This window comes from Poeciliopsis prolifica, unplaced genomic scaffold (genome assembly GCF_027474105.1).
Source record: "Poeciliopsis prolifica strain line A6 unplaced genomic scaffold, Auburn_PproV2 SCAFFOLD061, whole genome shotgun sequence".
NCBI classification, from domain to species: domain Eukaryota; kingdom Metazoa; phylum Chordata; class Actinopteri; order Cyprinodontiformes; family Poeciliidae; genus Poeciliopsis; species Poeciliopsis prolifica.
The window spans coordinates 838,160-1,115,000 of NW_026562436.1; the positions used below are offsets into that span (position 1 = coordinate 838,160).

General features: G+C 40.2%; 11 protein-coding genes and 1 long non-coding RNA gene across 21 annotated transcripts; 8 read left to right on the plus strand and 4 right to left on the minus strand.

Annotated features, from left to right (window-relative positions):
* The first annotated feature begins 75,775 nt into the window (after window positions 1-75,775).
* On the plus strand, window positions 75,776-101,984 carry xpo7 (exportin 7). Its single transcript, XM_055060681.1, has 28 exons — window positions 75,776-75,866; window positions 84,331-84,477; window positions 85,671-85,764; window positions 85,883-86,049; window positions 87,351-87,416; window positions 88,025-88,129; window positions 89,439-89,604; window positions 89,950-90,023; window positions 90,098-90,217; window positions 90,321-90,467; window positions 90,558-90,730; window positions 91,065-91,258; window positions 91,338-91,443; window positions 91,576-91,711; window positions 93,397-93,470; window positions 93,566-93,646; window positions 94,067-94,130; window positions 94,240-94,348; window positions 94,436-94,542; window positions 94,620-94,708; window positions 94,804-94,911; window positions 96,683-96,765; window positions 96,850-97,064; window positions 98,068-98,206; window positions 98,296-98,453; window positions 98,533-98,631; window positions 98,714-98,841; window positions 99,763-101,984. Exons 1-28 carry the CDS (start codon window positions 75,834-75,836, stop codon window positions 99,854-99,856), a joined length of 3,276 nt encoding a protein of 1,091 aa, XP_054916656.1. The 5' UTR covers window positions 75,776-75,833; the 3' UTR covers window positions 99,857-101,984.
* A 1,655-nt stretch (window positions 101,985-103,639) lies between these two features.
* pbdc1 (polysaccharide biosynthesis domain containing 1) lies at window positions 103,640-105,804 on the minus strand. Its single transcript, XM_055060680.1, has 6 exons — window positions 105,610-105,804; window positions 104,699-104,764; window positions 104,569-104,628; window positions 104,346-104,486; window positions 104,037-104,148; window positions 103,640-103,958 (listed from the first exon to the last, which is right to left on the minus strand). Exons 1-6 carry the CDS (start codon window positions 105,637-105,639, stop codon window positions 103,867-103,869), a joined length of 501 nt encoding a protein of 166 aa, XP_054916655.1. The 5' UTR covers window positions 105,640-105,804; the 3' UTR covers window positions 103,640-103,866.
* Window positions 105,805-106,583: 779 nt separating this feature from the next.
* dmtn (dematin actin binding protein) lies at window positions 106,584-124,086 on the plus strand. 3 transcript variants are annotated; one of them, XM_055060679.1, is made up of 16 exons: window positions 106,585-106,772; window positions 111,745-111,792; window positions 111,904-111,984; window positions 112,287-112,430; window positions 112,617-112,661; window positions 114,630-114,738; window positions 115,305-115,349; window positions 115,437-115,571; window positions 115,663-115,754; window positions 116,625-116,730; window positions 116,810-116,862; window positions 116,960-117,005; window positions 117,572-117,579; window positions 118,967-119,032; window positions 120,536-120,616; window positions 121,073-124,086. In XM_055060679.1, the coding sequence occupies exons 2-16, from the start codon at window positions 111,784-111,786 to the stop codon at window positions 121,184-121,186; spliced, it is 1,134 nt and encodes a 377-aa protein (XP_054916654.1). In that variant the 5' UTR covers window positions 106,585-106,772; window positions 111,745-111,783; the 3' UTR covers window positions 121,187-124,086. The 3 variants fall into 3 exon arrangements, with proteins under 3 accessions (XP_054916653.1, XP_054916654.1, XP_054916652.1); XM_055060678.1 differs by lacking the exons at window positions 118,967-119,032; window positions 120,536-120,616; window positions 121,073-124,086 and having other exon boundaries at window positions 106,584-106,772; window positions 116,813-116,862; window positions 116,960-117,662; XM_055060677.1 differs by lacking the exons at window positions 106,585-106,772; window positions 118,967-119,032; window positions 120,536-120,616; window positions 121,073-124,086 and adding an exon at window positions 106,857-107,167 and having other exon boundaries at window positions 116,960-117,662.
* A 791-nt stretch (window positions 124,087-124,877) lies between these two features.
* ppp3ccb (protein phosphatase 3, catalytic subunit, gamma isozyme, b) lies at window positions 124,878-156,470 on the minus strand. 3 transcript variants are annotated; one of them, XM_055060555.1, is made up of 14 exons: window positions 155,918-156,470; window positions 142,111-142,317; window positions 141,034-141,158; window positions 136,324-136,435; window positions 136,088-136,233; window positions 134,750-134,889; window positions 133,377-133,454; window positions 133,173-133,267; window positions 132,946-133,071; window positions 131,623-131,700; window positions 130,628-130,712; window positions 129,536-129,633; window positions 128,483-128,509; window positions 124,878-126,451 (listed from the first exon to the last, which is right to left on the minus strand). In XM_055060555.1, exons 1-14 carry the CDS (start codon window positions 155,967-155,969, stop codon window positions 126,279-126,281), a joined length of 1,542 nt encoding a protein of 513 aa, XP_054916530.1. In that variant the 5' UTR covers window positions 155,970-156,470; the 3' UTR covers window positions 124,878-126,278. The 3 variants fall into 3 exon arrangements, with proteins under 3 accessions (XP_054916530.1, XP_054916529.1, XP_054916531.1); XM_055060554.1 differs by having other exon boundaries at window positions 124,878-126,460; XM_055060556.1 differs by lacking the exon at window positions 128,483-128,509 and having other exon boundaries at window positions 124,878-126,460.
* A 2,131-nt stretch (window positions 156,471-158,601) lies between these two features.
* hpse (heparanase) lies at window positions 158,602-167,489 on the minus strand. The gene is made up of 12 exons (XM_055060553.1): window positions 167,167-167,489; window positions 166,834-166,949; window positions 165,721-165,849; window positions 165,474-165,647; window positions 163,808-163,979; window positions 163,140-163,187; window positions 162,865-162,958; window positions 162,675-162,781; window positions 161,400-161,514; window positions 161,069-161,193; window positions 160,756-160,902; window positions 158,602-159,129 (listed from the first exon to the last, which is right to left on the minus strand). The coding sequence occupies exons 1-12, from the start codon at window positions 167,388-167,390 to the stop codon at window positions 158,970-158,972; spliced, it is 1,611 nt and encodes a 536-aa protein (XP_054916528.1). The 5' UTR covers window positions 167,391-167,489; the 3' UTR covers window positions 158,602-158,969.
* A 942-nt stretch (window positions 167,490-168,431) lies between these two features.
* Window positions 168,432-171,288, plus strand: LOC129379734 (uncharacterized). Of its 2 annotated transcripts, none has more exons than XR_008608237.1 (4): window positions 168,432-168,590; window positions 169,540-169,623; window positions 170,199-170,289; window positions 170,452-171,288. It is a non-coding gene; the product is annotated as an uncharacterized LOC129379734 (long non-coding RNA). The 2 variants fall into 2 exon arrangements; XR_008608238.1 differs by having other exon boundaries at window positions 169,540-169,566.
* A 2,529-nt stretch (window positions 171,289-173,817) lies between these two features.
* LOC129379728 (drebrin-like protein A) lies at window positions 173,818-185,550 on the plus strand. The gene is made up of 18 exons (XM_055060552.1): window positions 173,818-174,052; window positions 174,134-174,189; window positions 175,064-175,176; window positions 175,902-175,976; window positions 176,072-176,212; window positions 177,302-177,379; window positions 177,464-177,612; window positions 177,691-177,745; window positions 179,356-179,433; window positions 179,517-179,668; window positions 179,751-179,805; window positions 180,186-180,251; window positions 181,712-181,820; window positions 182,494-182,727; window positions 182,978-183,046; window positions 183,766-183,860; window positions 184,032-184,107; window positions 184,703-185,550. The coding sequence occupies exons 1-18, from the start codon at window positions 173,970-173,972 to the stop codon at window positions 184,843-184,845; spliced, it is 1,827 nt and encodes a 608-aa protein (XP_054916527.1). The 5' UTR covers window positions 173,818-173,969; the 3' UTR covers window positions 184,846-185,550.
* Window positions 185,551-186,597: 1,047 nt separating this feature from the next.
* Window positions 186,598-188,673, plus strand: LOC129379733 (cytochrome c oxidase subunit 5B, mitochondrial-like). The gene is made up of 4 exons (XM_055060558.1): window positions 186,598-186,727; window positions 187,616-187,686; window positions 188,037-188,136; window positions 188,221-188,673. Exons 1-4 carry the CDS (start codon window positions 186,631-186,633, stop codon window positions 188,331-188,333), a joined length of 381 nt encoding a protein of 126 aa, XP_054916533.1. The 5' UTR covers window positions 186,598-186,630; the 3' UTR covers window positions 188,334-188,673.
* Window positions 188,674-189,935: 1,262 nt separating this feature from the next.
* On the plus strand, window positions 189,936-192,676 carry LOC129379732 (cytochrome c oxidase subunit 5B, mitochondrial). Its single transcript, XM_055060557.1, has 4 exons — window positions 189,936-190,115; window positions 190,615-190,685; window positions 192,009-192,108; window positions 192,214-192,676. The coding sequence occupies exons 1-4, from the start codon at window positions 190,019-190,021 to the stop codon at window positions 192,324-192,326; spliced, it is 381 nt and encodes a 126-aa protein (XP_054916532.1). The 5' UTR covers window positions 189,936-190,018; the 3' UTR covers window positions 192,327-192,676.
* Window positions 192,677-211,718: 19,042 nt separating this feature from the next.
* Window positions 211,719-240,545, plus strand: npy8ar (neuropeptide Y receptor Y8a). Of its 4 annotated transcripts, XR_008608244.1 has the most exons (6): window positions 211,719-211,796; window positions 232,741-233,323; window positions 233,910-234,151; window positions 235,810-236,007; window positions 236,149-237,846; window positions 237,945-240,545. XR_008608244.1 is itself a non-coding variant. In XM_055060766.1 (5 exons), the coding sequence occupies exons 2-5, from the start codon at window positions 233,024-233,026 to the stop codon at window positions 236,597-236,599; spliced, it is 1,191 nt and encodes a 396-aa protein (XP_054916741.1). In that variant the 5' UTR covers window positions 211,719-211,796; window positions 232,741-233,023; the 3' UTR covers window positions 236,600-240,545. The 4 variants fall into 4 exon arrangements, 3 of the variants coding, with proteins under 3 accessions (XP_054916741.1, XP_054916743.1, XP_054916742.1); XM_055060766.1 differs by having other exon boundaries at window positions 236,149-240,545; XM_055060768.1 differs by having other exon boundaries at window positions 235,810-235,956; window positions 236,149-240,545.
* Window positions 240,546-248,720: 8,175 nt separating this feature from the next.
* Window positions 248,721-256,480, minus strand: actr1b (actin related protein 1B). The gene is made up of 11 exons (XM_055060622.1): window positions 256,266-256,480; window positions 254,936-255,000; window positions 254,662-254,737; window positions 253,984-254,109; window positions 253,774-253,898; window positions 252,422-252,638; window positions 252,252-252,344; window positions 252,000-252,174; window positions 251,759-251,820; window positions 250,716-250,756; window positions 248,721-250,295 (listed from the first exon to the last, which is right to left on the minus strand). The coding sequence occupies exons 1-11, from the start codon at window positions 256,311-256,313 to the stop codon at window positions 250,193-250,195; spliced, it is 1,131 nt and encodes a 376-aa protein (XP_054916597.1). The 5' UTR covers window positions 256,314-256,480; the 3' UTR covers window positions 248,721-250,192.
* On the plus strand, window positions 256,105-263,987 carry marchf5l (membrane-associated ring finger (C3HC4) 5, like). 2 transcript variants are annotated; one of them, XM_055060624.1, is made up of 8 exons: window positions 256,105-256,194; window positions 257,443-257,548; window positions 259,107-259,183; window positions 260,293-260,495; window positions 260,870-261,000; window positions 261,077-261,248; window positions 261,849-262,015; window positions 262,916-263,987. In XM_055060624.1, exons 3-8 carry the CDS (start codon window positions 259,155-259,157, stop codon window positions 263,078-263,080), a joined length of 867 nt encoding a protein of 288 aa, XP_054916599.1. In that variant the 5' UTR covers window positions 256,105-256,194; window positions 257,443-257,548; window positions 259,107-259,154; the 3' UTR covers window positions 263,081-263,987. The 2 variants fall into 2 exon arrangements, with proteins under 2 accessions (XP_054916599.1, XP_054916600.1); XM_055060625.1 differs by lacking the exon at window positions 256,105-256,194 and having other exon boundaries at window positions 257,512-257,602.
* The last annotated feature ends 12,854 nt before the right edge of the window (window positions 263,988-276,841 follow it).

The window sequence follows — 276,841 nt, forward strand, 5'->3', positions numbered from 1 at the left end:
TCACTGCTGACTTGGACATGCATGGAATTGCAAGTTTCATGTTCTTGTCCATCACTTTGATTCTTCCAACACAAAAAAGTAAAAAGTAAGGATTACAGAGTAATGGAGTTTTTTTTTTCTCTTTTTTTCCCCACTGACAGTTTTGTATTGGCACACAAAACATGAATTTTTGCTTTATGTCAAAATGAATGTGTTATTGAATCCTTCAAGGGTGGCAGACACAAGAGAACATGACGCACAGCCACAGAAACACAACACAGCAGCAATGCTGGTTTCAGATGAAACCTTCACAATAAATGTGAAGGCTTGAGAGGGAGATAAAGGAGCTTAGACATGTTGCTTGTTCTCAAAGAGTGAAAATGTTATGTTTTTATAAGACTGGCAAGGCAGAGAAAAACAACACTGTTCGCATTTTGACAATTGCATGAAAGCAATCAGAAAGGTTTCGTTTCCTCATCAGGACTATCACAACATGCAAGAAAAAAAAGAAAGAAATGACTTGATTTGAACAAATTTACGGAGTATGACAGATGTGCAGCTGCAGGGACTCACTTCCATCACACGCACGCACACACACATACACACACCACTCAGGGCCCACAAATTGATTCTTTTGTGGGTCGTTGACTTTCTTAGGCTTGATGGTGCAGGAACACCCAGAATATCAGTTAGACACCTGCTGCACGTGGCTGGGCACCACTAAGAGCAACTAAACAAAAACAAACAAGCTCAGTAGAGCAATCACTTCCATCTTTTGCAGCCTTTTTGCTTATTTTTGAGATTTTGCTGTGCTCCACCAAGGATGTCAGAAAGTCTATAATCCACAAAACTACAGAAAAACTGCAATAAACCCGAACTCTTGTCACTCAATGCATTCAATTCTTTTCGGATTTTTTAATCACTGAAGTTCTATGTTGTTATATTGGTCTCGCAAATGGAAATGTTTCAAATATTTGTTAATAACCCATAAAAACCCATCCGTAATCAATATAATTTGGATTTTGAAGAGTGCAGGTCATTGTACATTTGACAAGAAATGTGCAGCATCTGTCCATTGCCTCTGAGTTTGATGATTTCCCCACAATCCATCACTCAGAGTGACAAGCAGAAAGCTTTCATGTTGTTATAAACAATCAAAATGGACTTACATTTGAAAAGCCTCAGCCTTTACTTTAACTTGTCATTTTTTTTGAGATGGAGGACAGGGAGGCTGATGACTGATAAAGGGTTTAATGGAAAACCTCAAGTTACAGAAACCAACTAGAGATAAGGAGAGATGAGCTTTGAATATTTACACTTGAATATCTTTATGATGACAAAGCAAATTTTAAAGGCACAAATATAGAAGTATAGAGGTAGACAAAAACTTATGTAAACATGGCACATAGTTTATATTATAATAGTTTATGCATATTTACATTGTTTTGTGTTTTCTGTGTTCTTTACTTGTTGTATTTTTAAGGTTAGAGCATAAAATTTTAATTATAAATAAATAAATAAAATAAAAATGTTACAATTTTGATAAAACAATGTTACTCATCAACAGCCACTGTTTGGCAACCATGTGAGTAATTCGCCAGTAGGGGTCAGTATTGCTCCATCAATGACAAAGAGATCCAGGGACAAATGGAGTTCTTCGGGAAGTATCGTGTTATCAGAAGCTGAAGAGATGACCGTTTCTAAGATGGATGTTTATAAGCACTGCGTAACGACTGTACCACTCAACTGAGTTATTTTGTGTTGCAAAGCTTTAATTGAATGTTGTGGTATCAACTACTTAATCTCTTTTGATTGGTTGCACCATAACATAAACACTGCTTGTACACAATAAACAACAACACAGGAATAACTCAAAACATAACAATCTGCTCCTTAGTTGAATCTTTTTAGGGGAACTACTGGCTCCAGTGGCATGTTGGTGGTAACACAACGAACGTAACTACATTACTAAATCAGAATACCACAAAGTCTAAGGGAAGCTGATTAAATGACCTAAACAAAACCTGAAAGTGGGTCCAGTTTCACTTGATGGCCAACTTGTTGGAACTGTGGCAAATTTGAAATATCTTAGATCATTCCTGGACAGTCAGCACAACTACACTGAAAACATTGACTATATTTTTCAGAAATGTTCTCAGAGACTCTATCATTTAAGAAGACTTAGTGATCTTGGGGTTAGCCAATTAGAACTTGTGTACAAGACAATTGTTGGAGAGTGTTTTAACTTTTCATCTCCTCAGTGAAACACTGTGAAGAGCCATCCAATAGATCTACATATGTAGGCAGCGTCTCAGACTGCTCTGTAGCCACAGACAGACTGAGACCCGCCGGTGTGGGATCTGCTCCCTCTATACCTCTTCTTCCCCAGGTTACTGACCAACATTGCATCACTATCACTGTTTATCAGAGTGATAGTGATCATTCCTGGACAGTCAGCACAACTGACTTTTTTCACAAGTGAAAAAAGCTGCTGTCAGGTTGCTAAAGCATCTTACCACTGGTACCATGTGGTGTTAAGTTTGACTTGGTCAAACTTAACACCACACGGTTAAGGATGAACAGTGTTGGATTCATGTCTTTGTTGGTAAAACAGAGAAAGTTTGACCCAATCAGGGCCCTGAGGCCCACGTTGCTGTTTTTAGTTGACATTTTTCCATTAGATCAGTTTGATCTGTTAATGATAAAAATCAGACAGACTGGTGTTTTCAGACGTCACTCGTGTTCCTTTTTTAAAATTTTCAGAGGAATTTTCTAAAAGTCCAATTCCAAATGAGCGTTATTTTGTTTTGGAACCATGTGATGTGAGTGCAGCATTGTCCCAAAGCAGAGAGCAGTCAATGATATGATTGACTCAATGATGCTTGCTTGCAACGCTGGCTGATTGTGTTTGAATACTTCGTGCTCGTCTTTGTCTTTACTCTGTGTGCAGCTCAAGTGTCCGTCTGTAATTTGTCTGCTGCTGTCTGAGTCGTCTGGCATCTTTAAAAGCTCAGGCTGACAAGTAAATAGTTGAAAATTGCCTCCGAAGAGATTTGTTTTGGCTTTTTGTTTTGACTTGTGAAGAAATTACATTCCTTTTAGAAAATGGCAGGAAGATGGTTTTGGGAGGAGTCGATGTTTAAAGTCAGGACACTTCACTGTCTTCATTGTGATGCCAGTCGCTGCCCTCCCTCAGGACATGAAGGTAGAGATCTGATGATGATGATGATCATGTTTGAGAACAGTATTAAAACCTGACAAAGATTAAAACTTCATCCTCTCACCAGAAGAAAAGCAGATGATGATGTAGAAAGGCAGTCATTTTAATATCTCTGTGATCCTGATTTAGTTGTTTCCACCATATATATATATATATATATTTATATATATATATACATATATGTTTTGAAATAACTGTTTACAAGAGGAAGAGATGTTAATTTTATTCGTTAACTATAGCAAATGTATAAGTGCTTTGCTAGATCTGAGAGATATGTTTTGGTAGAAATATTGAAATGATTCCTGTGAGAGGATTGTTTATGTCCTTTATCTGCCCTCAGTTTACAATCTGTGTTATACACGACTAAACCAAGAATTTCCACTCTGTGCATAAGTAAATGATTCATGAGGGATTTTATGCTCATCTTGTCACTTTTAGCTATTTTCACATCTCTGTATATGTGAATGTCTGTGTAAGCATCCTGTGCTTTTTAGGAAAAATTCTTACTCCTTAAACTTTTTCTGCTTTTTTTGTCACATTAAAAACACAAACTTCAGTGCATTTTGCTGAGGTTGTGTGATAGAAACAACAAACCGTGCTGAGTGGCTCAGCCTGTCTTCGCTGAGTCTGGTTCTTCAGTACTCGATTTGCCACATCACTCCAGAATTTTTTAAAGAATACATTAAATTCTAGGAACCGTTTACTGACCTTTCTTTTTTTTTTTTTTTTTACACATGTTATAGTTGCTGAAAAAAAATGTAATTACTTGTGGTAAGAGGTGGTGAGGAAGATGCTGAGGACCCAGGTTGGAATGAAGAATACACAATAATCCAGGCAGCTCTGCTGAGCGGAAGGCTAATGCTCATAGCTGGTGGCAAACTGGACTAAACTACACGACAGACTTGACGGCAGACTGGACACAACAGGACGAGGACCAGACAAGGAACAAGGAACACAGGTGGGATTAAATACACAGGGAGACAATAAAGGAACTCAATCAAGGGATAGACGGAAAAACACAGAAACCCAAATAAACACACAGAATACAGTACTAGCCTATCTAAGCTGCACAAAGTAAGCACCTTAAGTATATTTGTATGTTTACCTAAATATTCTTTGGGTATCAAATCTTTATTTAATACATTTTCTTCTCTTGTTTTGTTGGATAATTTTAGTCTACCTGTGCAGCATTTCTCTAGAAATAATCTGATGGGATTAAAAAGAATTGTCTGCGATTGGCTACTGGTCAGGTTCATTGATATATAACTAAAGTGACCAGTGATTATATAGCAGGCTGAGTAAGAGACATCAGTATTGATCACTATCACTTAAAGCTTCATATGTTCCTCCTGTATTGCAGACCAATAATTACATCTTGGTGTAGATGTAATTGTTGAAACATGAACAATGTGTTCATGCTTCAGTGTGTTTTGTTCTACACAATGATTCATATGTACACAAATAAGATTTAAATGTAAATCAAGCTCAGACGCTGAAAAATGGGCAAAAGAATCTTCATAGTTTCAGACTGTTGACTATTTTACCTGAAGGAGAAACTTCAGGCTTTTTGGAATACCTCACAAATGTTTTTTTTTCCTGAATAGCATTCCTTTTCTTTTTTTAAGTAAACTTTTCAACCCATCGGTTTGTCTATTAAGTGACGTACAAGCAATTCTAAGCAACTTGCTTGACCCATGACAGCGTTGCTCATTCCTCTGTCTGCAGGTCTGAACACTGCGGCTGTGCAAACCTCACCTGCCAAAATAAAGAAATACAAACACTTTGCATGCAAAGTGTTCCATCCTCTCAACAGCATTTTGTGTTTTGTCACGATGAGATCTCACCGTGAGGGGGAAACCGGAGACAGCTCTCTCCTTTCATCTTTCTGCAACCCACTGAATCAAATTAATAGCCGACAGATCTGCAGTTAGCATAACGGTAACCTTTCAACACCAAATCAATGAAATGCAATTGAAGTTTGACTTCACACCTCCCCACTCTGATATCCTGATGTATTCACACAATGATCAAATGAACACAACAAAATGAATGTCATGAAAGGAGTAGAGAATATTATGCACAATAAAAATCATATTGTCATTTGCTGTTTAAACATACAAAAGTATTCTCCCTAGTTAAGGGGTGGGGTGGGGACTTGGAAGTAGACATGGCCCAGTTCATGAAAGCCTAACTTTAGGCAACACTCACCATGCAAAGACAGATCCCATCCCACCTTGAGAGACAGACTGAGCAGAAATCAAAGGAAAAAAAAAAACAAAGAAGCTGACACCCTGATGAATTTTAACAAGATTTGAGTCAGCAGCCTTTTCCAAATTCCTCAATGTTAATGTTGCAAGGATGTGAAGAGGAAGAACGCTTGTTAACCTGAAGCACGCATCTGCTGTGTGTGTGTGTGTGGGGTGGGGTCAGAACATTTAGCAGTAGGGAGGAAAGTGGGTTGTCTGCCTCTCCAGGTTCTTTAAACAGAACTTCAAAGAAAAACTCATTTTCTCTGTTCTTTCTTAATTTCAAGAACAAGAGCAGGTCAAAAGAGACAGGCTTCTCTGACCAGGCATTCAATTATGAGAGCTAACAGGTAAACGAACAACACTACATAATTGCATCTGGTGGTCAAAGAGCTAAATTAAGAAGTGAATATTTTGTGCTTAAACATGTTTTCAGTTAAAGTTGCTTTTTTTTCCATAGAAATAAGTCTGAAACTAGAAAGGATGGATTGACCTTCAGCCTGTTTCAAAACTGGAGCAGAAGCTTTTCACCATCCTCCCTACCTGACATCTTAATTTGAATATTTTTTAAAAAGTACTCAAATGTTTGGGATTCATGTTGTCACACAGCGCTGGTTTTACACAAAGGTGAATAAAACATTGAAAAAATGTATTTTCTCTCCTATTTAATTGTTGTTCCTCAAGTAGTTGAAGATTAACAAAAAGAAAGAAAGAGGTCAAATCAACAGCAATATTCTGTAAAATCACAATGTAAGAGGTGAATGATTCCATCACCTTTGACCCCCTCAGCCATGAAGAAATGTAACAGATGGAGAAGAGGAAGAGAAGACCTCACTCTTGTTCTGATTCAGTGACTCAGGCTGCTGTAGGAAGAAATTCGGATTAAAGCAAAATTCAAAATGAATTGGTCTCTTTCTGCCGACTTCCTGGATTTCAACTTATAAAATCCCCGAAGGAATGTTCTAACAAAATAACAAATACAACAGATGAAAAAGGAGGAATTCACAATGGTTGATCAGAATGCAACACAATGCGAATGCTTGTGTACTGGATGTCAGAAGGACATGTTTTACCATGTGAACTGCTACAAGACTGATAAAATGTTTTAAAGAGGAAATTAGTGCATTTGCCAGAAACTTCTCCATATTTATGATCCCATTTTCTCCTGTGGATTGTAATTCCCTACTTGCCAAATTCTGAGATCCCTCCACACTTCAGCTAGCCTATATCAGTGTAACTCCATCTGCCTGTTTGTGAATACATTTTGTGTGTATCATAAAAAAACTGGATGAACCTGTTTCCTAGCAACCGCTTTAATAGCTGTGAAACTACCAATGCCTGTTTAGCGTGCAATTCTTTTACAGACGTCTCTTTAAAGTGCTTGGAGAAACATGAAAACAGATCTGCGCTCCGTCAGTCTCACGCGCGTCCCTTGGAGGTGAGAAAGAGAGGCTGCTCAGCAAACATTTACTTTGTGTGTTTTCTGTGGGCTATGCTCAAATCCAGCAGAGTGGATAAATGGAGGGGAGGAGAGTTGGGGGGAAAATGGGCCAGCTTAAACCAAAACCCGAGAAACTAACATTTAACCAGCACAGTTGCCGTTGAACACTCTGATCAGATAATAGATTTTTATCTCTTGCATTTATCACAGCCATTTGACTGTGTAACAAAGAAAAACGTCTGAAAGACGCAATCAGAGAACAAAGTGAAGCAGGCTCTTGATGATGATTCTTAATTTTCCACACAGTGAGCATTTTCCTTTCATCTTGTGGACTCTTTCTTTCAGCTAAGTGGCAGGGAAGGATATTCCAAGTAACAAAATGAGGTCACCCCAAAGTCATTCTGACGTCCAGGATCCTGGAATTTCGTCTTGAAGTCAGGACTTTCAAAATAACAAACTTTCTGTTCAGTCATTTCAGATCATTTATGTAAACAAAATAGCAAAAAGTTCAAAGTGAAGCAAATTTCCATGAAAAAAAAATCATGCATGTAGTTTTTGCCTTATTTTAAGGTTCAGTCAAAAATATAAAAAAGCTCATGATTACATTGGTTGTTTACATGTGTATTGCTTTCTTATAATTGGTCATCTAATGTTCTGCTTGTTTTACAATTTTTTTTTTATTTCCTTTAAGTTTTGATTAAATTAAAACATTCCTGTTGTATACAAATCTCCCATTTGTTTGCTTACAGTGGCCTCTTGTGGCTGGTGATGGTAGATCTATTAACCTGACAACCACAGCTGGGATAGGCTCAGGAGCTACATGCGATAACTGCCACCAAACACTGTTGGTGGCACAGAGACTGTTTCCGTAACAGAGGCTGAATAAACCAGATGAAGTTTGTTTTGACGTCCACATAATGGCCTTGACGACGATAATGGCAACAAGGCAGATGACTGATCATAAAGTGGTTCTACGGATCCAGAATCTGGATCTACAGAATCCAGGTGTGACCATGACAAGCTTAGATTGTCTAATCCACCCAAAACCAACCCATTGTTCAAATACTTTGACAACAATCACCATCTGCCTGCTGTCATAGACATGCTCATGTGGTTCCACTTGGTTTTGGTGGATGGCCACTAGAGTCAGAATTGGTGAAATGCAGACAAAATGCAAACAAATCTGCTTGTTTCTTTTTCACATAAACATGAAGTTCTGTTGGTATTTTTTTAGGCTTAATCCTCGGTTTCAATTGCTACTGTATGTGTTTTTAAATGTCTTGGTGAAATATCTTGCCAGGATCATGGCAGAACTTCGATTGTTTCATTCATTTTGTGAGTCAATTCTTCATTTGTGGAACACAATTTAAAACAATCCTTTTAGGAAAGGGTTTTCTAGCAAAAATAAGATTTCATTTTCTTTTTTAGCACAAGAAAATAAAAGAATAGATCAACAAGATTACAAAAAATGCCATCTAGAGCAAACCATGAGATACAGTGTCATCTTAAATATGGTATAAAAAGACATGTTTTCATAATTTCTTCTTACATATTTACTTAATGTAATTATTTAATTTTATGCTTTTTGGCCCTTCATATTTAAGCCCAGAAAGTTTCTCTCCCAGAATAATGTAGGCCTACCCTGAACCGTTTGAGTAACTGTAACTTTATTGTTCTGAAAACACGATTGGACTTATCATAAAAGTTAATGACTTTTGATTGCTCTCTATGGGACGTGCACAGCCAGTTTACAGATAGTGTTTACAGTAAGGTTACACTGCTCTGCAATCTGTGCACACACCAATAAGAAACATACCCACAAATTAACCATACACTCTCACTGTATCTGTTGGGATTTGTAATTGTCTTCACTTTCCTGTTGCTTTGTGTTTGACTGAAATAGCAGCTATTTTTGGAATTCCAGGCTCAACCAGCTGAACAAAAAGCCATTCTTCTGCTAATGAGGCTTGCATTTCGAATGGGGATTTCAGCTGTTTGCTGAGTGAGTTCATGATACAGTGAAGCATTAGTTTGTTGTTTCTGTTGGATTTATGGTAATAATATGTATCTTTAGAAGACAGAAAACATCGGAACTCTAACTTCTGACAGCTCAGAGAAATGGGCAGCTCCTTTCAGCAGGTCATGCTGAATCCTGCTACCTTAAAACCCTGCTCAGGATCACAATTCAGTCCAATCATGCAGATTGATTCCAAATCAACCGCATGCATTCCAAATTGATCGTGGTTATCAACTAATGCAGTCAAGTTTAATTTGTTATTCAAACTGGTTAAAAGGTTTTCAAAGAAACCCATTAGATTTTATCTGGTTATTGACTTGCAGCATTCACTCCTCCTGGATGTGAGCACTACTGTCTGGACAGAAGAACAGTTGCTGACTTTGCAGCAGTTCTTCATGCTGAGCTGACATGATAGCTGGGATTAAGAGTTTACCACAGGCAACAGTTGAGACCAGTGGAGGTCAGGGTTAGAATAGTAGTCTATAATGATTAAATGGGGTAAAGGAAGATTTTTTTACAAAAACTATTAAAATCTTACAAAAATCACAGTGAGCCAGAACTGAACAATAACAAAGGAGCAAGGAGGTAACAGAGATAACTGGGAGGAACCAGTGAGGAATGAAAGGAGAAGAGTACTGGGAGAGTGAACGCTGGAACAAAGGACCTGGGCTGATTAGCCAACAGGTTGCAGGAGGGAAGGGAGAGAGCAGAAGGCAGACTGAAGAGAGAGAAACGTGTCCCAGGGGGCGAGGGAGAGAACATTGGCCCTGTGAAATTAATTTAATATTAAAGAATAACTAGACATAAAGAACACAGTTAAACCACAGTTACAGAGAATAACCAGACACAAGAAACTATTAAATATAATAAAGTAGAAACAATAAGAAAAGACTAAAGTAAAACAAAAGCAAGAAAAAAAAGATCATTTTTGATCTGGGGTCCTGCTGGGGATTGAACCCCAGTGTGAGAGATAAACAGCACACAGCTCCATAGGAGACACAACCAGCTCTTTAATTAGGCATCTGTCACAGGTGACCTCTGCTGTATATTAACGGTTGAAATGCTGCAGTAACATTCCTGACAGGATCCTGTTGGCTTTAAGATAAAGTCCACTGTGTCTTAAGACTGAAATTCAATTCAACAGTTATGCTCAAGTTCATGGAGCAAGTTTCAGCAGTAAGCTAACTCAGAATAACTTCTGTATATCTTTCTGAAACCAAAAACCCAGAACATGTTCATAATCACCACAGAACTTACTTGGTATTTTCACTTTTTCTGCTTTCTGAAATGAGGCCCTGATGTTTTGGAGCTCACTGGAGACTTTATCCTGCATACACTAGAAGTGGTTCATGTTTCTTCAGTCAATTTAAAAATGAAATAAATCTGGATAGGGATGTACCTGACTTTTTCACACTCTTACATATTAGCAACAAAATATTGTGGTGTTTTTAAGCAGTCTGAAATATGAGCAACATGACTTAGAATCCAAAGTGACCTCGGGTGTCTCTGTAAAAGGTCTAAGCGTTAATGTGATCCCCAACATTGATCTGGACTCTGCAGTACAGAAGGACCTTCTGTGTGTCACATATCAGCAGCTTTGTTAACCCTGCCTGAAATAGCTTAGCAGCTGACAAGATGCCAAGAAATAAGCATCTGGATTGCATGACCTCTGCCAGCTGACTGCATAAGCAAACTGAGTCAATGCTGAAACCGAATATACATTTGTTCTGGGATTCATATAGACACCCACTGACCACACAGGGAGAGTCATACAGTCACAAAATACTGAAGAAACCTGAGTACACCCACCACCTGCTGCTTCAGGCTGACGGTTTTTTAAAGAATCATGTCTTATTTAAAACTAAAGACAAATGTGCAACAGTTTGATATGAAAATTGTAATTATCTATATTGTCATATATGTTGGTGTATCATGAACGTGTGCTACATTGGTCCAAACTTGAAGAAATGACAAGAACTCTTGTCAATCTATTGAAGGATGTATGTCATTCTTCATGTGAACCCATTCTCTGACTGGGAGATTATTTTGACCTCCATCTTTGTTACATTATTAATGGGCCCAGAAAAACACTGACTCAGAGTCACTGAGAATGACTTGGAGAATCAAAGTTCTGCCTCCAGGTGGGTAAAAAAGGGCATCAGGGGACACAACACACATGATGCTGAGATGTCACAGAAATGAGGAGGGACAGAGTCGTATTAAACATTACTGGAAAATGAGTAAAAGCATCTGACATCAGGAGGCAGAGATCTACAGAAAGTTATCAGGAGAACAGAGACTCAACCATCATCTCTGAAAAACAGACTGACAAGTTTGAATTTTTAATTATTATTTTTTAAAATGTTAGCCTGTCTCCAAGATGTGCAAGTAAAACATCTTCTCCCTGCTCCACACTCAGTGACTCATGATTTGGCCAGAAAAAAGTACATTTGTTGAAATAATACAAGCTTCTGCATGTTTGGAGGACAACAACGTTGAGCAAAACGTCCTGACAGTGAGTCATGGAGCAGGAACAGTGATGGTATGAGGCTGTACATGCAGAAAGAATTAGTCGTGACATTGAAAGAAAACCTGCTGATGAATTATCTTCTCAAGCCACCTGAAAGAGAAGAAAAAAATTCTTTATGCAAAAAGTGACTTAGAGCAAAGGTGATGATGTGTGAATTTTCCCTGGCAGAGTCAGCTGGTGGTCTCAGAGCCCCTGATCACCTGAATGAGTCTACAGTGACAAAATGACAAGACCCAGGAACTACAGGAACATCCTAATCTGATGCAGAAGGTTCACTCCATTCTGATACATTCAAATGGACTGACGAGCTGGTCTGCATCAGGTTTCATTCAGCTGAGCCCAAACCCACCGTCAAACCAGACACAGTCCATAGAACTGCAAACTTGCAGAGATCCAAAGTCTAAATGTATTCAACCACTGTTTACCCCAGGATGAATGTACTGAAACATGATGGACTTCATGAGAAAAACAGCAAAATGTTGTTCCTCTTATCTAGAAAACCGTCTTATTTTCCCACTCAATGTTTATGGGTTCAAATGAAATGCTGAAATGCTCTGAGGCATTTAAAGGGATTCCCTGAGGGGAGATAAGCTATTTTGTGAAATAGGCCTCTGGTTTTGACAACTGTCACAGTAAATATAAGGTAAAACAAAAGCAGCCAGATTCAGCGGCACAATTCACTTTCATCTTGAAAAGCAAAATCTGTCTTTGGAGGAAGCATCTGTTCTTAACCTCCCACACCCACAGGGCTCACAGGGTTTCACAGCTGAGGTAAATATGCACACCTTGATGTAGAAAATGGAAACAAGATGTCCATCAATGTGATGCTTGAGCACAGTGCAACAAAAGGATTACAGAGGTAATCTGTATTCAAAGCTGCACTGGGAAAATGAGCCATTTTAAGCCTTTTGTTTTGATTCTTTGGTTTTCTGGTGATTTTAATTAGCACGACTTTTCAAAAGGAAATGTGGTTCATGGAGCCCAGTTCATTTCAACCTTCATCCAAAGCAGGATGGATGAAAATGCATCCAAGCAAGATGGATGAAAATGCAGGGCACAGAGGCTTTTTGAAGCTGGTACATCTTTCCTCAGGTCTGCCTCTCAGCCAGACTGTTTGTACCCAGTTTTTATATAAGGAATAATTTTGCACCTTTCTGCATGTCCTGCAACAAACCAGACAATCTGTATTTTAGTGGCTGTGCCCCTTACACTGTGCATATAAGCTGTTTATGCTGGAGAGTGTTTGATTATATGCGATTGAGCAGCGTAACAATTTGCAGCTCCACTGTGGAAATACCTGTCAGGCTCAGATAAGCATTTAAAATGGATAAGAGAGGCAGGAAGGATGCCGGGGGAGAGAAATAATAAAGACAAATGAAAGCAAGGACAATTTCTACTTAGAGGGGACTTGATTTAGAGATCATTGAAGGTGAATGGAGAGAGATAAATGTTTTAATGGAGGTTATTATTACTGATCAGACAGAGAGAACTGTTTGCCCATAGGAATGTTTCAGAACTTTGTCATCTTTGTAATCTCTGTGTGGAAAGTAAAAAACTGTTGATCTACAAGGCTAAAAAAATCAGGGTAAAAGTACAATTACATGAACATAAGTGCTGGTTAGAGGTTTACATTCACTCAACATCTGCAGGACAGAAGCTTAAAAGGTTTATGATCCATTTAATTTATTTCTTATTTTCACAGTAAACCCATAATATAAGACACATTGACCATGAAGCTTTAAAACCAGTTTCATCAGTTTGAATTCCTTGTGGATTATTTTGAAACCAAAGCAGGTGAACAGAGGCTAACATAATGCATCTGTTCTCATATTTCTCTTATTATACTCACAGCAAAATCTGCATAACTATGCCTGAGCATATCAATCTTATTCCTCTGAAGTGAGATCTTAGCCTACAATAGTGTGAAAAAGTGGTTGTCCCCTTCCTGATGTCCTATTGTTTTGCATGTTTGTTACACTTCAACCATACTTAAGCTAATTTAAGTAATGAAGTCGTCAAAGTCAGCACAAATAAACACAAAGTGCAGTTTTTAATGGTGCTTATTATTAAGAGAGAAACAAATTGCAAATTTGAATGGCCCTGTGTGAAAAAAGCGTTTTCACTAATATAGAGTGTGTGTGACATGTATGTTAGTGTTTTTGGCTTTATATGTTCTAATTTGCTAACATCAATTGTGAAGTGGGGATCAGTGGAGTTGATAATATTCTATCACAAGTGGAATGTCAGTCATTCTACAAACTCAATGAGATATGATTGGACAGCTATGTATCACAGAACATAACTTATCCAGAGATTACTTAATATGCACCAAATATTCATTTTATAGTATGCAACCATTGGTCTTGTTTTGTCTTTGTTGGTATCACTGCTGCCTTGCAGCAAGAAGGTCCTGGGTTTGAATCCCAGCCCGGGGTTTTTCTGCATGGAGTTTGCATGTTCTCCCTGTGTGTGTGTGTGTTCTCACTGGGTCCTCCCACATGACTGTTAGGTTAATTAGTCTCTAAATTCTCCTTAGGTGTGAGAGTGTGTGTGAGTGTGTGTGTGTGTGTGTGAATGGTTATTTGTCCTGTCTGTCTCTGTGATGGAATGGCGACCTGTCCAGGTTGACCCCGCCTGCCTCTCGTCTGATGACCGCTGGAGATAGACCAGAACCCTTCACAGGCCTGCAAGGATAAGCGTGTTACATGATGGATGGTGTGTGTGTGTGTGTGTGTGTGTGTGTGTGTGGTGTGTGTGTGTGTGTGTGTGTGTGTGGTGTTGTGTGTGTGTGTGTGTGTGTGTGTTGATTTGTGGATGCTGTAGCTGTGTCTTGACTGTATTGTCAAGTCAGAACAGTGGGCTTCTCACCCACTGATCTGCTCAATAGTTGGTGATATTTCTAACTGTTTAGTTTCCACCTTTACTGAATCCAAAAAAGAATCTGTTTTGGATTCATTCTTGAGAAGATAAACCTTCTCAAGAATAAAGAATGAGCAGCGCCACAGAGGGGTGATAGACAGCATTGAGGCCCTCTTCCTGGCCCTCACTCAGATCTGATCTGATTTTATCTAATATCAGAGGAGACAGAAAAGCCAGATTTTTTTCAGATGATGTCTCATAATGTACTGGAGCAGTTTCAACAAAAATATATGAAAACACTTTTTTTAATACTTTGTATCATAGAATTGCTGTAGTTCTCTAGTTATTGTCCTTCATTTGCCAAGAAAGTCCTCAGTAAACTTTCATTTGTTCTTGTTGCCATTGTGAGTTTGTTGCAGAAGGGCGTGTCTTTTTCTTACACACAGACACACACACGCATACACACACATGCACACAACAAGCTGTCAAATGTCAGTGGTTGCGGCAGAGCACGGCGGCGTGTGGAGGCTTCACAGAGAGAGATGATTGCTTGTGTTATCAGTGTTGAAACAGACAAATCAATCCCGCCCTGACAACCACACAATTAACCGCTTTATTAGCCTGCTTGTAGACCAGCTCATCGTGAGGGGGGAGTCAAGTACCCGCAAATAAATGTTCCAGCAAAGAGTGGTGAAGAAGGCGAGGAGGCACACAAGTGTGTATTTAGTATGGAGAGCGGGGACAGAGTGAAGATTGATTGGGCTGATTACAGCGGTGATTTGCGGAGTGGATCAGAGCTCGCTGCGTCTCGCTGACCGGCCCTTCTTCAGGCACGCAGGACTCAAACTGGGCCGCTCTCACACACAGGAAGGCCTGTTTGTGAGAGTGCCGTGTTTTTCCACTCCTGTATATTTAATGAGACTTTGACTGAAGGGAATTTGTATGAAAGGACGAAAACCTGTGGAGGTTATAAGTCATTTCATTTTTCCTTGCGCTCAGCATTTTAATATGGCTGCTGCTGCTGTGCACAAACACTGTTTGCCTTTTCATATTACAAGCTGACATTTATAAATGCTGCTGTGGTTGAACATGGAGACCATAGTACAGGCGCTGCTCACAGCCTGATCCCATCCATTCACAGGCATCCAGTGCAGGGATGGATATCATCTGCAGAAGAAATACTGAAAAACTAAGGAACCTCTGAACCTAAATTCACAATTTATTAGTTAGTCATTCAACTACGGTTCAATTTGATGCTTTCAACATAAATAGCAACAAAGATTCTGTTGTCGACAACTCGATTAATCATATAGAAACTACTCGATGAAGTTGCACACTTAAACAGGGCAAATGTCACAGTGAGCAGGCAAGGTGGTGGAGAAAGAGGTTTTAAACATGATCATTGGCACACGTTGGTGTTGGTATTCCAGAAAAAGTTGATCTACTGGGACTTTCACACACCAACTGCCTCCGGTTGCAGAAACTGATCTGAAAAAGAGAAAATATCCAGCGAGCTGCAGAGATTTGAACCAAGCAACAGTGTAACAGGTGTTACAATCACAATCTTTAATATGTTTTCTGGAGATGTTAACATCAGGGCTGCTGGCCCAAGCCTCATGACATCTCTCTTCTCATAGAATTAGTGTAGCCATTTAAAATAACGCTTACTGAAAACTTCAAAACAAAAGCCTCATGTTTTTTAATGACTTATCACATGAAAAAACTTATTGACATGTGGTTTTATTTTTGTTTCTTCTGAAATGGAAACACAACATTTGAATTTTTTATTTTTTATTATGGGACATTAGTGGAATGTTGAAACTAAAGTTTTTTGCACATCACTAAAGGAAACACAGCAGGTGCCACATTTTAGGGAAAACAAGTCTGGTAGAACCTCCAACCTGCAGCAGTCTGTGAGCAGGAGGAAGCTGGAAAAGCCAGTCATAAATCTTTGAGCGCCAACAGGCAGTGGCAGTGTAAACACAAACTGTGGCCATCGTTGAGTCAGTCGAACCAATGCATAGCTAAAGTCACTGATCCGAGTACGTGTGTGTTTGTGTGTGTGTGGAGACACATTGATTGCACTCTTTGCAATTGGGTAGGTTAACTCAGCTGGACCAGAGCGGGAAGGAACGAGAGGATGAATGAGGATTATTTGGAGTGTTCACACACACTAAAACACACATGCATGTGCGTATAAAATCAATAGGTGGAAGAGGAACATCACCCTGAAGACTGATTGTTTCCAGCCCAGATGCAGAGGGGGAGAAAATAGCTTTCTTATTGAATCAACACCAACCTGCTGCTCCCCGTATCACACACACTGTGTGCTTCCTGTCATGTCAGTTTGGTGTGTGCATGTGTGTGTCTGTGTGTGAGCAAAAGGTGGTGGGAGGATGGTGGATATAAATTCTCGATGAAAAGCATCAGACACAATCTAATGACCCTGGAGCTAAATTTGTCTGTTCTTGCCATTTCGTCAGTCTTGCTGATTCCTGCTGTTCATTCACAAACAGCAAACTTATTTTTTTTGTCTCATCATTTTTTTGTACTCTACTGGTTTGCAGAGGATAGCTGTGCCAATAAGATTATTGAGGCGCCATTTAATGCAGAGTAAACATAGTGCTTTGGTTCCATATTTATTTCCTCATTAAATAGATAAATTTGTGATGCATAGCATGGCATGACATACATGGTGGACATCCTGAATAGATACTCAATTGGTGCACTTTATTATCAACATGCATTGTCTGTGCACTGTTCAGAACAATACAGAAGGATTCTTCTGTCTGCTGCAGTCTGGGAGTTAAATGGTCCAGTTATCTGCTGAAGTTCTGCCAGTTTGACCCAGCTGGTTGCGTTTGTCTGAATCACTGAGTCCCAGCTGATTTTCCATGTATTTCTGTACCCTTAAATTGGCACTTGGAAAAGTATTCGTACCCCTCTCTAGTTGAGTTGAATGTTTTCTACCCTAACAACAAAGGCTGAGCAGATTATTGTCTGTGTGCTCCTGCTGCATAACAACCAGACATAAAATCCCGTCAAAGACATTTGAACTCTATGATCTAAATTTACCAATTACAGTAGACCTTAAGACTTTTATGAGCTCTAATATTAATCAAATTGCAGCATGAAGAGATCTTATTAGTTGTACGTTATGACACCAGTCGGTTCTGACTGAGGCAGAAGTATTCTCATTTAGAAAAGAGCTTCTGTCTACTTTAAAAATGTCTCTTCTCTTTTCAGACTATCAAAGGCATGACAGCAATGCCTCTAAATGCTGGAAGCGCTGCTGACAGAATATTAGAGAAAAACAAATTTGATAAGAAATCCACTTTAACAAGGGGCTGAAACAGCCAGCAGGGGCGGCCCATGGAGATGTGTCACAGTAAAAGCCTTTTCCTTTAGACTGTTTGTCTGTAGTCTGTCTGTCTGTTTCACCTATAAGACAGGTTGGAGTTTTGCAACAAACTCCTCATGTTGTCTTTGGCTGCAACTCCCAGAAAGGCAAATGACGGCAGCTGAAGGGAAGCTACGGAAATGAAACGACTCTTTTCAGCTCTCAGTCATAAACAGATTCATTCCTGCCGCAACACTTTTTCCAGATCACTTTCTTTTTTTTTCTCACAGTAATCTCTGACTTTACTCATATTTGCATACATTTTCACAGCTGTGCAAACAAACAGCTGCTCCACATGCCTCCAGGATCAAAACTCAGTCTGAAATGATGCCTGTTGAGTCTGCTCAGATTAAGGGGATTAAAAATTATGAAGACCCAACAGCAGAGAGCCAATGACAGAGTTGTTTCTAAGGTAACAGCACCTTTTTCCACTCTGCTCCATTATCTTTCTGCTAAAAACTCCAAACAATATCTAACTTTACATTCATCAGAAGTTTAGATTTTCACTCAATTTTGGTAAATTTAATGCACTTGGAAAAAAAAAAAGGGGGCTGCACAGTGGCGCAGTGGGTAGCGCTGTTGCCTTGCAGCAAGAAGGTCCTGGGTTCGATTCCCGGCCCGGGGTCTTTCTGCACGGAGTTTGCATGTTCTCCCTGTGCATGCTGGGTTCTCTCCGGGTTCTCCGGCTTCCTCCCACAATCCAAAAACATGCCTGTCAGGTTAATTGGCCTTCCCAAATTCTCCCTGGCTGTGAGTGTGTGTGTGTGTGTGTGTGTGTGTGTGCGTGTGTGTGTATGGTCGTTTGTCCTGTTTGTCTCTCTGTGTTGCCCTGTGACAGACTGGCGACCTGTCCAGGGTGAACCCCGCCTCTCGCCCAGAACGCAGCTGGACAGGCACCAGCAACTCCCGACCCATTAGGGAGAAGGGTGACCGGAAAATGGATGGATAGAAAAAATACACTTTTACACCCTGCTTCTGGTTGTGTGTTTATAGGTCTTCTGAAAATAAGCGTGTTGAATTTCCTCATGCATTTCTTTTGTTTCTGGGTCTTTTATTTTATTACTTTTATTTTCTAATTGTTGGGATGTTAAATTTGGAAGCCAATAGTTTTTGTCATTAGGTGTGAGTTTGTGGATGGACCAAGATGCAGACAGGAGCTGGGAGCCTGGATCATGTTGAGAGTATTTATGAAAAAGCAGGGAGCTAGAGCAGAACAAAAACCGTAAGTTCATAAAAACAGGGTGGGCAGACCACTGAATCAAATTGGAGATCCACTGATTGCAGGGTGAACTCCTGCCGCCTTCAGAGATATTTGCTCTGTGAAGGGGTGAATAAGGCTTGCATTTAATCTCCAAAAAGTTTCTGTTTTTCCAATCAGAGAAACCAGACCTGGTTTCTCAGATCAGGATATCATCTAGGTGAGTGTTCCCCAACCCTGGTCCTCCAGGCACACTGACCTGCAGGTTTTAGATGTTCCCTTGCTTCAACACACCCCAAACAGTTGATTGCAATTCAGTAACATCCTGTTAGCCAGCCATCGACTGAAGTCTGAAGCAGGGGAATGCCTGAACCGTGCAGGGGAGTGTGCTTAGAGGACCAGGGAAAAAACTGATCTAAGAAAGCAAAGACAAATCTGTTCATAATGTCCCTGAGGTCATCGTTAACTAGTGCCTGGAAAAATACTGAGGCGTCACTGAATCCAAAAGTCCTAACTAGGTGTTCAAAATGTCCAGAGTGAATTATAAAGGTTCTCTGTCACTCATCAAATTCCCAAGTGCATAGGAATGAAGATGATTTTATGTATTAATTACAAATGACAAATATAGTCAAAGCTACTTAATCAGCCTGAGAAGCTGAAACATGTGGTCAATTCATGAAGACAAACATTAAATGTTCACCTGCAGGATGGAGAAGCAGCTGCAGCTCCACAGGTTTTCCTGATTGCTGATGAAACAAGGTTCATTTCATCCTCATCACCTTTCAGTACTTGAGGCCTCACTCACAAACGCGCCTGTGGTTGTCTCATGTATTCTTCCGGCTGTTTCACCAAACAGCTGAAAGGTTCTCAGTCAGACAGACTCATTACACTCATTTTATGGTGATTATGAATGCAGCTCATAAACACAATGATTTTAGATAAAACACTGATATCTTTTGAATCAGCAACCATATTAAAAACGAATTATATAATCTCCATCATGTTTGGTTTTATGTTCTACACCTTCTGTTCTTCAGGAGATTGTAAAATGGCATAAATACAACGACTCCTTAAAATTAATGTTTTTAGTTTTTATTGAATAAAATACAGTTGTGTAAAAACATCAGACTCACCCACCACCACACCCTGAGCAGCAGTTACTTCATTCACACACTACCCAAATGTCAGACCTTGCTGTTTTTAATCCTCTGATAATAGAAGGGAGATTTATTTTTTTAATCACACTTGATGAAATACACTGAACCATGTGATCCAAAGTGATGCAGAGGCTGGTGCGTCAGATGATTAATCAGATGGTAACTGAGTGTGAAGACGAAATGCAATGCAAACATCTGGAAAAACAAACACTTGTTTATAGATCATGTCAGCCCTCTGTGTGTGCCAAAGCATCTTCCCACCCCCCAGTTCTCCATGATCTCCTGCCCCACCCAAAATGTGCTCTATCTGGCCTTGCCAGCCTGCATCATTCCTACCCCCCCAGTGGATGGGAGTGGAAATGAACCAACTCCCCCACACCTCCACCCCCAACCCCAGCCTGCCTGAGAGACTATCTGTACATCCTGCATTATTTCCCTGTGTGCTTTTGAAGTAAAAGTTTCCTTTGTGGTTTATTCTGTGTGTATGTCTGCAGTGGCAGCCAAGGTGTTTTAGTGTGTAGGGGTGTGTGTGTGTTTGTGTGTGTGTGTGTGTGTGCGGGGGTGTGTGTGTGCATGTGCGTCTGTGAGGCGTGTGTTGTGCAATTGATATCATAGCCAGTTTATCAGCAGCTGCCTCCGATTGGAATTGAGCCTGAGGACAGGAAAGTAATATACTGTTGAAGTGAGATCTCCTCTCATCAGATCTCAGGATTCAATGCTCATGGGTGTGCGTGTGTGTGCGTGTGCGTGTGTGTGTGTCAGATCTCTGATGGGCCAGATATTGTTACTTGTTACAGAAGTAATAGGCTTCTTGAGTGTATAAGAGCAAAGATGATGTGCATGACTGAGAAATGTTGAGCAATTATAATTTGGCTCTTTTTTTATTATTATTATTTTTTTTTTCATGCAACAGTGTAATTAAATCACCTGAAACTAAAAACCTCAGTGACAGAGCCTACTGTAGGAGCTGCTACTTGTAGAAGATAAAATCTAGATTTAATCATCTTTGGTACTCAGTTATTTTTGAAACAAGAAAATATCTTCTTCAGATAAACATAAACATTGTGTTCACTTTGTTTTGCTAATATTGTTTTTTTTTTAAGTTTTCACTTATCATATGTCTTCTCTTTTGTTTTTATTACGAACTTAAATGTTTCGAATCATCAAATAAATGTAGCAAAACAAAGATTACATGAGTTAGTAAGATAAGTTTTAAAGGATTTTATTCATAAAGTAAAACAAACCAAACTGTCCTCATATGAACAAAGTCATTACCTCCTTTATAAATCAAATTAAACAAAGATTTTGGTTATGATAAAGTCTTTGGATGTTCAGAGAGCCACAGAAAGAAACATCCACCACAACAATGGAGAACCTTTCTGCCAAACATGATTACTTGATGATTTTGTGACACCAAAAACTCTGCTGCCTCAGTTAAGGTCAAAGTTCAAGATTCAACACAAAGAGACTCGTTTGGACAGTTTCCAGGCCAAAACCACAGCGGACCAAAAAGAAAACAAAGGCCCGTCTCCAGGGGCGCCATGTAGGGGGGCAAAGTTATGATAATTCTAAGGGCCCCTGACCAACAGGGTGCCCTCCACAACTTATTTATTTTTTGTTCATAGAAATAAAAATAAAAAATGGGGCCTTGTCAATTACAAAATGAATCATATTGTATTTTTGAAGATTGTTTTTAGAAGTAAAAATCAAACGTACCCTCTCCCAGACCAAAAACACACATCTATATGTAACCGGGTGGTGTATTAGTTGGAGGCTGTCTATATGAAGTTGTAAATTCCCACCCGTTTCAGGCCCTTGAATGCAACATGCTGTCATTTCTGGTTAGTTGGGCTCATTAGCGTATATAGGCACCGGGTGTGAATGCTAAGTTAAGTGTGTGTCAGGTCCATTGTTATGCACAGTTTGATCGTGGCTGGACGAGTGCTGGTGCCGTGCTCTTTGGATTATGGATAAGGTAAATAGATTTTTGATGTCACCTGTTGCTGGTGTACGAAACACATTTTAAATATTTGTTCAAACTGTCATTATGTTGTGACAGTATGAGAGATAATCTGTGAAAAATCTAGTTCCTCTGCTTTCTCAAAGAGCTAGAAACAACCAATCAGAGGTAGGAGAGTTTTAGTGCTGTCAATCACAATCTCATGTGGCTGCTCATCCCTATACTGCAGCTAGCATAGCCTGTTGTGAGTGCTTGGTCTAGTTAGCATAGCTACCAATGATGGCAGATAAACAATTTTCCTGTAATGATAAGTTTCTCCACTATTAGCACATTTAGCAGTGAGTGAATGAGGGTGATTGACAGCGCTAAGACACTCCTCCTTGGTTCTGATTGGTTATTTTTGGCCAGAACGTAGCATTACTTTAGCCAGTAATAGAGGTTCTGGAAGCAGGTGGATTAGATTGATTGCTTTCACAGATTAATCTGTCTCATAATAAACAGTCATGACATGATGACAGCTTTAACAAATATGGAGAAAACATATTTTTTATTAGTCATATACTGCAGCCTGAATAAAATGCAATAACATAGCATCTTTTGAGAAGTCTGGATTTCTTTATGTATATGCATGTTTTGACTGTTGCTCGTGGGAAGAGACATTTCAGTAATCTAAAACTAATAGAAAAAATTGAAGCAACCTACTTGCATACTGTGTGCAGACTGTTGTATGTAAAATTCATCAGCAGTAAATATTGTGCTAGTTATCAGTGTGGGACCAAAGAAAGCAAGTCAAACGCAATATGATAAACAATAACTCAGATAAATTTTACCTTCCTGTGTTTACTCTGTATTTTCCGGTACAAAATGGACCATAAAGCATAATCAACCCATCAAGTGAAAAAAATGTCGGCCTTCACGTGTGAAAAACATAACAAAAGACGTACATTTATGAAGTAATTATGAGTTTTGGCATATGAGAAGAAGCAAATTTTTAGTTAAGAGGAAAATTACAACATATTTAGGCCAACATCTTAAACTAGTCCTGGATCCCTATAAATTCTACTCAAATAACTTATTGGTGTTTTTCCTCCCCCACTTTGAATCAAATCAGAGTTCTTTACTCTGGTATTGGGCCCAGAGCACCACTAATTTATATGCAAGTCTGGACCATCACAATTAACATAGAGCATTTAGCCAGCCCCTCCTCCTCTATAGAAACCTGTTTGAGCTCATCTTGGGGCAACAATTAAACAAATACCAGATGCAAATGCAGGTGAAAGCAGCCATGCTCATGGTTAGGCTCTGACCCACATGCAGGCTTTGGACCAATGAAGCAATGGTAAGTTAAGAATTTATTTACAAATTCTTAACTTACCATTAAGTTAAGAATTGCAGACCTGAGATGGTCTGTGTCTTGCAAGTGATTCTTTGGATTGGGTCCAGGGTTCGTCTGGAAGCCGAGAGATGGGTCAAGGAGAGGACAGAAGGAGAAATGAGCTTACGTCTCCTGGAGGGCTTCTCAGCAGGAAAGGAAGAAGCAGTCTAGATAAGGGAAAACAATCGAGAAGTCCGTGGCAAGTTTCTCCAGCAAGAATGAGCTGTGAACTGAAGCAAGCAGTTAGGTGACGTTCAGGGCCACAGGTGGGAATGTGGCTTTGTGTTCTGGCTTATACCTGGGGATCAGAGACAGACACGAGCTGAGGTTTTCTCAAAAAAGTCACAAAAAACATAAAGTTTTGCAGCTACAGAGTATGCCACTGTAGGAGAGATGAGGTCAAGAAGCTCCTTGAATTCTCTCTGGCTGATGATCCCAACCAGCTGCAGGTGCACAGATTCTGCTCCAGGAAGCTCCCAGCAGGGAGACGATGAGGAGAGAGACTTGCATAAACATATATCCTGAAAGAAAGAAGCCATAACTTTTGTCATTTCCTTCTTTGAGATAACTCATTTCCTCTTATTGGTGTTACTGGTGATGGGTAATTCTCCCAAAAACTCTTAAAGTGGCTGAAGATCTACTGTTTGTAGATCACACAAACACACACACACAACTAAGCAGTTTTGGGTCACATGTCAGCTTGTAACATTTTCTGGAGATAAATGACGTTTCATAATCATGATTCCTGTTGATCCTGTTTAAACTGTTTCTGTCAGCCAACAGAATTTTGTAGAGTTTGAAAATGACTGCAATGTAAAAATATTCATATTTGTGAAAATGATTTGAAGAAAGACCATATGTGAACATTCAGGACAGGCTTCATATATCTAATATCTACAGTTCACATCGTACTTCAACATTTATATTTGTTAAGTGAACTCAAGAGCATCAATTGGTGCCAATTCGAACATCTTTAATATTCCCCAAGTACTTTAATTGCAGCCATGTCATGTAACAAAACCATCAAGATGAGTTGGTGAATGTTATATGAAAAAATCCTCAGAAAGCAGAAAAAAGCTTTAACCAACTTCAAAATCTTTAAATGTACATACAGTCCCCCATTATTGTTATGCATCTATTGCTTCACTGATGTCATCGAGGGCCAAATGAACATTTAGTGGCCCTCAGAGGGCCAGCAGCAACTGTATGACAGGATATATGTTACTAATGTCATATAAAGTCAATGTAACTAACACATGAACCAGATATATTTCTGTATTTTAACTATTTATTTCAGTAATTACTGAATTCAAATGTTACATTGTTTTGAGTAACAAAGGACTGGAGAGGAGTTGAGATAAATTCCTCTCAAGACTGCCTTTAACAAGTTTTCCAGCTTCTTTACAGAGAAAATTCAAAAAATCAGAAGATTAATCTGCACATCAACTCTAAAGCCAGAACCATTGCTGTACCCAAACAAAACAAATACAGAAAAAATGACCCATTTTCAACTACTTAATTATACAACCCTAGAAGAAATTAGAAGTCAATTAAGTTCAAGCTCCTGCTGTCTGGATGTCCTACCCACACATTTCTTTAAGAAAGTCCTGCCTGTTATTGCTACTGATCTGATCCAAATAGTAACTCATCGCTACATCAGGTGTTTTCCCCCAGGCTTTGTCATCAAACCACTGCTGAAAAAGAACAATCTGGACAAATCGCTACTGCAGAATTACAGGCTGACCTCTGACCTCCCATTCATCAGCAAAGTTATTGAAAAAACTGTGTAAACAATTAAATAATTTCCTCATGATGACCAACTGCTTTGACTCTTTCCAATCTGGTTTTCATGCTCACCACAGCACGGAGACTGCCCTCGTAAAAGTATTCAGTGATATTGATATCAATACGTACTGTGGGAGAACCACGGTGCTGGTTCTGTTGGACCTCAGTGCAGCTTTTGACACTGTTGACCATGACATATTACTGAATCGACTTGAAAGTTGGGTCGGACTCTCCTGTTCAGTGCTCGACTGGTTTCAATCTTACTTAAAGAACAGGGATTTCTTTGTTTCTATTGGAAACTTCTCATCAAAGACGTCAAAGGTCACATGTGGGGTACCCCAAGGTTCAATCTTAGGACCCCTCTTATTTAATATTTATATGCTCCCACTAGCTCAGGTTATAACAGGAAATAATATTAGCTACCATAACTATGCGGATGACACACAGCTCTACATTACGATGTCACCAGGTGACTCTGAACCATCCAATCACTGAATAAATGTTTAGAACAGATAAATGTGGATGTGCCAAAACTTTCTCCAGCTGAACAAAAACAAAACTGAAGTCATTATTTTTGGACCTAAAGAGGAACGATCTAGAGTCAATGCACAGCTTCAGTTACTACAACTAAAAACTAGCGATCAGACCCGAAACCTGGGACTAGTGATGGACTCGGACTTGAACCTTGCGAGCCACATAAAGACGATTACAAAGTCGGCCTTCTATCACTTGAAGAACGTCTCCAGGATTAGAGGACTAATGTCTCAGCCAGATCTAGAGAAACTCATTCATGCATTTATCTTTAGTCACATTGATTATTGCAACAGCGTCTTCACAGGCCTGTCCAACAAATCAATCAAACAGCTGCAGCTGATCCAGAAGCTGCTGCTCCTGTTCTCACAAAAACCAGGAAGATAGAGACATAACACCAGTTTTAAAGTCCCTCCACTGGCTCCCTGTAGCTCAAAGAATAGATTTTAAAATACTGTTGTTAGTTTATAAATCACTGAACGGTTTAGCACCATAATACATCAAAGATCTGCTGTTGTTGTATCAACCTTCCAGACCTCTCAGGTTCTGGTTCTAGTTCTGCTCTGGATCCCCAGAACCAGAACCAAGAGAGGAGAAGCAGCTTTCAGCATCTATGCACCAAAAATTTGGAACAAACTTTCAGAAAACTGTAAAACAGCAGAAACCCTGACTTCCATTAAATCTCAACTAAAACACACCTGTTTAGAATTGTATTTGAAATGTAATATGTAAAAATTTATTGTTCATTCTATGTTGCATGACTTTGTGTTTTTGTGTTTATGATGTAAAGCACTTTGAAATGCCTTGCTGCTGAAATGTGCTAAACAAATAAAGTTTGATTTGATTTTGATTTGATTAATGAGTCGTTCTTTTCATCCATGCCCCTTTTTGCCCCCCATAGATATATTTCAAGATCCGCCCCTGCTTGTACTTTTATCTGTTTGGTATTTCTAAACATTTTTTAGATTATAGTGTTTTTGTGGGTATCAAACATGTCCATGTTGAAGCCAGAGAAATAAAGCATGGATCTAATTCCTCTTTAAACATCTTATGGCCACATTTGGCCTCTGGGTCTTCAGTTTCACACTTGTGATGTAGATAAGACCCCCAGTCGTTTGCTTAGTGCAGAAGGTGAGCACCGCCATTCAAAAACAAATGCAACCATTCACTCTTTTGTTCCTTCGAATGTCCTGAATTCAGAGAGGACTGCATATAACTGGGCTCCTTGCAGAAAGAGACATTCTTATTCCCAGAAGAACAGAAACAGACCAGACCTCACATTTTCTTCTGTTTTTACTGCAGATTTTTGAGGATCTGTTGGAATTGCTGAGCACAGCCACATTTGAGAGGACAAATGTCAAACTTAGATTTATTTCAATAGGTTTTTATTGTTTTGTCTGGTGGAGTGTTGACCAACATTTTGGAGGACAAAAACCAGCTTGGAGATTTTTTCTGCTCTTTGTTTTGAGCTCATAACAACAGGTAAGTTCCACACTTGACCAAATTGCTCCCTTGTGTTCTATTTAGTCTGTAAAGCAAAAATACTAATAGATTTGTATGATTTCATGACCTCCTCTCGTGTTAACAAGCATTTAGTGCCTTTTGGATAAACAGTCATTTTCAGTCAAGCTCAGGTTTTAAGACAGTGCAGCATGTCTAATATTTATTTACATTTTCACAGGAATAATGGATCCCAAAGGAGTTTGTCCTGAAGAGGAAGCCTTGCACTTCATTGCTTCTGAAAAGGACAAAGACATATTTCAGAAGAAATTCATCAGCGAAGACAAAGGTATGCTTTTGTTTGAGAATATAAAGTTTTCTGTTTTATATCCAGAAGCAGGTTCTACTTTTAAAGAGCCTCATTTGGGTTAGTGTGGGGTAGGACACTGAGCTGCATATCACTGCAGTTTGTGTTTATTATCTACGTTATAGAATGATTTTATGTTCTCAAGGATCAGCCGGTTTGAAGTCACAGCTCAAGATTGTGGGACTGTTAATGCAAAACTCAATGAAACCCTGGTCATGTTTTTCAGGTTATGGAGTTATTGCACCAAAAACATTGATCCAGGAGAATTCTTGCTGGAGTATGTTGGAAGACATATCTCTGGCTCTGAAGGAGAGGACCTGTTGAAAGAGCTCTCAGCTGAAGATGCAGCATTTTTGAATTTCTACAACTTCCAAGGACAAAACTTCTGGTGAGTGTAACTGCATGAACGTCCAAACTTTGAATCTAAGCCCAGGAATGAATAGAATTGATCTCTTGTTTTTCAGCATTGATGGCAGCAAAGACACAGCAAGACTTGGAAGATTCATAAATGATGATCACATCAAGCCAAACAGCAAAACTAACATTGTAAGTAACAGTCAGAAGTCTGTGTTAATTTAGTAACTGTTTCATTTAACAAACGCACTGAAATCTTTTGTACCTGTGTGACCAACAGATATTGGACGAGCAACAAAAACCACATCTGTGTGTTTTTGCAATCACAGAAATTCTTGCAGGAGAAGAAATTGTCTACAACTATGAAAACCCCAACTGTCAATGGCGACAGGTATGTAACTATTATTTACATATATTAATATTTTATTCAAGGCATGTTTTAGTAAATGTTATGAATCTCAGATATGACTTTTTCATCTCATTTTTACTATATTGTTAATGAGGTTTAAGTGGCAGAAATGTTTGTAAACATGTTAAAATTCAAAATGCAAAAATACTTTATAAACAGTGGTTCCCAAAGGTTTTGTTCTGGGGCCCTCTGATTACACACACATCGTTCAACCAGACATGCATCTCTACATATCTTTTCTTTTCAATCTCCGCTGAAGTTTATTTCACACTTCAGGTTGCAACAAGACAAACTACAAACCATCTTAACAGTGAAACACTTTGCCTAACTGTTTTTTTCTTTTATTCATACTGCCAGCCTCTGGAATTGCACTGTTTGTTTTCACCACTGGGTTAACAAACCAAATTCTGTACAATAATTTAATGCTGTAATTGTTTTTTTGTTTTTTTTAGAAGACATCTTCATTTTCTTCTAATGAACACATGGAAAAGAAGGTAAAGATCTGTGAAAGTTTTTATTGAATAAATTCATCAAATTTTTTATTATGTTTACGCTGAAAGATAATCCATAAGATAGTTGATACTCTATTGTCTCATTGTTTTGTTTTTTTTGCTTGATTTTAAAGGAATCCCGATGGAAGAGCTCACTAGAAGATCTCAAGTCTGACTCTGGCGTGATGGAAATTTATGGCCTTGAATTCAACCCAAATATAAAGATTGGAAATGGATGCAATGGAACAGAAGTCTTTCCAGGACTCTTCTGCAATGATCCTGTGGCAGTCAAGAGATTTCCTAAACATATGGGCAAAAGCCAATTGAAAACAGCCAACTTTCTATGTTCAGACAGATTAAAATCAAAACATCTGTTGCAGCCCTTGACTGTGATTGAAGACACTAACTTGGCCTATTTAGTCTTTCCTCTTTGTGAATATAATCTCAAAGACCTGATTGAAAATAAGATTTTTCCTGAGAGACAGAACCTGACTGAGCAGTGGAGACTGGGAATCTGTGAGGAGTTATTGCTGGGACTTCAGGAACTCCACTCACATGGAATGTTGCACGGAGACCTGAAGCCTGAAAACATCCTGTTTGGTAAAGGAAACTTAATGGGCAAACTGTACAGTCAATTTATTCACAAATGTTGATAATCAACATGCTAATTTTCATCACATTATATTTTGATATTTATGTGACTAAAGATATTTAATGTGTCTACAGATATCAACAATAAAATGTGCATTGGAGACTTTGGAGCAAACAGAAGTCTGGATCATGGAGACACTGCATCATTTTCTCAATTAGGTGGAAATTTGTCCTGGGCCAGTTATGAGGATGTTGGAGTTAAAAGCAAATACAATAAGGACTCAGATATCCAGGTGTGTTGACCTTAAAATGCTCATTTAATTGTATAATAGATAATAGCATTGTTTGTTGCTCTATAATTTTGTTCAATCATGACCAACTGTTTGGCTTATAATAATAATAATAATAATAAGAAAAAACAATTATTATTATTATTGACTGCATAGTTTGACTTTGAGGACATGGTTTCAATGTAATCCGTTACATTTTAGGTAGCGGGTTGCTTGATGCATTACATCCTGACAGATGGACTACATCCCTTTCAAACTGCAACACCATACTTCAGTGATCCCATCGGGCTGACTCTTAACATCAGAACGGCCAACTTCACTCTTCAATGTGAGGAAAGATGGAGCGGGCTAAAAGACATCATTACCCGGATGCTGAGTAAATCAGTTGAAGAACGTCCCACCATTGAAGAATCCCTGAAGGCTGTCATGTGTAAGTAGCATTGCTTTAAATATAATCTATAACTTTATGGGCTGGGAAACAATATCTTACATTCTACATAGAAACTGATTAACCCTGTTTGTCTCATTTACAGGTTTGTCACATCAGTCTGATAATACTGCAACCACAAGCAGCACTGGACTTGAGAATCAAAGTCAAGTAAGTCATTGTTTTCCAGCAGGTTTGGGCAACATGAAGTTACTTTACTGTAAGACACTTAACATCTTTCTACTGAAGAATTCTATCTGACTTTTTCATCAGATACTTTTGTCATTGATATATTCATTAATTCACTACTTTTGTTGTTATTACAGGATGGAACCCAGACAACAAATGACTGGCCTGAAACTTCAGAAGAGATGGACATTGGAGAGAGCAATGTCAGCGATCTGCTTGACATTTCTGACTCTAACTTATTGCTTTCATCTCCGTTGATAGAAGAGGAATTTTCTGATTTTGAAACGGTAATAAAGGATTTAATTATATAATTTTCAGTGAAGAAAATCATAACTAAATCATAACTGTGTATCAAGAAGTGATGCGAATATGATATTCTCATCTTTGCAAAGTAATTAATAAGCTCTTTTTTTTTTCAGACCATTAAGAAAAAGGGTTCCCGTTGTCTGGTCTCCTCAGATGAAGAAGAAGATGATGATTCACAACCAAAGGAAGACGAAACTACCGAACATGAAGTAATCCTCAGAAAAACACCTTCTAATGCTGAACACAACTCACACAACATTAGCTCTGAACAACATGAAGTCACAGTAAAAAAATCTACAAAACAACATAAAATCACAGTAAAAACATGTTCAAGCACTGCATACCAACGTGTCTATGACAAGAAGAATTATTGTCTTTATTGTGAAAAGCCTTATTCAAAACTCACAAGACATCTGAAGCAGAGGCATTCAGACAAACCTGATGTGGCCAAGGCACTTGCACATAGGAAGGGATCGAAAATGCAATCCTTGCTTTTTTCCAAAGTAGTAAACATGGGAAACTATCAGCACAACTGTTCTGTCCTGGCTTCTGGGGAAGGAGAAATCATCCCAAAACGTCAAGCAACATGTGAGGTAGCTGCAGAGGACTACCTACCTTGTAAGTTTTGCTTTGGTATGTTCGTGAAGAGAACTCTCTGGAAACACCTGAAGGATTGCAAACTCAAAGTGAAAGAATCTGCCCCTGTATCAAGAAGAGTTGTGAGAAATTCTTCCATGATGTTACCGACGAATACTTCGATTTCCATTGGACTTACAGAGGTTCTCAAGGAAATGACGCATGACGATATCACACAGTTAGTGAAAGCCGACTCCCTTATTCTTTCATTGGGTGAGAGAATGTTCCTCAAAAATGGAGAAGTTAGACACCATCGAGCAGACATCAGAAGTAAGATGAGGGAACTTGCCAGACTTGTTCTTGTTGCAAGACAGATCGATAAAGGTATTGTCTTTTTGAAGGACTTGATCCGCCCAGAAAAATTCAACATGGTCCTTCAGGCTGTAAAACAGTTGACTGGGTTTAATGAGTTATCCAACAGATTCGCAGTGCCTTCAACAGCACTGAAACTTCGCCGTTCTCTTGTGAAAGTTTCATACATTTTGCAAGGAGAGGCTCTGCGTCAAGGGGATAACGACTTAAAATTAAAAACAGAGCAATTTGTCAAGTTAATTGAACTGGAATGGTCAACACATGTGTCATCCAATGCCCTGAAAACGCTTCAACAGAAGAAATGGAATATGCCGCAAATACTGCCTTTGTCAGAAGACATCAAAAAGCTCCAGGACCATCTGAAAAACCTTGAGATAGTCTGCCAAAAAAATCTCATTGAGCAACCAACAGCAAAATCATGGAGTGCACTGGCTCAAGTCACCTTGGCCCAGCTAATAGTGTTCAATCGCCGTCGCGAAGGAGAAGTTTCAAGAATGGAAGTCAACACGTATTTACAGAGGAGCAAACACAGCATGCATGATGAAGTCTGGGAGAGCCTTTCAGAATTTGAAAAAAAACTTTGTGAGAATCTCACCAGAGTAGAGATAAGGGGGAAAAGGGGCCGCAAAGTGCCTGTGCTGTTCCCACTAAATATAAAAGAGTCTGTGGATCTTCTGATTAAAACTAGAGAAGAGGTTGGGATTTCACCCACCAATCCCTACATTTTTGCTTGTCCATATTTTGGCTCCCAAGGGAACATTCGTGGATGTGACACCTTAAGACGATTTGCTGAAAGCTGCGGAGCTGAACAACCACAGAATCTCACATCAACCAAACTACGAAAGCATATCGCCACAGTTTCACAGCTCCTGAACCTGCGGAATCACGAGCTCGACCAGCTGGCAACATTTATGGGCCATGATTGACGTCCACAGGGAATTTTACAGACTACCTGAAGAAACACTCCAAATGGCAAAAGTCAGTAGACTTCTTTTGCTCTGCAAGGTGGACTGAGTAAATTCAAAGGCAAATCTCTTGACGGCGTCTTACCAAACATCAGCTGTAAGTGAAAGATTTCAAAATTTATTTTCTGTATTTAAATTTGATATTTTTTGCTTTTGTGAACAAAAAAAAATAAATTTGTGGTTAAGTATTTACTGTAAATGTTGTGTTGCAGCTGAGGAGGAGTTCAGTCACTCAGATTCAGATGTTGAACCTGAAGGGACTTCTATCAAAAAGAGTCAAAAAGGTAACTTTTTCCTCTATATTCACTATATTGATGGAAAAGAAAAAAAAATCTTTCCACTTAATGAGGTATTCTTAAAATTTCCTTTCACTTCAACCTGATGTAAACATTTAATTGCTAACTATGTTTTTCAGGAACGTCAAAGGATGTAAACTGTGAAGAAAGCACTGCATTATGCAAGGCAACTGGGGACGTTAAAAAGTCGACATTGCCATCAAGTAAAAAAGGTATGTTATTCAGTTCACCATACAGGATACTGTTTGCAGTATTAAAATGGTAAAGAAGCTGATCTTCAACCAGATTGCTCTGGCCCCAGGTCGAGTGCCTCCCTTCCTATTACCTCTGGATCCTAACACCAGAGTGCTAATCCCAAATCAGCTGCCAACAGTCCTTGACTTATCTCTGCAGAGGGAGAAATCACATACAATGTGTCTGCAAGACTTCTCTTTCATTGACAGGAATTATAGCATGCATATAATGGCAAAAAGTCTCTCCCTCTACCAAAAGGGGAATTGGTTTACAACCTATTGATAAAATCTCAAACAGTTTTGTCATGAAATTCCACACAGCACCACATGGGGGTCACATTCTGCTGACTTTCTAACATCAAAGAGATTGGGCTGACCTGTGGACCAGAAAACAATGGGCATCTGCAGCATCAGCATTTGGCTGTGGGTTAAGAAACCAGGAAAATCTGTTTGAGATCCATAAAACAATGTTCCCTGATAGTCCAGTGTCTACATGAAAACTCTTGACTTTTATTTACCAGATTTGGTGTTTATCAATTTTTATTAATCAATTTATTAATTTTCCTCCTCCTTTTACATACAGAGAGATCCAGAAAACCCTGGTCAGAAACAGAGAGAAAAATCATCTTCCATCATTTCAAGGACTTCTTGAAGAATCTGAAGATCCCTGGGAAACTAGAGTGTGAAAAATGTTTATATGACAACCAGATCCTAAAGGATAATGGACGAGACTGGAAAGCAATAAAATATTTTGTTTACAACAAAATTTCAGCTATGAAGAAGAGCGAACAACAGTAATGACTGGGACCTACTCTGGACAGTTCAATGTTAACCACCTGGAGACTGAGAGCTTGAATTATGGTGGTCCATATCAATGGACCATCAGCATTTTGAATTTAAAATGTGAGTGGTGGAGGCTGATCATCATCAGCCCGGTTCTGATGGAGGCTTCTTCCTGTTAGAAGGGAGTTTTTTTGTTGTTGTGCCCTGAGAGAACATTTGTTGTGACTTGGCTAAACTGAATGGAATTGTTGTGGCTAGTTAAGCTAATTTCTTCTCTGTCAGGCCTAATTTTTATTTTTTTGCTTATTTTTTTCTTTACTTGACAAAACATTAGAACCACTGTTTTTGAAATTGTATTATTATTGTTTTTTTAATCAATTATTGTTTAAAAGTTCTATCACTGCGAGTGCAAAGACAGTTCTACTGTACAGCTTATGAGAATTTTCAGTTGACAATCTGTCTCCATAGTTTACTATGTGAAAAGCCATTTGTGCAGTAAAAGCATGTGACAAACTCCAGCTTGTGATTGTGTGATTGCATGTAGTTCAAAGTACTTCCAATAAAGTTTGACTTAAAATACAGCACCACAAACCCATTTGCATTTGGGCATTTCTTTAATGAGTTTTGCTTATTTCAAAAGCTGGATAAATGACTAAAAAAACAACAGAAGCATAAGGGGTTAATTGTAGTATGATAATATTTTTTTTTATTTAGCAATTTTGGACTATGCATGTCATTTTGTGCTACTTATGTCATTACACAACAGGCATCAGTGGATCCCTGTCATTCCATATAAACCAAGAGTGTTCCTTTTCAACAAATCAACAACAAAAAATTGCTTTCAGATAAATATAGATTAAGACAACAAGTATATTATAGTGGAATGTAAAATATCACGCATGTTTAAAAAGTAGACATCAGTTGATTGAGTCTTTCATAGACTTTTGCTCCAGACCATAAAATATCACTAAATTAAGAAACATACCGATTAAAATCCAAGCAAATACCTTAACTTAGTAATGAAGTGTTTCTGTTACCACTGTCACACATCGCCTCCTTAAACCCCGCAGTGGTTTTCTCTGAGCGGTAGATGACCGTCTAACGGTTAAGTCACACATCATCAGATGGGGCTTTCACAGATGGTGGACTAGTCTAACTTTTATTATCATTTAAAACAGAAACTCACAGGAAGGAAAGACTTTCTGTAGACGTGATGCTACAGTTTGTGCAGGGAACAAAGCTGTGAGTCACTGCGCTGGATGTGGAGCTGTGACCAAAGACTCACCAACATTCACGAACGATCCGGTTCTTCTGAACGGCTCTTTACAAAGGAGAAGCAGCTTTCAGCATCTATGCACCAAAAATTTGGAACAAACTTCCAGAAAACTGTAAAACAGCAGAAACCCTGACTTCCTTTAAATCTCAACTAAAACCACACCTGTTTAGAATTGTATTTGAAATGTAATATGTAACAATGTATTGTTATTCTATGTTGCATGACTTTGTGTTTTGTGTTTATGATGTAAAGCACTTTGAAATGCCTTGCTGCTGAAATGTGCTAAACAAATAAAGTTTGATTTGATTAATGAGTCGTTCTTTTCATCCATGCCCCTTTTTGCCCCCCATAGATATATTTCAAGATCCGCCCCTGCTTGTACTTTTATCTGTTTGGTATTTCTAAACATTTTTTTAGATTATAATGTTTTTGTGGGTATCAAACATGTCCATGTTGAAGCCAGAGAAATAAAGCATGGATCTAATTCCTCTTTAAACATCTTATGGCCACATTTGGCCTCTGGGTCTTCAGTTCACACTTGTGATGTAGATAAGACCCCCAGTCATTGCTTAGTGCAGAAGGTGAGCACCGCCATTCAAAAACAAATGCAACCATTCACTCTTTTGTTCCTTCGAATGTCCTGAATTCAGAGAGGACTGCATATAATCTGGGCTCCTTGCAGAAAGAGACATTCTTATTCCCAGAAGAACAGAACAGACCAGACCTCACATTTTCTTCTGTTTTTACTGCAGATTTTTGAGGATCTGTTGGAATTGCTGAGCACAGCCACATTTGAGAGGACAAATGTCAAACTTAGATTTATTTCAATAGGTTTTTATTGTTTTGTCTGGTGGAGTGTTGACCAACATTTTGGAGGACAAAAACCAGCTTGGAGATTTTTCTGCTCTTTGTTTTGAGCTCATAACAACAGGTAAGTTCCACACTTGACCAAATTCCTCCCTTGTGTTCTATTTAGTCTGTAAAGCAAAAATACTAATAGATTTGTATGATTCATGACCTCACTCGTGTTAACAAGCTTTTAGTGCCTTTTGGATAAACAGTCATTTTCAGTCAAGCTCAGGTTTTAAGACAGTGCAGCATGTCTAATATTTATTTACATTTTCACAGGAATAATGGATCCCAAAGGAGTTTGTCCTGAAGAGGAAGCCTTGCACTTCATTGCTTCTGAAAAGGACAAAGACATATTTCAGAAGAAATTCATCAGTGAAGACAAAGGTATGCTTTTGTTTGAGAATATAAAGTTTTCTGTTTTATATCCGGAAGCAGGTTCTACTTTTAAAGAGCCTCATTTGGGTTAGTGTGGGGTAGGACACTGAGCTGCATATCACTGCAGTTTGTGTTTATTATCTACGTTATATGTTAAGGCCGAGAGGCTTAATCTCTTCCTTATACAAATAACCTTCGGGATTGTGGACAGAGGCGCAACAAACTGATAAAAGGGATACAATAATTTATTTTAAAAACAACTAGTTAAAAAGGAGAGATTGCTGAAGAAAGATCATTATACAAGTCTATAAAAAAAAGTCTTAACTGGCCCACGATGGGGGGAAAAAAGAAGGGGCGCGGTCCTCTGCTGCTCACACGTCCAGCCCGGTCCAAACAATCCTCCAGTCCGCACGAACCTCAGTGAGCGCTAGCCCAACGGCTCCGTTCAGGGGAACACGGTCCTTACTACTTCTGTAGGTCCAGCTTGATCCGACCGGTTCTCAGCGGTAACCCAGCAGTTCCACTTCCTTAGCCGGCCGCCCGCTCCTCTGCCGCGACCAGATTAGCAGTCCTCCTCAGGGCCGGTCCCTCCTGTAGCCAACGCCTGAAGCCAGTCCGAGCCGTCTGCCGCTCCTGACACCGTCACAGTCCCAATGGCCTTTTTACTCCTCCTGATCTGTAAACAACTTGATGAAGATGCGGATCAGCTGTGTTGCTGCAGTGGGGCGCATGCGGCACGTGACCAACAACCAATCAAAACATGCAAAAACAAAACATTTAACCCAAAATAAACTAAGAAAATAACTTCAAAATATACAATCCAAAAGAATATCAAAATCTAACTCAAAAGGAAAAACAAGGTCACCTTGCCACATATAGAATGATTTTATGTTCTCAAGGATCAGCCGGTTTGAAATCACAGCTCAAGATTGTGGGAAAGACATATTTCAGAAGAAATTCATCAGTGAAGACAAAGGTATGCTTTTGTTTGAGAATATAAAGTTTCTGTTTAATATCCGGAAGCAGGTTCTACTTTTAAAGAGCCTCATTTGGGTTAGTGTGGGGTAGGACACTGAGCTGCATATCACTGCAGTTTGTTTATTATCTACGTTATAGAATGATTTTATGTTCTCAAGGATCAGCCGGTTTGAAGTCACAGCTCAAGATTGTGGGACTGTTAATGCAAAACTCAATGAAACCCTGGTCATTTTTCAGGTTATGGAGTTATTGCCACCAAAAACATTGATCCAGGAGAATTCTTGCTGGAGTGTTGGAAGACATATCTCTGGCTCTGAAGGAGAGGACCTGTTGAAAGAGCTCTCAGCTGAAGATGCAGCATTTTGAATTTCTACAACTTCCAAGGACAAAACTTTGGTGAGTGTAACTGCATGAACGTCCAAACTTTGAATCTAAGCCAGGAATGAATAGAATTGATCTCTTGTTTTTCAGCATTGATGGCAGCAAAGACACAGCAAGACTTGGAAGATTCATAAATGATGATCACATCAAGCCAAACAGCAAAACTAACATTGTAAGTAAACAGTCAGAAGTCTGTGTTAATTTAGTAACTGTTTCATTTAACAAACGCACTGAAATCTTTTGTACCTATGTGACCAACAGATATTGGACGAGCAACAAAAAAACCACATCTGTGTGTTTTTGCAATCACAGAAATTCTTGCAGGAGAAGAAATTGTCTACAACTATGAAAACCCCAACTGTCAATGGCGACAGGTATAACTATTATTTACATATATTAATATTTTATTCAAGGCATGTTTTAGTAAATGTTATGAATCTCACATATGACTTTTTCATCTCTCATTTTTACTATATTGTTAATGAGGTTTAAGTGGCAGAAATGTTGTAAACATGTTAAAATTCAAAATGCAAAATACTTTATAAACAGTGGTTCCCAAAGGTTTTGTTCTGGGGCCCTCTGATTACACACACATCGTTCAACCAGACATGCATCTCTACATATCTTTTCTTTTCAATCTCCGCTGAAGTTTATTCCACACTTCAGGTTGCAACAAGACAAACTACAAACCATCTTAACAGTGAAACACTTTTGCCTAACTGTTTTTTTCTTTTATTCATACTGCCGGCCTCTGGAATTGCACTGTTTGTTTTCACCACTGGGTTAACAAACCAAATTCTGTACAATAATTTAATGCTGTAATTGTTTTTTGTTTTTTTTAGAAGACATCTTCATTTTCTTCTAATGAACACATGGAAAAGAAGGTAAAGATGTGTGAAAGTTTTTATTGAATAAATTCATCAAATTTTTTATTATGTTTATGCTGAAAGATAATCCATAAGATAATTGATACTCTATTGTCTCATTGTTTTGTTTTTTTGCTTGATTTTAAAGGAATCCCGATGGAAGAGCTCACTAGAAGATCTCAAGTCTGAGTCTGGCGTGATGGAAATTTATGGCCTTGAATTCAACCCAAATATAAAGATTGGAAATGGATGCAATGGAACAGAAGTCTTTCCAGGACTCTTCTGCAATGATCCTGTGGCAGTCAAGAGATTTCCTAAACATATGGGCAAAAGCCAATTGAAAACAGCCAACTTTCTATGTTCAGACAGATTAAAATCAAAACATCTGTTGCAGCCCCTGACTGTGATTGAAGACACTTACTTGGCCTATTTAGTCTTTCCTCTTTGTGAATATAATCTCAAAGACCTGATTGAAAATAAAGCTTTTCCTGAGAGACAGAACCTGACTGAGCAGTGGAGACTGGGAATCTGTGAGGAGTTATTGCTGGGACTTCAGGAACTCCACTCACATGGAATGTTGCACGGAGACCTGAAGCCTGAAAACATCCTGTTTGGTAAAGGAAACTTAATGGGCAAACTGTACAGTCAATTTATTCACAAATGTTGATAATCAACATGCTAATTCTCATCACATTATATTTTGATATTTATGTGACTAAAGATATTTTATGTGTCTACAGATATCAACAATAAAATGCATGGAGACTTTGGAGCAAACAGAAATCTGGATCATGGAGACACTGCATCATTTTCTCAATTAGGTGGAAATTTGTCCTGGGCCAGTTATGAGGATGTTGGAGTTATAAAAAGCAAATACAATAAGGACTCAGATATCCAGGTGTGTTGACCTTAAAATGCTCATTTAATTTGTATAATAGATAATAGCATTGTTTGTTGCTCTATAATTTGTTCAATCATGACCAACTGTTTGGCTTATAATAATAATAATAATAAGAAAAAACAATTATTATTATTGACTGCATAGTTTGACTTTGAGGACATGGTTTCAATGTAATCCGTTACATTTTAGGTAGCGGGTTGCTTGATGCATTACATCCTGACAGATGGACTACATCCCTTCAAACTGCAACACCATACTTCAGTGATCCCATCGGGCTGACTCTTAACATCAGAACGGCCAACTTCACTCTTCAATGTGAGGAAAGATGGAGCGGGCTAAAAGACATCATTACCCGGATGCTGAGTAAATCAGTTGAAGAACGTCCCACCATTGAAGAACCCTGAAGGCTGTCATGTGTAAGTAGCATTGCTTTAAATATAATCTATAACTTTATGGGCTGGGAAACAATATCTTACATTCTACATAGAAACTGATTAACCCTGTTTGTCTCATTTACAGGTTTGTCACATCAGTCTGATAATACTGCAACCACAAGCAGCACTGGACTTGAGAATCAAAGTCAAGTAAGTCATTGTTTTCCAGCAGGTTTGGGCAACATGAAGTTACTTTACTGTAAGACACTTAACATCTTTCTACTGAAGAAATTCTATCTGACTTTTTCATCAGATACTTTTGTCATTGATATATTCATTAATTCACTACTTTTGTTGTTATTACAGGATGGAACCCAGGCAACAAATGACTGGCCTGAAACTTCAGAAGAGATGGACATTGGAGAGAGCAATGTCAGCGATCTGCTTGACATTTCTGACTCTAACTTATTGCTTTCATCTCCGTTGATAGAAGAGGAATTTTCTGATTTTGAAACGGTAATAAAGGATTTAATTATATAATTTTCAGTGAAGAAAATCAGAACTAAATCATAACTGTGTATCAAGAAGTGATGCGAAATGATATTCTCTCTTTGCAAAGTAATTAATAAGCTCTTTTTTTCAGACCATTAAGAAAAGGGTTCCCGTTGTCTGGTCTCCTCAGATGAAGAAGAAGATGATGATTCACAACCAAAGGAAGATGAAATTACCGAACATGAAGTAATCCTCAGAAAAACACATTCTATTCATGAACGCAACTCACAGGACAGTAGCTCTGAACAACAAAAAGTCACAGTGAAAAAATCTTCAAAAAAACATAAATTCACAGTAAAATCATCTAAGAAACAACAAAAAATCACAGTAAAATCATCTTCAAACTCTGCACACCAACGTGTCTATGACAAGAAGAATTATTGTCTTTATTGTGAAAAGCCTTATTCAAAAATCACAAGACATTTGAAGGAGAAGCATTCAGACAAACCTTATGTGGCCAAGGCACTTGCATTGTGGAAGGGATCGAAAATGCAATCCTTGCTTTTTTCCAAAGTAACAAACATGGGAAACTATCAGCACAACTGTTCTGTCCTGGCCTCTGGGGAAGGAGAAATCATCCCAAAACGTCTAGCAACATGTGAGGTAGCTGCAGAGGACTACCTACCTTGTAAGTTTTGCTTTGGTATGTTCGTGAAACAGATCTCTGGAGACACATCAAGCGTTGCAAATTCAAAGGGAAAGAATCTGGCAATGTATCAAGAAGAGTTGTGAGAAATTCTTCCATGATGTTACCGACGAATACTTCGATTTCCATTGGACTTACAGAGGTTCTCCAGGAAATGAAGCATGACGATATCACGCAGTTAGTGAAAGCCGACTCCCTTATTCTTTCATTGGGTGAGAGAATGTTCCTCAAAAATGGAGAAGTTAGACACCATCGAGCAGACATCAGAAGTAAGATGAGGGAACTTGCCAGACTTGTTCTTGTTGCAAGACAGATCGATAAACGTATTGTCTTTTTGAAGGACTTGATCCGCCCAGAAAAATTCAACATGGTCCTTCAGGCTGTAAAACAGTTGACTGGGTTTAATGAGTTATCCCACACAGATTCGCAGTGCCTTCAACAGCACTGAAACTTCGCCATTCTCTTGTGAAAGTTTCATACATTTTGCAAGGAGAGGCTCTGCGTCAAGGGGATATTGACTTAAAATTAAAAGCAGAGCAATTTGGCAAGTTAATTGATCTGGAATTGTCAACACATGTGTCATCCAATGCCCTGAAAGGTCTTCCGTTTACTTGTATCAACGAAGAATGTGTGTAAAGTACAAGGCGTTGGTTGTCTATGTAAACGTATCACCAGCATTCTGAATTTAAAATGTGAGCTTTGTCAAAGCAAGACAGTCAAGGCAGCAGGCTGATTATTCTGATGGAGGTTTCTTCCTGTTAAAAGGGAGTTTTTCCTTCCCACTGTTGCCAGTGGGCTTGTATGGGAGACTGCAACAAAGTGAAGATTCAACACATTCTGCTGGGTTCTTTTTGAAAGTGATAACTTTTATTGATTGGCTTTTATGTATCCTGTCCTGCCCTGAGAAAACTTTCGTTGAAATCTGGCACTGTAAAAATAAACTGAATTAAATTGTGGAATCTAGTTTAGCTAATGCCTTCACTGTCATTTCCTGATTTTTTCAAACTCATTTCATTTTTGTTTTAGCTTATTCATAAGTAGCTCATGTATACATGCCCAAACTTTGGGAACTTCTTTCTTGAGTTTTACTGAAAACATCTAAACTCTAAACTTACTATACCTCCTATTTTCCTTTACATGTTAATCTATTGTTCTGTGGTTTGACTCTCAGTCTCACTTGTAAAATGGTTTAATGTGTCACTCATGTTTTTCCAGTACATCACATTTCAGTAAACAGTGACAACAATGTCACTTTGTTAAAAAAAATATATGGAGCTACAAAAAAGGTTTTGTTCATATTATAATTGTTTAATTTTGTTTTATATTTCTCTTATTTATTTTTTTCAGCCATCTTGGATATTGTGTGTCTCTTTATGCTCAGTGGGAGCCTGTCATTCTGTCCTTGCTATCGTTCCATTTAGACCAAGTGAGGTCCAAATCAATAAATAAAATGCATTTCTATGTACAATATAATAAGGCCACAACTGTATTATATTTGACTGTAAAATAATGTTTAAATAGTAGCTGTCTGTTTAGTCTCCCACAGGGAATCATATTCAGTGGCCATAGACAAACTTTTGTAATAGAACTATTGTGCAAGTTTGCCTTAATTTACCATGAACCACCAGAGTGAAGGATTCTGTGAACCAGACAATAGAACAACACGTTTGTTCCTAGTTTGAACAAGACACATCTACTCTTATTAAAATCTTCTGGATAAACTCTTGTTTTTTTGTTGCTATTATTGTTAAAAGAATGCGTTACACCAATACTCACTACCACCAGTTTGTCTTTTTAAAAATGCATGGGGCTGGGGCATTAGAGGAATCCTGTTGCGATGACTTCCTGAAGGGGGAGTTTCAGAAAGAGCAGGAGGTTTTAAAGAGGGAGGGGCCAATTTAAATTATGAAGTCATTTCTTTTAAGTCATATTTTATAAAGAGAACATTTTTATAACAATTCAAGGTAATGGTTCCTTAATTGTGCTTTAAAATGCCTCTGTGTGCCTAGAAAATGCATAATTCTGGCCCTATATGGAAAATCAGTTAAGCTCAAGTGATCCAGCACATCCACCACTGGTGATGTGCCTTGCTAATGACCTATTATTCTATTCAGGTGTGGTGCAGCAGAGGCACATCTAAAAGTTGGAGGACACAGGCCCTCGAGGACTGGAGTTTGACACCTGTGCTGTAAAGGAAAATTAGCCGGATGGATAAACCTGATAGACTTTCCCCAAAACCTGCACCTGCAGCAGGAGTTGATTGTACAAAGTGTTGACTCAGGGCTGCTGAATACAAAGAACATCATACTTTTCAGATTTATGAAAAAAGTGTAAAAAATGCCTTTTTCTTTTTGCTTGTTTCACGTCATTATTATGCACTAGTTTGTGTTTGTGTATCACATAAAGTTCAATAAAAAGCATTTTACTATCATTCTTGAGCAGTTGGTTTTTATTCATGCGTGTGTTTTCTCTTGTTAATTTCTGTTAGGTCTTGCCATATTCGATCCATTTCTCCGTGTTCATTAATTTAGCAAGGTGTTCCCACATTAGTTCATAAATTTTGTTGTTTATTCTTGTGTTCCTTGTGCATTTAAATTTATTCTAGATGTGTCTTAGTTTTCTTGGTTTGAAGATCATTTTGTATTTCAGTGAAGCTCCCTCTCTTGCTCAGTTTTTCTTTTTTCATTCTGGGACAGCTGTTCCACATTGCCTTGGTTTAGTTCACCTGGTTCCTTTTGTTATTTTTCACCCCCCGCTTCAGTATTTAAAGTCTTGGTTTCTATTTTTCATTGCTGGATTTTTCCATTACCCTGTCTGTGCTACATGTTCTGTTTAGCCTGTTCAAGATCAGCAAGGTTGTTTTATTTATTCATTTTTTTATTTTGTTTTTTTCATTAAACCTTCAACATTCTAATATTCCAAGTTCTTTCCTGCTTTCAACAAACAAAAGATGACACATTTTAGTTTGGTGTGGTGGCAAAGTGTGAACAACTAGAAGGGTTCTGAGCAGCGTTGGGAGGCGGTGTCCCTGCAGCAGGCTTCGGGAGCCTCAGTGATCTGAAACAGAACCATAACCCGATGCAGGCTTCAGTGAATATGTGCTTCAGTGCTCCTGCTGAGCGACTGCATATTTGAAATGAATAACAGCGGTGCTCGGCTCCCACTGGTTTCTATTTCCTCAGAGTGCAAATTGCTGGAGTCTCATTTTCTGAAAATAAACATGTCTGCAGGCGGACACACTGGACAGGAGTCTTCATTCTGCCTCTGAGGTGCTGTTAATGAAAATACAAATAAAAACAAACTGCTGTCAACAGGAAAGGAAGTTATTCCAACATTTATTACAATATAGACATTCTGATGACCTCATTTCACACTGATCAGACAATAAGCAAGAAAATAAATGTGATTATGTATCTAATCTGCATTGCAGACCAAACTGATATTTTTCATATATTTATGCCGTCATTCAATCCATTTATATTGCCTCTTTTCTTCATTGGCTTGTTTACTTTTGGAGCTTATAACAGTCTCTTGTGTGTAATATATTTGTCTCTGCTTTGAATATCATCTGTTCATTTCTCTTTGAATGCCGTAGCTCATTTTCTGTTTGCAAACTCTGAGTCTTTGATGCCACTTTGATTGGTTTTAAGATTCTCTTCTTTGCAGTGGTTAAATTGGGTGTAAATGGAGACGGATGGAAGTAAGAAAATTAGACAACGAAGAGAAAATGACAAGCTTTGCACTTATTACAGCATCGTCAGCTATGTTTCTTTTAGGAAGATTTAGTCATTATCTGGTACAAGACACTGTAAGTTATTAATGATTTGAATTGAGCTTACAGTTTTCTTTTCTAGTGATTGACTAAATACTCGACCTACAGTGTATGCAGGTCTCACCCAAAATAACCAATGTACTGAGAGTGAACTTGTGCCAATAAATATTGAACAAACGTTTTGTTTTTTCAACCTTCTTAGAACAATGATGCAATAGTTTGAGTCACTTATTTCACTGAAAAAATGTGTGTGTGTATGTGTTCGTGCGTATGTGTGCGTGTGGGTGTGTGTGTGTGTGTGTGCATGAGTGTGTGTGGGTGGGGGGGTGCGTGTGGGGTGTGTGTGTGTGTGGGGGGGGGGGGTGAGGGGGTGTGTGGGGGTGTGTGTGTATGTTGACCTTCCAAATGATAGGCGGACAAAAAATTAGTGCCTTGAAAACAAGAAGCATAGACAGTAGCAGAGTTAATACTGAATACAATTTTTTATGAGAATGACAGTTACCATCGTTGGACTCAGACATGATGAATTATTAAAACGTGATGATAAAAACGATCAGATCCAGAGAATGAGAAGGATCTTTTTTTGGTGTTTCATTCTAAAACGAAACAGCAGACTTTCATGCAAAACTGCCTGGAGCATTTTATTATATTATTATTATTATTATTATTATTATTATTATTATTATTATTAGAAACAAAATGACATTAGTGAGATTGGCAGGGGGAAGCAGTCTGGTTGGAGTAGAGAGCCAGTGCACGGCGGACATTGTTTCTCCTTCCCACAGTAAACAAAGATGCACCAACCAATTTATGACCAACACTCACTCACATACACACACACACAGTCAGAACAACAAATATCATCACTGCATTTGTGACCCACACTCAATCAATGTCTCACAGCAGACTTAAAGTTGAGTATTTTTGTACATTAATTAGAATTAAAGAGGTAACTGAAAACCAAACAAATGAGATAGAGGTCATGATCACAAATAAATGATTAAAATGTAATGTCAACATTTTACATTCATTATCCCCATAAAAAAAAAACATTGCCCATGCTAGAAACCACCTCTGTCTGCGCCATTAAACATAGTAATTAAAGCAATGCCCTCACCATAAACCACTATGAACTCTGACCAACTAGCAACAAGTTAGTAAGCACCAGGTGAACAAAGATCGGCTCTCAGTGAGGCTCCAGTCGGGTCGTTCTTTGTAAAGAGCCGTTCAGAAGAATCGGATCGTTCGTGAATGTTGGTCAGTCTTTGGTCACAGCTCCGCATCCAGCGCAGTGACTCACAGCTTTGTTCCCTGCACAAACTGTAGCATCACGTCTACAGAAAGTCTTTCCTTCCTGTGAGTTTCTGTTTTAAATGATAATAAAAGTTAGACTAGTCCACCATCTGTGAAAGCCCCATCTGATGATGTGTGTGACTTAACCGTTAGACGGTCATCTACCGCTCAGAGAAAACCACTGCGGGGTTTTTAAGGAGGCGATGTGTGACAGTGGTAACAGAAACACTTCATTACTAAGTTAAGGTATTGCTTGGATTTTAATCGGTATGTTTTTTAATTTTGTGATATTTTATGGTCTGGAGCAAAAGTCTACCAGTGAAAGACTCAATCAACTGATGTCTACTTTTAAACATGCATGATATTTTACATTCCACTATAATATACTTGTTGTCTTAATCTATTTATCTGAAAGCAATTTTTTGTTGTTGATTTGTTGAAAAGGAACTCTTGGTTTATATGGAATGACAGGGATCCACTGATGCCTGTTGTGTAATGACATAAGTAGCACAAAATGACATGCATAGTCCAAAATTGCTAAATAAAAAAAAAATATTATCATACTACAATTAACCCCTTATGCTTCTGTTGTATTTTTAGTCATTTATCCAGCTTTTGAAATCAGCAAAACTCAAGAAAGAAATGCCCAAATGCAAATGGGTTTGTGGTGCTGTATTTTAAGTCAAACTTTATTGGAAGAACTTTGAACTACATGCAATCACACAATCACAAGCTGGAGTTTGTCACATGCTTTTACTGCACAAATGGCTTTTCACATAATAAACTATGGAGACAGATTGTCAACTGAAAATTCTCATAAGCTGTACAGTAGAACTGTCTTTGCACTCAAGTGATAGAACTTTTAAACAATAATTGATTAAAAAAACAATAATAATACAATTTCAAAAACAGTGGTTCTAATGTTTTGTCAAGTACAGAAAAAAATAAGCAAAAAAATAAAAATTAGGACCTGACAGAGAAGAAATTAGCTTAACTAGCCACAACAATTCCATTCAGTTTAGCCAAGTCACAACAAATGTTCTCTCAGGGCACAACAACAAAAAAAAACTCCCTTCTAACAGGAAGAAGCCTCCATCAGAACCGGGCTGATGATGATCAGCCTCCACCGCTCACATTTTAAATTCAAAATGCTGATGGTCCATTGATATGGACCATAATTCAAGCTCTCAGTCTCCAGGTGGTTAACATTGAACTGTCCAGATGTAGGTCCCAGTCATTACTGTTGTTCGCTCTTCTTCATAGCTGAAATTTTGTTGTAAACAAAATATTTTATTGCTTTCCAGTCTCGTCCATTGTCCTTTAGGATCTGATTGTTATTTAAGCATTTTTCACACTCTAGTTTCCCAGGGATCTTCAGATTCTTCAAGAAGTCCTTGAAATGATGGAAGATGATTTTTCTCTCTGTTTCTGACCAGGGTTTTCTGGATCTCTCTGTATGTAAAAGGAGGAGGAAAATTAAATAAATTGATTAATAAAAATTGATAAACACCAAATCTGGTAAATAAAAGTCAAGAGTTTTCATGTAGACACTGGACTATCAGGGAACATTGTTTTATGGATCTCAAAACAGATTTTCCTGGTTTCTTAACCCACAGCCAAATGCTGATGCTGCAGATGCCCATTGTTTTCTGGTCCACAGGTGGTCAGCCCAATCTCTTTGATGTTAGAAAGTCAGCAGAATGTGACCCCCATGTGGTGCTGTGTGGAATTTCATGACAAAACTGTTTGAGATTTTATCAATAGGTTGTAAACCAATTCCCCTTTTGGTAGAGGGAGAGACTTTTTGCCATTATATGCATGCTATAATTCCTGTCAATGAAAGAGAAGTCTTGCAGACACATTGTATGTGATTTCTCCCTCTGCAGAGATAAGTCAAGGACTGTTGGCAGCTGATTTTTTAGCACTCTGGTGTTAGGATCCAGAGGTAATAGGAAGGGAGGCACTCGACCTGGGGCCAGAGCAATCTGGTTGAAGATCAGCTTCTTTACCATTTTAATACTGCAAACAGTATCCTGTATGGTGAACTGAATAACATACCTTTTTTACTTGATGGCAATGTCGACTTTTTAACGTCCCCCGTTGCCTTGCATGATGCAGTGCTTTCTTCACAGTTTACATCCTTTGACGTTCCTGAAAAACATAGTTAGCAATTAAATGTTTACATCAGGTTGAAGTGAAAGGAAATTTTAAGAATACCTCATTAAGTGGAAAGATTTTTTTTTCTTTTCCATCAATATAGTGAATATAGAGGAAAAAGTTACCTTTTTGACTTTTTGATAGAAGTCCCTTCAGGTTCAACATCTGAATCTGAGTGACTGAACTCCTCCTCAGCTGCAACACAACATTTACAGTAAATACATAAGCACAACATTTTTTTTTTGTTCACAAAAGAAAAAATATCAAATTTTAAATACAGAAAATAAATTTTGAAATCTTTCACTTACAGCTGATGTTTGGTAAGACGCCGTCAAGAGATTTGCCTTTGAATTTACTCAGTCCACCTTGCAGAGCAAAAAGAAGTCTACTGACTTTTGCCATTTGGAGTGTTTCTTCAGGTAGTCTGTAAAATTCCCTGTGGACGTCAATGTCATGGCCCATAAAAGTTGCCAGCTGGTCGAGCTCGTGATTCCGCAGGTTCAGGAGCTGTGAAACTGTGGCGATATGCTTTCGTAGTTTGGTTGATGTGAGATTCTGTGGTTGTTCAGCTCCGCAGCTTTCAGCAAATCGTCTTAAGGTGTCACATCCACGAATGTTCCCTTGGGAGCCAAAATATGGACGAGCAAAAATGTAGGGATTGGTGGGTGAAATCCCAACCTCTTCTCTAGTTTTAATCAGAAGATCCACAGACTCTTTTATATTTAGTGGGAACAGCACAGGCACTTTGCGGCCCCTTTTCCCCCTTATCTCTACTCTGGTGAGATTCTCACAAAGTTTTTTTCAAATTCTGAAAGGCTCTCCCAGACTTCATCATGCATGCTGTGTTTGCTCCTCTGTAAATACGTGTTGACTTCCATTCTTGAAACTTCTCCTTCGCGACGGCGATTGAACACTATTAGCTGTGTCAAGGTGACTTGGGCCAGTTCACTCCATGATTTTGCTGTTGTTTGTTCAATGAGATTTTTTTGGCAGACTATCTCTAGGTTTTTCAGATGGTCCTGGAGCTTTTTGATGTCTTCTGACAAAGGCAGTATTTGCGGCATATTCCATTTCTTCTGTTGAAGCGTTTTCAGGGCATTGGATGACACATGTGTTGACCATTCCAGTTCAATTAACTTGAGAAATTGCTCTGCTTTTAATTTTAAGTCGTTATCCCCTTGACGCAGAGCCTCTCCTTGCAAAATGTATGAAACTTTCACAAGAGAATGGCGAAGTTTCAGTGCTGTTGAAGGCACTGCGAATCTGTTGGATAACTCATTAAACCCAGTCAACTGTTTTACAGCCTGAAGGACCATGTTGAATTTTTCTGGGCAGATCAAGTCCTTCAAAAAGACAATACCTTTATCGATCTGTCTTGCAACAAGAACAAGTCTGGCAAGTTCCCTCATCTTATTTCTGATGTCTGCTCGATGGCGTCTAACTTCTCCATTTTTGAGGAACATTCTCTCACCCAATGACAGAATAAGGGAGTCGGCTTTCACTAACTGTGTGATATCGTTATACGTCATTTCCTTGAGAACCTCTGTAAGTCCAATGGAAATCGTAGTATTCATGGGTAACATCATGGAAGAACTTGTCTGAACTCTTCTTGATACATTGCCAGATTCTTTCACTTTGAGTTTGCAATCCCTGATGTGTCTCCAGAGATCTGTCTTCACGAACATACCAAAGCAAAACTTACAAGGTAGGTAGTCCTCTGCAGCTACCTCACATGTTGCTAGACGTTTTGGGATGATTTTCTCCTTCCCCAGAGGCCAGGGAACAGTTGTGCTGATAGTTTCCCATGTTTACTACTTTGGAAAAAAGCAAGGATTGCATTTTCGATCCCTTCCTATGTGCAAGTGCCTTGGCCACATCAGGTTTGTCTGAATGCCTCTGCTTCAGATGTCTTGTGAGTTTTGAATAAGGCTTTTCACAATAAAGACAATAATTCTTCTTGTTATAGACACGTTGGTATGCAGAGCTTGAAGATTTTTTAACTGTGATTTTTTGTTGTTTTGTAGATGATTTTACTGTGATTTTATGTTGTTTTGTAGATTTTTTTACTGTGACTTCATGTTGTTCAGAGCTACTGTCCTGTGAGTTGTGTTCAGCAATAGAATGTGTTTTTCTGAGGATTACTTCATGTTCTGTCGTTTCGTCTTCCTTTGGTTGTGAATCATCATCTTCTTCTTCATCTGAGGAGACCAGACAACGGGAACCCTTTTTCTTAATCTGGAAAAAAAAAAGAGCTTATTAATTACTTTGCAAAGATGAGATATATCACTTCTTGATTAGTTATGATTTTTTTTCACCGCAAATTATATAATTAAATCCTTTATTACCGTTTCAAAATCAGAAAATTCCTCTTCTATCAACGGAGATGAAAGCAATAAGTTAGAGTCAGAAATGTCAAGCAGATCGCTGACATTGCTCTCAATGTCCATCTCTTCTGAAGTTTCAGGCCAGTCATTTGTTGTCTGGGTTCCATCCTGTAATAACAACAAAAGTAGTGAATTAATGAATATATCAATGACAAAAGTATCTGATGAAAAAAGTCAGATAGAATTTCTTCAGTAGAAAGATGTTAAGTGTCTTACAGTAAAGTAACTTCATGTTGCCCAAACCTGCTGGAAAACAATGACTTACTTGACTTTGATTCTCAAGTCCAGTGCTGCTTGTTTCAGTATTCAGACTGATGTGACAAACCTGTAAATGAGACAAACAGGGTTAATCAGTTTCTATGTAGAATGTAAGATATTGTTTCCCAGCCCATAAAGTTATAGATTATATTTAAAGCAATGCTACTTACACATGACAGCCTTCAGGGATTCTTCAATGGTGGGACGTTCTTCAACTGATTTACTCAGCATCCGGGTAATGATGTCTTTAGCCCGCTCCATCTTTCCTCATTGAAGAGTGAAGTTGGCCGTTCTGATGTTAAGAGTCAGCCCGATGGGATCACTGAAGTATGTGTGTTGCAGTTTGAAAGGGATGTAGTCCATCTGTCAGGATGTAATGCATCAAGCAACCCGCTACCTAAAATGTAACGGATTACATTGAAACCATGTCCTCAAAGTCAAACTATGCAGTCAATAATAATAATTGTTTTTTCTTATTATTATTATTATTATAAGCCAAACAGTTGGTCATGATTGAACATAATTATAGAGCAACAAACAATGCTATTATCTATTATACAATTAAATGAGCATTTTTAAGGTCGACACACCTGGATATCTGAGTCCTTATTGTATTTGCTTTTTATAACTCCAATCCTCATAACTGGCCCAGGACAAATTTCCACCTAATTGAGAAAAATGATGCAGTGTCTCCATGATCCAGATTTCTGTTTGCTCCAAAGTCTCCAATGCACATTTTATTGTTGATATCTGTAGACACATTAAATATCTTTAGTCACATAAATATCAAAATATAATGTGATGAAAATTAGCATGTTGATTATCAACATTTGTGAATAAATTGACTGTACAGTTTGCCCATTAAGTTTCCTTTACCAACAGGATGTTTTCAGGCTTCAGGTCTCCGTGCAACATTCCATGTGAGTGGAGTTCCTGAAGTCCCAGCAATAACTCCTCACAGATTCCCAGTCTCCACTGCTCAGTCAGGTTCTGTCTCTCAGGAAAAATCTTATTTTCAATCAGGTCTTTGAGATTATATTCACAAAGAGTAAAGACTAAATAGGCAAAGTAAGTGTCTTCAATCACAGTCAGGGGCTGCAACAGATGTTTTGATTTTAATCTGTCTGAACATAGAAAGTTGGGTTTTCAATTGGCTTTTGCCCATATGTTTAGGAAATCTCTTGACTGCCACAGGATCATTGCAGAAGAGTCCTGGAAAGACTTCTGTTCCATTGCATCCATTTCCAATCTTTATATTTGGGTTGAATTCAAGGCCATAAATTTCCATCACGCCAGACTCAGACTTGAGATCTTCTAGTGAGCTCTTCCATCGGGATTCCTTTAAAATCAAGCAAAAAAACAAAACAATGAGACAATAGAGTATCAATTATCTTATGGATTATCTTTCAGCGTAAACATAATGAAAAATTGATGAATTTATTCAATAAATATAAACAAAGTAAAAACTTTCACACATCTTTACCTTCTTTTCCATGTGTTCATTAGAAGAAAATGAAGATGTCTTCTAAAAAAAAAAAAAAAAAAAAAAAACAATTACAGCATTAAATTATTGTACAGAATTTGGTTTTTTAACCCAGTGGTGAAACAAACAGTGCAATTCCAGAGGCCGGCAGTATGAATAAAGAAAAAAACAGTTAGGCAAAAGTGTTTCACTGTTAAGATGGTTTGTAGTTTGTCTTGTTGCAACCTGAAGTGTGAAATAAACTTCAGCGGAGATTGAAAAGAAAAGATATGTAGAGATGCATGTCTGGTTGAACGTGTGTGTAATCAGAGGGCCCCAGAACAAAACCTTTGGGAACCACTGTTTATAAAGTATTTTTGCATTTTGAATTTTAACATGTTTACAAACATTTCTGCCACTTAAACCTCATTAACAATATAGTAAAAATGAGAGATGAAAAAGTCATATCTGAGATTCATAACATTTACTAAAACATGCCTTGAATAAAATATTAATATATGTAAATAATAGTTACATACCTGTCGCCATTGACAGTTGGGGTTTTCATAGTTGTAGACAATTTCTTCTCCTGCAAGAATTTCTGTGATTGCAAAAACACACAGATGTGGTTTTTGTTGCTCGTCCAATATCTGTTGGTCACATAGGTACAAATGATTTCAGTGCGTTTGTTAAATGAAACAGTTACTAAATTAACACAGACTTCTGACTGTTACTTACAATTTTAGTTTTGCTGTTTGGCTTGACGTGATCATCATTTATGAATCTTCCAAGTCTTGCTGTGTCTTTGCTGCCATCAATGCTGAAAAACAAGAGATCAATTCTATTCATTCCTGGGCTTAGATTCAAAGTTTGGACGTTCATGCAGTTACACTCACCAGAAGTTTTGTCCTTGGAAGTTGTAGAAATTCAAAAATGCTGCATCTTCAGCTGAGAGCTCTTTCAACAGGTCCTCTCCTTCAGAGCCAGAGATATGTCTTCCAACATACTCCAGCAAGAATTCTCCTGGATCAATGTTTTTGGTGGCAATAACTCCATAACCTGAAAAACATGACCAGGGTTTCATTGAGTTTTGCATTAACAGTCCCACAATCTTGAGCTGTGACTTCAAACCGGCTGATCCTTGAGAACATAAAATCATTCTATAACGTAGATAATAAACACAAACTGCAGTGATATGCAGCTCAGTGTCCTACCCCACACTAACCCAAATGAGGCTCTTTAAAAGTAGAACCTGCTTCCGGATATAAAACAGAAAACTTTATATTCTCAAACAAAAGCATACCTTTGTCTTCACTGATGAATTTCTTCTGAAATATGTCTTTGTCCTTTTCAGAAGCAATGAAGTGCAAGGCTTCCTCTTCAGGACAAACTCCTTTGGGATCCATTATTCCTGTGAAAATGTAAATAAATATTAGACATGCTGCACCGTCTTAAAACCTGAGCTTGACTGAAAATGACTGTTTATCCAAAAGGCACTAAAAGCTTGTTAACACGAGTGAGGTCATGAAATCATACAAATCTATTAGTATTTTTGCTTTACAGACTAAATAGACACAAGGGAGGAATTTGGTCAAGTGTGGAACTTACCTGTTGTTATGAGCTCAAAACAAAGAGCAGAAAAATCTCCAAGCTGGTTTTTGTCCTCCAAAATGTTGGTCAACACTCCACCAGACAAAACAATAAAAACCTATTGAAATAAATCTAAGTTTGACATTTGTCCTCTCAAATGTGGCTGTGCTCAGCAATTCCAACAGATCCTCAAAAATCTGCAGTAAAAACAGAAGAAAATGTGAGGTCTGGTCTGTTCTGTTCTTCTGGGAATAAGAATGTCTCTTTCTGCAAGGAGCCCAGATTATATGCAGTCCTCTCTGAATTCAGGACATTCGAAGGAACAAAAGAGTGAATGGTTGCATTTGTTTTTGAATGGCGGTGCTCACCTTCTGCACTAAGCAAACGACTGGGGGTCTTATCTACATCACAAGTGTGAAACTGAAGACCCAGAGGGCAAATGTGGCCATAAGATGTTTAAAGAGGAATTAGATCCATGCTTTATTTCTCTGGTTTCAACATGGACATGTTTGATACCCACAAAAACATTATAATCTAAAAAATTTTTTAGAAATACCAAACAGATAAAAGTACAAGCAGGGGCGGATCTTGAAATATATCTATGGGGGGCAAAAGGGGACATGGATGAAAAGGACGACTCATTAATCAAATCAAACTTTATTTGTTTAGCACATTTCAGCAGCAAGGCATTTCAAAGTGCTTTACATCATAAACACAAAAACACAAAGTCATGCAACATAGAATGAACAATACATTTTTACATATTACATTTCAAATACAATTCTAAACAGGTGTGTTTTTAGTTGAGATTTAATGGAAGTCAGGGTTTCTGCTGATTTACAGTTTTCTGGAAGTTTGTTCCAAATTTTTGGTGCATAGATGCTGAAAGATGCTTCTGCTCTCTTGGTTCTGGTTCTGGGGATCCAGAGCAGAACTAGAACCAGAACCTGAGAGGTCTGGAAGGTTGATACAACAACAGCAGATCTTTAATGTATTGTGGTGCTAAACCGTTCAATGACTTGTAAACTAGCAACAGTATTTTAAAATCTATTCTTTGAGCTACAAGGAGCCAGTGGAGGGACTTTAAAACTGGTGTTATGTCTCTATCTTCCTGGTTTTAATGAGAACATGAGCAGCAGAGTTCTGGATCAGCTGCAGCTGTTTGATTGATTTGTTGGACAGGCCTGTGAAGACGCTGTTACAATAATCAATGCGACTAAAGATAAACGCATGGATGAGTTTCTCTAGATCTGGCTGAGACATTAGTCCTCTAATCCTGGAGATGTTCTTCAAGTGATAGAAGGCCGACTTTGTAATCGTCTTTATGTGGCTCGCAAGGTTCAAGTCCGAGTCCATCACTACTCCCAGGTTTCGGGCCTGATGCTAGTTTTTAGTTGTAATAACTGAAGCTGTGCACTCTAGATCGTTCCTCTTTAGGTCCAAAAATAATGACTTCAGTTTTGTTTTTGTTCAGCTGGAGAAAGTTTTGGCACATCCACACATTTATCTGTTCTAAACATTTATTCAGTGATTGGATGGTTCAGAGTCACCTGGTGACATCGTAATGTAGAGCTGTGTGTCATCCGCATAGTTATGGTAGCTAATATTATTTCCTGTTATAACCTGAGCTAGTGGGAGAATATAAATATTGAATAAGAGGGGTCCTAAGATTGAACTTTGGGGTACTGTTCTTTTTCAGCAGTGGTTTGATGACTGCTGTTTTCAAAGCCTGGGGGAAAACACCTGATGTAAGCGATGAGTTTGGATTTGGATCAGATCAGTAGCAATAACAGGCAGGACTTTCTTAAAGAAATGTGTGGGTAGGACATCCAGACAGCAGGAGCTTGAACTTAATTGACTTTTGATTTCTTCTAGGATTTCATAATTAAGTAGTTGAAAATGGGTCATTTTTCTGTATTTGTTTTGTTTGGGTACAGCAATGGTTCTGGCTTTAGAGTTAATGTGCAGATTAATCTTCTGATTTTTTGAATTTTCTCTGTAAAGAAGCTGGAAAACTTGTTAAAGGCAGTCTTGAGAGGAATTTATCTCAACTCCTCTCCAGTCCTTTGTTACTCAAAACAATGTAACATTTGAATTCAGTAATTACTGAAATAAATAGTTAAATACAGAAATATATCTGGTTCATGTGTTAGTTACATTGACTTTATATGACATTAGTAACATATATCCTGTCATACAGTTGCTGCTGGCCCTCTGAGGGCCACTAAATGTTCATTTGGCCTCGATGACATCAGTGAAGCAATAGATGCATAAACAATAATGGGGGACTGTATGTACATTTAAAGTTTTTGAAGTTGGTCAAAGCTTTTTTCTGCTTTCTGAGGATTTGTTCATATAACATTCACCAACTCATCTTGATGGTTCTGTTACATGACATGGCTGCAATTAAAGTACTTGGGGAATATTAAAGATGTTCGAATTGGCACCAATTGATGCTCTTGAGTTCACTTAATAACAAATATAAATGTCGAAGTACCCAGCTTGCCCCGGCTTACCTCACTGAGTTTCTTCACCCTTACATACCTTATCGATCTCTTAGGTCTGCAGATCAGTTGCTCTTGGAGGTACCGAGATCTAGACGGAAGCTCAGAGGGGACAGGGCTTTCTCTGTTGTGTGTCCTAAGCTATGGAATGACCTGCCTTTGCAGGTTAGAGAGGCCCCTTCACTGTCCACTTTCAAAGCTCGTCTTAAAACCCATCTATTTTACTTGGCTTTTAACTCCAGCGAGATCTAGTTTTACATTGTATGTGCGTTTGTTTTAAACTGTAAGAGTTTTTATTTGTTTTTATCTATTTTATGTACAGCACTTTGTATCAGTTGTGGTTGTTTTAAAGTGCTTTATAAATAAAGTTGGTATGGTATGGTAAGTACGATGTGAACTGTAGATATTAGATATATGAAGCCTGTCCTGAATGTTCACATATGGTCTTTCTTCAAATCATTTTCACAAATATGAATATTTTTACAGTGCAGTCATTTTCAAACTCTCCAAAATTCTGTTGGCTGACAGAAACAGTTTAAACAGGATCAACAGGAATCATGATTATGAAACTTCATTTACCTCCAGAACATGTTACAAGCTGACATGTGACCCAAAACTGCTTAGTTAAATGTTTTTGTGTGTTTGTGTGTTTCATGCTGTGTGTCTTTGGAAGGACAAACAGCAGATCTTCAGCCACTTTAAGAGGTTTTGGAAGAATTACCCCTCACCAGTAACACTAAATGTCTTCAACAGGTTAACCGGTGAGAGTGGAACTGACTGCTGACAGCATGATTTTATGAACAGAAAAATGTATGAAACATATTTTACATATTTCAATCTGTATTGAAAAAATGTGTATGTTGACCTTCCAAATGATAGTCGGACAAAAAATTGGTGCCTTGAAAACAAGAAGCATAGACAGCAGCAGAGTTAATACTGAATACAATTTTTTATGAGAATGACAGTTACCATCGTTGGACTCAGACATGATGAATTATTAAAACGTGATGATAAAAACGATCAGATCCAGAGAATGAGAAGGATCTTTGATTTGTGTTTCATTCTAAAAATTAAACAGCAGACTTTCATGCAAAACTGCATGAAGCATTTTATTATTATTATTATTATTATTATTATTATTAGAAACAAAATGACATCAGTAAGATTGGCAGGGGGAAGCAGTCTGGTTGGAGTAGAGAGCCAGTGCAGGGCGGACATTGTTTCTCCTTCCCACAGTAAACAAAGATGCACCAACCATGTCGGTGCAAATCAAACTTGTGCATAAAAACTGTCACGGATCATGAAGCACAAACATCAAGCTGCCAACAAAGCTTCGGGGGAGAACCTGTTCACACTGATGATGAGACAATAACAAACATTTATAGAAATGTGTAAAACACCGTTTGCTTCCTCCTCTCTGGAGAGCAACATTATGGAGAAAAACAAGTCCTTCCAACTCTGCCAAAGAAACACTGACACGTGTTGTTTAAATAATCCAATAGTTGCTCTATGATTGTCATATTGCAGTGACTGAACCCAAATTCAGGCAGAGTAGGAGGCGGAAGGTAGCGGTTACTGTAGTTCTTTAAATGAGAAAGATAATAAACTTGCAAATACTCATGGATGGCAGTAAAGAAGAGAGAGAGACAGAGAGTGGGGAAGTAACAAGAGAATCCAGAGTAGCGGGGGAGAAAGAGAGTAATCTGATTACTGACCAGAACAGTGGCTGACTGGTGCAGGTGAGAGAGGGGAACTTGAGCGAGAAAAACGGCCTTTATAGGTTTCAGAATCAAATGCACAGGTTTATGCGTATAAATAGTCATAAATGATACATGCTGACAGCATATCTGTATAAATATACCCAACTGGAGATGAAGAAAGAGCAAACACTTTATATCCATTATATGTCCACAAATTGTTTTTAAACCTATGACTTTTAGAAGGCAAACATATTCTTCATATACCTTTCCAATCATATACAACTTGCACAACAACAACTGTAGATTGAAAAAAAATGTTTAAAAAATTTCTTAAAAGAAATTTGTGAATCTCAGAAATTTTAAAGAATTTTTAACTTTTTTTATTTTTGAAACTCAGAAATTTCCAAACTTTTCTTTGAAAAAAAGAAATCTGAAATTTATCTAAAACAGTCCAAGTTGTTTCTTTCGATCGGCTCATGTACACAGTCATAAATTTGATATGATTTGATCATGAGGTGACTTTTACAATTTTCCTTTCTTTCTGCTTCAAGCTCGGTGCTTAAGTCTTCTTTTGCTCTAATCTATAAAAAAACAACGTCTCTGAAAAAGCCACTGAGGAACTGCTTATGGCTGCCCAGTCTTATGAAGGGATCCTATTGGCTGCTAATAAGAGCATTATGAGCCTCATACCAAAGCTGTCATATTCCAGGAAGTTCTGATCTTTTTACTGATTCAAATCGAATTAAAGTCACAATACTCTCGTGGCTGCACTGAGATTGCTTCTTCATGAACCCTCCAGGCTGAGGTCCTCCAGCTTCGGAGCAGGAACATGTTGTGGATTGTTGAATCAAATCAGTTCTATTTACACAGCTCATTATCAAAAATAACTGACTACAAGAGGAACACTGCGCTGTTCCTCCAGGCACAGCATCAAACAGCGTCCTGTATCCTGAAATGTTGAGTTAGAAAAAAAGAAACTAAAGACATCATAGGATGAGAAAAACTCATCCAATTTCAGACTTTTGCTCCTGAGGATGTTCACAGAGAAATTGACCAAATAGTACATTTTTGGAATTAATAAATAGATATGACAGAGAAATTCAAATTCATTACCTCCTCAAACAACCAATCACAGAATGCAGGTCTAAAAGTAGAGGTGTATAACAGCAAACATACTGAAAATATCCAGCGCAGTCCTATTGGTTCAGCACATGCAAACCAGGAAACACAGGCTTCTTTTACAGCTGAACATGGGCAGAATGTTTCATACGTGATGTTGACATCATGTTGTTTCAAATGTTTCTCATTTCTTTATTTCAGTTGCATTGTAACATTTAGTTGAACATTTGTTCAGGCTGGGAGACGGACCTGTACAGGGAGAATGTGGGGAAAATGAGAAGGTTTGTTTTGAGAATTTCTCTTGGTTTAATTTGAGTTCAACAATTGAGTGCTTACAGTTCCTGGTGTCTCCTCAGCAGCGTGGAGCAGCAGAGGGAGACAAATGCCCCAAGTGCTGCTGAAAAGCTGCTGCGGCATGTCAGTTAGGAGGGGTAATGCTCTGAGGAGTTATACTAAGTTACACTGACCTTAGATCAGTTTAGTTATAATGATTTGCATGTATGTATATATTTATTGGTAACATTTAGTGTAAATAATGTTTACTTTGTTTTTATCTTTGACTATCTAGTTCCTTGGCATGGATGGTGAAATGCATATCTGCTGAGATGCATGTGGTGGAAGAAGTCAGCGGAATATTCAGCACATATCAAAGTTCCCCACAGGGGGGGGAAACACATCACCAGGACCTCAGGAGGTTCACATTGTTTCCATTAGCAGTGCTGCTCAGAGACCACAGAGCATGTCCTCTGGGTGACTCCTTCACATGTGCAACACACAGCACTCACATGCATGCTCATGAGTTCTAGAGTGTTTTGCATGCTGACGAGTACAACTAACAAGTTGCTAGATGCTCTGTTTTTGTGATCATAACAACCATCAGCAGAGCTGGACTTAAGCACACACACATACCTACACACATACACACCCACACGTGCACTCAAACATAGCAAATTTATGACCAACACTCACTCACATACACACACACACAGTCAGAACAACAAATATCATCACTGCATTTGTGACCCACACTCAATCAATGTCTCACAGCAGACTTAAAGTTGAGTATTTTTGTACATTAATTAGAATTAAAGAGGTAACTGAAAACCAAACAAATGAGATAGAGGTCATGATCACAAATAAATGATTAAAATGTAATGTCATTACATTTTACATTCATTATCCCCATAAAAAAAAACATTGCCCATGCTAGAAACCACCTCTGTCTGCGCCATTAAACATAGTAATTAAAGCAATGCCCTCACCATAAACCACTATGAACTCTGACCAACTAGCAACAAGTTAGTAAGCACCAGGTGAACAAAGATCGGCTCTCAGTGAGGCTCCAGTCGGGTCGTTCTTTGTAAAGAGCCGTTCAGAAGAATCGGATCGTTCGTGAATGTTGGTCAGTCTTTGGTCACAGCTCCGCATCCAGCGCAGTGACTCACAGCTTTGTTCCCTGCACAAACTGTAGCATCACGTCTACAGAAAGTCTTTCCTTCCTGTGAGTTTCTGTTTTAAATGATAATAAAAGTTAGACTAGTCCACCATCTGTGAAAGCCCCATCTGATGATGTGTGACTTAACCGTTAGACGGTCATCTACCGCTCAGAGAAAACCACTGCGGGGTTTTTAAGGAGGCGATGTGTGACAGTGGTAACAGAAACACTTCATTACTAAGTTAAGGTATTTGCTTGGATTTTAATCGGTATGTTTTTTAATTTTGTGATATTTTATGGTCTGGAGCAAAACTCTACCTGTGAAAGACTCAATCAACTGATGTCTACTTTTTAAACATGCGTGATATTTTACATTCCACTATAATATACTTGTTGTCTTAATCTATATTTATCTGAAAGCAATTTTTTGTTGTTGATTGTTGAAAAGGAACACTCTTGGTTTATATGGAATGACAGGGATCCACTGATGCCTGTTGTGTAATGACATAAGTAGCACAAAATGACATGCATAGTCCAAAATTGCTAAATAAAAAAAAATATTATCATACTACAATTAACCCCTTATGCTTCTGATGTTTTTTTAGTCATTTATCCAGCTTTTGAAATCAGCAAAACTCAAGAAAGAAATGCCCAAATGCAAATGGGTTTGTGGTGCTGTATTTTAAGTCAAACTTTATTGGAAGAACTTTGAACTACATGCAATCACACAATCACAAGCTGGAGTTTGTCACATGCTTTTACTGCACAAATGGCTTTTCACATAATAAACTATGGAGACAGATTGTCAACTGAAAATTCTCATAAGCTGTACAGTAGAACTGTCTTTGCACTCGCAGTGATAGAACTTTTAAACAATAATTGATTAAAAAAACAATAATAATACAATTTCAAAAACAGTGGTTCTATTGTTTTGGCAAGTACAGAAAAAAATAAGCAAAAAATAAAAATTAGGACCTGACAGAGAAGAAATTAGCTTAACTAGCCACAACAATTCCATTCAGTTTAGCCAAGTCACAACAAATGTTCTCTCAGGGCACAACAACAAAAAAACTCCCTTCTAACAGGAAGAAGCCTCCATCAGAACCGGGCTGATGATGATCAGCCTCCACCGCTCACATTTTAAATTCAAAATGCTGATGGTCCATTGATATGGACCACCATAATTCAAGCTCTCAGTCTCCAGGTGGTTAACATTGAACTGTCCAGATGTAGGTCCCAGTCATTACTGTTGTTCGCTCTTCTTCATAGCTGAAATTTTGTTGTGAACAAAATATTTTATTGCTTTCCAGTCTCGTCCATTGTCCTTTAGGATCTGATTGTTACTTAAGCATTTCTGACACTCTAGTTTCCCAGGGATCTTCAGATTCTTCAAGAAGTCCTTAAAATGATGAAACATAATTTTTTTCTCTGCTTCTGACCAGGGTTTTCTGGATCTCTCTGTATGTAAAAGGAGGAGGAAAATTAATAAATTGATTAATAAAAATTGATAAACACCAAATCTGGTAAATAAAAGTCAAGAGTTTTCATGTAGACACTGGACTATCAGGGAACATTGTTTTATGGATCTCAAACAGATTTTCCTGGTTTCTTAACCCACAGCCAAATGCTGATGCTGCAGATGCCCATTGTTTTCTGGTCCACAGGTGGTCAGCCCAATCTCTTTGATGTTAGAAAGTCAGCAGAATGTGACCCCCATGTGGTGCTGTGTGGAATTTCATGACAAAACTGTTTGAGATTTTATCAATAGGTTGTAAACCAATTCCCCTTTTGGTAGAGGGAGAGACTTTTTGCCATTATATGCATGCTATAATTCCTGTCAATGAAAGAGAAGTCTTGCAGACACATTGTATGTGATTTCTCCCTCTGCAGAGATAAGTCAAGGACTGTTGGCAGCTGATTTGGAATTAGCACTCTGGTGTTAGGATCCAGAGGTAATAGGAAGGGAGGCACTCGACCTGGGGCCAGAGCAATCTGGTTGAAGATCAGCTTCTTTACCATTTTAATACTGCAAACAGTATCCTGTATGGTGAATTGAATAACATACCTATTTTACTTGATGGCAATGTCGACTTTTTAACGTCCCCAGTTGCCTTGCATGATGCAGTGCTTTCTTCACAGTTTACATCCTTTGACGTTCCTGAAAAACATAGTTAGCAATTAAATGTTTACATCAGGTTGAAGTGAAAGGAAATTTTAAGAATACCTCATTAAGTGGAAAGATTTTTTTTCTTTTCCATCAATATAGTGAATATAGAGGAAAAAGTTACCTTTTTGACTCTTTTTGATAGAAGTCCCTTCAGGTTCAACATCTGAATCTGAGTAACTGAACTCCTCCTCAGCTGCAACACAACATTTACAGTAAATACTTAACCACAACATTTATTTTTTTTTGTTCACAAAAGAAAAAATATCAAATTTTAAATACAGAAAATAAATTTTGAAATCTTTCACTTACAGCTGATGTTTGGTAAGACGCCGTCAAGAGATTTGCCTTTGAATTTACTCAGTCCACCTTGCAGAGCAAAAAGAAGTCTACTGACTTTTGCCATTTGGAGTGTTTCTTCAGGTAGTCTGTAAAATTCCCTGTGGACGTCAATGTCATGGCCCATAAAAGTTGCCAGCTGGTCGAGCTCGTGATTCCGCAGGTTCAGGAGCTGTGAAAACTGTGGCGATATGCTTTCGTAGTTTGGTTGATGTGAGATTCTGTGGTTGTTCAGCTCCGCAGCTTTCAGCAAATCGTCTTAAGGTGTCACATCCACGAATGTTCCCTTGGGAGCCAAAAATATGGACGAGCAAAAATGTAGGGATTGGTGGGTGAAATCCCAACCTCTTCTCTAGTTTTAATCAGAAGATCCACAGACTCTTTTATATTTAGTGGGAACAGCACAGGCACTTTGCGGCCCCTTTTCCCCCTTATCTCTACTCTGGTGAGATTCTCACAAAGTTTTTTTTCAAATTCTGAAAGGCTCTCCCAGACTTCATCATGCATGCTGTGTTTGCTCCTCTGTAAATACGTGTTGACTTCCATTCTTGAAACTTCTCCTTCGCGACGGCGATTGAACACTATTAGCTGGGCCAAGGTGACTTGGGCCAGTTCACTCCATGATTTTGCTGTTGGTTGTTCAATGAGATTTTTTTGGCAGACTATCTCTAGGTTTTTCAGATGGTCCTGGAGCTTTTTGATGTCTTCTGACAAAGGCAGTATTTGCGGCATATTCCATTTCTTCTGTTGAAGCGTTTTCAGGGCATTGGATGACACATGTGTTGACCATTCCAGTTCAATTAACTTGACAAATTGCTCTGTTTTTAATTTTAAGTCGTTATCCCCTTGACGCAGAGCCTCTCCTTGCAAAATGTATGAAACTTTCACAAAGAGAATGGCGAAGTTTCAGTGCTGTTGAAGGCACTGCGAATCTGTTGGATAACTCATTAAACCCAGTCAACTGTTTTACAGCCTGAAGGACCATGTTGAATTTTTCTGGGCAGATCAAGTCCTTCAAAAAGACAATATCCTTATCGATCTGTCTTGCAACAAGAACAAGTCTGGCAAGTTCCCTCATCTTATTTCTGATGTCTGCTCGATGGCGTCTAACTTCTCCATTTTTGAGGAACATTCTCTCACCCAATGACAGAATAAGGGAGTCGGCTTTCACTAACTGTGTGATATCGTCATACGTCATTTCCTTGAGAACCTCTGTAAGTCCAATGGAAATCGTAGTATTCATGGGTAACATCATGGAACAACTTGACTGAGCTTTTCTTGATACATTGCCAGATTCTTTCCCTTTGAATTTGCAACGCTTGATGTGTCTCCAGAGATCTGTTTTCACATACATACCAAAGCAAAACTTACAAGGTAGGTAGTCCTCTGCAGCTACCTTACATGTTGCTTGACGTTTTGGGATGATTTCTCCTTCCCCAGAGGCCAGGACAGAACAGTTGTGCTGATAGTTTCCCATGTTTGCTACTTTGGAAAAAAGCAAGGATTGCATTTTCGATCCCTTCCTATGTGCAAGTGCCTTGGCCACATCAGGTTTGTCTGAATGCCTCTGCTTCAAATGTCTTGTGATTTTTGAATAAGGCTTTTCACAATAAAGACAATAATTCTTCTTGTCATAGACACGTTGGTGTGCAGAGTTTGAAGACATTTTTACTGTGATTTTTTGTTGTTTTGTAGAGTTTTTTACCCTGATTTTATGTTGTTTTGTAGATTTTTTTACTGTGACTTCATGTTGTTCAGAGCTAATGTTGTGTGAGTTGTGTTCAGCATTAGAAGGTGTTTTTCTGAGGATTACTTCATGTTCGGTAATTTCATCTTCCTTTGGTTGTGAATCATCATCTTCTTCTTCATCTGAGGAGACCAGACAACGGGAACCCTTTTTCTTAATGCTCTGAAAAAAAAGAGCTTATTAATTACTTTGCAAAGAAGAGAATATCATATTCGCATCACTTCTTGATACACAGTTATGATTTAGTTCTGATTTTCTTCACTGAAAATTATATAATTAAATCCTTTATTACCGTTTCAAAATCAGAAAATTCCTCTTCTATCAACGGAGATGAAAGCAATAAGTTAGAGTCAGAAATGTCAAGCAGATCGCTGACATTGCTCTCTCCAATGTCCATCTCTTCTGAAGTTTCAGGCCAGTCATTTGTGTCTGGGTTCCATCCTGTAATAACAACAAAAGTAGTGAATTAATGAATATATCAATGACAAAAGTATCTGATGAAAAGTCAGATAGAATTTCTTCAGTAGAAAGATGTTAAGTGTCTTACAGTAAAGTAACTTCATGTTGCCCAAACCTGCTGGAAAACAATGACTTACTTGACTTTGATTCTCAAGTCCAGTGCTGCTTGTGGTTTCAGTATTATCAGACTGATGTGACAAACCTGTAAATGAGACAAACAGGGTTAATCAGTTTCTATGTAGAATGTAAGATATTGTTTCCCAGCCCATAAAGTTATAGATTATATTTAAAGCAATGCTACTTACACATGACATCCTTCAGGGATTCTTCAATGGTGGGACGTTCTTCAACTGATTTACTCAGCATCCGGGTAATGATGTCTTTTAGCCCGCTCCATCTTTCCTCACATTGAAGAGTGAAGTTGGCCGTTCTGATGTTAAGAGTCAGCCCGATGGGATCACTGAAGTATGGTGTTGCAGTTTGAAAGGGATGTAGTCCATCTGTCAGGATGTAATGCATCAAGCAACCCGCTACCTAAAATGTAACGGATTACATTGAAACCATGTCCTCAAAGTCAAACTATGCAGTCAATAATAATAAATGTTTTTTCTTCTTCTTATTATTATTATTATTATTATAAGCCAAACAGTTGGTCATGATTGAACAAAATTATAGAGCAACAAACAATGCTATTATCTATTATACAATTAAATGAGCATTTTAAGGTCAACACACCTGGATATCTGAGTCCTTATTGTATTTGCTTTTTATAACTCCAACATCCTCATAACTGGCCCAGGACAAATTTCCACCTAATTGAGAAAATGATGCAGTGTCTCCATGATCCAGATTTCTGTTTGCTCCAAAGTCTCCAATGCACATTTTATTGTTGATATCTGTAGACACATTAAATATCTTTAGTCACATAAATATCAAAATATAATGTGATGAAAATTAGCATGTTGATTATCAACATTTTGAATAAATTGACTGTACAGTTTGCCCATTAAGTTTCCTTTACCAAACAGGATGTTTTCAGGCTTCAGGTCTCCGTGCAACATTCCATGTGAGTGGAGTTCCTGAAGTCCCAGCAATAACTCCTCACAGATTCCCAGTCTCCACTGCTCAGTCAGGTTCTGTCTCTCAGGAAAAGCTTTATTTCAATCAGGTCTTTGAGATTATATTCACAAAGAGGAAAGACTAAATAGGCCAAGTAAGTGTCTTCAATCACAGTCAGGGGCTGCAACAGATGTTTTGATTTTAATCTGTCTGAACATAGAAAGTTGGCTGTTTTCAATTGGCTTTTGCCCATATGTTTAGGAAATCTCTTGACTGCCACAGGATCATTGCAGAAGAGTCCTGGAAAGACTTCTGTTCCATTGCATCATTTCCAATCTTTATATTTGGGTTGAATTCAAGGCCATAAATTTCCATCACGCCAGACTCAGACTTGAGATCTTCTAGTGAGCTCTTCCATCGGGATTCCTTTAAAATCAAGCAAAAAAACAAAACAATGAGACAATAGAGTATCAATTATCTTATGGATTATCTTTCAGCGTAAACATAATGAAAAATTTGATGAATTTATTCAATAAATATAAACAAAGTAAAAACTTTCACACATCTTTACCTTCTTTTCCATGTGTTCATTAGAAGAAAATGAAGATGTCTTCTAAAAAAAAACAAAAAAACAATTACAGCATTAAATTATTGTACAGAATTTGGTTTGTTAACCCAGTGGTGAAAACAAACAGTGCAATTCCAGAGGCCGGCAGTATGAATAAAAGAAAAAAACAGTTAGACAAAAGTGTTTCACTGTTAAGATGGTTTGTAGTTTGTCTTGTTGCAACCTGAAGTGTGGAATAAACTTCAGCGGAGATTGAAAAGAAAAGATATGTAGAGATGCATGTCTGGTTGAACGATGTGTGTGTAATCAGAGGGCCCCAGAACAAAACCTTTGGGAACCACTGTTTATAAAAGTATGTTTGCATTTTGAATTTTAACATGTTTACAAACATTTCTGCCACTTAAACCTCATTAACAATATAGTAAAAATGAGAGATGAAAAAGTCATATCTGAGATTCATAACATTTACTAAAACATGCCTTGAATAAAATATTAATATATGTAAATAATAGTTACATACCTGTCGCCATTGACAGTTGGGGTTTTCATAGTTGTAGACAATTTCTTCTCCTGCAAGAATTTCTGTGATTGCAAATACACACAGATGTGGTTTTTGTTGCCCGTCCAATATCTGTTGGTCACATAGGTACAAAAGATTTCAGTGCGTTTGTTAAATGAAACAGTTACTAAATTAACACAGACTTCTGACTGTTACTTACAATTTTAGTTTTGCTGTTTTGGCTTGACGTGATCATCATTTATGAATCTTCCAAGTCTTGCGTCTTTGCTGCCATCAATGCTGAAAAACAAGAGATCAATTCTATTCATTTCCTGGGCTTAGATTCAAAGTTTGGACGTTCATGCAGTTACACTCACCAGAAGTTTTGTCCTTGGAAGTTGTAGAAATTCAAAAATGCTGCATCTTCAGCTGAGAGCTCTTTCAACAGGTCCTCTCCTTCAGAGCCAGAGATATGTCTTCCAACATACTCCAGCAAGAATTCTCCTGGATCAATGTTTTTGGTGGCAATAACTCCATAACCTGAAAAACATGACCAGGGTTTCATTGAGTTTTGCATTAACAGTCCCACAATCTTGATCTGTGACTTCAAACCGGCTGATCCTTGAGAACATAAAATCATTCTATAACGTAGATAATAAACACAAACTGCAGTGATATGCAGCTCAGTGTCCTACCCCACACTAACCCAAATGAGGCTCTTTAAAAGTAGAACCTGCTTCCGGATATAAAACAGAAAACTTTATATTCTCAAACAAAAGCATACCTTTGTCTTCACTGATGAATTTCTTCTGAAATATGTCTTTGTCCTTTTCAGAAGCAATGAAGTGCAAGGCTTCCTCTTCAGGACAAACTCCTTTGGGATCCATTATTCCTGTGAAAATGTAAATAAATATTAGACATGCTGCACTGTCTTAAAACCTGAGCTTGACTGAAAATGACTGTTTATCCAAAAGGCACTAAAAGCTTGTTAACACGAGTGAGGTCATGAAATCATACAAATCTATTAGTATTTTTGCTTTACAGACTAAATAGAACACAAGGGAGGAATTTGGTCAAGTGTGGAACTTACCTGTTGTTATGAGCTCAAAACAAAGAGCAAAAATCTCCAAGCTGGTTTTTGTCCTCCAAAATGTTGGTCAACACTCCACCAGACAAAACAATAAAAACCTATTGAAATAAATCTAAGTTTGACATTTGTCCTCTCAAATGTGGCTGTGCTCAGCAATTCCAACAGATCCTCAAAAATCTGCAGTAAAAACAGAAGAAAATGTGAGGTCTGGTCTGTTCTGTTCTTCTGGGAATAAGAATGTCTCTTTCTGCAAGGAGCCCAGATCATATGTAGTCCTCTCTGAATTCAGGACATTCGAAGGAACAAAAGAGTGAATGGTTGCATTTGTTTTTGAATGGCGGTGCTCACCTTCTGCACTAAGCAAACGACTGGGGGTCTTATCTACATCACAAGTGTGAAACTGAAGACCCAGAGGCCAAATGTGGCCATAAGATGTTTAAAGAGGAATTAGATCCATGCTTTATTTCTCTGGCTTCAACATGGACATGTTTGATACCCACAAAAACATTATAATCTAAAAAAATGTTTAGAAATACCAAACAGATAAAAGTACAAGCAGGGACGGATCTTGAAATATATCTATAGGGGGCAAAAGGGGACATGGATGAAAAGGACGACTCATTTATCTCAACTCCTCTCAAGTCCTTTGTTACTCACAACAATGTAACATCTGAATTCAGTAATTACAGAAATAAATAGTTAAATACAGAAATATATCTGGTTCATGTGTTAGTTACATTCACTTTATATGACATTAGTAACATATATCCTGTCATACAGTTGCTGCTGGCCCTCTGAGGGCCACTAAATGTTCATTTGGCCCTCAATGACATCAGTGAAGCAATAGATGCATAACAATAATGGGGGACTGTATGTACATTTAAAGATTTTGAAGTTGGTTAAAGCTTTTTTCTGCTTTCTGAGGATTTGTTCATATAACATTCATGAATGTTCACATATGGTCTTTCTTCAAATCATTTTCACAAATATGAATATTTTTACAGTGCAGTCATGTTCAAACTCTCCAAAATTCTGTTGGCTGACAGAAACAGTTTAAACAGGATCAACAGGAATCATGATTATGAAACTTCATTTACCTCCAGAACATGTTGCAAGCCTTCCTGTGACCCAAAACTGCTTAGTTAAATGTTGTTTTGTGTGTTTGTGTGTTTCATGCTCTGTGTCTTTGGAAGGACAAACAGCAGATCTTCAGCCACTTTAACACTACTCCTCACCAGGAAGAGGAAAGGCGTTATCTCAAAGAAGTAAATAACAAAAGACATGGCTGCTTTCACCTGCATTTGCATCTGGTATTTGTTTAATTGTTGCCCCAAGATGAGCTCAAACAGGTTTCTATAGAGGAGGAGGGGCTGGCTAAATGCTCTATGTTAATTGTGATGGTCCAGACTTGCATATAAATTAGTGGTGCTCTGGGCCCAATACCAGAGTAAAGAACTCTGATTTGATTCAAAACGGGGGAGGAAAAACACCAATAAGTTATTTGCTGATCCTCCAAAAACAACAAAACAAGTTTGGAGTGGAGGTCACTCTAGAGTTTTTCTTGTCAATTAATCTTTTTTCCATCAAATTTTTAGATGGTGCCAATTATATTTAATTGCATTTCATTTTTTATTCTGCTTAATCAATATTCAACAAGTGGAAGAGAAAATCCACATTGTGACATCACAATGTGGATTTTCTTTGCAGTGATGATGTTTTCAAAGGTAATATTTCACCAGTTGAAGTTTTTAGATGTTGGCAAGACTCTTCATATCAGTAGTTCAGCTGTTCTAGATCTGCTCCAAAGTCTCTGGTCCATAACTCTTCAACATGCTGCCATCAGCTCTCAGATAGTGATTGGATCAGAGATGATACTATGAGGGAAATTGTTCTACTGTTCTGTTCTATTTGTTGATATGGTGACCTCTGCGATTTTCTCTGTGCATAAAGTTGAAACTGTCTGCACATCTGCACCAAGTGGTCAGGTGTGTGTAATATATCAAAATGGTCCCCAGATTATTCCATCACATTGAAAAAAAACACAAAATATTTGTCTTGCTTTGTAAATACAGGGGATACTAAACAAATTGTTTTAATTAAGGAGTTTACTGTTTTCTTTTCTTAGGCTATTATTAGAGAAAGCAGTGTAATTTCTCCTGTTTTCAGATTTTGTCCTCTGAGATTAGCTAGATGCCCACGCCTTCAGGAGGCCATCATTCCTCAGCAGCTCGGAGCCCAGCCTCTCTGGATGAAGCAAAGTGTAGAACTAGAGGCTGATTTTTACCAGGCTGATCTGGAATGTGTGGCTGATAGGAGAGGAGCAGAGTGGAACCATGTGCTCATTGTGCAGTGCATTTGTCACAGTATAATGAACATCTGAACCTGACTTTCTTTCCCATCTATTCCTCTATTTAGACTCTAATAAGTAGATTAACCAAACCTCACATGTTGTTTTGTGGCTCTCTCTATCAGTTTTGCTCGTTTTCTAAATCAGTCTACAGAATATTTTCCCTAAAGTTATCAAGACATTTGTGAAATGTGAGACAGGCTTTTGTTTTCTTTTTGGTCAGCTGTGGTTTTGGCCTTGGTACTGTCCAAATGAGTCTCTTTGTGTTGAATCTTGAACTTTGGCCTTTACCGAGGCAACAGAGCTTTAGGTGTTGCTCTGGTCTTAAGTGACTTACTGGATGAGTCGTCTTTGAGTTTTGGAGTAATCATGTTTGGCCGGCTCCTCTGAAAGGTTCTCCATTGTTGTTGTGGATGATTCTCTCTCTGTGGCTCTCTGCACATCCAAAGACTTTATCATAACCTTTCCAGACTGATAGATAGTGACTCATTGACGTGGCGTCTCATTTGTTGTTGATTTGCTTTTGATCAAAACATGACGTGTTGCTTTGTGAGGTTCTTTCAGCCTATTTCATGTTGTCAGACTGGTTCAGTTTAAGTGACAACTCTACAGCTTTTGTTGTAATCAAACCTGAAGCCGAAACAAAATCTTTGTTTAATTTGATTTAGAAAGGAGGTAATGACTTTGTTCATATGAGGCCAGTTTGGTTTGGAGAGCTGTTATACTTTATAACTAAAATCCTTTAAAACTTATATTATTAACTATAATTGTTTTGCTACATTTATTTGATGCTAAAAAAAATATAATATTAGCAAAACAAAGTTGATCCCATGTGTCCATGATTCCAACAGAAATGGTGTACAAGCATGTTTTTCAGCCTGGTGAAGAAAACCACAGGCTTTCATCTGCAGGCTTCTGTCATGTTAGAACGTCATCTTGCTCTTTGCTTCTTCGTCCCACTGAGAGCCTCTGTTCTTTAATGAATTACCCAGCAGGTGAGTGAACACCAACATACACGTGCACACATGCTGGAAACCATGTATGTAGGCGTGTGTGTGCGCACGTGCATGCGTGTGTATGTGTGTTTGTCTTTGCATGGTTGAAAATACTAATGTCTGAGGCAACAATGCCCCCTGCAGCCTGCTCTGCTTTGAACTGCAGAAATAAAATACATTCAGCTTGTGGTTGATTTTCAGGTTAATTAAAGTTTGCCCAGAGTTTCATGCATGCATGTTTTTGTGAGAGTTGAGTCTTTATGCTAAAACAGAGGAGTGAGGCACAGAGAGACGAACATCAAAGAGCAGATTTAGATGCAGCTTTACCTCAAACAGCAACAGAGTGCAGTGAAGAACCTTTTTGTGATGATGAAATGTTAAAGATATTGGAGCAACGCGACACAGCAGGAAGGCGGCTAGTCAGCTGGAAGAGCAGAGCCAGACGGTCTGACTGATGTGGGATCAGTGCTGCACATGAGGGATCTGCTGTTAAAGTGGAGCGATGTAACCTTAGAAGGATTCTACCATGAGAACAGAGCAGCTTGCATTAGGAAAGGCACAGACAGCATGGAGAAGTACTTTATTTCTTTTTCTAGTTCCTGAAGAATGGAATTGAACTGTCATTATATATATATATATATATATATATATATATATATATATTATATATATATATATATATATATATATATATATATATATATATATATATATATATATATATATATATATATATATATATATATATATATATATATATCTATATATATATTTATATATATCTATATCTATATCTATCTATCTATATATATATATATATATATATATATATATATATATATATATATATATATATATATATATAAAATGTGAGGAGCACTCACATTTAAAAAGTCTTCAGACAGGAAGTGACACCATTAAGCCTTTTAGTTTGAACCACAGCACATTGAAATCGATGGGTGATTTTGATTTCTACATCAAAATCACCTCTTGTGAATTCAATATAGAACATGCACATGCAGAGATGGCATGAACGTGAATTACTGCTCACCACCACTCATAGTGATGAGATGAGTCATTTGTAATAAACTCCATAGTTACACACATTATACATTCATCACTCACAGTCAATAAATCAGAAGGAAACTTGATTCCACCGTTTTCTTTCATTCTAAAAGAAAATGTTTATTTCAAACATGTTGATAAACAATTCTCTCACCTGCATTCAACTGAAGCCACAGTTCAAGATCCCATGACTTAATCTCTGCTGATTAAATCAGAACAGAAAGAGAACTATCACAGGATGGCTTTACAAACGACAGGAAACCACTTTGTGTCTGAGTAATGTTCATCCAGTTTGATATTTACTGATTAGGTTGGCCTTGTCTTGTCTCTTCAGGTTCTTATAATTGGAAAAGAACATGAGGCGTCGACAGTGCCTCTCTGAGACATTACTGTTTGCTGCCCCCAAGTGGCTAAAACAGGAGCTACACTAAACTGCTGCCCAGTATATCCAAGAAAGATCATCTTGCTCGAGGCCTCTTGAAGACCATTTAAGAAAATGTGACATTTTGACTAACAAAAGCTTTTCAATGTTCATAGTTTACAGGAATTAAGATGTATTTTAGCATTCAATAACCACAATTTAAGATCTATATTTAAAAGTGTGCACAGTGTGTTTTTTTTTGTTTGTTTGTTTTAATTGCAGCACTGTTTCTTCTTTTGTTCATGTGTTTCAACACCTTTATCAGCAAATATATGAGAATTATGAAAGGACTCGTTATTTTCACTTAGTTTCAAACATTCTTGAGTTACTTTTTCCTTCTTACACAGTGGGGCGTGACCACATACTAACCAGATTGTTCCTGGACTGTTAGAAGAAGTTACTGAGTATGCTTCCACCTCACGCTTTCTTCTTGGGAACAATTACGAGAAGCTAGAGAAGTGTTAGTTTTTGTCTGCTTTTCTGTTGCCTGAAACAACTGGAAGGATTCATCAGAGAGAAACATGTTTGCTGCTGTCTGCTACTGTCCATCCATATCTCTGAGGGATGAAAACTAACTAGAGACCTGGAAGGAAATTGTAAAGTTGTAATCTATGGAGAAGGTTGTCTGTAGAAAGATGCGGCGCTAACTCCATGACTTTTTATCTATGTGCTCAGAGCATGTCGTGACATATGCTGAAGCAGGAGGGGTGTCTCCAGGTGGGATGTAAATGGTGTGTCGATACAAATCTCACTCAACTACGTGAACCCGAGTGGACTGTCCATCGTTGGGTGAAGTATAAGAGACTCAAGGGACTGACAGACAGCCTGGCACCATGACAAAAGGTAAACCCCGTGCAATTGTCTTGGGGCAAGGCTGAAAAGTAAATCACATTCTTTAGATCTGTTGAGACATTTAACAGGATGGAAGAAACCTAAACTTTGACAAAACAGTTTTGCTGTACGAGAAAAGGTACAAACTTACTGTATCACGGCAACACAGACCAAGAAAAAAATAAGATGGTAACAATAGATCAAAACCAAGTATGTAACTTTTATCTTTTTTTAAAATGTTTTCTCTTTCTTTTGCATATTTGTTAAAACTGTCACCAGGTTCTTACAGTATATGATATGAGACACATAATCTGTAAAGAAAGAAAACAGAAGTGATTCTGGTCTAGAATCAGAACCAAACGTGCAGAAGCAGCATTCCGCTTCTATGCACCACAAATCTGGAACAAACCTCAGGAGAATTGATCTGCAGGAGAACAAGAACTTCAGAGAATGATTTTGTTTCCAGCAAATCAATGACTTGAAGCATCCAGTTGAAGCTACACAGAGACAGATAGTGTATATTCCACTGAGCTTTGACAGGAGTGGCCCAGTCAAAGCCCAGACCTCAACCCAAAATAGAATTTGTGGCAGGACCTGAAAAACGCTGCTCATTGCTGATCCCCACCAACCTGACAGAGTTGGAACAATTTAAGACTAGAGGAAAACTGCACCATCCAGAGGAGGAGTTTTTCTGCTCATCTGGCCTAATAATAACTGATCCACACTGATTCTGTCCTGGACTGGCAGGTACTGCCTGGACAGAGATGAGCATTTATGCAGTTACTTATTCTATGTTACATATTTTTATTTGCCATTATTTGGTAGAAATCTGATTTTACTTTGACGTTAAATTGATTTTTTTGTAAAAAAAGAAAAATGTTAATCATGACTGATTTATAAGAGCCATAAAAAGGATGAAACAACCAAAGGAGTGAGTACATTTAAGAGGCACTGGATGCTCTGGAGAGAAAAGGAATGAAAGTCTGAGGAAACAAGACCAATGATGTGTGTAAATGACAAGGAAACAGGAACCCGTGGTCTACTATGCATCGCAAAAGACAAAAAGAAATAAGTTTATCAGAGGTACAACTCATGTTGAGCAGTTGGTAAACAGTTTGAACATTTCCAGAGATTTTGATGTGGGGAAAGAACAGAATAACATATAATGTTACATTACGGAGCTACGGAGAAGAGTAAAGAATGGAGTCTACAGATAAGGTTTATTAATGTAAAGGAGAATATGCAGAATGATGGTGTGACAAAGGAAACTGTTATGGACAGGATGAGATGGAGAAAGATTCATTTTAAATTTAAAGCTCTGTCGATTTCATTGTTAATGTTTCATTTGTTGGTATTGTTGTGTTGTAGTCTTTGATGTAGATGTATTAGTCTTGTATTGACCATATTTTGACAAAATGTACTGCTTTATTGATATGTTGTGGTGGTTTCGTAACATATTGGTGGGTTTTCTTGTCACTGACATTTCATTGAGCCTACTTTGTGATGCGAACAACTGGATTTCGAGCCGCCACCAGCAGGGGCGCTGTTGTCTCCTTACATACCCATAAGCGGAGGAGTGAGAGGTGCATGAAATGGAGAAAAATGGCGGATCATGTGCAGGTAAGTAGAGGTTTCATGTTTTTGTTACCGACAGTTTGTTCTAGAGCGGGAAGATGAGGTTGAACCTTGATCCAGATGCGGTGGTGCAGGTACGGAACCGGTGTGCAGCGCCAGGGAATGCAGTGGGCGACGGAACGCGAGACTGTGGGCAGTAAAAGAAAGGATGAGGCAGCCTGTGTTGACTCGTGGCCTGCTGTCATTGCGTTAGCTTGTGTTAGCTGCTGGACGGAACGAAAACAGACACTGTGGTGGCGTGCAGTTCCAGTCTGTGGGGTTCCCAGTGTCTGTTTGAGCTGGTAGTTTACCACAACCGGCATGATAGCGTGCATTACTTGCGTGTTTTGGGGAAATAAACAGTAAAACACAAATGGCTGACTGTGTACCACTAGCTTTCAGGCTAACATGCAGGGGTTAAGTGTGAGTTGGCGCCAATATGATCCACATTAGAGGCATTTTTCCTGTCAGGAGCAGCGGACCGGTGAGACGCCGGACACTTTGCCGTTGGAATAAAGCGTTATTTTAGTTTCTGTTGTTAGCTGTCCGGACACTGATGCATGCTAAGCTAACACTAGCTGCAGCCAGACGTCAACTTCTCCCGCCCGAGCTCTTTGAAAACATAACCGAGTGTGTTGAAATATTTGTCAGTGAAAATGACTTTATATTCACGGGATGAGGGGAAAGGGAAGTTGTTGTCAAGGCACCGGGGAGGTTTTCCCCTGTGTGCTGTTGCCGGAGGGAGCTCAGCGGTGCGGTGTTGTGTTGTGTAGCCCGCTCTGTTGCTTCGGGTTCAGGTCCGGACACATGTGTAGGGAATCTCAGGCGGGACAGCGCTCAACTTTCCCATTCCCCGACTGATTGTCGTGAGAAAGATTTCATATTGTGAGTGGGATTTTCAGAGCAGCGTGATGTTTCCGCTTAGTGTGAGAGTGTTGTGGATAACCTACCGGACCTTAAATCCGAAGAAATACACACAGCAATGTTTTGCGTTTTATTTGAACGTGTGAGTGAGGCGAGCTGCATCGTGGATACTGAGTGTCACTGCATCCCAGCAAGCTTCACTCTGGAAGTTTATGGGATGCTGTCCTGCCAAAGAGGGACCTGGGCAGGAATATGAACTTTGATATAAACGGACATCAATGACGAAGCAGGAATTCTGCATATAAAAACTACATTTTGCTCAAAAGTGGCTTCAAACACCACGCAGACAATTAATGTTTGATTTTATGACTATTTATGATTTTTGGTCATTTGATGTTGGATGTGGCATGTAAAATAGTGTACTTTACAACTAAAATGAAAAACATAATATTGAATTTATCAATGAACAGTGGACAGATTACGAGCTTTTATGTAGTTTTAAAACGTGCCAGTCTCAAACTGACTAATTTTCCTACAGTTTGTGAGATTTTTTTTTAGCATCAGACCTGTACATACCCACCCCCACTTGTTGCTGTGCACTCCCCTCGAACCAGCAAAAACAAAGCTACTACTGTTTATATATGATTACAAATTTGCCTGTTTGGAAATTGCAGTTGCAAAAACCAGACAGGAGCCCAATTAACAAGCCCGTTGTACTTATTATATAAATTTCAGAATAATTAAAAAGTTATTTAAGAAAATTTGTGAAACATAAATTGCATTATAACTTCTGTAATAAATATATTTGCAGGAGTAGGCACAGCAAATATTTCCTCTATTAATTTTTAAAGAGTTTAATAAGGTTTACCCCCCATATGCACACAGTGAGTGAGCAATACGAGCAGTAATAATGGTGTGAAATCACGGAATGCTGAGGGTCCCTCCATGGAGTAGCGCCTACCTGCCCTGCTGTGCTCTGCCGCATTACCTCATGTGTAGGTGCATCAGTAGTTTGTCTGAATCTACACACCTTAACATCACCACACTGACCAACCCTGGACTGAGCTCTGTGTTGCACTTCTTTTACATTCAGTGGAGTTTGAGCCTCGATAGAAAACTTTTGGCTCTAAAGTAGGGCAAAAAAGTGAGAGAATGTTATGAAGGGTTGTTATGAAATTAATAATTTATCTGAAAAATATGATGATCTTCAGCTTTTGATTAAACCTGGTTTAGACCCAATTCTTGTTGCCAAGCAGAAATGACTTTAATAATGGGTGAGGAATCAAAAGACAAAATTTCATTAGAACGAAGATCCAACTTTCAAATAATTGTTATTGGCTAAAATGCAACAACAACATTCCTTTAGTCTACACTTCATGATTTGCAGCTAAAAAAAAGACTGAATGTCAATACAGTGCACAGCTGGTTACTTCTTATCCAGATATTAATCTGGATAGCAAAAGGTGCTTAAAAGAATTAAAACAAAAAACGGTTCCTACTCTTGTTAACGATTAATCGATTACTAAACTAGGTGACCATTATTTCAAAAACCAGTTCATCACAATGAATCTTATTAATTAGTTGTTTCAGGCCTAAATTGAAGTTTTATGATTTACCGCTGAAATATACAAATCAGGCAGCTTGCTGTAATTTGAAACGTCATCAGCTCAGGTCACATGTAATGCATGTGAAAGCTGGGTTGTTTATTTTTTGTCATGTTCATTAAGTGAAAACCCTGTTGCTCTGATTGTTATCTAGGATATCTATTATTATTATTAGTGTAATAATGGTTATCCTGACATTCTCCAAAACTAACTGATCTAATAGTTGGTCATGGGGGCAGTGAAGGGTGAAACAGTAAATTTGACATCTGTCATATATAGACAGATGTCTATCTTGCTCAGTCAGTTTTGCTTAGTGATGGTCAGCTGCGGTCAGATTATTGTCATGCTAAATTAGCATTGAAGGACTTCCACCAGTTGTTGATGTGGCAGCACTTTAAACCCAGGTCAGAAAAATAAACGGTTAAAAATGTTATTGACACACTAGAAAGAAGCAGCACTAGAAGCAGAAGTGAAGACATCCTGAACTTTGACATTCAGTTGAAAATCTGAAATATTTCTACTGGTCAGTGTTTGATTAAATTGTTTAATGCTGTGTTTCTACATGATCGTACTTTTGTGTAGAAACACAAAGTTATGATTATGATGCGTTTTTCTTTTCGGTTTGTATACACATTTAAGTTAGTTTGTTTTATCATGTACATTCCTTTCTAAGAAATCTCATCAACAGATCTAACCAGCTGGTACTACCATAAAATATCAGCTCATAATGAAAATGATGGGATGTTCTCAGCTGGTGGGAAATGGAGACAGGCTTGTCTCAGGAACTACTGCTCCAGTTGAAGTGGTAGTTCTATTTCAACTGAAATATGAAACGTTCAAAAATTGTTTTCAGCCAATGGTCCAGCCTTGGACTGCAGATGCTTATGCTGTGAAATCACAGTAAGCACAGTTAGGCTAGAGTAGAATTTAGCTGTTAAAGGAAAAAACCTGATTGTAATTCTAACCATATTCTAATTGGTTTGGATAATTTTTCCAAGCAGGATGGACATTGAAAAATGCTATTTAAAATGAGATCCACTGATCTAAAGCTCTTGTTCAGTTGAAAAAATGTTCATTTGAAGTAAAAAACGCTCAATTTAACTTCACTATTTTTATCTAAAACATATGAAACATGCTTTATTATTGACAGAGTGATAAACCTGCTTCTTACTGTTTTAGACCCTGAATACAAAGTTGGAAGTCCACTAAATCAGACAGGTTGGTAACCAGTTAATCAAACAAATCTGACCTTTCTGAAGCATCCTGCTAAATGTTTCTTCACTGGTCATCTAATAGCAGACAGAGGAGAGTGTTGCTCTGGTTGTTTCCTGCATGTAGTGAGGATGAAACACAGCAAGACCAGACTCTGAGACAGCTCCTTACAACCAATGCATCAACTCTAAACTCATCTTTGCTGCCACTGTTACTGGTGAATAATAATAATATAAAAAACTATCTAAAATAAATTAACTGGTCATTCTTAGCCTGGCAGGGGGAAACAAGTAAAGCCTGGCAGCCCACCAAGCTTAGTATACTCTAAAAGAAACCATGCTTGTTTTGCTCATTATAGCTTATAGACTTTTTAAGTCCAAGATTCAGGGTCTCAGAAAATTTGAATATTTGATAAGAGTATAACTTTAAAAAATGATTTAAAAAAAACAGATATGTAAGGCTTCTGAAAAGTATAATTTCCATCCAGTCCAGCTCCACTTCGTCTGCTTTCCATGGATAAATCCATCAAAGCTTTCTTCCTGGTTGGTAAACCCAATTGTCTAATTGAATATTAGGAAAAGAATATTTTCTAATATTCTTTTCCCCCCAACAAGCAGGACTGAAGCTTGAGTTAAGTATCATTTAGGTCTCTCGTAAAGTTGTGGTCTGTTTATATTGGGACTAATCAAGAGTCTACTGCTTAGCCATGAGACAGGAATAATATGTTATTAAGAAATTATGTATTTCAAGTTGGCCTGTCAAAACAAATTCTCCTTGAAGATAAACTGTCCAAGTAATTATTGTGGTCAACAGTGATACTGTTGTGAGTCTATTGTAAGTAATACATTGATAATGGCATAAAAATGTGACATCAACATCAGCTCAATTTTTTGTGTTTGTACATCCCTACAGTTATTTTTCTGTAGCTTAGAAAATTAACCTGTAACAACAATAGCTCACTTTTCAAGTTAACTGGACAAAAATTATAGAAAAATCTGAACTTATATTCAACTTAATAATAAAGAGCCAGACTCACAAAGACATTTATAAAAAAAAAAAATTATACTCCAGTTTTCAGTTTATATAGCTCTAGCTTTTGTGCTCATATGAACGACTGGATTTGGCTCCTTCATTCACAGAAACATATCTACCAGCTATGTACCGCCACTGTGCACTCCTCCAACCATTTGTTGCAACCAGGATAGTGTTAGATTTATTTTTCAGTTTGTTCGTAAAGCTACACTTACCTTAAGCATCAAGCAGCCTGCAGTGTTCAGTCTATCCACTCACTTGTATAAATACACCTGCCGCACTCTTGCCCACTGTTCGTTCTGAACCAGGTAGCAGCTCCAGGAAGAGAGAGGCTGCTGTACTCCATGCATCTCTTTAAGGATGCTTATTGGTCCCCCGAAAACGATGAAAATGGAGGTTATGCTGTTTACATGTAGCATTTGTGAACAACTTGTAGGCAGAAGTGAAAACGCTGTGCAGCGCAAATAGTCATCCAGCTGGAATACAGTGCACTAAATAATAGAACATAAGTTAATGAAGCTCAGAGGCAGATAATTTGCCTCAAGGAATTTTAATAATCGAGGTACACTATTCATTCGAGGAATTATTACAGCCTCAGCTGCTCGACACCCTCTAAAAGTGACTGCTTCCATTCATTATGCCTAAGGGCTTTGCTGGTGGATAATTAAAAAACGTTGAAGCTTCAATAAGTTGTTTAAATTTATGACTCTATGATTTCTCTTTTCAAACTCTAAAAAAATAGTTTTATCATCTCTAGGTATGCTGAAGATTTGTAAAATTTGTATAATTCTCTGCACCATGTAAAATATTGTTACTTTTAGTTCACTTGAACACAGCTACATCAAAACATCGGTCCCAGAGAAATGGTTGATCACAACATTGAATCGGTTCCTCGTCCGCCGCCTGAGAAATCCATGTGTAGTTTAAAACATGTATGTGGTAAGCCTGAGGCAAGTAAATGAGAACCGAAATAGTTGGATTTAGATCTGGAAAGGCAGCTCCATCTGTTGGCTGGCTCATGCTGACTTAGGAGAAGTACATCAGGACATGAACAATGTCCAAATATGAGCTGGATGGAAGCAACAGCTGCGCGGCTCAGTGTTAGAGCCCCGCAGCTCTAACACTGAGTGTTCTTCTGCTTCCACATTCAGAGCTGCTACAGAGCATACCGACGTGTTTCAACAGAAGGAACAAAATCCTCCAATCACAGATTTTTCATCAGGACAGCTCTGACCTTGTGTTTTGGTTTAGATATCCACCATATTTTTGATTTTCACCCATCCAGAAGCTGTTTTTCCCCTGTATATTGTAAGCCTGGTGGGCCACCAGGCTTTACTTGCCCCCCACCAGGCAAAGCATTGCTTATTTATGAATTTAATTTTTAAATGTTTGCATTTTTAAGACTTTATAGTTGGAGTTCAGGTATTAATCTTCCAATAACGTGTAATTATCAAGTGATATTTTCAAATTTCCTGATATTTAAACATTTTTTAGCTCAAAAACACGATGGACTGCTGGATGAATGACCGCCTGAGTGCCCCAACCAATGGACTTGTCAAGTTTTCTTGGAGAAACCCTGAGTTTTTCTTTTGCCTAAGGGTAAAAATTTATCTTTGTAAATATTTTCAACTATGTGTATTAGGGTTGTTATACAGTGAACCCTCATTTTTTGCGGGGGTTACGTTCCAAAAAGGAACCCGTGATCAGCGAAATCTGTGAAGTAGTAAGCTTTATTTAATTTTTTTTTTACAATTATTATACAATGAAATACTCCATAATACATTGAAACCAAAGAACAAAACCTTTTTACAGGCCCAAGCATTAGTTCAACAAATAAAAGTACTGTATAAACTTTTTTTTTTTTTTTTACAAATAACTTTTGTACTGTAAAATAATAATTTTAATCATCAATACGAACCGAAGGCTTCAAATTGCAGAGATCAGCACCGCCCCACCGCGACCCGAGTCATTGGGTTAGACAGGAGAAAATGAAAAATGATTATGAAAAATCCGTGAAGCGGCGAGACCGTGAAAAGTCAACTGCGTTATACCAAGAGTTCACTGTAATATCAAAATATCAAAGTTGATACCAATAAAAACACTCCATTTCACAGGGTTTCCCTCAGAAAACTAAGTGAGCCTGCTGGTAAGATGGTCCGTCTTGTTTTTGTGTTAAAAAATGTGAAAAGTTGACAGTAAATTTGAAAATATAGAAATGTGTGTTATTGGAAGACATTCTTGGCAATTCTTAAACATCTCTGTGAACATGCAAACAAGAAATGTCTCATTTAAATAAATATATAAATTTTGCACTCCAGTTAGATCATAATGGTCGGTGGGGTCATAAAGTAAGTTACATTTAAAGGTTGAAGAAATTAAAAGAAATAAGAAATTTCTTCACGTAACTAAATATTTTCTGGTTACAAATTCATTATGATGTTTTCTTGTGTTTTTCTGAATCCTACCATTTTGTTTTAGTAATGTCTACAGCTTGATGTCGTATTTTGATTTGTTGGTTGTCATTGTTTTTTGGGGGTTTTTTTTGCAAGGAATATGGTGATTGAATTAAAACCCATTAGTGATTTGCTGGTGAAGTGACTCCTTTACATAAGCATTATCAAGTTGCAGGCCCAAACTAAGAGCCAGGTGTGTGTTAGATCACCTGCTGAGCTAACTTATGTGATATATAAATGCAAATGGCACTCATTCTTTTTTCACAAAGATATATGTGCTCGGATCAGTGTCACTTCACTCTCAAACTCTGTGAGAATGTGTTCTTGCGTTATTATGCAATGACTATTATCTTACTTGAAAATGATTGTTTGTCGTGATAACTTCTGGGATAAATTATCGGCCAGCAAAATTTGTAATCTTGATAAATTTAGGCCTCATCACAGGGAGTGCTAAACAAATGGATTTTAGTCTTGATTTAAAAGGCTCTTGATTTATCTTTGCAGTTCTCATGTTGGTTTAACAACAGTATCTCAGAGTCTACTCTCAGTGTGAGGACTGTAGAACTGTCTTCCTGGTTTTAGTCAGAACTCCAGCAGCAGCGTTCTGGAACAGCTGCAGCTGGAGGTTCGATTTTTCAAGCACACCTGTGAGGAGCTGAGCTCAACCTTAATAATTAAATATATATTTAAAAAACTATTTCACTGATAAACTCTTTAGTTTCTTTAACAATGGTTATGGTGGAAGTTTTCTTTATCAAAGACTCAGACTGAATTGAACGTCTTGTTCCATCACTCATTGCCAGCCAACCGCTGCTGCTCTCTTAATAGGCATTTATATGGGGAGGTTTATCGGAAGTAATTAGGTTTGTTAGTACTCATCTCGTGCAGCAGATGGCACGTGTGCAGGCAGGGCTCCGTGTGCAGCTCTTATCTCAGGACTACAGAGTGAGCGTGCAAAATGCAACTCCTGCATACACCTGCTGAACTGCAGTGCTGCTGTAGCCAACAGAAGCTCTTCTGCTGCTGCAGTATAACCTGCCTGCTCCACCATTTTGAATTTATCAGTGACCGGCATCTCTGTGTCACCAGACATGACTCAGCACCTTAAAGGAACTTGATATACTTAATGTACAGGAGGCTGTCTCTTCCTCACAACAGGTGAAAAACAGACGTTCATGTTTTCGTCTGTCAGCTACAATGGTCCCACACTTAAGCTGTTTCCAGTGAAAAAGGGAATGTTGTCTTGCTTAAAAGTTAACTTTCAGTGGGATCTGTTTGTGATTACTGTGTGTTGTGTTTGTGCAGGGCCTTGCCCAGCTGGAGATCCTGTGTAAGCAGCTGTATGAGACCACCGACACCGCCGTGCGACACCAGGCAGAGAAAGCTCTGGTGGAGTTCACCAACAGCCCTGACTGTCTCAGTAAATGTCAGCTGTTGCTGGAGAGAGGCAGTGTAAGTCTGCAGGGGACTCTCTTCATTCACCACTAATCACCGTTTCTCTGATTGAACGTGCTGCAGTGTGACTTCAAAGAAAATAATCTAGAGGCTTATTATGTCTTTAAGAGGAAAAATAGAGATACAATTAGTGTGATCAGCAGGTGGCGGTACAGCCCTGATCCTGTCAATGACAAAGCCAAAATTACAAGGACCTGGGTTCCTGGACTGGAGCCAGTTTTGGTGGCCTGAAAAACTAATTGACTAGTGCAAACTTACAATATTCATAGGTAGTTCTGCACACCAGCAGGTATGAACTGATTCATAGGTTTAATACATCCTCTAGCCAATAACTCCATGTTACCCAAGCTGCTTGGACTGCTGGGACCTCTCAGCTTCTTTTGAGGCCAAAGAGATCCAGTAGGAGTCCTCCTTCAGCTTGACATCACCCTTCACCTCCTTTGTCTACCAGCAGGTCCAGGGGTGGGTAATCTAAGCGCCTAAGTACGAACAACAGTCAGACCTTGTCCCCTCCCCATTCATAGGCACAGGGAGGCTATCCAGTCATTCACTGGGGTGAATGACTGGATAGTTCAAGAAAGGGGTAAAACGGAGAGGCGCTGAATAGACCCCCTCCAGCTGAACTTCTCTCACCAGGGGAACTCCAAAGTGAAACAGTGTCCAACCCCTCTCAAGGATACCGGTTCCAGAGCCAGAGCCATCTGATATTCCACATCCCAAGATCTCTAACACTCACACAGGTGGTGAGCCCATGGGAAGTGGGGCCCATGTCTCTTTGGAGTGTGCCCGAACAGGCTCCATGGGTTGAAGCCCATTCGCTCACCAACATGCCCCACCTTCAGGCCTTGAAACATTGTTTCTGTTGATTTTACTCATCACAAGGGGTCTTTGGGCAGCACTTTCCCTATGTCCTCTCCTAGGATCTGTCTGCCACCAGTAGGGTGACCCTACTGGTGGCATGAAGCCCATGACAGGATATCTCCTGTCATGGAGATATCCTGCGGCACTCAAATCCCTTTGCCACAGTAAGGTGGCAGCCCAGGGATGGGGTTCTAGTTCATGCATCTTTCTTTTCTGTCCACATATTTTTTTTTACATTACATCCATAGCGAAAATAATACAAAATTTATTTTCGTACTTTTAATTTAAGCTACAAGCTAGCTAACATTATATCTCTGCTCTATTCCCAGTCTTCTTATTCTCAGCTACTTGCCGCCACTTGTTTATCGAAACTGGTGTCTCGGACCAGTAACCCACTACCCCTTGAGCAACGCATTGACATCCGTAAGTATATTTGTTCCTCTGGCAGCCATCTTTTTTTTCCAGCTCCTTTGTGCTCTGGACAAATCAAAGCAGTCTTCACATGACTGTTAAGTGGGATGTTGTTTTATGTAACACACAGGGAACTATGTGTTGAATTACCTGGCAACACGGCCGAAGTTAGCAGCATTTGTGACCCAGGCTCTGATCCAGCTGTATGCCCGGATCACCAAACTGGGCTGGTTCGACTGTCAGAAAGATGACTATGTCTTTCGAAACGTCATCGCTGATGTTACACGATTCCTGCAGGTGAGAATCTCAGGTCATGTGAGATGATTCCTTGTCAGAGTTCTGCGTTCAAAGAAACTGGTTTCTTTCAGATGCATTAAGAAGCTTGGAGTTCCTATGTGGGCTGGAAATGTCTAGGAAATTATGGTGTTTCTATGTTTCAGACTCTCTGTAATCTCTGTGTACATCTCTTTCCTTTTCTGTGTGTGTGTGTGTGTCTTCTTTTACAAATGTGTGCAAATCTTTGTCAATATTCTAAGTCAAGAAAGCACAATTTTGCATTTGCTGTGTTTCCATTAAATAAGAAATGAAATGAAAATCAAGCATGTTCTCATGACAAGTCATTGAAAATCATGGTAGCAACAGATGTAAACAGTTATGAGATATACAGTATTCATAATTCAGCCATGGGGCTTGTGCTCATCATCTATCGGCCAATCAGAGGAGACGTTGGTGTCTTATTGAGGCGTTGGAGCAACAAGCCCTGCCTACTTGGGAGGGCCTACATATGTGGCATTTTGGAAAAATTTTACAGTGCAGCGAAAAAAACAAACTACAAACCATGAAGACAACTACTATTTATTGTTTTCTTCACCATTTCCCAGTAATAACATTCAGTAATTATTATGTCACTCATGTGGTGCAAAAAGATGTTTTCATTGTGGTTTTACAAAACACATCTAGGTTAACCCACCTCATCCCAGCACAACTTATCAAAAATGTTTTTTTTTTGTTGTTTGTTTGTTTGTTTTGTTTTTTAAATTGCTGTGCTTTCATTAATTTACGTGATTCTATGGTTAATAGAAACAGGTTATCTCTGCAGGTTTGCAGTTGACAATAGTCACTCCCCTATTGCCAACTCGGTAACGGTTTTGCCATATTTAGATATATATTTCAGACAAAAAAAAAAAAGAAAAGAAAAACGTATCGGCCAAAAATGTAATTGGTCAGACTTTTTCAAGATTAGTGAGTGGCCAGAAAACTGCAGTCAGTACAGCCCTACTCTCTGTCTCACTGTATATTTGACTCGATCTCTTTCTCTATTTTCTATCTCTTTCTTTCCTTATTTTCCTTATTATCCATCCCTGTAGCCTCGAATTAGTCTGACAGTTTATCTGTTTTTGATGTGTGTGTGTAGGGGGGAATGTATTTAAAGCTCGAACTGACAGAGATCTAGCCCGTTCATTCATAATGAACTACTGTATTCATACCTGTAGATGGAATGTGAGGCTGAAGAACAACTGAAAATGGTCGTGAACTTGAGAATGATGCTGGACCTGCTGTTCAGTTCAAACCTAAACTTTGAAACTGTGTGTTTCCAGGACAGCGTGGAGCATTGCATCATAGGTGTCACCATCTTGTCCCAGCTGACAAACGAGATAAATCAGGTAAGTTTTCCTGTGAGTGTTTCAGTGTGAGATGCAGATATGTCACTGGAATGGTGGAAGCAAGAATCTGAGCTGCTTACGGTTTCAAAGCGTTCCAGTCTGGATTGGAGGCTCATCATGTGACTCACTCTAGTGCTTAAGCTATTCCCAGCTGTGTTAAAGATGGAAAATGTAAAGAGTTTCATTTTTGCTGCCAGGTGGAGACATAGAAAACCAAATGTTTGCTTTGATTTTTAAGAACAAAAGTCAAGCTGCTCACATTGAAGCAGTGTGTTGGTATGACTGGATGAGCCAGTTGAGATTATAAACTGGTCAGTGGCAGCAGATCTCTCCAACATGATTCAGTTTTACAATTTCCAGTTTTAAAAAGTTTTTTTTTTGCCTGTAGCCTGGACTCTGATTATGGTATAAACTGAGTCTTAAATCAATCAACCAATCAAGTTCATTGGCACAGCATATTTCAGGCAGTTTTTTAAATCATTAAATACAAAAGTATAGTCATAAAAAACAGAAAGCAGATAAACCATTGGCATTAACATGATGTCACCTCCCTGCTGTTCCTCAGCATCAGGAAGCCGAACCGCCCCTCATGTTTCTGTCTCCCTCAGGCCGACACCACGCATCCGCTGACCAAACATAGGAAGATCGCGTCATCGTTCAGAGACTCCTCACTCTTTGACATCTTCACACTTTCCTGCAACCTCCTCAAACAGGTCAGTCCCGAAGGTCACAGGGTCAGAGAACAAGTCCAACTCTCTCAAATGGGCAGTTAGGAAAATTTTGTTTTATTTTAAACAAAGTTTCACTGGGAAGTTGATTGGGGGAAAACGTCAAGATCTGATCTTCTAGTCAGAAACTACCATATCTAAGAGTTAAGTAAGCAGCTTGTACAGACTGCATGTCGTTAGGTTTTAATAGGTCAAAGCTATTCCACAATAACAGAACAATCCCTAGTTTATTTAGCTGGTCTGCTGTTTTCTCTTCCAAAAATAATTGCACCCATTTCATTACACTGTACAGATCCACGGCACCTCCTCCTGGTGTTAGTCTCCAGCTCAGGGGCATTTTCACCATTTTCACTTCTTTTCCTGTCCTCATCTTTGCGCTGTAGCCACGTCTGTAGTTCCTTCCTCCTTCCATTTTGTTGCTGCAGACAACATTTGTACTTAAACCACTGTATGTGAGATAGAGTTTCTATATAGTTAAAGGACAGGCAGTTTTATGTGAAATCGTAATGTTATGCATATAACTACTGTTCCCTGAAGGAGAGGAACGAGGTACAACACATAGAGTATGGGATATCAGGCTCCCACGTTGGGTCACGTGGGAGCCTGATATCCCATACTCTATGGTTGTACCGAGTGAATCGACTGAAAGGGAACAACCTTTGTGAGTCTTGCATCGTGTTATAATGTCGTTTTCTAATCAAAAGCATTCCTGAAATGTGGCATTGAGTCTTTTATACGTGTTTGAGAAATCCTTTAATCTCCCATGGCAACCATTCTGGGTCCCGAAACACATACCTCCCCCACTTAGTTCCTTCAGACTAGCCAGCAGCAATTAGCAAACACCTGGTGGAACTGCTCTGCTGCTGATCTCAACACACAGACTCTAAGAATAGTTGTAAATGGCATAATGCTGAGATGATGAAGGCAGGAGTCGAGACAGAAGACCAATTTCAAGGTGTTAATTTGCAAAGTAAATGTTCTTTTAAGTCATGTTTGATATACATATAAATAATAACAATTATAGAGGTAACATAGTTACTTGGTTGTGCTGTAAAATGAAAGATACATAACATAATTTGCATTTTTTATTTCCCTTCCTTAGATATTTACATTTAAAATGTTTTCATTGAGAGCAAAACAAAACCATAGTGAAATTCATTGTTTGTGTGCAGAAACAAGTTGAATAAAGTCGATTGTGATTTTGAACCATCTGAGCCAGCACAGGCAGGAAGTGACCAGTGGAGCTGCTTGCATGCAGGAAGTAATGGTGGCGTTTCTGTCGTCTCGTTTCCAGGCTTCAGGGAAGAACCTGAACCTGAATGATGAGTCCCAGCACGGCCTGCTGATGCAGCTCCTCAAGCTCAGCTACAATTGCCTCAACTTTGACTTTATAGGAACTTCCACAGACGAGTCATCAGATGACCTTTGCACTGTACAAATTCCAACATCATGGAGATCAGGTAACTTCGTGTTGAGCACAGGGTTGTTCAGAAGAAGGCCCTAAAAGGGGCATCTTCAAGTTAAAACTCCAACAATGCATTTCTTTTCAAATAAATTGAAGCTTTAATAAAAAAAATGGATCATAAATAGTTGACGTTGCAGTATTTTGAATCAAAGACTAATAACCTTCATTTTTTGACACTCAGCTTCAAAGTAGTACATAATTGGCTTGAGGAAAGAAAGGATATTTAGTTTTCAGATTGCAAATGAACATTTCCAAACAGTCAGATGCATTATTATTTAATAGTCACCAGTGTCCAGACCTGGATGTTCTCTATTAACTTTGTGTTTGATCTCTCCTGCAGCGTTTCTCGATTCCTCCACCCTGCAGTTGTTTTTCAATTTATATCATTCCCTCCCTCCGTCCCTTTCCCCGCTGGTAAGTGTGAGCTGAGCTGGAGGCGGAGCAATAAGGTTTCTGTTGGATTCTGAGCCGGTTGTGTTCCTGTCCAGGTGTTGTCCTGTTTAGTTCAGATCGCCTCTGTCAGGCGGTCTCTCTTCAACAATGCAGAGCGAGCAAAGTTCCTTTCCCATCTGGTAGACGGCGTAAAGAGGATATTAGCGAACCCACAGGTAAAGAAGTCACCTGACCCGATCGCTGCCACATTTGTCCAATCAGGTGCTGCTTTGTGATGCGTATTTTTTTTGTTGTTGTTGTTGTTTTTTTGTGCAACAGTGTCTGCCGGATCCCAACAACTACCATGAGTTTTGCCGCCTGCTGGCGAGACTGAAGAGTAACTACCAGCTGGGAGAACTGGTCAAAGTGGAGAACTACCCGGAGGTGATCCGTCTCATTGCCAACTTCACCGTAACCAGCCTGCAGGTGAGGCTGTCAGCTTCCACTCTGAGCAGTTTAAAATCACAGGAAGTCGTGGGTTCTAACAGCTGGTCTTTGGGTTCTGTGGGGTTGCAGCACTGGGAGTTTGCCCCCAACAGTGTCCACTACCTGCTGAGTCTGTGGCAGCGCCTGGCAGCGTCTGTCCCCTACGTCAAAGCCACCGAGCCCCACCTGCTGGAGACCTACACCCCAGAGGTGACAAAGGCCTACATCACGTCACGGCTGGAGTCGGTCCACGTCATCCTCAGGTAGGTTCTGCTGTTCTGCTGAGGCTGTCAGAACCACAGGTCACACTCTGCCCAGTGGTTGTCATGAGTCTACCCAACGTTTCTGGTTTCATCCCCCTGCAATGTTTACCGATGGACAAATGTCCATTTCTCAGATATTTTACCCTCTACTGTATGGCTGTATGTATGTATAAATACACACACCATAATACATAACCCAGACAACTCTGGTTTTCTGGGTTTCCCCTTCCAACCTTTATGGTAATGGTGGAGCTGTACTTCTTACCATGAACTTCCTGCTGTAGCTGCATGCATTCTATCCCTTCTACATCCGGTCCTCTTGTTTTCTCCACAGAGACGGCTTAGAGGACCCTCTGGATGACGCCGGGCTGGTGCAGCAGCAGTTGGACCAGCTGTCCACCATCGGCCGGTGTGAATACGAGAAGACGTGTGCTCTGCTGGTGCAGCTGTTTGACCAGGCGGCTCAGACCTACCAGGAGCTGCTGCAGTCCACCAACTCCAGCGCTGCAGACGTCACCGTGCAGGAGGGTACGGCCAGCCAAACGCTTTCAAACCCAGCCGTGTCAGGATGCGTCGACTAGTCTCATCTTTTGTCTTCTGTCTGCAGGTCGGTTGACATGGTTGGTCTATATAATCGGTGCAGTGATTGGAGGACGGGTGTCGTTTGCCAGTACGGATGAGCAGGATGCCATGGATGGAGAGCTGGTCTGCCGGTAGGAAGCGTCTCTGTTGAATTGTTAAGAACCATTGAAACAGGGAACTGACCTAACTTGACTGAGGTTCCGTCTCAGTCTTTCTGCTTTTAACACGCTATAGTTCCTGACCAGGTTTGGTTTGCATGTCAGGGTTCTGCAGCTGATGAACCTGACGGACTCCCGGCTGGCTCAGGCAGGCAACGAGAGGCTAGAGCTGGCCATGCTCAGCTTCTTCGAACAGTTCAGGAAGATCTACATCGGTGACCAGGTGCAGAAATCCTCAAAGGTGAGGTGCTGTACACGGCTGTGGAGTGGGCTGGATCACAGGAAGCCTGCGCTGTCCTGATGCACACTGACATTTGTTCTCCCTCTTTAAGGCACAAACTGCAAATTGTGAACTTCTCAGATAAGTGGTGGAAAGTAGAAACTGTGGTGTTGATGGTGTCTTTGTAGCAGTTGTGTCTGTAAAGAAAACATGGCAGTAAGCTGTCCATCTGTAGCCAGAAATCTGCTAGGCTGCAACCAGGAGAGGTTTTCTCTGAGAAGAAGAATGAAAGTGAAGTTTTAAAGGGGTAGTGTTATGTAAAATCATGTTTTGAAGTTATTCCCTTATCAAAAACATACCTGGAGTGTTGCCTTGATTCTTTCATACATGTTTGAAAAAAAAAATCCTTTAATCTCCATGGCAACCATTAAGCTGTGCAAAACATCTGGGAGATCTAGCTCCCCCAGGCACTAGACCCCCAGGGAATCCCCCTGGGGAACTGGATCTCTTTAGATCCTGTTCTCCTAAGAACTGTATCTCAGGAGATCCAGTTCAGAACTGCAGTTTCCAAGCTTCAGTGCTTTGATTTCCCAACTCAGCTCCTTCAGACTAGCCAGCAGCAATTAGCAAACACCTGGTGAACCTCCCCATCTGCTGAGCTCATTAGAGGAGCTACTTCTCAGAGCAATGCTGGTAAAATAGTTGATAGGTTAATAGAAGAGCCATGTTGTGATGACTTCCATTTCGCAACACGACTTTCAGAATGAGCAGGAGTTTTTAAAGAGACAGAGGCCAAATTTCAGTCTTAAATTACAGAGTAGAATTTCTTTTAAATCACATTTGAGAAAAAGCATTTTTATAACAACTGAAGGCGGCATAGTTACTTGGTTGTGTGGCCTGAAAACACATCATACTGCCCCTTTAAATCCCAAAGCAGAGCCAGAGATCTCTAGCTCTGCACATCTTGTTTTGACTTTAATTTGGCTCTTCATCCAACACAACCTTCTGAAAAGGTTGTCCCGCCTCAGAAACTCAGCTTTGAACATCATGAAATGTAATGATTAGTATTTCAGCTGCACACTGCAGGAGAAGCAGGTCACATGACTGATAGACAGGTATTCCCAGCACAGGATCTCTCTGACTAAATATCTTTTATTATTTACAACTAGAAAATAATCAATAGGGCTTATATGTGTGGATTACTTTTTGCAAAAAGAAAAGAGAAGTCTAATCTGATACTTCAGATCATACTGTCCCTGCAGTTTTTCTGATTTCATAAAAACATGCATTTAGGTAGATAAACTTCAGTGGGAATGCAGACTTTACAACAATAGACAGATTTCTGCTCTCAGTTGTGAGTTTTAGTTTTTGATTCATTTTTCAACTTTTTTTGTACAATCTAAATGACAACTGTTCATCCTAAAAAATATTGCACATTTAGGAGAATTCAGCCACATTTACCATGTATTGCATTCCATAAAGCTGTGAACAAAGACTAAAGACGACTGTAGGTCAGGGGTCAGTAGTGTGCAACCAGTGGCTCTTTGGATTTCCACAGCGGCTCCTAAGAAGTTTGTGTTAAAATAAGGACTTTGATTTCTTTGTATGTTGCCTCAGGAGAGAATCGTGTGGTCATCAGACATCCAGCACCTGTAGGGGATGAAATACGATGAGTTGTATGTCATTGAAACATATTTGTTTTCCAGCTTTATCGACGATTATCAGAAGTTCTGGGGCTGAACGATGAGACAATGGTACTCAGCGTCTTTATAGGGAAAATGTAAGAAGCCTCAGTCTGAGGAGTTTTATCTTTACACTACTTTGTGTCCCAGCTGTTTGGACTGGTTCATTTGACTGTCTGATTGTTTCTTCCAGCATTACAAACTTGAAGTACTGGGGCCAGTGTGAGCCGATCACGTCCAAAACACTCCAGCTGCTGAACGACCTCTCCTTAGGATATCCTTACAGAATGTGTGGAAGTGTGTGTCTCTGCGTTCTGACCGGGTGTCGGGTCTTTGAGAATCCTGACCTGGGATTAACCGGCAGAACCATTGAACATCCAGGATGGCAGAAGGACAGAATTAGGAGATCCAGTTTAGGCTGAATGGTGTTCTCTTCAGAGTTAGCCTTCATATGCTACACTGCTGCTGCAGAAATCTGTTCATGTTGGTTGAGCTGCTAATGTTGGTTGATCTACCATATTTCTGTGTAACCTCATCAGCGTGTTTATAACAGTCATGTAAATTAAAGCATAACGAGCCTCAGTTAGTCATCCTGGTTTTCATATGTGCTGTTTATAAGGAGAAGAGCTTCCAGCTGCTGTGTTTGTATCAGGATCCTGGAAGTCAATTTCTCCTTGACTTCCTGTTTGTGCACATACAGCAGCGTGAGGAAGCTGGTGAAGCTCAGCGCTGTCCAGTTCATGCTGAACAACCATACCGTGAGTATTTCCCTGGACCGGGTCCAGATCACACTTCCAGACTAGAATATATATCCACGCTTTACAGGCACACACACTAACATGGTGTATCGTGTTTGTACTGCAACAGAGTGAGCATTTCTCTTTCCTGGGTGTGAACAACCAGTCCAACCTAAGCGACATGCGCTGTCGGACCACCTTCTACACGGCGCTGGGTCGCCTGCTCATGGTTGATCTGGGTAAACACAAACATACACAGTCAAGTGTTGGCTTGTTAGCTTGTCTCTGCTGGTGGGAGTTTAATGGTGGGGTGTTTGTGTGTGCAGGTGAGGACGAGGACCAGTTTGAACAGTTTATGTTACCTCTGACTGCTGCGTTTGAGGCTGTGGCTCAGATGCTGAGTACGAACACATTCAACGAGCAGGAAGCCAAGGTGAGGTGAACACACACACTTCCTCTGGTTCTGATTCTGCCCTAGCATCCTAACAGTTCCCTCACCGTCTCTTCTAGAGGACTTTGGTGGGTTTGGTGCGAGACCTCCGAGGCATCGCGTTTGCATTCAACGCCAAGACAAGTTTTATGATGCTGTTTGACTGGATGTATCCTTCCTTCCTCTCTCCGTCCCGTGGTCCACCTGCTGTCTCTCTTCTCGCTGTAACTGACCTAGCTGAAGTGTCCTTAACCAGCTATGCAGATACCCAACGTACATGCCCATCCTGCAGCGGGCCATCGAGCTGTGGTACCACGACCCGGCCTGCACCACTCCTGTCCTCAAGCTAATGGCGGAGCTCGTTCACAACAGGTACACACTTCCTGTCATGCTGAGTGGACTAGGACTCTGGAGTTGCTATCATGAACCCATTGGTTCCACCACACTGATTCCAGTTCTAAACTGGTATCAGTAGCTCCATTTCCATTACAAATGTGTGCAAGACTTAATCAGTATTCTGCTAATGTAAAAAATAACAGTTTCCATTAAATAAGAAATGGGACTCAAATCACAGGTGAATAAATTTGTTCATGTGGTAAGTCATTAAGTTATTCTACTACCACTTCCTGTTGTGGTTTCCACCTGTTGTGACATCAGACTGATGATTATGTGACTTATGATGTGAAAAAAGTGTTTATGTTGCAGTTTTTTAAATAGACCAACTTCACATTTATTATGAAATATACAGAGAGACTGAAGCTGTCGCTCCACACTAAGCAAATGCTCTGCAGAAATCAAAGATTAACCATGAATTTTATTTGCCAAAGTTGAGAGGCTCACAAGCCGTCCTGTGACTGAACCACCTGAACTCCACTCTAACAGGCCTGCAATAAATTTTAAAAAATTAGAGGAATAATCTGCAGATCAATACCTAATCCAATATCAATGATATGCCCAAACATAAAAAATACAAAAAAATATATTCAATCTCAACTATTCAACTATAAAACCTTAGCAGAAATTATAAATCAGTTAAGCTCCTCTTCATGCTGTCTTCATGTCATACCAATAACTTTCCTGAAGAAAGTTCTGCCTGTCATCACACTGGATCTGATCTGAACAGAAACCTCATCACTCTCATCAGGGGTTTTCCCCCAGGCTTTAAAAACAAGTCATCAAACCACTGAAAAAACCCCCAACAACCTGGACAAATCACTACAGCAGAACTACAGGCCGATCTCCAACCGTCCATTCATCAGTAAAATGATTGGAAATGCAGTTTCAACAGTTAAATTGTTTCTTAGCGATAACCAACCGCTTTGATATGTTTCAGTCTGGTTTCCAGGCTCACTCACACAGTACTGGGATTGCCCTTGTCATAGTGATCCATAACATCCATATAAATACAGACTGCTGTTTCTGTTGGACCTCAGTGTTGACCTTGACTTATTATTGAAACGACTCTAGAGTCGGGTCAGACTCTCCGGTCCAGAACTCAGCCGGTTCCAATCTTCACATTGAAGTGGATAGAAGTCACATGTTGCTGAAACAAGTGGAAAATGTAGTTTCTATTGCCATCCAGCAGATGGAGCTGCAATATCGGCTGATTAATAATGAGGAAAGCAAAGAATGATGTCATCTCCTGGACGAATGAACACATAAACAGCCATCCTGACAATGTCTCCATGAAACATAAACAATTCTAAATGTCCTGAATTTACTTTATTCCATTTTATTCACTTTTAACACACCACTGTGATGTTTAACCTTTTAAAGTCCATACTGAGCACAAGTATTGTGCTAGTTTTATTTTTAGAAATGTTACAGGTTCAAAATTGATCATCTTTACACTGTTAAAAGTGATATATGCCACCATGGCTGTTCATATCGGCAGGAAACAATTAGAAATAAGTTACATTTATAAATATTATTGGGCTCCTTAATTATTTAATTATGCTACTTATTACTAAATTAAATATTTAGTAATACGTGATTTAAATACTGACATATTTAAGTCAATAAGGAATCTAATAATGGTGACCCAAAGAATCTAAATTGAATTGATCTGTGAGGGTCGCAGCAATAGTTTCTACTTCCTGCTGCGTGTGACGCCAGACAATCAGTCATTTTGTTTTCTCTGCAGATCGCAGCGGCTTCAGTTTGACGTATCGTCACCAAATGGGATCCTGCTGTTCAGGGAAACCAGCAAGATGATCACCACATACGGTATTTGGACTGGAATGCAGCCTGAAGTGTGATTGAAGCTAACAGTAGCTAATGGTAGCTAACAGCAGCCGGTTTGTCCCCCAGGGAACCGGATCCTGACGCTGGGCGAGGTTCCTAAGGACCAGGTGTACGGCGTCAAGCTGAAGGGTGTCAGCGTGTGCTTCGCCATGCTCAAGGCCGTGCTCAGCGGAAACTACGTCAACTTCGGGGTCTTCCGTCTCTATGGCGACGATGCTCTGGACAACGCCTTGCAAACCTTCATCAAACTACTGCTCTCCATCCCTCACAGTGACTTACTAGTATGTTGTTTTTTTCCTGTGGTCAGACAGGATGCCTCTAAGGGCCTCAACGTGAAGCCACTGCTTTGTTTCTATGGGATGCTCTCAGTTGATGCTCGCTTCCTAAACAGTCTGAATTAGTTTGATCATTTCTTTTCTGATGATTCATATTTTTTGAAGGGTCATTTTATTTATGGCTTTTTTGGATATTTAAAATATCTTCCAGTTCTAGTGTTATATGTTCTTTACAAAATTACAGTTTATTGGTGTTTGATAGGACGAACTTGAATTATCACACCATTTTCAATAAATTACTTAAAAATGGTCTCAAAACAACAATATTATCGTTTAGCACAGTAATTAGTAGGACATTTTATTGTCCAGTAAAATGTATTATTGGGACCGGTGTGTCTACAGGGCCTTAAAAAGTCTTAAATTATGTTCTTGTTTTTTTTCTGAGTTGAGCTTAAACAGATTAATGACAGCTCTGAAACTTTGTGGTGGCAGGACTCTTGCATCTCACACGTCATCATTTTCCTGGTGGGATTTTTGGTCAAAGTTTTTGTCGCCTTTGTTCTCTGACTCCAGGCAGCTAAGGCTACCGCTAACTACCTGCTAACAGACCCTTGCTAGCTAACATTTCTGTGTCTGTCTTGGGTCCAGTTGGATGGACGACATTTATTTTTGCCACTGGCCCACTTCTGTTGCTAACCCATAAGATACTAGGTGCTTTCAATGGCATAACAGTGTTAAGCTAAGCTGGGAGCCATCCATAGCCAAAAAACAATATTTATAGGATTTTTTGAGTCAAGTTTTATTCAAGGTGTCAGTTAAAAAGGTTTTAAAAGTCCTAGGTTTACCTGCAGATGCTCTGATGAAAGTTATTGCATGTTAATATTTGTAGTTCAGAAGGACTGAGACTTGTGGAGGAAACCAGCAGGTGGATGTAGATAACCTGATCAGTGTCCAGCAGTGAAAGCAGGAAGTGTGTGTGTGTGTGTGTGTGTGTTGTCTGTCTCTGCAGGATTACCCGAAGCTCAGTCAGTCCTTCTACTCCCTGCTGGAGGTTCTGACTCAGGACCACATGAACTTCATCGCCAGTTTAGAACCGCACGTCGTCATGTACATCCTGTCGTCGATATCAGAAGGCCTCACGGCACTGGGTGAGGCCCGGCGGCGGTCCGGTCTGACCGGGACGATGGTCCGATCTGGGTTTTCACCCATCTCTGTCTCTCTCTCTCTGTGTTCTCAGATACGATGGTGTGCACCGGCTGCTGCTCCAGTTTGGACCACATAGTCACCTACCTGTTCAAGCAGCTGTCACGCTCCACCAAGAAGAGGCCTGCTCCCATGGCGACAGATGACCGCTTCCTGCATATCATGCAGCAGCACCCGGAGATGATCCAGCAGGTCAGACCAACCAGCTTGCAGCTTCCCGTGGTGGCGCGCTGCGTCCGCTCAGACCGACCGTCTCTGTGTCGTCCTGCAGATGCTGTCCACCGTGTTGAACATCATCATCTTCGAGGACTGCAGGAATCAGTGGTCCATGTCCAGGCCACTGCTGGGCCTTATCCTGCTCAATGAGAAGGTGAGCTCCTCTCTCTACTCTCACATGCTCCTGTCTTTAGGAAGACTGTTTCAACGGGTGTGTGTGTTTGTATGTCCTGCAGTATTTCGCTGACCTGAGGAACAGCATCGTCAGCAGCCAACCTCCTGAGAAGCAGCAGGCCATGCACTTATGCTTTGAGAACTTGATGGAGGGAATAGAGCGAAACCTCCTAACAAAGAATCGAGACAGGTGGGTCGGGTTTCAGGTTGTCTGTCTGTCTGTCTTCCTGAGGGCCGGGTCCCTTATAGTGGTATGTGTTGGTTAAACTACAAATCCCACAATAACTGCAGGTGAGATGTGACCCTGTTTACGGCCATATTGCCTGACTACAGCAGAGTAGTCAGTCACGTTGAAGTTTAAATGCTTTAAAGGGCAGTACTGCTTGAAATGAACTTTTCTTCACTTTCCATCATTTCATGATGTTATTCGCTCATCAAACACTACCTGAAATGTTGTCTTAATTATTCCATGCATGTTTGAGAGAACCTTTAATCTCCATAGCAACCATTCAAATGAGCAACACTCCTGGGTGGACCTAGTGCCGCCTTCGAGATGTAGCTCCTCCAAGCTTTCCCTATTCAGTTCCTTCAGACTAGCCAGCAGCAATTAGCAAACACCTGTTGGAACTACACATCTGCTGAGCTCAGCTCCTTCTCACAGCAATGCTGGTAAAAACGTTGTGAAAGGGTTAATAAAGGAGCCATGTTGTGATGAGTTGCTGAGGGTGGAGTCTCAGAAAGAGCAGGAGTTTTTAAACAGACAAAGGCCTTTTTTACAGAGAATTCAAGTCTGTACATATCAAAATAAAATTTCATTTTAGTCATCTTTGATGTATAAAGTATTTTCATAACAACTGACTGAAGTTAATGTAGTTACTTGACTGCTATAACATGGCAGCACGTGACTGGAAAAACACATAGCACCGCCCCTTTAAGTGGGCCCAGTATATTCTGGTACTGATAGAACCTCTCAGCATAGTCCACATGTCCCTCTGTTGTCCTTTTGCAGAATGTGTTTTTACAGTCGTACTCTTGTAAAACCGTCTGAATCTTTGATCTGTGATGGTTGAAGATTAAAACTGTGTGTGTGTGCGCGTGTGTGTGTGTGCAGGTTCACACAGAACCTGTCCGTGTTCAGGAGGGAAGTCAATGACAGCATGAAGAACTCGACGTACGGCGTCAACAGCAACGACATGATGAGCTGACATTCCACACGGCAGAGCCTCACCCAGCCGCAGAGCGGGCGCCCCCCCCTGACCCCCACCCTGCATCCTCCTCCCCCCGCCTCCCCCAGCCTCCTCCCTGGGCCGGGATGCCTAAGGGAACATCTGCGCACCCCGACACCACATTGGCTAAACTTTCCCGCCTTCTTTTTGATATAAGCATATATAAATATATACAGATCTATTTTAAAGCCAGTCCGTGTTGGTCTGACTCACCTGGTGGAGGGGTGGGGAGGGGGGGTTGCATGTCTTGGCACGTCTTGGCACTCTAAATCACTGACAGAGGAAGGCGAGAGTGCTGCGGCTGAGAAACGGAGGAAACGGGACCGCAGAGGACGAACACCGGTAACCGTAGTAACCTGCTTCTGCCTGCCTTGTATAGAAAACACACAAAACAAACCAAGTGTAAATTTTTTTTTGGTAACATTTTGAACAATGTTTATAATGATCGAATTTAAACCAGATGATGAGTTGAGGATTGAACCCACGTGTGATTGAGCTTTTTACAGTGCAGTGAGTTAGTGCAAACTGTCCGTCTGCGTGGGGGGCGAGGGGGGGGAGGAATGGGGGGGGCATGGGAGGGCAGAGGTACACACACTAACAGAAAGGGAGTCAGAGCACCATGCTGTACATTTTTCTCAGTCTCTGCTTGAAGTGATGTAAATAGTTGTGCAGCAGCAGGGAGGCAGCTCTTAAAGGAACATTCTGCTGTTTTTATTCAGTCCAATCTTTCAACATGGCTCCCAAACATTCGCCAGCAGGAGGAAGCAGAGAAATCTCCTGCGTGGGTTTGCTGCTCCTCGGTTCTTCTTAGTTTTGGAACGTGACACTAACTGACTTCTGGCTTTCCCCACACACAAATATTAATACGCAGCCAATGTTCTGGCTGGGTTTCACCAAATCTCTTCCATCAGTGAGAGGTAATCAAATGTCAAGTGGTTCTGATGTGATCCCACTCTGACACTTCTCTGTTTGCTCCAAGGGTTTCAGTCATGCTAGCTTTTCATTCGTTTTGATAATAAGAATTAAAACAGTCTAAGAGTTATTCATTTAACAGAGACCAAACACGGAAGTTATCTGTAATCTAAAACAAAACAATCAATAAAACCTAAAGAATTCTGAGTGAGCATTCACCTCACTCCGCCTCTCATAAGATCAGAGGCTGACCATTCCTCTGCTGTAGTTTTAAACATTATGGACTTTTCTGGAGGAGTTAAAGAAGCATTTGAGCATCATTCCTCACTGCTGCTTTGCTTTCCAGCTGCAGTGAAACATCTGCTCAGTGTTTCTTTCTTCCCTCAGTCTTCTACCACCAATCAGCACTAAATTGCTCTGCAGTGTTTCTGCTGTCCTGCCTGAACGCCGTAGAGTCGGGAGTCTTGAGTGTCGCAGCTGATCAGAAAGAAAACCCAAACAGAAAACAACAACCTCTCCCCAGCAGATTTTTCCTTTAAAGCCTGACGGTCCAGCAGGCGTCACACACACGCCTGCTGCTTGACGATGTGTAAGCAACATGATTGCAGCTCCGTTTCCCCCTCTGGCAGGCTCGGTGCAGTATCCACCATTTTGTTTACACTCTGGATTCCTCGGACCCCCGTTTGGGTCCTGCAGTGAAGTCCTTTTGGTGTGTGTGTGTTTGTGCGTGAGTGTGTGTGGAGTGGTGTGGCTCTCTGTTGCCTGGTGTGTGTGTTGTTACTTGGTGAACTTGCGGTAGAGCTCAAATGGCCAAGGTGTGTATGTGTGTGTGTGTGTGTGTGTGTGGGTGTGTGTGCGTGCGTGCGTGAAGACAGACTCTGAATAATCAGAAGGGGAAGCCAGCGTGGAGACATGGAGACCAGCTCAGCCTGAACAACCTCAGTAGAAGTCGGGACAGTGTAAAGGCGTCTCTTAGCAACGTGTGTTACTCTGTACGATGTTGCTGCTAACTGTTTGTGACAACTAGCTCATCTCTAACCATGTCAGCACTCACGGATGTTCCTAAGTTTGGTTTGTGTCCCTGATTTGAATGTGTTGGGTCCATAGAGTGAATAGCTGTTTGAGTTGTTTGGATGTCTGCTACATATAGTGTAAGCATTGTGACTGCAAATAAACCTCATTGATTTTTACAACACTGCTGACTGTGGGTTTGTTCCTCTGGATCTTCACTCTGATCCGCAGCCACTTCAGAAGTGGGACATTTTTCTTTCCTCAAAACCAAAGTTTTCCCCCAGAAACTTGCTGCGCCCTGCGGCTGGTTGGAAGGGCAGTCATTCCTCCAGGGGCCCGTCGGGTTTCTGAGTATAAAATTTTCAATCTGACAGAAAAATTAGAAAATATCACTTGATAATCATGTGTTATTGAAAGATTAACACCTGAACACTAACTATGAAGTCTTAGAAATGCAAACATTTTATATTTTTTTTAAATAAGCAATGCTTAGCCTGGTGGAGGTACAAGTAAAACCTGGCTTATAATACAATGAGGGAAACCCTGCAACACCATTAGGTCCAGGTCTGGGATACACTGGGTTCTGGCAGTCTGGGTCTGCCAGAACCCACAATGCTGTATAGTTCATACTAAATTTGAAACATCAACTTTCAGATGTTTTTTTTTTTTTTCAGCTGTTGATTCCTTCCATCTTTTTCTTGTCAGAAATGTGCAAACTATGCTACTTGGCTGGCAGCTAATTATGATTGAAAAACAGAATTCATCTTATGATTAAAAGAATTAAAACTTTATTAGACAAAAAAGGAGTACATTTTTATCCTTGAATTTTTTTCTTCTTCTCTCCCAACTTTCTGAGGACCCTCAGGGGACCATGGCCCCCGCTTTGAAAAACACTTCTAAAGTGCAGCACCAAGTTGGAAACACTTTGGTTGTTTAACAAAAATAAATAAATCTGTAGCTAGCTAAATCACAGCTGGAGCAACTGATCAAATTTAGTTACCTGATCGTATTCAATGTGAAATGACAAACGAAGTCTGTCTAATCAGCAAGGGCCTTCCAACAATTCAATCTGATTCTCATCAGGGCTCTGTCTACGAATTCTCCCATTGAGCTCGATTTCAACCGGGCCAATCCCCCAATTAAATTATGTTGAAACAAATGTAAAAATGATTACGTGGTAATTAGTTTGGAGATAAAGTAATTTTGCCACTTTCTGAGTTGCAGTTTGTTCTTTTAAAAAGCACTAGTTATTTTTAAAGTTTAAAAAGTTATGACAATATAGCTTGTCATAAGTGAAATTTTTCAGCAAAATCTCCACATTTTCATCAGTGTTAAGAAATATACTTAAAACAATCTATATGTTTCAACTTATTTCAAGTGAACTAAGAGCAGTAGAAACTATACAAAAATACTTGGTAAGATTGTGTTTTTAGTTACTTAGTTTAATTATTTATCATTGCACAAAGACACAACAGTGAATTTGGCAACAAAATGCTTGCATACCAGAAAAAAAATACTGAAAATATATAAGTGGGCCTACAGATATACAAAACTGGTCCAGATAAGAAAAAAAATCAATAAAATAAACATGCTTATATATAAAACCTAGCATTTGATTAAGTGTGGGGTGGGGGGTTATTTGGGCTGAGATATCTGATGGCCAATGGGAGGTCACTATTTGGTTGTTGTACAGCAGATCCTGGAGAATCTCCTGCCAGACGCTAACCATTAGCAACATCAGCTAACTGAAATCTTTTCCTCAGCAGCTTAGTCGGTTCATTCTGCTGATTTCTTCCATCTTCCCTTCTGGAACTACAAACATCAGACTGGACACTGTGGTAAACTGTTTCTTATTTATTCCAATTACCACCAACGTTTTATTTTTGCACAGTTCCATCTGAAGCGAGCGCTGGATAAATCTTAAGAGGGAATATAAAAAAGCTGGATGGTAAACAGCGCTGAGCCGACTGACAACATGCGATGTCTGCTCAGCGCCTGCAGTTCATCTGATGAGGGCGAGCGGGGTGAGACAGGTCCATATTGGTGTTTGCTAGTTGAACTGGAGGCTAGCTCTTTGCCCGTTTGGATGTGAACACTGTGTCGTTGTGGCCTTCTCTGTTTCGGGCGATCTCCACAGCAAAGAACTGGACTCTGGTGGCTGAAATCACAAAAAACACAATATTCACTTTCTGCCCTGAGTGACGCCATTTGGTCCACTGAGACACTCCCAACTCACCAAATATAGTGTTGTCCTCGCTGTAGTCCTTCTCACAGTTCAGGCGCAGCAGGGTGCCGTAGTTGAAGTCCTCTACGATTCCCTCAAACTGGTTGCAGAAGGGGCGCCAGGTCTGGGGGCGCAGCAGTGGGACAACGTTCATATTCACCGATTGGATAAACAAGAAAAATACATCAACAGTTATTATTCATTTTAGATTAATATTTCTTGTTTATTTATATATATATCTATATGTTGATATGACTGAGGAAACAGACTGAAAATCCTGGAATCTGCTGGTACATCTCGCTGTAGCAGAACCAAACTGACCTGCTTGGCCTCGTCTGACTTCAGGTCCTCCTCTTTCAGCCGCTTCACATCCAGGTCTTTGAAGGTCTCTCTGAAACTCGAGTAGATCTGGTCGTCCACCTTCGTCAGCTTCAGGAACTTGGGATCGACGGATGAGATGAGCTGAAAGAGAAGGAGAAAATGTCGGAATCTGGAAGGAAGGCCACGGTGTGATCGGTTCTTAGCGGGGCAGTCGGATCGTTACGTTGAAGTAGACCTCTGCGTGGTTGTAGGCCTTCATCGCCCACATGACTTCAAGTCGGGGCTGAAAGAGCAGAAAGGTGGATCAGTGTTTCACACACACATCCAGTCTGGATATGGCGGAAGACACTCACGTCATTTCCGTAAGCTTCCGCCGGCAGAGATAGAGCGTTTGCAGCTGCCGAGGCTCCCTCCACCCCCTGTCAACAAACACACAAACAAACACACACTGCTGTTAAGATCAGGATGCAGCAGCCGGAGAGGAATCAGAGTGTGTTTCAGTAGATGTGATTCTGTGTGTGTTTCCTGGACCATCAAGAACTTTAACGGAATCGTGCTGCCACCAGTGCAGAGCTTATTTAACACTGCCAGCGGTCTAACAGCCTATGCAGTGGGATGTGTACAACATGGGACTTTGTTGTCATTCAACTGCACATTTACAATGTACTTATTGAGCAAAATGTCACTGCAAGGCTAAAAAAAAAGGTAAATCAAATAAGAAATAAAAACAGAGATGGGAGTGCTGAGATTCCATGTTTATCAGAGTATTTCCCCTTTGCACTGCCTGGGGCAGCTGGAAAAATATTTTTCCAGAGAAGAAGAGGAGAACACTGGTGGGAGGCTCTGCATGGGGCTGCTGCTCATCTGAAGAAGTGGACTCCCTCCCAATTTTTACGAAAACACCATCATGATCCCACAATGATCATGATGGTGATCATTGTGGAGGACTTCAACTACGGCACCCTGCTGCGTCTAGACTGTGAGAAGGACTACAGCGAGGACATTATGAAGACCAGAACGCTGAAATGTTGGACCTGTCATCAGGGGAAACGTCCTCTGAATCTGGACATTTCTCTCAGACCCCTATTTGTCTGCTCCTCACTCACACGTGTTTTCGCTAATTCTCGCGGTTCTTCGCTTAAACTCGGACCCCACTGTGTTTTTCCCACACAGGGACTCCGTGTGCTCTGACCAGGACCAGCTCACAGACAGACACGTCACGCACAGTACATGAAAACACCACAGTTTTTGTTTAAAGTCCTACCAGAGCTGCTAGTCCCTCATGCGACGCCATCTTATTCTAAACAAAGATCGTCTATATGGCTAGATGTATCACTCCAAGTGTCAGGCTTAAACCGGAGTTGTAAAACACCGTCTTTAAATTAGGAGTGTAATATTTTTGTATTCTTTATCACGCTGCCACAAGTAGTCCTGTTAAATGTCTATTTAAAATTCCAGCTACTGGAGTGATAAATTGCTCATTTGAGCACAGAGTGAGTCATCTGAACGTTTTAAGCCTTTGAGTTAAACTATGATACTCCGTGACGTCACGAGACTTCTTCTTCTATTGCATTTACTCTCCCTCGCCCCCTATGGCGCTTTTCTCTCTCCTCAACATGCTTTCTGCTCCCCCCTCAAATTAAATTCAGAAATACTTTATTTATTCCAAATGTAAATTAAATTGAAACTTGTTTCTAATCCACCATCTGCTCCTTGTTCAGTAATCAAGCTCTCCAGTGTATACAACTTATTCTCACTCATTCATTTTTTTTCTTAAATACTTCTACATCAATTCGATGCATCTGGTCCAATTAAACCTCACTTTGACTTGACAAAAGCAGCAGTTTGCATAATTCTTGCCAATTCAACAAATGTTCAGGAATTGACCATGCCACCACTCTCCTGAAAGGAGACCGTCAAAAGTGGCACTTTTACTAAATGTCTAGATAAAAGTCACGCAGTAAAATCTCTTCCGTTTAAGACTGTCTTCTGAATAGTGAACATTTTAATATTTATTCTGCTCGTTGCACGCTGCTATATCAGGCGTCATGGAATGGTGTCATTAGTTTTCTTATGTAATTTTTTTTAGCCAGACTTATGGCAAAAGTGGTTTTCCATAGAGCCCCGCTGTTTGTCGCCTCACTGCTGTAAATGAGCTCGTCCCGTCTCAGGACATCCCGCGCAGGGACAGCAGCCTGGTGACGTAAACAAGCTTGTGTTGTGACTGGTGAGCGTGCGCGAGCTGCAGGAGAACGGAGCGCGTGCCCACTGGGTGGCATTGCTGGTTGTTCTCTTCCGAGCTCATAGTGGACCGGCCCACGACGGAGCAACAGGAAAACAGCCTCCTCTGCTCCTCCTTCATCGCCCCGAGCGGCTCGGCTTCTCTGCTGGATGTTCTCACTCTGAGTTCGGGGCCGCTGTTTCCAGGTAGGACCGTCTTCAGCCTCTCCTCCGTCTGTTCTTTCACCAGTCCTTCCTCCTCTCTCGTCTCCCGCATCCCCGCGTCGCGCACATGACCCGCAGCATCCTCCGCGAGCCTCTTATTCACCGTCGTTTATCGCCGGAAAAAAAACCAAACGGAGATTGTTTGCGCGTGCAGGTGAAGATTCCGGGCCTCGTCGGCCGGGGTTCTGCTCGGGTGGACCGAACAAAATGAATTAGACGCGTTGAAACGCCACTTTAGCAGTGCATTGCATCTAATTGGGAGGGGAAGGCCTTCACATGGGCTTTTGTCTGGTTCGAACATCAGAAGATGTTCACCCTGCTGCTGCTGTCACCAACCGCAGACCTGGACGGGATCCGTCCTGATGGCTTCATGGGAGGTTGGCTCAACTCATTCATGCTCAATTCAGGTTTCAGGGGATGATAGGTTACAGAATCATCTAAAATATTATTAGCCATCCACATAAAACTGCTTTGTAATATTTATTCATTTAATGTGAAAAGTTCAGGAGAGCTAAAAGAACAAAATATAGAAATTGTTCTTAACTATAAAATTTTAACCTTCATTTGCTTTCACTCAAAGCGTCAAAAACTAAGGTCAAAAGAACCAAAAGTTGAGTAAAATCAATCATAAAAGCTGCAAATCTTCCTCATGAGATACCAAAGGAGCTCTTGAAAACACATCTGCTGATTCATTTCATTTTTTATTTATCAAAGACAGATCATATGCATTAAATTGTCCCAAATCTCATCTGCTTCTAAAATCTAAACCCACTCTTGATTATTTTCAAACACATTATCTAACAAAAAGGTGTTTAAACATGGTGACTGCTGGGATATTTGTGAAGCAGAACTGAAAGGTCATTTGAACTATAAAGAAAAAAAAAATCTGTCTCTTTTAGTGCAGAGTTGAAGCAGACAATCTTGTTTTAATCAAATTAAAAGTAAGAACATACATTTTTCTCAGCTTTTTATGCTATGAAAATAAATGAAACAGATGAAGCAACTGTGTTTTTAGTGGAGTACAGGATTTCACCATAGATACTGACCAAGCTGGGCCCATTTGTTGAATGGGCCCAGAAATGTTGTGGGAAACATCCTTCCTTCCTGACTTTGTACATTCAGCTGGTCTCATGTAAGTGTGTGTCCCATTATGGCACACACACTGTCAGCTGAGCTCCATCACTGGCTTTCTGGCAGCTAAAAGCTCTCAGTGATAAGACTATCAGCCGTACAGACACCCAGACAGCAGCTGCTTAGATGACTGTCAGACACACTTCACACACACACACACACACACACACACACACACACACACACACACACACACACACACACACACACACACACACACACACAGACACACACAAATTATTACTCAGTAGTTTTACCCACTTTACAGTTACCAGCTACAGGTTACTGTAAACTTATTGGCCCAAACATGTCTTTGTTGCTTCACTTTTGGTTGTTTTAACCCTTAGTATATAAAGGAGAAACAACAGGGGATCAATATTCCTATTGATTATAGATTATTTAAACGACAATCTTCTGCCAGGACGGGGTTCACCCTGGACAGGTTGCCAGTCCATCACAGGACAATGCAACCCCGCACCTCACACTTAAAGGAAGTTTAAAGATTCTAAGTAATACATGGATGTTTTTGACTGTTTCCTGTCGGTGGAAACCAGAATACCCAGGAAGAACACACACATGCACAGGGAGAACATGTGAACTTCATACTGAAAGACCCCAGTCTGGGATTTGAACCTAGAACATCCTTTTGCAAAGCACCAGTGCTACCAGAAGTGCAGTCACACAAATCAAAAGAATTAATAAAATTTTTGAAATGACCAACAAATACAGAAAAAGTGCTATTGAAACAATTGGATTAAATAGTGACAACAAAAAATTACAGAAACAAAAAGTTGCCCACAGAAAACAAACTGAGGAGAAAGATCCCAAGCTGCGTAAGAGCAGCTGGGATTTGTGTGTTACTGATGCTTACAAGACGTGATGCTCTGACACACAATTAGGGCTGCCTGCAATTACTTTAGTAATCGATTATTCTGTCAATTTTTCTGACAATTAGTTTGTCAATTGGGCTAACAAATTGGCACATTCCACACGTTTTTCATTCAATCACTTATCCCTTTTGTATATAGTAGAAATACATTAAAATATGCAAATAACCAAATTCCCTTTTTAAACAAAATCAACATTTTACTGCCCAAAATGCATTAACAGTATTCCTTTAATGAACACTTGATCATTTGTAGCAAAGGATGCAACTGTAGCTAAAACATCACCATGTGAAACACTCTGGCATTTCTTCTGAAGTTAACATGAACCAGGTGAAGCTAAAACTCCCAATTAGTTCAAAAGATATTTACACACAAAGGTTTTTTTTTTCTTTTTTTTAACTCAATTGCAAAATGTAGATGTTTTTTAGTACAGTTTTGACTTAATTATGATGCTGAGTGTTATTTTTTAAGCAAATGAGTGTTTTGAGTTTGCATCAAACAGTTAACAATTAATTGATTACTAAATTAATTAATGATTATTTCAAAAATCAATTCATATTTAATGCAGTTCATTGTTCCAGCTCTGCACAGAAGCTAATTGTTTTCATTTTTATGCTAACTTGAGCTAGCATTGAGAGTTTAGCTTTAATCCAACAGTTTGAGATGGATTCCTACCCCAAATGACCTCCTTAGCATCAAACACATCTTTTGTTTCTTTCCTCCTCCAGCTCTTCTTCTCCCGATAAAGTGTTTGTTTATGGAGGTGCTTGTTCACCATGAAGTGTTGTGGTATTTTGGACAGACAGTGTCTGGTGAAAGCTGCTTTCCGGTCTGCTCGGGTCGGGTTCAGGAGAGGACGGCTGGGAGCTTCTCTCTGGCTGATACCTCAGCAGCTTTGGGCTGCAGACATGAGCTTCTGATTGCTGCTGGCTGTGTGCCGTCGTCCCTCTGGAGGGAGGAGTGTAACCACAGCAGTAACTGTTGAGGAGCGCCTGGGCGTTGGCCCGGCTGGAGGAGCTGATAAACAGGAGGGGAGGAGGGAGGCAAATAAAAAAAAGCTGCTCACAGGAAGTCTGGAAGCTTTAACCTCCTGGCGAAGCATTAGTAGACAGGCCCTCATGTTCTTAACATATAAGGTGTAGTTACTGTGAACACCTCCCCCCGCCACCACCACCCTGAGCTGTCCCTAGAGGAAGCTCAGATAACAGCCAGCCCTGCAACTGACTCAATGGCGTCTCAGCCTCCTTGCCCCATCATGTCCTCTTCACCTCAGGGACAAACTGTCCATGTGAGAATGAAGGTTTGAAACTGGAGCGCTGGTAACACAGCTAAGATGGAGCACATCATCCACAAATGCTGCTAAGCAAGGCGTTTAGCAATGACTTATGGCTGGGTTTGTGACAAGATTATAGGAAATACTGTTGAAATTTTAAATCAACAGAGCATCACTTCAATGTTTTTCTTGTAAGAAACTAAACACACACACGTCATATTTAGTCCTATTAGGTTTTGTCAACATCATGTGTCTTATTCATAGGCACGTCAACATGTGGCAGGAAGGACCTCAAACGGTAATTCTAGAAAATAATTTTCTAGAATTACTGGTCTGATCATGTACAAAATGAGCCAAGCTGCAGAAATAAAGAATTGCAAAGTGTAAATAACAAAATTACACCTGCTGCTAGTGTTGAGAATAAAACATTAACTGGTTGATTTGACTTTGAATCCAGTTGAATGTACTGACAATACTTGCAATTAACATGCTCAGTTCTGATACAAAACCAATATTCTAATGCCTGATTAAAACCTGAAGCAGTGGAGACTTCCACCACCACTAGATGGTACAGACGGTGGTTACCACAGAGATTGAATGCAGTCTGGTGTAGATTGCTAACCTAATCACTGATTTCTATGATAGTTTGCTGTTTGGTGTCAGGAGGCGCTGCTCCTCTTTCATCAGAAGTTTCCTTTTGTTGATGTAGTTGTGTTATCACTCCTGCTAGAGGAAAATGTCCTTTGGTAAGAGTTGATGGTTCTGGGTCGTTTGTTATTGAGAGATGTGGACTCAAATAAATTTTGCCAAATATTCATGTTTGACCATGACATATGTAATATGCCAGATTGACAGCACTGAAAATTGCCTGTGTTGTAAATAGCCATCCTCCACTGCTAAGAGAGAACAGATATGAGAGAATAGCTGATCTGAACGAGGTTGTTAATATGAATTTATTGTTTGTGCAACATGGACTGAACAGTTTTGTTCACTTTCTCCACCGCCATTGCTAAAACTACAGGCAGACTGCAATTATAAAACAATGCTGAAAAGCAAAGTCACTGATTGGCCCCGTTGAAATTCTTCTGGAAGAATTCAGGTCAATGGGAGAAAATCCAGGCTGACCACTGAAGTGAGATGAGATTATTAGGACAGCAATGACCAGAATAAGTTGAAGCCTTTACTGGTTGAAACATGTTTGGTAGTCCCGGAAGTTGTCCAATGTGATGTTCAGCTGGTATAAAATGTTAACCCTTCTTCTACCATTTTTTTCTTTCTCCCTGCCAAATTATAAGGGAAGGAATCAAAAATGGATATTCTGTTAGTCAGCCATCCTTTCAATCAGTCTTTGTCATGAACACATGGTGAATGCATTCTTCTATCACAAATGGTTTTAAGTAACTGTGCCTCTATTTTGCTTCCTGTTTTTGGTTAAAACCAGGCTGTTTTGCAGTTGGAGAAGAGCAGAGAGCTTTTTAAAATCTCAACCTTCACGATGTTTAGCTGTGGGAAGAAAATGACATTAATATGCTTCTCATGCAGAATCAGGATCCAGATGAGTCAGTCCAGAACTCATTCATGCTAAAATGTCAGGCTCTGGTGGCATGTTGGGTGGAAGGGAAGATGTCACTGACTCTCTGTCTGTGCTCCTATCCTCCCCCAGCTGGTTTAAACTGAGCAGAAGGGCAGAGTCTCTACAGCCATGCAAAAGGTAAATCATCTTCCTGTATTATCAGTAACAGTTGAAAGGGAAAAAAAATGTTTGGGACTTGTGAGTTTGGAAACAGTTGAAACATCAGAATGTTTCTGACTGTTCTTGCAGGTGGAGGGACGTCTAACTCCTGTTAACCTTCCATCATCTAGGGGCCCGAGTGCACCGGGGTCTCCTGCCACTGGCATCATGGTAAATACAACACAGACATGTTCCTTCTTTGATTTGGAAAAGTTGACATCTCTGTCAGTTTTCCTCTGTGTGCAGGACCTGAGTAATGTAGCTTCAAGCTTAGTTCTGGGTTTTATTATCAGAAATGCTTCATAGCCTACCTGAGTCTATCTCAGAGACTGTATGCTGCAGACCTAGCGCTCTCCAAAGCCTACAACAGCATACAAATTGCTGTTGTTGCTGAAATTCCTTTATTCTCTGACTGCAACACACTCCTCTTACTCGCATTGATACACTCTGTGTGTGTGCATGTGTGTGTTTAGGCTCGTCTGAATGACCAGATGGTTGGCTACAAAGACCTTGCGGCACTGCCCAGAGATAAAGCCATCCTGCAGGTGGAAAGGCCTGACCTGATGACCTATCAGCCCCACCTGAGCTTCTCACCACTCGACCCGCCACGCAGAGAGGTACATGCACACAGACGCACACGCACGCACACATTACATGGATAGCAGTAATGGGAGACCTGTTAACTTTGCATGCATAAGAACACTTAGACTGCTCTATAACCTTAATGTTTCTTCAGGTTTGGAGAATTAGGTCTCCATACCAGAGTTGTCAACCATTAAGTGGTTATGTTTTTGTCTTTACAGCGCTCTCTGTCCCCTCCTGCCATGTCTCCCTCCAGGTCTCCTGAGGTACGATCTGCTACAAGCTGATTAGATGCTACAGTTTATGTCTTCCTCTGATGTGTTTGCTTCAGATTAAGTCTTGAATCGTAACTTGTTTGTTCCCACTGTCATCACTGTTTTCTGCCTTAAGTCAATGGGTGAGAGGCAGGATGCACCTTGGACAGTTCAACTCCAGACAGAAAACCATACATGCTCCCAGTGATCATTTATTGTAGTGCATGTTTTTGAACTGTAAGGAAAAAGCTGGAATTAGAAAAAAATGAATGTGACCATAAGAACATACAGCAAGGCCCCAACTTTGATTCAAGTCCACGACTTTTTTGTTGCAAGACAACTATGGCATCATACTTTGCACATATACATAAAATATTTATAATAATATCCACACAGAGATATTCAAGTTTCTGCACAGTGTGCTAGCTGTGTGTTTGATTGGACCTGTTTGGGCATTGTCTAACCATAAGTTTAATTTCCTAACCAGTTGCCAGTGGTACATCCTGTGCAGCAGGACAGTAACATTTCCTGCTTCTCCTCTGCTTTAATACGTTTCCATAAACATTGTCTTACCATTTCTGATATTCCAGGAATATTTTCTTGCTGGATGGTGTCTCAGATCTTCTTCACTGTATGCATACCTGATGCCAGCCTCCTGGTTTTGATTCAAAGACAAACTGTGACAGAATTTCAAAGAGAAAAAACTTTACTTTTGATACCACAGGAAATGTTTCATGTTTCTTTTTTGGGGCTAGTGGAGAGGTTACTAGTTTCTTTTATTGCTTCAGTGTTAAGGATCAGTCAGAGCTGTTGGCTCATTAAGATTTTCCTTCAGTAGTTGGTACCACAGTAGATTGGAACACTGTGGGGTTCAGAACTTTGCAAGTAAGAAGCAGATCCCGACATGAGAGCACAAACCGACAGATTACCATAATAGCTCTCCGTGTCCATGTAGCTAAACAGGTAGCATTAGTGTTAGCTTTAGCTTATATCATCTGGAGGCTAAGTGCTTCACTGTTGCAGATGCAGTTTTATTGACTTTTTTAAGTTGCTGTAGCATTAGCTTATAGTACTGCACAGTCAGCATGTGGCATCCTTCAGGACTTTATTTCTTCCTGTTTGTCTCCAAGAAACCTCCAAACACATAAATATTTGGCTTTATTTGAGCCTTATCAGCTAAATAGGCTACTACGTGAACATGTTTTTTTGAGGGGGTGGGGGACTGCTTTTTAAACATCTTATTGTTTTCTAGTAAATTGACATTTTTACCATTTGTTTGTAGAAACTGAATTTTGACAGATTTCTTGTGTGTCTGTAACTCCTGCTGTATTCAGTCTTACTGCATGTAAATGAGTATTTTGGTCAAATTTTGTTTTGGTCATTTTGTGACGTTTCACACAGTAGATGACCCTCTGGAGACCGTTCTGATTGTCCCATGCCTCACTGGAAGGTCTTGCCCTCAGCTGTTTGGTCGTTTCACTCATTCAGATTTTTTTCATCAGATTCTTCAGCATCAATTGCTGCTTTGTGTTTCTCATAAAGAAATGTGACACTGATTTGGAGATTGCCTGGGGGGCCAGGAACTGAAGCAAGTGGAAAAACATGACTTATGTTTTCCATCAATAGAACTCTTCAGTCCATAGTAACTGTAACATATAACAGCACTTCTGTTTTGGAGCTGAGCGTCATTCTCACAAAAATGTGTTGAGATTTCCACAAGACTTTTGAACAAATTCCACCACAAATAATTTGTGACTGAATTAAAAACACCATAAACCAGTGTAAACAGGTCAAAGTTTCGTGTCAAAGTGTTGGACACTTTTTGACTATTGGAAATGCTTTTAATTGCCCAGAATGCATCTGTAGTATTGTACTGTAGCCATCCCAAGGATATCTCTGCAGCGAGGTCGTTCTCGATATTGCTTCCTGCAACATTGGAGGGAACCAAAGTGTTTAATCTTGTTCCTGCTTCCTGTATAGGTGAAAGGTCGCAGAGCAGAGAGCGACAGTGGCTCCCCTGGAGGATCTACGCTGCAACTGCAAGCAGGTCGCAAGATAAGCACCAGCCTGCAGCATTTCCATCGACCAGGTAGCTAGTGCGCACACACATACAAACACACTCGAACACACATAATAAATGTGTCTATTTTCTGGATTCCTTTCTGACTCCATCCCGAGAACGTCTGCAGTGGTGTCTTTGGGAAAGGATATAGATGAACGTATATAAAACCCTCAATACTCATTAAAATGCTTGTATGAGGTATCAAACTGTAAAAGCAGCAAATACATATTGGGAGGACATGTTGTCTACTTTGATCTTGGAAATTTAAATCTTACATTTAAATAGCCTTTTTATTTATTTATTTATTTTTTTTGAGCATGCAGTTCCTCTGTCATCAACCATGGGGCGTTGCAGCAACTTCCCATCACAACTCTAAAGTAAACCCAGCTCAAGCTAAACACTAAGCACAGTATCAGTAAATTCAGTGACGACATTTTTTCTAGGTAGTGCTCAATCAATGAATTATATGTTGTTGTTTTAACAATTTAATATTTGTTTAGCAGTTCTTACTGATATGTGTGTGGTGTTGAATAAACACTTCTGCTGCCACAGACTGTAAATATGATAAATCTGTTCTTCTCTTGAACTTCCAGATAACGGCTCCAACATCTACAGGAAGCCTCCGATCTACAAACAGGGTGAGCTCTTGTTTCTCTCTGTCGCTTTTCTATGAAGCAGTTGTTGCTGCTGTTGTCACTCAGCTACTTCCCTTCTTTGCCCCGCAGACCTTAACAAACCGTCAGAGGGCAGCGGGGTCATTCAGTCTGCCAAGTTCCCCGCCGCCCAGCCTCCAGACCCCAACCAGCCCTCCAAGATTGAGACAGAGTACTGGCCCTGCCCACCTTCACTGGCTGCTATGGGTAACACACACACACACAACACACACTTATCATTCCTACACTTATCATTCCCACTCATGATGAGCATTTTTAACAATGATGACCTTCACAGAGATCGAGTGGAGGAAGAAGAAACTTCAGGAAGAAGATGAGTTCGAAGATGTGACAGAAGAAGAGCAGGAGCAGGAGCAGGAGCTGGAGAAAGTCTGGACCCCATTCTGACTGTTTACATCATTTTAAGCTGATTCAATAGATCTGATTTGTTTTTGTTTGAGTTTTGTTTTTTACAAGTGGAGAATCAATGTAGAGCAAATGATAACTCTTAAAACTGCATTTAGGTAGAAACTTTCACTGTGAATACTTTTTATGTCACTTTATCTTTGACTGTTTTGACTAACATGCTGAAATTCTTTTGAGACATCAAACCGATCTTAGTATCAGATATAATGATATTTAATATTTAATATCCAATATAACCTGACTAGATGTCAAAAGCTTTTACAAAATGATGAGAGAACAACTTTTTAAACCATTCTGGCCTTTTGTGGAAATCAGAAACATTAGCTGCACAACCAGTTCTAATGTCTGGAAGAATTTTTTTTTTAATTTCAGCAGTATGCATTGTATTACAAACATAATTGAAGTATTAGTGTGTGCACTGTTAATATTTCAAAGGCCAGCTATGATGCAGTGTTTGGTAGGATAACCTGTTAGAAATGTCATGCATGCCAACAACATAGTTAGCTGTTGGCTGGATTCTCACCTGTAGTGGCCAAAATTTTCTCAAAGGATTCTGGGAACAGTTTCATGAACTGAAGGGATAAAAAGAGACACTATTGCAATTGCATGTTTCAGCCTGTATGTAGAATTTTGACTTGGATGAGTGAAAAACCCCAATAACTTCTAGCTTATGCCTCAAACTGTTGTCTTAAGAAATGTAGAAAAATGTTGAATTCAGGCTGCTGAATAATTACCCTGGAAAATAGCAGCTCAAAGGCTGCATGTATGTAAGCTTGTGAGCAATGCTGGAAGTGTTCTGCTCTTCCTCCACCACCGGCTGTGTTCTGTCTGCAGATCAAGTCCAACCTGGGCCGTCTGATCCTGAAGGAGGAGAAGGAGAAAAGCGTTCACATCAGGAGGAAGACACAGTCTCTGCCAGACAGAACACACATGCACAGCAGTGAGTCCATCGATTGCCTCACATGTCTCCGCTCCAGCTGAAGAACCTGTCAGACCCCACGTTGTTTCCCTCTCCTTAGCAGGTGTGTCAGCAAGTGCATCAAAGTCTCCGTCCCGCTCCGCCCTGACCAGAGTGAGTGTTGCCGCTGGCCTTCAGGCCGGCAGGGTCAGACAAAAGCCTCCATGTTTGCTCCTGGTATCCTGAATGCTTCCTGTTCTGCTATCCTTAGATGCAGTCGGCAGAGTTTTCTACAGACGGAGATAAAGGACGGCCAGGTGGGAGCCTTTTAGCACAACCTGAAAACAACAGCAGTCCAATCAGATTGCTTAGGTGCAGAAATGGACCCTCAGTGGACAGAGAGAAACCTCTTTGTTGTCCATTGCTGCTGTTTGTGGATGTTGCTTGTTAATCAGATTTAAACATATCCAGAGCAGGAGCCAATACAAAGGTTCCTGCTCTGGACTTAAGCATGTAAATAGACAAATTACTATTAATTGCGTTTAAATTTTGTAGCTACGTAATTAAATGTATATATAGGCACTTTATACGTCTTCTGTTGGTGTTGTTATAGCAGCAAAAGTAGAAGCTAACCTTTGAACCACAAACTTTTATAAGGTTTATAAACCATCCCTTCTGCATCCCAGCTCTATACTGGCTCGTATTAGATTATTAGTGGTTGGAACATATCCATACTACATATGGGGTGTGAATACTTTTGCAAGGATCTATATTTACATGGGAAGTTTCAGGGACACCTCTAGTCCTGATGAAACTCTGTGATGATGACTTCCTGTTCTCAACCTCTCTGTGTCCTTTCTCCTTCTGTCCTGGTGTCCTGCAGCGGCTCAGGTAAGTGTATGTTCATGTGTGTGCTTATGTGCATGGCCATGTCAACGTCCTGCTGCTGACCTGCTGCACCAATCGTTTCACACCATGTTTCTGAACCACTTCTGAACCAGTCTGAACCCCATTTGTCCAGCTTATAATGGATGGAGTGTGAGGGAATACTTAAGCTTAAAGAAACAACTCTTTACTGTTAAGATGCTCATTTATTTGGTGTATAAAAGTGCATTCATTAATTGCTTCAGTTCAACTTTTCAGTCAGTATTTGCTTTTCTAATTGAGTCATCATTTATTTACAGTGTTATATATCTCGGTGTTCAGTTCTTTCCCAGCTTTCTGGTTTTCTGTCTCATGTTCAAGAGAAGAATCTAGCTGAGAAATGTTTTTTATTTTTGGCTTTAAAGCAAACTTAACTTTAGGGCTGACATAATTAATTGGATTAATCAGATTAATCATGATGGTTATTGATTTTTTAAAATAACCATCAACTAATTAAGTAATGGATTAATCATCAGCTGTAGTGTACAGACTCTAAAAATGGTCATTTCCTGAAAGAACACATTCAGAACAGCAATTAATTCAAAACTGTACAAAAATACATACATTTTACAAAGACATCGTTTTCAGTAAATATGTTCCATCCAGAACTCAAGTGTCACTTTTAGTTTCACCCGCTTCAAATTCTGCAAGAATAAACAATCTCCTATCAAGTACATTTTGCTATCCAATTACTAATTAATTAATCAGAGAAATAATCATCAGACCAGTCCCACACTGTGTCCAGCAGAAAGGCCTGAGCTTCACGTGTTGATGATCAAAGTGTTTCTTTAGCTGCAGACGCATCGTTTGTACAATTGATCAAGCGATGCTAAATGAATTCTGTTATTGCATTTTATACAATAAAATTTATATTTTAAATTAGGAGAATTATTTGCATCTTTTAATGTATTTTTAATATTGCATGAAATATGCTTAAGCAATTAAATAAAAAATCTACAGATTGTGACAATTTTTTCTCTGATTGAGTGTCAGAATAATCAATCAACAGAATAATTGATAAAGCAATGGATTATTAAAATAGTTGTTAGTTGCAGCCCTACTTAACTTATTTTTGTGTAGCAACACAAGCAATCATTCTTTTACATTTAAATTATGATATAAAACATCTAGTTTCTGACACATTAGACTTGACGGGAGCTGCAACATGCAGTCTGGAGAGAAACTGCAGGAAACGATAGCTAACCTTTAGCTTTAGCTGCTTCAGAACCTAACAGGAATCTAACATGTGACTCTGCTCAGCTTCCTCTGCCATGCTCTTTGTGTAGCTTATATTTTAGCAGCTATTGGACAGGGTGTGTCTGAAATGTGTGTGTGCGTGTGTGTGTGTGTGTAGAATGGAGAGAGCCGGAGAGATCGCATGGATAGAGGGAATTCCTTGCCGAGCATCCTGGAGCAGAAGGTGAGGCCTGCTGAAAGGGTTAAATCCAGACCAGCCTCTGGGTCTGTGTTCATGAACACTGATTTCAGAGCAGCAGTTGGACAGGGTGTGTCCAATAGCCCTGTCCAATAGAGCTATTAAGGCTTTTAATAGCCCTATTATTAAAGCTTTTGCATTTTAAAATCTAAAGTCACTTTAGCAGCAATTAGGAGAAACAGGAAACAAATTTGTACCTTATTGGGTGATTGGTAGAATGAAATTCAATAACTGAGAAGATGGATTGTAAGATTTTACTGCCTTCTAAGAAACAAAAAGTACAAAACGCATTTCCTATACACATCAATGCTTTGAGTTAAATTCTTCAGAAACAAATTAAAAAGAAACTTTTAACATGTTTAAAGGGAAACAAGTTAGAAAGTAAAGGAAACTACATTTCCCTAATCTTCTTTCCGTTGCTGATGGAAATGTAGAACTTATAAATAGTAACTAATACTTTCACACAAACACATGCGCACATACACCTAGAGCACAAAAAGCTTTAAGGGTGTTGTCAGGTTGCAAATATGAACTTATTCCACTGAGATTTGGAGAGTGTCTGTGAATATTAATGTTCCAGTCCTGCCACAGTGCAGACTGCAGACTGGATCTAGATGTGGACTTTGACTAGCCCATCCTAGCATAAGAATGTCTTCTGCAGCCTCTATTAGGAGTTCTTCTGTATATCCATCCATCTGTCCATCAGCTCTGGCCAGCTTCCCTGTTTCTGCTGAATAAAAGCATCCCCACAGCATGATGCTGCCTCTATCATGTTTCATAGTGAGGATGGTAACATTTCAGTCTCCTTTGAGCAGACCACCTTCCTCCACATGCAAACAATCTTCAAACAACTTTTATAAACCACATATTTTCATTACATATTTGTCATAACTGTCAACATGTTTTCTCAGCACAACATGATCTATGAAAAAGATCCAACTCCTTCTGCAGTCCTTCTGCCATCTACAGAAATACGTCACTCGGTCAGACATGACCAATCAGAGCCAGGAAGTGGGTCTTAGCGCTGTCAATCATCCTCATTTACTCTCTGCTCAGATCCTCCCCCCTGCTCTCATCATTACATTTCCTGTAATGGTGAGTTGTCTCTCCACCATTAGGAAATTGAGCAGCGAGTACATGAACTGATTGACAGCACTAAGGCCTGGCTTTGATTGGTTGTTTCTGAGGGAGTGGTGCATTTCTTCAGACAGTAGTAGTCGATCAGGGAGGAGATATTTTTCACAACTTGTTTGTCTCATATTACACTGTGGTGACAATTTTCACAAATATGTGAAAAGTTGATTTTTTTTAATAAAAGTTACATCCTGCATCTTAATGCCTCTCCATACTCTCCTGAAGTGGATTCAACCATGACACAGAATAAATCCCATTAAACACACTGAGGTTTAGCTTCAGCCATGTTCCGCTTCCATTTTGACTGTATTAAAGGAAGGGAAATGACGGCCGAATCTTCTGCTCTTTGTTCAGATTTATCCATATGAAGCCCTGATTGTGACCCACAGAGGGCGCTGTAAGCTGCCCCCTGGAGTGGACCGGACCCGGCTGGAGGTGAGCATCCGCCTGCTGGTGGCAGCTTAGCTTGTGAAAACAAAATAAAATGAATCAAGCGCACTGTCAGGGCTGTTCAAAGTGTGGCCCATGAGACGATATTGTTTGGCCCCTGACCACAATTCAGGAATAGTAAAAGATAAAAATTGAATTTGCAAACAAAATAGAAAATAGTTTCCAAACAAGTCATTTGGAAACTGTCAGTTTCCAGATTTAAGGTAACAGTCCGGAGTCTATTTAAAGTTGTGGATCTTTAATGATATACACAATTCAGAAAAAAATGTGTTTATTGTTGCGCAGATAAAACTCATTTTTGCTGTTTTAAATGAATGGATTTAGTGACCCCCTAATAGTTGAAACTGACCAGTCTTGGCCTCCAGGGCTAAAGGTTTAGATTAAAACTCGTCTGCTAGCTGAAGGCACTTTAACCAACTCAGGCCCTTCCTGTCCTGACAGAGGCATCTGTCCCAGGAGGAGTTCCAGGAGGTGTTCGGGATGCCCATTGGCGAGTTTGACCGTCTGTCATTATGGAGACGAAATGAACTGAAGAAAAAAGCCTCACTTTTCTAACAGGAAGTGACCTAATTACTAACCAATACTTGATGAAGCCTCTCCTCTGCAAGGAGGAGGAGCCAAAGAACAGGCCATAACGTCAGCTATCCAATCAGCAAATCAGCAGACCCCTCCCCACCAACATGAGCCCCCTCCCTCCTTGGAAGACTGGATTAGAACGTCTGCTCAGTTCTGCTCAGTTCTGCTCAGTTCTGCTCAGATCTAAACTTAAGCGATGCTCTGACATGTTACCAGTACTGCACTTATAACCACCACTGCTTGCAAACCATTCCTATCATATATCCTCCACCGTCATCATCACAACCATTGTTAATCTGACAGTCAGTCTCAGAGTTACACTTCCAGAGGTCACCATCTTGAAGTGAGATCAGCCGTTATCTTTAGGAGGAACTCAGGTCTCCTGGTACCGTGAAGCTGCTGCTAATCTGTGTGTTCAAAAGAGGCCGACTGCTGACCAGTAGCTGCTTCCTACTGCAGTCCCTCAGTCTGTTAAACCTCTTCTATCTCCATCCAAGACCTGTTGTTGTGTGTTACACGTGCTTTCCTTCCCCTTTATTCTAACTGTGTGGTACTTTAAGAGTATTGGTTTTTTCTCTCCTGGAGAGGCAGCTTAATGTCTTCCTGCAGATGCTTGAGCTGGCATTACTGTCTTATTTTGCCATGTATGTTGGCATATCTAAAGTCCAGTCTTTATAGGTTAAAACGTAAACAAATGAACATCAAGTCCTTTCTTGTCTATAAAGGAAATGTGTTGTATGGAGTGTGTGTTAGGATGAAGAATGTTACTATGCAAGGACCAAGTTGTATAAATGTCAAACCTTTTATTTTTTCCGTAGTTAATGAATATCTGACCATCTTAGGATGACGTGTAACGATCTATAGTCAGTAACACCACAATGATTATGAGCTGAACTGATCAGAAAGTTGCTTAACCTGCCATCCTGTTGGAGCTTTTTTGAAGATTCAGCAAACTGAGAGTCTGCATGATGTAACATGAGATCAAGTCAAATTATTATATGGATAAGCTGTATTGAGTATAAACTTATTTAACTTCTGCATAATATACGAATGGTGTCTCAGAACTGTGAGTCTAATGTCATGAAATATTGTTCAGAAATGTTGTAACAAGCCAGTTGAACTGTAATAGATGTGGAGAGGTGATTGCTGTCCAAGCTGCACATCTTTATACACCATAGAAACTCAAGGTAGATATGGAACAGTGTGGTGGATTTATAAATCAGAACCACACATCATGACTTTACAGGAAAATCACAGAAATGTCAGATTTTTTTTTACACAGGAACCAACCCATTTATTGATATTGAAATATTATCACATTATTCTAATCACTTTCAGTACCATATATTTTCAGGTATTAGGTCTTTCTGATTGTCACACTTTAAAAAACAGGAGGGAAAAAAAAGCAAAACAAGCATGTGAATGCACTTACTTGTAAAGAAAACTTACTAATAATGAGCTTCTGTTGTATTACTAAAAAAATCCTAAAATCCAAAAGTTTAGCTGTTGTTAGTGAGCTTCTTTAACTTGTCGAGGTTTTTGAGAGATTCCTGCTCTGTGAACTCTTTGCTGGTTCACTGAGCCAGCTGCTTTAACATGTGAGGACCTCACCTTTAACTCAGCTTCTGAATTGAAGTCAGTAATATTCAGATGAAGCCTGATGCACATAGCTACCAGGAGAACCTTGTGGAGTTTTATCATACAGTTAGAAATGACCAAAATTGATTGGACTGCTGTGTTTCTATTAGGATCCAAAGTGTTTTGTGTTAGTAACACCCAGAACATCAGTGGGCCACTCTGACTGGTACTTCAGTAAGTGTAGATATGCTTTAATTTGACCTTAACTGTATTATTATTATTAATAGTAGTTGCAGTAGTAGTGGTAGGTGGTAACAGTGTTAAATGCATGACCCTAGAACTAAAAATAATATTCTGCAGTCAGCCTAATTCCAAACATTGACACATTAAAACAAGCTAACTTGTTGTCCATTAAGGATCCAACTTTAGAAAAGGAAGATTTTTTTTTTCCTCTGAATAAAAACACTGGCCTTTAACATAATACAAGGTAAGAAGGTTAGAAGAACATTTTCAGGTTGTTTGAAAGCTGGCTACGACCTTGAGCAAATGTCCCTGAATGTTTTATGAGTAAAGTAACAAAACAAAATGTTTGAGAAACAATAAAACAAGGTTCTTCTGTTGCCCTAAAGTGAACGATGGAAGTGGAAGAAAAGTTTCACAGACACAGAATCACTCAAGGTCACTGAGTGATTCTGGTTGCTGAAGTTGTCCTTTCCTAAATGCTTTCTCTTTTCATGTTTTTTACCTAACGCTCACATTATCTCACCAGGACAGTGTCTCTCGTTATCCAAGCTAAGGTCAGAACTGAGCGATAGAACTGAACTGGGTCACAGTTTGTAAGGGAACAGGTGGAAATCTACCTGCAGTTTGGTTGTAATATTAAGATTTTCTCTGTGACATTGTAGTTCACAGGCAATCCAAAAGAGAGCGCTCTAAGATTTAAAGAAGCCATCCTGCCTGCTTGAACTCAATGAAACTGGAAGCAGCTTCATGGTACCAGTCCAGTCTCTTCCTGATCCAACTCTGACAGCTTCCTCCTCTATAATAACTTGAATGACGGCCGACTGAAGGAGACTCCGCCTCGTTCAGAAGCCGAGTGTGAATTTATTTATTTCAGGCAGCTTTATTTATAGATTGTGTTTTTACTGTGAACCATTTTTGTTGGAGACTATAGTCCTTTTTTAATGAGCACTAATGTTAGTATTAATCACATAAAGGGGCGGTTTTTGCTCATTAGGGTGTCACTGGAACCTGTGCTCAGTTTGTGTCATATGGCTCAAATAAATCTGTTGAACTGAAAACTTGTTTTTGGCGTCTTTTCTTTAATTCTGTGTCCAGGTCATTAGCTGAACTCAGATCAGTTCACCTTGGTGAGTCTTCTTCACAAGTCTCATCACAGACGTTGTGTTCAGAGTATTTTCTGACTTGTGTTATATTTCTACAGAGCATATTTATTTTGGACATCATTTTGTTTTTCACAGTGCAGAACATTCTCAACAGGCTCTTCGCCTGAAGAGCCTGAGTCTGATGAGCCTGAAGAGCCTGAGTCTGATGAGCCTGAAGATCTTCATGCGATGTTGTAATTTCTAACATAATGAACAGGTTTCCATTACTTATAAGCCGTAGTATCCAAACTTAAAAGACAAAACTACGACTGCATAATGACACTCTTTGATGTCGTCTTTGGATTCCTGTCTCTTCGCTGCCTCATCGTTCCATCCTGCTGGAATTGGTTTTTCAAACGGTCTAGAAAACGAATGTCAATCAGAAATGAAACCTCAGAGCTGGTTGTGGCCAAACGTATTGATAAAACAAGAAATCAAACTGAAAATAATAAGCAGCTGCCTCTGAAGTTAAATTCTGAACATTTTTTGACATTGATAGAAGTTGGACTGTACAGATAAAAACTGCTTTGACTTGATTGATGAAATTTAATTTAAGAGCGTAAGTTTACTTGAAGGTTTAAGTGTGCGTGTGGTTACCACGGTTTCCTGTTCAAGGTTTCACCATGGCGACCAGCTGAGATGCAGGGGCTCCGTGTTGCTAGGAGACGTGAGGGTCGGCAGGTAGAAACAGATTCACACACAAGATGGATTTTTTTCAGCTTTTTTTATTGAATGGAGTGAAACGTCTACATAAACAAGAGGCCTTGCAGTACATGAAAAAAAAAAAGTAAATTTATCTGTAATGAAAAAAAAAACAAAAAATCTGTGAGACGCTCAGAGAGGAGAGGTGAGGCTCAGACCCCCCTGGACCTCTCCCTCCAGAATCCCACCACAGCCTGTCCAGCTACGCTTCACACCAACTGGGACCGGATCGTCTCTTTCAGATCGGTTTGGTTTAAAACTTTGGTTTTCAGCCACATAAGATCAAATATCATTGAACAGGAAGCCCTGAACTCCTCATGTTAGGATGCAAGTTGTTTTTCTCCGTCGACTGTTAGATCATTCAGTTTCAGAGATTAATAAAACTTTTTATCTGATTGAATATACAGCTTCCTAAAATACAATTTTTTAGAAATTTATTGAATTTATTAAAGGCTTTTCATTGACATTTTTTACAGTGTAATATCGATTTCAAGATTTTGGGCTATTTTAAGATTGTAAACTCACTTGAATGTTTAATAGCTTTAAATGACATTTTTAAAATGTTTTCAAATCAAAGTTCTTCTTTAGAATAATTCTCTCCTATTAAACCTCAAATTCCATCAGCGCTCTTAAAAAGTTCCACCTTTATTTTGAAAGTCAGAAATGAGATGGAAGGTGGAATGGACTGCAGGAAGACCCGATGTCTCAACTCCCAGATGGACTCATGTCATCATGATTTCACCATTTCATAAAAACACTCATTTGTTTCCAATGATCAGTTTTAGTGATTAGATCTCACTGCCAGACTTCCTGCAGACCCCAGCAGGTCTTTCTGAGTCAGAACGTAGCGGAATGACCCTTTAGCTCCCACATCTCTGTGCTGTACAAAAGAAACTGAAAAGAAAAAGCATCACATTGAAAAGCAGGAACAGTTAAAATATCCATATACAGTATAAATGTAAATACTTGCTCCACAGAGCTCAGTCACACTATTGTTGGCATAAGAAAACGATGGATGTGTGTGTGTGTGTGTGTGTGTGTGTGTGTGTGTGTGTGTGTGTGTGTGTGTGTGTGTGTGTGTGTGTGCATGTGTGAGGACAAACACAGCATTTGAATGAGCAGCACCCCCCCCTCCCCCAATGGTAAAAAAAACAACAAAAAACAAAAAAAAACAGAAAGAAAGACGGCTGGCACGGAGGTGTGGTGTGGAGTACCAGCAAGCATCCAGTCCTGGTCGCTTTGAGATTTCCTCGGTTCAGTCTCATACTATGATATTTACTCTATGAGAAAATAAATAAGCACTCGGACCGGACCGCCTCGTCCCCCTCCCTCCCCCCAGCAGGTCGGAGGCCAAGGGACAGGAAGCAGAGAGGGACAAACGAGGAGAGGAAGAGAGGCCGGAGGAGCTAGGCCTGAGCGTTGGTGCCGTTCTTGTCGGGGGGCCCGGTGCCGGCCGGCAGGTTGTTGAAGGAGGGGCCCTCGTTCTGCTTGCTGTCGCGGCGGGGGGGCATCCGCTCGTTGATCAGGTCCAGACCCCGAGCCTCCTCAAAGCTCTGGATCTTATGCTGAGGGTTGAAGCCTTGGATGGCTGCAGGGAGGGAGAAGTCCGTTAGAGAACCAGGACCAGAACCAGAACCAGAACCAGACACAGTACTGGCAGCAGAGTCAGAACCAGTCTGAGATCAGCAGTAGCCATATTAGGAAGGTCTGAACCGACAGGTCAAAGGTCAACTCCAGACAGCTGTCTTTATCTGTGATTAATCACTAAGCTGAACTTTATCAGCAAAAACATAAAAATGAACATTTTGAAAAAAATGCTAAAGAAACGTTTGTGATTTTTGTGATTTTGTTTCTCCGGTTTGTGTCGGTGCTGTAGCTGCAGAACATCCCATAATACTGCTGCCGTTTCAGAAGCAGACGCTGTTCTGATGTCTGCTGCCCATCAACATCAACAATCTGCTTGAAAGTGACCAAAAGACAAACTTACTTCATGAGCAGAGAAAGACAGCATGGAGGAAACGAGAGTCAGTTTCATTAAACAGCAACTTTACATCCAGCTGTTAGAACCTGCTGCAGCATCTGGAAGCTTCTCTGTAGAACATCAGCTCTGTTCTCTGACACGGCAGCACGCTGGAGCAGAGCGACAATCCATCCAGACACCCAGCAGATGGATGGATGGATGGATGGATGGATGGATGGATGGATGGATGGATGGATGGATGGATGGATGGATGGATGGATGGATGGACGCTTGCTCTCACTTTTGGACATTAGGGACGTGTAACCATGGCAACAAGTGATTGTTTCTACAATTGGGAGCTGATTAGCATCTCAAAAGCTCAGAACTCTGAAAATGAGGCTTCAGGGATGCAGACAGAGACAGAGAGAGAGAGACAGACCGAGAGAGAGACAGAGAGAGACAGACCGAGAGAGAGACAGAGAGAGACAGACCGAGAGAGAGACAGAGAGAGAGACAGACAGAGACAGAGAGAGAGACAGAGAGAAAGACAGAGAGAGAGACAGAGAGAGACAGACCGAAAGAGAGACAGAGAGACAGACAGAGAGAGAGAGACAGAAACAGACAGAGAGTGAGAGAGACAGACCGAGAGAGAGACAGAGAGAGAGAGAGACAGACCGAGAGAGACAGAGAGACAGACAGAGAGAGAGAGATAGAGACAGACAGAGAGAGACAATCTGCTCCTCCATCCATCTCAGGAAACAACTGGATGGACTTGGGGTCCAAAACAAGAACCCAGACAGATGATGCAGGATCAGATCCCGACTCCGTCTCTCTGACCACACAGAGACGTAAATAGGAGTGGCAAAAGCAAAGGAGACGTAGCAGCAGTGAAGGAGTCACTCATATTGTGGAATATCAGATCCGATTTATCAATATCTGGTTCTATTGTGATCATGATAAAAGCGATAAGAACCATTTCTTCTTTCTGAGGTAACTTTAAGCTGAGCTGCATGGTGCAGCAATCAGAGCTCCAAGTTCACCTGGACCACACTGTAACTCTACTGTAACGTATTTTCACATTTGTTCAATGGTGAAAATAACAAAACCAACAATTCCAACAGTATGGACAGTTTGGGGAGTAAATGAAAAATCCTGTAATACATATACCATGACAAATGATCAGGGATGTGATGAATGTCCCTAGAGACGGCAGCAGGTGTCACTGGGGACACTGGGGCTGCATTTGGCTCGTCAACAGGACTGTGAACCTGAAAGGCCCAGTTAAAGTCCAAGCTTCTATGTCTGCAAATTTCCTTGCAAAAAAGGTTCTGGAGTGGGTTCAGTCAGGTGAACAGATGACGGCTCTGAGGTCATCGCTGGGTGGTCCAGTCCGGTTTGGTCCGGTCCGGCTCAGACGAGTTCAGGTTCTGAACTAGATCTACTTCTGCTCGTGGAGGTTCTGGACTCGGTTCTACATGGAACCCGTTTCTGCCCTCCAGCTCAGCTGCTGCTCTAAGGTTTTCCGTCCAGACAGAGAAGCTTCCAGAAGCACAGGCAGAGTTCCACAGAGACAGAGACAGTGTTGGACACAGACAGACGGACAGACAGACAGACAGACAGACGGACGGACGGACAGAAAGGGTAGCATACCTCGTGCCTCCTCTGCCTCTACGGTGGCTGTGTAAGCGTGAGTAGAAGTGCCATGCCCAAAACAACAGAGAGAGAGTGGGAACGTTATCAATGCATTCAGTCAGACACTTGATCAATGCAATCCATCAGTCCTGTTACCATGGAGCTGAACATCACACTAAGCCCCGCCCCCATCCTCAGCACGGCTCCATGGAAACGGAGCAGAACCACCCTATTAGCATGTAGTAGCACTACATGCTAATACAATCAGTTTGATCAACTATTGGAATAATCATAACTGGAGCTACTGCTAATGACATTCTGCAGTAACTTAGCAAAAACTGTACAAAAAATTAGAAACTCTTTGCATTAGAAGAAAAACTTATTTGTCTGTAAATATTGGAAGTTTTAGCTTCACTTGGTCCAAACTGCATCTTCTGCTGTCCAGTTATTAATCACTTAATATAATAACCTAACCTTACACTGTATTTTTTTATATATATATATATTATAATTATGATTGAATTTGATGTTCTGTCCAGCAGAAAGTCCTGAACTTCCAACATGTTGATTTTAAAGCTTTGCTACAAATGTTGGAGAGTTCACTAAAGTTCACTAAAGTTCACTAAAGTTCTTTCCTTTATGCATTTTAGGCAAGAAAATGTAGATTTTCTCATTTAATTTGTTTATTTGAATCTTTAGATGCATTTCAAACATTGTACAGAAAAAAAGCTGAAATGATTCAATGACAATCATTTGTTTTCATTGTTTGTTCTCCGACTGATCGATTAATCATCATAACTAATCAGAATAATCAATCCATTACTAGAATAATCAGAAGCTGCAGCTTTAGGTCAGATGTTTGTCTCTTCAGGATGGCAGGACAGACCCCCCCACCCCCTACCCCATGTCTATAATCTGTGTGTTGATGGGGAGGGTGGGGGGAGGGGGGCTAGAGTTAGTCTCAGGGTGTGAGTACAGGCACAGGGGCAGTTAGTGGTAGCTAACTCTCATGACTGTGTGTGTGTGTGTGTGTGTGTTTGTGTGTGTGTGTGTGTGTGCTGCGGGGCTCACCGCTCTGCAGAGTGCGCCGGCCTCCAGACAGAACGCCCAGCGGCAGCGTCCCGGTGGGAGTCAGTCCCTTCAGCTGCAGCACGCTCTCATTCTCCTCTCTGGAACAGAAACAGACATCTGACTGACTGACTGACAGAATGACACCCCGATGACCCCAGAATGACCCCGGAATGACCCCAGATGACCTGGTTCTGAAGGGCCTTTCTAAAGTACTCATTAGCAAGGCGCTAATGGATATTCTCCACAATAATCTTTAACGCAGTCTGAGCTCCAATGAGTGTTGATGAGTTAGAATGACCTAGTCAAAGTCCAGACTTGAAGAGAACCAAGAATTAGTGTGGAGATTTGAAAAATTTACTATTGAGTTTACTTTTTTATCAGGAGCCCAAAACAATTCAACCCACAGCTGACACTTCCATTCAGCCCCTTTACTCTCATGCTCTGAAATAAAATACAGAGCCTATCGCCACCAGGGGGCAGTAGAGGGCAACAGTGCAGTCTGTTCCTTTTCACATCCATTCAGATCCATTTCTGAACAGATCAAATGTTTTCAGCAATTTGATTATTTTTCCCTCCAAACAGAAACACTGAGCTGCTCACATCGCTGGAGGATTCCAGGAAACAACGCTGGTCCTCATGTGAACATGAAGAGAGTTTAGAGCCCAATTCAAGCATGTCAGCAACGGTGAGCCACAGAGGACAAAAAGCCTGCAGCTGTCTGCCCGAGGTCAGCTGCTGACCGGCAGGATGAGCATTTATCTGAGGCGTCGTTTGGAAAACTCCTTTCATGGATGATCTGTGCTGCTGTGAGTTATTCATGTGTTCATTCTGAACTGAACTGGGTCATGAGAAGCAGAGTGACACACTTCCTCTGAGTTAAAGGAGGACGTGTTGAAACGGACAAAGTATTATTTCTGCAGGAAAGTGGAGCAGAGAGAGACAGCTCTGTCCAAACATCAACCGCTGGACATGAAAGATGCCAACAAGCATCACTGATCTCCCTCCAGAACGACGAGGGGCCATGGAAGAGGGGGGGCCATGGAAGAGGGGGGGCCACGGAAGAGGGGGGGCCATGGAAGGCGGGGGGCCCACCTGAGCACAGAGAAGACGCGCGCCATCTTTCCAATGGCACGGATCTTGTTCCTGATCACCTCCTTCCTGGCAGCAGGGGCTCCACCTGAACATAGAGAAAGCTACAAGATGAGTTCTCTCACACACACACACACACCCACCCACACACACACACCCACACACACACACACACACACACATACACACACACACACACACACACACACACATACACACCTACATCTTCTGATCAACTCTGGCCACAAAACTAATCAGCAAATTATTGATAAAATCCTGATTATCCTGCTCTAAACAGTGAACATTTATGACCATCAACAGAAAATGTGGTAAAGTGAAACTAAATCATTTCATTGCAGTTAAATAAAAACCTTTAAGACACAAGTATGAAAATACCAGGCTGCCTTGCTGTTAACATGTTGTGAAGCTGACTGAGAGGTCAGAGGTCAGTCTGAGGTCGTGTTCATCTCCAGATTCGTTTAACGGTGGAAAAGCGCATCTTGCCACGGAGACCCGAAAGGCCTTTCCTCATTGGGCAGAGTGCCGACTAGAAAGTGGGCGGGGCCTGTCACATCACCCAAGGCTGTTTCCCTAGCGACCGCCAACACTTTCACACCTTGATGTCCCGTCCAGCGAGATTAAGAAAATCCCGCTGATCAGAGTCTTGCCAACTTCACACATGTTTGATGCCCTTATTTACATCCTGTCAGTATTGTGATTTGTCAGCTTCTCACCATGCTGATCATTTTACTACATCATCCATTCTGCTATTAATTATTCATAAACTTCTAAGAGCGTTGCGGTGGTGTGAGAGCCGGCGGTGGCAGCAGCAGCCTGAGTTGTTCTGCAGCTGGAAGAGAGGAAGTTGAACAGTTCCACTTCCTCCAGGCTTTCACTTCCTCATCTGGCCTCGCTATATTTGATTAATCAAATTCAGTGTTAAACGCCTGCTGTGTGTCAGCATGGCAGCATGCCAGGCCTTGCACACACACTCTTACCCTCACACGTGTCGTCCTCTTCGGACATCAGCTCGTCGTCGGAGCAGATGTTCAGCACGTTCACCAGCATCTCTGTCACTGTGAAAACACACCAGCAGGTGGCAGTATGTGGTTAAAACTGCAGCAGCATAGGCTGGAAACGTGATCAGTGAAGTCGACGCCTGACGTCAAGACTAATAAAGAATAAAGTGGTTGGAGAAGAACCTTGGGACTATTAGAACAGGTTGGGGTCAAACCTGAGGCGCCAGGCCTGGTCTCAGGTACGTCTGATGCAGCCAGGAACACCTGACCTCATCATGGCAACTAAGAAGACTGCCCGAAAAGTTCAGAGAACAGACTTTGAAAACCAAAAGGATGCCAACATGATTTCATTTGAATGGGCCACTGCATTTAAATGAGTCTGATTAAAGCTCAAACATCTCAGTTATTCTCATCAAGATTTCAGTTGATGTATTTTGAGAATAAAGCACAACTTACAAAGAGGGTTAAATTATTTTAAGTGCTTCTAAAATTGATGTGATTAAATGGGCTGTATTGCGTGTTTTCCAGGCACATATTTCCACTTTATGTCAAAATCAAGTAACTTTATTGGCTGTCATTTGTTATGAAAGTTCTATACATGTCTGTGAGTGGCGGATGTCAGTTAAGTCAAATATGACTTAAATGAAGTGTACTTCATAATCTAACATCTTCAAATTGGGCCTCTGTCTCTTTAAAAACTCCTGCTCTTTCTGAAACTCTGCCTCCAGGAAGTCATCAAAACATTTCTCCTCTATTAACACCACAACGGTTTTAGCAGCGTTGCTGTGAGAAGGAGTTCCTTTAATGAGCTCAGCTGATGCTCAGCTCCACTAGGTCTTTGCTAATTACTGCTGGCTAGTCTGAAGGAGCTGAGTGAGGGAGTCGCTCTGTGAGGTGGAAGCTGCGGCTCAGAAGAGAAGCTTCATCCTGGAAGGCGGGGCTATGTCCACCCAGGTGTTCAGCACAGCTAAATAGTTGCCATAGACATGAAAGAATTTCTCAAACATGACTCAACGAATCAAGGCAAAACTCTTGATAAAACATGATGTAGAGCTCTAAAAAGTTAGTTTCACATAACACTGCTCCTTTAAGACTTTACACATAGGATAAAAAAAAAAAAAAAAAAATTTTGAGCCAGTTCCCTCTGTGGCTTCCTTCAACAGCTGCTCAGAAGAATTTTGGTCTCAATCTGTGTGTGTGTGTGTGTGTGTGTGTGTGTGTGTGTGTGTGTGTGTGTGTGTGTGTGTGTGTGTGTGTGTGTGTGTGTGTGTGTGTGTGTGTGGCAGGGGTCGGCAGGCTGACCTTTCTCCCCAACAAAGGGCAGGGACCAGGTGAAGACGTCCATGAAGTTGGGCAGCCAGTAGGGGTGGGGGGAGCAGTTAAACTGCCGGATGTTCATCACATTGTTCTCATATTTCAGCACCGCAGCTGAGGACAAAACACAAACACGTCAACATCTCCTCGTTCTGTTGCTAGGGACCCAAGGTCTCCAGCCCGTCTCCATGGTTTCCGTCGCGGGCTTCTCCTACCTTTATTATTGTACACATCTAGGTAGTTGGGAGCGGAGAAAATTGTAATTAAAGACGGGAAGCCTGTTGTCTGACTTTTCCTGTACATTCGATACCTGCAGGACAGCGACAGGAGGGGACGTCCCCGGGACATCAGGAGAGGACATTTCAGGATGAAGACAAGCAGTCAGAACATGGACCCACTGCATGGTTACCCAGACTCACCCTGCATCCTGAGCTTCATGAGCCCGTATGACAGACAGCAGGTTGTTGTTCATCAGGAAGTCGCAGACCGCCGGGTAACTGCACAAACAACATGGGGGGGTTACTGCTGCCTCGCCTCCACTCCAACTCGGTTGCCATGACAGTAAAGATGGCTGCTTTAACTAGATGATTACCAGAGACGGTAGCAGTACTAAAATTAGGGATTTAATAAGGTCAAGGCTTTAGGGGGGCCATTGGAGGGGGCTTCTAACCCACTTCTACCACTGCAGGCCTCTGAGGACACACAGCACACTGCATGCAGCTAGCAGTACCAGCAGGAAGCTGCACTGTTGAGATCACAACTATTAATGCAAATCCACTCATCATTGGCAACATTAGAGCAGACTTTTTTGTGATAGATGTGGCATAACATTTCAGATATTTCCGCACCATTTTCAAAATGCTAGAATCAAAGTTGCAAATTCTGTGAAAGCTTTATTTCTGCCATAACCTGGTCTTACTAAAAAGTAGAAACTGCTGCACAAAATGTTCCCAAAAAAGACAGGATTTGAACAGAATGAATGTTTGAAGTGCAAGTGACATTTACAGATACCTTGATACAAATCAGATCCTGTCCTGAGGAGAGGTCAAAGTGCAACAGAGGAATTTCATATTGGTAAATCCTACCGAACATCTCCGACTGGTTTTTACAAAAAAGGCAAATGTTATCCTGTAACGTCACTCATGCTTCCGTCTCACAGGTTCGGCTTTCAAGACACGAACCAGGAAATTCAATTAGAAGGGGACAAACGGGATTGGTCGGAATTCAGTCAAGCTTCAGTGATTGGTCAGAAAGGCACATACAGAAAACTTTGAGGTGATTGGTTAGATTTACGGAAAAGTTGCATTTGAAAATTGCAACTCTGCAAAATTTGTTAATGATGAGAATTTGCATTAATAGTTGCAATTGCAACATTGTAACTTCCTGAAGCGACAGCTAAACTGTATTACTGTAACCATCAGTTACAAGATCACATCAGGGGTCTGAAGTGAATTGGAAATCATCATCTAATGCTCACGTGGTTTATTTTCCATCATCCTGAAAGTGACTCCAGTTTGAAACCCCACCGCCCCTTCCCCGTTCTCTCCTCTCTCTCTGAACCAATAGAGGGCAGAGAGAGAAGCGGCTCAGTCTCCTTTATGACCCATGTTTGGTCTCAACATGCCAGATTCAGTACAAATATTAAGACAGAGAGGAGAATGCTAATATTTGTTTCCGATATTTGTGTGGCGGAGGATTTAACCAGCCGTCACTTATCTGGAGATAAGCCGTTGTTTGGGAGCGCTTTAATCAGACCAGATTAACGGCGTGTCAGGCTGCCAGAGGGCCGTACCTGTAGAAATAAGAGCAGCCTCGTACGCTGTTGTGGGAGAAGTGTTCCTGGGTCTTTTCCGAGCCGTAGTCCTCCCCCGGGTCTGACCACAGCAGGTCACACATGGGCCCGAATGCAGGGGGTTCCTTGAAGCGGTCCAGCTGCACACAAACATTAATTAGACAACAACGCTGATGGTTTTAGTTTCCTTCTTTGGGATATCTTATATTCTTATATACGACCAAGAGCTCTGGTCCCTTCCTCCTGCCAGAACCGGTAGAGCTCAGTCAAGTTTGTTGGCGCCTCACTAACAAAGACTAGTTTTCTAGTTGCTGGCCGTCCCAGAACTTTGATCTAGTTGTCCTTCAGCCACTGTGGAACTGCATTAGAAGTGTTTCCCCCTTCAGTTGTACAACAGGCTGGTTAGGGTGGAGCTACTGGAGTCACACAACTCAGTCCGTTGATTGGGTGACAGAAAAAGTCACAGCTTGCAACAAACAGGAGACGTACTAGTGCGTCATGTTTATCATTGCACTAGCATGACTCAGTGTTAGCCGTTTGAACCCCAAACTGTCTTCCCTGTGACCAGATCGATGCTGATGAGGAATTAATGGGCATTCTTCCTCTTAGCGTTGCCTCAACACTCAGACTACGACTACTGGATCTGACTGGAAAATGAGGAAAGATTTTCTAGACCTGCCCCACGTTGAGCACAAGCCTATTTTGTGCGATTTGATCCATCATAATCTGAGCACACAAAAGATCACATGGAGTTCATCAAGGCTCCATTCTCAGGCTAATCTCCTTTTACTCAGTTTTGACATGCAACTCACAGCCAAGTTTATAGGGCAATGCAGAGTCTCGTTGCTGATGTCACCGCAGGTCTGACTAGATGCTCACTGCAGTTTTCTGGCCGACCTTTAAAAAGACTGACCTGACAATTTCAAATTTGGCCGATATAATTTTTTTTTTTGTCAGAAATGTCACTAAATGTAAAAAAAAAAATAGCTGAGTTGGCAGCAGTGGGGTGGGGTTGACTGACAGACTGTTGGGCCAGTCTGTCAGTCAAACTTCTCACAGCAGACAGAGGACAGTGGATGATTTTTAAATCTCTGCAGAGGAAGATAAGATCAGCTTCACATGCAAGTATGAACCGATCACCAATCTCCCAAAATTAATGAAATCAGAGCAGATTCATTGGTGCACCTTCAGTCGTCCCTACTGTCACAGAGCAGGTCAGGTCTGAACTGCCAAACACTCATCAGGTTATTAGGAGTCCCACAGAAAACCTCAGATGTGCATTCAACGAGACTTGAAACGACCAAAGCCTGTTTGCTTTATATTTCAGCGTTTTCTCACCTTTCGTATGTCGTCCAGGCAGGTGATTTCAGGGCTCAGGCCTCCATGCACGCAGAGGAACTGCTGGTTGAGGAGCGCGGCCAGAGGCAGGCAGTCGAACGCCTCCATGCATGCATCATAAACCTGCTCAGAGTACTTTATCTTACCTGCAGGACACAGACACACACACTGAGCACACGGCGCTGCCGCCCTGAGGATCCAGCCGTTCACTGTGGAAGCCAAGCGGCCGGACTTACACTCCTGCTTGAAGGTGAAGTACTCTGTGAGATGTCGGCACTCGTGGTTCCCTCTGAGGAGGAACAGAGTTTCGGGGTAGTTGATCTTCAAAGCCCACAGGTACAGCACACACTGCAGACACACATGGGAAGAGACGGTTGGTCCAACAAGATAACAAGTTGCTGACTTTCTGCTCCAGCTCCCACTCTGTCTGGATCACTTTGTGGAAATTTCTGACAACTTCTCTTTTCTGTTCAGTTTTAAAATAATAATAATAATAATAATAATACAGCAGAGCTGAAGAGACGTTTCCACGGTGAAGATCCATCTGCTCATTCACCTCCTTCTAATCACTTCAGTAATCAATAAACGGTGAAATCAGATCTACATGGGACTCCTCCTCACTGGAAACAGACCAAATGACAACCATCCATAAAAAAACCAAATGGACCAGAAGTTCAGAAATACTTCAGCTCAAATGGAAATCAAACTAATTTCATCCAAATATCTTCAAGTAAGTCGCCATGGATGGTGATGCTGCGGGCCAGAAGGATCTCCTACAGGCAGTCTTGCAACCAATCAGAAGAGCCCACCGAGTGGACAATTTAAATCAATTCATGATGTGTTTCAGCAGCAACATGAAATACTGAAATAATTAGATCCAGTTTTTAAAATGAAATTAATACATTTCATTGAGGCCCAAATAATTAAATCTATTTTCAATACATTATTGAGGTTATATTTACTAAATTTTATAATATTTTAATATTTTTAAATATTTATTGATTTGAATAAATATTTGAGCATTTATAAAAATTAAATATTCAGATCTATTTATTTCATAGGTTATTTTTTTTGTGTAGTTCGTAGAGAAGAGGATTAGAGTAAATGCGCAAAAAAAAAAAAAAAAATTCTGAGACCAAAAGTCAGAATTTCAATATTCAATTCAAAAACACTTTCTTGACCCAAAAGGAAAAATTAAAGTACAAATTTTTAGAATAAATTCTGAATTCTTTTTTTTTTCTCCCAGTAATCCAAATAATCTTCTGTATATTTGATCCTCCTGAATCTCCATAATGAAGGAGATAAGGGGATGTGATTCTCTCCCAGTAGGAAGAATGGAAGCCATTACTGTACAACTGTAGCTCTAACCCGGCAGAAGAAAACTGAAGAAGTATTTCAAAGTACCAGTCAGACCAGAACAGAGCTGATCTGACCTGTAGTCTAACCAGAGTTTGACAATCTGCACAGGAAGACCAGAACAGAACGGACCAGCCTGAAGCACTAATAAGCATTTGTAACCGTTTCCAGGATAACACCGGATCAGGAGGGACAGAATCATTAACCGGTGCAGGGATTCAGCCGATGTGATCATTGATCAGCAGCCAGGCTCTGCAGAAAACTCCCACGGGAGCAACTGGAGATCAACATCCTGTCTACATGACGACTGGAAATACTGGAGGGCTGATCAGCGGCCGAACAAAGCAGTCAGAACGCAAACATGCTGCCTCAAACCACCTGCTTCATCTCAATCTGTTCTCACACGCAGTCAAATCAGACAGGCTGGGAAAGGTGGCAGACGCAGCAGGAAGGCTGCGGCGGACTGGACGTGGACTTTCGGGTGGTTTTAGAGAAGGCGGAAGCAGAATGGTGAGGCCCAGACGGTTCGGTTCAGACGTCACAGACGGTTCTCTGCCCAAACAAACCAGGATAAGACAGCAGGTACCATCAGATCAAACACAATGACCAGAGAGATGGGATGGAAGAAACCCCGCTCCACTCATCTTTTGAACACTACTCTGGAGTTCTGAATGTTCAAGGCTTATCGGACCGATCCGCACGCCAGAACTGAGACCCACATCTCTCTGTCTCCACTTCAGTCTGCCTCAGTCTATAGAAAATCAAATCACAGCAACATGTACCAAAACAGTCTTGCCTTTGCCAAAATGGACATTTTTCTGACTTTTTAGACCTTATTGTCCAGGAACTTTGTTCTTATACTCTAATTAACTAATCTATTACTAAACTAGTTCATTGTTTGAACAACTGATTCATCCAATTAATCATTTGAACTCTAATTGACACTTTTCTTCATCCTTTTAGATTCTATGATAGAAATTAACCTATCAACTGATTACCTATCAGAAACTTACATTTCTGATAGTACTAAAGTAGATATAATTTCTGCTTCACTTCTGACCAGCACTGTTATTTTGCTTTCTCTGTATCAGCTCCTCAATTTCTCCTGTATCTCCCAAATAAACATCAACCCTGCAGCAGAATGGAAGCAGCTGAAGGCCTTATGTTTCTCCACATAACTGCTCTGTCCTTTGCTTGCAAGGCTAGTAGCTCTAAGCTAGTCTACAGTTAATTTTCTCATGTTAGAAGCAGCATTCAGCTTCTATTCTCCACATATCTGGAACAAACTTCCAGAAAACTGCAGAACAGATGGAACACTGAGTTTCTTTAATTCAAAGTTAAAAACCCCACATGCTAGAGTTCTTTTGAACCATAATAACTGGAACGTTGATCAACATATTTGATGATTCTGATAATAGCACTCCTCTGAAAGTAATGTTTGGTATTGGTTTCTCACTTGTTGACTTGATGTTGTTTCTATGACTTTTGGTTTTTATAATGTAAATCACTTTGAGCTGCCTTGCTGTTGAAATGTGCAGTGCAAATAAACTTGACGGTTTCAAATCCAGCTACGCTCACACAGCAGGTCTTGATGCTCAAATCTGACTTTTTGATGAATGATTTAATTCCCATATGTGCAGAAGAAGGTTGACGTCACACAGCAGTGCTCTGCTTATCACAGTAGTAATGGCCATCCAGGGATAGATTTAGAATTATTCAGCAACAGGAAGATGAAGTAAGCACAACTAATAGCAACAGAGCATAAATCCCGACTCCTGTAGGGAAGACTGTTTGGGTGTGAAGTTGAAGCCAGGAGTGATGGGATGATAATAATAATAAAATAACTTATGACAGAAGTTCATAACTGTAATTTTCAGGTCTTGATTTACCACATCTGGCTTCCCCTAGATCAGATTTATGATGCAATGACAGAAGTCAGACAAAATGCAACAATACGGTTCAGATGGTGAACACTTTGAAAACAATTGGATCTGTATCCAACAGATCTGATTTTTGGGGGAGTGAAAACAAATGAGAATCGGATGGTTCTGATTTGGGTCGTTGTTGATCTACTGTGTGAATGTAGTCTTCATGTGTGAACGACACACAAAGGGGAGGAAAAAAATACTGATGAACAATCTATCATTTATTTGGCTCAGACACAAGAGAAAAACCCTGTGTAGCTATAATTAGCTCCCTGCTGTAGCTAGCTATAGCAGGAAGACCGTTTGGAACGAGGAGTTAATGGTTACCTTTGTTGGTGATTTAATTCATGCAATCAGAGGAAATCATCAGGGTTTGTTCAAAGAATATTTTAAATCTGTCAAACCAAAAATTCCAAAGTTTTGACACCATGTGTATTTTTATAGGCAGATGACAGGGCAGTGGTCAAGCTGACCGAGTGATCTGGATGACAAGTCGGTCTGAATTCTAACTGCGTCTCCATTAAAGGAGCACAGAAAGCAGCAGCTGTTTAATGAGCTCTGGGCTCCTGGAAGTCAGCTGTAGAAAGGCTGCCAGCCAGAAAACACACAGTCCACTCCTCAGCTCAGAACCCTCAGACAGTCGGAGAGGGAGGCGTTGGCAGGCTTGTGTTTAACCAAGTGTGTTTGTATGGGCGGGGCTCTGAGTTTGGCAGTCAGGGGTGTGAAACGACTAACAAAGCACCTTTCATTTCCTACACTATTTAAAGCTGTGAAGGATCACTTGTTGCATCCTCGTGTAACGCCTCTAATTATGGAACAGTTCTTTGTGTCTGTAGCTTTATTTACTGAAACAGACAAAACTCCACTTTTCAATGACTAGAAGAAGGTTAAACGGGATTTTTTTTAGATTTACATTATGTTATGATATTATTCCCTCATCAAAAACATACCTGGAGTGTTGCTTTGATTCTTTCAAAGCAATACAGAGGCCCATGTTTGAGAAATCCTTTAATCTCCATGGCAACTATTCAGCTGTACACAATGCCTGGGTGGACATAGCTCCGCCTACGAGGACGAAGCCCCTCCTAAGAGCTGCAAGTTCTAAGTTTCCTAGATACCACCTCACAGAGCAGTCCTCCCCCACCACTCTACCATTCAGTTCCTTCAGACTAGCCAGCAGCAATTAGCAAACACCTGATGAGCTCATCATTGGAGCTACTTCTCAGTGAAACACAAGTAAAAACGTTGTTAACAGAGGAGCCATGTTGTGATGACTTCCTGAAGGCGGAGTGTCAGAAAGAATAGGAGTTTTTAAAGAGACAGAGGCCCAATTTTAAGGTGTTAAATATTGTCAAATTTCTTTTAAATTATATTTAATACACACAGCATTTTTATAACAGTTGAAGGTAACATAGTTACTTGATTGTGCTATAAACTGACACTATGTCCCTGGGACAGACACGATACCGGCCCTTTAAATGAGACGGATGAAATGAATTGATGAAGAAAAAGCTGAGATCTGTGGATGATTTCCAATTTATATTTTCTGGAAAGTACCTATGAGCCAATCCAGATTGATTCCCTTTAAGATCTATAATTTTACACCAACTAGTTTCCCATGCACCTCTGGCAGGAGGCAGGAAGTGGAGCCCTGGGCAGTCCTACCTCGATACTGAAGTATCCTCGGTCCACATAGTCTCCGAGGAACAGATAGCGGGTGTTGCTGGGTGAGCCGCCCACCTCGAAAAGCTTCATCAGGTCAAAGAACTGGCCGTGGACGTCCCCACACACTGGACACACACACACACACACACACACAGCTGGGTTCAGCTTCTCCAAACATATAGAAAACTCGGCATCAGCTCTCAAGTGAAAACCCGTGGAATCCAGGAGGACTATTTCTATGATTTGGTATTTTGCTGTCAAATGGAAAATGGGAGACAAAACATTTACTTGGAATATTTCCTATTTTGTTTAAGTCATAAATACATTGCAAAGGTTTCAGACAGATCCATGTTGGTGTGTGTATGACAGAAACAAAGTGGAGTGTGTCTGAACAAACTGGAAGCTGCAGCCAGGCAAGGTGGGATCATTTGCATATCAGAGATCAGTGTCTACTGGCTGAAGGAAAGGTGTAGAGTTACATCAAAGGCTTTTATTATTTCCATGAAAAAAAACAAAAAACTGGTTGGATCCTTGTTTCAACAACTAACTCCAGACAGATAGATGTTTGGTTATTATACTGAGATCAAGTTTAATATGTCTACATTATTTGCAAAAAAGGTGGAAGACTTCAAGGAATATGCTTAGTGCAGAAAGCCTGAGCTCCAAGAAGGTGACACTATATTTAAATTACTAAATTTAAATGATTACTTCATTTATTCAATAAGGGGAAGAGCCTATCTGTGTCTTTGCTGCAGCAGGACCCGTCCAGAAAACTGCATAACAGCTGAAACAGTAAGACCCTTTAAATCAAGGATAAAGTCCAGCTGTTTAGCATTGCTTTGGTTGAAAGCAAATAAAACCTTGACCAGCTTATGTCAATTAGGTTTTATTTAAGATTAAAGTTCTGAATTAATTAGTAAAATTTAGGCTTAGGGAAAATGTCTGGGTTATGCATTAATGCAGTTACTAAAGTGAATGGAAAGACCAAATGGGAGTAGAAATAAAACAAATTTGTTCACCACCAACAGATCTAGTTTTCAGGGCGTTCATAGATACAGAGAATGCAGGCTGGTGTACCTGTGATGGGCGCCTCCACTTCCAGCATGCATTTCTCCTGGCGCAGGATGCTGGCTCCCTCGTTGATGATCCGCAGGGCTGCTTCCTCCTCCAGCCGGCCCTCCTTCACCAGATGGGCCTTCAGCGTCTCCAGGTTGGGCTTCCCTTCCTTCCCATCCGCACACAGATCTTTGACCGACAGGCGTGTACCGGGAGGATATGGCACCGCTGCAAACATAGTGGGGGAGAAAGGCAGGGGGGTGAGGCTCTGACGTCAACGATACAAACACACTGATAAACCCAGGGTTCACTGTGAGGACAGGACATGAGCAATGGAGCGGTTCCTGCTCAGATGCTTTACCTTACAGAGGCAGGAAGAGCTCTTACCCAAACTGAGACCCCAAGCTGAGGCAGAAAACACGTTATTTTCTGGATGGATTTCAATGAAACATCTCAAAGCTTATCACATATCAAATGGCTCTTTATAAATTTTGCTTCACTCAAGAAGTTATTTCGATGGAACTGTTCTGTGAAACGCCTGATGCCAAGGCAGCTCCGTCCTCTGAATGAGTGGGTTCTGCTCGAGGATGCAGCTCTTTAGAAATGCTTTGAAAACAGAGCTGCAGCAGGAAGTATCCTCCACAAGGACACAGAGACAAAGCACCTGAATGCCACAAAGATGCTTTCAGCACGGCAGCTGCCACAACTTCAGATCCTCACCCATTCTTGCTCAAGCTCCATGAGGAATGAGGAAAATGGCTTCATCGTACTATGGAGCATCATTTCTCCATCGGGGGTTAGCTTCCTTCATCTAATGATGCCACAACACTCCTGAACACATCTCTTCAGACCACATGTACTCTGGTTTACTTTACTGCTTGGAGGTTGGCTCAGACTCGTCCGAGTCTATTTTTACCACCACACACTCGCCGTCGCACAGTAGAACGCTCACAGGAAAACGGTCAGAATAAAGAATTGTCCCAGAAATTCATGTTTTTTGAGTCCATTTTTTAAGTAGTATACTGCTATCGGCATAATAACACAGGTTTGTTCTCTCAAAGAATAAGGGAGCATTATTTTGTACACAACACTGGAACTGGAAGACATTTTAAATATGCAAAACAACCAAAAACAAATAAAATGGAAATAAAGCCAAACATAACTAAAACTAAAATGGATTATTATGGCTCTGACCAAAATTGGCCTTCAAAAAATATTAGAATGGAGATTTTTGAGCTCATTTTAATTTATCATGACAGTGGCAGGCTGTGGAACAGTTTTATATGCAACACCAAGCTGATAAGGTTGAGAGTCGGCTCAACCAGTTGCCTTTATAGTTGCTTTTTTTTGGTCTTAATGTTACAAACTACCAAAGTGGTGAGATAAGACGTAACAAAAGACATCTGTTTAACTCACAAAGTCCCTGATATTCTTCCAGCATTTTCAATCAACACACACGGGTATATCGAACAACATTTTGAGAACTTTGTCTTCAAACATCAAGGAGTTAAATAGACCAAAGGAACAAGTGTTACAATCTCCCTTAATCCACGTTGAACTCTGAGCTGTTATTACCGTTCAACAACTTTATGCTACATTGGGATTATCCTCAGCATTTGCATTTTACCCCAAACATAAAGCAACAGTTCTTATTTCAAACCTTCTGTACCTTAACTTTTGTACGAAAGCTGCACTGTTAGATCAGAGAAGGAGGACGGGTGAAGAGTTGCTTTTCTTTTCATCCTGTGTGTTTTTTTTTTCTTTTTACCACTTCGGGTCACATCACTCAGCTTTCAGACAGAAAGCTAATGCCTTGTTCAAACGACAAGATTTGGAAAATGCTGGCTGATTTTCCAAACCTGAGAGTTTCCACATGACGACGTCTTTCTGAGCGGACTAGAACACTAACACACCACACATGGCAGGAATCTCTCAGGATGATCAGAAGGAGAAAATGGCGACAAAAATCTTATAGCGTAAACTAAAATGACTTCACCTAACCGGTTTGGTTTGTCATTCGTTTCTTCTACCCAATTTTGTTCCAAAGGCACATTTCTCTTCAACTCCATCCCCCCACACTCACCCTTCAGTCACCACCTTATTTCCCATGAGCATCCATTCAGTCTGATCATTTCATTCTGATTACATCATTTCAGAGTGTCTTCTCTCCGTTTCAGGTAGAACAAAGTTCAGCGATGTTTAAGTGTGAACCAGGAATGCCTGTGCAGGCCATAAAGTGGCTGCTGCTGTACTTTGTCGGTCTGTTGGAAGTCATTGTGGTGTTCAGACCTTTTCATAGAGCTGTAATCAAGTCAATGAGCTACGGCGGCAAGCTGAGGCTTGACCAGACACTCTGGCAGTGTGGCGCGGCGCAGCCCAGCCCCAGAGGAAATACCAAGCAGCTCGATTCCTGGAAAATACCAGTTTCACAGACAAATCTGTCAGATCACATGGAGGAGGCAGCGGCAAAGCTAAAAGATCTTATTTCTTCTGAAGCAGCCTTTTATTGGTACAGTGCCAGTAGAGCAGACTGTTTATTGGACCCCTGACTGTAAACATACCACACCTCATCTCAGTAACCAAGTGCCCAATGTTGCTTTTAGAACATCGCCTCCTTCAGAACACAATGAAGGCATTCGTCACACTTGAGCGTGGGAACTGAACTTCAACTAAAACAGAGTTAATGGCAGCAGCCCATACCACTAACCCTCCTCCACTCTGCAGAGCTGTGTGCTCCCTGCACAGATTTGGCAGGTGAACACAATAATCTGCACTGCCTCGAGCAGTGTGTGAAAATCCTAAAAACTGGTGTGTGTGTGTGACAGCACACCAGCAACAGCTACTGGCTTTATTCAAGACGTTCCTGATACTTGATTTAATGGGATGTCCGTCATCTCAACAATTCTGGAAATACAAAGAGTAAAACTGAACAGAATACTGCGATCATCATGTTTCACTGGCTGCTCATGAAAATATCCCGCAGCTTCCAGGGTGGAGCGCTACACAGAGGTCACAGTAAATAACATGAACTCTAGTGAACAGCAATACGATTCCTGATAAATATACTGATAAACCTGTGGACTATGGGACTTTGCTTTGGTAAAAAAGTACAAGTTTTAGTTCAACGTTGCAGAAAATGAAACTATGAAAATGTAGTTTGCAAAGATTTTGATACAAAATCAGTTTAATATAATCTAACACTGTTCAGTGACATTGCATGTTTTGTCAATAACTTTATTCGGAGGAGGATGTCCCCATCTCCATGGTGAAGTTTATTATAGTGCTTAGTTCCCATTACATAAACATCACAGTAACACTAGAAGTAGAATTTCCACCTTAACCAAATAATCTGACTCAATATTCTGTATTGTTGTTGTTTAAGGGCTAATTTACAACACCTGTCTAAGGGTGAGGGTTCAGATCAAGTTAGACATTGAGCACCGGTGCTATTTGGGTCTGATAGCACCGGCAGCAAAGCCACTTTGGGCCATGTCAAGATGAGAAATGTGAGAGGGCTCATTGTGGCAGAATGTATTCATAAAACTACCCATCAACCAACTCTTCAAATATTAATAAATAGCAATTCCAGCATTCCACGAGTCCTTCTCAAAATTAACTATTATTAAACATGCAGGTCAGTTTGACACGTGTGCCTTAAAAATAAAAATTGATGCCAGAACGATGCTGTTCAAGAACAGCCCTAACAGCTTTCTTGCTCTTACACACCAAATTCTTTCCCGCCTCAGTGACCACCAAGTATGAGCATGTGTGTACTTTTCATTTCATTCCGTTTCTTGCTCTGCAAGTTGTGAACTTTTTTTTCCCCGCAATGAAGAGATAGTCACTGATTCTTTGAAGTGTTTTGATTGGTCAAGTCAAAGAATCAAAACCAGAAAGGACACTATTTGACTAATTCAAACACAAATTTTGCACAATTCCCTCAGACTAGCGGCAGCAGCAACTGGCAAATACCTGGTAGAACTGGAGCCTGCTGAGCTCATCATATAAACTATAAAGGCTGCATGAGAGTTTTGATGAGCAGTAGGACGTTGAAGCTAAGTTACTTCAGTGTTGCCCTACACTAAATTTTCACAGTTTCAACTGCAAAGTAATTTCAGGTATTGGTAATAAAATTATTATGTGGTCAAATTTGTATCTTTATTGCAGCTATAAAACCTCTTATTCATCATGTGTAAAGTACAGTGTAAATATATGCAAATGTCAATACCCGGTAATAAATCTGTAAATAAATCTATAGCTAGGGATATATCGGCACAACATCGGTATTGGCTGATATTAGTCAATTTTTAACATATCCATATCGGTCTGATAAATAAAATTGGACTGATATGAGTCATTAATATCTATTTTTGTTTCTGGTTGGGGTTTTCCCCCAAAGGTGCCAAAACAGTAGTGAAATATATGTAGAATATTGACATATCAATATTAATGTCGGATTCTTTTATCGGTGCATTCCTATTTGTAGCATATGAATATACTATCCAACATGACAGTCTGATGGCTCAGAAGTTTTCACAAATATTGAATATTTTTTATTTTGCCTAATTTGTTTTTCCATGTTTAGTTACATGTGTAACAGTTCACAGCGTTTTCTCCTGTTAAAAAATCAGATTACTTCTTTTTTCATTTCCGATACAGATACAAATATATGAGGTTTAGTAGCAGCCGATACTGATCCGATACAGTACTGAATTGACTTAAAATGTTTGTTTAGTTAAAACAAAGAAATGTTACAAATTTATTTGATAACACTGCACCAGTAGAACACACCTACATACACCAATAGTTTCACAAGATTGGTCAAACATTTCAAAACAACAACTCCAACCTGTTCAGCCAGAACAATCAGGAGAACAGCCATAAAACCACCTTTGTCAAACATGCAGTAAAAATAAACTGCAAGAACCTTCGTTCAAATCATTCAGTTAGTGCAGTTAGGAATACTAAACATAATGACATGATGTTGCTCAGGGCACAAAGCATAGAATGAAACTGAATAGATGTACCTCGATGGATCAGACACAATGTACAATTTTTTTTCCGCGTACTGGGACTGATTCTGATATTAGTATCAGATCGGTGCACCTGTGGTATTGTCAACCAATACACAAAAATCTAGAAAAATTCAAAATGCCATTGCATACCAAAGCTTGGAATAAGAAGGCTTAGCTTCCTGTCAGCGCTAAACTAAACGGCTGTTTCAAAGTTTTTATTAAAGGAACCTCATCTAAAAATGAACAGATGTAGTTCAAAATCTACAATAAGACTTTAGATCTGAAAAACAACAGAAATACATTCAGTTTGCCTTCATAAAGACATCGTGAAAACAAGGAGAACCCTGGACTGGAATATTCCACACGATTTAGAGATTCAAGAAAGTTTGAGATGCCTTGAACTTTTAACATATTTGTGGAAAAAAATTTGATTTTCAGTTGACTCAGTCTCTGAAATCTCATCTCATGAATTCAAACATCAACATATTCCATTATCTGGATAAAACATGAGATATTAGGCCACTTTTTAAATAGCAATTTGTATTTAAAACAGGAGTTGAATGGTTTTCAGTTGCTGTCTAGTTTTCAGTTCATTTGTTTTAAAAATAGAAAGACTGCATTCAGGTTAAAACAACAATGAAGGATAAAACACTCCAGCTCATTCCCATTTCTAATCTTCAATATACACAGTTATCTCATTGTTTATTTCTCATGTTCTTATTGTTGACAGAATATGATAAAGCTTTGAATAAAGCGCATGAACTCCCTGAACCATGTGTTTATTGATGGAGAGGAACTGAGCTGCTCTGAATGTGAACACCTCCCTGTTTGTCAGGAGATTTCTGCTTTTTCTAAGCAGAACATGATGGTAATCACAGTTCACATGGAGGACCTAGACTGCTGACACGCCCCACCACACACAACATGTACAAATACAACAAATGAAACTGTTTTCTAAAACAAAACTGACATTTTGTTGAAAACTGATGTCACACACACAATTCACTGAAAGAAAACTTCCCTATACATCAAACACACACACTGTGGTCTAGTTTAATGAAAGAAAACCAGGTCGCACACATCCAGCCAATCATGCCGCTGGCTCCTGAACTGGTTCATCACCAGCAGGGCAGAAAGCAGTCCAGTGTAGAGGTGGCCTGAACAGAGCAACCTGTGAAGCCAGCCTCGAGTCTGTAGAGGAAAATAAAAATCACAAGCGAGAGGAAAAGGCTTCATCGACCGCAGGAGGAAGTGGTAGTCAAATAATCAACGACTGGAGGGACAGAGGCAGACTTCATCACCCTTCAGTAAACAACTTCAGTAAAACACTACTCAGCTTTTGGTCTTTTGTTATTGCTTTTTGTTCAGCTTGGGTTCTCAATGGCCACCGTACAAACCCAGCTCACTTTCAGTCGTAATCATGAACTCCACTGTGACCGCTTTTATGATCCAAGTCTTTATACCCGATAATCCAGTAGTCTCAGTTCCATTTGGGACCAAAGTTGCAACATTTGTTACATTTTCAGCAGAAAATGTGAAAAGTCCTCCCCACCTGTGGTGGCGCTGCACCAAGAACAACATCAAGACTCACGTGTTTGTTTTGGTTGCATTTACCCAGAATGCCCTGTGCTACAGACCACTTCCTGGTATAATTTTTAGAATAATGACATCTTCTATGAGATTAACTCCAGGTATTAATGGTCTGTACAACACTATAGAAAAAGTTCATGTAAATCTCTAATTTATTACTCTTTCCTCTTGCTTTTTGTTGGTGCAGTGACACATATTTGATTTTTTTTTTATTTTCAAAAGAAATCTTGCAAAATGACGTTAAGATGTTTTTATTTTTACTTCATGCTATTCTCTTTAAATTATTGACTATTTTTACAATTACTATGACAGAAAAAAAACTAACTCCTTGGAAATATTTCTCTTAACACAAGCGCAAATTAGCTGACAGTGGCTGCTGCTTCAGTGACCATCTGAAACCACCTGATCATGAACTGCAGCAGACCCCCGCTGTGATTGGCTCAGCGCTCTTCATCCAGGAAGTTGGTTATGGATCAACTGCAGCGCCTGGTTGGCTGAAGTCTCCGTCTGTTGGTACCTCTGCTCTCAGCGACGGACTCTAAACCCTACAGGCTCGTCTCAGAGCCAGCAACACCCACATTCAGTGCAGACGCACATTGATGTGTTTTGCAAATTGTGTGGTTTCAGTTTTGTGGTGTGGCTTCACATTGTCAGAGTATAATGAAGACTGACAGCTGTTAAGAGACCTGTGTCGTGTTCTAGAGAAAATCTGTAGACGGTGTGAAGCATCTGCATCAAAATGGCCTCACAGGCAGGAAACTGCAGCAGCTGATAGAACTTATCTGGACCATCAGGAACTTTAACATGTTAGCTTCTGCTGAGGCGAGGGAGGCTGCAGGAAGTCCAACAGCGTTCAAGCAGCAGGACTCTGAGAAGTGAGCTGCAGGGCGGCAGAAACAGGAGCAGAGCCTGCTCCACATTGTTAGGGGGTTGGAGTTTCACTGTCGGGGAACCAGAACTCTTTTAAAGATTGGGATTTAGGGTGATATCAGTAAAGGAAGTGATTATGTTTGACATCGTTTTACTTTTTGAACTTTTTGAATTTTCCATAATTGTCTAAAGACAGCACAATACATTTCAACAATATCAAACTATTGTGCACTGCCTTGTTATGCAGAAGCACTACTTTATCCAAGTGGCTACTTGTGAGGCACATTTGATTATAAGCAGAATTTTTAGAGTATTTGTGTCTTTGTGCAGCAGTCATACACTCTGATGCTATGTGTTTAGCGGAAACTTGATATCCCCTTTAAAAACGCTAAGAACTGCTGATTTTAACAATTCAACACCAAATTTACCTAAACATGCATCAATAGACAAACGTCAAATATGACGGTCTTCCTAAAAAATGCTCTTGGGGGTACAGCCAATCAGCAGCGTGGAAAATGAAGGACGCTTCTGGATTGGCTGCTTGGCAAACAAACTAACAGCTAATGCTAGCATTGCTCCAAGGCACTTCAGTTTCACTTAGAGCTGATCGATTAATCTGATTTATTGTGAGAAATCAATTATTGAAATAATTGTCGACAAATTTAGTAATTGGTTCATCATACAAACTCAAACATGCAAGACCAAACTGTACTGATAGTAGAACATATTTAGTGTGCAAATGTGTTCTACTAGCTCCTATTGAGTACATTTTACTGTCCAATTATTAATTTGTTAATCCAAGAACAGATCAGCCTGTATTGATAAGAAAAGCAGAAAGGTCTGAACTTTTCACATGTTGATGTTGGAAGGATTTTTTAGCTACAGATGCATCCTTTGCTGCATGTGATCAATGATTCACTAAAAGATAGCTTACTGTATATTCGGCAATAAAATGTTACTTTTTTTAATTTAAAAAGAAACGGTTTATTTGTACTATTGTATTTATATTAAATAAAATAGGGTAGAAGTTGTATCAAAAAATCTGCATAATGTGCCAAAATCTTTTCCCCCAAAAAATTGATAGAATAAATGATTACTAAACATTTATTCCATCAATAAATGTTTTAGTAAATGTTTTAGCATGCCACTAAAATGTTGCTCATTTTTGAGGCATGCTAATGTAATTTAACGGGTCTGGGTGTTTAAAAGACAAACCTCACGCTGACTGTGAGCTCATTTAAAAGGCTCTGAGCCACTACCGGCTTTTCTACGGTTCTTCAGGACAACGTGGAAATGGGTGGCATATTAAAACTTTGTGTCGCTGTCAAAATGTGACGGTTAGCTCAGCCTGGAGGACAGCTCGAGTTTAGGCTTGTTCTTTTCTTCCTGAGGAATTTTAAACATTTACCACTTGACTCCAAACAGTACACTTTGACTATTCCTGTGAACTGTGCAATAGATCACTCATATCAACTGACTGAACATGTATGTAGAAATAATCCTTAGAAAGATTTAAACATCATTAGTTTGATGGGGAGGGAATATTATCCATAACTGATGTTATGTTAAAACAAGCCATTTCATACCACTGTGCATAAAACAGAGCAAATCTGTTTTTTGTTGCACTTGTGATTTTCATACTGAATGGTGGTAAACAGCAACAAAATGCCCACATCTATTGTCCACACCCATTCAGCTCAAAAATAACTTCTCTTGACTTATGGAGAGCCTCAAGGCCCCATTTTGAGAGCAGATTTGTTTTCAATGAATATTCTTCCCCTTGGGTCAATTTGTCTCACACACACACACCTAAGGAGACAGGCATGTTTTTGGACTGTGGGAGGAAGTCAGAGTACCTTCCTGCAGTTTTTTTAGCCTTTGAAAGTGAGCACAAGCTCATTTTGACATCATTTCAGTTAAAAACTAGACATCCTTTTATCTTTCACATTAAATAAAAGTAAAACAGAAATGCTGATTTTTGACAAATCTCACTGAACAGTGCTTCAAGCTACTTATTTTAAAGTAGGAAAAAAAGCCCAGAAAACTCTGGTAATGAGATTATTATTATTTTTATCTCAGTGAGTTTTTGTCTTCCTGGTAAAATAAAAGTGAAAGCCAAACAAGCGACTTATTGCTGGTGAAGTCATCCAGGGAGCCTGGGCTCCCATCAATCTGGTGCTGTGTCAGAAACACCTGGGCCTTCAGAGCTGAACCGCTGCTGGAGCGTTCCAGGAGAATATGGGGCAGACGGCTGCCTGACATGTTGCAACACTCTCTGGAGTGGCAGAGAGAGCAAGAAGCAGCATGACTTTGCTGCTGTGTGGACAGGAACGGGTGGAAATGAGGGAAAACATGACACTTACCCCAACCTGTTGTTGCTAGGCGCCAGCTGAGCCCTGATCCCTGAACGGAGTGTCACAGAGGACACGCCCCCTGCTCCTCACTGGGCGGGCCTCATCAATCATGGATGCAGAGACAATCATTATACACAGCGGGCAAGGCAAAAGGCAGGACTGATTGGATTACCATCAGTAAGTAAGCTGGAGGCTGGAGGCTGGAGGCAGCGATGCGTCAGCGTGGCCGCCGCGCTGTTTTCACGGCAGTATCACCAGAGACCGCTCTGCCAGGATTCAGCAGAGCGGCTCCAGAAAAACTTTTTACACCCACTAAAAGAGGTGGGCATTTAAGCGTAACACTTATCATGAATATGATTAATTAATTAATAATTACATTAAGATTTTGATTTATTGTCATGATAAATTCCAATTAATAATAATTAATTGGAATTGCCTAAGAAATCCCAAGTTCTAAGGAAATTCCCTTCAGACTGTCTGTATGGTCTGGATTATTATTTTTATCCACCGTTGGCTCCATTAAAGTGTATCAATAGATATAAATGCATTTGAAAACATGATTAAATGCAGTTCCTCTGTTTCAGTGATACAAATCTCACTTCTTCATGTGACTTTTGTCCTAAAGAAGTATTTCACAAACTCAATGTTTTTCAAGAGCAGGATTTAATTAGGCCTGTGGAGCTGTGAATGATGTGCCATGCAATCATAACCATATAGTTCTTTTAAAAAAATAAAATAAAAAAACTGTAATATGTCTTATTGCTACTTTTACCATTAAACAATCGCCACAAACTATCATGATAAAACTTTAGATTCATATCACCATCAAACTAGGGCTGGACTGTAAATGCATTTTAATTCATCCAATTCTTGGTTTTTCGAGATTTAATTTTTTGGAAAATCTGGATTTTCTTTTTTTTTTAAGGTTCAATCGCGGTCTCATCTGACAAAGCATATTATTAATACTACTACTATTATTATTATTATTATCCATGTTACTCACTTCCTCCAGAAAGCTACACTATTAAAATTGCAACTCACAATTGCACACACTCAGTCGTCCTAATTGTTCTGTAAATCTGACCAATCACCTTAATGTGTTTTGTATTTCCTTCTTTTCTTGATCAATCACTGCAATTCAGCTGATCTTGACCAATCCCATCTCAAATTCAACTTCCTGTTCCCCACAGTATCTTGAAAGCCAAACCTGACAGTATAAGTTACTCAAAATGTTAATATCAGACTTTTTTTCTGAGATGCTTTGAAGGATTTGCTTCTACTGTGTCTACAGTTCATTAACCAGGATGAGACAATATGGAATTATTCCTTTGCACTTTGACCTCTCCTCAGGACAGCATTTAATTTGTTGTCAAACTGCCATTTCAAGAAGGATCCTGAAAATGTTCACTTTAAGCACCAACCATGTTAAAATCCTGTGTCATTTTTGAGAACGTCATGTGAGGCGATTTCACTTTTTAGTAAGATCAGGTTATGCCAAAAGTAAAGCTTAAATAAGCTGCAACTTTTGACTTGCAACATTTCAAAAAAAGTGCTGCAAAAATCAGTCATTTTAGGCCACAACAATCACAAAGAACATCACAACATCCTGGAGGAATCGCTAGTGAACATGGCTACGCTGTCGACTTCAGAAAACTGCTAAAGGAACTTATTCTCTACTGCACAACTATGTGCAACTTATTGTTTGCCTCTCAAGCCAAAAAAAACACGAATCTGTCTACAAGGCAAATTTGTTTGGTTTGCCCCCCCAAGAGATTAGAAAATCTTGCAACGGTGATAAACTGGTAAATATAGCAGCGTATTTTCTTCTTTCCTATCTTTCTCATCTGTGTTTCCATTCCTCTGTGACCTTCAGCGTTTTGGGCAGCATCTCTGTCCAGCATGAGGATCCTCTGTCCGACTGTCATAACGGCTGGAATATATTAGTCAAACATTTACTACACTCCAAACAGTTCTATGCACTGTTAGTATTGCACAAACTGATATTGCGATGACCAGATATCATGAAGCCTTATTTTTCTCCCTTTCTTGTGTTAAACATACAGTCTATGCCTACATCTAATCAGTTCGACGCGGCACACTGGAGTCAAAGACAGGCACGCCAGATCGGGCCGCTGGATATCTGCAAGCCTTTTTCACTGCAGCACTAAATGCATTTTAAATTGCCTCTCTCGTGCTCGATCATTGCGTCTCTCTGCCTCATTTCACCGGGCGATGCTGCGCTCTGGGAACCAGAAGAGGCTAATTATGTGGAGCGCAACAATTAAACAGCTGCTGTGATGGGAAAAGGTGAAGGACAACCACCAGAGGCTCATGAAGACCAGAGTAATAATCGAATGAAGAGATGAAAGTAGACGCGGGAGGAGACGGAGCTAAAAGTGAGAAGCCAATCAGAACGGGTCAGGTCAGGTCGGGTCGGGTCGGATCGGGTCGGGTCGACCTGCAGCTTACAGGTTCCAGCTTTAATGGACTGATGTTCTTCAGGCAGATTTGCCTCCATAAGCTTGTCTAACCCGTCCTGAGTCCATCAAACATGGCCGCTACCTACCTGACATAATGCCTCTGAATCTGACGCACCATCAGGTTGACGACCCGGCTGGACTGATTGGTCTCTTCTTCACTTCCTGTTACTCTGGATGCTGGTCTGAACAACAAACTCCTCCACATACAGCCCTGCTCCGACTGTCTCTCTCACATTTGGACCCTGTGTTGATTTCTGCAGATCTCATACTCATCTAGATGGCCTGGCGGTGGAGGCAGTCCGTCCCGCGTGAGGCACACCGAGCCCTGACCCACTGGACCAAGTAAAATGGAGAACTAGGAGCTGGTTTTACCAGGCTGCCTCTGAGTGTGATGTTCTTGCAGCAAATTGCTTTCTTTTGTCTTTACACTCCAGTTAACAATTACTTTATTACTAAATTAGTTGACCATTATTTTAGTAATTGATCATTCAAATGAATCCTTTCAGTCTTACTTAAAAGAGCAAATTTGAGTGTTTGGGAAGAAATTACCAGGTGCAAAAAGGGTAATTATGGCAGGGAAATTAAATTATGATACCATCATTATTATACATGCAACTACAGGGTAGAAGCTCTGACTGTACATTCTACCAGAGCAGATAACTAGTTATTAAAACCTGCTGGTATCAGTGGGTTAAACTCCCAGGCTCTCTCAAGTAATTCAAGTCTGCATTATCAGCATGTTTACTGGAGAAATAATACTAAATTTAGTTGCTGTTTCTTTATAAGACGGAATGAATACCGTAAATGTAATGGAATTTTCATTATTGCAAATCATCTGTTCTGGTTAAATGAAGGGTAAGTACAATTAAATGAAATGCATTATTTCATTTACATTTTATGAGGTTGTTGTGAAACTACTGACCAACTTAAGGTCAAACTGTGAGAATCTCTTCTGGCCCATTTCTGACCGCACACCTCACCGCTGTCTGGCTGCACAGCCTTCATTCACTGCTACACCTGCTACACCTGACTTCCTCATGCAGCAGCAGCAGCAGCAGCAGCAGCAGTTCCCCTCATGGCATCTCTTTATATTCTTCCCCTATAAACATAAAGAGACGCCCCCCGTCTCCCTCCCCCCTCTTGATCTGCTCGATGCTCGTCAATGAAGCATTTTAAAGCAAAGGTGTCTTTAAAAAAAGACACTGTGGGAAAACGGAGCTAACTGAAGGACATCTGCACCGATAACTATCCCAGCAAAAACTACCCTGGACGGTGTCCGACCAAATGAAGACCCCCATCCCCTTTACCGAAACGTTCACCCGGAAACGGGGGACGAGTCTCCGAGAAGAGCTGCCCGCTCCAGGTCACACATCTGCCGCTGCTGTCAGGTTGCAGGCGGCGGTGACCAGCGGGGCATCTGAGCGGCTCCGGCTCCCCCGTTAGCCCTTCCCTGTACCCCCCACCGCCCCGCTCACTTCCTGCACCCGGAGAGAAGTTTACAGGAGGAAAAGTCGCCTACCTTTGATAGGCCGTTCAACGGTAGAGAGTTTGTTTTGGTCTTTGGTCGACATCCTCGCTGCCTGTTGGCCGCGGGCGGACACGGAGCTGAATCCGAACCAAACTTGACAGTTTCCTCTCCGGCTAGCAGGCTAGCTGGGCTGGGCTAGCCGCGCTAGCAGCGGGGCGTCTCGGAGCGGCAGAGAGGACAGCCGCAGTCAGCTTCCAGGCCGAGCAGGACTCAACCCCGACGCGGATAGGAGGAAGGCGCTGACGGAGATAATGTCTCTGTCCAGCTAACTGTAGCCGTTCCCGAGCTCTGCAGAAAAGCCGAGCCGCTGTCACCGTGTGTGTGTCGGATGAAGCGGCCCGGGGGGGCAGCACCGATCTCTGGCTCCAGCAACACGGCGCCGCGCCTCAGATCATATCCCGACTTTATCCTTTTATTCTCGGACCAGCTGCATCTGTTACAGGCCGCTGCGCTTTGGTTGTTTTTTTTTTTTTAATCGTGATCCGATGTGTCGTCCAGACCCTCTGTCGGATTACAATAATCCGCCGCAAGCGGATTTCCTATAACATGGCTCGACGCGGGGATCTGTGGGTAATGTAGTGTCAATGTGAAATTTAAGCGCCGCCTTCATATTGTAGTGACTGAGGTCACTGCATGCAGCTGCCAGGGCCCAGACTCTCAGCTCGCCTGGTTCCAAAAAAATGTCACGTATATATTCCTCTCAGATAAATATATCATAGAAAAGTTTATTTATGTCACTGATTTAGTTCAAAAAGCAGATTCCAAGGAATTGGTCATCTCTGCTGCTTGTGCACTTTTTCCTACAGTTTTTCTTTTCACCAAACTTTCCGTGGACAAAGCACTCTGTGATTGTGAACAACCAGTTTTTTAAACAATCACCTTTAGTGGTTTTTTGTCCTTGTGAAGGGTGTGGTCTAAAATAAATGACTAGTGAATCGTTTGCATGTTAAGTTTCCATTTTTTAAGTGAGTTACTAAATTAAATCTTCTTTTACATGATATTCTAATTTATTGGAACGCTTGTAACATTTCAAAAAGCGGGTCTTACAAATTAAAGCATAAGATAAATGGATTTGAATTAAGAACTTGATGCCACTGATTGGTCCACTTTTGGGTTAAACATGTTATTATGAAAGGTGAATTTAAGAACAATGTTTTTAATGTATTAACAGTTTTTCATGCTGACAATTGACCTATGAGATTATATTCACAGTAATCAAATGTATGTTAATAAATTGCCCCCCCAAAAAACTTTGTTTGTATATCTCTTCCCTGGGTTACTTGGAATGTGGAATTATATTTTGGTATAAATCTGATACCAAGTAAATACAGAGCCAGTATCGTCAATACTTATACCGATACTTATTATTTAAATATGATATATTTGGACCTTCTGATGTTTTTGTAGTTTTTCCCTTCAAATGTTTTGTTAAGACCAGCAACAGTATTTAGATAAACTGTTTAGGTGTCGACAAAATACTTTGATAGCACATTTGTATGATCAACAGAACCAATACCTTGAACTGTGTGCCCTGATTTATAAATAGCCTACACCAAATGCAAAGGATTATAATTCAAAACTAGATCAAAGCTAAATCTTTTTTCAGGGTAGAATTGAGAAACTACAGCCCAAAAATCAAGCAACATTTCAAGAGTGAGTCTGAAACTGAAATTTTCAATATTGACAATCAAATGGTTCAGCTGGACTGAATGTGCTTCCTGGAAATCCGATGTACTCCCAATAAAGCTTTGAAACATCAGTTTGTTTGTTGTTGTTTATTTCGTCTGCTCTGCTGTAGTCTAATGTAACATGCAAACAAATATTAAAAGTACTGAAGCCACAGTGACTGTGAAGCCTTCAGTGAAGTGCTGCTGATCTAGTGTCTGCTGTTTCACATGTGTTTAACGAGCACAGAAAAGCAGAGCGGAGCAAGCCCGCCCCCGTGTGGACACCGACCAAACTACAATAAAACAACAGAACTCTGAACTGACACTCTGGGGCCCAGCGGGCCAAATCCGGCCTCTTCTACGTATTTATGTGGCCCTCTGAAGGGTAGAACTTTTAAGATAAAAGTTGTCATTCTTCAGGATAATGATATAAATACCGTCGCTTTTCCTCTTATAGACAAACTGCTCCATCTGGAAGGCGAGGTTCATGCCTCCCAGGTGGTAATTGATTGATCATTCTTTCTATCAATTAAAGCTGATTTTTTTTATCAGTATACTAACTGATTTACATTATTGTAAAAAAATGTGCAACATTATTTATTTTCAAGACATGAAATGCAGAAACAGCTATTTATTCATATTCTAAGTTTGGTGAAGCTGCACTATGTAACTTTTTAAGAATATGATTTTTACATATTTGTTAAAGCTGTCACCAGGTTGTGACAGTACAATTTGAGACAGATGATCTGTGAAACAATCCATCTCTTCCACTTCCTCCCTGAGCTGCTATAGCTGTCTGAAGAAATGCAACAGTCCCGTTCAAAAACAACCAATCAGAGTCAGGGGGAGGGGCTTAGCTCTGTCACTCAAGCTCAGAGTATCAGTATTAATATTAATATCAGTATTGGTATCATGACACTGAGCCTATATACTTGTAATTGGATTAATACTAAAATAAGAAGTACACTTCTAGCTGCAGCATTTTTGTCAAATACAGGCCAGTAAATGTAACCTGAATGTTCTTTATTCAAATGAAATAAAGTGAAACAAGCCTCAGCTGTAAATGGTATAAAATCATAAACTGTCATAAAAATTCTCCCTTATTCCAGTAACTGATTTTCAAGATGTTCTCTTGAAAAGTAGTACAGTTGTGAGCTAGCCTGAGCTCTATCAGGATAAACATGTAGACATAATGGCATAAAAGTTAGCAGAAATTGATTACAAACAGTGTGTGTTTTCAGAGCAGGAGACTCCAGCAGCACCTTGTGTGAGTGAAACTGCACAGCAGAAGTTCATGTCCGGTCCCAGAATGTTCAGCAGCTTCACTCAGCTCCTTCAGACTAGCCAGCAACAGTTAGCCAGGCTCGGCACTACGCTCAGCTGCAGGCCGGCGCCCGCGCATCCATCATGACGAAGAACCCCAGGGAGTATGGAGGAAGCTTCAGGTGCTCTGCTGGAGGAAGCTGAGTGCCGTTGAGCTTAGGGAGAGTTTTATCATCCACCATCTTCAGCAGCTCTCCATTCAGCTGAACAGACCTGCAGGGAAAACAAAACACACGCATTGCACAGTCAGAGCAATGCAGGCAAGGGTGTTGAGAGTCAAGCAGCGCTCCAGTAGTCCATAAAGAGACTGACCATAAAGATGCACCATCCATAACAAGGTTGGCATCAGCATCAGCCTCAGTAACCTTCTCTAGAACCCTTAAAGCTCATTTTGTCACCACTAGATGTCACCCTACTCCTGCTCATACCTACATGATCACTGCAGTCCACCATTAGATGGCGCTCTCAGTCAAACACAAAAGTCTTAGTTTTGCTGACATCAGCAATGTGGCTGAAAGCAGAGGTCCAGCTGCATCAGTCTGGTGTGTTTGTGTCCTTTGTCACTTCTGATGCTGACCTGACTGAACCAAAGCATTCAGCCGCCAGTGGTCTGAAGAATTAGTGACCCTTCCAAACGCACACAGTGGTCCACAATGTTACTGTAATGTCAGGAACCCAGGAGAAAAGAAGGACTCTGAATGCACCAGGATGGTCAGGTTATATACTCCCTCCTTCCCCTATTTCTGTTCTCATTGCTTTTACATGCATCAGTGCACATATGCTGTGGGATTCACATCCACCTAGTCCCAACTGTTTCCAGACTCTGCCCTGGAAGAAGGATGGAGTGAGAGGTGGGTGCTGGAAAATGCCTCATCGTCTTCTGTCTTATAGATCTTATTTCTGCTCTGGCGGCTTCATTCCAATTCAATCAGCTCATCAGGACAGGTGAAGTGATGAAAGAGTTTATTCTAATCATCAGACTGATTCCAGTTAGGAAGGGACACATGAGCTGAAATCAGTCTCTCCATGTTAGCAGCGGTTGCTAATGACACGCTGAACTCTAACGTCTCTCTGTTCGACTTTCTGATCACGGCCAGGCAGAGGTGTGAAAAAGAGCAACAAAAGCTAAGGAAGCGGGTGAGCAGACCCAGCAACATTCTTCATTCCCTTCAGCTGCCACTTCAAATTAAAACATATTTTTACTCAGTGGCTTTTAATACAGAGTAAGAGATTCATTTTTGGCCCTTTCTGTGTTTCTATTTCTCTCTTATGCTGTTTTTGTATTTTCTTTAATGTTGGAATTATTGTTATTTGTTCTTTTTGCGTGCAGCACTTTGACCAAAGGCAGTTGTTCGTAAGGGAATTACATGTAGATGTAATTCGATTCAGTCAGAGGTTAGTTCAGCTTTGATGCAACACAGACAACTACTGGTGCACCCTTCTGCCCACAGCATCACCGTCTACCACTCTTTGAAGAACTTGGATGATATGATATTTACAATTCCTTTTGTAATGAAATATTTTTGAACTGAATTAAAAAGCATCAAGAATGTAAATGGGGGAATTTGCATAATACATTTTACTATTTTGCTAATAAAAGCCTTGGACTTTACTTAACCATTTAGCACAGAAAGATTCCAAACAAATAACTTAAAATCTCAAAAAAGCCACAAGCATCTGCTCCATTACTGTCCACAAACATTCCTCTTTCCTCCGGGAAAGTGCTCTGATTTAAACCGCCATCAATGACTCACATGACAAAAATAAATTAAATCTTCCGCGTGACTCGCTGGCTCTCAGTTAGGGGGAAAAAAGGCTGTATTGAGAGGAGAGAGACACCTGGATTGCAGTCCCTCCTCCCCCAGCTGGTTGGACTGGAGGACAAAAGCGTCCACTGTGCTGCTGGAGACGAGGGCAGGAAGTGAGATCCTCACTGGCTTCCTGCTCAGGTTCATCCATATCAGCACCACGGCTCCGTCGGGGTAACTGCACACACACAAAACACAGCATTTCACCTGATCTCACCTGAAAACGCTGATCTTCACACCAGCTTCACCTCTTTGAACCCGGCAAACATTTCCTTTTTCTCGACCTCTTGATTCGTTTGTTTCTCCGTGCTTCCTGAACATGTCTGTCTCGCTTCTGTGAGTACCTCTTCCTGTTGGCGCAGTGCAGATACAGCCTGACTCTTTTACTTCTGCTGGAATCAGAAGTGAGCTGCAGCTTCAACACCTCCGGTCCGACGAGTCTCTTATACAGGAGCGACAGCCAGTAATCCTGGAAGAAGAGCCATCCATTCAGTCAGAGATCATTCTATGCGTGCTCTTATATTCCTCTCTCAACAACTTCTAGATCTATTTTTTTCTCAGTAACGTTTTTATTGTTTTTACATCAACTCGCTGAGTCACCTTGTAAAGACACGCAGTGGATTGAAACAACGGTGATCAGCATGAGCTCAGTTTTCGGAAGCGCAGTCATCTTACCGGGAGGGGATCCAGGTCGTCATCGATCATGTGGTAGCTCCCGGAGCCGACCAGCACCTGCCTCATCACCACATCCAGGCCCAGCCTGGCTGCCAGGCCCAACTTATCCAGCCACCTGCACACACCACAAGGCTGGGATGACTTGTTTGTTTTCCACAACTGAAAATATCCAGCTCTAAATGAACCTCATTCTAACATTCTTGCAATCAACTTTTCATTGACAGTCTTCTCTTTCTCCTTCTTTATTTCTTGAATGATTTTCTTCACTTTTTCCAGGTTGTTTTAGCTTTAGTCAAAGACTTTCAGTAGCAAAATATGAGGTTTGTTCATAAAAGGTTTCTGGGATGTTTTGGATGAACTTCAGCACTGATCAGTTATGTTAGCATTTTATGAGACTGAGGCTGAACAGTCAGCTGCTCTCCTTCCTCATTTGGATCCAAAATCCATTGCACCATAAAACCATAACACCTCCTGATAAAGTGTACAGACTTTTCAGTAATGCCTTGTGAAGTTAACGAGTATTACAATCATCATCAGTGAAGATAGATTCAGAAACTCATTATCTTGTTCCAATTAGTCCTGTTTGTCAGATTAAAAGTAACTTTTAAGATTAACAACCAGGTATAACTAGGAATTAAATACACTTTCTATGTTAAAATGTTTTTTATTGGTCTGATGTAATATGATCTCATGTGTCATTAACAGAATCTTATCATAATTAACAGAAATAAAGGCTTGAAAACATCAATCAGAATGGAATTAATCTATAAAATAGCTTTCACTTATTAAACTCCTGAGCTACTGAGTGAAATGAACTTTTCAAGATTCTAATTAACTGAGTGACAGTGAAATGTAATAAATGAGTTGATGATGTCATCAACAAACCCACTGTCATCTGGTCAAAGCAGCGGCACTGTGAGGATCATGTTCATTTAACACAATTCAGCCTGATCTGCTCTGTGAGAAACTCCAGAGGTCAAAGGTGAACGCCTCCACAGTCACCTGGATATGTGACTACCTCACACAGTTTGTGAGGCTGATGGACTGTGTGTCTAATCAGGAACACCACAGGGCACTGTCCTCTCACCATTCCTTTTCACTCTCTTCACTCCAGACTTTCAGCACGAGTTTCTGTCATCTACAGAAATACTCAGCTGAGTATTTCTGGTTGTGATGAGCATCAGGAGCATCAGCTGATCCACAACATGAGCCTGTCTCAGCAGCAGTGATCACTGAATGAATCAGACTTTATTTCCTAAATAGTTCTGTGCTCACATGAATCCAGAGACGAAGGTGTCCGACAGTCCCCGCGCGCCGCCTCCGTAAGCCGAGCTCGTCTCTCCGAGCCACACCGGTTTCCCCGGAGACTCCTGCTGTACTCTCTGAGCCACACAAGGAACAAGCAATGAAACATCTCTGTCATCAAACCTTCAGCCACCCAGCGACTGCAGCCTGACGCCGTTACCTCCAGAACTTCGTTGGTTTTTAAAGCCAGGGTGTCCAGAACTTCAGGATCTAGAAAATCCTCTAGTGAAGTGTCTCTGCCGTTCACATAGTAACTAGGAGACAGAGGACAGGACTGTGCTGAGCTCAGGGTGTGAAACCAGAGGAACCAGAATCCATCAGCATCTGCAGCAGTTCCAACATCACTGACTGTCCAAAGACCCTGATGTGACTAGACCTTCTGCAGTGATGCTGCAGCTGATGTTTCTGTGGTCGGCGCGGCAACAGTCAACTCACTGGTGCCAGGTACAGGCGTTGATGGCCTTGGATCCACTCTGCAGGAAGCTGCAGTGGAAACATGGGGAGGAAATAGTCAGTGAATTTATAAAGCTGAACTAAAGCAGAGTGAGGATCCACTGACGTCTTCTTCAGTCCAGAGATGAAGCATTCAGCAGGTTAGACTCTACAACCATCACCACTCCCAGCAATGCCAGCAGGAATTTGTGATCCATTTGCAGTTTTGCTCATTTTTAACATCATTTCTGCTGTTATTGCACATCAATTCTTCTGTGTTTTTTGATGTTCACACATTATGTACATTTTTAAAAGTCATCCTACTCAGATGTACATCTCTGGGATTGTGAGTACAATATTCCTATTCTAATAAGTGCACAGTACTTTTATGTTGTATAGTATATCAGTATTATTATTCATCTTGTTTTTTATATGTATATGTTTAAGCACTGTTTTGTGTGAACTTGCATGATTTCATCCTGCTGTTACATCTGAATCTCCCCTCTGAGGTTCAATAAAAGGCTTTTTCTATTTTGCTCTATTAGCAAACGAGACATGCACATGTTTTATAGATGCTCTCCATATTATTCATTTAAAAAAAGCAATTTTCATGAAGAAAACAGAAGCATTATAGTTCACTATAATGACGCAGATCCCCGTCCAGTGCAGACCTCTCTAGCAGATCCACCCTGCGGTCCCGCGGCTGGCCCACATCAGGTCCGAACAGTCCGCCGTCCCGGTAGAGTTTGAACTCTGACATCATCTTTCTGAGACGGGTGAAATCGACTCCCAGCTGATTTCCATCCACACGGATCCCAGCCTTCTTCTCAAAGCTGTTTGGCTCTGCAGACACACAGAACACCGTCAGTCTGAGACTCTCACCACATGGAGACACGGAAGTGAAACTCAGACGTCACATAAGAAACCACAAAGTTTCAGTATTACTCCAAATTTGCTGCAATAATCTGTAAAAAAGGGAAGAGAGAAAGAAGAAGCTCATCTGATAATCAGCTTAGAAGGCTTCCTGATTGCCATAAAGCTCAGATTCAGCTCCTCTCTATAACAAGGAGCTGAAGTCTATCCTGCTTTCTGTTTCTGTTACAAACAGACTTTGTTTTCTAAAGGAACTTGAAACTTGGAGCTGCAGACATTCCTCACTGTCTTAAAGATAAACCGACAGCAGCAACATTACAACCACAAACTTCCACTTTCATCTCAAACTCAAGTTTTTCTCTGCTGTTTGGGAAAGAGAAAAATGTAAAGTTTAAACTCTGACTCCGTCCAAAGTTTGAACATCATCGTTCTAAGATGGATGAACTCGACTCCCAGCTGATTTCCATCCACACAGGTGTGTGTCGTTGTGTGTTGTCACATCAACAGTCCTCTAACAGACTGAAAACATTTTTACCAGTGAATACCGAGAAGCAGATGTGCAGTTTCTGGCTAGTCTGAAGGAGCTCAGTGGGAGAGGCGGGGGAGGGGCTGCTCTGTGGGGTGGAAGCTCAGTTGCAGCGTCAGGGTGGAACCATATGGAAACGTCGGCGCTCGGTGACAGCAGCCGTTTCTGCAAATCTGTAAATCTGGTTACTATGGGGGATTAAAGGATTCCTCAAACATGTATGAAAGAGTCAACGCAACACTCTAGGTGTGTTCATGATGAGGGAATAAAATGATAATATGATGTAAAGTTGAAAAAAAAAAGTGGATTTTACACAATACTGCTCTTTTAATATTTGTGGAAACATAACAAAAGCCAGAAGCTCTCATGGTTTTGTGTGAGATCTAAAGCGTTGCGGGTGTCAGGTCTCTGAACTGAGGACTGCTGAAGGCAGTGGGTGCACTGGATTTTATTTATGGGTATCAGATTAAAGGGAGTTAAATACAATTTGCATGTAGCACTTTGTGCTGGGCTATTGCATAAAATCCTGATGAACTTACTTTACATTTTGTGATTGTAAGATTACAAAATGTGAGACAATTTCACATTTTGTTTTTGCAAGGCGCCATGTTCTGAACTGGACAGGTTTCCTGATGGAGACGCCTTCCTCTTCCTTCCTCAGCCCTCTCAGCAGAGTGAGGACGAAATAATAACTTCCTGGTTCTCAACACACCACAGACGGAGACGTTAATTAATCACTGACTGAGTTTCATCACAGTGAGCAGATCAAGGCTACATGGTGTTTGAATCTTTCAGTGTCTCCTTCCTTTGTGAGTTTGACTGAGTTAGCTGAACCTGAACAGCTGAGCAGTTCATGCCGCTGCCTGAGGCCCACCCTGCTCCCTCACTGTGCTACTGAGGCTGGAGTCTGAGACATAACTGTGAGAGCGGATGCTGACCGTTTCCCAGCTCCCAGGACATCTGGTATTGTTTGGAGTCGCAGTAGCGGAGCAGAGAGCGGGCGTTGCTGCTGTTCCAGCTGTTGTCTGCCGTCCGGAGCAGCGCGTTCAGGCCGAAGACGAGATCCAGGCCGCAGCAGCTGCTGAAGGAGTTCAGCAGGTCCACGGTGAGCTCTGACAGAGACAGACGGCCGTCAGGAGACAACCGCAGCTTCAGAAGACAGCCGGCCAAACATCCAGAACCTACCCGTGAAGTGGACCGTGTTGTACTGGTTCTGCTGCTCCTCCTTGGTGAAGATGAGCTGCTGCTGGGCCCAGTCCTGCTTCAGCCTCTGCTCCAGCCACCAGGGCAGCCGGACACTGCTGCAGGGCTCACCTGAGGGGGCGAGAGCCGCTTGTCAGGGGTCAAGTTCTCCTGGCCAAAGGGAGCCATCAGAACACAAACTGCTGAACATGACATTTATTTCTGCAAATGCGCTGTAGTCCTGTGAGCTGGAGGAGTGTGATACTGATGGTATCGATACAATACCAAGTAAATACAGGGCCAGTATCACCAACAATAGCAGCAATACTTATTTAAAAATAACATTTCAAGAGGAAAACTGTTATCAATCTGACAAGAGAAGCTTGAAAATTGATGAAGACGCCCTCCTGAAAATGATACCGACTTGATATTGATATCAATATTTCTGGATGGATCTGCTCATCTCCACTGTAAATAATGGTTTACGTAGCGTGTACATTGTTTACTGTGCAATCTGTCATAAATGAAAGAAAGCATCCAGGATTTCCATTTATGTTTGTTCAGTAATAGCAGTAAAAAAAAAAGAAAAAAAAAGAAATTTTGTAAAAAGTTAAAGCAAAATTTATTTGCTTTAATTTTGAATCTATTACAATTAAAGGGGCGATAGTTTTGGATTTTCAAGGCACATAATGTCATTTTATAGAAAAATCTGTTGATATAGAAATGCTGTTTCATATTATTGAAATTGGGCCCGTCAGTGTTGCAGAAGTAGCTCCTGTAATGAGATCAGCAGATCCACAGTTCCACCAGCTGTTTGCTAATTGCTGCTGGCTAGTCTGAAGGAGCTGAATGGGGGAGGGCTGCTCTTTGAGGGGGAAGCTTGGAAACTGCAGCTCAGAGGAGGAGCTGCTTCTCTGAGGCGCTCGGTTGGTGTTTTGCCCAACTGAATGGTTGCCACGGAGACTGGGGGGTTTCTCAAACATGCAAGAAAGAATCAAGACAACACTCCAAGTATGTTGTTGAGGAGGGAATGACATCATAACATGACATAAAACTCAACAAAGTGGATTTGACATAAAACTGTCCCTTTAAGACATGTTACTGCTAAGAACAGACCTGGATCCAGCTGCTGGCTCCTCTGAGGACTGAACACCATGAAGTCCTGCTTGGTTCCCCCGAACCTCAGAAAGGCTGGACTCAGAGCCGTGGCCAGAGTCCGGATCCTCTGAGACCTGCAGAGGAGACAAGGCGGACAGATCAGCAGATGTCTCAAACATCAGAAACTGTGACGGATGAGAGGCTGAGTGTCTCTGTCCTGCGTCCATTGTCCTCTTTAAACCAGAATGCGCGCAGCGGCGAAGATCAGCGAACAAAGCCTTGACTTTAGCGGCTCTCCGGTGAATCTGACGCAGAGTGGTGCGGAGTGAAAGTGTGAGCTCTGACCCTCACCTCAACAGCAGCATGAACCTCTCCTCCGATGCCAGACTGGCGTCGATAGTGACGGACAGAAAGCGGGGGTCCACCCGGCGGAGCACTGCCGACAGGTCCAGGTCCAAGTCCAGGTCCTGGTTCTGGTTCTGGTTCTGGTTCTGGTCCTGGTTTCCATTGAAGAGCCGGTCCCCTCCGCTCCGACAGGAGAAAAAAGTTAGAAGAAGCAGCAGAAAGGAGAGCATGTCTCCGGCTGAGAAACACTTCCTGCTGCTCAGGTCGCAGACCGGCTCTGCTGGCACCTCCCAGCGGGGAGTCTGCCGTCAGCCCCAGGCGGGACAGGACAGGACGGGGTCTACTTCCGGGTGTCTGTACACTGTAAAAAAGGAACCTCAGGGGTTATCACATTAACAAAAGAATATCATGTACTGTTAACTAAATAATTGCATGTTTGAGCCAAAAACATGATACAATCATGTTGCATAAACAAGATATTCCACAACTTCAACGTTTATAAAATTGAATCATGTTGAGCAAACATGATTCATTATAGTCAGACCGATCCTATGCTGAAGACCACGAGTGAGATCACGCGATATCACGCAAGTTCACGCAAGATTACGGGAAATCACGGGATATCACGCGAGAATACGCGAGACAATCGGTTTTTTTCTCGCAAATGGAATAAAATGTATTCAAGGTGAGATAACGTGATTCAATTACGTCAGCTAGAGCTTCCGCCAAAAAAAAAAGAACGTCGGGGCGTATTACATTAACAAAAAAATATCATGTACCTTTCACACAATAATGTTGGGTTTGAAGCGAAAACGTGATAAAATCATGTTGGATAAACAAGATATTCCACGACTTCACATTTATAAAATTGAATCATGTTGAGCTAACATGATTCATTATAGTTAGACTGATATTGTGCTGACGACAACGAGTGAGATCACGGGATATCACGCGAGAACACGCGAGACAATCGGTTTTTTTCTCTCAACTGAACTAACGTGATTGAATGACGTTATCTCAACTTGAATACATCTAATTCCTCAAGCTCCCAGGCCTCTACCAGAGGCCTGGGAGCTTGAGGGTCCTGCGCAGTATCTTGGCTGTGCCAATATATATATATATATATATATATATATATATATATATATATATATATATATATATATATATATATATATATATATATATATATATATATATGTTTTTTTATTTTATTCAATATCAATATTTGTCAAAGTTAATCTAATAAAAAAAAATACAGTGACGTCAGTTCCAAAGCGCTATTGTGTCAGACTCATCTCCCGCTGAAGAGGATCCAGCGACATCAAGAGATTACGGAAAATCACGCGAGATAACTGGCTTGCACCTTGTTGGGTTTTTTCAAGGGCAGAGGGGAGATTCCTGGCGTGCATCTACTTAATTTGAAGAAGGTAAGAGTCAAACTATTTTCATCTAAATCCATATAAAAATATGTAACTTAAAATTTCTCTACCATTTGCACCATTTTCTACTTGTTCCATACTTGTGTCACATTATTTCATGTTCTGTAGATTAAGTCGGTTAGGTTAAGGCAGATAGCTTTTTCTTTACATTTATCGCCGCACCATGTTAGGTACTCTGCAGAGCCATATGTAGTGTAAGGGTCACAAAGCTGCTGCCAGAGACACAAATGGACCCCAGAAATGTCACAGTTTTGCTCCTCCTGAGCTCCCTGGAGGTTTAGTGGATTTTTAACACACTGATCTAACATCAGTCTATTTCTAACTATTTTAATTCTATTTCAGTAATGTTACTATGGAGGTAAATGTAGATACACACACACACTTTGGTACCTTTCTATCATCATCGAGATTCTTAATTAATTATGGTAATAAAAAGTCCTACATTTCAGTCGGTGAAACCTGCAGAAAGCATTGCTTTCTGAGCTTTGTTAAATGTTCCTAAAATACCTGTTAGTTGTGGATTTCTAGTATATTTTGTCAGGCTAAAACTCTCAATGGATTTATCCATTATTACAGACTTGAGCTTTCTATTTTTTTTCTTTAAAATACATATTCCTCTGCTGTAAAGATGTTGGGGTTTTTTGGACTCTTCTTTGTTGTCCCCAAATAATTGTAGCTCAGAAACAATATTGAAGTTCATTGGTTTAATTTTGAAATGTTGATGTTTTTTGTGTTGATTGTTTGTGCTCATTTTGACCTATGTTACTATTGCTTTCTACCATGTTCAATTCACCATTGTTCTGCACATATGTGCTTGCATACAAGTGTCCAGTGGTTATATTCATGAGGCATTCAAGGGACTTGTACTAAAAGATACAACTCAGTTCAGTATGAATTGCATATTTTAATGGCTGAAAATATATCTGATCTCTTTCAGAACATCACCTGTCTGTAATCCACCTGCGTAAGTACTGGTCAAGGGGCTCATCGGCTATCAAGTTACAGATTTCAGTGGCTAATAGTAAGTTTTGCCAGATCTAAAGTGACTGAATGTAGTGTTAGAGAGCTTATAGAGCTAGAGTTCAGCTAAACATTTATTTGGCCAGTCTGTTTTATTTGTCTTTATTTGTGTGGGGATGTGGAAATGTAAGGAGTGTAGTCTCTCTCTGTCTCGTAGATATGACCTGTTAAAACATTTTACACTTAAACACCGGCATATGCGACGTTATCCATGCCCACACATAGACTGTCCATGTACTTGTAAGACATGGAATGCTTTGCATATTCATTTAAGTAGAAGGATATAGACTGTGTTGACCATTCTGTACTTTTCACATATTTCTTTGGTGATATATTCATGTCTTTATTTAAACCTCTAACAGCTTCAGTTAGATGTTTAAATGAGATGTTAAACTCCATTTTAGTCATGGCATAATGAAGGGATACTAACAATTTTAAATATCTTTCAAATAGACTGCAAGCCACTGATCACTTTTGTTGTGACTTCCTTTGAATGTAGCTATGTTTTCAAGTGTGTGAACCTATACTGCTGGAGTTTTGAGATTGTTCTCATTGTTTTTTGATCTGCATATTTAGGAAGACACTGCTGAGGTCAGACGAGAGTGCATCCTCAAATGTCTGTGTGTACCTAAATGAAGATCCAGAGAAGCTGGTGAGGGAGTACATGGTATGTTAAATTCTCTTTGTGTTTACAATAGAACTCCTAAGAGTTGTTAAAATACTTTCACCAACTAAGGTCCATGAGTGACTCAATCAATGTCAGTCTTAATTTATTTATTTAATTACATGTGAATTGTCTCCCCCCAATACCCTTCCCTAACTCCCTTAGGACGTTGATGAATGAAATGGCCAAAGCCGAGACTGTCCTCGGAATCGTCATTTGAGCAGAGGCTGCCGATGTGCATCTGGATGTTGGGATTGTCCTGGAGGGGGTGGAAGTTATGAACAGCTTGGGCAGTGTATCTTCTGCAATAGTGATGCTGCTGGGACTAATCTACGCACTAAACTTGAGCTACCCTCAAGTTTAGTGCGTTCAGCACTCAACTTGCTCAGTAACTCAAGCATACCTTTGAAGTAATACAGAAAATAATAATGAAATTGGATGGAAAGAACTTATCAAAGAAAGCACAAGTTCTCAATATGAAACTCGCTGCTAAGTTGAGCAAAGTTTCATATGGAAAATGAGTGTTTAAAGTCTGCAGTAGAAAAGATTTATATTGTTACAGTTCTCTAAGTTGAGCAACTATACTGACATGTTTTATGTTGTAAAGAATTGGCTGGGAAATGAAACTGTAACCTTTTTGTAGTTGTTTTTTTATTTCAATGTCCAACTCAGCTGTGTTTTGTGCTGTGTAAAAAAACGATGTATAACAAAATACAATTGTGTTGTACCTTTTCTAATTGTTGAGTGTTCTTCCTACACTTTCACCTAGTGCTATCTTAAAATGCTTGATTAACGCTTGAAAATATGTCTTTGAATTAACGTCATGAAATAATGGAAAGGATTTTCACACGATTAACTAGCTGTCTTTTAGCATGAAGCATATTTGTTGAGCTAACTTGCTTTTAGTGAGTTGGACCTACTGAATCAGGTAGTGTGAAGGTACCACTGTAAAATAAGGTGGTTTCAACTAGATTTACATTCATCTTAATGAAGTTACATCAATGATTTGGTCCTAAACATTGCAGATCAGTTGGGCTGGCTGTATTGCATTACACTGGGTCACACTATAGTAACTCAGTTAAAGGAACCTTTAAAACATATGTTGAGCCAACACATTTCATTTGAATTTGAATAACCTTAATGAATGGAGTTGAGCCAACTCATTTGATTTACAATCATCCATTGCCTTACCATGATTCTGGTTAAGCCAACATATTTGGTTTAAATTAGAACAACCTTAATGAATTATGTTTTGCCAACTCATTTAATTTATATAAGAATAACCACAATATATTACGTTGAGCCAACATGTTTGATTTAGAATCACCAATTGAATCACCATTGTAACAAGTTGAGCCAACACATTTGCTTTACATTGGAATAATCTTAATAAATTAGGTTGACCTAACACATTTGCATTAAATAGGAGTAACACAAGTACATGGTGCTGAAATAAAGCAAAGTAATCAGGTGGAAATCCTTTCCATAATTTTTTATGTTCATCCAATGACTTATTTTTTTCAGTGTATGGGACATTAAGATCAACTGAAGCTTTTGCTTGTCTGCCCTGACAAGATTCACAGGTTCCAGGCTGGTTGCCTCAGAACCACGTGTTTCCCACAAACTCTCAGTCTATTTGAAGTCTGGACTTTTACTAGGCCAGTTATAACACCAGATGTGATCCATTTGATTGTAACTCTGGCTGTTTGTTTTGGGGTTGCTGTCTTGCTGAAAAACGAAGACATGTCTGAACAGACAGACAGACAGACAGACAGACAGACAGACAGACAGACAGAGAAATAGCAAAGACCAAAATCGCAAAAGTGTTTTTCCCCCAAAATCACTTTCGGTGTAAAACAGGCCATTATTTTAGGAAGGTGCTCATATGTATTATAATAGTATTGCACTCTGCCAGTACAGTTGAATAGGTGAGAGATAACAGAAGTAATAGTAGTAAGAAGTGTTACAGTTTATTGATGCTACATTTCCTCATTGTCTGCACACCTGCAGTAAAATGTAGTTAATAAACAGCTGCATGATTTGAATAAAGAATCAGCTTTACTGCAGCCTCAGGTCCAGCTGCCTTCTCTGTACAGTCAGCTGACTTTGAGTCAAAAACAAGTGGAACAGGACTGGCAGCATTCTGCAGCCATGCATGTCACCCAACCCACTGAGCCAGAGGCAGACATTCTGGAAATGATGCAGAGATGGCAGAAAACCTGGACTGAAGCCCAATGGCTGCTTCACCTGAGTCTCAGGTTGGGTGAAGTTTATTTCTACAGCAGCAACAAGGCAGTCCAAAGTGCTTCACACCATAAAAACACCAGATGCTTCCTCTTTCTCGGAAGTCACTCTGAAAAAAACTGGAATAACTTCCAAAATGATCAACCCTCTGATCAACAGAGCAAATTGATTTTACCACTTACAGTTATATTTATCCTTTTAACAATTTGGATGGAGAAACTTGTCAACAAATAATCCATTCTAAAGTATATTATAATTTTTTCTAGTCTATACTGTCCAACTGTCTCAAGCCGTGGGAAGAAAATAATGTGTCTGATTGGAAATGTGGAAACCGAGGCAAGGCGCTTCAACTGCGTCACAGCGCCCCCTGCTGGGTGGACAAAGGAAGCTTCTGTGTTTTTCCACTGATTTGGTAAATAAACACACCAGGAAGTGAAAAGAAAACTCGAGTGAAATGAGTGCAGTGTTACTGGTACCGCTCTGTCACACAGAAACCTCTTCCATACGTCTTCAGACTTGAATGCACTTGTGTACATGTGAACAACCCATTTTGTACACATGTACTTATTAGAATTTGAATTAGTGTTTCGTTCAAAGTGTAAAGTTTGGAGCAGAAGTGGTGTAGAATCATATTTTGGGTTTGGTCCTTTTCTTCCAGTCAAAGGAACTTAATGCTTCAGCATCCCAGTACATTTTGAACAATTACAAGCTCCTAATTTTGTGGGATCAGTTGCATAATTAATCCAGTCTGGATGTTTGTACATCAAATGCAGGAACTTTTGAAAGTCAGCACATCAGCAAGCTGACTGCGATGAAATTATGTTACTTAATAAAGTTTTTTTCTTAAATTATGACACAGAATGATGAATCAGGTGTTCTTGTATTTTTATAATCTACTTGATTTTCAGACCAGGTGAAGACCATCCATCCACAGTGTCATTTATTTTCACTCCTTGTTGTGTCAGACTCTTATGCCAGCTCTGTCCAAACTTGTCTTTGGGACTTGTGTTCCTTATATGCTTAAAGAATGGCACACAATAGCAACCAGTCACACCCTTTTTGCTTTCTCTCAGATCACACAATGACACTTCCACCGAGGCTGCCAGGCCAACTCTGGTCTCAGGATACATTATATCTGCAGTGTATCAAAGCTGACTCAGTGTCAGCAAAATGCGTTCTGATGGTCAGAGTAAAAGAGCTGTGTTTCTCTAATGAGAGGAGGTGTGGAAGTCAGAGGGGAGGAACTTGTGTAAGAATGCCACTCTTCAGGTTTAAATCCACCAACCTGACTGGTCGGACACATCACCGTAGATCAGAATCTTTCTGAATGATCACAATAGTCAGCGTTTATTGTCTCAAAGTGTGGAGGTTTTCATTCTGCTTTGCTCTGTCTTCTGACAGCATCAGATTCCCTGTGGACTCTGGAAACCTGGACTACAATGTCAGTCAACCTGAGCAAGAACGGTTCGGCTCTGATGGCCGCCTACAAGAAGGTGGTGGATGCCAAGTCGGACACGGACTGGTAAACTGGTTCTGTTGAAAACAAAAGTAACAAGACGTTCTTGTTTTCTTCAGTTCTCATCTGTTAATTTTGTGCTTTTAGGGCTTTGTTTACCTATGAAGGCAACAGTAACGACCTTCGACTGGCAGAGACAGGAGGTGAGAGGTCATGATGATCTGTGGATCTACATCGCTGTGATGTACAATAGGGAGAACAAGTATTTGATTCTGCTGCACCACTGAGTTTCCACACTTTCAGAGACTAGATAGATCTCTAAACTTTATTGTTGCTACGTCTCGACTGTGAGGGACAGAATCCAGAAGTAATTCAAAAATATCACATTGGATGAGTTTGTATTTTTCTTCTAACTGGAATTTTAGAATTTTACAGCGGTTGTGAAACTATTCATTTAGATTCACAACCGCTGTATCTAAATAACGCTGAGTGGCAGATACACTCACCAGGATTTTTTAAATGTGTGTTTTCAGCACATTGCCATTTCTCATAAACCTGCCTGTTATTGCTGAGACGTCCAGTCCAACAAGGGAACTCAAGCAACATAATCCCACTGTGCTGAGCACACTTCAGCTTCACTTTTTGGTTGAACTCTTTCTTTACAACAAGAGATCAGAGCAGTGCCCACATTGCTGCAGACAAAACACCAGTTCCTCTATCCACTGTCCCCTGCAGGCTCCCATAACTTTAGAAACTGGATTTGAGCTTTTACAATCAGAAGGATAAATTGTGAACGATGATGTCAAAAGGGCTGTTCTATAAATGCATCAGAAATCTAATGTTGCATTATAGTGGTTGTTCTCAGCCCTGCTGCTTGGGGGCTTAGGTGTTTGATTGCTGATGCACATCTTACATCTGTAATTTAAATGTCTTTTTCTTCATATCAGGTCTGCTGGAATAGGAAAACATATAAACCGTCAGGATAGTGGTCCTGCTTGGTCCAGTGTTGGAACTCACCGTATTAGAAAAACATAAGGTCGTGTTAAATAACAGACTGCTGTTCTGGTGTGTGTTCAGGTGGAGGGTTGGAGGAGTTGGTGGAGGAGCTGAACAGTGGAAAGATTATGTATGCCTTCTGTCGAGTCCCAGACCCGAACTCTGGCCTGCCTAAATATGTCCTTATAAACTGGGTGAGTCACACACACACACACACACACACACACACACACACACACACAGATTCCCATAATACAAAAGGGGAGGAAAAAGTTATTAAAATCAGTTCTATCGTAATTTTCTAACTATTACGCACACCTAATTTTAAAAAGAAAAAAAAATTGCACATATGGACAGCACTTTCCCACGAGCTGCAGCCAGGAGTCCAAACATGAGCTATTTAGAGAGGAATATTTTTTTTACTTTTATTTAAATATTTAGCAGTAACATACACTAATATGAATCGTAAATGATTTTTCAGAACAGCGTCTGTAACACGGCTGCTCAAAAACAGTACAGCAGCCTGCCAAGAAATGTCATTGACCTCTATATTCAACTTCCTTCTGCACAGAAACCACTAAGTCATCTTTAACTGGGGGATCTGCTTCTTATTTTGGGTCAGGTTGTTTGGATTGGATACTAAACCAAATCATTTGAAACTCCATTCGTCACTTATCATATTTTGTGTTAGATAAAAATTTGTTTCATGTGACAAAACATCAAAGAGTGGCAAAAAAAGCTAAAGTTAAAAAAGCTTGTAGAGCAAACACTTCACAGAACTGATTAACCTCTACAAGACAGGCTGGTTTCAGCTTTGCAGTTAATTCACAAAAACATTGTGATATAGGTTTTTATTTTCTACCAGTAGTAATGCAAAAACTGATGAAAAAACACAGATTATGACTGTTTGTCTATGTAGACTGGTGAAGGGGTGAAGGACTCTCGTAAAGGAATGTATGCCAACCATCTCAGCGCCATAGCAAATTTTTTGAAGGTAGGTGTGATTCTGCTACGTTGTGATTGGATGGTTTGAAAGCAGCTATACTTCCTGTCACCTTCCCTCTAACGTCTTGATGTGATTGATCTTAGGGAGCTCACGTTACCATAAACGCTCGCACAGAGGAGGACGTGGAGCCAGAGGCCATCTTGACTAAAGTTGCAAAAGCCTCCGGAGCCAACTTTAACTTTCACAAACAGCAAAATTACATCGATGCACCAAGAGGACCGGTGGTGAGAGGAGACTCAAAACTCCCAAGGACATACAAAACCTTAAAGTTTCTTTTGTTATCAGTCCTTCATATGTTCCATCTTTGTCAGCAAATTCACAGCTGCTGTTCAGACTTTGTTACAGACATGGTGAAATCCTAACACATGATAAATAGCCTGTACTTATTATCACTTTATCAAGTCCAGAGGACTCCAAAGCGCTTCACTCTACATTCAATCATTCATGCACACTTTCACACGCTGATGGTTGTAGCCACAGCAGTCCTGAGGGAGTCTGGCTGCTACGCACCAGCAGGCAAGACGGACACAACAAGACACAACAGCCGGAATCGAACCAGCAACCTGCCAACTGCAGAATGAAGTCCTACCACTGTCGCCACCATCATCCCATGAGTTCCAGAATAAGTTCTACTGGAAGCCTTAAGCATAAATTAAACATTTCAATTTGATGAAACCAAATACTAAACAGAGCCAGCTATAGACTGTCTAACTAAATCAAGCTGATATAGAACAACCATCTAAAGAAAGAATAAATTATACAAAAAACGTACTCATTCATAGATCGGATGATTCTCAGACCGGTTTTCCTCTGAAAAAGAGATTTTGAGGTGTTCTGTAGAATTTGCTGATACTTTTTATACAGTTCATGTTACACTGAATGACCAATGTGGAATTCTTCTTTTGAAATTGAGAACTCCTCAGGACATAATTTGATTTGTATTAAAGATAATATTTCAAGATAGTACTTGGAAATATAATTTGCACTTTAAACAGTCTTACTAAATCATAAACTTTCAGTTTTAAAAAGGTTTTGTGCTGCAACTTCAATTTTTATTTCTTGGCAATTTGCAACTTTGACTGCAACTTTACAAAAAGGTGGAGCAAAATCAGTAATTGTAGATTACTGAACAATCACAAAAAACATTGCAACATCCTGAAGAGACTGACTTTTGCTTCACGAGTGATGACTCGACCTCTACCCTTTGTTTTGACTATTCTTTTAGAGCACTAATCTTTGTGCTCAGCACTTTTTGCCGGTCAATGTGGGAATTTTCACATTTTCAACCAATTTCTCCTTTCCTTGTATTCCAGGGTTCTGTGTACAGAAAAGTCAATGCTGTGGAGGAAATCCAGCAAACCAAGAAGGATAACTTCTGGGACCAGGCTCAGGTTTGTTCCTTCATACACAACCAGCAAGTCTTACAAACACAAGCATCTGCATCTGGTATAAATGTGACCAATGTCTTTTCTCAGCGGGATGAGGAATTACGTCGAAAGGAGGAGAGAAAGAGAGGAGCAGGAGAGGCAGAAGGCAGAGAGGAAAGGAAGGAGTTGGATGAGAAACAGGCAAAAGAGAGGGAGAGAAGTACGAAGGAGAGAGCTCATCAGATTGAGCTAGAGAGGTGAGTTAGAGCTACACAGTAAGTGCAAACCAAGCAGCTAAACGCTCAGTGGGATGTTTGTGTGCTTGTACATGGCAGGAACCTTCAGAGAAAAAGAGATGAAGAGGAAAGAGAAAGGGAGCAACAGCGACCGGTGAGTTAAGCTGTTACCATTGAGCTGAACGGCTGGTAATGGAGAACTGCATATTTTGATGAAGATCTGATACCAAAGAAATACAATGCCAGTATACTGATAATGATACTTTTTGTTACTTTATTTTGATATATTATAAAATGTCTGACCCTTAGGTTTTTTGTGGTTCTTCATTTGAATTATTTTATTAAAACCTGGGATATAAATTGGACAAAGTCTATGTCAACAAAATACTTCAATAACAGATTAATATGAAAAACTAAGCAGGTGTTTGTGTATTTTTTCACAAGTAAAGTACAAAAAAAATCATTTGAGAGAGAGTCAGAACAAAATCTTTTTTCCAGGCAGCGTTAAAAAACTACAATACAAAAATAAGCGAAAGTTTCAAAACAGAACATTAAACTAAAACAGCAGACTTACTAGTATCAATCCAATACTCTTACTGGGTTGGTATTATCATTAATGTAGACTCTAGTAATCAATATGATATAGTGATTTTCGTGAGGAACCCTGAGTAGCAATGAGTTTTTATACTGGGATTGGTGGAAATGACTAAGCAGGCAGAAGGACACAATGGGGCCAGTCTGCAGCCATCACTGGACAAGAGGCCTGGTTCACCCTGGACAGAACGACAGGCCATCACAACTGATGGATCGATCAATCAATCAATCAATCAATCAATCAATTCAATCAATCAATCAATCAATCAATCAATCAATCAATCAATCATCAATCAATCAATCAATCAATCAATCAATCAATCAATCAATCAATCAATCAATCAATCAAATATGTATTGCACATTTCAGCAACAAGGCTGCTGAAATGTGCTTCAAATCATAAAAACACAAAATAAAAAGTCATAAAAACATCATACAGTCATCAATTGAGAAAACAGTGACAAACTTTACATTTTGATCTGTGCCATCATCAATGTTATCACTATAAATTAAAATGTTGGTCAATGTTCCATTTATTATGGTTGTAAAGCACCTGGACAGGTGGGCTTTCAGTCTAGAGAGAAAGAAACTCAGTGTTTCAGCTGTTTCCCAGTTTTCTGGAAGTTTGTTCCAGATGTGTGGTGCATAGAAGCTGAATGCTGCTTCTCCATGTTCTGGTTCTGGATTCTGAGCAGAGCCAGAACCAGAAGACCTAAAGAGTCTGTAAGGTTCGACAACAGCAGATCTTTAACATATTGTGGTGCTAAAACATTCAGAGATTTATAAACTAACAGTATTATAAAGTCTATTCTCTCAGTCAGAGGACTGTAACTGGTTGATGTTCTGTCTTCCTGGTTTTAGTCAGAACTCCAGCAGCAGGGTTCTGGATCAGCTGCAGCTGGAGGGTTGATTTGTCAGGCAGAACTGTAGAGTCACTGTTGCAATACCCAACAATAAAACTGCTGTTATGGCAGTATTTATCAATATTTACCAATATCATATATGGTATTTATTTCCCCAAACTTTTCACACTGTGTAAAACTCACCACAACACCTACATTGGTTTTGCATTTGTTTTTGTGTACTAATCTTTGTGCTTAGTACATTTTTCCAGGAAATGTAGAAATTGTCACAACATGTTCATTGATTTCTAATATGCTTGTATTCCAGGGTTCTGTCTACAAAAAAATCAATGCTGCAGAAGAGATCCAGCAAACTAACAAGGATAACTTCTGGGACCAGGCTCAGGTTTGTTCCTTCATACACAACCAGCAGTCTTACAGACACAAGCATCTGCATCTGGTATAAATGTGACCAATGTCTTTTCCCAGCGGGATGAGGAATTACGTCGAAAGGAGGAGAGAAAGAGAGCGGAGCAGGAGAGGCAGAAGGCAGAGAAGGAAAGGAAGGAGTTGGATGAGAAACAGGCAAAAGAGAGGGAGAGAAGAACGAAGGAGAGAGCTCATCAGATTGAGCTAGAGAGGTGAGTTAGAGCTACACAGTAACGTGCAAACCAAGCAGCTAAAGACGCTCAGTGGGGATGTTTGTGTGCTTGTACATGGCAGGAACCTTCAGAGAAAAAGAGATGAAGAGGAAAGAGAAAGGGAGCAACAGCGACTGGTGAGGAGACAAAGCAGGCTTGAACCAGAAGACCTGAGTGGTCAGGACGGTTGATACAGCAACAGGTCTTTAATGTATTTTAATGGAGACCCGTTCAGTGATTCATAAACAATTAAAAAGGCAAAAAGTATGAAAGGGCCAACTGAGGATGTGAAAACAAGACAAGTACAGTAAGTAAAGACAAGTTCAGTCTTACATGTCCACGGTGTGGATTATCTTTTCCTCATCAGTCTACCCCCAGTCAATGTTTCCTGTTATTAGAGTTATTGGGTCAGAGTGAGAGCTCCAAGGCATTTACATGTGATGGTTCAATTTTTTTCAATTCTTATGTTCTTCTTATGTTGCAGATAATGTCTTTAACTTTCCTGTTCCTGTTGTAGAATGAGCAGGAAAATTTGAAGAAGGTAACAGGGATCAATGCTGCAGCATCTGTGCAGAAAGCTAACGTGAGTATGTCTCACTAGCCGTAGCTCATTAAAAACACTTGTTTTCACTAACCTCTGAATCAGGGTATTCAAATCCCTTCCATGAACACAGGCATACAGAATCCAGCAGGTAGACATGCAGACATGCTTCTCAAACGTTTGCAAAAGAATAGGTTGCTCTCCAGAGCTCAGAAAATTCCAGCTTGGTATCATGACACAATGCCACCTGTGGAATACATCTTGAAATTTCATGACTACTAATCATTCCATCAAGCTCAGCCGTGTCATTGTGCTCTAGAGCAGATGAAAGACATGTACTCGTTAGAAATGAATTATGCCACTGTTGGGGTGTGGCAGTTGCCATCTAAACCATACTTACTAGACTGTACTGCGGAGTGGAGTTGTCTTTCAGGAGTTGGGCTTAACTCTACAGATCCAATGATAGCAACTGTTAATGCTGCAGCTAACAATGAGGTTAGGTCTTCCCGTCCAACATCAATGTCTGACCTTTCATATGCACTTCTGGAAGATGGTCAAGAACCCCCATAAAACCATGCGGATGCTATGCGACATACTTAGCATCACATTAAACCCTGTGGATCAGGAGGATGTCTTCACATGTGTGTGAAGACAGATGACTAAATATTTGAGTCAATTTGGCAATTGTTTGTGTCCAAGTCGGACTCTGCTGTTTTTCCAAATGTTTCGAGGCAGTATTATGTAAAATCAAACTTTCTGTCCTCCACATCATGTTATAAAGTTATTCCCTAATCAAAACCATACCTGGTGTGTTACCTTGGTAGTTCAGTGCATGTTTTATCTCCATGGCAACCATTCAGCTGTGCAAAACACCCACGTGCACCTCGTCAATGCAAAGCTCATCCTCTGTGAGCTTCTGCCTCACAGAGCAGCCCTCCCTCACCGAGTTCCTTCAGACTAGCCACCAGCTGTTAGCAAACTGTGCAGCCACTCAGCTCATTATAGAATCTTTAATAGAGGAGCCATGTTGTGATGACTTCCTGAAGGAGGAGTTTCAGAAAGAGCAGGAGTTTATAAAGAGACAGAGGTCCAATTTCAAGTCATTGATTCAGGAAGCAAAATTTCCTTTGTCATATTTGATATGTACTGTAAAGAATTTTTATAAAAACAGATTGTAATATAATTACATAAAAGGGCAACATGTGCAGAAAAAATACATAGTACTGCCCCTTTAACAATTCAAAACACCACTTTACCCAGTAGGATTAGAAAACAACTCCATAGTGACAAGTTCAGAACATTCTGAAATCGGAGATACAAATTGCAGTTTAAGCATCAAACTGTAAAATCATTATAATATCCAGCACTTTTTTGGATGCGTTAGATCACTTAATGGTTTGTGATTGGCTGTTTGTCTTTACATCTAAATGGACCATTGCAGATAAACTCTCCTTTAGATTTTCAGATTCTAAAAGGTCATGTGTCTTTTCCTTCACTCACAGGAGGCAAAGTCACTGATTTCTCAGAGAGCGTTCAATCCCAGAGACATCTTCAAGCAGAGGGAGCAGAGCTTTGAGGCCAACACACCATCTCCTGCTGCACCCCGACCAGGTCAGAAACACAACAAGCTGACACTCAGAGGCGGGCAGAGGAACCACAAACTGTACTCAAGTAACAGTCACAACATATTTTTACTCAAGTAACCATAAAAAATAGCCGTCCAAGAAATGACTCAAGGAAGAGTGAAACAGTATTTGGTAAAAAGTCTATTCAAGACCCAGAGTAACTGATCAATTTATCAGCCATTTAATATTTAAATGTTACATAATCAGATGGGCCAAAATATAAAGAAATTTTGGTATTTTAAGGACTAAAATGACAATAATTCATATAAGAAACAAAAAGGGAAAAAACAATAGCTAAATCCAGCAAAAGAAAAATTTTCCAAATCAATTTCTTTTAATGTAAAACATATGAAGGTTTAACAATAACTGCAGGTCTGTGTTTGTGTCTGGTGAAGTTTTGGTGAAACATGTTTATTCTTCATTCAGTGGGTAAAGAATCCAAAAGTTTTACTGAATTAAGAGTGACTTCATAATTAAATGACTCAAGTAAAAGCAGAATGTGCAGCGTAGTAAAAATACTTCTAAAGGTACATTTTTTTCAAAAGAAAGTTACTCAAGTAAATGTAATTGACTAAATATAACTAGTTACTACAGTACCTCTGCTGACACTAAACCACCTGTAGCAGAATGAATGGTTGATGTTCCTGTTTTCCCCTCAGGGAAGCTCCAAAGTGCGTTTTTGTCTCAGAAATCATTTGAGCCTGAAGAAGCGGCGAAGCCTCAGACTCCTCCGCCGGACGTCCACCACCCAGTGACCAAGACTCCTCCGCCGGATGCCCACCACCCAGTGACCAACCCCTTCTCCTCAGCCACACCTGAACTGCCTTCACTTCCTGCTGCAGCTTTCTCGCCCCGCCTCCAAGAGACGGTGACTTCACATGAGAAGCCTGCAGGTCAGACACACTTCCTGTTGAACTCTATATCTGCAGGTGTCAGTAATTTAATCATGATCACTTCCATGCAGGTATGATTAGCCTTGATCAAAATGATGTCAGCTGTCAGCAAATGGCTGCTAGAAATATTGCAGCAGTTTTCTGCACTGAACTTGTATTTTTGAATGTAACTAGTTAGTTTGTGTTTGGATAATTTGTCTTTTTGCTATGTTGAGTTGAATGTCTCACTTTTTCTCCTGTCTAAATATAGAGGACATTTCCACTGAGGAGGCAGAATGGTCAGATGAGTTTGATGATGATGCAGATGAAATGACTCCAGGTAACATCACCAAACATCATGTTGACCTCTTACAACCCAAAATGCATCATTTGTGTATTTGGGATCGGTGAGTTTGACAGGAAAACCTCAATATCAGTTCACGCCACTCACCTTTCAGGCCTCATTTAAAAGAAAGTCAACCTCTAATAAGGTTTTCTTCCAGAAATAGCACATTTAGAGTTTCCAGTGCCAGGAAACCCAGTTAGTCTGCTGTGAAATGGCATCTAATAGAAAAGAAAATAACATTTTTAATCTCCACACTGAAGGAGCCAACTGGTTAAAGAAATTGCTACTGACAATTGATGCTTACTCATGAGTTTACTGCAGCATCACTGTAAAAAGTTACACACCAACATTTAGGTTTAGCCTATCATGTAGAAAAAATGTGGGAGTTTGTTTATCAAACTCCCACATGTTATTCACATATTTATAATTATCATAGTTCCAAACTAAATATTTCATTCATAAGCAAAAATCAGTTTCTCCCACAACATACAGTGTCATTTGCGGTTGTTAAAAAATTTATAGAAATTATTTAGCAAGGCAGATTAAAGCATGACTCCAAACCAATGAGAAGAGAGACATTGTGGTTCTTCAGGTTCTTCTTCCAGACTCAACAACCTTTTGTACGACCACAGAACTCTCCTCTGGATCTGGAAAATGTTTTCTCTGTTATAACTTTGTTGCCATGTTTTTTCATTCCTGTCATTCTCCCACAGCTGAAAGTCCAGTTCAGCAGGATATGTACCAGGATCCAGATCCAGTTGGCACTGCTGACAATCTGTATGAGAATATTTACCATTATCCAACAGAGGTGAGTCTGCTCCGTGTGTCAGAGGGCGGATCATACCTGGAAACCCAGGTCTGGCTGACAGTGATGGGGTTTATGTGCTTTCAGCTTGCAGTCATGGTTTCCACATCATTTGCACAGATTTCTCTGTGTTTGGAGCCTTTAATGAAATATTTTTATGTTTTTGAATTTTAGTCTCAGGACTATAATAATCCAGATGATGGAGAACAGCAGCTGTACAGAGCCAGGGCTTTGTATGACTACCAGGCTGGTAAGGAAACACATCATGCTTGTCTTAATGTTGGGTCTGTGCTGATACCGAAGATTCTGATGCTGCTGCAGAGTTCCTTTACAGTTTACAGTTCAAACTATCCCCCACTGTTTGCTCCCTGTTCTGTTACTCCATGTTGACCCCGGTTTCATGTTCTGGGTTCCAGCTTTTGTAAATGTTTTGGACTTCATTCATGAAATTGTGGCTCATCTGTCGTCCTGTTCCACTGTCTGCACTTTGATTTTACTCCTTTATCCCACCTGACACTTTAAAGGCACTTCTCAGTAAATGTGAACCCTACAAACACCGAAGAATGAAAAAAAAAAAAAAAAACTCTAATTATTCTGGCATTTAGTAAATAGAAATAATTTTGTTGACTCCAGGTGAACTCAAGCTGAGATGTCTTTAAAGTAGTGTGTGTGAACTCCTGGTTTCATCTGTGTGTGTCCAGATTGTTGCTTGAATGTTATCTGACAGATCAGTCACAAAAGCATGCAATTCAAAAAGTTAAAGAAAACAATTAAAGATAACAGAATCTGGACTATTAAACTTTCCATTTCTTCCCCTCATACCTGGATTTGCCTGTCGTCCACAGCTGATGATACTGAGATCACCTTTGACCCCGATGACATCATAACAGAGATAGAGATGCTGGATGAAGGCTGGTGGAGAGGCTATGGACCTGATGGAAACTTCGGCCTGTTCCCTGCCAACTACGTGGAGCTCCTCAATGACTAAACAGTGGCAGTCCTGATATGAAAATGAATTATTAACTTTCTGATTGTCTTTGTTTTTCCACCCGCTTGGAAAATAAATGAATAAACTGTTACCAGAGTGAGCGTCAGTCTCACTCTGCAATGTTCCCTTAAAGGAAACTGTCTGTTTCTTGTTAAAGGTTTTGTTCAAATCAAATGAATTTGATTGCGGAAGAACAATGTTTAGTAAAAATACAACTAATCTGAAACGACTCAGGTCAACTGTTAGTTTTAAGTTCCTCAACTTAATGGACATATTTTTCACAGATTCCTTCTGTGGGAACCGTGACTTCACTTGTGCAATAAATAAAGGGCCGTTTCAGGGCAGGAATAAATGTACCATAATGCCCACCGGAAAAAGGAAAATCACCAAACAATCTGTGTTTCAAATGACATGAAATCAGACTTGTACAGGACTTTTCAAATACGCTTTACCATGAAATTAGTCATTCCCATTCATGCACACATTGACATGCTTCTGCTTTGTAGCGACAGCTGCCCTGAGGCAGTCTGGCAGAAAGGGGACTGCTGCTGCCTCCTGCTGAAGTTGGACATTAATGTACAATGTTTAGCAGAAACGTGCAGCTGTGGTTCTGTTTAAACGTGTTCTAATGTTGTTGTAGTTTCTTAGTTTGAGATATGCATGAAATAGTGTAGGGTCAATCTGGAGATGTACTTTATACCTCTTTGTTTGAATTAGGTACAGCATGCACTGTACTGTGCATGTTGCCTGGAGAAAGTAAGCAAGAATACATCAGTTTGACTGCTTAAACTATTTGCAGGTAGGCTAATAAAATTATTTTCATCTCACTGTGCAGATCACTTCTCTTCACCCGGCACAGCTCTTTGGCATCTCCAGATGTCTGAGGTTTCATTTTTAGTACAGCATCTGTGTCTAGCATTGCCTCCCATTCAGCCTGCTGCATTGTATCTTATCACCTGCCTTGATGGCTGCAGCTACATGTTATTTTCGCTAAATGAGGAAAAAAGAAAAGATATTTAATTTGTCCTTTGCATGCTAAACATGAATTTATTTTTTTTTTATGAAAAATTAGTTTTAGCTACATTTGTCTTGAAAGCAACTTGATGCCTCTCACTGATTTTATCATGAACAAAATAGTTTTCATATTCCAAGTAAGAGACGTCCACCACCCACCAAACAGCATTTATGCTTGGCCTTGGACCCCCTTTGTGAAAACACAGACAATGCCACAAAATATGAAAACAAACATAAACTTTTAGAATGATCTTTTTCACACTTTTATTCACTGTTCAACATCACATTATTTTTAACATGCTGCTTTTAGTTTCCTGTGAGTTTGTAGGGTTTTTTTCAGCAGTCTTTCAGTGAAGGACTGCTGGACGGTTTCTTCTGTCTTTTTCTTCTGAGAAACGTGTCTATTTCACACTTGCTAGCTATGCTTTTTGACTAGCAGTCAGTCAGAAAGATGAGTGTGGCAAATAACATTTCAATAAATTATTATATTATAGCTTATAATATTGATTAAAAAACAGAGTAGCTTTTATGATAAAAACATAATTAAAAGTTTATTTCTAAAGAAAAAACGAAGTCAGTATTTTTAGTTGTGCATTTTTTCCTCTTATCTTCAACATTGTGAAGATCCTGGCGGCCGCGGGCCCCTCTTGAAAAACGCTCTCAGCTCACACAGACCGACTAGTATAAAAACAAACAGAAGGTGGCAGCAGTGCGCCTTTGAGTCAGTCAGCCCGCCCAAACAAAACCACGAAGAAGAGGCAACAGGGAAACATGGCGTCAAGGTTACTGCTCCGCACCGCGTTCAGATCCGCGTCGAGCTGCCGGGCTGCCCGGGCCCCGGCTCTGAGGCGCTGCATGTCTGCTGGAGGTGAGGACGGGACTTTGGTCGACAGGAACACAGAGAAGAGCCGCTGAAATGAGAAATTAGCCGTTGTTAGAACAAATGAAATTCTTGTCGGCGGACCGCTTTCTGTTTGCTCCTTCATAGACCCGAGCTACAGGAAACTGTCCATTTCTCTTCATATCGTTCCATCTAGTTTGCTTCCTGTTCTAAAAAGCCGCAGCGTTTAATCATCAGAACAAGTATGAGCTTGTGTTTATTTCGGCTAGTTTTGAAAAACATGAAGTAGATTTTCAAATAATATTTTGGTTTCATGAGAGACGTCACATTGAATATAGAGCAAACAGCTGATGACTGGTGCTCAACATATTGCAGCTATATTTTCAGAACATATTGTGATATGTATTTGAGAGAACAGATGATGATGAGAATTGTGACGACTAAAATGGTCAACTTGTTTCACTGAATGCTTTTTGCAATGTTTTACAAACCTGGCAATAAATACACTGTCAACAGTATCAGTTGTTTTAAATCTTAAATTCTTATGACTGCCCTTCATTGTGTAACTGTTGGCATTTATATATTTCTAATGTCTGTTTTTTGTTATCTATGGGAATGTGTGCTGCCTCCTTTCTTGCCCAGGTCTCTCTTCTGAAAGAGGTTTTGATCTCAGTGATTTTAAATAAATGTCATTTAGGTTGAACACAGAAACACAATTTGTTGTTTCAAGATCTCTGACTTGAAAGAATTCTTGATTTTTACTTGAATCAAAGTAATTAAAGTGTAGCATTACATTTGCAGAACAACTTAGTTAAAAAAAACGGTTGTATGATGTCATTATTGTCACCATCACTGTATGTCACTAAAATGAATGCTGCCTGAGATACATAAGTGAATAATTTGCTGCTCCACCAGGCATTCCCACTGATGAGGAGCAGGCCACGGGACTGGAGAAGGCCATCATGAAGGCCATGAAGGAGGGAACAGTGAGTGCTATAATCAGCAGTGCAGAAACATGACATAGAAAACTATGACTCTCTGAAGGTAGCCAGATACCTAGATGATGCGCATGAATGGATGAACGAGACTCCAATCCAGCGAAACCACAGCCGAGGGAACAGGCTTGGCAGAATTAGCTGGGAAAGAAGACCCTGTTGAGCTTGTTGAGAAACGTGACATAAAAAAACCTGACAAATTAAAAAAATATTCTGTGGGGTTCTGCATGTGTAGAGTCAGGTGTATACATTTGTAGCAGGGGTTATGATTGATAAAACATGAACAAAAACAATTTCTTTTACATCTTCACATACTTAGCATCTTCCTCTTCTCCTTGCAGGATCCTTACAGCATGTTGAAGCCAAAGAGCTATGCTGGCTCCAAGTCGGACCCTCACCTGGTTCCCTCCATCACTAACAAGAGGATTGTGGGCTGCATCTGTAAGTCCTCCTGTAGCAGCTCGCTGTGGAGAATGATTACACATACACTCATAATAACAATGTTTGCCTTCATCCTCTGTGCAGGTGAGGAAGACAACACCTCCATTATCTGGTTCTGGCTTCATGAGGGCGAGCCCCAGCGCTGCCCCTCCTGTGGTGCCCATTACAAACTGGTGCCCCATCATCTCCCCCACTAGCCTCCGGCCCTGTAACCTGTACAGATTCTCCTCTGTACCCTTTTTTAGCTTTTTTTGTTGTTGTTGAAATATTCAGTCCTCCATCAGAACAAGAAGAGTGAGATTATCCACGCCCTGCAGGGTGTTTCCAGCTTGGCGTACTTCCTGGTCCACTCGTCTTGTTCTGCTATTCTACTTGATCTACCTGCTGACCTCATCAGTCTTTGCTTTACATGTTACATTTCCACACAGATATAATATGTTTGGAAGACTCAGGCAGTTTACTCTGGATTATGTACTGTACGCTATCAAAATGGGTCCACTTTAATGTTACTCAACCAATAAACATTAAGAACTCCTATGCATGTCTCTTTGGCACTATTCATTACATGTCTAATCTGATCAATATGTTACAGTTAATGGTACACATGCAAAGACATGACAGGAAGAATTGAAAGTTGCACTGTTAAGCCAGGTGTAAATATGTGCATATTAGAAAATTCCTTAAACATTCTACAATCAGATTTTACTCTCAAGCTGTTATAATAAAATAGATTCAAAGTCGTATTGTCAACCAACACATTTGTCAACAAGAAGGAGAAGCTGGGTTTTGGATTTTGCTTCAAGATGTGAGACCTGTTCTGGTTTTCCACAAAGCTTCACTCAGTGCAGCTTTCATCCCACTAAGTTCTCCTGACAAAGAGCAAGAGAACAAGATGTCAGGTTCTGGCAGTAACCCGTTTCTTGGATAATTGTTTTAATTCCATTGCGTTGGAGGAGTTTTTAACTTGTTTAAGGTAGCCTATATAATCAACTTAAAAAATATATTGATGGATAGGATGTAGACATACAAATTCTATAATTCTAGATTTTGAATGATGTACGCTGAAACAATAATCAATTATCTGCATTTACAACAGAGATAATCATTAGTGGGTGGAGTAAGTTACAGTAGATAGGGTGAAACTGCATAAATTCAAAGGCAGACCTGGAAAACTTACAAGATACAAGACATAACAGAAGATCTTTCAGAAATACAATTTATTCAGGGGCAGAATAGACAGTTCTGCCAGATTATTCAAAGTGAAACACCCAAAAAACTTGTTGCAAGAGAAGAAAATAGTGTAGATTCAAGAGAGGGTAAATCAATAATTAAAGGAAAAGAAATAGAAATACAAAAAAGATGGAATGAAAATAAGAAAGGAAGGCGATTGTAAAAAAAAGAAAAATCTAACAAGGAACTATGGAGAAATAAACAGAAGGGAAGATCTAATGATGGCAGACTGAGTAGGTTATACCTACTTAAGTAAATCTTAATTTATGACATAATATAATTTATTTATCATAATAATAAATGTGATAGTTGAGGAGACAATGAAAGTGTATTATGTTTTGATAAGCAGCATAAATGAGATAATGAAGGGAAAAGCAAAGGGAATAGAAAAAGAATGGACTTCTGATTTTAAAGAACAGAAGTGGATAAGGAGAAAATCCTGATTAAAAATAAAACATGTTTTTTGTTACATAACACAAACTGAAAACAGAATATAAGAAGGTGGAGAATGAGATTATGAAGAGCCCTGGAAGTACTTTGATGGACCAGACCAGCAGGGGGCGCGAATAAAAAAATAAAGTAGAAGAACAGCTTCTTCAGAGGAAGAAGTCCATTGGTCTTTGCTGGGTGACAACCGTACGTTGAAGGAGAAATGGCTGCAAGGTTACTGCTCCGCTCCGGGCTGAGAGCCGTGACCACCGGCCGGGCTGTCCGGGCTCCGGCTCTGAGCCGCAGCATGGCGGCTGGAGGTGAGGCCGACACGGACACAACCATTCACATAACAGACTGAAGTGTTAAGCTAGGCTAGTCCGTCTGTCCGCGGAACGTTTTCTCTTCCAAGTTCTGCCAGGACACGTTCAGTTCTTGTAGTAAAACCCCGCTGAATCTCTTAGGTTGTAATAAGTTCATTTTCTGTTTATTTTGTGTGTTCAGCTGGTTTTGAATATCCAGATGTTCTTCAATAAAGCTAGGGGCTAACCTGCTGGTTAGCATTAGTGACAGCAAAGAGGTCAAACTGGGTTCAGATAGATGAGGAGGTTCGGTGGTTCCGTTAGTCATCTGCTTCACCTTCATGATCCAAACGGGAGCTGGGTTTCTTATCGAGGGCGTTTTTATCGCTGTTATGAACATAACTGTTTGGATTTGACTCATAGTTTCTTGTAGTTCATTCATAGTTCTGTGAAATTATGCGTGAGAGGTTCTGTGGTACATCCTGAGTTTCCTCCTTTGTCATGTTGCTGCTCCCAGGCATTCCCACTGATGAGGAGCAGGCCACTGGGCTGGAGAAGGTCATCATGAAGGCCATGAAGGAGGGAAAGGTAACATCACATTACAGCTATGCTTTACACTTGGATGAAACTATATTCTGTAAAATAATTGCTTTAAGAGATAGATATATATCCTAGCTGCTTAGTTTTCAGGTTTGCTGAGCGATTGTCTTAAAAATGATTGTGATAAAGGATAATATTGTTTGAAGACCTCTTTACACTGATTTAATGGGGATTACGTAACAATGCATGCAATTGCCTGCCAAAGTTAGATGCACTTTATTTTCTAAAGAACACTTAACAATGGAACTGATAAACAAAATAAATCTTAGAACGTTGGCCGTTCTAAGATGATCAGTTACGATTTTGTAATCGTAACTGATCAGCTTGTAGTGTTGTGTTACGGTAGATCGTCATGGCCGCTCCGATCTAAATCAGACGTTTTCCCCGACTGGAAGCGAAAACGCATCCTGTTGAATGTGACGGCGCGGATTCACCTCTGTGCGTCCAAACAGCTGACACAGCGCAACTCGAAGTCCAGCGGACATTGGAGATATGTGGAAACAACATGAATGTTTATTCAACATTTCGTGCAAAGAATATAGAAATGTTCGTGTGAGTGATTATTAATTATATGCTAGGATCATAACCAGTATCACACCATGACTGAGAGAACAGTAGCTGTATCAGAGTAACTTCCCTTTTTATGTTTGGTTCTTGTGTTCAAACTTTTCCCCGTTCAGCACAGAGCTGCAACGCTCCACCAGGGCTGTTCAAGCTGAAAATGTTCTGATTCTAGTCATACTGAGCAATACGGTGGAAAATTTATCACGATACAAGTATTTCATATCAGTCAGGACTGATAATTATTGATTAGCTTTTTTATTTTAAATGTCTGAAACACAGCCAAACTGGTGATGTCACTTCCTGTTGGTCTTTAATTTTCAACGGTCATGAGGCTCTGTGATGAAACTTGAAACTGCTGCTGTGCAAGTGATGCAACAGGTTGTTGCTAGGTCACCAAAGAGTGAGTTAGGTGATGCCACTCACCATGAGAGTGACTGAAAATCAATCAATCAATGCTGAGAGATTCTGGATCAGAGTTCCACATCCAGTGCATGGATCGGCTCTCCGTTGTAATTTATTATTAGATTTATTATCTAGCCTCAGATTCCAGCTGCCAGCTGATTTCTCAGTGCGTAGCTCGTTGTTTCCATGACGCTACTTGCTCTTATCTTAATTACATCATCCATTTCTAAGAAAACCCTCTATTTGATGATGTCATGTTTTCAGAACCCTGAACCCAGCTGAGACTGAACTCCTGATGAGACCATTAGACCCACCTTCATCATCATCTTCCTCTTCTCCTTGCAGGATCCTTACAGCATGTTGAAGCCAAAGAGCTATGCTGGCTCCAAGTCGGACCCTCACCTGGTTCCCTCCATCACGAACAAGAGGGTCGTGGGCTGCATCTGTAAGTCACGATAACAGAATTCAAATACATTTCTAACATGACAGAAGCTGTTCAGGAGCCTCAGCTTCCAGACTTGTGCCTCATGTTTTTATTATCTCTGTGCAGGTGAGGAAGACAACACCTCCATCATCTGGTTCTGGCTTCATGAGGGCGAGCCCCAGCGCTGCCCCTCCTGTGGTGCCCATTACAAACTGGTGCCCCATCAACTCCCCCACTAGTTTAAAACAGTTTTTAGTAAATGTATTTACAGTACAAATTTGGCTTCTCTTTGAAATGTTCATCTTATCTCCAGACCAAGAAAACTCAAGAGTGTTTTAGGTTTTCATTGTGCTTGAAGACGCTGTCGTTTTGTTGTTTGGGCTCAGTGTATTTCCTGGTCCAATGTCGTTTATCTTGTCTGTTTTAGCACTTGATCTACCTTTTAACCTCAGCTTTGGCTTCACACGTTACATTTCCAAACAGCTCAGATGTGTTTTGGGACCTTCAGCTTCATGTTACATTTACTGTACTGTATGATGTTCCATTCAGACCACTCCTATTGTTGAGCCAATAAAGTGCTGAACTTATATTTGTGTGTGTGTGTGTGTGTGTGTGTGTGTGTGTTTGCTCCAGTTTGAGATCTGCTCAGATTTGTTTCTTCTTTTTAAATCAGATTGAAGACAATAGTTGCGTTTCCAATGACCATAAAATTGCTAATTTGACATTTTGAAAATAAAACTTGAATTATAACATGGCAATTTTGCACCAAAATTGCCATGTTAAAAAGTTTTGGCTCTGGGATAAGTTGGTTTATTTTGCAAAACTGCGATGGAAAATTTTTTGTTTGCATCATAAGTCAAAACAACTGGATGTTACTACTGGTGCAAACCACAAAGAAATAAACAGGAAGTAGCTAGATGATCAGCTTCTTTTTTGACTTGTCATGTGGATAAACTAGATATTGATGCAGTTTCCTCTGGATTTTGTTGATTCTGAATGAAACCAGTGACTGATGGGAACTAAAGTTCTGAATCAACTAGGTTCTCATTAAAACTACAAAACGTTTAACCTGGACTAAAGTGATAGTCTACATACTACTGCCTGATGCTTAGACCCAGGCAGGAGTAAAATGTGCTCTAATTATTGAGTTGAAGCAATCTGAGGAGGAAGACTCAAGTCAGCTGTAATTCCAAAGGCAGCTGATGACAGGAGATTCCCTTAAACTCTTTTGTTGATTATGACCATGGAGGTCATTTTCTCATGTAAATGTCCTAAAAATTGTAAGTTGGTCATACAGACCTTCAATTGAATATAATGGAACATATTCTTTAAGGTCCATAATCTTTATGGACTATAAAGATTATGCCTCTTTGTGATCCATAATCTGCAGTTCTATTATTCTTGCAGGTAATTTTTTTTGGATTGGTCAAATGAACTGAACATGTCATTTTAATCAAATCACTGAATATTTCACTTGCGGCGTGTTTGTGGTGTTTTTCAGTCTACCAGCAGATGGCGCTGTCTACCAAAACTTTTTGCCTTTGTTCACATGACTGTGGAAAGTTTAGACAGTTTCTCTTTCAAACTTTAAATAACCTTTGAATTTAACTCAGTGCTTCAAATCTGAAAGAAATTTTTATTATAGAAAATCTTTATAATCATCATGGATTGTTTGGTTTTCAGTGCTTCTGCTCACCATGGCAGGGTAGGTCATACACTTAACTTACCCTAACCCTGTCTGTTGTTCAACTCAAAACCTATACATCTGAATTGCCTATTGCATTATATTTCATGCCCACTGGTGAGTCATCCTGTTAGCTGTTAAGATCTGATGTCAACACTAGCACCGCTAATTTCATTTTGTCCTGCTGTGATGCTCACCAGGCTGTGATTCGATCAGCAGCTGGTGTAACTGCTACATTAACATTTGAGTTCACTGAGATCAAAGGTCAAATGTGGGGCAGCATATAAGCCATGCCCACTTCATAATCATATTAAAGATATGGACTCAGTGTGTGGTCTTAAACATCTGTGCCAAGTTTGGTGTAAATCTGTCGAGTGGTTGTCGCTAACCTGCACATTGTCAGACAAATTGTTTAGAATTTCAAACCGAAGCTTTCGATTGCTTCTGTTATTCTGTGAAACATGACATGAATTATCTTTGGAGAAGTGGAGCTACAATAGCTCAGCTGGCGCGCTCCCTCACTGCGCACAGCGTGGATCCAAGTTAACTGGAAGTGTCTGAATACCTGCCACATCAAAGGAGAGCGCTGCAGAAAAAGACAGAGACCAAAGAGCAGCACCACGAGACGCAGAGACAGCTGCACAATATCATTAGGTGGGAGGAAACAGGCTGCAGCAGATTTAGAAGTCAACAATGGTTAATGAGACACTGAGGGGAAGCCAGGCACCAAAAACACCCAAAAACAAGAGTGGGCTTCGTGGCTGGACTGAGACTTCTTTATTACACATTAAAGTTTTAGCTGGTATTTGTGAGTGTAACCCATTTGAGCTGAACAACGACTTCCCTAATAATAACACTGGAAAACAATATGGACACAATTCCATATTTACAATTCTAATATGTTGTTTTAATCTTTTTGTCTGTCCATAAATTGCTCCATTTCAGCTCATTTCTGAAATTCATAATGTTTTGAAAACTGTAAACACCAATTGAATTTTTCCACATTTTATCACATCACAAGGATAAACTTCAATATTTTGGGGCTGAATGAGGTTAGCTGATAGACCAACACAAAGTCACACATCGTGCTGAAGTGGACGGGAGAATTGGTTTTACACTAAAAGCTTGTCTGACGTTCATCTATATTTGGTACTTCCTGCCACTCAGAGTTAAGTTCCTCCAGTGTTCCAGGAGGACTGGCTTAAAACCCTCCTGTTGTCCTTGGCTCATGTCGACCGAGGACAAGCCCTTAAAAAATATGTTTTTCAATTGCAGCTTCATACAGAAACTTTAATCTAACAGTCCTGCATCAGAACTACGGTGTGCACAACTCAGGGGGAAGTTTAGGCTCAAGCAATTCAAATGTGAACTTTACAAAAGAAATAAAGATAACCAAACCCAGGCCTCAGGTCAGACTGACCGGAAGACTAAGGAAATTACAGCTGGACAGGCAAACAGTATGGAATGGCATCACTGATCTCCGTAAAACTGATATCTTTTCAAATTTCCCCCCCCTCCTGTTGCCCTCGGGTTGAACAGACCCGAGGACAAGCCCTTATAAAACATTTTTTTAATTGCAACTGCATACAGCAACTTGAAATCTAACAGTCCTGAATCAGACCTACAGTGTTCACAACTCAGATGGAATTTTCTGCTGGAGCAATTCAAATGTGAACTTGACGAAAAAAATAAGAATAACCTCCTGTTGTCTTCGGGTCAAAATGACCCGAAGACAACAGGAGGGTTTAAAGACGATGTGTGTGGAGGTCTGTCTGAAACCATGGATGCTGCTGCAGCCGTAGCTTTTTGCCACTGGGTGTTGTTGATATCAATTTAATTACGCTGGCTCCTGAAAGGGAAGCAGAGAGTGTCGGTTTAATCATCTCATAAATTGCCTGGTGAATCTGGAGGTTGTTGTCTTCCAGGCTTGGACAGCTGCAGCCACGCTGCTGAGAGGAGCAGCACTTACAGCCAAACATCTGCACTCATGAGCAGGGCTCAGTCCCACAGTCACCACAAGCGTCTCTGGATGATGTTTGAGGCTTTTAACGTAAATTTCCCTTGTCACTGTCAATTTTTGAATTCTTGTCACTTGATCTATTTGGTCAAGACAAATTGTTTCTTCATTTTATTTTTATTTTTTAGAAAAAAAACCCGCCTTTTTGTTCACTTTTACATTTTAGAAGTGAACAAAACTGTGGAGCAAACTATGTTTGCTGAATAATGGATTATAATTAAGCTAACTCCAAGATTGTAAAGAACCAAGTTCTGCTGTGCATCATTTGAAATGAGATATTTGCATACCATGTGAAAAATGACAGTGTGATTTTAAATCAGACTTAACCTTTGTCTGTTTTGTCAGTTAGGATTATTAAAATTATTTTTGAAGTGCCAGAATAGTGAGAGAATCAAATTTCACCGTGTGTTATCAGCTCATTATTTTGGCCTAAAAAATGTTGTTACTTTATTTAGTGGCACATAGTTGAATATGATTACCATCCATGCAGACAGTTATGCCTCGACACCCAACTCTGTATGAATAGGATTTGTTAGAAGTCTCAAAATGTGATACTGACCACGTTGTTCCTCTCAGTGATATCTGCATTTCAGTGGAGTTTTGTTTTGTCAGTATTGTGGGTCTGTGACTAAAGCGAACCCCACTGATCCAGAAAGCAGGACGGTCCTGGTTTTGGAGCTTCTTCTAAATGTCCGAAGTCATTCTAGAGAATGACTTCGGCCAGTGATGGCACAAATATAAAATTGCATTCCATCAGCATATATCATAAAATGTGTTCCATAATTTCAGCCAATGGTTCAAGAAAAGCAGAGTGAACCAAGAACAGGACTCTGAGGTTCCCCACATGTGATTTTTTTTACATGCTTAGATTTGATCACCAAATAACACACCAGTTGTCCTGGTCCTGGTTGTTAGTCGGTTTGTAGACAATCCCACCTTTTTTCTGTCAAATGCATCACCGTCAGTAAAACAGTGACTGTAGTTTTTAATCAACTGGTTTTAAGGAGTCAATGTGTGAGATGGAAAAACTGACTGAAAACACTTAAGGAAAAAGTTGTTTTGTTCAAAACCAGGCGTAATCAGCAGAACAGCAGATCCTCTGACACAGAGTACAGGAGCACAACCAGCTGACCTGATGTTCTTCAAAAAACACTTCTGATCTGAAAAGTCTTCTCCAGGTTTGTTGCAGTTTTGCCTGCTAGTTGTATTAGTCCTCATTTTGTGTGTGCTAGATATTTAGTTCTATACTGACTTTGGTCTTGATGTAGTGTCATGACGTGTCGTGTTTAAGTTCATTTTAACCTGCTGACTGATTTTTGTGTTTCTTTTGACTCCTTTTCACGTTGCAACATTTTTTGTCACCCAATGAAAAACAATGGCTCTGTTCAGGGTGCAGCCCTGAGCTACAGTGACTATCTTTGAATATCTCTATAAAGTCAGCTGTCGTCTTATCTCCTCCTCATCGTGACGCGTTGATCTTCTGACAAGTCCTCGTCTTCTGAGCTGCTCGGAATCAACATACATGATGATGATGATGAGACTTTTTTCAAGATGAAGAAGAAGATGAATGTAAGGTGAATAAAACCATTAGATCATTACACAGAACATGCTTTGACTGAGTACACAATGCTGGGTTAGATGCAAGCAGTCAGACCTGAAGGTTTGGGGGACTTGGATGATTGAGAATCTCTGTCCTTTTGGTTGCTATGGGAACCGTAGCTCACCAGAGACCACGGCGTTTCGGAGAGCTTTTCATTTCCAGCGGCTCATTGCATGATCACAGAAGATTGTTAGAGACGCTGTTAGAGGAATTTGATGTCAGTTTAGTGCTGTCCCTGCTGATGGCTGCAGGCAGCAAGACAAAAAAAAAAAACAGTGCAGCTGTTGTGTGTACATGAGGAGCGGAAACCGAGGGAAGAATGAGATTAAAGAATCCAACATCAAAATCCACAACTAAAGTAAACTTTGTTCATATCTCAGCCACTGGGAGATGAAGTGGTATTGTCTTTGAAATGTTTGCGTCCCTTAGGTTCTCCCCTTTTTGTCATGTCTTTCATTTAAATGCATCCAGTTTATTTAGAGATTTATTAAGTTCATTTTTCTGTTATGTACTTTTGTTTATGTAGGACTTGGAGCAGGCAGCCTATAACGCGATTGTTTTCTGTATGTTGTTCTCGTCAGTATAAATGAAGGAACCATCCTTTAAAGACAAACCTGATCATTGAATAGAACCAGCACAACGCAGAAAGGATCCAGTTACACAAATCCCCTCAGAATGTGAGAACTTTATTTAATGTTTAACATGAGAACAACAGAAAATAATCAGAAAAATCTGCAGTTACACCCTGAATTCAAGCGGGTTAAAGATCTAGAGCAGACCCCCAGCGCGACCCCAGGTGCAAGTGACAGAGCTGTTGTTGATCTTCCTCAAACCTCCCAGCAGGAAGCTGCAGGTAAAAAACTCCTGCTGTATATTTTACTGCCCTCATGTGGCTTGTGCCTGCAAACAGCTCACACATCAGCAGGGCGCCGCTAAATGTCAAACAGCAACAAAGTGAAAGCTAAAACATTAGCAGCTAATGCTGTACGCTCAGTGAAGATTGGATCTTAGTTGTAGCCAGGCCCAAGTGGACCCGCGCTGCCGTCTGTCCTCTCGTCTCTTTAATGGGGTCTGAGTTTTCATGCCTGCAGGCAGACGCAGCTGACAGAGAGAACCAGCCGGTGAGGCGTCAGGTCAGAACTGTCTTCTAGGACAGAGCAGTGCAGAGCGGTGGGGGGCAGGTGCACAGAGAGGATAATGCTCCAACCGAGCTGCAGAGCAGCAGTCTGTGGGTCCCTTCACTGGCAGCGTGGGGACGAATAATCAGCAACTCACTGCAAGTCAGCACCATTTTAATTTCACAGAGGGACAGAGATGGAGGAGGCAGGCTGGTCACACACGCTTGGAGGCAGGAACAGATTAAAACAGACTGCAAGGTGCAACACGTTGCCAACAGGCTGCCGAGGAACGCCGGTGCACACAGCGGGGGGAGAAGGGGGACAGATGACAGCAGACGAATATGTCAGAGGTGTCGTCTGTAAGTGCAGATCACTATTCATAAATTAGCAGGAGCGAGGTGAGTGGAGGGGAGACGCAGGGCCGTGCAGAGACCTTTGGAGGGGCAGGGGCTCAAAGTTAAAAAAGGGCACATTGAACAAGGTCTTAAAACACAACAACACAGCAACAACCCATAAAAATCAAGAAGAAACTCAAAAGGGCATTAGGGGCATGGAGGATAAAAGAGGCAGGGGCTCAAGCCCCCTTTGGCCCCTCCCTCTGCACGCGCCTGGAGAGACGTCTAAATGAGTGAAAGCTGTGTTCAGATGACGCCCAGCAGGACCTGGTGACTCACTGAGCTCGGGGAATTATGTGGAACCTTTCCCACCATGCAGTGTGTCAGGGGACACAGTACAGTGTGGCACTGTGGCCACTAACATGTTCCTTTTTCTTTTCCAGAGGAACCATCATTTTTACCCAGGCTTCTTTCATTAGTTTCTTTTCAAATGATTCTGTTCTATTACAATTCAAAAACAATGTCTGATTTTCATTGGTTAACTTTCTGTAGATGTGCATTTATTATTACTCCTGTCAGTTTTGAGTTACTTTAGTAAACAATAAAGGTAAGAATTTACAAGTAATGAGGGATCCTAGTAAGGTACAGGAATAGGTACATTAGAATAGGATAGTCAAATTCCACATATATAATAAATTCACCTTCGCTCTCCGTCTAATCTGACTAAATTTGAGATATAAACAAAAACAAGAAAAAAAAGAACGTCCTCCTCTAACCTGGCAGAGGTTTATTTAAACCTGCAGCTGGAGCCACAACAAAAGATGGTTCAACAAAGTATATTAACTTGGAGATGCTGCACACAAATGCTCACCACACTTTTCAGATTTTGATTTGTAAAACATGCAGTTCCCAATTACACACCCCTTTATTTTGATCTGATCAAACACGTTTCATTTAAATACAGAGACGTTTGTGTTACAAGAACGGAGGGGAATTTCTGACATCACCATGTCTCTTTCCTTGTCCATCCAGCTGCTGCTTAGCATTTCAGCTTCATCTTAGAGAAACAAGTGACGCCAGCATTTAGAAGCAGACACTGGAGCATTACATAACAGGCAGGAAGATGAAAAATGAACCTGAGAGCTTGAAAGAGCACACACGGGTTCCTCACAGCACACACACACAAAACAAGCTCTCTCTTAAAAAACCAGGTTGGGCTGCAACTGCACTGGGTCTCCATGGCAACAGTTCTCCACCATCCCACCCCTGACAGGTTCCAACTTTGATGTGTGATGATTGGGACAGCCTCATCTCAGCAGTTAATGAGACTGCAGCTCCACTTTTTAACTGGCTTTCTTTGCAGATTGGGCGAAGGAAATGCAAGAGGGAGAGGAGGGTGAGGGTTCAATGCCAGAGGCAGAGCAGCTCACATTGTCTATTCAATTCACCTGCTCAACTCTGCTGTTAAACCAAGCCATGTGAAGGGAATAATTACTGAACCAGAGGAGTCTGTTTGACACAGCTGAATCAGCCTTACCCTCTCTGTCTCTTTTTCCCTCCATCAGTCAAAGTGTTTTGCACTTTCAGATCTAAAAAGTGCAAAACAGAAGCATGAAAATAAAGGATTTATATTTGTTCAAAATGGATAATGCAAAAAGTGAGCCAGCTGAGCTGAAGAGGCCAAGTGATAAACTGACAATGTGGACACATTGACTGTATTTAGCAGCGACACGCCACGTCTCTCCTCCGTCTTGTTCTGTCCAACCATCCAGGTGTTGAGCTCCTAAACCTCAAATGCAAGAGTTAAAGCCCCACTTACCTCAAAGGCACATCCTTCCACCATGCCTTCACCAGCCGCCAGGCCAATATTTAAAATATATAATGTTTTAGATTGGCGTTCAGTTGAAGTGCACCAGAATTCACTTCAACTGAACTAACCACCCAGGTCTGGAGACGGGACTGAGTTCATGTTTTTTTGGTCCCCCTCAGAGTGTGATTGTGCATTCACACCTGCAGAACGCACCAAACTTTCTCTGGAAACAAACGAACAAAGCATGGCTGCTGTGAATACAAAACTCTTTTAAGAGTTTTTATTCGGTGCTTCATCTTGATTCATTTTGTGTAACAGAAACCCACATAACAATCAGTTGTATAGCACACAGCTGACAACCAGGAGAAAGGACATAAATAATAGACATCAAAAACCACCCTTGCAAATGTTCTCATCCCAGTGATTCCAGTGTGAAAAGCTGATCTTTGGATGTCTTATCAGTGGAGGCAGGCGACAGGAGGAGAAAAGCATCTTTAATTACTCCATTGTATCTCAGAGAAATGATTATGCGGCTGGAACAGTATCCACAACATTCATTATTTGCTTCAGTTGGTGATACAGAAAGCAATTAAAAAGGTCCCATTATCAAAAACTTCAAAACGCAGACAGAAGAGACATCAGACATGCAGCAATCTAATCAGTACTGCTGAAACAACGCTTTTATCTTCTTATCCTACAGGTATTGAATAGTTCAAACAGTTCTTCTGTGGTAACATCAATTTCTCAGATCTCCAAATGCACTCCTACTGGAAAGCTGATGCTAAAAGTTAAACATCAAAATGGCGCAGAAATCATTTATCTTATAATTCTGTCCTACTTCCCCATTTCTGGTGTTATTAAAGAGAAAATGGCTCAAAAGAGTTCCCTGTTGTCCACTACATTCCTATGCCAGAGACTGTGACATTTAGAGGGTAATGTGCACAACGTTGCACATGAACAGCAGAGGCTCAAAACAAGTGTGTGGTGCCACTCAGAGCCCCATGTGCTGATTAATTGGAATGCAGTGCACACCCCTCTGTTCTGCACAAAGCAGGGCGCTCTCTCCTGTGGATGATGCAGCAGACCGAAACACACACAGTTATTGTTTCCTTCATGCTTCAGCCTGCAGAGCTGGATGCAGCTTCATGCTGTGGATCACTGTTGGGGTTCCCGATGTAACAAACAAACACGTCCAGGAAGGAAGAGTCAGAAGAGCATTAATGATTGATACCAATATGTCAAGAAACAACAACACTGGTGGATGCTGTTGTATATGCCTGTATATCAAGCATCCCTGTTTTTATCAGTTAGTCAAATATAGATCATCAATCAGCCCAAACAATAAAAGTTAGAGGCTGTTAAAAAAGTTTGCATCAGGTGAAAAAGTTTGATTGGTTTGAAAACTTTGGGAGAAACTTGTTTCTAAATAATCACTTACGTCTGCACACACTGGAAAGTGAAATGTTCTGAATACACGTTGCCCTGCACCGCTTTCTCATTTCTTGATTAAATAACAACTATGTTTATACATATAGGCTTGTGTTGAAGACGCTCGATTTACTGATTCAATTGCTGAAGAATGTATGCTTCTGTTCCATCAGGTCGACAAGTTCTCTTTTAAATTCGACAGGAAAAACTTGGTGTCATATATGCTGATGTGCTAAAAGGTGCACATGTTTGCCACTGTGTAACTTGTGTCGATCTCTGAAATGTGTTTATGAGGACTCTGCCATGGGATGGATGCATGACAGTAGAACTGAGGGGGAGCAGCAGCACTCTGCTGCCTCCCAGCACAGTCTGCTCTCACTCCGGCTTAAATTGGCTTCCTGAGACTCTACTTGTTTTCTGAGTCTCTGTGTTCATGGACACAAAGAGCTGCAATTTGTCCAGCAAATGACCAATTTCTTGAGAACAAAGTATCACCACTAAAGGTCATTGATGAGTCACTTCCAGTAGTGAGGCCCAGTGTCATTAGTGGTGGTATATTGTGCTTTCTGGAAGCGTGAAACACTCGAGAGCTTCATTTTCTCATGGAAAATAAGATCATTGAACATTGTGAAAGACTTCAGCTTTCAGTGAATCACTGTTGTGACCATCACTGTTACTTAGCTGGATTTTAATTTTGAAATATGTAAGAAAATTAAAAGTTGGAGTCAAGGGGACGGAGTTCACAATACCTGAATGTGGGGAAAATAATTTCACAACGGTGATGTTTCAGTGAAATGAGAAATGAAATGAAAATCACATCCTTATCAACAGTTACATGAGATATATTCATAATTCAGCCATGGTGCTAAATTATGAATTGTGCTAGTGCTCATCATCCACCAGGCAATCAGAGGAGACCTTGTTGTCTTTTTCAAGCATTGAAAAAGTGAAATCCCTCATCCTATAACGCAAAAATAAAAATTTTTTTCCTTCCTTTTTTTTTTTATTTCAAAATTCCGTGTTTCCATTAAGCAAATTGATTTTTGCCAATTTAATTTAATTTAATACCATGAACTGTATGGTTCATGTTAACAGATAGAGTTCTGCTCGTTCTGGGTTGGATACATAACTTTCCTTTGTGCATTTTGTCTTCATATTTAGAGATAAGCTGTCTGTCAGTTAAATTTAAATGTTGTCCATTTCAGTGTCAAACTTCTGGCATCCGGAACGGTGTGACTCTCGGTCAGTTCACATGTTCGTGGCATTGCATTAAGCGTGATATTAAGTGATTTCATGACTGGGCATCTGAGCAGATATTAGCAGCATTAGTTTTATGGGGCTAGTAGAGTGTATGAATCATAGATTTCAAGTTTGATGAATAGAGTTTGAAAAGCGTTGGTCACGTTTTGTAACTCCAGATTCTGAGTACAGGCGCAGCCCTTTAAACGTAGCCATTAAGTTGCTGATTTTACAGTAAATCATTCATTCCCTCTATTTTGCCTCCATTTCTAGTCAATGGACACTTCAACAATCTGTAAACACGACTATGAAATATGATCTAGTACCACATTATCATAAAGCAGCCTGCTGTTAGGTGCGGCATTTCACAGAGTGTTCTGGTTGGGTCAACAGAAAATTAAATCAGTGCAATTATCCCGACCGTCAACCCCCTCCATCGGCTCCATAATTGCCTTTCGGATTGGAAGCTTTTAACTGGGACAGCTGCAACATTATCAGACACAGACCGTTTTAAATGAGGTGGCATTTTGAACAGAAACGGCCCTTTCCGAGTCCCATTGTGTGTCTTTTTGATGTCAGCATTTCAGTTTGCCACCAGGCTTTGTTGGGGAAAGAGCAACACCTCGCCATTGTGAGTGCTGGCGAGGTGATGGCGGCTGCGAGTCAGTGATCAGTGAGGGAGACCCGCCGTGCCGAGCCGTGCATGACAGCGTAAAGTACTAAAGGCTCTTCAGAGAAATGGCAGAAGGCCGCTGCTGATTGGCCGTGGTATTTCCTCTGCTGCTGATGACCTTGTGTTCGTCTCAGTGTGCGCGGATCTGCAGGTGGCTGTCATTCAGTGTGCAGGTGTGTGAAAGTAACACTGGAAGAGGAGAAGAAAGGAAACAAGAAAGATCTGACCTCCTGTTCTCTGTGGTTTCTCAGTGTGGCTGTCCCACTTGTGTGACGGACAAATATATTTTTGGCAAAGTGGATAAAAAATGACAGTGGCCGTGTTTCCATTAACCATATAATTTCGCAAATTGAAATTACAAACGTAAATATTCTTAATGGAAATGCTCACGTTTTTTGCGTTGGAAATGATTTTGTCGTAATGTAGAAATAGAATCATTTCGCAAAACTGCAACAGATTTTTTTCCCCATCACAAGTCACGAGGTCAACAGCTGGATGTCACTGCTGGCAAAAACGATGAAGAAGAAGTCAGGGAGTAGAAGGAGGATGTTTTTTCAGCTGCATTTTCTTTCTAATATTTTGAAATGTTCCCTGAAAACATCAATATAAAAGGGAACCTGACTAAAATCTCACACACATTTTAGTTACATTCTACAAAAAAAGTCAATAGGTGAGTCTGCTATAAGGTTGAGGCCCACTGTTTAAAAAATATGTTTGTGGCTGTAATATAAAAAATGAAACAAACAAAAATATAAATAAATAAAATATCACATTGATTATTGCAAGCCAAATTAGTTCTTACAAAAATACTTCTGGATAAAATCGGGACGAGGTCATTTCCTTTTTTTCCCTGCTAACAGGCAGCAAAGGAAATCAAAAGACTGCAAAGTTGCCGTCAGACAACATCTCTCTCCACCTTCTGAACCCTTGTTCTCTTTAAATGCCTGTTTTCACAATAAGTGCCTTTTGGTCGCTCTCCCCTGGAAGCTTTTTCTTTCCTCTTCTGCTTGTTTCCTCTTTCATCTTATCTGTCTCCTCATTTTCTTCCTTCCTTCAAAGCCTCCAGGACTTTTTGTCTCCTCAGAATGCTTTTTGGCACCGTCCCCATCTTCGTCTTTTCCTGAGTAATTTCACAGTGTGTGCTAAAACTCTCTTGCCGTGACTGAGATTGTCGGACGCCATTCTCCTTCTCCTACTTAACAAACAACCGAGCCGTCATGTTCTTCAGGACTTTGGTTTCTCGTTCTCAGTCTGTATTTGACTGGGTTCTCTTTAGAGTTTGAATTTTTGTAAACTAATTGATATCTGACCATTTTGGTTGGCAAAATAGATGGAACGAAGATGAGAAAGGAAGGCATCTGTCGAAATGATAAAAGTTAGGATTGATTAAAAATGTTAGTGAGACAAAAAAGAGGGGAAGAAATAATAATAATGGTGATATTGAGTGAAGGGAATATGTGTTTAAATGTCATGTTGTTTCATTGGGAGGAATAACAATGATAAATGGGAGCGATGTGGAGGAAAAGAAAATATAGAACATAGACTGATGAACTGTGAATTATATGTGTCTGGAAAGGAGAGAAAACTAGGAATGGAGTCTGGAAGGAATATTAGGAGCTGAAGGAAATAGGATATAACTACAGAAAGGAAAGCATTATTTATTTATCTTCATGGTGCTAAATAATAATTCAAAAAAAAATTTTACGGACATGAGTTAATGCAGCTACACTCCGATGTAGAACAGATATCAGTGTGTAACTTGTGATATACAAGCCATATGGAAATAATGATAATAATTCTTATTACTAGTTTACTTGTGTTCCTCTTCTTGCATTAGTTCTGATTCCTTACTGGACCTTTAGATTCTCTTAAGAGTGTTTATTTTCACCTTCCTGCCTCATTCCTGCTTCACCATCATGTGAGACACGGACCAAATAATTTTGCTTTTCAACTGATTTTTGCCTTCTCATCATTTCAGGCCATTGAGCAGCTGGAGGTGATTCTCCACAGCAGGTAGAGTTACAAGATAATTGGCGCCGGTTGGAGTAGGATGTCATGCAAATGTAGGCACTCGGAATGTGTGCTACATGAAATGGTGTTTCTATTCATTTTTCGAAGACTCATTTGTTTAGAAATAGAAAGTGAATACGTTGGACGCTTCCTACAGATCTCCGCTCTACTGAACCCCTAAACAGACAAATGAATATCTGAACAACGGGGCTCTGAAGAGTTCACCTTCAAGGAGACGTGGGAAGTTTACAGCCAGCATACTTAGCTGAAGGAACAGCCAGAGGACGTCAGCGACAGCCAGAAGGAAACGATTCGGCTGAATACACCCAGACTGCCAGCGAGCGAATGAAGCGTTTCAGAAAATATACTTATGAGGAGGAGCAAGCAAGTTTTAGGGACAGAGGAAAAGTACACATGAGAGAGAGACATTATTCAGAGGAAAATGAGCAAAACACCAAAATGTTGTGTGGTTTTCAGAACATCTCAAAGAGAGATCAGAGGTCTGCCTTCATGCCCCGGTGATGAGGCTGAGGAAAGTTACAAACAGCCAGTTTCTTTATGAAAAAAAACAACAACTCTTTTTATTATTATTAATTTATATCCAATAAAATAATGCTAGATAAACCATTTTGCACATGTGCTTGTGACATGGACGACAACAAATGATGTCACAGTGAGTGAGTCAGAGCAGGAGGCTGCCAGCAGAGGCAGCAGGGCCAGAGCACAGGAGCATCATGGGAACTGGCAGCAACAGGGAAGATGGTGACGGCTGTTGGATCTCTTAGTTTTTAACTGTCAAGCTGTTGATGTGAGGGGAAGCAGGAGAATTCAGACAGACATGACAGGATTCAAGTCATTGTGACCAACAAACCAGAAAACCCACCATAAATAAAACCTGGATGTGTTGTTTTAAAAATCACAAACTACAGCAGTTTGTGATTTTGCTGGCCTCTTGACTTAACAGTCGGGTCACTTAGTGTTTCTTTTTAGCTCGTAATCAAACTGCGTTCCCTCTGTTGCTGCTGTAGCTGAGCCAGTTCCTCATCATTTACATGACATTAATAATCTGATCCAGAGCAGCTAAATATGTCTAAAGTGCTTCATTCTTGGTGTCTAATTTTTATCATTAATGAATGAAGAGTTTTGATTATTCGTTATTTAAAAAAAGCTTCTTTTTTTTAAAATCTCTTATATGAAATCTAATTCTTATCGTGAATCATAAATGAATTAATTCAATAACATATTATGGCTATAGGAACAGAAAGGCAGCAGATGATCCTTTACTGACGGCGCTGAGCAGCAGACAGGCGGGACTCTGACGGCTGGTCTGAGGTTGATGTGATGTTATCAACCTCTGCTGCAGCTTCCACCAAGAGAATCCTGACATTTTATATGTCACACGAAAGAAAAAAAAGAATAACAATCTCTTTTCTCCTTTTCATCATCGTTTTATTAAAACATAGTTACAGAGTTACTGGGACACTTTCCATAAAATATGCTGGCAAAGTAGCTCAGATTAATATTTGGCTTTTAATTTCTGTCCGTCTGAGTAAGTGGAAAATGTTTCACAGTGCATGTTACTCAGAGTTTAGAAGCCTTATTAGAATGCAATGCGCGTGTAATCCTGTCGTAATTATGTGAATAATATTAATGCCTCTAATCATGCAAATTATATTCTGATGCATAGCCTGTTGAGAAGCAGGACTTATTTCTGGTTCTGTTGTTGCCTAACAGATCATGTCTACAGGAATATCAAACAAAATGAACTCCAAACAATTTTGGACGGATTTTCTGCAGTTTGGTGTTAAGATGATCTGAAGACTGGATGCCTCACCTGCAGCAGGTAAGCCTCACCGGAGGACTGAAGATTAGTACGGATTACTTTATTTATACCTGCAGGTGGATTTAGTTTGCAGTTGTTCAAAACATACAGCAAGAAAATTACATATTAAACAAATATGACTTAAACTCAGAACACATTTGGCAGTTTTAAAAATCATATGGTCACATCGCACTGTGCTTGTACAACATACTAAAACCTTGATGCTTATATATATATATATATATATATATATATATATATATATATATATATATATATATATATATATATATATATATATATATATATATATATATAGACAGTGAGAGCAACCCTGAGTGGACAGCAAATTATCAGTGTCAATTATATTATTTTTAGACTTTGAGTCTGAAATGGATGAGAAGAGAAAGATGGAACAAGGACAATGTTCAGGTGTCTGTCCCAGCAGCAGTCACTGCTCAATTCTTTTTCAGAAGATTTGTTCAGATCCTCGGTCAGGAGGCAGACAGGCTAGAGGTCGGAGGTCACCACAGAATATTGATTTAGGCCAGAAACGTTTGATTCTTTCACAACAAGCTTTCTCTGCAAAATTTTCCACAATAAAAGAGGACTTTATTTTTCCTTTAAATATGTAAACGTGGCCATCTGTTTTTGGAATGTGGAGAATTGATAAGTAAAGGAAGTCCTCTTAAAGATGCACGGTGTTTTTTTCTTTTAAAGTTGTTTGAATGGACCGCACATCAAATAAGCCAACTAAGACTACCAATGTCTTTATTCAATTAAGATTTGAATAAAACTACTGAAGACACATTTGGAAAAATATTTCAGGACAAAAGAAAGAGTATGACAAAACCATAACTCTGTGTTCAGATGTCAGACTTCAACAGCTTCAATAGTTTTTCAAAGAATGGTTATGGAGCGGCTACAAGAAGTGGAGCAGTGGAGGTAACTACCAGGAGAATCTCCAACCAGAACAATCAACCCTCTCTCTGCAGATTTGGAGTCAATTTGCAGATAATGACCTTCTCTTTGTAGAAAGAGCCGTCTTGTCTAAAGCTGCCATCAGTTTCTTATCTTGTAATACCAGTCAGTGTTTCTTAACACACTTTTTATATGAGCGCAGAGTCAGACACTTGAACTGAAGTGCAGATTGTGCAACATTGCCATGTCCATGACAGCGTCAGTGTCTCACAAAGCGACTTTGCTGTTTATGAAAAATCTTCGACACATTTTAATGTGTTTTAAAAATGTCTTGAATTGTGTGACAGCATATCAGCACTGCATTATTAGGTTTTTGAAAGCCTTCATAAATAGAGAAAAAGGAGTAAATTTCAACCAAAAACATCTATGAAATTTCTAGATTCATCTCAGAAATTTTCTAGAAAGAAAATTCTGAGATGAATCTAAGAATTTCAGTTTTTTCTAGAAAATTTTCAGAGATTTTAGTGGAAATGTTTCTCCTGTGCAGAATGGTCCTGATACACCATCGTAGAGTTAGCTTTTCTTGTGCCGTGTAATAATAAACTTGCCTGGAGTGGTGTAAACACATTTACTGCTCACAGACTGATCTGTTTCTCTCGTCTGTCATATTTTTTGCCCTGAGCTCACAGACCTATTGATATTTGGCTTCTGAGAGTCAGATATTTCATTATGGTGCAGGACAAAACCTGAGGAATCTCTGTACGTCGTCTTCGGCTCTGTAACTCGGCGCACTCTGTCATCTGTGCTTCATTGCTTGCTTTAACCTCTCCTCGCTGTGCCATGAAGATTTTCAAACTCATCATCACAGCAAATTTCTCTCGGTTGTTCACCGGCAGAGCGCAGTCACTATTGTGCCTTCATGTCTCTAGTTTCTGAAAAAAATTCATCTGCTTAGGAATGGCTGCTTTATGCAAGGCAAAGTTAAGCAATTACATTTGGGAAGCTTCACACGAGGACATTTAACCCAGGTTCAGAATCAGAATCAAACTTTCTTGGAAAAGATTGTGTGCAGAAACAGGAATTTAACCTCTGTTTTATTTTCTCGCAGTGCACAGACATTAAATATAATCAGAATCAGAATGCTTTCATTGTTATTGTACCAAAGCACAACAAACCACTGCCCCTGGAGGTTTGTGTAATATCCAAACTGTAGAGGAAAGAAAAGAAGGGATAAAAGAAACAGTATGTATCTGTATCATTTCTTCTTAAACAACATCATGGATAATGTGGTACTGTAAATGATCTTGTTTGAGAGCAGAGTAGCTGACTCGGGTTGCAAAGTGTTCATCAAACCAAAAACAAACTGTCTCTGTGGTGGCTGATTTTAGCTCTGATTCGCTGACCTGACACCGACTGTGTCCAGGATGTGAGGGGTCTGCAGAAATGGCAGCCGCTCTTTTCTTAACTGTGTACACTACCTGGAGTAACCTTGAAGAAGAAGCACAGAGCGAGACAAGTCACAGAATGAAAGGAGAGCCATAAGCTGAGTCCCGCTCAGGACCACATGGGCGTGGCGTTACCACTGCAGGTCAACACTCAGGCGCCGACAGACTGGGAGCAGACTCCTCCTGACCTGATGAGGCTCCATGATGTGCAGGTTTCCTGATGCCTACCCAGCCAGCTGTGCTCCCTGACGCCATCTGATGGAGAACTGGGGGAACTGAGAGGAATGCTGAAACCCAGATCCCAACAAGTGCTAGCTGTCACCGCTGTAGAACCACATGAGGAACTGCAAACCGAACCCAGCTGCTAAATTTAAAGAGGGCAAAGCCGAACCGGGCTGGACAACTCAAAACATAAAATGTTAGCACAGATAACACAGCTGAAATACATGTACAAAACAGGCAAAGCCACACAAACACAGAACCTACACCGTAGAGTCAGTAGATGTGTAACTTACATTTATATTTCCCTGCTGATCAGAAAAGCACAACCATCACTTCTGTCAGTCTGACCTCAGAATTCCAGTGTGTCGCTTCTCAAACCAGTGAGGAGAGCCGCAGTGAGGCCACAGACGACAGAAACTAAGAGGCACTGCTGCATCTTACATCTCATGTTACATTTTAGAGAGTAAAAGGGGACATTTTGTTTTCAACAATAAATAAAAGTGTGTTGAAGTGATGGACATCAAACACTAACACTGTGGGATCTGTGATGCAGCAGTTTATTCATGTGTCTCATCACTGCAGCAGGTCTAAGGGTCATAATTACCCTCTGGTTCAAGAAGTCAAAGTCCTGCTGATTTGATCTTGTGTGACTCCTGGAGCCTCAGGGGCCTGCTGGACTTTGAAGTCTCCTCTGCAGTAGAGGTTATTCTGCTCTATAATAGGATTGCTCCATGTCAGCTAAAAACAAATGGAAGCATCATGCTGGACCTCAAACAGCATGTTCTCCACTCTTTAAACTAAAATGTTCCTGATTCAGGATTGGCTGAACTCGGGAGCTTTGCTTCTCAATCCTTTCAAAGCTCTTGCTGTTTCTTGGGTATTTTTATATCAAACATTTTTCTTCCACTCAACTTTCCAATAGCATGCTTGGATGCAGGAGTTCTGTGAACGGCCAGCTTCTTCAGGAATGACCGTCTGGTCAGCAGTTTCACAGTCATTTCATAGCATCACATTCTGTGCGGAACATTCTTAGATTCTGAAAGTGAAACATTCCCGTTTCCTGTGACATGTTGGGTTTTCATTGAAATAAAATGATGTTTCAAACTGACCTACTAATGTCCAAAGAGCTGCACCTGAGTGGGATTTATTTGGAGGTGGGTTTAACTGTTATTACTTCACTGTCTGTCCGAACCTGTCAGAACTCCACAGCCTCACCCACAGCTCACCTCCCTCCCTTGTAAACGGCGCGGAGCCCCGGTACTGGACTGGCTCCACGGCGGCTGCGCGTGCGGCAGCTTCCCTGCACATGCGTGCGCAGTTTCCACTTGCGCTCTTGGAGACGGTGAGCAGACCCAGACCCAGTCCCGACCCGACGACTCGAACTGGTGAGTCCACCTGTCCGCGTTGTCCTCCGCCCGCCGTCCTGTTTGTCTCGTCTCCTTGTGTCCGTGGACTGAGACACGGACTCTCTCTCTCTCTCTCTCTGTCTCTCTCTCTCTCTCTCTCTCTCTCTCTCTCTCTCTCTCTGCCTCTCTCTCTCTGTTTCTCTCCCGGCTGTTGGCGCGCGCTCCGGCCGCCAGACGCTCCATCAGCGCCCGCCGCCCGCCGCCCGCCTGGGAGGAAACTTTTCATTCTCTATAGGGAGAAAATTCAAATGTAGGCAAAGTTTGAGCCGGAGCGGCTTTTACAGGCTAATTGGTGTTTAATTGATGGCGAGTGGCAGGAGGCAGAATGTCCACAACAAACAGCTCAACTTCCTGCAGACATTGAGCTCAAAACCTGTTGCTTCTGACGTGAAAAAAAAAGAAAAAAAGAAAACAAACATTGAATTTTAATGTTTAAGGATTACATTGTGCATGAACTCTGAGGACTCCTTAGGTCATGCTTCATATGCATTAATATTATGCATCACACTGCTGCCAAGATGAAACCCTGAGAAGATGAGCGCTTTGTTTGTGTCCCGTTTGTAAATGTTTGAATTGGGACGAACAAATCTGAGGTGAGATGAGAGGATCTGCTGTCCCTGCGAGGCAGATCGTACAGCAGAACCATTTCAGATGATTCAGTGTGTGTTACTTTGAGATGCAAATGTGCTGATGGAATCACTCTGTGGTGGTGTAATGTTCACTGCACATGGTGGTAAAATGACCAGGTAAACATAGTTTGGTGAAACCCTGGGTCATATTTAACAGACACTCTTTGGAAAATCAGCGGATATCAACTGCTGCGGATGAATTCTGCTTTTTTTTTTTTTTGCTACGCCAAATATTTGAAAGAGAATTTCGTCGTTCTCCCTGCTCTGTTTTGTGTTGCTTGTTTTCACCCAGAAAAACAAAAGAAATGACTGCGAACATGACTTCATCAGTTCGGTTTGTGCTCATTGAGCTTGAGTGGGAAGATCAGATGGAAGAAAACAGACACTGCTGAAACCATCGACTGTTTTTTGGCTGCCAGCGTGAGGATGGCAGTTCTGTAATGCTGGTTTCATTTCATCTGACTTTGATCAGTTTTCAGGAAGGGCTCCATGACACCCGGGGTGCCCCCTTCATTTTTTTGGTTTTTATTTAGAAAGGGAAAACAAATTTCAACATTTATATATTTTTCTATGAGAATTTCTATATCTTTAACATATGTATTTAAACCGTAATTCAGAAATGACTACAGATCAGTCATCATGGTGAGATAAACTGCAATCTCAGTTCATGATGAGAACACAGGAAAAAACCAGGCATTACATTGATTTACAGTGTCACCATGTTTATGTATTTATGCAACTTTTCTTGTTTTAGGTACATTAAGATAACTACAATTATTCCTATTCATAAATACCAGAATAATGTGAGATCATTTTCTTAGAGATTTAAAAATCATTCATCAAATTAAGATGGGTTCCCTGCAAGTCCTTAGTATTGGGTAGAATTGTTTTTAATGACTAGGCTCAAAAATGGGTTTTCTTCCACAAGCATCTCTCTCTTTCTTTCTCTCTTTCTGCCTCCTCAGCCTGCCTTCTGCTCTCTTCCTTCACACCTGCAACCTGTTTCTAATCATCCATCTGTTCTCTGTTCAGTAATCAACCTCCCCAGCATAGATGTGATTAATTCTCGGTCACTATTTGTTGGGTCCTTCTATTTTCTCTTTCTTACTTTCCCATTAATTCCCTTTTGTTCTTTGACCCTGGACTCCTGGTTCTGTTCTCCTCTGGGTTCCTGTGATTTCATTTTTTTTTTGTAAAAACAAAAAATAAAATAAAAGATTAAAACTCATGTCGGTTTCTGACATGTCAGAAACCGCCACTCACTGAGAGTGTCAGTAATCAGAACTGTGATAATAATAATAATAATAATAATAATAATAATAATAATAATAATAATAATAATAATAATAATAATAATAATAATAATGGAGGTCCTGGGTTCTGGTCTAAGAAACAAATTCAAACGATTGACTTCATGTCTGACATCATCAGAAAATGTATCACTGTGACAGTTTGAGTTCGGCTTGGGGAATACAGCTCTAGAGTGAAATTGCTTTGAGAGGTCAGTATCACTAACAAAAATTGCAATATAATTTCAGTCTCTTTATTGTTTAACTCTGCCTCTGTTTTCATCCAGGCTGGTTTAACAATATTTGAAAATTCATAGCATGTCACCCCATAGGACGGTTATTTTCAACATTCAAGTTGCTAAAAATCTCCTCAGGTTGCTAGAGAAAAGGGTATTAATTCTTGAGCTTTTTGTAAAAATACAAACTAACTTTCATACAGAAGCTCAAGTTACAGGCTAACACACACTCACGCTCGTGTCTTCTTTTAGCTCATTCCAGCCCCAGTTAAGGACCATCAGTATCAAAGTGTAGCTTTTGTCAGTGATTTTGTGTGTGTGTGTACTTCTCTTACACATGTCTTCCCAAGGGCCAAAGTGTGTTTATATGGTCAAGTAGATACAACTACCTGAGGGAGATGCAAAGCAAATCCCCATAAGCTGGTGTATCTGTGTGTGCAGGAGGGGGTGTGTTTGTAGACGTGTGTGTCTTGGCTTGAGAAATGCACAGGTGTTATCTTACAAGAAATTTAGCAGAAATGCAGATCTGCACTTTTGATCATGTTCCATTTATTTTTATTTCCTTTTTTTGTATTGGAAGCTGTTTCATTAACATTTAACATTTAAAATTGTACATCAGAAGGTCGGTTTGACCATTTTGATGAAAGTCAACAAGTCAGGGCAGAATGTAACAACCAAACAGCTCTCAGTTTTTGTGTCATGAGTGCCTGGCTGTCCTTGCACACATTGAATCAACACAAGAGTTATTAACAAAATACTTCAACCTTCAGTTTAAATGGGTTTTATTATGTTTTTTTTCCAGGCACATGGTGCTGTTGCTTGCTTGTGCTATGAACCTGCTGTAAATATCAAACCTAACTTATAAAGAATTTACTTCCCAATTTGACACCTTCAGATTGGGCCTCTGTCCCTTTAAGATCATTGCAACATGGCTTCTCCATTATTCTGTTTATAAGCATTCTAAGAAATTTATATATAAGTAAACATAATTTTACTTATATTTAAGTAAAATTGCATCAAAGTATGTTTACTTTTACTTGATACAGAATTTTGTAACTTCTCCATCTCTGCCCCAAATGTTCAGATAATCATTACCCAAATTAATTGAAAAGTGTGGCTGGCCACTGTTTTAAGGCAAACAGCAGAGATTAATGTTCTTATTGAGTCAATGCTGTGAGATTGAAGTGTAAATGTGTGGTATTCATGCTGTGTGTTTGTACCAGTGTATGTGTTTATTAACTACAGCAAAAGCTGAAATGAAAACTTGTGCCAAGCAGAAATTAGATAAGCATTAAGCAGTGAAACCACTAAAAGCCAGCACTAAATAACAAAGGCATTAGAGCAACTGGAAACCTTTTAGGTAATTGCTATTTTATGCTTGATAGTGTTTCTAACAACAAACCATTACAGATTCAAAAACAAAAATCACCTTAAATGCAAATTAGGGAAACAAAAGTCAATTTAATGACTAAAACCACTGAACAGTAACAGTCGTGTCACAGGTTGGATATTTCCAAAGCACTTCAATACATTTTCTTTTTGTTTTTAATTTGCAAACCACATTAACTAGTAACAGTCCAGTTCAAATAACAGTCACATTAGAAATAAATGGGAGCACAAATTACACTAAAATGATTTAAATGCCAACCGGTGAGAAACACAATCATCTGTGGATCACAACATGTCAGTCTGCAAAAGCTTCAGGAATCAGTGATGCTCGAGGTCATGTACCACATTTCCACTGATTATTCACAGATTATTTTTGGTCATATTTGTTATGGAAAAATAAACACTAGCATAAGTAATAGTTGAATCCTACATCGACAGCTCAAGATAATCAAAGCTACTAAAGTTTCTTAAAAGTAGTCAGGGAGTCTGGCTTAAGGACAAAAACTGGGATCTGGTTTTAAAGGAGAGGCGTCTGATAACTGAAGTTCTTCTTCCCATGCTGCTATGTCACAGTATTACTGTCAAAACTGCCCATAATCCCAATCATTCCAAAGCTACTGAACTGACTGACTGACTGGCAAATGAGAAGGAGACTACTCTCTACATGACATGCAATAGATGCAATGACACGTTTTCTTTTGACAGAATTTACTGTACTATTCTTTTCATTTTGTGTGTTTGTTCGCAAAGCTTAAAACTATTGCATGATTTCGATATTTTGGACCTGAAATAACCCCATGATGATGCTAATACTCCACAGTGCAGTGAAATAAAATGCCCATGTGCAAACCCTTCAAACATTACAGCGACCAGCAGCCACATCCAATGGATCAGAATTTGTGACCTATGACCCGACAGCAGTACATTGATGATAGAAGCTGAACCTGACCCTGTCGAATCGTTCATGTTGATGTGTTCTGCTCACCTCTGGCTCCGGGTCTTTGCCACAGAAACACAAGTATTGGTCATATGAAGCCATCTTGAGAAGAAGCCACTTCAGGGAGGTAATGGCCTCAATTCATCCGGTGAATAACGTAACAGCGACAGAGGATCCTATCTACAAAGTGCGGCCGATCATCAGTGCACTGAATGACTTTGATAAGATGCTGCCATACACACAACTGGTTTCAGATGATGAAAGCATGATAGCCTATTATGGCAAACAAGTCTGCAAACAGCTTATTAGGGGCCAACTAATTGGTTTTGAGGTCAGCCAAGTTAACCCTGGTGGTAAATGTTTCACATAGAGACCCATTGCAGAGTCCTTACACATCTTCCTGAGCCTGACTAGAGGCTAAGTGTTGTATTTGGTGGAACAGGAAGAAGTTCCTCCAGGATGTGTATTTGTACATGATGACCTTTTTAACTCATCGATGAAAATGACCAAATGAGAGAGTGCTGTTAGCATGATGTGCCACTGTATCTTTATATATCTAAAACGGTTCTTAAAAAATGTTTAATGAATCTGGTGGCCTTTATTTAACAGTAAACAGACAGGAAGTAAGGCAGAGAGACAGGAAAGACAGAGGGCAAGTAGTCTGTGGCTGGGAGTTGAACAATTGCACTGAGGACTGTCGTCTCTCTATATGGAGCGGCTTCTCTACCAGAGAGCCATGATGACCCTGGAAAACCAGAGGCACCTCATGCAGAGGCTGGTGAGGCCATGGAACCACCTCCACAGTAATTATGCACCCATATAGATAAAGATTTGCACTGAGACATTATAACATTGTGCAAAGCTAAAAAGGTCAATTTTACATGATACTGCCCCTTAATGTTTTACATAGCAGCCTGCACCATCAATACATTTCTCTTTCTATGTCTAACTCCACTCATATGTTTGAGATAAATAAAAATTAAATCTATTTTCTCTCCAAACAAGTTCTCCTCAATGTTAGTTTTTTTCTTTGAAGGAGCTTCTGGAACATTTGGTGATGTTGTGTCTGTACCTGTCAATACCTTTAAGAATCAGTTTCCACTACTTTTGTCTGGGAACATTTTGTTTTTGTCTCCTGCTGAGACAGAATAATGACTGCACTTTGCAATCATTGGGCAAACTAATGGCATATCTTTTTTGTTTCTTTCATTCAAACTGGTAAACAAACCATGCAGGAACAAATTCAATGCTTGTCAAATTGAGGCATGGGACACAAGAAGCACTTCCATGAACTGTAGGCTTTGAATTCAGTTTGTCAGTTGTGTCTTTAAATCTTCCTCTCTACATTTATGTGATGGTGATGTTTTCCCGTACATGAGAGGAATCAATACAAGCTATTAGCACATGAAGGACATGACTACAAGCTGGCTAATTGTGATCCTGAAGGGCTATTGGTCCTGATTATGGCTGTGTTGTGCCTTAAGGACTAAACTACAGGATGCTGGTGGAAGAACTATGTACACCACAATGCATTGATCCACTTTGATTCCAGCAGCAGGAAGAGGAGGAGCTTCAGGGATTAGAAGCAATACGTCCAATTCATGGTGTAGTTGGTAGGAGCAGAAACTCCTGAAACTCCCACCTGACCTTTTCTTCACTGGAAATTCTAGTTAAATTCACACGTCTGTCCTGCTTGTTCTGCTTGAACTCTGGCAGCAGCAGGCATGTCGGAGGACGAAGATCAGCCCAGAATTCAGCAAACATTTAAAAGCAATTTCTCTGTGCATGCACATCACAGAATGCTAATGAAAATGTAAAATAATGCATTTTAGAGCTGCTATCTTAATACTGTAATACCACAAACCATATTTTTTCCAGAGGTTACCGTACCATCATAATTTCCTGGCAGGAAATTATGACGCCTACTGCCAACTGAACAACTGCTGTTGCTTCCAGGACTGGAGTTCAGCTCTGGTTTGGCTCCGACTCTTATCAGAATTTCCCTGATTCTCAGGGTTAACTCACATAGAGGTTTGTGTCTGGGCAGGGGTAAATTTTAGGCTTACAGTTTTCTTGTTAGATTGTCCATTTCACTGTTTTGTTGTGTTCTACAGGATATTTAATCCTCCAAACTGCTTGAGTACAAACAGACTGGATTATGTCTTCACCTGTTAGTATTGTAAAACCTAAACTTTATCATGGAGGTAAACAATAACTCAGGCTGAACTCTTAGGTTATTATATTCCTGATGATCAGGTGGTTCCCTATTTTTTTTTTAATAATTGCCCAAAGCAAATACTTATAGACATTCACAGCCAAACCAGACCCATTATTGCGCAACAGCTGTCAGCGGGCTGGGATCAATGTGGCGCCTCATACACCTGACTGAGTCCCTGTTATTTTTAGACAAATTGCTTGGTCCATAAAGCCTCAGGGATCAATTATTGATCAAACTGAACTCTAGAGAGAAAACCGATACAACTCAGGGTATTTATTTTGCTATAGTTTTCTTTCCCATCATGACAGCTCTTTTCATTTGATAGCCTTTAGAGGAGTGTGAGATCTCTCTCCTTAACCCTGAGTAGTGACAGGCCCACAAGCTGGACAGATGAACCGACTGGCCATGTGAAGGTTGCTGCGATCAATACACGATTTTTCTATTTCTACGTACTCTGTCACTTTACAGCACATTGCAAAGGTATTCACACCTCTTAACTGTTTGACATTTTGAACGGTCTAAACCACAAACTTTAACGTATTCCTTTAGGATTTTATGGAACAGACCAACAGAGTAGTGTGAAAGGACAGTATGTCAGTATTTGGGCCGTTGCAGATAAAAGTAAAATTCCAGAAGAGAACATTTTTACTAAAAATTACTTCACATATTTACAAGAAAAAGCTAGAATAGTTGAAAAGTCAAACATTTGCAAAAATAAAAAAAATCCTGTTTACTGAGATTATTGATTCAGACATTTGTGACTAAAGCTTGAGGTCGTACCTAGTACTCTGACGTACTTCCGTCCCTTTTTTTTTGTGCAACGTTTGACTTTTATAAACTCAGTTAATTTCAGCGGAGCTGCCAAAGCACTGTGCTGATTATTCCATGTTGAAGTATATTTGCTGTGAAAATATCCTGTCATATCATTCAGTCATACGATAGGATTATGAATTCCACCTTTCGGTTCGGTGGATTTTCCCAGTCCGTTACAACTCGCAACAAATTGGTGTCTGTGTGACGTTACTGGATGGCATGAAGCTTCTTCTTGACACCTTTGACCTCAATATTGTTACAGAGGAAAGTAGAACCTGAGGAGGCTTTAGAAGCAACATACATACAGACAGTGATCAGTGCTTTGATGTGACTGGCCTGAGGTCTTTTTCATATGGTGACCCATTAAATAAAAATGTGATAATATAATGTCTCATGCAAGAAATAACTCAGAGACTGCTTGCCTTTTCACATTTTTTTTTCCATCAATGCAGATCGTCAGGATCCCAGAATAGCCAGCTGTCAACTCGGCCATTGTGGACAGATATGTATTTATGAAGCCTTGGGGAAATATGTAAAATATGGTCTGGGCTTTGTGTTGGAGGATTATCTGGCATCTGAATATTTTACATATGAATTAATGGGCTATAAAGGATTATGTTAATAAAGTCACAAGAGTATATTCAAATACAGAAAAAATTGTGTCCTCTCTTCAGTCATTCTGTCGTATAAAGAATCTTTTATGAAGTCTGTATGATATTTATATAACAAGTCAGAGCTGTGAAAGTTTACCTCTAACATTTCCACCATGCCTGATTGGAGCTGCATGCTCTCAGTAGATAGATCCAGTCTGTCAGATAACGGCGGCTCTCTGCTCTGTGGGTTGGTGTTTTATGTAAGACGCTGGTTCACATGTCAACGATCAAAACGAGCTTTTAACTCCTGCGCTCTGCTGCCAGGTTGTTACAATTAACTAAAATGAACCAAAACTGAAACCAAGGAAACATTTTTGTCAACTGAAATAAGTAAAAATAGTAATTAACGGAGGAAAACAAACTAATTGTTAGGATCCCGGATTGTTTGGTTGGATTCCCTCATTGTTTCACATAAGCAGTTTCCATTAGCTGTGGATACATTGTGGTTCTCCACTCTCCTGAAACACTTAGAGCTCATCACCACAGATAAATCATCAAAAATACCGGAGGATACAGGCGAAATGCAAAACTTAACTCGGTGTCTCAGTTGCACTCTGCGTTGGGTTCTGGCCATGTTTCCCTCCCCGGTCTCTGACAGAGCCGTGGCTGTCAGTGAGGCTCAGAGGGGCTCCTCATGCCTCTCTGATGATCAGCAGGGTGTGGGAGGATTGTTCTAGTTACTCATCAGCTCATTTCCACTCCATTAGGTAAGGCAGAGAGCCTGCGAGTGAAACAGCGCAGCTCAAAGTGTTACGACAGAGCCAGTCTGAGGCCAGGCAAGACGGCGTCAATAAATGCAGTGTCACAGCGTTAGCCTCGCCGTTCCACTGAGCCCCTCTGGGATTATTACCCAGATCACTCTACTGTAAACATTAGAGATATAAACATGGAGTCAGTCATGCTGAAACTCTCAATCTAACATTATATTTCCTCCACCATGCTTGCCAGTGGTTGAATGCCTTTATTCCAACTAAAGCGAGTTGATTTCTGTTTCATCCGACCATGAAACAGGAGACCAGAAGTCGCCTTCGCCTGGTCAGATTTTGTTTGCCTCCCTCTGATTTTGCATGCATGGAGTCCAGCAGGATTCTGTCTGTCTGGAGATGTTGCTTCCTATGGCTCCATTGGCCTTAGGATTTGGACTGTTACTCTCACACTGTGTTGTGTGTACTGGTCCACACAATGAGCCTTTTGAAATCACGTCTCTAGCAGGCATGAAACTTGAAGTGAAATCTGCTGACAAATTATAGTTCTATCTCGTCCAGCTTCATTTAAACCATTTTTCTGCTTACCCGCCCGGTCCTGTGTGTTTTCCGACCAAAGAACACCAGGTTTATTCCTCGTTATGGTTGTGTTGTTGGAGTTTTAATGTTCATGTGTGTCGTCCTGATCAGCCAATGGCAGAAGACTTTTTAAACCTTGTGGACACTTTTAATCTTGTGTCTGGTGCCACACAAGAAAGTGAACACACACTTGATGTTTGATTTGTGACACATTTCCTAATCATATTCTTGTCTTATTTGCGGCTACTCTCACCTGTAATGCAGTTAAACTTTGCTGTTGCAATTTGTAACTTTTATAAACAAGTTTGTTTTTTTTGCATATTTTCTTGAACTATTATTATTATTTATCTATCTCAAAATATCTATTATATTCTTAAAACTATCTCTATGTTCTCACATAATCTGTGAAAAAATGTAGTTGCTCTGCCTTCACTCAGTATTCCTGGTATTAGCACATTGAGCAGCGCATACCTGAGGATGATTGACCCTCCTGCTGTCTCTGATTGGTTGTTTTAGAACGGGAGCGTTAATTTTCTTTAGATAGCAGTTGCATTTGGAGGAGGTTTAGAAACTGGATTTTTTCTCACAGTTGATCTCTCTCATAGCATTCTGTATAACCCAACATGCTGACAGTTTCAACAAATAAGGAAAAAAAAACCAAAACAAACATATTTTTGTAAGTCACTGACTGCAGCGTTAACTTCCACTGCTGCTCAGGTCTCAGCTGCTTTCAGTCAGACACGGCTGTGTTACTGAGATCATGAAGAACGATGCAGAGGATCTTTCATTCCACCTGCCAGTCACTTACAGACACCGTGGCTTAACTAAAACACATGAAGTCTGGAACCAAATACTGGTTGAATGACAACTCAGTCTGTCACAGCTGAGAGAAAGTGGAAAGGAACAAACAGCAGGTCTCACTTAGAATTTTTAGAGACTGCTAGTGTTATCAGAAAACTTTGAAAGCTGCTGAAAGCAATTGTTTCTCTGAAATGATTCTGTCTGTCTTAAGCTTTGTGTTTTGTGTGTTTTGCCTTCATAAAGTCCCAGACTGTCTTTGTGGAATCCTCCCCTTCTGTGTGATAACATTTCCTTCATCTCTTTATTGAGAAGACTTCCTCTATTAGGACTTCAATCCTTTCAGCTCATGATTCTTCAGTCTTGTAACCAGATACTGCTGTTTCTGCAAGCTTGAGGCCAAAGTCTAATTGATTTTTTATTTCAAAATCCCTGAAAAAAAAACAACTGAAAAAAGCATACAATTCTTGAGGTTTTCTAGTCTTGCTTTAAAAACTTCTACTGAACTAAAGGAGTTCTTTTAAGAGTCTTTACTAGAATAGAATAGAATAGAATTCAACTTTATTGTCATTGCACTGTCACATGTACAAAGCAACAAAATGTGGTGTGCATCTATCCAGAAGTGCTATACAGGATATAAATATTTATAAACAGTTGTACAAAGATATAAACAGAGAATAATATTGACGTGCTATAAATAAAATGTTTTGTACAAATATAAATATAAATATGAGAGCTATTTACATATTATACAAATTACACAGATTATACGGAATATACAGGAATATGAAGAATGAATTGTATATAGATATATTAGTTGTTTTATAAAACAGGATAAATAATGGCAAATTAGATTTACAGATTACATAAAGATTGGATACAGATCTTTGTGTGTTTTTTGTAGCAACTGACTCCAGCTGTGTCAGTCTGTTATTCTTGTGCTTTCAGTTTCAGCTGCCACATTTGACACGGTGCACAGTGAGCAAATTTGTTTTTGTAATTTTAATGTACGCACTTTTATAGCAACGCATCCACTTTGAATCAGCAGCTAGTCTTTACCTTTGAGGCTGTATTTGTTCTGTCTTCAGATTTCGCTAAGCTCTGCTGTTTCATGTCATTTTCCTCATTTCAGTCTCACTTAACCGGCTCAATAAACATTTTAGAGTCAGTTTTAAAAAAGTATTTTTTTTAACTTTTAAATCCACCAATGGTTTTGCCTCACCTTTCCTCAGCCTTATAGGTATTGAATAGGGGAATAACAGTTTATTGATCCAGGAATCCTTTGAACGGTGTGTGATGGAGTTGTTGTTAGGCTTATAGATCAGAGGACATGGTGTCTATTAACCAGAGGCAGTCTGTCCTCTGGTTCAGCCCCTCACAGCTCCTCCCATCTTATGTCCTGTTGAACCTGTAAAAACATGTCTAAGGGTTTGTGCTTCAGGGTTTTGTGACAAGCGAGGCCGTAACGTCACCTTGAGGCCAGTGTGAGAGCCGGTGACACGGTGGAACTCGGTGTCGTATTGGAACAGCATTAATCATCCTGCTGTCCCTCTGTGTTACCAGGACATTGATTCTCATTTATCATGCTGTTATGGCAACCAGCAGGAAATAAAACCAGCAAAAAACAAAAAGATCACAATTATTCATTGGTGACCTGCAGTGATCTGGGCTTGTTGGTCTTTGGAAAGTTTGATTTTGTTCATACATAGTTAGAATTCTCAATTTATTCATTTATACATGGGCTAACTCTGCTGTAGCTGGTGATGCAACTATTTATCTCTAGCATGGTCTTCATCAGAGTCAGATTGGACAAAATCAAGATTATTGACAAGAAAATCAGAGCCAGTGTTTTCCTCCATCTTGTGTTCAGTATTTTTCTTGGATTGATCCTCTGACTGCAGCTTCACCTGTTGTACAATACTCACAAATCAAGTGGGGGGAACTCTGGCTTAGCTTACTGACCTGATAGCCGCCTTCAGAGTATCGTCAATTTTACTCCAAGTTGTTGCACCTTTCAATGAAAATGTAGATGTGATCAGATTCATTTTTGTTGCAGAACTTTTTAGGAGGATCCAGACGACGCATCAAGACGGTTGTCAGAACCTTTGGCAAAGATCATTTTCAGTTCTGTGATAATAATGCATGTTCAACTTTTGGAAATTAACAAATAATTTAACGTTTTTCCATACAGTAGCTGTGTTGCAGGCCTGTCTGCCTCTTCCTTAGAGCTGCATGCTTTTCATAGAAAAGATGATTTTGTTGGTCTCAGCTGTGTACAGGTGTGGACTTTGTTGTAATATTTCATGTGCAGAATAACCATACTTGTCAGACATTCAGACATTGATAGAAAAGAAGCGAATAGATGGCGAAATACCTGACGACAGAATTGTAAAACATTTTGAGCCACCAAAGCAACGTCTTTTCTGTTTGCTTCAGCTTGCCAATTCATTTAGAAAGTAGATCAGGCTGCTGGCTGAAGGCCTCCGTCATGACGCCGCAGGAGGGCAGATAACTGAGGAGGAAGAGCTTCCTGATCAGTGGCTGTTTGATTTCTGGAAGTTTTGTTTCTGTCGTGTGGGTCTGAAGCCCCCTGAGGTCATTAGTGTCTGAATATTTGCATGGCATGCTGACTGCTGTCACCAGATCCTTTAGGGCAGCCTTCTTCAAGCAATTCCACATCCACATTTAATCAGTACTATTTAAAAGTCGGCGCTATTTTTAATTTGTGTTGAAATGGGGCGAATTATGTGTGAAAATCTGGTCAATAATGCATGAAATGCTGCAGATCTGTAACCGCGCTGCGTCTGCGATAAACAGCATGTCCAAAGTGATGGACAGTGACAGTCACATTCAGTGAGCGAAAAAGTGCAAATATGCCATCTGTGTTGATATGACGAGCATGGAAACTGAGTTTCTGCTCGTATTTATTGTTTCTTGTCCTTGAATTTGTCCTCTCCTTGGATCTTTTTGGCTCCCTACCCCCGGCTCCCTTCCCACCATGTGAACCACGTCTCCCTCAGGCTCAGGCCGACGCTTCGGTTCCCAACACACACACAAAACCTTCGGGTTCTGATCGCTGACGCTCTGATCGTCTGTGTCGTCCGCCATGGCGAGGAGCTGCAGCCTCTTGGCCGACGGCACGTGGAAGCGACAACGTGACGTTAAAGCGACGGCGGTCACCAGCATGCCGGCGTCGATTGGGCCGCTCTGTTTCAGCATCAAGTAAACCACGAAGCGGTTTAATCCAAAACTGATTAAAAGCTCCACTATCAGGCTGTCCCAGTTCCACACTCACACAGCTGGAGTTATTTATATCTCTGTAGTCTTGCACTACAACAACAACAAGAAAAAAAACAGCATTCTTAGGCTTTGTGCTATCTATCAATGCCTCTTGTGGTCTCAGAGCAAAGCCTAATCTTCTGACTTTTCTGTTTTCACAGTGGTAGAAACAATCTTTTTTATTCAGATAGTGGAGGATAGTCATTTAAAGAAGCCAGTTGACTTCCTCCATCAGCTCAGTCTATCATGTTGAAGGACTTAAGAGAATTAGAAATCAATCAATCACTTTTCTTCAATGGACCAGAAACAAGCCGCACTGAGGCTGTAAAAGTCAAATACAATCAAACTAGCAGCCAATCAGCGACTCATATGTAATTTCAGACTTAAACAATGGAGCAATTCCAATGAAAAGCAAGATGATGACTTTTTTTCAAACATCAGAATAAACTACTGCATGTTAGTTTTTGGGTTTTGTTAGATGGAAACTTTGCAAACTAAATTGAATTAAGTGAGGAATCTGTACCATTTCATAACTAGGATCAAAAGAAATTGGGAGAAAAAAATTCACACAAAAGGAATGCTGGGACAGTTTTTGTCTCTTTGCTCTGTGTTGGTTTTCTGGTCTCTGGTTTCTATGCTTTTCAGCTTTATTAAATAACATGGCACAATTTTTAAGTTAAGTCAACATGTTTTTCTTCTTAGCTTAATGTCATAAAGAATGTCCACTGGCCAGTTGCACTCATCTGTTTCACTCAATCATTTTTTCGTGCCATTTTGGACCTGTCTTCATTAATAAAGACTCAAAAACAGCACCTGCAATCGGATTCAGTCTGAAAAAATTTATACAAATAGGTTATTAATTAACTGGTAAAGCAGAAGAAACACTTTTCCAAATCAAAAATTTTACACATAATGTGACATATTTGAATCCAAAATTTACAATCTTCAATTTTTATGCAGAAGCAAATTACTTTCTATAACAATATTGATATCTTGAATTGTGAGCCCAACGTGGCCGAGCAGGTAGAAAGATATCAGCAAAAAGAAACAAACAAAGAAGGCTCATTTTAAACATGAACTCTGTCTCTGGTGCTTTTCTTTGGTGAAAACAAGCTGGATGTTCATTCAGTGAATTTCAGTTTGAGTCGCTGGAAAATATTGTAATTAGGTCAAAGTAGCGTCACTTCAAAGTATAATTCTTCCCGTCACGGTAAAAGCTGCTGCTGCTGCAAAGCTATTTTTAGAAGAACGTTCCTTTTAAAGAGTTACTCAAATAAATGTTACCACCCACTTCCATTGGTACATGACACAACGGGAACAAGTTCAACGGGGATGAATACTTTTTCAGAGCACTGTCCGCATGTTTTTCCTGGACACACTTGTTCTGACAGGTCACTGCTGTGTGGAGGAACAGAGCTGCAGCAGCAGCTTCATGAGGTCATTTAAAGTCACGACTGATAGGAAAAACCTAAATACCAAAGGCCACTGTCTGCAGGGTGAGGCAACGTTTCAGAGCAGCAAGCACCTCTGTCCACCTGGATGTCAGAAAAACATCCATGTTTCTAGTAAAATTACATTTTTATTGCATGATTAATTTTCTGTCTAAAGATCTGGACCCACATTTCAAGAGTAGAGCATGTGTCGATGCCAAACAGTTTATCCAGCTATTAACTCCAGTTGGTGTTTGTTAGGTTGACTGGATGATGGAAGTCTGAAGAATCAAGACATATTGGTGATTTAACAGTGTTCACTGAGCAGAGAGGAGCCTCCGTGGGGATCAAGCTGTTTGGCAAAGGCAGAGCGGTTTCTCTAAGTTGTTCATGGTTGCTGCCCAAATCCTCAGCTCTCTCAAAACATGTGGCACCATTTAGATGGAACTTAATAAGCTCTCCCACAATATATGACAGTGGTAAAAAGGCATGGAAGAAAAATGTCCTCACTTTTTCTGCTCGGCATACAGCGGTGTGAAAATGTGTTTGTCCCCTCACTAATTTGATCTAATGTTCTGTATAAACCACATAGAATGAACCTCACAGTGGTGCCTGCTTCATTCAGAGGATCAATAGTTTAATTTGTTTTATGCACAATCAAGATGAGTTGATTGTTTCCACATCCTGGTCACACTGATACAGAATGTCTCTCATCCTATTCTTATTCATATTACTACGTTATATGCATTGTGGTGAAGTTGTTTGAGCCTTGAAGGTTTAAATCATCACTCTGGTCTTACTGCATGTTCTACCCTTACATACCTGGGTGATTCACAAAGGTCAAAAATATGAACTCAGAACATAATGAGGTTCTCTAAATTGCCGTTCGTTATGAGTGTATTAATGCCTGGCTCAGTCAATATTTTACTTATGAAAATAAAAACATCATTTTGCAATTGTGCTTTTTCCTTTAAATAAGAAGGTGAGATTAAAATGACACATGAATAAGTTTGTTCACTTAATAAGTCATGAACTATACGATGCTCAATGATCCTCAAATACTTCTGGTCGTCTTCTTCTTCATTGTTTGTGCCAGTAGCAGCATCTGGTTGTTGATCATGTCAGTCATGTGATGTGCACTTTTACAAAGTAAGTCAACTTCAATATGGCTGAAAACCCCCCACCTCATTTTAGCACCAAAATCATTTTATTAAAAACAAGAATTTTTCAAACTTCCTTACTACTTCCTTTAAGCAAATTTATTTTTGAAATGTCAAAATAAAGTTCTGAGAGGCCATCATTGATCCAGGTGTTTTGAGACAGAGAGAAGGACAACATGCAGGATGCGTCCCTTTGAGGACAGACTTTGTACACTCCTGACCTAATGTGTCTTATATGATGCTTTATGAAGAGGAATAGAAGAATTTATTCTAACCTTGATTCCTGTGTTTAGAGCAGCTGATAGACAGAACTCCTACCTGCAGCTAGAATATCTGCTGACCCGTGAAGGCCGCTGTGATGCACCACAGCCACTGCAGAGACGTTTCTGCTGCATGGAGTCTGTCATTGTGTCCACATGCAAACAGTCACAGGAAATATTTGGAGGCCAAACTTATTTCTGTGTTATTCACGGCTGCAGCGCGTTCAGGAGTGAGCACAATGAATTTCACAGCTTGTCACTTCCAGAGAGCCGTGCAGCTCTCCACTCTAACTCTGCCCTGCTCTGTTTACAGGAAACTACACTGAGATGCATGAATCATATCACGGAGTCCTGTTCTGTGTTGTACTGCTCATCCATCTGTTTTCTAAGACTAGTGGGATATCCCATGCAAAGCGCTCTTGTGGCTTTCATTTGGTAGTGCACGATCCTGTCCTGTCACAGTTGCAAAGTGGAAGAATTAAATTCTCCTGGTTGTGGAACAGGTTCATAAAAATAATACAGGTACTACTCAATATACTAAGCACCAGGAAACTCATAGCACTGTGAGAATGGAGTAGATTGGTTGAATATCCAGTATCACAGCCTTATGGTTTAGTAACAGGATGAAAACCTGAAGCTCAGACTTTTCTGTCACTGACTTTTCTCCAGTCATTGAAAAGAACATTTTGGATTTTTGTGCTCCAGAGTATTTGTCACAATATGCCCTTCAGTTCCGTATGAAGATAACCATCAGGGTTATCAGTGTCTGTGTTTCCATAAACCATACATGGTGTTGTGCAAACCGAAATGATGAAAATAAATTTGCTTAAAGGAAGCAAGGCAATTTGAAGAAGTTTTGACACTGGGATGAGGTGGTTTTTCAGCCGTATCAAAATAGATGTATTTTTTAAAACTGCAATGAAAATGAGTCACATGACTAACAGAGTTCATATTTAATCATTTAACACAAAATATGCCTGGAGTTGAATGATTAACTACAGGCATATTTAGTACTTGACAGAGTTAAGGTACCAACTCTCCAAAACAGATTTAAAGTCTCTCTTTCTCTGGTATGGACCCATGTAGACACTTTAAAAATATTGAAATCAAACCTGAGTGATAATTTAGGCATGCTGGGTTTGCTGTGTATGGTACGACACCAACACATTCAGATTCTGTGCATCTAGCAATAACTGACACTCAGTAGGGAGACACATGGCTAAAACATCACGTTTAAGAATCTATTTTTATAAAAAGCTCCAAACCATAGTCACCACTCAGACTCAATGTCACATGTCTGTGTGCCTAATTTCAGATCAGTCCTATTGTGTGGCATCCAGTCTGCACAGTTCAGATCCTCCAGGTGACTGAACATGTTCAAGTAAACAGGATTGTGTGTACATGATGTGCGCGGGAACAACAGCGCGGCAGATAGCAGGATTTCTGATGAATGTTATCTGGGGTGGGTGGAAGCGGGTGAGTCAAAGCGGAGGAGCAGCAACACCTGCGAGTGTGTCTCATTCTTTGGCAGCTCCGTCCCTCGGGGGCCAGAGCGAATGACAGAAAAGATGGAAAATGCAGTGACAGACGGCGCTCTGCACACACAGAGGATGGCAGCAGCAATGGTGACAACCAACCCATTGCATTCATGCATATGTACAGTGCTGGGGAAACAAGTTCCTGTGACAGAAAGTAATTAGGTGAACCATGTCATTCAAAAGCTTGTAGAACCAATCTGAGCTGTAGTTACTGTCATTTTCTCTCTGACTTGATTAATCTTTATGCTCTATATGCTGGGCTGTTTTGGACATTTGGCTCTCTCCTCACAGAATAATGGTTCAGTTCTCTGCCGGTGTCAAATTTATCAACCTTTACAGGGTTGTCAAAATACTAAAATTTCAAACTTGAAGCCGATACTAACAAAGATATTCAATTTTTTTTTTTAATGGTATTGATAAACCAGGGGAAATGGTATATTAATGTCATTTCCCATGACTGCAGGACATTTTCATGAAGGCACAGGGTTCTTTTTAGCTAAGAGCAAAAATGATGAGAAATCACTTGTGAATGCATGATACACTTTTTCACTTCCGATACCGATATTTAAGATTTAGTATCGGTCAATACCGACCTGATACAAAAAAGCAGCACTGAATTGTCTTAAAATGTTTCTTTTTTTGAATACAGACACATACTGAGTTACAAATTCATTTGTTTAACTCTACACCAGTGCAGAGCACTTAAATGCACCAATAGCTTCACAGGTTTGGTCAACCAGGTTGCGGCTGAGGTTCAGGCGGCTTCTTGCCAAGCTGATTCATCAAATCAAAGGAAAGGTTTAAACTCATCGAGAGACTTCATCAGCACTAACTCTCCTCCATGGAGGGTAAGACCAGCCATGACGTTCAGATGCATCCTGGCTGTCTTTTTAGAGCATGAAGCCCTGTCGGGTCCACAGGTTAGCCAGGTTCTTCTGTCAGGATTTGAGGGATGAAAGGACCCAGACAAAGAGCTTCATGAAGTTATAGACTAATAACAACAGAGGCAGACCAGATCACATCAGGTGAGGTGCATGAGGGTAGAATCCAGCACAGAACCCAGGAACTGGCAGGTGTGAATACATTACACATGTGTAGAGATCTTCATTTGTTTTCTGCTAATGTTGCAAAAACACAATTTTGCAATTACAACGTAACCATCAATTAAGAAATGAAATTAATATCACACATAGTTAAGCTTGTTTATGCTACAAGTCATTAAAAGTGATGGATATAGACAGTTGCATGAGATGTATTCATAATTTAACTGTGGTCTATCAGCCTCATTATCTCAGCCAATCAGAGGAGACGATTATGTTTTATAAGCAGGCATTGGAGCATAAAGCTCCTGGCTATGTACGTATACAATATATATGCAGAAAAAACATTACAAACGTAAAGAAAAACATTTCAGTCTATGATGCATAAAATCAGACCAGAAAGAGTAAATGTACCTCTGACTTTTGATATATATATAAATTGATAACAGATAGATGTGTTTGCTCCCTATGCAATCAAATGAAATTCCCTCTATATGGAGATGTGTTGCTGGATTGAAGGGTTTGCTCTGCCATCAGTCTCCAACTCGTCTCTTCTGATCAGGTTTTCAGCAGCTCATGGAACTGAAATCAGCTTTAGATTGAAAGTATTTCTGTGAACCTCTTCTCACAGATGTTAGCATGAATATTTCTATTTTCTGTGCATTGGGGCGCTTTTCTTTTACGTCACTTGTCCTTTCTGTCTGCCTCAGACGTGTCCGTGCACGTTGCTGCTGGAGCTGAATTGGGATAACGGTTGGAAATTGTTGCCTCAAAAGTTCTTTTGATGACAGTCAAAGACTCTTTGCTGATCAAAAACGAACCAAAGTCCACAAACACCAGCTAAAATGCCAGGTTTCCTGGGTTCAAAGAAAAGAGAGCACAATACAGTACATACAGACATAGGCTGACAAGAGACGAGCAGAAATGGTCAAGATAATTACAGCAGTGACCAAAGGGAGGAGTGAAGGACAAGGACATCAAACTCAAGCAGAAAATCAGTCATTTTCTCCTCAGTTCTCCCCAGCAGCTGAATTGAAGTTTTATTTGACAGAGCTTTGTAATGATTTTCTTCCGTGACATTTGCTCTTTGGAGACTGTCTTCCTGTCCATTCATCTTTGGTCTTTCTTGTCGTCTCTTAGGTGTGTTTTTTTATCTTCCCATTCAGTTTTAATGTCGCCGTCTGGGCAGCAGACCGCCTGAGTCTTCTGCAGCGCTGAAGTAAGCGGACTCCCTGGGCTCATTTTAGATTTCCCGTCAAAGCGAAAGGCAGTGACGGTTCAGCAGACGCACACTCAGATCAAGTCTGAGTGTCTGTGGGTAGGGCCGGACGTAATCATAGTTATACAGTTACATACATATACAGTATCCCTGATTTCCTTCCCTCTGGGTGGTCGGCGGTTGGCCATGACTTACTTGTGGAACCGATCCTATCCACAAACATTATCTTCCTACAAGGTCACAAAATGAGAGACGGCTGATGGACAGTCCCAACCACCAGGTTTACAACAGTCACTCCATGATCCAAAGATCGGTGATCGGCCAGAAAATTGCTACCGGTGCCCCTTTAATGAATGTAAAGATCATTACTACACAAAATAGTTATTAAAGAAATACTTGAACAGGTTGAGTATGTCTATTCATTTGTTTACCAGAACAAATCAAACATTTTTTCAACAACATCGCCCAAATCCTCTTAGCCAATGATGAAATTAAGACATTCTGATTTTATTCATTCATAAAAATACGAAGCATCCCCGGGCTGCAGCCCCAGTAAGCCATGATAAAATCCGGGCTTGTCTGTGGAGGCTGCAGAGCGGCTCTGCTGGGAGCGAACTAAACCAGGCAGAAGAGAAGAAGAAGAACAGCATGAGCTAATTTATTCAGTCCCTCATCTCCACTGATCTTCCTCAACTTCTCCCACCTGGTGAGCCGTCCTCATTACTCTGCATTGTTTTTCTGTTTTGTTGCAGGAAACTGCTGATGCAGAGCTGATCCACCGATGCTGACAGAGAAGAAACAACAGGACAACTTCTACATTTGAATTTCTACTTGTATCAGTCATGCTTCTGAAGCTCCATCAGACGTTCCTGAATCCTGCTCATGACCTGTGCTTCCTCTCTGCTTCCTCCTCTCCTCTCCTGGTCCTCCTGTCATCTCCGTTCTGATCCCCTGTAGGAGTTCAGCCTCAGGCCTCCGAGTTGAACCCACCAACCCATCCCATCCGCTTCCCTCCCCGTCTTCCATCCAACTGCCATGTCTAACGACACAACCTTCTTGGAGGCCACTGATTGGTTAGACACCTCGCAGTGCCCACCCTCAGTGGGCGGCGCTACGTTCCTGATTGTAGCATACAGTGCAGTCATTGCCATCGGGTTGCTGGGCAATGCAGGCCTTGTATTTATCATCACCCGGCAACAGGAGTTGCGCAACGTCACCAACATCCTGATCGCCAACCTGTCGTGCTCGGACATCCTGATGTGCGTGGTGTGTCTGCCGGTCACTGTCATCTACACACTGATGGACCACTGGGTGCTGGGGGAGGCCCTGTGTAAGGTCAGCAGGTCACACCTGATGGGAAGATGGATCCAATTGTTTTCATAACCTTTGACCTTTTTCACATTTTGTCACATCAGAACAACAAATTTCAGCATGTTTTGTTAAGATTTGGTGTTACAGACCAACACAAAGTGGTGTGTAGTTATAAAGAAGAAGGAACATATTCTGTGAGGACTAATGTCTCAGCAAGATCTAGAGAAACCATCCGTGTGTTTCTTTAGTCGCGTTGTCTGCTAGCTAGTGCTTTATACAGAGACTGTGAAGTTGGAGCTATCAGTTCAGAACCTCCCATCAACATTTGCTTTTTTATTCATCCACATAACTCAGTGGATGGACAAACTGCCTGGGAGAGAAACTCCCCTCTATGTCAAACTGCCATGTCTGGTTCACCCGTCAAAAATCATCTTTCCCACAAATTGGCTTCCTCTTCAAAACAGATGATACAAACACAGAGAAACACAGTTCACTAAATACAGACTCAACACAAAGTCAATATTCCATCTATATGCAGATTTTGTTTCAGAAATGAGTGACTGTCACTGAATGCCTTAACTAGACAGGTGTTTGTTCTGGCCTTGTCCAGGTGACGCCCTTTGTCCAGTGCATGTCTGTGACCGTGTCCATCTTCTCCCTCGTGCTCATCGCTCTGGAGCGCCACCAGCTGATCCTCCACCCCACCGGCTGGACCCCCGCGGCCGGGCACTCCTACCTTGCAGTGGGACTCACGTGGCTGGTCGGCTGCTTCATCTCGCTGCCCTTCCTGTCCTTCAACATCCTCACTAATGACCCCTTCCAGAACATCAGTCTGCCCTCCAACCCGTTCAGGTGAGGCAGAAGGTTTTGCCACAGACAAATCTTAATGTGAGATTAGATGAATAGAATCGACACAAATGTTCAGCACACTAACAGCCCACTTGGTCATTTTGGCCAACTTGTGCAGGAGAAAAACAGAAAGAGTGAGCGTAAAAGAAAGCAGTTTTATTTTTTGCTTTGTCTAAATGTGTTTTCAGTCTTAAAGACACGTTTAAGTGTCTGTATGATTCCTTCATCCCAGTTTGCCACACCCATTATTTATTTCTCGGTAATTAAGAAAAAAAAACCTTTACTATTTCCCTTCCATCTCAAAAAGACTTTCTATTGACGGCCACATGCAATTAAAAATAATTCCATACACAAATATAAAAATACAAAATACAAATATAAATATCTTTGCAAGGTAAGACCTGATGTCGATGCTAAATTGATTTTGGTAAGCACAGAGCTGGAGCATCATCCTGTCTTCGGCAGTTTTCCCGGGGCGTGCATCATTACCTGGCATAACGTGAAGAAGCTGGAATTGAGGTGGAAGGAAAAGGAGCCTGCTGAGGCCATTTTTATTCTCATTAGATTGTGCAGTGCAACATCTGTGATGCTTTCCCCATGAAATGATGTTTGCTCATACCCTAATGCAAACTAAGAACAGGTTTCAGAATTTGAGGATAGCTCCTGGCACACGCAACCCGTGAGAATTACCTCGGGGAGTGAAGAATGGGCATGAAGTCATAATTGTAGCAGTGGGAGCTAGAAACACAAACCCAACTTCATCAAACCAGGAAATAGCATTCCAAACAAGCTCAGGCTTTAAGGAAACTTTCAGGATCCTTTTTCTTCAGTGGTTAGTGAGTTGTGTTGAGAATGAACCCAGAGAGCCATGATGGCTGGTTGAATAAATACGGGTAAAGCTGTGCTGCATACACATGGCTCACACAGCAAGATTTTCATTCCGATTTTAGACCCAATTCCAACCTTCCAACAATCTTGCAGGGGCAGTATTATTTATTATCCAGGCACTTAGTGGCATTTTATTGCACAATCAAGTAACTATGTTAAGTTCTATTGTTGTAAAAATGCTGCATGTGTCAAATATGACTTAAAAGACAATTGATGTCAGAATTCAACATCTTGGGACTCTGTCTCTTTAAATATTCCTGGTCTTTCTATTCCTGGTTCTATTAATCCCATAACAACGTTTTTACCAGTTTCACCAGGCATTTGCTAATTGCTGTTGGCTAGTCTGAAGGAGCTGAGTGGGTTTAGTCATGGGGAAGGTTTGCTCTGTAAGGAGGAAGCTCAGAAACTTGGGAAACTGCAGCTCCAAGGAGGAGCTGCAGTCGGGACGAGGTCCACCCAGGCATTTTGCTCAGCTGAATGGTTGCTGTGGAGATTAAAGGATTTCTCAAACATGCATAAAAGAATAAAAGCAACACTATAGCTATGCTTTGATGAGGGAATAATATCATAACATGATGTAAAACTCAAAAGAGTAGCTTTAACATAAAACTCCCCCTTTAAGATAATCTTAGCTTGCACCACTCTAAAGGTTTCTGATAACGTCACTTCAGTACTAAATCTGCACTAACCTTTCAACCTTGCCACAAAAACAACATTTCTTGAAGTTTATATGTTGAAATATATATTTTTATTTTTTTCCTAACATGTCTAAGGGACCATTTGATCTGCATGGAGTTGTGGCCGTCAGACAAACATCGCCTTGCCTACACAACCTCTTTGCTGATCTTCCAGTACTGCCTGCCTCTCCTCTTGGTGCTGCTCTGCTACCTGAGGATCTTCATGCGCCTGAGACGCCGCAGGTCACACAGCTACACTCTCCCTCATGCACTTCAAAAGTCTTCTCACCACAGGTGTCTTTCAATCCACTGCTTTGACACCACGTTTTTGTTCTCAGTCGACACTCTATATGTCTCTTCTTGTTGCGTAATCCTGCCTGAGGTGAAGCCTCAGCAGTGAACGCTGTGGTAATGGGCACGTTCTGTATTGTGCAGGGACATGCTGGAGCGCAGCAGGAGGACCCGGGGAGCGCAGAGGATCAATGTCATGCTGCTAGCCATCGTCATCGCGTTTGCTCTCTGCTGGCTCCCTCTGAATGTCTTCAACACTCTGTTTGACTGGCATCACCAGGCCCTGCCAAAATGTCAGCATGACGCTGTCTTCTCCGCTTGCCACCTCACAGCCATGGCCTCCACGTGCATCAACCCCGTGGTGTACGGCTTCCTCAACAGCAACTTCCAGCGGGAGCTGCGGACGACGCTGCAGCGCTGCCAGTGTGGTACCCGGGCAGGCGAGAGCTATGAGAGCTTCCCTTTGTCTACGGTGGGCAGTGAGGGCATAACAAAGGCCACTTCGCTCAACAGGATGGGATCTGTGTGTGTCCCCTCACCCAGACCTGAGATCAGCTCGGCTCTGCTGTCCAAAACATTACCAGCTAACTTATAACAATACGGACCGGAGAAATCTTTGACAAGATCCTAAGTGTGGAGTGGTTGTTAGAGCGTCAGTTGTGTGTAACTGAAGAAGATCAACTTTGAGCAAGTCCAACTCTGTCCTCACTTGAACCTGGCTGAAAATAGTCTAGTGCTATTTCAAGCTAAGATTTGACAGCATATTGTTCTTGTTGTGACTGATCATCATCTCAAAACTTTGAATACTGGATGTAACAGAGAGAACAACAAAACTGAGGAAGCTGGAGGACCTGAACTGTTCTGGTGTAACCCTCCTGGGAAGGTTCAGCTTTCCAGTTCCAGTCATTGTGACAAATCAACCTCATACCAGACATTTTAACGTTTTTGGTGAAAAACACATTTTACTGTTTACACACATGAACAAAATTGCTGGTACCCCACAATCACCACTGAAATAACCTGAAACTGACAAATCAGGGTTTGCTTTTGAATTGTGATTCAACAGAATCCTTTTGAAAATGAACCAAGGAAACCACAATGAACCACAGGAAGCAAAGGAGAGATTTGTCCCAGAAGATTAGAAAGAAAACATGCAAAAGGTAAAGACTACCAGCGCACCGCTAAGCAGATTGATGCTCCTATGACTGAGAGGAATTGATGACAGATTGAAGAGAAGGAGAATACAAATGGAAACCAAAGAGCCCTCAACATAACACAATTACAGGTCACGGTCCATCAGCCTGAACAATACATCTTGTCTGAGCCAAAGTGGACTTCATGGGAGAAGTCACGGTTAAAAGCAAATTACTCAAAAGCGAGACTGGAATTTGTTATATTGCATATTAACAAGCCATAGCTCTTCTGGGAAAATGTCCTTTGGACAAACGAGACAATACTGGATGTTTTTACCAACATGAAACAGATCTGCATTCAGAGACCAAAATTGATTCATATCAAAAAAATGTTATAAAAAAAATATACTATGAAACATGGATGAGACTCAGTTCTGATCAGGGGCAGCTTTCCTACATCTGTCAGTGGGTTCAGGATACGATGAGATCTTGAGACTATCAAGGCATTTTGGACAAAAATCGACAATCTTGTCAGAAAACTTGGTCTTAGGTGTAGGCCAGGGGTCTTCCAACAGGATAACGGCCCAAACACAGCGAGAAAAACCTAAGAATGGATAAGAAAGAAATGTTGCACCATTCTGAACTGGTCGGTTTCAAACGGCTGGTACCAGTCATTCATTAACAGAGGGATACCATCAAGTTTGTCCATGTGAGTAACAGATGAACATGTTTGTAAGTGCTGAGGTTTTGTTTATGATCGTTCATTCTTTAAAATGTCTTTCTTTGTGGCCTTTGTTTGTTTGAAAGTTATCTGACAGGAAGAGCTCAGAGAGAAGCAGGGAGAGAAGAGAGCAGAATTTAGGATGACCATGTTGAGATCTCTTGCCTCTGCATACGTCTGCGTTTTTTTACATGTGGAACAGAATGCTAAGTAAGCTTTTTAAGAAAAAATGCTTAAAGGAAAAAAACAGATTGAAATTGGTTACAGTATTCTGTCTCTGCAGAAAATAAATAATGTTATAGATCAAACTGGCTGCATCATTACGTCGGTTCAATGCGTGTTGCAATTTACAGAGCAGGTAAGCTGTTATCATTATCTACACCACCACAAGGCGGATGGGGGGAAAGAATACCATACCAGTACAAATATGAGAAAGTGCCATGAATTTGTTTCATCCACTTTGTGATTCCCCCATTCAGACGTTGCAGCACCAACTATGATGTGTCATTTGGTCCCGTTTGGATACATGAAATGTTCTCAATAATTCCAGACTATCTCATTGTCACTTTCCTAACATGTCTTTTTTTTTTGACCAAAAGATGATTTAGACAAAAAAAATAAATCACTTTTGGAAAAAAACAAAAAGATGTAGGTCATTATTTCAGGAAGGTGACATTATTGCTTCTGTTGAATTTGCATAATTAAGGTTATTGAGTTTTGTGGCCTTCATTACTCTTGAGAAATGTGACATGGGTAAATCTAAGTGATGTTAGTTTTTAATATAGCATAGGTGATTGAATGTATTAATAATTTTACTCTAACATTAGCAGATCTGGTGGTGGTGTTGACCTCCCACTGGTGTGAAGTAGCTTTGTTTTTAACGGTGAAGTGAACAGTTGTAGTGAGGCTCGTCTGTTTCTACCTGAGTATCCAGGTTCTATGTTAAAGATTTACAACTTGTACAACTTGTGTAAACTGGGACAATTTATACAATAAATCTTTACAATAATGACAAGCCCAGTATGAACTTTGAAACACTTAAGCTCATTGGTATTTCTTTAGAAATACTAGTGGTTAAAATCTAGTCACCATCACTGTACTATAACTTCACATTGCAGATGCTATTAGTGATCATTTTGTATGAGCTGCTTGGACCAGTTGATACTTGAGTCATTCAAGTGGCTGAAATGTGTCTGTGATGATACATATGATTTATGACGATACATATGGCTGTTACTGACACTCTTTAGTCCTGCTTTGTCTCCATGATTTGTTAAGTTAGCTACAATGCTGAGGTTTTAGCACCTTCTTTATCCATGAATTTCCCATTTTGGTAGAAAAATCCATAAAGGGACTTCAAAGTGCTAGACATATACCAGCTTAGGGTGTAATGTAAATTTCTGAGCCATTCAGTACAAACTATGTCCATGAGTGGTGAACTGAGGGCTCATGGATATCTCCCACACACTTTGCTACCTCTGACATTTGAAGAACAGAAATATGTACATTTGTAAAGCAACATTAAAATTCAATGACGGTAGCCTTGATGAGAAAGCCAAGGCATGTGGTACAACCAGATAAGTAAAACTATTTCATCTCTCTCTCTCTCTGTTGGTGCTGGGAAAACAATATTTGCCCCTTTAAATAATTCTTCTGTTTCTGGGACTTTCATTGCACCTGCAACAAAAGGCATGGTCTTCAGGGGGCTGGTGCGTATCTCCAAAAACAGTTTTCATCTGTGTAACCTGTGTGATGTAACACAGGTTACATTGTGGACAGGTCACCAGTCCAACAGGCCAAGATCATCACATTTTACAATTAGTCTAAAGGGATCTGAGTAAAAACACACAGCAATCTTCAAATGATAGTTGCCTTTATAATCTACGCTGGCCCTATGTGAATACATAGTCCCTCTGCATTTTTAATGTATTGACTGTGATCAACCTTAATATCTACAGATCTTTATTGTTTGAGCTGAAGTGTTCTTGGGTTATGCAGCAAGATAAGCATAATACAGCTAATCCATAACTGAATGGCTCAAAGGCATGAAATGAAGTATACATACATATATATATAAGTAAGGATACCACACTGTGCTCATTCATTCATTCATTCATTCATTCATTCATTCAGAAGTGCCATATTGTCCTGAACTGAACACAGCTGTTTAATAATCCTACTCGACCCACTGAACTCGTTTCAAGAAGGTTTTTTAGATTTTAGACTTCAGAAAAATGAAACTCCATTAAATACTGTCTTCAAAAATATGCAAATGGAATACATGTTTTAAATATCTGTAAGCTAACACACAAGGTCAAACACATTCGATGTTAATGGTGCAGGGAACCCTTTTAGAGAGTTACTGAAAGTAATATTGATTTATAAGAGTTGAACTTGTTAGAGATTGTGTCGGTAGCTTAACAAGTTGAATCTACTTTTAAGGGAAGGAAAAAATGGCTGCAGAGTGAATAAGCAAATGAATGTCATTGTAAGATATGTTTATGAAATATGTACAACATTCAGAGGTTTTATTTTCTAGGTGATTGATCTGAGCCGACTCTTAGTTCTTCTTCATTGTATTTTCTCATGCTGTGATTTTTGTATGTTTGTCATAGATGCTATATTACTGTACATGAGCTTATGTATGATTTGATCTGTGGAGAAAAGAATCCAAATAAACTACTTTCACACACAAAAAAATAATTGTTTTAATTTGAGTTGTGGTCTAATTTGCTGTGATGTCCTATGTGTGGATTACTTGGACTCCTTCAGCCTCACCCTGTCTGTCACAGACAGAGGGTGACGGATAAAAAGCTTTGCTACGCAGATCATCTCCATGTTTTTGACAAAAGAAAGAAAGCATCGCAGGAGCTCTAACCTGAGATTCCAGTCTTGACATGAAAGACTTTTGCAAACCAAATCACAGGGAATTTAAATCCTTTCACATGTAAACTCAATCAATAGAATGAGGAGAACACTAAAGACAACATGGAATCTTTCGTGTGTTTTCATTCTTATCTGGTCATCATAAAATGATTTTAGTAAACGCCACATCACCTTTGTAACGCCCTGATTTTTAAAACTATAGATGTGAATGAGACGACTCTTTTCCTGCATGATTGCATAATACCAGTTTTTCAGTTAAGGTTTTTATCGCCGTTGTTCCCTGTTGTTCTTTCATATCGGTTTGACTTCACATGTTCATCTTGACTTCTACATCAAGTGCAGTAGATGTGGCTTCAAGAGTCAGTTTTCGTCTTCCCACAACCCAGATGACAACACTTCTACAAAATGTATTGACAGAGTGTTCTTGTGAAAGACGGCTGTTGGTGAAACCTTTGGATTCATTGATGCAGGAGAAGATGAATGTCTAAGATGATCCAGGAGCTGCAGCGTTGTTGCTCTGCTTCCCATTTTCCTGCTCAGCAACAAGCAGAGTCAGAAAGGAAGAAAGTCGTCCTTAAGTTATGTTCTGTCCTCTGAAATGAATCCTGAATCTGCACCAGTCAAACTTGCCCTGCTTTCCTCTCTGTTTATTCTTCTTATAAAGTAAACTCATGCTAATTTATGCGCTGTGACTCACCCATGCACACGCTCAGCAAATCCCTGTGCAGTTCAGGGTTTCTGCGATGTTCCAGGCTAACTGCTGGTTGTGTGCCGTGTTAAATTTTCTGTCCTGGCAACCCGACAGCAGATGTTCTCAGTGACTTTAAAAACTGTTGGGAAAAAAATTCTATTTCTGTGTTCTTGTTATTCTATGTCAAGAGGAAGAACTGCAACTTATTTCTTACACTATCTGCTCCTAAAATAAAAGGTTGCTGCAACGTGCAAATGGGGAGGCAACAGCATTGCTTGGAAATGTAGTCTCTCTGCTGGGAGGAGAACATGATGGCATGGAAAGGTGTGGACGATCCTCAAACCTTTTCCTCCAGCTGGGCCTGCATGGATCAATGAGGGCCCAGATGGTTTTCATGTTTCTGTGAGTGAACTGCCTTCATTTTACTTCAGTTTAGTTTTTATTCACATCCCACATTCAAATTGCATCATTTCTGCCACCCTGTTAAAAAAATAAAAATAAAATCTCATTTTAATGACATAATTTATTTTATGTTTTTTAACAGAGTGGTGGAAACGGGCTTCCATTGATTTCAAACAATGCAAAAGTGTTATTATTTACAAAATATTACGATGTTGGCACTACTAATGGACTTCTAATACAACTTTGCATTAAATGTGTCATTATTTATTAATTGTCATTCGGTAAATTCATAAAGACTCATTCATATTCATATCATGTTCATGTCAGTCTTATCCACACCCTGTCAAATAAAGTATCACTTGTTTTATTCTCTCATCTTTGTGGCATTTAACAAATAGAAATAACCTTTTAATCTTTTTAGTTCTAACTGACCAAAAACAAGAGAAAGTTACTCTGAATTAACTTTCGACAAAGACAAAAAGCTGCATGTCTTCATATTCAGGGTATGTAAACTTCTGGTTTCAACTATATAAAACTGAAATGAGAGAGTAAAGCACGAGGCTCATTTCAGTCTCCAAAGGGAAAAAATGAATTCTATTGAACCCTTTATTTAAAATGTAACAGTGAACGCTGTCGTGCATTATTTATAGTTATTGTTTTTAATTAAAGGTATGTATTATTTATGAGCCTGTCTGGCTTAAATGCAAACTACTGAAATATTTGCATTATCTACACAACTTAGTATGCTTAGAACAGACAGAAGTACATTTGATTTGATAGTGTGCATAAAGTCTGCACACTTAAACGCTGAGAGTTTTATTCAAGCAGCTAAATGATTCCTTATAAGATATTCAAAGCAAAGTATTAATTTCTAGTGACCAGCTGCCAGTGCTGAGAGGAGCATGCTTACACTGTCTTCAGTGATCATTTGCTTTGTCTTGGCTGTGTAGCACCAGATTGTTGTCTGAACCAACCTAAAGGTGATCAGTTTCTTTGCTGTGTGATGATTCATTTCTTTCTGCTAATCAATGCATCACTGTGGTGTCATCTGCAAACTTAACGATGAGGTTTCCTTATATCTGAAGACATAGTCATGTGTAAACAATGTAAATAGCAGAGAGCTGAGAACATGGTCCAGTCAATATAGAAAACAAACTGTGGTCCATAACCATGCTATGATGCACAAATAGTAACTCATCGCTTACATCAGGTGTTTTTCCCCAGGCCTTGAAAACAGCAGTCATCAAACCACTGTTAAAAAAGAACAACCTGGACAAATCACTACTGCAGAATTACAGGCCAATCTCAAATCTCCCATTCATCAGCAAAGTTATTGAAAAAACTGTGTGTAAACAATTAAATAGTTTCCTCATGATGACCAACAGCTTTGACTCTTTCCAGTCTGGTTTTCGTGCTCACCACAGCACGGAGACTGCCCTCGTAAAAGTACTCAATGATATCCATAAATACGGACTGTGGGAGAACCACGGTGCTGGTTCTGTTGGACCTCAGTGCAGCTTTTGACACTGTTGACCATGACATATTACTGAATCGACTTGAAAGTTGGGTTGGACTCTCTGGTTCGGTGCTTGACTGGTTTGAATCCTACCTAAAGAACAGGGATTTCTTTGTTTCAATTGGAAACTTCTCATCAAAGAGGTCAAAGGTCACATGTGGGGTACCCCAAGGTTCAATCCTCTTATTTAATATTTATATTCTCCCACTAGCTCAGGTCATAACAGAAAATAATATTAGCTACCACAACTATGCGGATGACACACAGCTCTACATTACGATGTCACCAGGTGACTCTGAACCATCCAATCACTGAATAAATGTTTAGAGCAGATAAATGTGTGGATGTGCCAAAACTTTCTCCAACTGAACAAAAAATAAAACTGAAGTCATTATTTTTGGACCTAAAGAGGAACGATCTAGAGTCAATGCACAGCTTCAGTTATTACAACTAAAACCTAGCGATCAGCCTGAAACCTGGGAGTAGTGATGGACTCGGACTTGAACCTCCAGAGCCACATAAAGACAGTAACAAAGTCGGCCTTCTATCACCTGAAGAACATCTCCAGGATTAGAGGACTAATGTCTCAGCCAGATCTAGAGAAACTCATTCATGCGTTTGTCTTTAGTCACATTGATTATTGCAACAGCATCTTCACAGGCCTGTCCAACAAATCAATCAAACAGCTGCAGCTGATCCAGAAGCTGCTGCTCGCGTTCTCACTAGAACCAGGAAGATAGAGACATAACACCAGTTTTAAAGTCCCTCCACTGGCTCCCTGTAGCTCAAAGAATAGATTTTAAAATACTGTTGTTAGTTTATAAATCACTGAAAGGTTTAGCACCACAATACATTAAAGATCTGCTGTTGTTGTATCAACCTTCCAGACCTCTCAGGTCTTCGGGTTCTAGTTCTGCTCTGGATCCCCAGAACCAGAACCAAGAGAGGAGAAGCAGCTTTCAGCATCTATGGACCAAAAACTTGGAACAGGCTTCCGGAGAACTGTAGGGCAGCGGAAGCCCTGACTTCCTTCAATCTCAAGTAAAAACGCACCTGTTTAGAGTTGCATTTGAAATGTAATATGTATGGATTTGATTTTGTGGATATGTATGTAATTTTTTTTTTTTTTTAAATTTTTTTCCTGTTGTGGGCAACGGGGCCCGGCGAATACCCGTGGTTAAACGGACGGCGGAGTCCGGCGGTAACAGGCGCTCAAATTCCGTGTCAAAGGGAAGGGGGAAGAAAGGGAAAGAAGAGGGAAGAAGAAAAAAAAGGAAGGGAAAAGAAGGGGAAAAAAAAAAAAAAAAAAAAAAAAAAGAAAAAGAAAACTTGGTATTTTTATTCTATGTTGCATGCCTTTGTGTTTTGTGTTTATGATGTAAAGCACTTTGAAATGCCTTGTAGCTGAAATGTGCTATACAAATAAAATTTGATTGATTGATTGATTGATTGAACTCTATTTTACAATATCCTCAGGTGAATGTTAATCCAGTCAAAGTGGATTTAGGACAAATCCGTGTGGAGAGGTAACACAACTTTATTAAGTTAGTGATGGACTCTGACCTGAACCTTCAGAGTCACATAAAGACAGTCACAAAGTCGGCCTTCTATTACCCAAAGGACATCTCCAGGATGGACATGGAGAAGCAGCATTCAGCTCCAACAAATCTGGAACTGTCAGGCGTAATGCAGGCAAAGGAGGGGAAACCTAAAAAGCTGCTGAAACACTGAGGACTTTTATATTGAGGCTAAAGTCCCATTATTTTAGTGCTGGTTTTGACTAGTAATATTTGGAACATAAATTAATTGAAGTCTGGATTGCATGTTTTTACTGAATGACTCTGTATCTTAGAGAAATCTAAAATACAAACCCATTCAGTAATTTAAATGATTGAAAACTTAATTCTAATAAATAGTTTATTTGCCACTAATAGCTAATAAAACATGACATTTGAAATTAGAATATTATATCAGACCCATGACATTTTAAAACGGAAATCTGAGCTTTATATAAAGTAAGTTTAATACCTGGTTAAATGTTATTTTAAAAAGGAAATTTCAATCTGACAAGACTCGATATTCTGAATTATTGGATGTCTGACCCACTTTTTCAAATTATTTTCATAAATGCAGGATCTTAAAGTTTCTGCAGCTGAAAAAAAAACGTTTGATTAAATTGGCCAGTTATTCAGTTCTTTTGTTCATTAAAAGGCTGCTGTGACCCTGACATTCAGTAAAGGGCATCCAGAACTCGCCCTCCTGTTGTATTGATCAGTGTGTTCTTTAAATACTCCAGAAACACTGTTTAAAGTCCCAGAGAGACTGTGAGCTTTCATCTCACTACTACACAGCTCTCCAAGACTCCTTCTCATATAAAAGGATGAAAGAGAATGGGTGAAGGGTGTCAATGTGCCAAACTCCTTCTGAGGATGAAGTCGGCTGACTGCTAAAGATCTCTGTTCCCTTTTCTGCAGGCAGGCAGCAAAAACAGATGAAGGAGGCTGAATAACTGATGTCATCCTCTCACATCTTTGTTTCTCTGGCTTGTTCCTCCAAGGTACTAAAACTCAGGGATTCTGATTTGTGATCTATAATTCACCAGGCTGGTTGCTGTCAGATGTGAAGAAAAAGGTGAAACTCGTTTCCCCCTCACAACTCAGAGTTCACAACATTTGAAAGAATCGGGTTCATTTTGGCTTCATTAGTTTCCTGATCGTTACCATGACGTATCTGAACTGTAATGTGCCAAATCAGCTGAATGTCTCTGAATATAACAAATAACTTTTTTTTTTTTTTCATTTTCAAATTCTTTTTACGTACAACACAAACTAACCTGACAAATAAAACACGAGGGAAACTTAAACAGTGGCTGATAAGACCACTGCTGGCACACAAGGAGTACATTACTAATAAACATACAAAAACTTAAATAAATACTGGTCAAAGCAAAACTAATACATGTAAATTATACTTCATTGATCCCAAAGGAAAATTAAATATTGTTGTAGCTCATATTAATTGATATGAGTATAAATTAAATCAGAACAGAACCAGGCTGATTTATCAGATGATACTCTCAAGAACAGACTGATAGAATTTCATTTTATTGTTGTTATTGTAATTTTATTGTAACAACGCGTTCAATAAAATACAAAATATGAATAACAGAAGATCTGCAAACCTTGAAGGACCTGAGCTTCCTCAGTAAGACCAGTCTGTCCCACCAAGCCGGTTCTGTGTCAAACACTATTTGAGTGGCTGAAAGAGCAGATATTGCTCTTTCAGCCATTGCTGAAAGAGCAGGTGTGTTGTGGAGGAATTTTAATTCACTGCATTGTAAAACTGATTTAATCCAGCAACTGCGGTGGAAAGATGAAGTTATCCAAGCACTGTTGAGGTGAAAGCACTCAGTCAGGCTGAGTTAATGGATGTTGTACAAGATGAGAGGAAAGACTGCATCAGAGAACTCTGACCCAGTCATTACATTGCACTTTATACACCAGGACAAAAGAAATCCAAAGATATTTACATGAAAGTCTACAAGAGCAACTTCTCAATAGACTGCAGTAAGAACTGACTTTCACACCAGCACTGGCAGACGACCTCCAGAGTGGCATGCTGATGAACCGAGTCTACACAAAGATCAGCAGCATAATAACAGAATCAAAAGTTTTCAAAGTTTAGAAACTCAAGTTTCACAGTCAAGAATGTAGCAAGAAATTACATTTTCCATTACAGTTTCCATTTTCAATCATAAAGACATTTTTAGATGGAGTTGTGACGTGTTGGTTTTACCTCACTCATGTAATGGCCTGATTCTACAGCTCCATAAATTACAGCAGTAAAGCATGACTATGTATATGTGGTAAACGGCTTGTACTTGCATAGCACTTTATGAAGACCAGAGGACCCTAAAGCACCTCACCCTACAGTCAGTCATCCCCTCATTCACACACACACTCACACACTGATGTTGGGAAGCTCTGGACAGTAGCTGCCCTGGGACAGTCTGCAAGAAGTGAGGCTGCTATGAACTGGCAAAGATAAATTATGTTTTTCATTTAGGTTTGGCTTTACAACCAAGGAGTCAATTGAGTAAATCTGATTCAGATGATTGTCGTTCAGCAAATGCTTGTTCTTCAGCCATCAGTTGGGGTCAGTTGGACTGAAGCAAGAAAATACCCAAAATGGGGCAGTGTGCCTTGAGGATCCGAGTTGGGAAACACTGGTCTAATGCCATCATACCATAGAGACGATGGAGGCAAGGAAACAAACACCATAACTAAGGTTCTGGAATACTGTGTAGAACTTCTGTCCTGACTGCAGGCTGCAGGATCCAACAGTCATGCTGGAGTTTGAGAGAATGACCGAGTGAAGACATCTACATCCAAAGTGATCTCATTAGAACAGCAACACTTTTGAATCTTGAACTGAGGTGCAAAAACCAAAGCCAAGAAATGAATCGTGTTACTAATAAACAGAAGGTGAACAGCGGAGGGAGCAGCTGTCAAAATATCTTCCAGGGTGAGATGGAAATAACTGCTGCCAAATCCTCCGGGAGGATGTGGAATAGATGCAGCAGGAATAATATTTAGAATGGTGATTATTGCTGCTGTTATGAAGGCAACAAACTGACTGCAATTCAGCTCATCAGTGATGCTGTTAGACTGCCACCTACTGGCCAGCAGACTTATACTCCCTTTAAGGTCAGATTCAAATTAGGTCAGATGGGAAGTTCTTCTGTGACATGATTCATGGAGTAGATTTGGTAGGATGGTCACCTACAGGAAGAGTCCCACAGTTAAATGTTGCCTCCATTTATATAATAATTCTGTGTTGTTTTTAGATTGAATGACATCCTGCCTTTTGAGATGTCTTCACACAGGCCTCAAGAATGTGACCTATTTAGTTACAAATATGACCCGATTTCTCAATAATGCACCTGAAAAGAAAATCTCTGGTCAGACTGGTGCAAAAGCAAAAACAAAAAGCCAAATCCTCCTAAACACAGACAGGAAGTCACAACATGCCACATGAAATCAGGTCCAGGAAACGCCTTGCATCAGCCGCCTCTTTTGACTTCGTTCCACACGAAGCGCCTAGGAATTTTAACTGATGCCTTATTGTAGTCATACAACATGTTCATGTTGAACACATTTAAGAAACTGAGGTCACCACAGCTAGAGGATTGGACTGATTTCTCCTTCTGTGCAGTCCAGTTCTAATAATCATCCATTATGCATGGAATCTCTTCATGTTTTAGACCAAGATTGAAGGAAAACCTGTAATCTGTAATCAAGGGTGGAAAAACTAAGACGGCAACTACAGGATCTGAAAAGAGAGGAAAAAAACGGCAAGACATAGAAGCAGCAGCCATTAACTTATTTATTATACTGAATTTACGAAAAGTAAAAGTAAACAGTATTGTACATGTTTAGTCTGTAACCAGATGGTTGGTGGTTTTTGAAAAAGTACTCCACTGTACACAAGGCTGATGACATTACAACCTCTTTAGATTCCCACCTTTTGATTTGTTTTTAAAAACACCCAAAAGCAGACGATGTGGACGCTCCGGCACAGACACACCGAAGTAAGGCGGACATGATGGTGGACGACCCCTTCACTGCCATGGAGGTTCAGGAAAAAGGTAGGAGCAGTGGTTCTACTGGGAAATACTGAGGGCTGGAGGAGGGGGAATATCAGCCAATTGTTGGGGTTTCTGCAGCTCGATTAGCAAATTCAAAATCCAAACATTTTCTTCTTGTCACATGAGATGGATGGAAGGTTAAATCCAACATTTACATGAAACATCAATACTTCCAGCTAATAACTCCATCTTGACTAAGTCCTGGGGTTGATTTTAGAAGTATAGGTGCATGCACAAGTTCACAAAATATCCAGCTTAAGATCTTTCCCAAATAATTATGACTGAATATGACAACGTCGGAATAAACTTTGTGCTTATCTAGCCACAAAAATCAGCTTCTTCAAGTTAGCAGAAAACCAAACAGCCCTGAATGTGACACTCGGGCTGAAAACACCTTTTCAATCGGGTTATAAAAACAACAAGCAATAAATAAATCAAGGCATTTCCCACAAGTTTTTAATCCGTCAGCTCGGATAAAAAGAACCTTTCCATAAACAGAAACATGTCATAATGACAGAAACAAGTCATTTGGACTGCAGTTCTGATCTATAATACAGTGGTGATCTTTAACTGACTACAACTGTATGTATATATTTATAAAATGATAAAGCGCTGCTGCAGTATTTCAGATGTTTGCTGTGTAAAAGCTAACTGTCAGAGAGAAAAAGTCTAAACAAACAGACAAAAAAAAAAACAAAAACACATCTAATCTTCGGTCTGGAATGGAAACTTCAACAGTAAATAATATTTAGGTTGATTTAGATTTGATGATATCTTACACCTCACAGGGCTGCGGAGGCAAGAGAGCACCCCAATACTTCAATGGAAACTCAGCAACAGGAGTCCACAGTGTTGGCCCCTCCGCCCTCTGAGGTGTCCTTTGAGGGTCCCTGACGGCCCTCTGGGTGTGACTGTTTGGTAAGTGTGGAGGATGCTGCCACCGTCACCCAACAACAGGAGCAACCCTGGGGTCAACATGGGGCCCCCGGCATACACAAAAGCCTTGATTCTGGGGACCCGCAGTGGTTCAGATCTGGGGCGGGGTTCAGAAAGGACGATGGACAAATTGCTGCAAGATGTCAGGGATGTTCAGCTGCAGGGTGACTGAGGGGGGGGATGTATGTGGGGGGGGGGGGTTCTCAGGGCAGTTCTGATGGGAAGGGGCTGGCGTACGCAGGGTGCCGATCCAAAACTAGAAGGTCTTCCTGTGGATGGCACGCGCTCTGTCTTCTTCATATTCCCGCTTGGACACCCACATCTTCTTAAAGGTGTCCAACGACGCCAAGATGGAGCCGCTGCAGGAGGAGAGGGGGGGGGGGGGCAGAGTCAGCAAACAAAAACATCTACCATTTTGACCAGGATCTGACTTAAAATACAAACACTAATTATTCCAAACAGACATTATTTCTGATACAAAATGAAGCTAAATGGTAAAACAGTGTGAAACAGTCCAGCTGGGTGCTTCATTTGTGAAACAGAGCAGAAGTAAATGTTGACTTCACCGTTACTACCCACTTTCTAGGTTAATAGGCATGGTTAAAACGGAAAAAATAATTCATAAAAATTGAAAATGAAAAAAGTGTAATTCTGGGAAAAAATAAAACAGAATTTGGACAATAGCAACATGGATTAACGGTCCGAGATTGATGGGCAGATTAATTTCTGCCCATTAATCTGGGCAGGGTTAGAGGATGCGATGATGTTAGAGGTCTCACCCGATCCATGTGGAGTACAGCCGTTCCTGGGGAGCAGAGATCTACAAGACAAAAGAAGAAAATACAATCAGAAGGAAAAAAAAAACAGAGAAATAAAATTCACATTTCCACTGGACCCGGTTAGTTAAGTGGCCTGGTATGAATACTGAAGAACAATCTAAACTTCCTGTTGGCTCTCACAAATCCTTCTTTGATTCAAAAGTACATACTGGTGATTTTGGGGATTTCGTCCCTGTCTGATGTCAGATGTTCTCTACGTCTACACTGAAAGACCTCATTCTCTCCCAGGGAGGAAACAGCCTGTATAGAGCTGGGAGTCATTCAGTTACACCATCATGTGACCTTGTAGCAAACATCCAGAACAACGGGCTGAAGCAGAGTTGGATGGTAACTAGTTACATTTACTCAATTACACTTAACTTTTTAAAAAAAAAAAAAAAAAAAGAAGTCCATTTTTAGGAGTATTTTTACTACGCTACACTTTTTACTTCTACTTGAGTAATTTTATTATGGAGTATTTCTACTATTACTTGAGTGACATCTCTGGATTCTTTATCGGCTGAATGAAGAACAAGCATGTTTAAAAAAAAAAATGAGCAGACACACACCTGCGGTTTCTGTTAAATGTTTATAAGTTTTTTATTTCTGGTTACTTGTTTAAATTACTCTCATTTTCATCCTTAAAATACCAAAATTTACACTTATGTTTTAGTCCATCTGATGATGTCATTTTAAAATGTAAAATAATTTGAACATTTACTCAGTACTTTAGAGCTGAGCTTTTACTAAAGACTTTTTTATTCTGACTTGAGTCATTTCTTGGACGGCTCCTTATTACTTTTACTTGAGTAAAAGTTTGTTGAAGTAGTACCACTCTTACTTGGTACAATTTGTGGATACTCTGTCCCCCTTTGGTCTGGAAACAGAGCAGCTGCTTTACTCAATGCATGACCCATTTAGGGGCAGCTTGGTGTTTCAGCAATCCCACAGAGAATGAAGAATGTCCAGATGAGCTCAATCCCGACAGCAGGAGGTGGACCTACCTTGATCTTCACATCTTTTGGTGCGAGCTTTTTGACCTCAGTTAGTAGCCTCTCTCCAAACCCTGACAAGAACCACAAGAGAATCAAACAACAGTCCAGAAGTTTGGAAGAAACTCAGTCTCACAATGTCTTTGTTCAAAAGCTAGGAGGAGGTCTGTGGATTTTATCATATATTTATGCTTCCTTAATGTACATGTGCTTCCATGTTTGCTCACTCAGTCATAATGACAGCATCACCAACCTTTGATCAGTGTTGACCCCCCGCATAGTACGATGGTGGAAAAGAGCGTGCGCCGCAGGTCCATGTCAGACTTCTGGATGGCGTAGGCCAGGACCTCATGGATCCCTGAGCTCTCGTCTCCGATCAGGTCGGGCCTGAACAGCAGCTCTGGGGCACGGAATCTGGCCGGTCCGATCTGACAACGGGACGGATGATTTCAGAACCGCTCTTTCAACATCCCCTCAGAACCGTCACAGACTCTGCTGGACTTACATTTAAAGTGCTTCCATCAGGAAGGACATACTGAGCCTTCTCCGTTTCTAAAGTCTCATCCTTCTGAGGGTTCAGGGACAGGTAGCAGGCTCTCTGAGCAGCGGGAGAAACATCAGATTAGACGCGTTCTCAGCCCAGAGGAGAAGTGTTTGTGTAACAGCCGTCCCCACCTCTTTGATGGTGCGCACCACCTCAAACTCAGCTGATGTGTTGAAGTTGTAGCCTTCCTTGCGCAGCAGCAGACGGAGGTATCGGGAGACATCTCTGCCGGCGATGTCCACACGCATGATGGAGTGTGGGATGGCGAAGCCCTCGTAGATGGGCACCACGTGGGTCACACCGTCACCAGAGTCCAACACCACTCCGGTGGTGCGGCCGGTGGCATATCTACAGTATTAAACACGGGTACAATGTGAATCTGTACTGACAGAGAGCAGCTGGTTAGACTGCCCTCTACATGCAGGGCTGAGTATGGCAGGTAAATGTTGCATTAAATTAAAGGACAGGGAACCTTTGACCTCACAGTCTGAGGATATAAACCAATTAACAGTACAGATGCTATTTTTCAGTCACTTTTATGCTAACCGACACTCAGTCTGTCAAGCTTCTCCTGTTTCAATCAGAATATGAACTTGCCTTCAGAAATAAAGTTAAGAAAGATCAGATATGACATTCTGGTTCCAAACAGACAAGTGATAGTATCAATGCCCCAGCTGACTGTACATGGCTAGAATGATGAATCAGCATCCAGTGTACATCAACTGTATAGATGAAAACTTTAAAATTCAAAACACAAACTTGTCAGAAAGGATTATTACAATGGTGTTATGGCCAGGCTAAGAAAAAAAGAATGTAATAACGAGACAAAAAGTCATACAAGAAATAATACAAGAAAAGTCGTTCAATAAAATGCCGTGATATGAGAGTAAAGTAGTCATATTATGAGAATAAAGTTATAATAATAGTCATAATACCAGAATAAAGTCCTGTGACAAAAAAAAATCAGGTCATTATATTAATAAATTAATAATAATATGAGAAAAAAATAAACTGAAATGATACAAGAACAAAAGTCATAATACTGCACAAAAATTATTATGATACAAGAGTAAAGTAATATTACCAGAATAAAGTTGTAATATTGGTCAAATGAAGTAGTAATTTTATAATCCCTCCCACATGAGAAAGATTTAAAAAAAACTAAAATGAAAAATGCTGAGCATCTTGTGAACTTTAACTTCATGAGCAGAACGCTGAAGTGACTGTGGAAACGACTGAGTCCATTTAGAAGGAAGAACCACGATCCATTTGAGCCGTCAAAGACCTGCTACCATTAAAGCCACTTTTTTCCAGTAATTTTACAAAGTTCTTCTGGTAATATTGTGTTTCATTCTACTAATATTTATCATTTTATTATTGTCATTTAAAATAAGTAAATAAATAAATAATCTCTCATTCTGGCCCCAGATTACTGAACTGTAAGACATGAAACAAAACAGACTGGGGACGCAGCAGTTCTTACAAGCTCAACACGGCCTGCATGGAGATGAAGAGAGCAGGAACGTTGAAGGTCTCAAAGAAGATCTCTGCGGCCTTCTCTCTGTTCTTACTGGGGTTAAGAGGAGCCTCAGTCAGCAGCACAGGATGCTGGCAAACAATCCAAACACAACAGGATCAGCCGCTGCTCAGGAAGCACTCTGTGTGAAAACAGAGTGCCCAGACTGAAGCTCACCTCCTCTGAGAAGGTCTGCAGCTGCTCCTTGGAGTAAACGTACTGCCAGATCCTCTCCATGTCGTTCCAGTCGTTCACTATCCCATGCTCCATCGGGTAGCGCACCGACAGCAAGCCCCTGTGCTCCTGAGGGACACACACAGGTGACAGCATGAACCAAAACAGTCTTCATATTTGCAAAGTTGACTCTTTGAATGCATTTCTAATGGAAGTTTTAGTACAACTTTGCATTAAAAGTGTTATTTACCAAACACAGCAAAGTTGGCCACTTTAATGGACTTTTAATGCAACTTTACATTCAACGTGTCACTATTTGCCAAATGACACTTTATGACAACAGTCATAATTCATGAAGACTCCTTTATGATCATGACAGGTGTTGTGTCAGTCTTATGCACACCCCTTCAAATAAAGTGTTACCAAAAAGAGCTCTACAAGAAAAGGAGGAAAAACGACACAACAAAGAAAGAAAGGAAGGCAGGAAGGAGGAAAGAAATAAAAATGAAAGAAAAAGGAAAAGAAAGAAAGAGAAGGATGAAAAGACAGAAAGAGCAGATAGATGGATAGACGATGTTTAGACAGTGGATAGGGAACACGGTCTGGAAATACTAAATCTCTCAACACTCCAGATTTATTTTTCTCTGCTGGTTCCCGCCGTTCCTGTCCAGTGTGCCGTACCTCTGCCTTGGGTCCGATGAACAGATCTCCCTCCAAGGCTCCAGCCATCACACGCACATGCTTGGGACGTCCCACACTGAATACACACAGTAACGCTATTAAAAACACCGCAACCAGACACAAAAAGGCCTGAGAGCACATTACATTACAAAATAAGCTGGCGGTGTGATTCTAGCAGTGGCTTTTATCCACATGCCCAAATCTGTCAGTTGAACATGTTCAAGCTCAACTCTGGAAACTAAATCTGTGAGGAGATCCACAGGAGGACACTTACTAGTTAGGGAAGCAGTATTTGGGAATCTGGTCACCAGCAAAACCAGCCTTTATGACCCCCGACCCCTAAAGAGAAGAAAAGGGATATTTCACCACGGTTCTGCACTCCTCTACGCTTCAGAAGAGAGAGATCATGAGACTCAGCCACCAACAGTCACACACTCAGCCTGAAGGAACACTGAGCTCCACAGGAAACACTTTGTGCTTTACCGACTGCTTCAGTTGGACTCGTTTGTGATTTGAGATAAACCAACTATAAATGGTTATCTTCTTATGTATCTAAACTAAAATATCAATTTGTTAGGACTATTACTCTGCATCAAACTGATTAAAATTCATGTTGTGGTTAATTTTTCAGGAATTAAACTACAACAAAGTGTGTAATACAAAAGACAGTGACTATTAAGTTCTACAAAAAAAAGGCAGCTGTTATTTAGATATAGATTAATTAACAACTGCTGTGAAAAGAAAATTATTTTGACAATTAAATGCTATTACTGACCAAGGAGGTTGAACTGGGCTTATGAAGTAAATCATCTCAACAGTCTCAGAGTGTCAGCATTGTTGTCTGAGTCCAGCTCTGTACAGGTAACTGCTAGGATTCAGAAATCCTGTCTGATGTCGAGTCAAAGACGTCTGTTTCTGACTGGATGACAGTATGGACTCAGGTCCTAATCATGTCCTGAGGATGTCCCTGTTCAACAGGAACAGCTCAGAGCATGCACTGCAGCAGAGTCCTGCCACACTATTAAAAACCTTCTGGTCTTCACAAGACTAGACTGTTTTTGTTTTGAAGGATATTTTCTTTGAAACCTTTAAAATTCCAATACTGTTAAGTGAAAACACCCAAGGGTTTGATAAAATGTCTCATTGTTCATTCTCACCCAGTAAAATCTGACTATTGTTGCTTTAATATGTGTACACAGGGTGTTTCCTAAAACAGTGTTAGCTTGTAGCTTCCGTTGAAACCTGTGGATAACCGAGTTCCTCATGAAGTTATTCATATGTTCCTGTATCTTGCAGAGCTGAATGAAGCCTTTTACAATGACTCTTCTCCATAATAGTACACACCGCTACAGCTAACCGGTTAGCAGCTTTAGCTCAGGTCCCTTCTACATGAAGCTCCAGTTATTCTTAACTGAAGCTTCTACTGGTAGCATTCCAATAGGAACATTGGGAAGCTGTGTGTGGAACTGGTGCTCAGGAAAAAAACGTCCGCCCGTGGATTTTCCCCTGTATAATCGCAGCTGTAACACAAAGGTAATGTAGGCTAACGGCCATTACCAAGCGGCCTTGGTTTGGGTGTGGATGAATGACATCATCATACTTACATTATCAATAACCACCGGCTGGTTAGCTAAAATGTCATAGGACTCCATGACGGACAGGGTTTTTCAGACACGTTCCTAGCGAGCCGCGAGCGTCACCGTCTTCGTTTAGTGTTGTAAGCATGTAAAAAAATAACGCCCTGTCACTGTGCAGTCCGCCGCCGCTGCTTCTGCCTGCTGCCTCCCCACAACAACAAACGCAACACCACAGCGTCCGCGTGACTGACCGTGACGACAGCCTATCAGGTTGGGGAAAGCTTTTGACTGACAGCGAATATAGCCAATAATAAGGCTTAATTCGACGTCTGCCCATCAGCGGGAGCAGTGGCTTTTATGAACCAGTGGAATCTTGTGTTGTAGTACTGCTGCTGTTGCCTGTCTGTAGATAACAGAATGGATGCTTTATGTATATATATTTTTACCGTATGTAAAAGATTACTTAGCGCAGATAAGGAGATGAATAACTTCTGACTGAAGATATTTTGTGATTATGTGTCAGTAAGATGATCCTCTGGGATATCTATAATATTCTTGATTTAATGAAGAAATAAATCAAGAACCTGATTAAGTTACTGGCTCTCATTATGCTGATGAAAATATTACACAACAGACTTAAAGAATGTCTGCAGCATTTTTTGCAGACACTGAAGGACATAAGTTTTTAAATGCAAGAAGCAAAATTTTGTGAAGAGAAGTTGATAGGAAGAAAGTTTTTTTCATAGTAAATCAGAATCAGCTTTATTTACCAACTTTTTGCCTTCAAATTTGAATTTGTTTCCTCTTCGTTCTCAATTAAGACATTCGAAATGTCTTCATTCACTCAAAAACGAGAAATTAAAAATAAAATAAATAAAATAATTTTTGGAAATAGGTTGTCATGACTCGTCATCACAAAATATTATCAGTACCTAGACTTCTGTCCAAAACAGTAACAAAAAACACTTGAACTGCTTGGAATTAACTTATTCTAGAGACAAATCAAAGATGTTTTCGAAAATTTCTTGATCAATAGCAGGCAACTAGGTTTGAGAAAAAATTGGCAGTGAAATAATAACTAAGTAGTCAAAACACGTCTTGACTTTACTTGGTCCACACTAAATTCGCCTCTGCAAATAGATTCTGACGCTACTCTTTACCCAATTTTTTCTACATTTTGTAATTAACGTGAACCCATCAACAGACGTCACATACCCTTGACCAATCAGGCAGCAGCTGAAGGTGAAACCAGAGAAGCAGCAAAACACAACACGTCGGCGATAGCAGTGGAAAGGTTTTCTGTATGACAGGTAGGCAGCGGTTTAACAGTGTCGCAAAAATGGTTCGCTGGGTCATTTTTAGAGGTATTTGTTTACTATATTCTCTCCTTATGACGTTCGCGGTTTGTTAATTATATTTGGGTAAAGTTGTAGTAGCCTCCGTTGCTAACCTTGTTAGCTGTAGCATGACAGCGCTGAAGTTAGCTTCCGATCTGTCACTTGATTAAAAAGGGATGTTCACTGACGAAGCTAAAGTTCGTTTCCAGTTCTAGCTTCCGATTCGGAAATGCTAAAGGGCGATTCCACCTAATTTATTACTACGTTCCGCATTTTTAATCGACTCTAGTTTAAAAACTACAACACCTAGACTCTAAAAACATTGGCTGTATTTTTATGCCCTAATAGCAGAATATTTAAAACCATGTTTGTGATTCATGAAACCTTTTTCTGATATATGAAACTTTACTTAACAGACTGCTGCAGAGGATCTTTCCTTCCAACAACCATCACCATCTGCAATAACTCTTTGAAGAGTTACACCAACATTTAATTTCCTATTGGGATTAATAATTAATTGAATTATAATTGAATTAGATTTTTTTTAACTGAATGGAGCAAGTCTAAACATTAGTGAAGTTTCATAAATCACATAAAAGTTTCACAAATCCCAAACATGGATTAAAACATTCTGCTATTAGAGCAGAATAATCTAGTCCAGGTTTGAAGACTATAAGTTTTGGAATCAGAGCAGTTCTAATATGTGCTAGATGAAAAAAGGGTAAAAATTGCATTTAATTTGCACCTTGAGAACTGGAGCTGGAGTAGTTCTGATACGATCCAAATGGTAAAATCAACCTTCATTGAAGTTTCACAAATCAGATAAAAGTTTCACAAATCACAAACATGGTTCTAAATATTCTGCTATTAGAGCAGAATAATCCAGTCCAGGTTTAAAGAGTCTGGTGTTGCAGTTTTTAAACTAGAGTCAATTAAAGATTCGGAAGCTGGAATTGGAATTGGAAATTAACTTCTGGTTTGTTAGAATTCTGGAGTACGTTTGATTCACTCAAAGTCAACATTTAAAAGACTTAAACTAGTCAAACCTCTGAGAAAGATCCTAACTTGGTGACAGACTGGTTGAATCATAGCAAGATCTGAGAGCTTTTTATGCTGTAGAAAACACAGCAGATCCCAACGCTCCTAAGTGCAGACGTAAAACTTTATTTACTTAGCACGTTTCGAGATGAAAATTACAATCTGCTTCAACAAACAGAATAAAAACAAGACAAACGAAAGCAGACTTTAAAAGATAAATTACAAGTTATTTTTGGCAGCAATTTTTCAGTGTTTGACTTTCTGATTACTGTGTGCGGAAGAACCAGAATTACCATTCCCAGTGACTGAGATAATTCAGTTATTGTCTTCCACTAATATTGATGTTAATATATTCTAGGCTTCAAGAAGAAAAGATTCATTGTATGCAGCAAATTTACATCTAAAAATTTGACCTGCCCTGTTCCATTAGCTTTAAGATCAACTTAACTTTATTGCCAGCAATAACTCTGTTATGTGTATTTTTGTTTCCCAGGTTCTTGCTGGAGTTAGATGGGTCCATCAGAACCTGTTCTGTAACGTCATGGCCCTGACAGAGGAGCAGTCTGAGAAGTAATGCTCCTTTTCATTCTTCATTTGAATATTTTGTAGAATCTGAGCAAACCCTCACCACACATTATATATAAACAGACTTCTAGTTGATCTAAATAATTTCTAATGTTGTAAAAAAAATGCTTACATTTTATTGTACTACTTTGAGAAAGTTGTTTTACTTGTATTTTGAAATACAACCACCACCTGTAAGAACAGCTTCTGTATCTTGTGCTTAAAAACATCCTTAAATACATATGTTTATAAAATAAACATATTTAATAAATATTCTCCAAACTGGTCAGCCATTCTCTGTCTTAGCATATTTTTGATTATTTAAAAATATTTTTTAAGTGATTATTTGAACATTGTTGTTTTTTTGTTTGTTTTTTTTAGTAACTTAAAGCATTTGAAAAACTCTTGACACTTTACAAGTATTATGTGAGCTTTTATTTCCTCATTAAAATCCATATCTGGAGAGTTTCTGTGATAGATTTTTTTATTTTTCTTCATGCTCCTTTGTATGGTTGTGCAGGCTTAACAGAGAAACGTTATGTTGCTGCAGGCGGATTGTGTGAAAGAGCAGGAGCTTCTTAAAGAGACAGAGGCCCCATTTCAAAGTGTTAATTTGCAAAGTGAAATTTCTTTTAAGTAACGTTTAACATAAACAGCATTTTTATTACAACTAAAGGTAACATTTGTCTGATTGTTGTATAATTGGCATAATGGGCCTGGAAAATACATAATAATATGCATTTTATTGGCCGTAAATGGATTATCCAGTACTAAATTATTGTACTAATTTATAAACTCTGAAGTGTAAATGTTGTTAGTGGGTGGTGAAAATATTTTCTGATATGTAAAATAATTTTTGATACTTTCTCGGTAGTTTTAAGAATCTTTGTGGGATATTTCAAAAGTATTTAACAGGTATTGATCTGACTTTGTGTGTTAAAATGCCCTTTTATTTACCAGAATTAGTTTCTTCAGTTGGTCAGTTCATGTTGAGTTTGCACTCAGCTTAAAGTGTAATGCTTATAAATTTACTGACTTTCTCTGTATAAATCTTTAAACACAGCTGACCTCTATGTGAAGCTTTGCTGAGTGTGTGCATGTGTGTGTGTTTGCAGACACTGCTGGGTGTGTTTCGCCACTGAGCGGGACGACCGGGGCGCAGAGTGGGTTAGCCCCTGCAGGTGTAAAGGCTGCACGAAATGGATCCACCAGTCGTGTCTGCAGCGCTGGCTGGACGAGAAGCAGAAAGGAAACGGCGGCGGCGCCGTTAACTGTCCGCAGTGTGGCACCGAGTACTGCATCATTTTCCCCAAGATGGGTGAGGACTGGAGCAACCTTTGACTGGACCGTACCATGTGTCAGGATCCTCTCTTGTAGCTTTTATCTAAAGAGAGTTGGAATCTGTATCCAGGCCTAGCAAAGCTTTAGAGCTTTTTCTAGCAGCTCAAATGTTTCCTCCAGCACCCTACAGGCAAAAAAATGCAACTACAAGAGTTGAAGAACGTTTTAGAATTTGAATTTGTAATCATTTGCCCCAACCCTACATGTAAATGATTGTTGTTCAAATCGCTCAGCAAAGACGCACAACTCTCAGTTTTTAGACACCGACAAGAAAGTAAGACAAGTCAACAATTGGATCATTTGTGTTGTGTTCTGTGATGTGACTGATCCGGTTCTGTTCTGGTCCCCCAGGCCCACTGGTGTACTTCCTGCAACAGGCAGACAGAGCCCTGTCCCGCGCCAGCCCCTTTGCTGCAGTCGGAGTGGTTGTTGGGACGGTGTACTGGTCAGCAGTCACCTACGGAGCCGTGACCGTCATGCAGGTGCGGTCAGGTGCATGAAGGAACCACTGAGCCGTCACCGTCTGCAGCGGCCTCATCTTTCTGGTTCCCCCTGCAGGTGGTGGGGCATAAGAAGGGTCTGTTTGTGATGGAGCGAGCTGACCCTCTGTTTCTGCTCATGGGCCTGCCAACCATCCCGGTGCTGCTGGTCCTGGGAAAGATGATCCGCTGGGAGGATTACTTAGTGAGGCTGTGGCAGAGATACTCCTATAAACATGGCCCTTCATCGGGTGTGTAACACATTATCTTCCTCACTGAGCCCCCTGTTGATCCTGGCTTTGTTTTGTTGGGCCTTCAGTTGTTTGAAAATGCTTTTTATATGACATAGAATAAATTTGAATTTGGAATTTAATGCCTTGAAATTGGGCCTCTGTCTCTTTAAGAATCTCCTGCTCCTTCTGAAACTCCCCCTTCAGAACGTCATCACAACATGGTTTTTAACAGCATTGCTGTGAGACGTAGCTCCTATAATCATCTTAGCAGATCCACAGTTCCACCAAGTGTTTGCTAATTGCTGCTGGCTAGTCTGAAGGAGATGAGTGGGGGAGGACTGCTCTCTGCTCTGGGAGGCACAAGCTTGGAAGCTGCAGCTCTGAGATTCAAGGATTTTTCAAACATATCAAAAACCAAGGCAACAAACACTCTTGGTATATTTTTGATGAAGGCATAAAATTATAACATGATGTACAGCTCAAAAAAGTCATTTACATAAGATCATTCTTTGATTAAATATCAGCTTCCTAAATGGCATTTCACTCAGTGGGAGCCTCAGTTCTACTGGTTAGCTCTTCAACAGCACATTCTCAGTTAATACAGTGTGTATGCCTCAGGCGGTGGCGGTTATCTGCCGCGTCTGCGTGCCGAGGGTCCCGGCGCTGGAGACCACCTGTCTGTATCCAGAACTCTGTGTGGGGCTCTCATCTTTCCCTCCATAGCCAGTCTGGTGGGGCGGCTGCTGTTCAGACGGGTTTCCTCCAACCTGCAGCGCACCATACTGGTGAGTCCACCTGGGAACTGGGGGATTCCCAGCACAATGCGTTTCATCTTAATGAACAATGGGATGTTAGAGCAAAGATGGAATTCAATGAACAAAATAGAATCCACTATAAAATGCAGAATTTTACAGAATTAGCTGATATCTGTGAGAAGGGAAGGACATGCAGTAGTTTGTGTCGTTTTGGTTTATTCTCCTGTACCTGCTGTCACCCGGTGAGGAGCGGCTCTGCTCTCCACATAGACGGAATGAACCAGCCAGCCATGGAACTAAAACCTGATAACACTGATAACTTCAAGAAAACCCCTCATAGCACAAGGTTCAGGGCCAGCACGTTTTATGAAACAGGAGAAACTTTCTGTATGTTTTGTCAGCACACAGTTGACAGGAGGGGCAACGATACGACTACTCAGAAACAGATGAAGGCGGCTGGCTGCAGCCAGTCACCTGCTAACAGCAACGTTCTGTTGAACCACAGCTGGTTGCTTCATTTGTGAAACAAAGCAGAAGTGAATGTTGACTACTGGATATTGATGTGCTAAATACTTGTCATTTACACCATTATTACCTACTTTGTGGGTTAATAGGTATGTTTCAAATGGAATTCAGAAAAATGGGAATTTGAAGAGAATAAAAAAAAAGAATATTAAAAATTTTAGAACATCTAGACATTAAAATGTTTACCTGGCAATTTTTGCCAATTAATTCAACCTCAGTCAGATTGTGCTCGAAATATTGACTTTGTTGCCAATATTACAACTTTATTCTCATGATATTATGACTTTATTCTTGTCATTTTATTTTTCCTCAGTATGGCCCTAATACCTTGTCATATTTCAGCTCTCGTATGAATTTTCTCTCAAGGTTTCTGTTTTCTATATGTCCTACCATTTGTCTCCACAGGGGGGCATTGCATTCGTGCTGATCAAAGGCATACTGAAAGTGTATTTCAAACAGCAGCAGTACATCATGCAGGCCAACAGACACATCCTCAACTATCCGGAGAACCACAAGAACCGACCGGGGAGCGAGGGCGAGGACAACACAGAGGACAGCGGGAATGAGTGACCGCTTGTCCCCCGAGAGGACGGCAGGAACGAGTGACCGCTTGTCCCCCTAGTGGATGAGGACAGAGAGACAGCGGGACGCAGGGTGTGTGTCCTGGACTGAATGATAATCACAGGTGATCCTTTGTTGCCTTAAATTCTCCCAAATGAACTGAACAGATCAGCTCTGACCTCATCTGTTGTCATGACGATGAAAAGCTTCAGATGATGACCTGTAGTTGTACTACTTTCCTTTGTTTAGAAGCAGCTGAATGACTACATGTTCTATGCAAAAGGAACTATTTTTTTGTTTCCCAGACCTTGTTTTCATTGGTGCTTGTTGAACTTTGCCAATAAACGACATTCTTCCCTTCTTGGTTCTGATTGGTCGGTCTGTCTGCTGATGAGGCTCACCTGCTGTTTCCACTCAGAAGATGATAAACTTTAAAACAGTTCTGCGTTCTTTTACATAGTCGCTCATTAATAATTACTACCATCACATTCTCACAGAAAAACCTGTTTTTTATTTTTTTAGATCTGGATTAAGGAAAAAAAAAGAGTACATTTAAAACCTGGAAATATCAATGGAAATATCTGCAATAAATTCAAAACACTTTTATTTCTGATTATAAAACCAATGCCTACAAGGTCCTGAGGCCACAAAGGGAAAATTATTAGTTTTTTCCTGATTGAATATAATATACACAATGTTAGCATGATAATGGATTTTATGCTGACTTCTGTGCTCCTGGTTTTCATGATGCCTCCTCTTTTTGTGTCATCCATTTGTCTCAGTCTGAATACAGATCACAGAGGCAGTCATGTGTTTTGTTAAACGTGTTTCTTTCTGGATTCAAATTGCTGTAAATGAGGAAAACAAAAAAAATGTAATTTTTTGCCAAATAAAGATGTTGAAGAGCTTAACTGTACATGTAGTGTGTGTTTCGTGTTTATAAGTCTGAATAAATCCAGTAATTTTACAAATAAAATATTTCACTCCAGAAGCACAGCACATGGTGGTTCTACAAAAGGTCCACTCAGAATACTGAATAGGAATACAAAGGCATGCCACACTTTTTGTATGTAAAAATCTGAAAGGTGTATTCTTTTTTTCCCCACTAAATAAATATGCAGATTTTCAGTCTAGTCTATGGTACAGGCCTAATACATTTCAGGAGATTTGTTGATTTAAGACGCAATAAAAAAGATTCAAATGAATATTTTTGCAACAAACTTGTAAACAGACCTAGAGTAGGAATTTCTTAAGAGAATGTTCTATTATGAGACAAAAGTTGTACAAGAATTAAGTCACAACAGCTGTAAGAGTCACATTACAAAAATAAACTTACTTTATTCTAGTGATTTCACTTTTTTATGGAAATATGTCTATTTCCATAAAAAAATGGAAATAACAGACTAAAATTGTATTAGTCTGTTAATAATACAACTTTATTCATATGTTATGAGTGCCACATTAATGAGGGAGAATAGATTGGTGACTTATTTATTAATGTCTTTAAAATAAGTTTACATACATTTCCTCAGTATTGTCTGTTTGGCAAACCAATCTGGACCCAAACCTTGACTTCCTGGCTGATGACTTTAGATGTTGCTTCAATATTCCCACATCGTGTTCTTTCTTTCTTCTATTTAATGAAGCGCACCAGATCCGTCTGCAACAACACAGCATGATGCTGCCAGCCGAGCTGCATAGTGTTCCCCATGTTTCTTCCAAGTGTAACAAAGGTCATCATCTCTTTAGTCCACTTTAGTTTCGTCTGACCTCAGGACACGTCTAGAACATGAAGGTCTTTGTGGACATTTGCGTCTGTTTTTATTTTATGATTAAAACCTTCTTCCTCACTGAATGGCCTTTCAGCCCATGTTGGTACATGTTGGTGTTGAAGTTGTGCAAATAAATTCTGCATTTCTTTTTATCAAATGCAAAACCAAAGTCAAATTACATTTTAACTGACTCTAGTGAACAGATTACCGGTAGTCCATGCTGAATCTGCTTCAGAGACTGTTTGCCTTCCTCAGCTCTGTTGCAAAACCAGCCAGCTGCTTGGTGGATTCCTTACATTACCTGAGTTGAGGGTGCTGCTGATTGGACCAGATTTCTTTCACCTGCTGAGAAGTGCTGCACTGTGGCACACTAATGTGTGTGTTTATGCACCGACATCTGAACCCATGAGCAGATCTGCAGAACTGTTATTTTCCTCCAGAACTTTGACCTGCCTGGATGTGATGGTCAGGAAGCCAACCTGAGAGGCTCCAACATGAAGGGAGCCATCTTTGAGGAGATGCTGACCCTCTGCACATGAAACCTCCACCTACTTCCTGCTCAGATGAAGGGCGAAACATCTTGTTTCTAACCATGACTCTCTGTCAGAGGTGGACCAACATTTTTCTCTTTTGGTGAGGACCTGGCTATCATAGACAATTACATTTTCCAAGTTTGTATCATTCATCTGCTGTAGTGTAAAGTCAATGACCACATTTGAAGCATCAGTAAAAAGCAGAAAAGTCTGGATTAGAGAGAATGGATGAAGCACATTTTTATAAACATGAAATCTGAATGAATCAAAAGCAATAAAATGCCTGGAAATAACTATACAGTGCCAGACAATGGAGTATGGTATGAAAGCTGCTGATTGGCTCACCCGTCCCTTGTTGGTGATGGTTAAATTTGGTTTGCTCAGGTCAGATGTTTCTGCCGGCTGCTAACTGAGAATCCAACTTTCTGTTAACAGTCTCAAAAAGTCAATTTTACAATGATACTGTGTGGCTGCAATACACATAATACTGCCCTTTAAATGTCAACATATAAGTAGCCTGAAAAATGAACAACTTGGTGCAAAGGGCAATTAAAACTGCTGCTGCTTTAGCACTACAGTAGAAAAGGTAATCGGATTATAGCTTTAAAATATATTGAAATAAAAGGTTGATGGTTTTCAATTTTTTTCAAATGATAAATTATTATAACTCTTCAGATAACCTATTAATTTTGTGGGTTTTTTGCCACTTTTAGCCTTCTGTTGAAGGAATATAATCTGGAACCTTCACTTTATAGAAAAGGTTACAGTTCATTTATAGGAAAGTTCAAAGTTAACAGTTTAAACTTTGAAGCAGATAAGACTGGGAGGAAGGGAAGTCAGAAGGACACTGACTGCACCATCAATCTTATCCTTAAAGGGCAAACAAAAAATTTCCGCTAATTCTAGAATACTACGTAACACGGCTTATTTAAGATGATTAAATTTAGCAAATAAAAGATTCATATGAGCTACTGAACCCACATGAAATGATAAAGAACCACAAGGAGGCAGCAATGCGACGTGTTCTGGCTTTGACTGATCATGTTTTCCTCTGAGGTCCAGGGAGGTGGTGGGCTTTGGAACCAGAACTAGATCCTCTGAGAGGAGGAAGTGACAAACCACTTGGATGCTTCCTGCTGGTTAATAATTAGCACTAATGAGACTTTGCTTCAGACCTTTGTCCTATAAATACAATCCCATGATGAAGAAACAATGTGGGGTCAAAGGCTGCAGTCTGTTTGCTGCAGTAATGACCTCTCATATTTCTTCAGCAACTTGTTTTGACTCCACAGCTCTGCAAAAATGTGTCGGTCCATCACTAGAGGCTGGGTCATTTACTGGTTTATCAAACATTTCAACTAGTTAAAAAGGTTGCATTGGTTAAACCTTGTAAATATTCAGGATGAATCACAACTAGTTTGAATTTCACCTGAAGAACAAGAATTTCTATTTCACAATAGCTATCTTCTCATTGGAAAGGGCAGAAGTCCTGTGAAGTACCCCAAGGTTCAATCCTAGGACCTTTTCTATTTAATATTGATATTAAACCTATCCAATCACTGAACAGATGCTCAGAACAGATCAATGTGTGGACATGACATAACTTTTTCCAGCTGAGCAGAAACAAAACTGAAGTTTTTATTATTAGACCTTAAGAGAAAGGATCTAAAGTCACCACAAAGCTTCAGTTGTTACAGCTAGAGATTAGAGATCAAGCTGAAATCTGTGTCAAGTGATGAACTCTGACTTGAAACTTCAGAGTTACATAAAGACAGCTGCAAAGTCGGCCTTCTATCACTTGAAGAACGTTTCCAGGATTAAAGGGCTGATATCTCAGCCAGATCTAGAGAAACTCATTCAGGCATTTATCTTTAGTCACACTGATTCCTGCAACAGCTGATCCAGAGCGCTGCTGCTGGAGTCCTGACTAAAACCAGGAAGATAGAGAACATCACCCAGTTCTACATCACCCAGTTCTACAGTCCTTCAGTGACTGTAGACTCTAAAATACTGCAGGTAGTTTACAAATGAACGGTTTAGCACCACAATACATTAAAGATCTGCTGGTGTTGTTTCAACCTTCCAGACCTCTATTTAATTTACAGATCAAACATGATATTTTAAATTCAAATTCTTAAACAAGGTTTAGAAAGAAGTTCATAAAAATATTACTTTTACAAGAGAAACTCCTGAGTCTGTTGAAAACAATATTAATGTAACTGGTTTAGGTTTTGTGTGTTATTGGCAACAAAGAGGCTATAATCAGTTCCTTCTGTGGTGTTTGTGTAAAATTAGTAAAAAAAGGACCTTCCTGTTTAGTGCCGGAACCTACAGCTCTGTGTTTCAAGAGGTGATTTGGCCCAAGCCACTGTTTACATCTGTGGTGCATTCAGGTTCATTATTGGAGAGTAAACTCAGGAACTGGTAAACAGGTTGCCCCTTTGTAAACAGAACCAGGATTCAATGGTTAGTCCAAATCCACCATAATAGAAACATGGTGGAGAGACGCACCGCTGGTTCCGCTGTTTCTGTCCTCTCCTAGGAAACCACAGCGTCCTGCTGTGGCTCTGTGTTTACGAGGCTGGAGGTGGAGGGCCCTGATTGGTGGTTTGTGGTGAAGATGCAACACCAGAGGGTCCTGCACTAAGGTCAAGGCTGGAAAAGAGTATAATTACCTTGCTGGGTTTTGTTTTTACAGAGTCAAAAACAAACATACTGTTCTATATCAGACTGCCATGCTCCCCAAATAATAACGATGCCGACGAGATTAAATGATGTTTTTATTTCATTGAGTTGTTTTCCTGTTGCCAGTTTTACAGTTTTCTTGCATTTTGCTTTTCTGTTTGTCAAACTCGCCATGCTCACTGTTTGACAGAACATTATTTAATCAATCAATTTATTTGTATAGAACATTTCAGCAACAAGACAGTTCAAAGTATTTTAAAACCAAAAAGTCCCGCTTGAAGTTACGCCAAGATACAGGTTAATGATGTCTGAAGTTTTTAATTTCACTTGATTTTCATATAAACCACATCACACAGCGTAGCTATGTGGGCTAATACCAGGCTATAGATAGTCTGAAAGTGAAAGTTCAGTACAGAATAATAATAATAATGCATAAAGTATGAACATTTACCTAAGAAAAGAAAGAAGTCGGCTTTGTAAAAACTCAAACTAGACTCTAAATGGCACACTGCAAAAATCCAAGTATATCAAGTATTTGTGGTCTAGTTTTTTAGTACACTTGAAATAAGACAAGAACAACTTAAAGTAACTTTTCAGCCAGACAAAGGAGCTCAATTATGATAAAAAAATGATTGATAAAAAATTTGTTCTACTGGATGATTCTTTCACTGGAAACAAGACATTTCCCCATGTTATAAGCAAAATAGTAGAACACATACTTTTTTATCAACATTAAAGAATTAAGCTCCTATATGTCACTGAAAAGTTGCTTGTCGACTAGTTTTGTCTGATTTTAAGTGCACAAAAAGTGAACAAAAAAACTCGACCAAAAATACTTGGTAAGACTTTGTGTTTTTGCAGTGTGACTGTGGGACCTAAGAAGTTGAAACTGGAAACAAAAATCCAAAATAAAGCGTTTTTGCTGAGTTCTGTTCTTTGCTAGCAGTACATTTGAGCAGCTGGCTGGTGTCGCATGGAGCCAAACCGTCAGCTGAGCTCAGTGCTTCCTGCCAACAAAAACACTGATCTGGCTCGGCAGGCTGGGCGCTATAGGAAGCTGGTGGGCAGACTGTCAGAGGCGATGTAAACGCTCCACTGTATACATGGCTCGTTTAAATCAAAGATCCGGCTCTGTTTATTTGAAAATGGTCATTTACGAACTGGGCCTGACTCTGCATGATTGGGGTCGTTATTCCAGGAAGTGCTTGCTTTTTGAGGGACTGAACTTGTTTGGTACTGAAAACCACCAACTTCCACACAACATACAAAAAATCTTTTGTGTCAAAAGAGGAGCTATGATTTAAGAGGAGAAGGACCTTTATAAAAGACTGTGTATTAGAACAACCAAAAAGAGTTTTTGTTTATTGGTGAGTGGAGTAGATTTATGAAATGGATTGAGTAATGAGCTCAAAAAGAGCACAAATAAAAACCATCTCAAAAAAACTGCTTAAAATCAAGCTTATTGGGAAATATGTTGTATAAAATGAATGTTTCAAAGACCATAAGTGCTATTGATGATATAAAAAGTGTTTAAATAAATCCAAACTCAACATAAAATCATAAGCTCTTCTATCTGCTCCTTTTTGAACAGATTCTATAAAATTTCATGTCTCTTGGCCATGATAATTTGTTTAGATTTAATTTTTTTTTCTTCTTTTTTGCCTTCAGTTTTGTCTGTTTGAAATAAATAAATAGATAAAAAAAATAAATGTTTGAGAAACCCTTTAATCTCCATGGCACCAGGATAAGGTGTGTGTAGTTTTTTTTCTTGATTGTCAAAATTGCTTTATCTTGTAAAACTGCAATGAAAACTCTTCTTTTGCATCAAATGACTCGTGATGTTGCCCCATGACTCAAACAACAAAGAAGTTGACAGGCGGTAATTGGAGGATCTTAATGATTTATCACTTGAACAAGCGTACTCATGTTTTAATCCTATTTCTTATTTAATGGAAACACTGCAATTGCGTGGTTGTATTTTTTTGACATTAGTGAAATATTGGCAAAGGTTTTTGCACACTAGTAATGGAAACTCAGCTGGTCTCTCTGAGATGTTTTGTCTGCAGTGAGATGAACAGTTAGATTGCCGGGTTCTGGCTCGTCCTCAGAAACAGCATGGATTTGTGCTTTAATTATACTTTGCTTTACAGGATTAAAAATTAACTGGTGCTGTAATAACAGCTGCCCATTCATATGTGAGATCACATGCAGAAGTGGGTCACAGTCATGGAACAAAGTCCGTCTGAAACACAGAAACATGAGCAGCACCTCTTTCACACAGTGACCGTCAAAAAATCTGCTTCTTTATTCTCCTATTAGTTAGTTTGAGCTGATTTATTGAATTCATTAAAGTGATTTTTGTGTGCTGGTTTGTGTATTTGTGCTTGGGCTATAAGTGTGTGGCCCTTTCTTTGTTGGGTTGAATTTGGTACAATGTCACAATTTCAAACTCTGTCGATCTCCTGCTTTATGCTCCATTGGCTCAGGAGGCCATGCTACAAACACACACACTCACACACACACACACTTACACACAGTATTTTTTTGTATTTTTAGCTCAGCTGAACAATCGCCTCCCACTCAGAGATATGGAGCTTTAACAGGGAATGAAGCACTTGGATTTTTTTTACTCATAGCAGAATTTTAAAGAATAAAATTCTTGAAAACACAGAATTACTTTTGATTTCTCACTACTTTGATTTCTCAATCCAGTTTTTCTTGTTCCTAACAGTTAAATTATTCATACAAATCTCACCTGTGTTTTAAAAAAACAATTAGGCGTTAGATAAATAACTCAGTATAGCTGCACTTCCTGCTCCTTACACTGTAACACACAGCTTCAGTGGCATGAAGAGGGTCTCATTATCTTTGGATATTATTTACAAAAAATGTCTTAAAAGACACATTAAAGCATATCTTTTAAGTGCAGATTAATGGATATGAATGGATGGAAATCTTCATTAATCCTGGAAAGAAATGAACACTGGTTCTATGTGTGGTCTTAAAGTGCTTTATCAATAAGACTTGGAAAGCTTGAATATTTGACATCCCACTGCATTAGTCTGGTGATCTGTTTTGTGAAGATTTATCCTCTTAAGCCACTGTTCATGTTCCAGATGTTCCACCTGCATCAACATCAGCTGGACAAGCAATAAACTCAAAGCTGCTCAGAAAGTTTCACTCTTGTATTTTTGTCTGTACTTCTGAACTGGGCAACTCCCAGTTCCTTTTATTCATAAAACTGAAACGCTCCAGTAACATGGAATTCAATTCACTTTGTTTGTATTGCAACAATTCACAACATGTCAACTCACTTTACCAAAAAAAGTCACTTCCATCCACTTATTTCTAGCTTTAACCAACTGGTAGCTGTTTGTGTTTTCATCCTTGTTGGGTTTGACTCCACCTTTTGATTGAGCCATATTAGCTAAAATACACTATTTCTGTTCAAGTCAAGCTGTTGGTTCTGTTAGTCACAGGTCCTGTGTTCAGCTCTGACGCACCACAGACAAACCTAACAGTATTAAATGTTAATAACATATGGAGCTTTTTTGGGACATCTACTTTGTGTGTCTGCTTTTGTAGCTAAAGACTTTTCTCTCGCTCTCTCTGAGAGAGAGAGAGAGAGAGAGAGAGAGAGAGAGAGAGAGAGAGAGAGTGATGTGGCTTTCTGAACTCAAAGAGGGAACATTTTCGTCAGGCCAAATAAAGCTGCCCATGTAAACTCCACATTCCTGACTTTGTGGTGTGACTGTCTCAAAGTTCTGCTTTTATGAAGGGAGGAGGCTGCGTGTGTTTGTGTGTTTTTTGGCTGAAAGACATTGAGAGATCTGCACTTCAGCGGCTTTGAGTTTCGCACACTCTTAGCTTAATACAAGAAAGAAAGTTGCTCAATGATCCATTGCCTCTGTTCATAAAAAATGACTGCATGTTAAGAATTAAAAATGAGTCACAGACAGAAACAGAAGCATGTAACAGTCATATAAACCAAAGACGTAGAGCCTTGGCTCTACTTCCTCCTGCACCACTTAACTCAAGATGCTGTTTGTGGACTTGAGCTCGACCTTTAACCCCACCAACATTACAAACTAACAAACAGAGGTATAGAACTACAAATATAGAAATAACCACTTAGACGAGAGAATGAACAACAAAAAATAAATGGAAAGGAACAAAAAAACGAGGTAAATGGATCGATTTAGGACAGAACCAAGTAATGTCACAGCAGAAAAGGGGGAGGAGCTGTGAGGAACTCAATGAGACCAAGCCTTCAGGAACCCCCCTGACGGTTGCCATAAGAGATTAAAGAACATGCATGAAAGAATAAAAGCAACACTCCATGCATGCTTGTGATGAGGGAATAACATTATAACATGATGTGAATGTTAAAAAAAAAGTGGATTTCACATAATACTGCCCATTTAGGAGTGCATAAAGGGATCAGGTTTTATTCTGCAGATATGAGAATGTTGCAGTGAAGAAGGAGTCGACCTGAAAGGTGAAAATAGGGAGGGTCGAGGAGAAGGAAGCTGATAAGGAGACTTTCCGGCAAACTCATCTTTCAAGGTTTCTGGTCAGAAACATCCCATGAGACGGAGCATCAATCTCTCCTTACCTGGGTATATATGGGGGACGTCCAAAAAGGGCTGGACAGATCAAATTTATTTGGATCTGTTAAATCTGAGGCCCAATCTCTGCAATATGCAGTTTCTTTAGTTAGATGTGTTGAAGATTGATTTTGTTTCTCCATCATAAAATGTGATGGAAATTATACTAAAATAAATGGAAATTTGTGGTGTGGCAACATGACAAGATATGACGGCGCGCTTTTGTTGCGCCGTCCAGGGCAGCGATGACTGCAGCTGCGTTTGCATTCATCATGCAATCGTGCAATTTGATATTGCAAAAATAAATTCACTTAATGGAAACGAGGTCATTTTGAAAAACCCTCGGCTAGGTAGAGTTGGGTTTTTTGGCCGCATAAAACTTTTTGTTATTTTCCAAAGCGGCAATGGAAACACTTCACATGATGAGTGACATGATCAGCAACTTTCTCCATGGCACAAACCCATGAAGAAGAAGACAACAGGAAGCAGTTGGAGGAAGATGGCTTGCCATGTTTTCCAATGGCTCATTGTGTGAACAAACTTTTCACATGGAATTTTTTATTGCGCCTCAAATTTTATGGCAACACCGCACTTGAGAAATTGTGCTTTTTTGACATTAGCTTAACATTGACAAAGTTTTATGCACATTCGTAATAGAAACCCAGCTGATAATGGCAGAGTCTGAAGGTAAGACACGCAGGAAAATGGCCGTGGCACCAAATCCAGATTCTTCATCATTTTACTTTGAGCTGTTTCTCGTCTGTTTGTGAAATCTCATTTCTACTGTAACTGACTTTGTCATTTCAGTCGATGACGATCCCCTTCCTGAAAACGATGCGGGGCCTGCGCCCATCTCACCCACTCGCATGAATGTCTGACAGAAGACGCTGGTCTTCCTTTGTTTGGTGGAATGTCTCTCACAATATGGTCTTTGTGCTCTGTTGTACACTAACACTCAGCCGGAGGGAAACACTCAAATGCATTGTTCACAGCCTGACACACTCAAACACACATTATTCCAGTCCGCAGATGAATTCAGAGTACATCTGTTGCGTTCAGCCTGTGTGTGTGAGCTGGTGTTATTAATGCTGCAGGGACAGAGATCTGCCATGAGTCAGATGGAGACTCACCTAACTGAGCAGGACGCAGCGTCACAAAACACCATTTGCCCCACACAGATTTCATTTTAATGATTTGCCTAAATGCCCCAGAAGATAAAAACTAACTTTAACATGAGATGACCTGAGGAAGTACATCTCATAGTCTAATAACTAGTTCTGGTCCCTTTGGCAACAAGTGTTCATATAACAAGTCAACAAGTCTTTTACAACAATGTGGAGCAATTTTGGACCTCTCTTCTTTCTGGAAATGTTTTAATCCCACTTCATGGTTGAGTTTTTAAATGCAATTTTTTTTTTCAAATAAAGTTGAAGTTTGAACTTTAACTAGGCCACTCGACAACCATCATTTCAGTTTAAGTTGACCGTATGTTTTGAGCCAGAATCCTGCTGCACAATCTAATCTTTGAAAGCGATCAGATTAATCAGAAGCAACGCAGCCTGAGGGATGATTAATATGTTTGTTTGGTTGGTTTTTTCTTCAAACAGAAGACATGTTGTGTTTTCTCTGGTCAGCAGGGTTTATGGCCTTTTTAGGAAATTTTATTCAGTCTCTCTTTTGTGATTGTTGAATTATGAGCTTGAGCTCTTCAGTTCTTTAGATGTTGTTCTGGTTATGTTGGTTCTGAGCTGTCAGTGTCCCCTCATTTCTTAATTTTCTCCATTTGTAGATCACTGATTTTGCAGAGTCCAAAAGCTTTAAAGCCTAGTCATTGCTCCAGACGTCTCTCTGTTTGACCAGCTTGGACTTCACAGAAAATCACCGTTTCATGCTAGTCAACTCAAATAAACACCCATGAAAAAAAAAAGATCTCATTTTCCCCACATAAACTGCTTCTCAGGCTAATGCGCCTAAGAACCGAACCAGTCACTGAACATAGGCTTGGAACAAATCAATGCATGAATGTGCCATAACTTTCTCAAACTGAGCAGAAATGAAAAACTGAAGAGGAACAATCTAGAGTCGCCACACAACTTCAGTTACTTTAGCTGGAAATTACACATCAAGCTGAAATCTGTGAGCAGTGATGGACTCTGACCTGAACCTTCAGAGTCACATAAAGACAGTTACAAAGTCGGCCTTCTATCACCTGAAGATCATTTCCAGGATTAAAGGACTAATGTTTCTGCAAGATCTAGAGAAAATCGCCCAGGTGTTTATCTTTAGTCGCACTGATTACTAGAACAGTGTCTCTACAGGTTTCCTAACAAATCAATTCCCCAACTGCTTGCTGATCCAGAACGCTGCTGCTGGAGTTCTGACTAATCGACTCAACGCCTCCTGTAGATCAGTCCAGACATCCATAAATGCAAAAGTCTGGATTTTGAATTTAGGTCCATTTTCAAACCACACATCATGACATGTGTTCTGGGCAAAAATAAATGTAAACGTAATTGTCCTTTGAAAACAGCTGTTTGTTATTTGTATTTATCTCTGGCTGATATTAAAACTTGTTTGACAAACTGAAACATTTAAACATGTCAAACTAAGCAAAAACAGACTGTTGACTGGTTGAAGGTTGATGCAGACCAGGTTCTGAAAAATGGAAGCTGATGTGATTTTTTGTCCCATGATAATGAAAAGGCACTGTGTGTTCTGTGTGTGCTCTGTGTGTGTGCTCTGTGTGTGTGTTCTGTGTGTGTGTTCTGTGTGTGCTCTGTGTGTGTGCTCTGTGTGTGTGGACTGTGTGTGTGGACTGTGTGTGTGGGCTGTGTGTGAGCTGCATGGAGCGCTAAAAGGCGGCAATCTAAACAGCTGATTGCGATCACAGGAAGGTGATACAGAAAAGTCAAACAGAAACTTCCTGTGCATGTCTCTCTCTGGCCAGAATATGAACTGATTCATGATTCCATAAAGGTTTTCTCTACAGCTCTTGTAAACTAGAATCACAATTATTTTCACATTTTACAACCTGATGAGAGAATTCCAGTTTCCCTCATCATTTAAACAACATGCATCATCCGATTAGCAAATCATACACAAGTTCATTGTCATTAATATATCAAGGATTCTTATCAATGCTAAAATCTGCAGCTCTTCAGTTCCAGTGTGTGAACAACGTACCGCAAACCGCACACAGTGTGTTATAAATGAGTCAGAAACGTCTGAAATCCACAGATCACATGCTGGGGTTATTCATTAAGCGCCTCCACAGTGCAGATCATCTCAGCATTCCTCTGCTGATTTTCTCTTGTAGACCAAGTTCACACAGATACACAGATACTCTGCTTAAAGTGTCACTGACATGATAAATCTATATCATATGAATAAAATTCTATCATTTATAGTTAATTTTTTAAAAAGAGCTACTCTGTTTCTATCTGTGTAGTAATCAATGTTTCTTGCAGACTGCTATCAATTCCATGGCATTGCAGAGCATTGCTGTTTATGTCGTTAGCAGCTCGGTCAAATGCCGGCGCCATCTTCAGATGATCAGTCAAACTGCAAACACCTAATGCTGGATTAGAGCAATTCATCTGCAGTTTTTGAGGAATGATCAACATGGAGTGGTGATGAAGAGGGAGCCATATTTCTTTGAGTCATGTGCATCAGGATGCAACAACAAAGTTTCTAAGTTTCTTGGGAGGACAGGTCTGACACCAAGAAACCTGAAAGTCATTGATAACTGCAGCATAAAACTTTTTAGAAACTTATCAGAAAGGGAGAAATGTAAAAAAAATAATTTTTGGGCAAGCAGGAGTTTTGATTTATAAAAGAAGGGAGAATTTCTTCTGTTTGCTGATTGGCTCTGCAGAAATTCTACTGAAGGAATCCAAGTGAATGAGAGAAAGCACAGAGTGAGCTGTGAGTGAGATTTTAATCGAGCGGAAGAGCAAATGAATGCAATATAGGCTACATCTGACGAAGCTGTAACTGAAGATGTCCCAACTATTCTTCTTAAAGCTTGATATCAAGTCTTGTCTGGTTTTGTGAGTCTTATGTATCACTACGCCCCAAACTCAGTAGATCCAGAAAACACATGAGTTTACCTGCCTGGAATCCCTTAGATCCACACAATGTTAACCACAGGAGGCATCTGGATTCAGGACAAGT

What these genes read in the sequence shown, in the direction of transcription:
- xpo7 (XM_055060681.1), top strand. Translation starts at nt 75,834, where the DNA reads ATGAAATGGAGAAAAATGGCGGATCATGTGCAG. An exon ending in CCTGCTCATGGTTGATCTGG is followed by an intron (nt 94,349 to 94,435) that starts GTAAACACAAAC and finishes TTGTGTGTGCAG; the next exon opens with GTGAGGACGAGGACCAGTTT. An exon ending in ATGATGCTGTTTGACTGGAT is followed by an intron (nt 94,709 to 94,803) that starts GTATCCTTCCTT and finishes CCAGCTATGCAG; the next exon opens with ATACCCAACGTACATGCCCA.
- ppp3ccb (XM_055060554.1), bottom strand. Translation starts at nt 155,969, where the DNA reads ATGTCGACCAAAGACCAAAACAAACTCTCTACCGTTGAACGGCCTATC. An exon ending in GCCCTTTGTTGGGGAGAAAG is followed by an intron (nt 131,701 to 132,945) that starts GTCAGCCTGCCG and finishes GTGTTTTCACAG; the next exon opens with TGACAGAGATGCTGGTGAAC. An exon ending in AGAGGACGACACGTGTGAGG is followed by an intron (nt 130,713 to 131,622) that starts GTAAGAGTGTGT and finishes CTCTATGTTCAG; the next exon opens with GTGGAGCCCCTGCTGCCAGG.
- LOC129379733 (XM_055060558.1), top strand. Translation starts at nt 186,631, where the DNA reads ATGGCGTCAAGGTTACTGCTCCGCACCGCGTTCAGATCCGCGTCGAGC. An exon ending in AGGCCATGAAGGAGGGAACA is followed by an intron (nt 187,687 to 188,036) that starts GTGAGTGCTATA and finishes TTCTCCTTGCAG; the next exon opens with GATCCTTACAGCATGTTGAA. An exon ending in GAGGATTGTGGGCTGCATCT is followed by an intron (nt 188,137 to 188,220) that starts GTAAGTCCTCCT and finishes TCCTCTGTGCAG; the next exon opens with GTGAGGAAGACAACACCTCC.
- dmtn (XM_055060679.1), top strand. An exon ending in TCGACCCGCCACGCAGAGAG is followed by an intron (nt 112,431 to 112,616) that starts GTACATGCACAC and finishes TTGTCTTTACAG; the next exon opens with CGCTCTCTGTCCCCTCCTGC. An exon ending in CAGAACACACATGCACAGCA is followed by an intron (nt 116,731 to 116,809) that starts GTGAGTCCATCG and finishes CCCTCTCCTTAG; the next exon opens with CAGGTGTGTCAGCAAGTGCA.
- actr1b (XM_055060622.1), bottom strand. Translation starts at nt 256,313, where the DNA reads ATGGAGTCCTATGACATTTTAGCTAACCAGCCGGTGGTTATTGATAAT. An exon ending in TGCAGACCTTCTCAGAGGAG is followed by an intron (nt 253,899 to 253,983) that starts GTGAGCTTCAGT and finishes ATTGTTTGCCAG; the next exon opens with CATCCTGTGCTGCTGACTGA. An exon ending in GGGGTCAACACTGATCAAAG is followed by an intron (nt 251,821 to 251,999) that starts GTTGGTGATGCT and finishes GGTTCTTGTCAG; the next exon opens with GGTTTGGAGAGAGGCTACTA.
- pbdc1 (XM_055060680.1), bottom strand. Translation starts at nt 105,639, where the DNA reads ATGGCGTCGCATGAGGGACTAGCAGCTCTG. An exon ending in ATGAGGGACTAGCAGCTCTG is followed by an intron (nt 104,765 to 105,609) that starts GTAGGACTTTAA and finishes GTTTGTTGACAG; the next exon opens with GGGGTGGAGGGAGCCTCGGC. An exon ending in CGGAAGCTTACGGAAATGAC is followed by an intron (nt 104,629 to 104,698) that starts GTGAGTGTCTTC and finishes CTGCTCTTTCAG; the next exon opens with CCCCGACTTGAAGTCATGTG.
- LOC129379732 (XM_055060557.1), top strand. Translation starts at nt 190,019, where the DNA reads ATGGCTGCAAGGTTACTGCTCCGCTCCGGGCTGAGAGCCGTGACCACC. An exon ending in CCGCAGCATGGCGGCTGGAG is followed by an intron (nt 190,116 to 190,614) that starts GTGAGGCCGACA and finishes TGCTGCTCCCAG; the next exon opens with GCATTCCCACTGATGAGGAG. An exon ending in GAGGGTCGTGGGCTGCATCT is followed by an intron (nt 192,109 to 192,213) that starts GTAAGTCACGAT and finishes ATCTCTGTGCAG; the next exon opens with GTGAGGAAGACAACACCTCC.
- npy8ar (XM_055060766.1), top strand. Translation starts at nt 233,024, where the DNA reads ATGTCTAACGACACAACCTTCTTGGAGGCCACTGATTGGTTAGACACC. An exon ending in TGGGGGAGGCCCTGTGTAAG is followed by an intron (nt 233,324 to 233,909) that starts GTCAGCAGGTCA and finishes GGCCTTGTCCAG; the next exon opens with GTGACGCCCTTTGTCCAGTG. An exon ending in CTGCCCTCCAACCCGTTCAG is followed by an intron (nt 234,152 to 235,809) that starts GTGAGGCAGAAG and finishes AACATGTCTAAG; the next exon opens with GGACCATTTGATCTGCATGG.
- marchf5l (XM_055060624.1), top strand. Translation starts at nt 259,155, where the DNA reads ATGGCCCTGACAGAGGAGCAGTCTGAGAA. An exon ending in CATCATTTTCCCCAAGATGG is followed by an intron (nt 260,496 to 260,869) that starts GTGAGGACTGGA and finishes CTGGTCCCCCAG; the next exon opens with GCCCACTGGTGTACTTCCTG. An exon ending in GAGCCGTGACCGTCATGCAG is followed by an intron (nt 261,001 to 261,076) that starts GTGCGGTCAGGT and finishes TTCCCCCTGCAG; the next exon opens with GTGGTGGGGCATAAGAAGGG.
- LOC129379728 (XM_055060552.1), top strand. Translation starts at nt 173,970, where the DNA reads ATGTCAGTCAACCTGAGCAAGAACGGTTCGGCTCTGATGGCCGCCTAC. An exon ending in GCCAAGTCGGACACGGACTG is followed by an intron (nt 174,053 to 174,133) that starts GTAAACTGGTTC and finishes TTGTGCTTTTAG; the next exon opens with GGCTTTGTTTACCTATGAAG. An exon ending in TCGACTGGCAGAGACAGGAG is followed by an intron (nt 174,190 to 175,063) that starts GTGAGAGGTCAT and finishes GTGTGTGTTCAG; the next exon opens with GTGGAGGGTTGGAGGAGTTG.
- hpse (XM_055060553.1), bottom strand. Translation starts at nt 167,390, where the DNA reads ATGCTCTCCTTTCTGCTGCTTCTTCTAACTTTTTTCTCCTGTCGGAGC. An exon ending in CAACACGGTCCACTTCACGG is followed by an intron (nt 165,648 to 165,720) that starts GTAGGTTCTGGA and finishes TGTCTCTGTCAG; the next exon opens with AGCTCACCGTGGACCTGCTG. An exon ending in AACGCCTGTACCTGGCACCA is followed by an intron (nt 162,959 to 163,139) that starts GTGAGTTGACTG and finishes TCTGTCTCCTAG; the next exon opens with TTACTATGTGAACGGCAGAG.